At 45.9% G+C, this 288,358-nt stretch overlaps 1 protein-coding gene across 2 annotated transcripts; it reads left to right on the forward strand.

Annotated features, from left to right (window-relative positions):
• Positions 1–60,732: 60,732 nt before the first annotated feature.
• WNT9A (Wnt family member 9A) lies at positions 60,733–222,003 on the forward strand. Of its 2 annotated transcripts, XM_077267816.1 has the most exons (5): positions 60,733–60,884; positions 111,361–111,486; positions 178,701–178,960; positions 188,022–188,284; positions 215,100–222,003. In XM_077267816.1, exons 1-5 carry the CDS (start codon positions 60,805–60,807, stop codon positions 215,571–215,573), a joined length of 1,203 nt encoding a protein of 400 aa, XP_077123931.1. In that variant the 5' UTR covers positions 60,733–60,804; the 3' UTR covers positions 215,574–222,003. The 2 variants fall into 2 exon arrangements, with proteins under 2 accessions (XP_077123931.1, XP_077123932.1); XM_077267817.1 differs by lacking the exon at positions 111,361–111,486.
• The last annotated feature ends 66,355 nt before the right edge of the window (positions 222,004–288,358 follow it).

The raw sequence follows: 288,358 nt of genomic DNA on the forward strand, positions 1-288,358 counted from the left end.
GGGCAACAACAGGAGTGGGGCGACGCTAGAGTCCCGGAAGAGCTCCGAGCCTCCCTGTCATACGGGTGCGTCCTAACCATAAGATCTGGGGGACTTGGCAGAACATCAGAATCGAGTTGTGAGGGAACACAAGAAACAGACACAACAGTTGTGGGGTACTATCCCGTAAGCACAGCAGGGAAGGACCACAACACACAAGCGCTAGACGGTAGGCACAAATTTCCACCTGCAAAGGGAACTCTGGAGGTGCCATCGGACCGGCCAGGCATGCGCAGCCCGGTTAACCATATTCCGGATTGAGGGCCCTGAAGCCTTCAGTAAAGAGGTAAAGAGACTGCAACCTGGTGTCCTCAATATTTACTGCGACCGGCACTTCACCGCACCATAACATCATCACCATACCTCCACCTTCATTGTACGCCCCTCAGCAGGGTCATGGACCGGGTCCAGCCACCGTGACAACCCCAGAACAGAGACTCAGGGGCCCGGTACCGGGTACCCCTCGGCCCTGCGGCAGTGGGGGCGCTACACCCCCATAATGACAGCACCATCCACAGTGTCCCCATAATATGTCTCTGGTGATTACTGTATTGCCCGTACAGTGACACTATATACAGAGCTCTTGTGTATAATATAACTAGTGATCACTGTATTACCTGTACACTATATACAGAGCTCCTGTGTATAATGTCATTGTTGATCACTTATTACCTGTACACTGACAGTACATACAGACCTCCTGTGTATGTCACTGGTGATCACTGTATTACCTTTACACTGACACTATATACAGAGCTCCTGTGTATAATATCACTAGTGATCACAGTATTACGTGTACACTATACTCTATATACAGACCTCCTGTGTATAATGTCACTGGTGATCACTGTATTACCTGTACACTATATACAGAGCTCTTATGTATAATGTCACTGGTGATCAATGTATTACCTGTACACTGACACTATAAACAGAGCTCCTGTGTATAATGTCACTGATGATCCCTGTATTACCTGTAAACTATATACAGAGCTCCTGTGTATAATGTCACTGGTGATCAATGTATTACCTGTACACTGACACTATAAACAGAGCTCCTGTGTATAATGTCACTGATGATCCCTGTATTACCTGTAAACTATATACAGAGCTCCTGTGTATAATGTCACTGGTGATCACTGTATTACCTGTACACTATACACTATATACAGAGCTCCTCTGTATGAAGCTGGTGATCACTGTGTTACCTGTACACTGACACTATATACAGAGCTCCTGTGATTAATGACACTGGTGATCACTGTATTACCTGTGCACTGACACTATATACAGAGCTCCTGTGTTTAATGACACTGGTGATCCCTGTATTATCTGTACACTATACACAATATACAGAGCTTCTGTGTATAATGTCACTGATGATCCCTGTATTACCTGTACACTATACACTATATACAGAGCTCCTGTGTATAATGACGCTGGTGATCACTGTATTACCTGTACACTATACACAATATACAGAGCTCCTGTATATAATGTGACTGATGATCCCTGTATTACCTGTACACTATACACTATATACAGAGCTCCTGTGTATAATGATGCTGGGGATCACTGTATTACCTGTGCACTGACACTATATACAGAGCTCCTGTGTATAATGTCACTGGTGATAACAGTATTACCTGTACACTATACATTATATACAGAGCTCCTGTGTATAATGACACTGATGATCCCTGTATTACCTGTACACTATGTACAGAGCTCCTGTGTATAACGTCACTGGTGATCCCTGTATTACCTGTACACTATACACTATAGAAAGAGCTCCTGTGTATAATGACACTGGTGATCACTGTATTACCTGTACACTATACACTATATACAGAGCTCCTGTGTATAATGTCATTGGTGATCCCTGTATTACCTGTACAATATATACAGCGCTCCTGTGTATAATGACGCTGGTGATCACTGTATTACCTGTACACTATACACAATATACAGAGCTCCTGTATATAATGTGACTGATGATCCCTGTATTACCTGTACACTATACACTATATACAGAGCTCCTGTGTATAATGACGCTGGTGATCACTGTATTACCTGTGCACTGACACTATATACAGAGCTCCTGTGTATAATGTCACTGGTGATAACAGTATTACCTGTACACTATACATTATATACAGAGCTCCTGTGTATAATGACACTGATGATCCCTGTATTACCTGTACACTATATACAGAGCTCCTGTGTATAACGTCACTGGTGATCCCTGTATTACCTGTACACTATACACTATAGAAAGAGCTCCTGTGTATAATGACACTGGTGATCACTGTATTACTTGTACACTGACACAATATACAGATCACCTGTGTATAATGTCACTGATGATCCCTGTATAACCTGTACACTATACACTATATATAGAGCTGTGTATAATGACGCTGGTGATCCCTGTATTACCTGTACACTATACACTATATACAGAGCTCCTGTGTATAATGTCACTGGTGATCACAGTATTACCTGTACACTATATACAGAGCTCCTGTGTATAATGTCACTGATGATCCCTGTATTACCTGTAAACTATATACAGAGCTCCTGTGTATAATGTCGCTGATGATCCCTGTATTACCTGTACACTATACACTATATACAGAGCTCCTGTGTATAATGACGCAGGTGATCACTGTATTACCTGTACAATGACACTATAAACAGAGCTCCTGTGTATAATATCACTGGTGATCACTGTATTACCTGTACACTATACACAATATACAGAGCTCCTGTGTATAATGTCACTTATGATCCCTGTATTACCTGTACACTATACACTACATACAGAGCTCCTGTGTATAATGATGCTAGTGATCACTGTATTACCTGTGCACTGACACTATATACAGAGCTCCTGTGTATAATGTCTCTGGCGATCACAGTATTACCTGTACACTATACACAATATACAGAGCTCCTGTATATAATGTGACTGATGATCCCTGTATTACCTGTACACTATACACAATATACAGAGCTCCTGTGTATAATGACGCTGGTGATCACTGTATTACCTGTGCACTGACACTATATACAGAGCTCCTGTGTATAATGTCACTGGTGATCACAGTATTACCTGTACACTATACACTATATACAGAGCTCCTGTGTATAATGTCACTGGTGATCACAGTATTACCTGTACACTATACACAATATACAGAGCTCCTGTATATAATGTGACTGATGATCCCTGTATTACCTGTACACTATACACTATATACAGAGCTCCTGTGTATAATGACGCTGGTGATCACTGTATTACCTGTGCACTGACACTATATACAGAGCTCCTGTGTATAATGTCACTGGTGATAACAGTATTACCTGTACACTATACATTATATACAGAGCTCCTGTGTATAATGACACTGATGATCCCTGTATTACCTGTACACTATATACAGAGCTCCTGTGTATAACGTCACTGGTGATCCCTGTATTACCTGTACACTATACACTATAGAAAGAGCTCCTGTGTATAATGACACTGGTGATCACTGTATTACTTGTACACTGACACAATATACAGATCACCTGTGTATAATGTCACTGATGATCCCTGTATTACCTGTACACTATACACTATATATAGAGCTGTGTATAATGACGCTGGTGATCCCTGTATTACCTGTACACTATACACTATATACAGAGCTCCTGTGTATAATGTCACTGGTGATCACAGTATTACCTGTACACTATATACAGAGCTCCTGTGTATAATGTCACTGATGATCCCTGTATTACCTGTAAACTATATACAGAGCTCCTGTGTATAATGTCACTGGTGATCACTGTATTACCTGTACACTATATACAGAGCTCCTGTGTATAATGTCGCTGATAATCCCTGTATTACCTGTACACTATACACTATATACAGAGCTCCTGTGTATAATGACGCTGGTGATCACTGTATTACCTGTACACTATACACTATATACAGAGCTCCTGTGTATAATGTCACTGGTGATCCCTGTATTACCTGTACACTATATACAGAGCTCCTGTGTATAATGTCGCTGATGATCCCTGTATTACCTGTACACTATACACTATATACAGAGCTCCTGTGTATAATGACGCAGGTGATCACTGTATTACCTGTACAATGACACTATAAACAGAGCTCCTGTGTATAATATCACTGGTGATCACTGTATTACCTGTACACTATACACAATATACAGAGCTCCTGTGTATAATGTCACTTATGATCCCTGTATTACCTGTACACTATACACTACATACAGAGCTCCTGTGTATAATGATGCTAGTGATCACTGTATTACCTGTGCACTGACACTATATACAGAGCTCCTGTGTATAATGTCTCTGGCGATCACAGTATTACCTGTACACTATACACAATATACAGAGCTCCTGTATATAATGTGACTGATGATCCCTGTATTACCTGTACACTATACACAATATACAGAGCTCCTGTGTATAATGACGCTGGTGATCACTGTATTACCTGTGCACTGACACTATATACAGAGCTCCTGTGTATAATGTCACTGGTGATCACAGTATTACCTGTACACTATACACTATATACAGAGCTCCTGTGTATAATGACACTGATGATCCCTGTATTACCTGTACACTATATACAGAGCTCCTGTGTATAATGTCACTGATGATCCCTGTATTACCTGTACACTATGTACAGAGCTCCTGTGTATAACGTAACTGGTGATCCCTGTATTACCTGTACACTATACACTATAGAAAGAGCTCCTGTGTATAATGACACTGGTGATCACTGTATTACCTGTACACTATACACTATATACAGAGCTCCTGTGTATAATGTCATTGGTGATCCCTGTATTACCTGTACAATATATACAGCGCTCCTGTGTATAATGTCCCTGGTGATCACTGTATTACTTGTACACTGACACAATATACAGATCACCTGTGTATAATGTCACTGATGATCCCTGTATTACCTGTACACTATACACTATATATAGAGCTGTGTATAATGACGCTGGTGATCCCTGTATTACCTGTACACTATACACTATATACAGAGCTCCTGTGTATAATGTCACTGGTGATCACTGTATTACCTGTACACTATATACAGAGCTCCTGTGTATAATGTCGCTGATAATCCCTGTATTACCTGTACACTATACACTATATACAGAGCTCCTGTGTATAATGACGCTGGTGATCACTGTATTACCTGTACACTATACACTATATACAGAGCTCCTGTGTATAATGTCACTGGTGATCCCTGTATTACCTGTACACTATATACAGAGCTCCTGTGTATAATGTCGCTGATGATCCCTGTATTACCTGTACACTATACACTATATACAGAGCTCCTGTGTATAATGACGCTGGTGATCACTGTATTACCTGTACACTATACACTATATACAGAGCTCCTGTGTATAATGTCACTGGTGATCACTGTATTACCTGTACACTATATACAGAGCTCCTGTGTATAATGTCGCTGATAATCCCTGTATTACCTGTACACTATACACTATATACAGAGCTCCTGTGTATAATGATGCTGGTGATCACTGTATTACCTGTACACTATACACTATATACAGAGCTCCTGTGTATAATGTCACTGGTGATCTGTCATGATCTCCATGGCCAGAGAACTAGCATAAGCCTCAATAGGAACAAGCTCTTGGAAGATGTAACTGTACTGACCATGAACTAAACCTACCGCATCATCTAGAAGTAGCCAGGTAGCATGTCCTACTTTTTATCCCTATATGCCCAGCGCCGGCCGGAGAACTAAATAATGCTAGCAGAGGGAAATATAAGACCTGACTCACCTCTAGAGAAATGCCCAAAAAGGAGACAGAAGCCCCCCACATATATTGGCGGTGATATGAGGTGAAACAACAAACGCAGCAGGAAAATAGTTTTAGCAAATTTGAGGTCCGCTTTCTAGATAGCAGAAGACAGAAAGCATACTTTCATGGTCAGTAGAAAACCCTAACAAAACACATCCAGAAATTACTTTAGGACTCTGGCATTAACTCATAATACCAGAGTGGCAATTCCTGATCAACAAGAGCTTTCCAGACACAGTAACGAAACTGCAGCTGTGAACTGGAACCAAAATACAAAAACAAAACATGGACGAATGTCCAACTTATCTAGTAGATGTCTGGGAGCAGGAACAAGCACAGAGAGGCTTCTGATAACATTGTTGACCGGCAAGCATCTAACAGAGAAGCCAGGTTATATAGCGACACCCAGATCTAATCAGAACAGGTGAACAGGGAAGATGATGTCACAAGTTCAATTCCACCAGTAGCCACCGGGGGAGCCCAGAATCCAAATTCACAACAGTACCCCCCCCTCAAGGAGGGGGCACCGAACCCTCACCAGAACCACCAGGGCGATCAGGATGGGCCCTATGAAAGGCACGAACCAGATCAGAGGCATGAACATCAGATGCAGTGACCCAAGAATTATCCTCCTGGCCGTATCCCTTCCACTTGACCAGATACTGGAGTCTCCGTCTGGAAACACGGGAGTCTAGGATTTTTTCCACAACGTACTCCAACTCACCCTCAACCAACACCGGAGCAGGAGGCTCAACGGAAGGCACAACCGGTGCCTCATACCTGCGCAATAACGACCGATGAAAAACGTTATGAATAGAAAAGGATGCAGGGAGGTCCAAACGGAAGGAAACAGGGTTAAGAATCTCCAATATTTTATACGGACCGATGAACCGAGGCTTAAACTTAGGAGATGAGACCCTCATAGGGACAAAACGAGAAGACAACCACACCAAATCTCCAACACAAAGCCGAGGACCAACACGACGGTGACGGTTGGCAAAAAGCTGAGTCTTCTCCTGGGACAACTTTAAATTGTCCATCACCTGCCCCCAGATATGATGCAATCTCTCCACCACCGCATCCACTCCAGGACAATCCGAGGATTCCATCTGACCGGAGGAAAATCGAGGGTGGAACCCCGAATTACAGAAAAACGGGGACACCAAAGTGGCAGAGCTGGCCCGATTATTGAGGGCGAACTCCGCCAATGGCAAAAAAGCAACCCAATCATCCTGGTCAGCAGACACAAAACACCTCAGATATGTCTCCAGGGTCTGATTAGTCCGCTCGGTCTGGCCATTAGTCTGAGGGTGAAAAGCAGACGAAAAAGACAAATCTATGCCCATCCTAGCACAGAATGCCCGCCAAAATCTAGACACAAATTGGGTTCCTCTGTCAGAAACGATATTCTCAGGAATACCATGCAAACGAACAACATTTTGAAAAAACAGGGGCACCAACTCGGAAGAAGAAGGCAATTTGGGCAGGGGAACCAAATGGACCATCTTAGAAAAACGGTCACACACCACCCAGATGACAGACATCTTCTGAGAAACAGGCAGATCTGAAATAAAATCCATCGAGATGTGTGTCCAAGGCCTCTTAGGAATAGGCAAGGGCAACAATAATCCACTAGCCCGAGAACAACAAGGCTTGGCCCGAGCACAAACGTCACAAGACTGCACAAAGCCTCGCACATCTCGTGACAGGGAAGGCCACCAGAAGGATCTTGCCACCAAATCCCTGGTACCAAAAATTCCAGGATGACCTGCCAATGCAGAAGAATGTACCTCAGAGATGACTCTACTGGTCCAATCATCAGGAACAAACAACCTATCAGGCGGACAACGATCCGGTCTATCCGCCTGAAACTCCTGCAAGGCCCGCCGCAGGTCTGGAGAAACGGCTGACAAGATAACTCCCTCCTTAAGAATACCTGTGGGGTCAGAGTTGCCGGGTGAATCAGGCTCAAAACTCCTAGAAAGGGCATCCGCCTTAACATTCTTAGAACCCGGTAGGTACGATACCACAAAATTAAACCGAGAGAAAAATAATGACCAGCGCGCCTGTCTAGGATTCAGGCGCCTGGCGGTCTCAAGATAGATCAAATTTTTGTGGTCAGTCAATACCACCACCTGATGTCTGGCCCCCTCGAGCCAATGGCGCCACTCCTCAAACGCCCACTTCATGGCCAAAAGCTCCCGATTCCCAACATCATAATTCCGCTCAGCGGGCGAAAATTTACGGGAAAAGAAGGCACAAGGCCTCATCACGGCGCAGTCAGAACTTTTCTGCGACAACACTGCCCCAGCCCCGATCTCAGAAGCGTCGACCTCAACCTGAAAAGGAAGAGTCACATCAGGCTGACGCAACACAGGGGCAGAAGAAAAACGGCACTTAAGCTCCTGAAAGGCCTCCACAGCATCAGGGGACCAATTAGCAACATCAGCACCCTGTCTAGTCAAATCGGTCAATGGCTTAACGACATCCGAAAAACCAGAAATAAATCGACGATAAAAGTTGGCAAAGCCCAAAAATTTCTGAAGACTTTTAAGAGAAGAGGGCTGCGTCCAATCACAAATAGCTTGAACCTTGACAGGATCCATCTCAATGGAAGAGGGAGAAAAAATATATCCCAAAAAGGAAATTCTCTGAACCCCAAAAACGCACTTAGAACCCTTGACACACAGAGAATTAGACCGCAAAACCTGAAAAACCCTCTTAACTTGCCGGACATGAGAGTCCCAATCATCCGAAAAAATCAGAATATCATCCAGATACACTATCAAAAATTTATCCAAAAAATCGCGGAAAATATCATGCATAAAGGACTGGAAGACTGAAGGGGCATTAGAAAGACCAAAAGGCATCACCAAATACTCAAAGTGGCCCTCGGGCGTATTAAATGCGGTTTTCCACTCATCCCCCTGCCTGATCCGCACCAGATTATACGCCCCACGGAGATCAATCTTAGAGAACCACTTGGCCCCCTTTATGCGAGCAAACAAATCAGTCAGCAACGGCAATGGGTATTGATATTTAACCGTGATTTTATTCAAAAGCCGATAATCAATACATGGTCTCAAAGAGCCGTCTTTTTTTGACACAAAGAAAAAACCGGCTCCTAAGGGAGATGACGATGGACGAATATGTCCCTTTTCCAAGGACTCCTTTATATATTCTCGCATAGCAGTATGTTCAGGCACAGACAGATTAAATAAACGACCCTTTGGGTATTTACTACCCGGAATTAAATCTATAGCACAATCGCACTCACGGTGCGGAGGTAGCGAACCCAGCTTGGGTTCTTCAAAGACGTCACGATAATCAGACAGGAACTCAGGGATTTCAGAGGGAATAGATGATGAAATGGACACCAAAGGTACGTCCCCATGAGTCCCCTTACATCCCCAGCTCAACACAGACATAGCTCTCCAGTCAAGGACTGGGTTGTGAGACTGCAGCCATGGCAATCCTAGCACCAAATCATCATGTAGATTATACAGCACCAGAAAACGAATAGTCTCCTGGTGATCCGGATTAATACACATAGTCACTTGTGTCCAGTATTGTGGTTTATTATTAGCCAATGGGGTGGAGTCAATCCCCTTCAGAGGAATAAGAGTCTCCAAAGGCTCTAAATCATACCCACAACGATTGGCAAAGGACCAATCCATAAGACTCAAAGCGGCGCCAGAGTCGATATAGGCGTCCGTAGTAATAGATGACAAAGAGCAAATCAGGGTCACAGACAAAATAAATTTAGACTGTAAAGTGCCAATGGGAACGGATTTATCAAGCTTTTTAGTACGCTTAGAGCATGCTGATATAACATGAGTAGAATCCCCACAATAGAAACACAACCCATTTTTCCGTCTAAAATTCTGCCGCTCGCTTCTGGACAGAATTCTATCACACTGCATGTTTTCTGGCGTCTTCTCAGTGGACACCGCCAGATGGTGCACTGGTTTGCGCTCCCGCAGACGCCTATCGATCTGAATGGCCATTGTCATGGACTCATTCAGACTTGCAGGCACAGGGAACCCCACCATAACATCCTTAATGGCATCAGAAAGACCCTCTCTGAAAGTAGCCGCCAAGGCACACTCATTCCACTGAGTAAGCACAGACCATTTACGGAATCTTTGGCAGTAAATTTCAGCTTCATCTTGCCCCTGCGATAGGGACATCAAAGTTTTTTCTGCCTGAAGTTCCAAATGAGGTTCCTCATAAAGCAAGCCCAAGGCCAGAAAAAACGCATCCACATTGCGCAACGCAGGATCCCCTGGTGCCAATGCAAAAGCCCAATCTTGAGGGTCGCCGCGGAGCAAGGAAATCACAATCCCAACCTGCTGTGCAGGGTCTCCAGCAGAACGAGATTTCAGGGACAAAAATAACTTACAATTATTTCTAAAATTCTGAAAGCTAGATCTATTCCCTGAGAAGAATTCCGGCAAAGGAATTCTCGGCTCTGATACCGGAGCATGAACAACAAAATCTTGCAAACTTTGTACTTTCGTGGCGAGATTATTCAAACCTGCAGTTACACTCTGTAGATCCATTATAGACAGGTGAACATAGAGCCATTCAAAGATTAGAAGGAGAGAGAAAAAAAAGAAAGACTGCAGCATAGACAGACTGGCAAGTGATCCAATTAAGAGCACACTAACTACTAGAGAAAAAAAAAAAAAAAAAAAAATTTTCAGCAGACTTCTTATTTCTCTCCTTTCTCAGCCAAGGATTTTAACCCTTTAGTGGGCCGGTCAAACTGTCATGATCTCCATGGCCAGAGAACTAGCATAAGCCTCAATAGGAACAAGCTCTTGGAAGATGTAACTGTACTGACCATGAACTAAACCTACCGCATCATCTAGAAGTAGCCAGGTAGCATGTCCTACTTTTTATCCCTATATGCCCAGCGCCGGCCGGAGAACTAAATAATGCTAGCAGAGGGAAATATAAGACCTGACTCACCTCTAGAGAAATGCCCAAAAAGGAGACAGAAGCCCCCCACATATATTGGCGGTGATATGAGGTGAAACAACAAACGCAGCAGGAAAATAGTTTTAGCAAATTTGAGGTCCGCTTTCTAGATAGCAGAAGACAGAAAGCATACTTTCATGGTCAGTAGAAAACCCTAACAAAACACATCCAGAAATTACTTTAGGACTCTGGCATTAACTCATAATACCAGAGTGGCAATTCCTGATCAACAAGAGCTTTCCAGACACAGTAACGAAACTGCAGCTGTGAACTGGAACCAAAATACAAAAACAAAACATGGACGAATGTCCAACTTATCTAGTAGATGTCTGGGAGCAGGAACAAGCACAGAGAGGCTTCTGATAACATTGTTGACCGGCAAGCATCTAACAGAGAAGCCAGGTTATATAGCGACACCCAGATCTAATCAGAACAGGTGAACAGGGAAGATGATGTCACAAGTTCAATTCCACCAGTAGCCACCGGGGGAGCCCAGAATCCAAATTCACAACAGTGATCCCTGTATTACCTGTACACTATATACAGAGCTCCTGTGTATAATGTCGCTGATGATCCCTGTATTACCTGTACACTATACACTATATACAGAGCTCCTGTGTATAATGACGCAGGTGATCACTGCATTACCTGTACAATGACACTATAAACAGAGCTCCTGTATATAATGTCACTGGTGATCACTGTATTACCTGTACACTATACACAATATACAGAGCTCCTGTGTATAATGTCACTTATGATCCCTGTATTACCTGTACACTATACACTACATACAGAGCTCCTGTGTATAATGATGCTAGTGATCACTGTATTACCTGTACACTATACACTATATACAGAGCTCCTGTGTATAATGTCACTGGTGATCCCTGTATTACCTGTACACTATATACAGAGCTCCTGTGTATAATGTCACTGATGATCCCTGTATTACCTGTACACTATACACTATATACATAGCTCCTGTGTATAATGACGCTGGTGATCACAGTATTACCTGTACACTATACACTATATAAAGAGCTCCTGTGTATAATGACACTGGTGATCAATGTATTACCTGTACAATATACACTATATACAGAGCTCCTGTGCATGATGTCACTTAGTATTGAGGGTTTATTTATTAATGGTGGTCTGGCCATGGTGTGATTGTATTTGTTCCTTGTATGTGGTATTTGTCATGTGATGGTATTCGGTAAGTGAGATGGGCCCCAAACTGTCCCTGGAGCTGGGACCCTTATTATCCCTGTCCTGGGGGTACTATTGAAGGTAGAGAGGCCCGGGTGTCTGACCTTGCTATGCTCCTGCTAAACCCTAATCTGTCCCCTCCGCCACACCATGAAGCATGGGACAGAAAAGTGAGCTAAATAAGACACAAAGACAAAACAGGGTTAACAGAAAACCTCTATCTTACAAAAGCACAAACAAACAATAGGGAGGAGGATACAGAAAGTTGGGAATAAACTAAATGAGAATAGGGGCCAGAAGATAAACACACACAAACTACAACAAACTGAAGAACACTTCTATAACAACTCCACTCCAATCATTTAGCTTTAGCACACAGCACAGGAAGACAAATCTTTCACCGGCAGGGACTAACCGCCTAGAGCCAGTATATATAGAGGGAGTAAATAATAAGCAGCTGCAGCTGAGAACAACCAGGATGTATGGTTTCAGCCAGTATGGAAAGAGTCATTAACCCTCTCAGCACCGAAGGAATGGAAAGCCATTTAAAATAGGACATGAATCACAGCATCTCTAAAGAAGACCTGTGATTCATTACCTAACATCACCATCTAACTCCAGGTCTTCCACGGGGACATGACATCCTCTTGACAGTATTATTCAGTCTCTATGTGGTGGTAATATGTGATCTGGTCATGGTATGTCAGTATTTGTTACTTGCATGTGGTATTATTCGGTCACTATGTGGTGGTAATATGTGATCTGGTCATGGTGTGGTGGTATTTGTGCCTTGTATATGGCATTATTCGGTCAACATGTGGTGGTAATATGTGATCTGGTCATGTTCTGACAGTATTTGTCACTTGTATGTCTTATTATTGGTAATTACAGAAAAATGTATGTGACACACTCCCTTACAGAAGAATAAATAAAAATACACCTAAAAAGAGTATTGGATATTTAATATGTTAGAGTAAAAGAGTTTACCTAGTTTTGGTGGTGGCTTAAAAAATATTTTGCTCAACACAAAAGCTGCTGGCTATGTATGTGATCTGGTGATGAGGAACTGTTAATATCTAATTGATGAGGATGTGGTGCTGAAGTGGAGTTTTTCCAAGAGTTAGCGGTGAGAATGTGGAAGGTTTGAGGGTTGGAGGCGGAGCTGGTGTGGAGTCTGGGTAGAGTCTCAAGGGGCCCCAAAATTTTACCAGTATGGGGCTCTGAAATTCCTGGTGGCAGCACTGGCTCCAATACGGTCATATTTCTGATGTTATTTATTAATATTCAGTTAATTGCATCTCATTTCATGTCTGGCAGCTGTCAATCAATTGTTACCTTCTTCCTTCTCACAAACGCCACTTTTTTGGGGGTATTTAGACCTGCTGTTTATATTGTGCACCTCTCTGTACTGCTCTGATGGAAGGAACTTGTTACCCCAAAAGGCATCACCCTTGTATAGATTATTTCTGTATTTTTATTTTTCAATAAAATTATTGCGCTTCTAGTCACAATTTTTTTTTACTTATTTAAGTTGGCACACAGCATTCCACTGGAAATAGTGCAGTATCTCTATGTACCAGTGTAAGGGGTGTACAAGGACTGGTTTGTGCCCCACTCCCTTCGCCTGTGTTTCTACGTCCCTGAGAAGCTGGTACTTGTAATATGTCCTATAATGCTGCTATATGGTGTATGTCCATTATGTCGTATGTGTATTATTATATTGCTATACTGTGTAATGTGTTGCAAATGTATATATATATATTCTTTGTATTTTATAAATGTAGTGAAAGTGTAGTATTTAGATTAGCCCAGTAGGGGGGCACATTAGGAATAAGGTAGGAACAAATTTACCAATAGGATTTGGTTAGGAGGGGCCAACTGAGAGTAAGTTAGAGTGCTTCCTGAATCTAGTCAGTAGGGGCTGGGAGTCTAGCCAGGGCAGTTGTATCCTGCAATGTTTAAGCAGGGAGCCCCGCCGTCTAGGGCCTAGGAGCTGAAGGTCACTTGGTAATGGCAGAATACAGGGCAGCATCAGGATAGTAGCGGCTAACTTCGGGGAAACAATTCCAAATGTCTGGAGCGAAACGGACAGGTGATTCCTGAAGCAGGTTGGATGGCCAGTCATGAAGCTGCTGTACCGAAGATAATGGTACGACCCTACAATATTTCTGGAGGAGTGAGGGACAGCACGAGGAAAGGAAAAGTTGTACTTTGTGGAGAATCTTGTGCTGCCTTTGTAACGAAACTGGGCGCGTTGTGTAAAAAACTGAGTAAAGTTATTTTGTTGGAACTGAATATGGACTCTATCATTGCATGATATTCAAAGGAAGAAAACCCCAACAGACCGGAGTGGACTCTGATGTGCAAGTAAGTGAATCACCAAGTGTACAACAGAAGTGACAATGTGTTTATGTGACGGATGGCCAGGGTGTGCTTTTACTGCCACCCTCAGCCACGACTACCTCCCTGGCGCATTATACTAGGCGTATTATAGCAGGATCCAGTAACCTTGCAATGTGGAGATGCCTTGAACATGACAGATGGCCTGAATGTGACAGATGCCCTGAATGTGACAAAGATGGTGGAAAATGGCATGGAAATCGAGGACAGCTTCAACCCTGCCCCTCGTGGGCATCCTGACCTGGAAATGGCACAAAATTCCATCTGGCAGAGACAGTGGAACAGGCCTGAGATGCATCCCCTGGTGAGCAGTTCCCGCCCACGGTGGACGCGATGGAAGAGAAAGCCTTGCCCCTTGTAGCAGATCCCTGAAGAAAGGGCAAAGTCTGTGGCCAAACGGGTGGAGCAGCCGAAAGTGGCTCCACCCTGTAACGGGTGGGGCCCAGAAGAAAACATAGTAACATAGTTAGCAAGTTGAAAAAATACATTTCTCCATCTAGCTTAGCCTATATTCCATCAGAGTAAATCCCAAGATCAATATCCTTCTAAAGAACCTACAAACTGTATGATACAATATTGTTATGCTCCAGGTAGACATCCAGACCTCTCTTGAACCCCTCAACTGATTTCTCCATCACCACCTCCTCAGGCAAGGAATTCCAGATTCTATCTGTTGCAATAGTAAAGAATCCTCTTCTATGTTGGTAGAAAAACCTTCTCTCCTCCAGACGCAGAGAATGCCCCCATGTGACCGTCACCTTCCTTGGTATAAACCAATCCTCGGAGAGATATTTATATTGTCCCGATATATACAATCCTCATGTGCAGCTGCGCAGTGCCATTACGAGACACAGCCCCGGCACTCTTGTACACGTTGCTGTGGTGGCATAGGCCGCATTGAGTGGAGGTGGCAACAAACGGAGGAGAAGACCCGGGACGGAAGACTGAGTGGAATGGCCAATGAATATTAACCCACCGCGTTCCCCATACCTGTGGAGGAGCAGAGCTGGCGCCTGCCAGAACCAGAGCATCTTCATCAAGAGCTTGAGGAGGATGGTGAACCAGAAAGAGAGGCTACCCCAGAGGAGCCAGAAGTGGAGGAACAAGAGTCGGAGGGCGCAGCCGCCATGGCAGAAGGATTCGACGGTCACGGAGCAATCGTGGCCGGGATGCTGGAGCAGACGGTGGTGAGTGAGCTTCGGCCCCAGGCCTCAGAACCCAGGTCCATGCTTGGCGGCACCCTGTCCCTTGGCCCATCACGTTATCACCAGGCAGAAGGACCCTTCCCGTCCCCCGGGCAGACCGCATGGATCGCTGGCTGAAGGTTTACCTTCCAAAACGACAATGACCCTAAGCACACGGCTAAAATAACAAAGTAGTGGCTTCAGAACATGGGCATGACCAGCGCAACACCTGAGAAGATGTTCAAGGAGACCCTGGCGATAGAGCGCAGGGAGAGGGATCACCTCCTGACATAAACCTGAGTCTGATCCATACACTCCCTCTCGTCTCTAGTCAGGTCCTTTCCCACTTCCCTCCTTCCCGACACTAGTCCCATTAATACAATAAGGCCGTGATCACACATGCGAGAAATATGGCCGAGTCTCGCATGTTAATACCCAGCATTGCCGCCGTAACTCAGGAATGGAGCGTGTGGCTGCATGTATTGCTATGCGGCCGCACGCTCCGCTCCTGAGTGATGGCAGCAATGCCAGGTATTGACAAGCGAGACTCAGCCGTATTTCACGCATGTGTGATCCCAGCCTAAGACAAAACGAGGAAGGAACGACAAACAGTGGGAAAATGCACAACAAATAACACTACCTAGCTTCTCCAACAGGAAACTTCACTGTTACAACTGTAATAAACACCTCAGCTTATTCAGAGACAGGCTCTTTCAAAGAGATCATTATAAGTGAACTATAACCAGCAAAAAAATAAGCTAGCAGTGAATTTATGGAGTGGTCACAAGGTGCTGCAGCTGAGTACTCAAGCTCCAAGTTCACAGCCAGAAAAGAAAGGGCCCTTACCTCTTTCAGCACTAAATGAAATTAAATCCACTCCAATTCAAGGTAAACAACCAACGGATCCAAAAGTGGGTCTAATGTTGGGATCTTCTCATCCCAGACCCTCCAGGAATCACGTGGCACACCCGTTTTACAAGGATTATAATTTATAATGCAATGATCCCTGACTACATGCCTATAATACGCTATCCCTACTGTGACAGCTCACCTTACACAAATTGCAGATAAGAGCGGTATTATTGCAGAATATAGAAGGGATTTGAATCAACCCTGAAAAGACTTTTTCTTTTACATGGTAGCAACAAACTCTGGAGTAACGCAAGTAACACCGACAGCTTTAATGAATTTCTGAGTACAGATCACCTTAAAAAATATGAATCTGTCAATGAAGCCATGGAAAATAGCAATCAAGTTATGGACTGGGAAAGAGATATATGTGACCAGAATGAACACTCATTTCCAGCAGATGATACCTAGCACTTATTCCTACACTAAACACAGCTAATAGTGGTATTATTAGCAAATAGAATAGATGTTACCTTGATAGTTTTTTAGGCTGCAGGAGCAAGGACTATAAGGTGTTGATGCCTGTAATGCGCTTTCTATGCTGCAACAGCTCACCCTACATGAATTGCAGATAAGAGCGGTATTATTAGAGAATAGAATCTATTTGAATTAGCCATGAAAAAAGCAATTAGTTTAATGAAGCAGTACCAAGGACTGTAAGAAAATAGTGGAGCATTTCGCATCTACTCAGCCTCATATGGAGGAGACCAGGATCTTCTCTACTTACTGTAAAAACTCTCCTGTTCTGGCTGTGAAATCCTGTATGGAGTGTGAGAACTCCCTATGTGATGACCACCTGACAGCCCACAACAAGGCACTGGATTATATACTAATAGAACGCTTTGACTCTTTTGGTTTCCAAAAATGTTCACTCAACTAGAAGGTGGATCCACAGAAAAGCATTTTTTCACATTACTAAAGCAAAGCACTAAGTGCAAGCGATGCCAATAATTAGAAGGAGGCACTCCAATACCCTTTTGAAGAGACGTAGTAGACTGCCTCAGAATACATTTTTTCCCATTACTAAGGAGTAGGTATCCTAGACTGGTAATGCGCATGCACTAAGTGCATGGGCTTAAAAACATTACCCGTAGAAGTGGAATGCGGTGAATATTCATTTATCTTAAGTAGCAGCACACGTGACCACCAGCAGCTGCAGGAAGCCGTCCACTGACACTGTGCGCGCTACTGAAGAGCAATGAATACTCACTGCTCTCCGTGCACGTAGTCCCGACATGCAGAGCAGTGAGTATTCCGGCAGCTGCCCTTCGGCTTGCAAGCAGCGCATGATGTCTCTGCCATGCACTGCTTACAAGCATAAAGCAGCTGCTGGCATCGGAACAAGATGCTGCGAGGGAGCACCAGGAAGGTAAGTGTAATGGTTTGTTTTTTTAATGTTTTCTGATGGGGCCATGCATACCAGGATAAGGATGGGGCCATGCATACTAGGATGGGATGGGGCCAATCATACCAGGATGCTAAAGAGAAATTAAAATTCATTATCCTCCACGCCCATGGTTGTGGAATGCAGTGAATATTCATTTCTCTTTAGCAGCGGGCACAGAAGTTAGCCGCAGCAGCCAGCTTCTGCCTCTGTAACCTGCTGCTCCGCTGATGTCACTCCCTCACTTCCCCACCACAGCCAGAGCAGGTACCAGGGCTGCCACAAGGAGTTTCAGGGCCCCATACTGGCAAAATTTTTGGGCCCCCTTGAGATTCTGCCAAGGCTCCAACCAAGCCCTGCCTCTACCCCTCAAACCTTCTACAGACCCACTGCCCACTCTTGGAAAAATCTAACCATTGAAAACTGCAATGATCTGAAGAATGGGGAACTTTTATCCCCATTTTAAAATGCAGTTGCAGGTGAGATATCTGATCGCATTCATGATCTTTGGGGCTTCCAGAAATAATAATAATAATAATAATAATTGCGCAAATAAGTTTGGAGAACGAACTCGTTGTTTATTAGTCCTGAGACAATTGTATGTACTGCTGATTATTCCCTACCCTTCTCTCCGTTTTTCTTTCCTATCTTTTATTGGGCAACCATGGCTGCGATGGGAGAAGAGTGGTATAAGCAGCTTAAGGCCGGGGTCACACTAGACCGTAATACGGACGAGTGCTATGCGATAAAAAATCGCATAGCACTCGGCCCAATGTTAATCTATGGTTCAGCTCCCATCATCCGATATTTTCTCCACCGTATTTCGGATCCGAGGGAACTCGCAGCAGGCTGCGATTGTCAGCGTATCTCGGCCGAGACTCGCCAATGCAAGTCTATGGGTGCGAGAAAATACATTTCCTTCAGTCGCGGTGATGCGCCCCCTGGTGGATGTCCTCATATGACCTGGAGCGTGGGAAAAAGTTCCCAGGCTGCAGTTCATGAGAACATCCAGCAGGGGCGCATCACCATGACTGAATGTAAGTACAGATCACTGCTTTCCTTTCAGCACCCGGGGATTACAGGCACGAGCGAGTGGTTTATCGCAGCTCTGCCTGTAATATTAGTTAACCCCTTCAGATGGATTACTTCGTGGGACGTGACAGTTCATCAGAGAGGGTATGTATCTTGTGTGTTTATTGTTTTGCCAAGCGAGGGTCTGAAAATGGAATGAGAGAGCAATAAAATATTAAAAACAACCGCTGTGTTTATTTCATTAAAATACTTTTTAATCATGTGTGTGTGTGTTTTTTAACCCTTTCAAACAATTGGATTAATAATGGATAGGTGTCATAATTGACGCCTTTCCATTATTAATCTGGCTTAATGTCACCTTCCAATAGCAAGGTGGCATTAACCCTTCATTACCCCATATCCCACCGCTACAGGGAGTGGGAAGAGAGAGGCCAAGTGCCAGAATAGGCGCATCTTCCAGATGTGCCTTTTCTGGGGTGGCTGGGGGCAGATGTTTTTAGCCACGGGGGGGCCAATAACCATGGACCCTCTCCTGGCTATTAATATCTGCCCTCAGTCACTGGCTTTACCATTCTGGTGGAGAAAATTGCGCGGGAGCCCACGCCAATTTTTTCCGCCATTTAACCCTTTATTTTAGCAGCTACAGCGCCCAAATTTTGCACATACACACTACTAACATTAGTAGTGTGGAATATGCAAAAAAAAGGGGGATATGAGATGGTTTACTGTATGTAAACGATGTCTCATATCATGTCGGGTTTGTGCAGGAGAAATGCAAAGCCGGCAATTGAATTACCGGCTTTTCACAGATATCGCGCTGAATGAAATATAAATACAGAATATATATATGTGTCTCAATGACATATCTATATATATATACTGTATATATGTTTTCCCGAACATTTGAGCACATAAATCCATTAGATGTCGGTTTTGCAAGCTTGCGAGAAAATCTCGGCATACGGATGCCATACGGATGTCACACGGATCATTTGATGCGAGGAAATCGCATCCTCGCACTGCACACGGATCACTGTTTTTGAAACATTTGTGCGATTCTCGGCCGTGAAAAACGGACCGTTTTTTTATACGTTAAGTGTGTCCCCGGCCTAAGAAGGATGCTCTTATTGCTCTCTGCAGAGTGTGGCGGATCGACGTCACAAACAAAAACAAAAACAAAGACCAACTGGTCGCGGCTCTGGTACAACGGGAAAACGGCCAGAGCCTAGAGGCCGCAGAAGCCAGCAAAAGCAGAGGTGGTGCCGCAGCAGAAGTCCAACCTCGGAATGCCGGCCCTACTAGCAACCAGGGCGAATTGGACCCCCACCTGCTGACGGCCTTGGAACAACTCCCTGCTGATGACCGTGAAGGACGCAAAGCTCTGGAGGCGTTTGCTGCTCTCCCTCAAGAGCAAGATGGTGACTATGAGGCCATCAAGCAGGCCCTGATAACCAAGAACCAGCTTACACCTGAGGTTTACCGTAAAAAGTTCCAGAACCTCCAACGTGGCCCAAAACAACAGCTACAGCGATGTGGCGCATGGACTCCGGACCCACTTTGACCAGTGGACTCAAAGACTGTCAGTGACCACCTTTGCACAGCTGCGAGACCTGATAATCAAAGACCAGTTCTTACATCTTTGCCCACCTGAGATGTGACAGTTCGTGATGGACCGAGAACCCAAAGACTTGACGAAAGCAGCGCAGATTGCTGATGCCTACGAGGCCAACCGTAAATCGGAAGTGCGGAAGCCAGTCACTGCCAGCTGGAGAGGGGGTAAACCTGCAACCAACGCCAGTGCCCCTGACAGCCAACACAACAGAGGCCCTATTCCTGTTGCCAACAGCACCAGACCTACCACCGACCACCAGTGTTTTGTTTGCAAACGGACTGGTCATATCAGTCCCTACTGTCCAGACAAGCAGAGGAAATCCCAGCCAAGTCCCCAGGGCTCAATGCAGCAGTTCTTTTGGTGAGTGGGGCGGTTGGGAGGGTGTGTGACAATGTGCAGCACATCACTGTGGGGGGCCATGTTGCTACAGGCCTCAAGGACACTGGGGATGAACGGACCCTCATCCAACCCGAACTGGCGGTCCCTGAAGAGATCATTCCGATGAAAACCCTAACTGTCACCGGGATTGGCGGCATCAGCTGTCCCCTGCCAATGGCCCAGGTTTATATAGATTGGGGTGCCGGGAGCGGGGTGAAGGAAGTGGGGCTGTCCGATAACTTGCCCTCTGATGTTTTATTGGGGACTGATTTGGGGAGGATGGTTGCATACTATGTCCCTGACTCCTCTCCTCGATCGAATGCTGATAATGATGGGAAATTGCATGTGTTACCAGACACCGCTTCCCCTGGTAATTATGTATTGGATAATGATTTTTCAGAAAATACTGAGAGTAATACTGATGATGCTAATGATGAACTTATGCATGTGTCACCTGATAACCATTCGTTTCCTAGGAATGATGTGTCCACAGGTGCAGGAGTGCTCAGCCGTGTCCCTCCGCTGGGTGGGTTGGCTGAAGAACCCCTAACAGGAACAAGCGTCGGTGCTCAAGGAAATGGGGAGGTGCATTGGAACCGTGAGGAAGGTGATGCCATGCAATTGACCAGTGCCACTAAGGAAGGTAACTGGCCCATAAGTAGCACAGCTCCTGGAATGTTGGGGGTGGATGGGGAGGTAGCACCCATAGCAGCGCCGACTGATGGGTCTGTGGAAATCCCCGGGGAGACAGCCTACGTAGCTGCTGTCACCCGCAGTCAGAGTGCCCGGAACGCAGATAACGGTCTGCCTTCCGGACCCTCCTCAGTCATAGTTGTGAATGAACCAGAGATGGACCCAGAGCAGGTCCCAGAGGGTTCCTGTGAGGAAGGGACCCTGACGTCACTTCTGGCTTCACCTAGCCAGGAGTTTCAGGCCGCTCTGCACACAAATGCGAGCCTGGAGAATTTGAGGTACCTCGCCGACACGCCCACCTCTGTGACTGATATGGAGATGGTGTTCTGGGAACGAGGGAGGTTGTACGGGGAGACAGGACCCAGAAACTCGCAAAAGGAGTGGTTGAGAGAAAGACAGCTGGTCATTCCACAGCAATTCCGGAGTGAGTTGTTGCGGATTGCCCATGAGATCCCTCTTGCTGGACACTTGGGGATCAGCAAAACTAAGGCCCTGCTGTCTCAACACTTCTATTGGCCCGAGATGGGGACAGATGTGTCAAACTACTGCGGCTCCTGTGTCACCTGTCAAAGAGTGGGGAAGGCGGGGCCTGCTCTTAAGGTTCCCCTAATTCCTTTGCCAGTGATAGAGGAGGCTTTCCAGAGGATCGCGGTGGACATTGTGGGCCCGCTGGCTGTCCTCAGCAGCTCTGGAAAGCAATACATCCTTACTGTGGTAGACTACGCTACCCGGTACCCAGAGGCAACTCAACTAGGGCAGATAAGGTGGCGGATGCACTGTTGGCTATCTTTTCACGTGTAGGATTTCCCAGGGAGATGCTTACCGATCAATTCATGTCTCACCTAATGGAGGCTCTCTGTAAGAGAATGCAGGTGAAGCGTCTGGTATCGACCCACAGATCAATGGCTTGTGTGAATGACGCTTCAATGGTACCATCAAACAGATGCTCCGCATGCTGGTTGAGACCCAAGGGCGCGACTGGGAGTGGTACCTCCCACATCTGCTGTTTGCTTACCAAGAGGTTCCATAGGCCTCGACGGGGTTCTCCCGCTTCGAGCTCCTGTACATCAGGCGAGTCCGGGGACACCTTGTATTGGTAAGGGAATCCTGGGAAGAGGAGCCGAACTCTTCTGAAGTGTCCATAGTGGAGAATATCATGTGCTTCCATGACAAGATGCAGACCTTGATGCAGTTGGTGCATGGCAACATGACGCAGGCTCAGTCTGATCAGAAGCACTGCTACGACCAGAACACCCGGGGAGGACATGCCACGCGGGTCAAAAGGTGTGGGTGCTGGTCCCCGTACCACAGGATAAGCTTCAGACAGCCTGGGAAGGCCCATACGTCATCCACCAACAGCTCAACCCGGTCACCTATGTGGTCACTCTTGACCACACTCGGGGTAGGCGAAAGGCCTTTCACGTCAACATGATGAAGGCTCATCTCGAATGTGAACCTTTCGTCCTACCGGTCTGCAGCCTGCCCAAAGACAGGGAGGAAGACCCCCTCCTGGACATGCTGGCCAAAGCCAAGGCCAGTGTGTCCATTAAGGACGTGAAGGTAAGCGCATCACTAACCGAACCCCAGCGGTTGCAGTTGCAGAGCAAGCTGGAATCCTTCTGGGCCGTGTTCTCAAACCGACCGGGAAAAACTGAGTTAGCGGAACACGAGGTGGACACCGGGAATCATGCACCACTACGGCAAACACCCTATCGAATCTCCGACCAGGTGCAGCAGGTTATGCGCCAGGAGATCGATGAGATGTTACAGCTGGGGGTGATTCAACGGTCAAAGAGCGCATGGGCCTTACCTGTAGTCCTCATGCCAAAGAAGGATCGGACCACCCGGTTCTGGGTGGACTACAGGGGGCTCAACACTATCACAGCCTCTAATGCGCACCCAATGCCACGCATCGAGGAGCTGCTTGAGAGGCGCAAAATATCTGACCATAATGGATCTGAGTTGAGTGTACTGGCAGATTCCCCTGAACCCCGAGGCACAGGAGAAGTCCGCCTTTATCACACCCTTCGGACTGTACGAGTCCACGGTCATGCTCTTCGGCATGAAGAATGCCCCTGCCACTTTCCAGCGGATGGTCAACCACCTGCTTGAAGGACTGAAGAAGTACGCAGTGGCGTACTTGGATGACATTGCCATCTTCAGTTCCTCCTGGGATGAACACCTGCAGCATCTCGAGGAGGTGCTCAGGCGAATTCACCGAGCCGGACTTAACATCAAGCCAGGAAAGTGTTATGATCCGGTGACCTTGGAGCCGCATGAGAGACTTTCTCAGGAGTAGGTGGTACCTGTACTGACCGCAAACCCTAAACTAACACCGCAACTAGAAGTAGCCGTGGGATGTACCTAACACGTCCTAGACACCTCGACACAGCCGGAGGAATAAATACCCCTATAGATGGAAATGGGAATTCTATCTTGCCTCAGAGCAGAACCCCAAAGGATAGGCAGCCCCCCACAAATATTGACTGTGAGTATAAGAGGAAAAACACACGCAGGCAGAAAAACAGGATTTAGCAAAAGAGGCACTTCTAGCTAAATAGACAAGGATAGGACAGAATTCTAAGCGGTCAGTATTAAAATCCTAAAAATATCCACAGCAGATAATACAAATATTCTACATCTAACTAAAGACATAGAAAGTATATCTGCATCTCCTGAGAATCCAGCATGACTGAAAAATCCAAACAAAGTCTAAGCTGGACAAAAACACAATGAATTGCACTGAATTGCAAAGCACACTGCATGTGCAAAACCAGACACTTATCTTAGCTGAATTGGCAGCAGGGCATGAGGAGCCAGAGACAGATGCAATCCCTCCAAGTACAATGGACAACTGGCATGGACTCATGGATCCTGCTCACCTAAATACCTAATAGAGCTGCAATCAGCAGAAACACCTGCCCGGATTACAACCCCAAGACAACTGCACTACCACCAACAACCACCGGAGGGAGCCCAAGAGCAGAATTCACAACAGGAAAGTGCCAGATGGGCATGAGAGAGGTCCACTACCTGGAGCACCAGGTAGGTGGGGGCACCCTAAAGCCAGAGCCTGAGAAAGTGGGAGCGATCGTGAACTGGCCCACCCCTAGGACCAAGAAACAGGTGACGTCCTTCCTGGGCACTGCAGGGTACAATAGGCACTTCATTCACTATAGTAGCCTGGCAAAACCCTTGACAGACCTCACCAGGAAGAAGCTACCTCACATTGTCAACTGGATCGATGGCTGTGAGGGGGCCTTCCAGACGTTGAAAACAGCACTGTGCAACTCCCCTGTGTTGAAAGCAGTCGACAGCAGTCGACCGTTCTTGGTGCAGACCGACACCAATGAGTTTGGCCTCGTGCTGTGCTCAGCCAGGTTGACTCGGAGGACCAAGAGCACCCCATGTTGTACCTGACCCGGAAACTTCTGCCGAGGGAAGTGGCCTACTCCACCATCGAGACGGAGTGCCTAGCCATAGTTTGGGCCCTGCAGCGCTTGCTGCCCTACTTGTACGGTCGCATCTTCACTGTGATGACTGACCACAACCCTCTGCGCTGGCTAAACACCATGTGTGGAACAAACAGAAGGTTGCTACGCTGGAGCCTTGCCCACAAGGAGTTTGACTTCACCATCAAACACAAAACAAGCATGGAGCATGACAATGCAGATGGGCTGTCCCACTGGGGTGAACCTGCTTAGGTGCACATGGAGGCATACCGAGGGGTTCTGCCTCCATAGCGCAGACCAAACGGGGGAGGGTCACAATTCACACCGTGCTGCCAACAATATGTCACGGATCATGGGTGACCTTTGGCCAGCACACAGCTATCACAGGTGCAGGGGGCACAAGACACTCACTAAGTTCTCCATGTGCAGCTCTGTGCACAGCAGACTGCTCCCCTCCCCCTCCATTTTGCCGACTACTAGATGTGCTGGAAAGGCCGGAGGGGGAGGTGTAATAATTGTTGTGTGGCTGATGAGAAGCAATACGGCTCAATAGAGGGCAAGGGAAATAGTATACCCCATCCTGCTGTAAGAACCAACCTGTGGGCAGCAGAGAGGAGGCTTCTTCATCCTGGAGGCAGCAGTCTGCACTGCCTGAAAATTGCAGCAGCCAGAACAGAGCAGTGAGTGCAGCAGTGCAGCAGTGCAGAACTCCAGGCTTTTGTGCAGCTCCATTCCTGTGTGGGAGCACAGACACTTTGAGGAGAGGTCACCTCAATGTGTTGTGCTCCTGGGTGCAGGAGAGGAGTCAGGAAAGGCAGCGCTGCTGCTGTGTCAGGCTGCTCTGGGAGAACATGCCCTCAGGAGGTTCAGAGCATCAAGATTCTGATCCACGGCTCAGGCCCCAAATGTAACTGCCTAGTTAAGCCCTTGCCCTGAAGCCATGAGCAGAAGCAAAGTGGGAGGCCTAGACTGGGTGAGACACACTGCCGAAACATCTCATCCAGCCCGGGGCCCCTCCTCTTTGCTTCTGCTCATACACCGGTAAGGGTAGTTTTGCCCTGATGGCGGCCCTGGCCGGTACATCCAGACTATAAGATGCACCCCCCATTTTCCACCACATTTTTGGAGTAAAAAAGTATGTCTTAAAGTCCGAAAAATACAGTATGTCATTCTGTCCTTTAGAATATTTTTACATCATTGTGGTTCCTACAATTACTATTGTACTAATACTTTAATCCTGGCACTTTTTTTGTTCTTGGTATGATAGTTATGGTGAGCTGCATATCTGGTGGGGGGCGACATTGCTGGTGGACTATATATCTGGTGAGTTGTATTTCTTGGCTTCTGCTATTCTGGTGGGTTGTCTTTCTGGAGGGATGTGCTGTTGCTGGGAACCTATATTTATGGTTGGTTGTTTCTGTTGAGGTCTATTTCTGGTGAACTGTATTTATCGAGGGTTGTTTTTCTGGTAGATTTTAGTTTTGATTTGCTCTATTTCATGTGTACTACATTTCTTGTCAGCTGCTTTTCTGGTGGGTTGTGTTTCTGCTGAACTGTATTTCTGGTGGGATGCATTCTTCACGATCTGTGTTTCTGGTGAGCTATATTTCTGGTGAGCTGAATAATACCTTTTGTGATGGGTTGTGTTTCTGGTCAGCTGTGTTGCTAATGAAATTTATTTTTGGTGGGTTGTATTTCTGTTGGGCTGTTATCTCTGTGGTCTGGGTTTGTGGTGGACTGTCTCTGGTAAGCAGTAATTCTGAGGCTCTATTTATCAGGTGGACTTTGTTTGTGGTGTGCTGTTTTTGGTGAGCTATATTTCTGGTGAGCTGTGTTTCTGGTGGCTTGTATTTCTGGAGTTCTGCTCTTCTGGAAGACTATGTTTCTGGTGAGCTGTATTTTTGGATGGCTGTGTTTCTAATGATCTGTTTTTCTAGGGGGATGTGTTTCTGGTGGGCTTAATTCCTGGTGAGTTTTATCTCTGTTGTTTTGTGTTCTGGTGGCCTGTATTTCTAGTGTCCTCATTTATATTGAGCTATGTTTTCCATGAGCTGTGTTTATGGTGGGCTATATTTCTTGTGGACTGTGTTTCTACTGTACTGTATTTCTAGTGGGCTGTGTTTCCAGAGGGTTGTATTTCTGGCAAGCTGTTTTTGTGGGTTGTATTTCTGTTGGGCTGTCTTTTTGATGTGCTGTTTCTGATGGCTGTATTTCCGTTGGGCTGTTTTTGTTCTGCCGTATTTGTGGTGGACTGTGTGTCTAGCTGTTTTTCTAGTGGGCTGTGTTTCTGGTGGTTTTGTTTCCCGTGTGCAGTGTTTCTAGTGGACCATTTTTCTAGTTGACTACTGTATGTTTCTGATGGACTGTGTTTCTAGTTGCCTAAATTTCTGGTTTTCTGTGTTACTAGACGGCTATATTTCTCAGTGGGCATATTTCTGGTTGTCTTTGTATGCTGTATCTGGCAATCTGTGCTTCTTGTGGGTTGTCTTTCTGGTGGACTGTGCTTCTGGTGGGTTGTATTTTTTTGTGGGCTGTATTTCTGTAGGCCTGCATTTCTATTAGGCTGTGTTTTTGGAGACCTGTATTTCCTTTGGGCTGTGTTTATAGTGCTCTGTGTTTCAGATGTGTTCTATTTCTCTTCAATAGTATATCTTGTGGACTGAGTTTTGGTGAGCTATATTTCTGGTGGGCTGTGTTTCTGGTACATTTTGCTTCTGGGATTTGTATTATTGGTGGTCTGTTTCTGGTTGTCTGTGTTTATGTTGGATTGTGCTTTTGATGGACTGTGCTTCTGATGAGTTGTGTTCCTGATGGGCTATAGCTCTGGGCTGTATAGCACATAATTGTCAGACAGCTAATGGATTAAGGTATCATCCCCCTTCTCACAGAGATTAAGTATAATCAATCGGTGAAGTACTCCAAAACGTATTGACAGAAACAACAGCACAAAAGGGAGTCACCATCAACAAACAATTAAGTTAAAATTTCATTATTGAAAAATTCACTAAAACATATACCATATAGTATATAGGAGTCCAGATAAAATAGAAAAATCGGGAGTGGAGCACCCCCATGTGTAGGGCAATGGGGTACTTGGTACCGGGTCTATCTCTCTCGGTTCTGGGGATGTCACGGTGGCGCGACCCAGTCCGTGGCCCTACTGAGGGGCGTCCAATTAAAGGTGAAGTTTTGTCTGGTGTTTATGACGCCACCTGTGGTATTCAGTCAGGATGACCGACGCTGCTTAGGGGTCCGCTGGGGTGATGGAATGGCAGCTAGATGGTATACCTTCCCACAGGTGAAGTATGTCCCCAGGGCTTCCCAGATGTGTAGGTGGTGATGGTGGACGTTGTAAGGCGCAATGAATGACGAGGACACAAAGGTTGCAGTCCCTTTACCTTTTACTAAAGACTTCAGGGTCCACAGTCCAAAGTACCGTTCACAGGGCAGGCAGAGTCCGGCCGGTCTGAAGGCAAATCCAGAGTTCTCTTGACCAGGTGGAAATCAGTAGCCTTCCTACTAGCGCCTGTGTGTTGTAGTACCTCCCTGCTGAGCACCACGGGATAGTTCTCACCACTTTCGTGGATGTTTCTGATCTTCTCTCTGTCCCCCAGATGGTATGGATAGGACCACCCGTATGACGGGGTAGGCCTGGAGTTAATTTATAGGGACCCTAGAGACGCCCCTCTCCCACAATTTGTCACCGTGTCTTCTTAGGTATTAAGGTCGGGCAGCCAACTTGGAATTGACTGTCCTGCCGGTCTCTGAAGTAATGCGTAGAGTCAATTACTCCCTCGGTGTTCCGGCCACCGGCTACGCACCTCCGAAGGAGGCTGCCGATCTTGGGGCAGTACTCCTCCCGGTATTATCTCCTTGTGCTGTGACTTCGTTTCTCACTCTCCACAATACACTTCGCTTCGTGTCCTTTCTTAGGATGCTGCCGCACGTAGGGGAAGGCGCAGCTCCGTAGCTCTCTATCTCGTGCTAGACCTCTGTCAGGACACCCACCCCTGACAGGGACCCTCTGTGTGCAGCTCAGATGTTCCTCCTTCTCCCCCTGTCTGCCTGACAGGTCCTCTCTGGGTCAAACCCAGGTAGCTTCTCCCTAACTTCCTATCCAACCCACCAGTTTTACCCGTGGGTGAGGAGTGCCCTAATAGATAGAAGCAAGGCTCCCCCTGGTGGACTGGAGTGTGAGGTGTAGTGTGTGTCTTGTGATACCTGGCAAGGTGAACTCCTTTAGTACCATCAGACGTAATATCACTCCCCCTGGTGGAAGAGCGACATTACCGCAACGACCAGGACTCTGGGGCGCTGCAGGAGCATCAAAACAGTCCAATAATAATGTATAACAGCATGAGTAGATCATAGGAAGCCACATGTTAATCAGAAAAGGGCCAAGTGGCCAAGCAAGAGAGTGAAATAAAGGAAGTTAAATATAGTGCTGCTTACCCATGATGGAAAGGACAGAATGAGCTCATCAGCGCTGACCCGATGAGTGTTTCGCGTGTAGCTTTCCTCTTGTTCTACTGTTTTTGTATTTCTAGTGAGTTGTGCTACTTGTGACTGTATTTCTGGTGGATTGTGTTCCTGGTGGGCTGGGTTCCTCATGGGCTGTATTTCTGGCAGGCTGTATTTCTGGTTGGCTGTAATATTGGTGTCCTTTATTTCTTCTGAATTGTGTTTATGATAGGCTGTTTTTTTGTAGGTTGTCTTTCTGCTGGGCTACGTTTCTGGTGGACTGAGTTACTGGTGGGCTGTGTTTCTATTGGGCTGAATTTCTGATTTGCTGTGTTTCTAGAAATCTGGTAAACTGAATGTCTAACTGTTTTTCTGGTAAAACATATCTCTGGTGCACTGTACCTCAGGTGAGTTGTGTGGCCTGTGTTTCTGGTGAGGTTTGCTTGTGGTGGGCTGCATTTTCATATGGTGTATTTCTGATCTGCTGTATTTCTGGTGGGATGTTTTCCTGATGGGCTGGATTTCTATGGGGCTGTGTGCAGCGCCCCAGAGTCCTGGCCGTTGCAGTACTGATGCTCCGCCGCTAAGGGGGGCTATGGTATGTCTGATGGCACTGAAGGAGTTAACCTGACCAGGTATCACAGACACCAATACACTTCACAGTCTGGCCTCCAGGGGGAGCTAAGGGTGCTATGTATTAGGCCACTCCTCACAATCTGGTAAAACTGGGGGCTAGATAGGAAGTTAGGAAGAAGCTGACTGGTTTGGAACCAGGCAACATCCTGTGGCAGAGGGTGTTGCAGGGGAAGATTCAGGGGGGTCCCTGTCAGGGGTGGGATCCTGACAGAGGCCTAGTGAACAGAAAGAACGTTACGGGACCGCGCCTGCACTTCATTGCGGCGGTACCCCAAGAAAGGACAAGAAGCGAGGTTTATTGTGCTGAGTGAGAAACGAGATCAACGCAACAAGGAGAAACACCAGTAGGAGTCGTGCTGTAAGACGAGGCAACATCCTACTGAGGCGCGCAGCCGGTGGCCGGAAACGCCGAGGAAGTATTGAGCTCCAGGCCTTACTTCAAACCTACAGCAGGACAGTCAGTTCTAGGCGGGCTGTCTCACCCAAAATCACCTAAGCAGACATAGGGGGCAACAGTGGGAGAGGGGCGAGTCTAGGGTCCCGGAAGACCTCCGAGCCTACCCGTCATACGGGTGCGTCCTAGCCATATCATCTGGGGGAAGAAGAAGAACATCATAATCGAGTTGTGAGGGAACTTCAGAAACAGACACAACAGTTGTGAGGACTATCCCGTAAGCACAGCAGGGAAGGACTACAACACACAAGCGCTAGAAGGTAGGCACAGATTTCCACCTGCAAAGGGAACTCTGGAGGTGCCATCGGACCGGCCGTATTCCGGGCTGAGGATCCTGAATCCTTCAGTAAAGAGGTAAAGAGACTGCAACCTGGTGTCCTCGTTATTCACCGCGACCTGCACCACACCACGACATCATCACATTCTCAACTTTCACTGGACGACCCTCAGCAGGGTCACGGACCGGGACAACCCCAGAACTGAGACGCAGAGGCCCGGTACCGGGTGCCCCTCAGCCCTGCGGCAGTGGGGGCGCTCCAACTTGGCGTCACGAACAGGATCTACTTACGCCTGAAGAATCAGGTCATGTGTGCCTTGGAACTGCGATTTATTGTACCTGGACTGTGACTTATTGCAAAGACTGTGCATTGCTACTTGCCGCCAAAAGTTCCCGCCAAAACCGCCGCCATTGCGGCACCATGTGGCGTGCCGGAAGAGCGGGGCGTGTCATCGTGGGAGTAGCTTGGAAGTATGGCGCGAAAGTTGAGCCAGCCCCCCACAAATACTACTATGTTCGGGAGATATGCCCTTCAACGAGGGAGGTCCGCCTCCTAGTCTGGGACGGCGGCGGGAAGGGGAACCGCCCTCCGGATGGGGGAAGGCCGGAAGCCCTGGACAACGCAGGGCAGAGCCAGATTGGCAAGATGACGAGCGAAGGTCGCCCAGAAGAGGGGGAGAAGGCCCGCACCATTCCCAGCCAATGGGAGCTGAGCAAACTCTCACCAGGCTGCGAGGACCAGGAAATTCAGGAGTGGAGGAGCTATGCCGTCAGCTTCAGAGTCTGTGTCGGTGAAAAGCCGCCACCAGTGAGGAGCCGCGCCACCCCCAAGGGCTGGTACCGCAATCTGAGGAGAAGAGGGCTGACGCCGGGGATACCGCGGAGGCGGATGGTGCCATTAACCCGGCCCGGGCGGCCGAAGAGCCCCTGCTTGTGGACATAGACTCCCCTCCACCCAGACCACCCGGATGGGTGTGTAGCCGCCTTGAATGCGAGCGGCCGTGGGAGACGCTAAAGACCGCCGATGCCCCCTTACGGCCCGCTGCACAGCCCGTGAACCTCCAGGGTGAGTGGATGACCTTCAAGTGGACCCGCGCTACCACCAACTTGATCGGGTTCCCTGGAGAGGCTCAGCCCGAGGGGGAGAGCATCGAGGTTATCCACCAACGGGAATATCGCCAGCAGCTACGCCGACAGGAGGAAGAGTGGGCCCGTAAGAAGGAACTCCGCCGACGGGCCGAGCGGGAAAAGGACCTCCAGGCTAAAATCCAGGTTAGGCGGGTGGCTAAGGAGGACTGGGGCCCGCAGCGCCATGGAGTCATCAGCACCTTTCGGCTGCAGGGAGGTTGGGGCTTCATCAAAGAGCCCGGTCTCGCTTTGGAGGTATTCGTGAACCGGCGGGATGTGGAGGCGCACCTCATCGAGGGACACCCGGGCCGGGATCTTTACCCGGGGGACCGCGTTCGGTACACCCGCCACTGGGGAGACAAAGGGTGGTATGCTTTGCATGTGCGCAGGTACAAGCCAGAAGTGACTGTGCCACCTTCCTGTGATTCCCCGGGACCGGCGGTCATTGCTCCAATCTCCTTGTGTGACAAATGCCTGCGGACCATCACCCCGAGGAGAACCGTGAGTACACAGACCCCCATTAAGGGTGTGGATGCACTCTATGTGGTAGCCGGTGGTGGTAAGAGGTAAAGAGACTGCAACCTGGTGTCCTCGTTATTCACCGCGACCTGCACCACACCACGACATCATCACATTCTCAACTTTCACTGGACGCCCCTCAGCAGGGTCACGGACTGGGCCTAGCCACCGTGACAACCCCAGAACTGAGACGCAGAGGCTCGGTACCGGGTGCCCCTCAGCCCTGCGGCAGTGGGGGCGCTCCATGTGTTTCTTGTGAGTTCTATTGCTGATGGGCTTTATTTCTTGTAGGCTGTCTTTCTGGTGGGCTGTAATGTTGGTGGCTTTTATTTCTTGTTGGCTGTGTTTGTGGTTGGCTGTTTTTCTTGTAGGTTATGTTTCTCCAGGGCTGTGTTTATGGTTGGCTGTGCTTATGGTTGGCTGTGTTTCTGTTGAGCCGTATTCCTGGAGGATTGTTTTTCTGGTGAGTTGTATCTCTTGAGGGTTCTGTTTCTGGTGGACTGTATTTTTGGAGGGCTGTGTTTTTGCTGAGCTTTATGTATGGTAGGCTATATCTCCACTGAATAGTATTTCTGGTGGGCTGTATTTCTAGTGTGCTGTGCTTCTGGTTAGCTGTGCTTCTCTTGGGCTGTGTTTCTGGTGGACTGTATTTTTGGAGGGCTGTGTTTTTGCTGAGCTTTATGTATGGTAGGCTATATCTCCACTGAATAGTATTTCTGGTGGGCTGTATTTCTAGTGTGCTGTGCTTCTGGTTAGCTGTGCTTCTCTTGGGCTGTGTTTCTGGTGGGCTGTATTTTTGGTGGGCTGTGGTTCTAATGTGCTGTATTTCTTGTAAACTGTTTATCTGGTGGGCTGTATTTCAGTTTAGCTATATTTTTGGTGGGTTTTAACACTGGTGATCTGTGTTTTTGATGTCCCATGTTTCCATTAGGTTGTAATTTTTGTGGACTGTATTTCTGTTCTCCTGTATTTCTGGGGAGATGTATTTTGAGTGAGCTGTCTTTATGGAGAGCTGTATTTCTGGTGGGCTGTGTTTTTGGTTGGCTCTATTTCATATGGGCTGCACTTTTTGTGAGCTGTGTTTCTGGTGGTTTGTGTTCTTGATGGACTCTATCTTTGGTGGGCTGTGTTTCTGGAGAGCTGTATTTCTGTTAGGCTATGTTTCTGGTAGGTTGCCTTTCTTGGGAGTTGGGCTACATGTGACTGTATTTCTGGTGGGCTGTGTTCCTCATGGGCTGTATTTATGGTAGGCTATATTTCTGGTTGGCTGTAATATTGGTGGCCTTTCTTTCTTGTGGATTGTGCTTGATAGGCTGTTTTTCTTGTAGGCTAAATTTCTGGTGGACTGAGTTACTGGTGGGTTGGTTTCCTACTGGGTTGAATTTATAAGTTGCTGTGTTTCTAGCAGTTTAGCAGACTGTATGTCTAACTGTTTTTCTGGCAAAATGTATCTCTGGTGCACTGTACTTCAGGTGATTTTTGTGACCTGTGTTTCTGGCGAGCTTTGCTTTTGATGGGCTGCATTTTTCATGGAATGTATTTCTTGATGGGCTGTTTTTCTGGAGGACTGTGTGCACCAAGATGGATAAGAGTGTCTGACTAATTGTAAGCAAACACTGCCATCTGCTCGACCAAAGTGAAAGTAAAAAAAAGAAGAAAGAATTGTGTTATTTAGCAGGAACCAAATTGTGCTGGTAGATTTGCAGGGGAGGAACCAAGAAGTATAATTTCTCAGAAAATATTATAAAAAGGGGCTGCCGCGTGAATAACAATTTGCCAATTAACAGATCACGATGTGACTGCTAACAGTGTTGGACTGGGGTGCTAAGGGCCCACCAGTAACATTGACTTTGGGGGACACACTTTTCACCTGCATACAAATATTACATGACCCTTGTTCACAAATTTACCTATATCTCTATATAATAATAAACTAGGTAGTTTGATTAATGAATGATGAGATGCTGCTCTTTATGTACAGAGTGAATCAATTGAATTATGCCTAATAATGCCCATGTAGTGGGTTTGGGGGCTCAGATCTGCACTGGGGCCCACCGGGGGATTCCCTTGTTGCCCTGTGGGCCTGTCCGAGCCTGACTGCTAACCTGCAGTCACTGAATGTTCCAAAGTTCCAGGAGCGGCACTTGCTTGTGCCCGAGGTGATGATTCCAGGAATGCAGTTTGCTGTGCTGAGTCTGAGATTGGGAACAGTCCCTCTTTCTCAAAGTTATGGCACCTGTACTATCGCTACCATTTATACCCACGTTCACCTCCTTACTGATGCGCTAATCCACCCGACTAACTTGCAGATAGCACTGTATTGGGCACACTGCTTCCAGGAAACTCTCACATACTAGGTTCTGCCTTGCCACTACCCTGCATGTATATATTGCACAAATACTGAGATTGGGAAAAAGGATAATCTCCCTAATCTTGAGCGTGCAATGCAGTGCTATCCGCAAGTTAGGTGGATTAGCGCATCACCAAGGAGGTGAACGTGGGTATAAATGGTAGCGATAGTACAGGTGCCATAACCTTGAGAAAGAGGGACGGTTTCCTCAAAACATGTCAGGATTGGCCTTTGTACATGTCCGTCTTCCACGGGCAGGTGACGTCACCGCTATCCATGCCCCAGCTACTACACGGCGGCGCCATCGGTCGAAGCTGAGCGCTGGAGCTTGCAGACGTGAGCACAGGAGATATTTCTGAGAACTGGAGGATGCTCCCCAATCTCGGACTCAGCACAGCAAGCTGCATTCCTGGAAACACGGGAGCATCATCACCTCGGGCACAAACAAGTACAGTAAGTGCCGCTCCTGGAACCTTGGAACATTCAGTGACTGCAGGTTAGCAGTCACATCGTAATCTGTTCATTGGCAAATTGTTATTAGCGCGGCAGCCCCTTTTTATAATATTTTCTGTTTACAACATGTTAGGCAGATTTGCACACTCCATCTGCCATGGTGTCAGCGGCTTTTACACGCATTTAATCAGGACAGCGCCAGTGTGTTTTCAATATAAAAAATATAATTTCTCCTTGCAGAGAGTGACATGTTACGAATGTCGAGATGAGGAGACTTAAAGCCGCAATGCTCCTCTGGGAAATATGCAAATTGTCTCTTCAGAGAGGAAGAGGACTAGAACTCTATTGCCACCTATTGATTGGAAGTAGCAATCCTAACAATGTTGACCCTTTAATGAGTTGTGTCACATGACTCACGATAAAAGCCAAAACAATACTTCTTGGCTCCTGGTCAGAAGCCTCTCACTCAGCCAAACCAGATCTCAAACTTTGCACTGATGAGGGGCAGTACCCCAAAACACAGTGTCTGCAAATTGAGATTCTGGATGGTCCCAACCTGGTTTCCTCAAATGTATCCATGGTGCCAGTTGACCGCATGGTCCCAACCTCATTTCCCAAATGTATCAATGGTACCAGGTGACCAGATGGTCCCAACCTGCCTTCTCCAAACATATCCATGGTGACAGGTGACCAGATGGTCACAACCTGGTTTCCTAAAACATATCCATGGTGCCAGGTGACCAGATGGTCCCAACCTGGTTTCCCAAAACATTTCCATTGACCCAGGAGACCAGATGGTCCCAACATGGCATCTCTGTTGTGAATTCCGTCTGGGCTCCCTCTGGTGGCCTTTAGCGATACTGTGGGTCTGGAGCTGGGCTCAGCTGCCTCATTTCCTGCTATGCTGGTTCCTATTTATCTCCACCTGGACCTTTGCTTGTTGCCTGCTGTCGTTGTATTCAGTACTGGTTCTGACCTCTCCTGGATTTCCTTGGTGACCTGTCTCTTTCTGAGAAGCTAAGTCTTGCTAGTTCTTTTTGCTCATTGTTTCCTTGAAAATGTTTCTCAGTATATGATTTGTTCAGTCCAGCTTGCTTATATGTGATTTTTCGCTTGCCGGTAGCTCTGGGGTGCAGAGTGCGCCCCTCACATCGTGAGTCGGTGTGGGGGTTCTTGTACTTTCTGCGTGTATAGTTTTTGATAGTTTTTGTACCGACCGCACAGATCCCTTGCTATTTTCTGTCTATTTAGTGTTAGCGGGCCTCATTTGCTTAAACCTGTTTTTCATTCCTACGTTTGTATTTTCCCCTTAACTCACCATTATTATTTGTGGGGGGCTGTCTAAACTTTGGGGTTATTTCTCTGAGGCAAGTGAGGCTTTGCTTTCTCTCTAGGGGTAGCCAGTTTCTGAGGCTGTGAAGAGGCATCTAGGTTTTTAGGTAACGCTCCACGGCTGCCTTTAGTGTGTGTGGATAGGATCAGGATTGCGGTCGGTATAGTTCCCACATCCCCGGAGCTTGTCCTACTATTCAGGTTTAACTATCAGGTCAGTTTGGTGATCCTACCACCGGATCATAACAGTACAGCAGGCCAGTAAAGAGATAATGCATCGCAAAAGAGGGATAAGAGAAATCCTGAGTTCATTTTTTTTTTTTTTTCCTCTGCAGTGTGTCTAGCCTCTCTCCTCCCCTTAATCTCTGGGTGGTTCAGAATTCAGCTGCAGCTATGGACTTTCAGAGTCTGTCTTCTAGTGTGGATCATCTCACTGCTAGGGTACAAGGCATTCAGGATTATGTAGTTCACAGTCCTATGTCAGAGCCTAAGATACCTATTCCTGAGCTGTTCTCTGGAGACAGATCTAGGTTTTTGAACTTTAAAAATAATTGCAAACTATTCCTTTCTCTGAGACCTCATTCCTCTGGTGATCCGATTCAGCAAGTTAAAATTATTATTTCTTTGTTGCGTGGTGACCCTCAAGATTGGGCATTCTCTCTGGCGCCAGGAGATCCTGCATTGCAAAATGTGGATGCGTTTTTTCTGGCGCTTGGAGTGCTTTATGAGGAACCTAATCTGGTAGACCAAGCAGAAAAGGTTTTGCTGGCTCTCTCCCAGGGTCGGGATGAAGCAGAGGTTTACTGTCAGAAGTTTAGGAAATGGTCTGTGCTCACTCAATGGAATGAGTGTGCCCTGGCAGCGATTTTCAGAAAGGGTCTTTCTGAAGCCATTAAGGATGTTATGGTGGGGTTCCCCACGCCTGCGGGTCTGAATAAGTCAATGTCTTTGGCCATTCAGATTGATCGGCGTTTGCGGGCCAGTGCACCATCTGGCGGTATTTTCTGAGCAGAAGCCTGAGTCTATGCAATGTGACAGGATTCTGACCAGAATTGAACGGCAAAATCACAGACGTCAGAATGGGTTGTGCTTTTACTGTGGTGATTCTGCTCATGTTATCTCAGATTGTTCTAAGCGCACAAAAAACTTTGCTAAGTCTGTCACCATTGGTACTGTACAGCCTAAATTCATTTTGTCTGTTACTTTGATTTGCTCTCTGTCATCCTACTCAGTTATGGCTTTTGTGGAATCAGGTGCTGCCCTGAATTTGATGGATTTGTCTTTTGCCAGGCGCTGTGGTTTTATCTTGGAGCCTTTGCAATTCCCTATTCCACTAAAGGGAATTGATGCCACGCCATTGGCCAAGAATAAACCTCAGTACTGGGCTCAAATGACCATGTGCATGACTCCTGCACATCAGGAGGTGATTCGCTTTCTTGTGTTACATAATTTGCATGATGTTGTCGTGTTAGGTCTGCCATGGCTGCAGGCTCATAATCCAGTCCTGGATTGGAAAGCAATGTCTGTGTCAAGTTGGGGTTGCCAGGGGATTCATGGCGATGCTCCTTTGGTGTCAATTGCTTCTTCTACTCCTTCTGAAGTCCCTGAATTTTTGTCGGACTACCAGGATGTATTTGATGAGCCCAAGTCCAGTGCCCTACCTCCTCATAGGGATTGTGATTGCGCCATAAATTTGATTCCTGGTAGTAAGTTCCCTAAGGGACGACTTTTTAATTTGTCTGTACCAGAACATGCCGCTATGCAGAGTTATATCAAGGAGTCTTTGGAGAAGGGGCATATTCGCCCGTCCTCGTCCCCTTTGGGTGCGGGGTTCTTTTTTGTGGCCAAGAAGGATGGTTCTCTGAGACCCTGTATAGATTATCGCCTTCTAAATAACATCACGGTCAAATTTCAGTATCCTTTGCCACTGTTGTCCGATCTGTTTGCTCGGATTAGGGGGGCCAGTTGGTTCACCAAGATAGATCTTCGTGGAGCGTATAATCTTGTGCGTATAAAGCAGGGCGATGAATGGAAAACAGCATTTAATACGCCCAAAGGCCATTTTGAGTACTTGGTGATGCCTTTTGGGCTTTCTAATGCCCCTTCTGTGTTCCAGTCCTTCATGCACGACATCTTCCGAGAGTATCTGGATAGGTTTATGATAGTGTACCTGGATGATATTTTGGTCTTTTCTGATGATTGGGAATCTCATGTGAAGCAGGTCAGGATGGTATTTCAGGTCCTGCGAGCCAATGCCTTGTTTGTGGGCTCTAAATGTCTCTTCGGAGTCCAGAAGGTTTCCTTTTTGGGCTTTATTTTTTCTCCTTCTACCATTGAGATGGATCCAGTCAAGGTCCAGGCTATTCATGACTGGACTCAACATACATCGGTAAAGAGTCTTCAGAAGTTCTTGGGTTTAGCTAATTTTTACCGTCGCTTCATTACTAATTTTTCCAGTGTGGTTAAGCCTTTGACGGATTTGACCAAGAAGGGTTCTGATGTGACGAATTGGTCTCCTGCGGCCGTGGAGGCCTTTCAGGAGCTCAAACGTCGGTTCTCTTTGGCTCCTGTCTTGCGTCAGCCGGATGTCTCTCTGCCCTTCCAGGTCGAGGTTGATGCTTCAGAGATTGGAGCAGGGGCTGTCTTGTCACAGAGAAGCTCTGATGGCTCTGTGATGAGGCCATGTGCTTTCTTTTCAAGAAAGTTTTCGCCTGCCGAGCGGAATTATGATGTTGGTAATCGGGAGTTGTTGGCAATGAAGTGGGCATTTGAGGAGTGGCGACATTGGCTTGAGGGAGCCAAACATCGTGTGGTGGTCTTGACGGATCACAAGAATTTGACTTATCTCGAGTCTGCTAAACGGCTAAATCCTAGACAGGCTCGATGGTCGCTGTTTTTCTCTCGTTTCGATTTCGTGGTTTCATACCTTCCGGGTTCGAAGAACGTGAAGGCTGATGCTCTTTCTAGGAGCTTTGTGCCTGACTCTCCGGGAGTTTCTGAACCGGCTGGTGTCCTCAGAGAAGGGGTGATTTTGTCTGCCATCTCCCCTGATTTACGACGGGTACTGCAGGAATTTCAGGCCAATAGACCTGATTGTTGTCCACCGGAGAGACTGTTTGTCCCGGATAGATGGACCAGTAGAGTAATTTCCGAGGTTCATTCTTCGGTGTTGGCGGGTCACCCTGGGATTTTTGGTACCAGGGATTTGGTGGCTAGGTCCTTTTGGTGGCCTTCCTTGTCGCGGGATGTGCGTTCCTTTGTGCAGTCCTGTGGGATTTGTGCTCGGGCCAAGCCTTGCTGTTCTCGTGCCAGTGGTTTGCTTTTGCCTTTGCCTGTCCCGAAGAGGCCCTGGACGCATATTTCCATGGATTTTATTTCGGATCTTCCAGTCTCTCAGAAGATGTCTGTCATCTGGGTGGTTTGTGATCGTTTTTCTAAAATGGTCCATTTGGTACCCTTGCCTAAGCTGCCTTCCTCCTCCGATTTGGTTCCACTGTTTTTTCAGAATGTGGTTCGTTTGCATGGTATTCCTGAGAATATTGTGTCTGACAGAGGATCCCAGTTTGTGTCCAGATTTTGGCGGTCCTTTTGTGCTAAGATGGGCATGGAATTATCTTTTTCATCGGCCTTCCATCCTCAGACGAATGGCCAAACCGAACGAACTAATCAGACCTTGGAGACTTATCTGAGATGTTTTGTTTCTGCTGATCAGGATGATTGGGTGACTTTTTTGCCATTGGCTGAGTTCGCCCTCAATAATCGGGCTAGTTTTGCTACTTTGGTTTCGCCTTTTTTTTGCAATTCTGGTTTTCATCCTCGTTTTTCCTCAGGTCAGGTTGAGCCTTCTGACTGTCCTGGGGTGGATTCTGTGGTGGATAGGTTGCAGCAGATTTGGAACCACGTGGTGGACAATTTGACGTTGTCACAAGAGAAGGCTCAGCGCTTTGCTAACCACCGTCGCTGTGTGGGTCCCCGACTTCGTGTGGGGGATTTGGTATGGTTGTCTTCTCGTTATGTTCCGATGAAGGTTTCCTCTCCCAAGTTCAAGCCTCGTTTCATCGGTCCTTATAAGATTTTGGAAATCCTCAACCCTGTGTCATTTCGTTTGGACCTCCCAGCATCATTTGTCATTCACAATGTGTTCCATAGGTCATTGTTGCGGAGATATGTTGTGCCTGTGGTTCCTTCTGTTGATCCTCCTGCTCCGGTCTTGGTCGAGGGAGAATTGGAGTATGTGGTGGAGAAGATCTTGGATTCTCGTGTTTCGAGACGAAAGCTTCAGTACTTAGTTAAATGGAAGGGCTATGGTCAGGAGGATAATTCCTGGGTTGTCGCCTCTGATGTCCATGCGGCCGATTTGGTTCGTGCCTTTCATTCGGCTCGTCCTGATCGGCCTGGGGGCTTTGGTGAGGGTTCGGTGACCCCTCCTCAAGGGGGGGTACTGTTGTGAATTCCGTCTGGGCTCCCTCTGGTGGCCTTTAGCGATACTGCAGGTCTGGAGCTGGGCTCAGCTGCCTCATTTCCTGCTATGCTGGTTCCTATTTATCTCCACCTGGACCTTTACTTGTTGCCTGCTGTCGTTGTATTCAGTACTGGTTCTGACCTCTCCTGGATTTCCTTGGTGACCTGTCTCTTTCTGAGAAGCTAAGTCTTGCTAGTTCTTTTTGCTCATTGTTTCCTTGAAAATGTTTCTCAGTATATGATTTGTTCAGTCCAGCTTGCTTATATGTGATTTTTCGCTTGCTGGTAGCTCTGGGGTGCAGAGTGTGCCCCTCACATCGTGAGTCGGTGTGGGGGTTCTTGTACTTTCTGCGTGTATAGTTTTTGATAGTTTTTGTACTGACCGCACAGATCCCTTGCTATTTTCTGTCTATTTAGTGTTAGCGGGCCTCATTTGCTTAAACCTGTTTTTCATTCCTACGTTTGTATTTTCCCCTTAACTCACCATTATTATTTGTGGGGGGCTGTCTAAACTTTGGGGTTATTTCTCTGAGGCAAGTGAGGCTTTGTTTTCTCTCTAGGGGTAGCCAGTTTCTCAGGCTGTGAAGAGGCGTCTAGGTTTTTAGTTAACGCTCCACGGCTGCCTTTAGTGTGTGTGGATAGGATCAGGATTGCGGTCGGTATAGTTCCCACATCCCCGGAGCTTGTCCTACTATTCAGGTTTACCTATCAGGTCAGTTTGGTGATCCTACCACCGGATCATAACACATTTCCAAACATCTCCATGGAGCCAGGCAATGGTCAATGGAGCACATCTTTATTCTTCCAGCTAGGGCCATGGTCCCTTAAGCTGGCATCCTGTAGAATGTTAAATCTGGGTCCATTGTGATGGAGCCATGATGTCCTGGCCGCTGTCCTATAAAGTGTTCCTGGGTGTTTTGAAAATAGTCTCTGACTCTCCTTGCAGAACGATAGAAATCCTTTTTTATACCCACAACTGTGTTTCAGGTCATCATCATTATCAACAGGTCAATAGGTAGCATGGGCTCATCTCTAGTTGTTTGAGTATTTAATTTATCTGCATAGTTTTTCCTCCTCTGTAGATCCACAAGCCACAGGGTCCAATACAATGGTCAATAAACATATTATCAAACATTGTTTGTTCAATGACCCTGTGTCCGTGTCTTTCAAAGATAGCAGACAAAACCCTGTATGAGCTGATATACTGTATTTATGGTTGAATTTTTGGTTGTCTGTTTTTCTTGTTTTCTATATTTCTTGTGGGCTGTGTTTTTGGTGAGCTGTATTTCTTTTGGGCTTTGTTTCTGTTGGACTGTATTTATGGTAGGCTGTGTTTCTGGTATGATGTTTTTCTGGAGGGCTATGTTTCTGGTTGTCTAGTTCTCATTGCCTGTGTTTCTGGTGGGTTCTATCTCTTGTGGTAGAGCAGCTCACTCGGCTGACAGAGAGGTAGGCACAGGAACATGGCCTGTTTGCAGTTTTTAACAGGTTTATTATATACAGTACGTACGGCATAATCCACGGTGACGACAAAATAAGCAGCCCTTAGGGCAAAACTGCAAAATAAAACAAAATAGTATAATACAGTCCATAAATGTGCTGGAAATCCGCCCGCTCAGGAGAAATCAGCATCCATAGGTTCAGCTTTCCTTCACAGGACACAACGCACTGGAGCTCCACTCTACATGCCTACCAAACACTGAATGCCATTGGAGTTTGACTACTTAAGCCCCAGACCACACCCTGGGGTGGAGATGAGGTGGACAACCTCCCACCCACTCTATAGTTGTCCACAAAAAACCCAGCCCTTTAAACAAATTGTGTGTTACCCCTCGCAGCACTTAAAGTGCTGGATGAAAACTTCTGGGTTTTGCATCACTGAAGCCATTAACCACACCGAAACATATCTTCCCTCCAGCACCTTATCAGTGACGTTGCTACACTCTGTTGTGGTGTATTTCTGATGAGTTTTATTTCTGGTGGGCTTTGTTTCTGATGGAGTGTACTTCTAGAGAGCTATGTTTCTGGTAGGCTGTAATTCTGGTGGGCTATGTTTCTCATGGACTGTGTTTCTGGCGAGCTGTATTTTTTTTTGGCTGTTTATTCTGTTGGCCTGCATTTCCAGTGGGCTTTGCTTCTGGTGAGCTGTGTTTCTAGACACCTGTATTTCTTGTGGGCTGAGTTTCTGGTGCTCAATTTTTCTGATGAGCTGTTTCTGGAGATCTGTTTCTGGTAGGCCATATTTCTCGTGAGCTTTTTTGGGGGGCTGTATTTCTTGTCAGTTGTATATCTGGTGGGCTGTGTTTTGGTGAGCTATATTTCTGGATGACTGTATCCCTGGTGGTGGCAGATAATGAACAAATTGTGAGACATCACAAGGATATGGGACCGTAGCTCATGCACATATTCATTTGTGGATCTTAAAAAGAATTGGTGCACTGAAGACCCCATGAGAAAAATGTATATTAAAAGATGTATACATTTTATTTGAACAGTAATTAATAATCAGTAATCAAAGTTTAAAAATAGAGCGCCCCGTCAGGGCAAGGGGGTACTCGGTATCGTGTCCGGTCGGCTCAAAGGGGGATGCCACTGCGGCGACTAGGTCCGTGGCCTTGGGACGTCCGTATAAAAGGGAAAGGTATTTAAAGGGATAAGGTTTATGTTTGTGACACCACCTGTGGTATTCGGTCAGGGTGACCGACGCAGCTTAGGGGTCCGCTGGGGTGCTGTTATGGCAGCTAGATGGTATACCTTCCCACAGGTGAAGTGTGTCCCCAGGACTTCCCAGTGTGTAGATGGTAGAATGGTGAGAGGTGCAGTGAAGAAAAAGGACACAAGGTTGCAGTCTCTTTACCTCGTTTACTGAAGTCTTCAACAGCCACATTCCAGGGCACCAGATCACAGGGCAGGTAGGGTCTGGCTGGTTTGGAGGCAAGTCCAGAGTCCCCTTTGTCCAGGTGGAAATCAGTAGCCTTCCCTTGCGCTGTAGTGGTGTAGTCCCTTACTGCTAAGCCTCTTGGAAGGTCCTCACAGATGTGGTGTTTCTCTCTCTGTCCCCCGTAGTCGGATAGGGCAAAACCCGTATGGCTGGTGGCTTGAGGCAGTTTATAGGGACTCTAGCATGCCCCGGCCTCTGAGGGGTGCCACCGTGCAAACTAGGTGTGGGTGCAGACAGGTAACGTGCAGTTTGCTGTCCTGCCAGTCTCTGAAGTAAGGTGTAGAGGTCCTTACTACCTCGGTGTTCCGGCTACCGGCATTCTGCACCTCAAAAGGAGGCAGCCTGCTCAAGGCTGGTCCCCTTCTGGTATCCTCTCCTGTGCTTTGCTTTCCTTCACGCTCACTGCAATGTATTCTGCTTTCTGAAATGTCTCCTTCCAGGAGCTGAAGCACTTCAGGCTACACGGCTCCTCTGCTTCCTTTCCCTCTGTCAGGAACTGAACTCTTTCCCTCTAGATCAGGATGTTCTTATAGGGGAGTTCACCTGAAACAGGCTTAGAGCTCCCCCTTCTGGTCTGAAGTGTGAACATGTTGCATGCATTGTGTTACCTGACAAAGAGTTCTCCTTCCTTGCCTCCAAACGTAACATCATTCTCCCCGTGAAGAAAGCAACATTACTGTGATGACCAGGACCCTGGGGCACCACAAAAACACAGACTGAACCAAAAGATAGGACGCGAGCTAAAACACGGGTATATAATCACACGCACGTGATAGTAATTTTGGCAGACAGATAGGGAGGTACCCTGAAAAAGTACGATGCTACATACCAATCTATTGAAAAGACAGGGTAGAGTGCATGTATCATTCCATCCTAGACAGTGATCATAATATACAGTAAAGTGCAAAATGCAATTAGGAGTTTGTAGGTTGCTGTTAGTCTGAAAACACCAGATGAGTGCTGGCTATGTAGCCATAAGTAAGTCTGCAGTAAAGTGCATGTGCAATAGAAAGAAGTAAGGATGGAGGTAATAGTATTCTTTTACCAGAGTGTGGATGTGTCCTGTGTTCCCCTACATGCGTTTCTGCGTTTGCCTTCTTTCAGGGAATGCAGGATACATCCACACTCTGTTAAATGAATACTGTTATCTCCATCTTTACTCGTCTCTATTGCACATGCACTTTACTGTACATTTTTCTCATGTGGTCCTTTGTGAACCAATCTTTTATATGATCCATGTGTCCCTGGTGGGCTGTATTTCTGGTGGCCTGTTTCTCACTTACTTTGTATTTTTGGTGGACTGTGTTCCTGGTACACTGTGATATTGTGGGCTGTATTTTTTGGTGATATGTATTTCTGGCAGGTTGTATCTGTTGTGAGTTATGCTTTTCTGGTGTTTCTGGTGAGCTGCATTTCTGGAGGGCTTTGTTTTTGGTCAGCTGTTTCTTGTAGGCTGTGTTTTTGGTGATTTGAGGTTCTGATGAACTATATTCCGGTGTTTCAGCGTTTCTGACTTTTCTACATCTTATGGATGAGATTGTGATTGATTTGTCTTGAGATTTATGAAAATCTTTGAGTTTTTCCTCCAGTACATTTATTTTTGCTTTTATTTCTGTCTGTTTTGTATTAGTTGTTTCTCCGGAATGTCTTTGAAGAGGACAGGTAGAGGTCTTTGCATTAGAAAGATAGATAGGACAGATAGATAGATAGATAGATAGATAGATAGATAGATAGATAGATAGATAGATAGATGGATAGAAGCAAAAATGTGGGCACCCCTGGGAAAAAATGCTGTTAAGTAAGGTAAAGATGTAATGATCTCTAAAAGGGCTAAAGCTAAAAGTTACACATTTCCTTTTGTATTTTAGGCAAAAAAATACAAAAATGGGCCAAAGCAAAAGTGTGGGCACCCTGCATGTTTAGTACCAAGTAGCGATCCCTTTTGCAAGTATCACAGCCTGTAAACACTTTTTATAGCCAGACAAGAGTCTTTCAGTTCTTTGAGGGATTTTCCTCCATTCTAGAACTGGAGAATTTCTCCAGTTCTGTGAGATTCCTGGGCCATCTTGCATCCTCTACTATTTTGAGGTCTTGACACAGATTTTCAAAGATGTTCAGATCAGGGGACCGTGAGGGCCATTGTAAAACCTTCATCTTGCACCTTTTGAGGTTGTCTATTGTAGATTGTGACGTGTGTTTAGGATCATTCTCCATTTGTAGAAGCCATCCTCTTCCTCTCTTCACCTTCAGCTTGTTTACAGATGATGTTATGTTTGCATCAACCATTTGTTGAAATTTCATTGAATTAATTCTTCCCTCTACCCGCAAAATGTTCCCTGTACCACTGGCTGCAACACAACTCCAAAGCATGATTGATCCCCCCATGTGTAATGGTTGGCGAGATGTTCTTTTCGTGAAATTCTGTGCCCTTTTTTCTCAACACATACCTTTGATTATTGTGGTCTCAGAGATCTATTTTATTCTCATAGGTCCACAGGACTTGTTTCCAAAATGCATCAGGTTTGTTTAGATGTTCTTTTGCATATGTCTGTCACTGAATTTTATGGTGAGGACACAGGAGAGGTTTCCTTCTGATGACTCTTCCATGAAGGCCATATCTGTGCTGGTGTCTCTGAACAGTAGAACAATGTACCACAACTACAGAGTCTGCAAAATCTTTCTGAAGGTCTTTTGCAGTCAAGTGGGGGTTCTGATTTGCATCCTACCAGCAGCTCTCACTAAAATGGTAACCACCATTTCTTAATTACATTTCAACCTGAGGAAAAGGAAACTTGAAAACGCTTTGCTGTCTTCTTATAGCCTCCTCCTGGTTTGTGGCCTCCAGCATTTTCATTTTCAGAGTGCTCGGCAGCTGCTTACAAGAAGCCATGGCTGCTGTTTTTTGGTACAAGGTTAGAGGAGGCTGGGTCTTTATAAAGCTGGAAGTTTATATCACCTGGTCTTTCCTAACAATGATAGTGAACAAGCCATAACCCTGACAGGTTAATTAAGGTCTGAAACCTTGGTCACAGTTATGTAAGCACACACATTTCTAAGGGTGCCCAAACTTTCACATCAACCCATTTTTCTTTTTGAAAGTTTATAAATGTAAATACTGTGTGCTCAGATCCAGCCAAATGCAGCCAAACTGATTGGTCGTCGTTTCATCCTACAGATGGACAATGACCCAAAACATGAAGCCAAAGCAACCCAGGAGTTTATTAAATCAAAGAAGTGGAATATTCTTGAATCGCCAGGTCAGTCACCTGATCTCAACCCAATTGAGCAGCATTTCACTTGTTAAAGACTAAACTTCAGACAGAAACGCCACAAACAAACAGCAACTGAAAACCACCGCAGTGAAGGCCTGGCAGAGCATCAAAAAGGAGGAAACACAGCGTCTGGTGATGTCCATGAGTTCAAGACTTCAGGCAGTCATTGCCAACAAAGGGTTTTCAACCAAGTACTAAAAATGAACATTTTATTTAAAATTATTGAATCTGTCCAATTACTTTTGGTCCCTTTAAAAACAGGGTGGCACATGTTAAGGAGCTGAAACTCCTAAACCCTTCATCCAATTTTAATGTGGATACCCTCAAATGAAAGCTGAAAGTCTGAACTTCAACTGCATCTGAATTGTTTTGTTTAAAATTCATTGTGGTAATGTCTATAACCAAAATTAGAAAAATGTTCTCTCTGTCCAAATATATATGGACCTAACTGTATTAGATAGATAGACAATAAATAGATAATAGATAGACAGATAGATAATAAATAGATAATAGATAGATGATAGATCGATGATAGATAGATAAAAGATAATAGATAGATGATAGATAGATATAAGATAGATAATAGATAGATAGATAGATAATAGATAATAGATAGATAATATATTTCATATCTTTATTACTCATTCTTATTTAATCTAGTATTCCCCATCTTTTCTTCTCTCTCCTCAGACATTTTCTTCTCTCTCTTTTCTTCTCTCTCCCTTTCCCCTTCCTGTGCCTTGCAGCAGGTTAGCCGGCAGCCCCCATTCACAGGGTCTACCATGCGCACAGTGCACCCTCCCTGACCCCAGCACACCTCATACCCCGGTGATTGACAGTGACTGCTGGACCCCGGACATGAGCTGCTCCTTATGTGGGGGAGAATCAATAATTTCCGTTACATTGAAGTGCTTGTCAAAGTGACTGGAACTGTGTCTGGCACTGCAAGGTTAGATTGGCACGGGATCTGGAATTGTGGGGTTAGGATGGTGCTGGGTCTGGCACTGCAGGGTTAGGTTATTATTATTATTTATTTATATAGCACCATTGAGTCCAGGGTGCTGTACATGAGAAGGGGTTACATACAAATTACAGATATCACTTACAGTAAACTAACAATGACAGACTGATACAGAGGGGCGAGGACCCTGCCCTTGCGGACTTACATTCTACAGGATGGTGGGGGAGCAGACAATAGGTCAGGGGTTGCAGTAGCTCCGATGGTGTTGAGGTGGCTGTGTGGTCATTACAGGCTGTAAACTTCTTTGAAGTGATGGGTTTTCAGGTTTCTTTTGAAGGATCCAAAGGGGAGGATAACCCGACGTGTTGGGGTACAGAATTCCAGATGGTGGGGATATTTAGGAGACGTCTTGGAGGCGATTGGGTGAGGAGCGAATAAGTGTGGAGGAGAGAAGGAGGTCTTGGGAGGACTGGAGATTATGTGAGGGAAGATATTGAGAGATTAGTTTGGAAATATAAGGAGGAGAAAGGATATGGCTTTGTAGGTCACGCTTGGAAATTCGGAGCCAGTGAAGGAATTTGCAAAGAGGGGAAGCAGGAGTGTAGCGAGGAGATTAATTAGTCGGGCAGCAGAGTTAAGGACAGACTGGAGGGGTGCAAGAGTGTTAGCAGGTAGGCCACAGAGGAGGATGTTGCAGTAGTCGAGGCGGGAGATGTTTAGGGCATGCACAAGCATTTTGGTAGAGTGAGGGTTGAGGAAAGGACGGATTCTGGAAATATTTTTGAGCTGGAGGCGACAGGAGGTGGCAAGAGCTTGGATGTGCGGTTTGAAGGACAGGGCAGAGTCAAGGGTTACTCCGAGGCAGCGGATTATCGGGACAGGGGAAAGTGTAATTTCATTTATTTTGATAGATTAGGTAGGGAAGATATGCAAAATGGAGGAAAGATAATTAGTTCAGATTTGTCCACATTGAGCTTGAGGAAACAAGAGGAGAAGGAGGATATGGCTGATAGACACTGGGATTCTGGACAGCAGAGAGGTGACGTCTGGGCCAGAGAGGTAGAACTGAGTGTCATCAGCATATATATGGTACTGGAAGCCATAGGACTTTATGAGTTGTCCCAGGCCAAGGGTATAGATTGAGAAGAGAAGAGGTCCTAGGACAGAGCCTTGAGAGATACCAACAGAGAGGGGGCGAGATGAAGAGGTAGTATGGGAGTAGGAAACGCTAAATGTGCGGTTTGTAAGGTATGAGGAGATCCAAGATAGGGCGAGGTCTTTGACACCAAAGAAAGATCTGTAGTAGGAGGCAGTGGTCAACTGTGTCGAAGGCAGAGGACAGGTCTAGAAGGAGGAGTATAGAGAATTGTCTGTTAGCTTTGGCTGTAAGTAAGTAGTAAGTTTGGTCAGGGCAGTATCAGTGGAATGGTGGGGACGGAAGCCAGATTGTAGGTTGTCGAAGAGAGAGTTAGATGCAAAGTGAGAGGAAAGTTCAGCGTGGTCGTGCTGCTCCAGGAGTTTGGAAGCGAATGGGAGCAGTGATATTGGGACATAGCAGTTGGATCGAGGGTTGGCTTTTTGAGGATAAGTGTGATTGTGGCATGTTTGAAAGCAGAGGGGAAGGTACCAGAAGTTAGTGATAGGTTGAAGAGATGGGTTAAGGATGGGATTAGTGTGGTGGTGAGGTTGGAGAGTAGGTGGGATGGGGTCAAGTGCACAAGTGGTGAGGTGTGATTTGGAGAGAAGATGAGCAAGCTCCCCTTCAGTGATTTTGGAGAGGGAAGTTATGGGGTTTGGGCATTGGTCTGGTATACAAAGGGGTTGTGGTGGTTTGACAACAAAGACTTGCCTTGTTTGGTCTATCTTATTTTTGAAGTGCGTGGCAAATTCATCGGCAACGATTAGGGAACTCGGAGGGGGCATTGAGTGGAGTAGGGAGTTAAAAATATTGAACAACTCTTTGGGGTTGTAGGATAAGGAAGATACAAGGGTTGTGAAGTAGGCCTGTTTAGAAGGTCAGAGCTGATTTGAATGCTAGTGTTGCTTGTTTGAGTGCAGTGAAATCATCTTGCGAATGTGTTTTCTTCCAACGCTGTTCTGCAATTCTGGATACTTGCTGAAGCTTTTTAGTGATGTTATAGTGCCAGGGTTGTCTTTTTATTCGTCGCACTCTGCTATGCATGACAGGGGTGACCGAGTCAATGGCTGATGCAAGAGTGGCATTGTAGAAAGCAGTGGCAGTGTCTGGTCGTGGAGTGAGGATATGGATGCTAGTGGTAGGATAGTCAGAGAGTGTGTGGGTGTCTAGATGTGCGAGGTTTCTGCAAGTATGCATGTTGCTGGACATGAGTGACAGGTGAGGAGGACAGGGATGAGAAGGTGAGCAGATGGTGGTCGTATAGAGGGAGAGGGGAGGTTGTGAAGTTAGATAGGGAGCAGAGACGGATGACTGTGGAGTACCACTGAGTAAGTCCAAAAGATGAAGTAAGAGACAGGAGTTTGGAGGCTGCTGACTGGGGGGTGTCAATGGGGATGTTGAAGTCACCCATGATGATGTTGGGAATGTCAGCAGACAGAAAGTGAAGGAGCCAGGTGGAAAATTGGTCAATAAAGGCAGTGGCCGGGCCCGGAGGTCGGTATATAACGGCCATTTGGAGGTTGTAGGGGGAGTAGATGCGGACAGAGTGGACTTCAAAAGAAGGGAGGATAAGGGAGGATAGAGGTGGAATTGGGTTAAAGGTACAGTTGGAAGAAAGGAGAAAGCCCACTCCTCCACCATGTCTGTTGCCAGGACGAGGAGTGTGGGTGAAGTGGAGTCCACCATAACATAGCGCAGCAGGGGAGGCTGTGTCAGAAGGTGTCAGCCATGTTTCGGTAATGCCTAGAAAGGAAAGATTACTAGAGGTAAAGAGGTCGTGAATCACAAAGAGTTTATTGCAGATGGAGCGGGCATTCCATAGTGACCCAGAGAGAGGGAGCAGGGTGGTGGGCATCATGGGCACGGGTTTGTGGTGGGCAAGATTTCAGGTGTTTATATTGGGTTGGGAGCAATAAGAGGGGGTAGTAATGGGAGGTATGAGATGTGGGGGTCGAGATTGGGACATATGTCGCCAGCAGTGAGGAGAAGTAGAGAGAGAGAGCAGGTGGGAGAAGGAGAGTGGGCGGCTTGTTTTCTGTTTTATTAGGAGAGATCTGAGGTTGAGGAGCAGATCAGCAGAGGAGGACAGGTGGGGAGGCAGGAGGGAAGGGGAGATTATTACTTGGTTAGAGGGTGCTGGGGTTTGGGGATAGTGAAGGAGACTGAGGAGTAATGGAGCCAAAACTGTTAGAGCGTATATCAGCATGATGAGAGTAAGTGTGGTGGAAAGGGAATGAAATTTAGTATATTTATTAACAGTGGTTAGTCGCACCTTCTGTTCACTTCTAGCTCATTTCTGGCATATTTCTGCTGTTATCCTTTTAGAGCCATCCTTATAGAGACAGAATACGGTCCAGACAGACCTGAGACTCTGAATTTATAACAGGCTAAGTGCACATGAAATAGGCCAGGTGTGATCAGGAGGGAGGAGCAGAAGGGAGACTGGTCACAGACACAGGAGGGGATTAATGAAAAGTCAGAAGCAAAAATACAAACAGGAAATAGTCAGATCCAAATGGACAGATAAAGCCAACTGTTGGCATCAAGGAATTAAGGTGAGAATACAAGCAGGGGGAAAAAAAACAGTAATAGCAGCCAGCGGACATACCAGGAATAACAGACGGATACAGGGTGAGAGGGATCAGGAAAGACTGGTGATGGGATTGCAGTCAGTGGACACACCTGAGGATGAAGCAGATCGATTTTCAGATTGATAGCAATAACAAAGCATCTATATATGTAATTGCCTAAGAGGCACTGCCGTCTGTCTCTAACTTCCGTCTGTCTCTCACGGAAATCCCGGGTCGCTGATTGGTTCCGGACGGCTAGCCGCAACCAATCAGCGACAGGCACACTCTGGCCACGAATTGGCCCCTCCCTACTCCCCTCCAGTCAGTGGCCACATTACTCCCCTCCAGTCAGCGGCCACATAGGGTTTTAGCACTCCGTTAACGCTGCTATTAACCCTGTGTGACCAACTTTTTACTATTGATGCAGCCTATGCAGCATCAATAGTAAAAACATATAATGTTAAAAATAATACAAAAAATAAAAAATCATTCTATTCTCACCTTCCGGCGCCCGGTCCCAAGAATGCATTGCGGCAATGACCGGAGATCACGTAGCGGTCTTGCGAGATGATGACGTAGCAGTCTCGCTAGACCGCTACATCATCACATGTTATTGCCGCAATGCATTCTTGGGACCGGAGCGTCGCGAGGAGCATCGGTAAATGCCTGGCCTGGGTCCAGGGGTCGACGGAAGGTGAATATATAACTATTTTTTTATTTTAAGTCTTTTTTTAACAGGGATATGGTGCCCACATTGCTATATACTACGTGGCTGTGTTATATACTGCATGGGCTGTGTTATATATTGCGTGGGCTGTGTTATATACTACATGGGCTGTGTTATATACTGCGTGGGCTGTGTTATATACTACATGGGCTGTTATATACTACATGGGCTGTGTCATGTACTGCGTGGGCTGTGTTATATACTACATGGGCTGTGTTATGTACTGTGTGGGCTGTGTTATATACTACATGGGTTGTGTTATATACTACATGGGCTGTGTTATATACTGCGTGGGCTGTGTTATATACTACATGGGCTGTGTTATATACTACGTGGGCTGTGTTATATACTGTGTGGGCTGTGTTATATACTACATGGGATGTGTTATATACTGCGAGGGCTGTGTTATATACTACATGGGTTGTGTTATATACTACATGGGCTGTGTTATATACTGCGTGGTCTGTGTTATATACTACATGGGCTGTGTTATATACTACGTGGGCTGTGTTATATAATGCGTGGGCTGTGTTATATACTACATGGGATGTGTTATATACTGCGTGGGCTGTGTTATATACTACATGGGCTGTTATATACTACATGGGCTGTGTCATGTACTGCGTGGGCTGTGTTATATACTACATGGGCTGTGTTATGTACTGCGTGGGCTATGTTATATACTACATGGGCTGTGTTATATACTGCGTGGGCTGTTATATACTACATGGGCTGTGTTATATACTGCATGAGCTGTGCTATATACTACATGGGTTGTGTTATATAATATGTGGGCTGTGTTATATACTACGTGGCTGTGCAATATACTGCATTGCTGGGCAATATACTACGTGGCTGTGCTATATACTACGTGAACAACCAAAGGAAAAAGAAGCAGCATAAAGTCCAGATAAATATGTAAACAAACTTTATTAACAATTTATTACAGGTTTAAAATGAGCAGAGGGAAGTGGTCCCCATGCTGTACTCAGCACGCACCTACAGAAACAGGGGGTATGTGCCCGTAGTATATATATGCCCACATTATAGCCAAGGCTAGTATAGCAGAAAATTAAAGTGACTGTGCATAGGATTCAAAGAAGCCTGCATTGGACACACAGGTCCATAAGATTAGCTGACAAGCATATTTCATACTAAGTATATAATACTATACATACCAGGTAATGTGGAAACAAGTCACGGCGTGGATTGGCACTTCACCCCTGTATCCCCCGACGCACGTTTCGGCTATCGCCTTTCTCCCTTGAGAAAGGCGATAGCTGAAACGTGCGTCGGGGGATACAGGGGTGAAGTGCCAATCCACGCCGTGACTTGTTTCCACATTACCTGGTATGTATAGTATTATATACTTAGTATGAAATATGCTTGTCAGCTAATCTTATGGACCTGTGTGTCCAATGCAGGCTTCTTTGAATCCTATGCACAGTCACTTTAATTTTCTGCTATACTAGCCTTGGCTATAATGTGGGCATATATATACTACGGGCACATACCCCCTGTTTCTGTAGGTGCATGCTGAGTACAGCACAGGGACCACTTCCCTCTGCTCATTTTAAACCTGTAATAAATTGTTAATAAAGTTTGTTTACATATTTATCTGGACTTTATGCTGCTTCTTTTTCCTTTGGTTGTTGATTAATTTAGGCAGTGGTCCTATATGTTCCTGCCCTTGGTCCCAGTTTTTCTGTACTGAATATACCCTATCTGGGTTTAAATACTATGTTGGTGACCTTATATTGTTCCACCTTAGTGTTTTACTTATATACTACGTGGCTGTGTTATATACTGCATGGCCTGTGTTATATACTACGTGGGCTGTGTTATATACTGCGTGGGCTGTGTTATATACCACATGGGCTGTGTTATATACTGCGTGGGCTGTGTTATACACCACATGGGCTGTGTTATATACTGCGTGGGCTGTGTTATATACTACATGGGCTGTGTTATATACTACATGGGCTGTGTCATGTACTGCGTGAGCTGTGTTATATACTACATGGGCTGTGTTATATACTACGTGGGCTGTGTTATATACTACATGGGCTGTGTTATATACTACATGGGCTTTGTTATATACTGTGTGGGCTGTGTTATATACTACATGGGCTGTGTTATATACTACATGGGCAGTGTTACATACTGCGTGGGCTGTGTTATATACTACATGGGCTGTGTTATACTGCGTGGGCTGTGTATATACTACATGGGCTGTGTTATATACTGCGTGGGCTGTGTTATATACTACATTAGCTGTGTTATATACTATGTGGGCTGTGTTATATACTACATGGCTGTGCAATATACTGCGTAGCTGGGCAATATACTACGTGGCTGTGTTATATACTGCATGGCCTGTGTTATATACTACGTGGGCTGTGTTATATACTGCATTGGCTGTGTTATATACTACATTTGCTGTGTTATATACTGCGTGGGCTGTGTTATACACCACATGGGCTGTGTTATATACTGCGTGGGCTGTGTTATATACTACATGGGCTGTGTTATATACTACATGGGCTGTGTTATGTACTGCGTGGGCTGTGTTATATACTATGTGGGCTGTTATATACTACATGGCTGTGCAATATACTGCGTAGCTGGGCAATATACTACGTGGCTGTGCAATATACTACGTGGGCTGTGTTATATGCTACGTGGCCTGCATTATATAATACGTGGGCTGTGTTAAATACTACGTGGCTGTGCAATATACTGCGTGGCTGGCAATATACTACGTGGCTGTGCTATATACTAGGTGGCTGTGTTATTTACTACGTGGCCTGTGTTATATACTATGTGGCTGTGCTATATACTACGTGGCTGTGCTATATACTACGTGGCCTGTGTTATGTACTGCATGGTCTGTGCTATATACTACGTGGGCTGTGCTATATACTACGTGGCTGTGCAATATACTACCTGGCTGGGCAATATACTATGTGGCTGTGCTATATACTACGTGGCTGTTATATACTACATGGCCTGTGTTATATACTGCGTGGGCTGTGTTATATACTACATGGGCTGTGTTATATACTACGTGGGCTGTGTTATATACTGTGTGGGCTGTTATATACTACATGGGCTGTGTTATACGCTGCGTGGGATGTTATATACTACATGGGCTGTGTTATATACTACGTGGGCTATGTTATATACTGCGTGGGCTATGTTATATACTACATGGGCTGTGTTATATACTGCGTGGGCTGTTATATACTACATGGGCTGTGTTATATACTGCGTGAGCTGTGCTATATGCTACATGGGTTGTGTTATATACTATGTGGGCTGTGTTATATACTACGTGGCTGTGCAATATACTGCATTGCTGGGCAATATACTACGTGGCTGTGCTATATACTACGTGGCTGTGTTATATACTGCATGGCCTGTGTTATATACGTGGGCTGTGTTATATACTGCGTGGGCTGTGTTATATACTACATGGGCTGTGTTATATACTGCGTGGGCTGTGTTATACACCACATGGGCTGAGTTATATACTGCGTGGGCTGTGTTATATACTACATGGGCTGTGTTATATACTACATGGGCTGTGTCATGTACTGCGTGGGCTGTGTTATATACTAAATGGGCTGTGTTATGTACTGTGTGAGCTGTGTTATATACTACATGGGCTGTGTTATATACTACATGGGCTTTGTTATATACTGTGTGGGCTGTGTTATATACTACATGGGCTGTGTTATATACTACATGGGCAGTGTTATATACTGCGTGGGCTGTGTTATATACTACATGGGCTGTGTTATACTGCGTGGGCTGTGTATATACTACATGGGCTGTGTTATATACTGCGTGGGCTGTGTTATATACTACATTAGCTGTGTTATATACTATGTGGGCTGTGTTATATACTACATGGCTGTTCAATATACTGCGTAGCTGGGCAATATACTACGTGGCTGTGCAATATACTGCATGGCTGGGCAATATACTACGTGGCTGTGCTATATACTACATGGCTGTGTTATATACTGCATGGCCTGTATTATATACTACGTGGGCTGTGTTATATACTGCGTGGGCTGTGTTATATACTACATGGGCTGTGTTATATACTGCGTGGGCTGTGTTATACACCACATGGGCTGTGTTATATACTGGGTGGGCTGTGTTATACACCACATGGGCTGTGTTATATACTGCGTGGGCTGTGTTATATACTACATGGGCTGTGTCATGTACTGCGTGGGCTGTGTTATATACTACATGGGCTGTGTTATATAGTATGTGGGCTGTGTTATATACTACATGGCTGTGCAATATACTGCGTAGCTGGGCAATATACTACGTGGCTGTGCAATATACTACGTGGGCTGTGTTATATGCTACGTGGCCTGCATTATATAATACGTGGGCTGTGTTAAATACTACGTGGCTGTGCAATATACTGCGTGGCTGGCAATATACTATGTGGCTGTGCTATATACTAGGTGGCTGTGTTATTTACTACATGGCCTGTGATATATACTATGTGGGCTGTGTTATATACTATGTGGCTGTGCTATATACTACGTGGTTGTGCTATATACTACGTGGCCCGTGTTATATACTGTGTGGTCTGTGCTATATACTACGTGGGCTGTGCTATATACTACGTGGCTGTGCAATATACTACCTGGCTGGGCAATATACTATGTGGCTGTGCTATATACTACGTGGCTGTTATATACTACATGGCCTGTGTTATATACTACGTGGGCTGTGTTATATACTACTTGGGCTGTGTTATATACTATGTAGGCTATGCTATATACTATGTGGGCTGTGCTATATACTACGTGGGCTGTGATATATACTACGTGGCTGTGCAATATACTATGTGGCTGTGCTGTATACTATGCGGCTGTGTTATTTACTATGTGGCCTGTGTTATATACTATGTGGTCTGTGTTATATACTATGTGGCTGTGCTATATACTACGTGGCTGTGCTATATACTACATGGCCTGTATTGTATTCTGCGTTGTCTGTGCTATATACTACGTGGGCTGTGCTATATACTACGTGGCTGTGCAATATACTACCTGGCTGGGCAATATACTATGTGGCTGTGCTATATACTACGTGGCTGTTATATACTACATGGCCTGTGTTATATACTACGTGGGCTGTGTTATATGCTACATGGCCTGCATTATATAATACGTGGGCTGTGTTAAATACTACGTGGCTGTGCAATATACTGCGTGGCTGGCAATATACTATGTGGCTGTGCTATATACTAGGTGGCTGTGTTATTTACTACATGGCCTGTGTTATATACTATGTGGGCTGTGTTATATACTATGTGGCTGTGCTATATACTACGTGGTTGTGCTATATACTACGTGGGCTGTGCTATATACTACGTGGCTGTGCAATATACTACCTGGCTGGGCAATATACTATGTGGCTGTGCTATATACTACGTGGCTGTTATATACTACATGGCCTGTGTTATATACTACGTGGGCTGTGTTATATACTACTTGGGCTGTGTTATATACTACGTGGGCTATGCTATATACTATGTGGGCTGTGCTATATACTACGTGGGCTGTGATATATACTACGTGGCTGTGCAATATACTATGTGGCTGTGCTGTATACTACGCGGCTGTGTTATTTACTACGTGGCCTGTGTTATATACTATGTGGGCTGTGTTATATACTATGTGGCTGTGCTATATACTACATGGCTGTGCTATATACTACATGGCCTGTATTGTATTCTGCGTTGTCTGTGCTATATACTACGTGGGCTGTGCTATATACTACGTGGCTGTGCAATATACTACCTGGCTGGGCAATATACTACGTGGCTGTGCTATATACTACGTGGCTGTATTATATACTACTTGGCCTGTGTTATATACTACGTGGGCTGTGTTATATACTACGTGGGGTGTGCTATATACTACGTGGGCTGTACTATATACTACGTGGGCTGTACTATATACTACTATATATATTCTAGAATACTTGATGCGTTAGAATCGGGCCACCATCTAGTAGCAATCATAATGAAGCATCTATAGCAGGGGGTTATTTTTCTGGCATATTTCTGCTCTTATCCGGTTAGAGCCAACCTTATAGAGACAGACCACGGTCCGACAGACCTGCGACTCTGGCACTGGGTCTGGCACTACACGGTTAGGCTGCCACTGGGTTTGGCATTGTAATGTTAGGCTAGCAATGCAGTATCAGGCTGATACTATCTCTGGCACTGCAGGGTTAAGTTGGCACTGTGCTTGGCACTGCAGCATTAGGCTGGCATTAGGTCTGACACTGCAGGGTTAGCACTGCATTTGGCACTGCAGAGTTAGGCTGGCACTGGGTTGGCACTGCAGGGTAAGGCTGTCACTGGCTCTGGCACTGCAGGGTTAAGTTGGCACTGTGTTTGGCACTACAGGGCTAGGCTGGCACTGGGTCTGGGACTGTAGAGTTAGGTTGGCACTGGGTCTGACACAGCAGGGTTAGGCTGACACTGGATCTGGCACTGTAGGGTTAGGTTGGCACTGAATCTGGCACTGCAGTGTTAGGTTGTCACTTGGTTTGGCACTGTAGGTTTAGGCTGGCACTGGGTCTGGCACTGCAGGGTTAGGCTGGCACTGGGTCTGGCCCCGCATGGTTAGGCTGGCACTGGGTCAGGCACTGCAGGGATAGGCTGGCACTGGGTCAGGCACTGCAGGGTTAGGCTGGCACTGGGTCAGGCACTGCAGGGTTAGGCTGGCACTGGGTCTGGCCCCGCAGGGTTAGGCTGGCACTGGATCAGGCACTGCAGGGTTAGGCTGGCACTGGGTCAGGCACTGCAGGGTTAGGCTGGCACTGGGTCAGGCACTGCAGGGTTAGGCTGGCACTGGGTCAGGCACTGCAGGGTTAGGCTGGCACTGGGTCTGGCACTGCAGGGTTAGGCTGGCACTGGGTCTGGCACTGCATGGTTAGGCTGGCACTGGGTCAGGCACTGCAGAGATAGGCTGGCACTGGGTCAGGCACTGCAGGGTTAGGCTGGCACTGGGTCTGGCACCGCAGGGTTAGGCTGGCACTGGGTCTGGCCCCGCAGGGTTAGGCTGGCACTGAGTCAGGCACTGCAGGGTTAGGCTGGCACTGGGTCTGGCACTGCAGGGTTAGGCTGGCGCTGGGTCTGGCCCCGCAGGGTTAGGCTGGCACTGGGTCAGGTACTGCAGGGTTAGGCTGGCACTGGGTCTGGCACTGCAGGGTTAGGCTGGCACTGGGTCAGGCACTGCAGGGTTAGGCTGGCACTGGGTCAGGCACTGCAGGGTTAGGCTGGTACTGGGTCTGGCACTGCAGGGTTAGGCTGGCACTGGGTCAGGCACTGCAGGGTTAGGCTGGTACTGGGTCTGGCCCCGCAGGGTTAGGCTGGTACTGGGTCTGGCACTGCAGGGTTAGGCTGGCACTGGGTCAGGCACTGCAGGGTTAGGCTGGCACTGGGTCTGGCACTGCAGGGTTAGGCTGGCACTGGGTCAGGCACTGCAGGGTTAGGCTGGCACTGGGTCAGGCAGTGCAGGGTTAGGCTGGCACTGGGTCTGGCCCCGCAGGGTTAGGCTGGCACTGGGTCAGGCACTGCAGGGTTAGGCTGGCACTGGGTCAGGCAGTGCAGGGTTAGGCTGGCACTGGGTCTGGCCCCGCAGGGTTAGGCTGGCACTGGGTCAGGCCCCTCAGGCTCAGCTTGGCAGTGCAGGGGTTAAGCAGTGTCAGTCCCCGGGTGTGATGTGCAGGCACGTGTATGAGGAGGAGGAAGGGCAGCTGCTGGGAGGAGTAGTGCAGGAGGGAAGGGGTGGTCTCCGGCTCGGGGTGACGGGCAGCTCCGCCTCGGGTCTATAAGAAGCGCAGATCTGCGAGAAGCAAAACTGCAACACAAACTACACGAGCGAAATGGTCAGCGCCAGAGCCGCAGCAAAATGCTGGATGGACAGGGCTTCCTGGGATGGCTGTCACTTGTAGTCCTCCTCTCCGGCGGACCGGCGGCGGCGTACTTCGGGTAGGTGACAGTCTGCAGCTCCAGGAACCTGCGGGGATTGATGGCAGCGGGACCTCCGGGATCAGAGACGCTGCGACACTCAGTGCTCCACTCCGGGACCTGACGTGAGAGGTACAATGTATCTAATGACAGCGGCACCTGTGCGGAGGTACAAAGCATCTGAGCCGCCGGGACCCGGAGCGCTACACTGTGTCTGCTGCGGTACCATGTATCTGAGCCGCAGCCACAGGGAGAGGAGAACACCTGCGGCTCTGGAGATATCTAACCTCGAGGAGCTGAGCTACATGTATCTATCCTGGAGGAGCTGGGGTGCATTGTATCTAATCTGGACGACCTGCGGTACATGTATCTATGTTGAAGGAGTTGGGGTACATTGTATCAAATCTGGAGGAGCTGCGGTACTTTGTATCTGATCTGGAGGAGCTGCGGTACATGTATCTATATTGAAGGATTTGGGGTACATTGTATCTATTCTGGAGGAGCTGGGATACATTGTATCTATTCTGGAGGAGCTGGGATACATTGTATCTATTCTGGAGGAGCTGGGATACATTGTATCTATTCTGGAGGAGCTGGGATACATTGTATCTATTCTGGAGGAGTTGCAGTACATATTTTATATTGGTGGAGTTGGGGTACATTGTAATCTGGAAGAGCTGAGCTACATGTACCTATTCTGTAGAAGGTAGGGTACATGCCTCTATACTCAAGGAGCTGAGGTACATCTATGTATTATGGGGGAGCGGCAGCACTTGGCATGTGTTCTAGATACAGTGTATAAAGCTGTTGTATCCTCGCTGTCACCTTGTACGTTGTATCCTCGCTGTCTCTCTGACATGTTGTGTCCTCGCTGTCCCCCTGGTACATTGTATCCTCGCTGTCCCTCTCTAGTACATTGTATCCTCGCTGTCCTTCTCTAGTACATTGCATCCTCTCTGGCACGTTGTATCCTCGCTGTCCCTCTTGACACCTATCCTCGCTGTCCCTCTCTGGTACGTTGTATCCTCGCTGTCCCTCTCTGGTACGTTGTATCCTCGCTGTCCCTCTCTGGTATGTTGTATCCTCGCTGTCCCCCTGGTACGTTGTATCCTCGCTGTCCCTCTCTAGTACATTGTATCCTCGCTGTCCCCCTGGTACGTTGTATCCTCGCTGTCCCTCTCTAGTACATTGTATCCTCGCTGTCCCCCTGGTACGTTGTATCCTCGCTGTCCCTCTGACACCTATCCTCGCTGTCCCTCTCTGGTACGTTGTATCCTCGCTGTCCCTCTCTGGTATGTTGTATCCTCGCTGTCCCCCTGGTACGTTGTATCCTCGCTGTCCCTCTCTAGTACATTGTATCCTCGCTGTCCCCCTGGTACGTTGTATCCTCGCTGTCCCTCTCTAGTACATTGTATCCTCGCTGTCCCCCTGGTACGTTGTATCCTCGCTGTCCCTCTCTAGTACATTGTATCCTCGCTGTCCCCCTGGTACGTTGTATCCTCGCTGTCCCTCTGACACCTATCCTCGCTGTCCCTCTCTGGTACGTTGTATCCTCGCTGTCCCTCTCTGGTATGTTGTATCCTCGCTGTCCCCCTGGTACGTTGTATCCTCGCTGTCCCTCTCTAGTACATTGTATCCTCGCTGTCCCTCTCTGGTATGTTGTATCCTCTCTGGCACGTTGTATCCTCGCTGTCCCTCTGACATGTTGTGTCCTCGCTGTCCCTCTCTGGTATGTTGTATCCTCTCTGTCAACTTGTACGTTGTATCCTCACTGTCCCTCTGACATGTATCCTCACTGTCCCTCTGGTACGTTGTATCCTCGCTGTCCCTCTCTGGTACGTTGTATCCTCGCTGTCCCTCTCTGGTACGTTGTATCCTCGCTGTCCCTCTCTGGTACGTTGCATCCTCGCTGTCCCTCTGGTACGTTGTATCCTCGCTGTCCCTCTCTGGTACGTTGTATCCTCGCTGTCCCTCTGACATGTATCCTCACTGTCCCTCTGGTACGTTGTATCCTCGCTGTCCCCCTGGTACGTTGTATCCTCGCTGTCTCTCTCTGGTACGTTGTGTCCTCTCTGTCTCTCTGGTATGATGTATCCTCGCTGTCCCCTTGGATGTTGTATCCTCGCTGTCCCTCTGACACATATCCTCGCTGTCCCTCTCTGGTACGTTGTATCCTCGCTGTCCCCCTCTGGTACGTTGTATCCTCGCTGTCCCCCTCTGGTACGTTGTATCCTCGTTGTCCCTCTGGTATGCTGTATCCTCGCTGTCCCCCTCTGGTACGTTGTATCCTCACTGTCCCCCTCTGGTACGTTGTATCCTCGCTGTCCCTCTGTGGTACGTTGTATCCTCGCTGTCCCTCTGTGGTACGTTGTATCCTCGCTGTCCCCCTGGTACGTTGTATCCTCGCTGTCTCTCTCTGGTACGTTGTATCCTCGCTGTCTCTCTCTGGTACGTTGTGTCCTCTCTGTCTCTCTGGTATGATGTATCCTCGCTGTCCCCTTGGATGTTGTATCCTCGCTGTCCCTCTGACACATATCCTCGCTGTCTCTCAGGCACGTTGTATCCTTGCTGTCCCTCTCTGGTACGTTGTATCCTCGCTGTCCCTCTCTGGTACGTTGTATCCTCGTTGTCCCTCTGGTATGCTGTATCCTCGCTGTCCCCCTCTGGTACGTTGTATCCTCACTGTCCCCCTCTGGTACGTTGTATCCTCGCTGTCCCTCTGTGGTACGATGTATCCTCGCTGTCCCTCTCTGGTACGTTGTAACCTTGCTGTCTCTCTGACACTTATCCTTGCTGTCTCTCTCTGGTACGTTGTATCCTCGCTGTCTCTCTGGTACGTTGTATCCTCGCTGTCTCTCTCTGGTACGTTGTATCCTCGCTGTCTCTCTGGTACGTTGTATCCTCGCTGTCTCTCTGGTACGTTGTATCCTCGCTGTCTCTCTGGTATGATGTATCCTCGCTGTCCCTCTCTGGTACGTTGTATCCTCGCTGCTGCGATTGGATCTCTGTTTTGCTCTATCGGCAGCTTGAGACTCTTCACCGCTTGTGCTCCTGGTTGTTGTGGAGCAGTGAGATGCGGACCCTCGTAGTTGCAGTTACAGCTGTGCAGAGAGTTACTGGGCGGATACTCTGCAATGTCTTGTGCCCTTTGTGATTGAGACTCGGTCCCTTCAGCTGCTCCAGGGAATTGATCTCTGTCTACAGGACCAAAGACTGAAGCATAGCCCCCGGTCATGAGCCCCCCACTGTACTGAGAGCAACGCTATGGGGCAAACTGCTCTGCCCTCCGGGGGCTTCTCTGTCCTCATCTACATCCATAGACATTAATATGGAGAAAAGTATGTGCCCCCCACATCCACCTCCGGGGGCTTCTCTGTACTCATCTACATCCATAGACATTAATATGGAGAAAAGTATGTGCCCCCCACATCCTCCTCCGGGGGCTTCTCTGTCCTCATCTACATCTATAGACATTAATATGGAGAAAGTATGTGCCCCTCACATCCTCCTCCGGGGGCTTCTGTGTGCTCATCTACATCCATAGACATTAATATGGAGAAAAGTATGTGCCCCCCACATCCACCTCCGGGGGCTTCTCTGTACTCATCTACATCCATAGACATTAATATGGAGAAAAGTATGTGCCCCCCACATCCACCTCCGGGGGCTTCTCTGTCCTCATCTACATCCATAGACATTAATATGGAGAAAGTATGTGCCCCCCACATCCTCCTCCGGGGGCTTCTCTGTACTCATCTACATCCATAGACATTAATATGGAGAAAAGTATGTGCCCCCCACATCCTCCTCCGGGGGCTTCTGTGTCCTCATCTACATCTATAGACATTAATATGGAGAAAGTATGTGCCCCCCACATCCACCTCCGGGGGCTTCTCTGTCCTCATCTACATCCATAGACATTAATATGGAGAAAGTATGTGCCCCCACATCCACCTCCGGGGGCTTCTCTGTCCTCATCTACATCCATAGACATTAATATGGAGAAAGTATGTGCCCCCCACATCCACCTCCGGGGGCTTCTCTGTCCTCATCTACATCCATAGACATTAATATGGAGAAAGTATGTGCCCCCCACATCCACCTCCAGGGGCTTCCCTGTCCTCATTTACATCCATAGACATTAATATGGAGAAAGTATGTGCCCCCCACATCCTCCTCTGGGGGCTTCACTGTCCTCCTCTACATCCATAGACATTAATATGGAGAAAGTATGTGCCCCCCACATCCACCTCCGGGGGCTTCTGTGTCCTCATCTACATCCATAGACATTAATATGGAGAAAGTATGTGCCCCCCACATCCTCCTCCGGGGGCTTCTCTGTCCTCATCTACATCCATAGACATTAATATGGAGAAAAGTATGTGCCCCCCACATCCACCTCCAGGGGCTTCCCTGTCCTCATTTACATCCATAGACATTAATATGGAGAAAGTATGTGCCCCCCACATCCTCCTCTGGGGGCTTCTCTGTCCTCATCTACATCCATAGACATTAATATGGAGAAAGTATGTGCCCCCCACATCCTCCTCTGGGGGCTTCTCTGTCCTCATCTACATCCATAGACATTAATATGGAGAAAGTATGTGCCCCCCACATCCACCTCCAGGGGCTTCCCTGTCCTCATTTACATCCATAGACATTAATATGGAGAAAGTATGTGCCCCCCACATCCTCCTCTGGGGGCTTCTCTGTCCTCATCTACATCCATAGACATTAATATGGAGAAAGTATGTGCCCCCCACATCCTCCTCCGGGGGCTTCTCTGTCCTCATTTACATCCATAGACATTAATATGGAGGACAGTATGTGCCCCCCACATCCTCCTCCGGGGGCTTCTCTGTCCTCATCTACATCCATAGACATTAATATGGAGAAAGTATGTGCCCCCCACATCCTCCTCCGGGGGCTTCTCTGTCCTCATCTACATCCATAGACATTAATATGGGGAAAGTATGTGCCCCCCACATCCTCCTCCGGGGGCTTCTCTGTCCTCATCTACATCCATAGACATTAATATGGAGAAAGTATGTGCCCCCCACATCCTCCTCCGGGGGCTTCTCTGTCCTCATCTACATCCATAGACATTAATATGGAGAAAGTATGTGCCCCCCACATCCTCCTCCACTTCTCTGTCCCTGTTCCCACAAAGCTGAAGCTACAATGTCTTGTGCTGAAGATGTCTTGTGCTCCATCCCGGGAGCTGAGGGGTCTGAGGTCGCCCCCTGATAACAGCCCATAGCATTATCCCCCTCCGCCAGCTGTAGAGGGGGCACAATTCAGTCAGGAGGTAATGTTCTCCTGGAATCACGAGACTCCTCCATCAGACGCAGATAGAGAAGTGCGATCCGTCACTGCACAGAATACTCCTCCAAAGTCCAGTGGTGGCAGCTTTACACCACTCCATCCAACGCTCGGCATTGTGTTTGGTGATGTACGGCTGCATGCAGCTGCTCGGCCATGAGGCTTCCGGTGGGGGCGCAGTATTTATGTTGGTGTTAAAGACTTGTCAATTGATACCTGCTGCAGCGTTTCAGAGTAAAACTTTCCTTTAATAGTCTGCCCACTGACAGTGAATGAGCAGCCTCTGCATGTACGTGAGGTCAGCAGAGCGGTGGTAACTTTTCTGCCTTCTGCTCTGCAGCATTTTTAATGCCCCACTTTGTAACGTTACGTGGTCTCTAGTTGCATGGCACAGGGTTGAGTGTTATAAACCTGGAGGCGATTTGCACTGATAATCGTGGTGTCACGGTTCCACCCCTCAGTGTGTCTGAGATGCAGTTACTGACAGCCCGGCTGTCCAATCCAGTACAGGGGTGTGCCGAGCTGTCAGTGTTGATTGACAGCTCGACTATCCAATCTGTGACTGGGAGTCATCAGCTGTCTCCAAGTGTTCACTATCCCAGGTGATTGCCATGCTACTTAACTGAGCTGCTTCTCCCTGACCTGCCAGACTTACATTCAGCTTGTGAAGTTTGTGCTCCCTGTGCCTTGGTTTCTGTATGCTCGGTCTTTTGTTGCCTGACTCTAGACTTCTTTCTGACTATCTGACTATTTAACCTTTTCTGCTCCGATCCGTTATCCTCCTGGCATTCTGACCTCCGAACGTTACCTGACCATGCTTTTGTCTCTTCCTTCTGTTTTTGACGTACTCTTCTGGCTTCTGACCTTGGTCTCCTTGACCATTCTGATTTATGGCTTGGCCATAAGCATCACACGTGGATTGTTGAATAAACATGTGGTCTTTTACTTTTCTGAATATAGTGTGTTCTCTGATATGTTCATGCTTGACGCTGTGAGGTTTTGCTCGCTCATTACTGTATTCTGAGATTTTTCTCACTCGACACTGCATTCTGTGAGGTTTCGATTGCTCGACTGTGTTTTGCGAGGTTTTGTTAGCTTGGCACTTTTCTATCTAAGGCTTCACTTGCTCAATGCTGAACTTTTAAGTTTTGTTTGCTTGTTCAGTGCTGTTCTCTACAAGGTTTTGCTTGCCCTACACTGTTTTCTGAGGTTCTGCTTGCTTGATGCTGTTCTCTGTGAGGTTTCACTCTGTTCTGTTCAGTTCAGTGAGGTTTCGATCCCTTGGTGTTGTTCTCTGTGAGGTTTTGCTCGCTCAATGCTGTTCTCTGTCAGGTTTCAATCACTTGGTGCTGTTCTCTATGAGGTTTTGCTTGCCCTACACTGTTCTGTGAGGTTTAGCTTGCTCGACGCTATTCCCTGTGAGGTTTCCCTTGCTCAGTGTTGTTCTGTGACGTTTTGCTTGCTCTACACTGTTCTGTGAGGTTTGATCACTCAATGGTATTCTCTGTAAGGATTCATGCACTCTGCTCTGTTCTCTGTGAGGTTTTGCTCACTTTACGCTGTTTTCTGTGAGGATTCACGCACTCTTCACTTTTCTCTGTGAGGTTTTGACCTCTCAATGCTGTTCTCTGTGAGGTTTTGATCTTTTGGTGCTATTCTTTGTGAGGTTTCGCTCACCTGATGCTGTTCTCTGCGAGGTGTCAATTCCCTCGGTTCTGTTCTGAGGATTTTCTCACTTGACGCTGTTAACTGTGAGGTTTCGATAGCTTGGTGCTGTTCTCTGTGAGGTTTCGACCATTTTTTTTTTTTTGTTGTTGTTGCTGTTTTCTTAGGTTTTGCTCTCTCGGTGCTGTTCTCTGGGATGTTTTGCTCACTCATCACTGTTCTCTCAGGTGTCGATCCCTCTGTGCTCTTCTCTCTGAGGTTTTGCTCGCTCAATGCTGTTCCCTGAGGTTTGTCTTGCTTGACGCTGTTCTCTGTGAGGTTTTGATTTCTTGACACCGTTCTCTGAAGTTTTAGGCTATGTGCACACGTTGCGGATTTTGCTGCGGATCCGCAGCGGTTTTGACGCTGCGGATCCGCAGCAGTTTTCCATGTGGGGTACAGTACAATGTTATCCTATAGAAAACAAAATCCGCAGTGCACATGCTGTGGAAAATTCCGCGCGGAAACGCTGAGGAAAAAAAGATGTAGCATGTCACTTCTTTCTGTGGATTCCACAGCGGTTTTCAACCTGCACCAATAGGAAAGTGCAGTTGAAAATCCACAGTGAAAACCGCAGTGGTTTTGCACTGCGGATTTTCCAAATCTGCTGCGGAAAAATCTGCAGCAAATTACGCAACGTGTGCACATACCCTAACACACTCTACGCTGTTCTCTGAGGTTTCACTTGCTTGATGCTGTTCTCTGTGAGATTTCGATCTTAGTGCTGTTCTCTGTGAACTATTGCTCACGCAAACCTTTTCTCTGTGAAGTTTTGCTCACTCTGTGCTGTTCTCCGTGAGGTTTTGATCTCTCATCGCTGTTTTCTGTGAGATTTTCGATTGCTTGATGTTATCTGTGAGGTTTTGCCCACTCAATGCTGTTCTCTGTGAGGATTAGCATACTTGATGCTGTTCTCTGTGAGGTTTCAATCGCCCGGTGCTCTTCTCTGTGGGGTTTTGTTCACTCAGTGCTGTTCTCTGTGAGGTTTTTGCTTGCATGACGCTGTTCTCTGTGGCGTTTCACATGCTCATTGCTGTTCTGTGAGGTTTTGCTTGCTTGACGCTGTTATCTGTGACGTTTCAATCTCTCAATGTTCATTGTGAAATTTTGATCACTTGGTGCTGTTCTCTGAGGTTTTGCTCGCTCAACGCTGTTCTCTGTTAGGTTTCAATGACGTGGTGCTGTTCCCTGTGAGGTTTAGCTTTGCTTGACGCTGTTCCCTGTGAGGTTTAGCTTTGCTTGACACTGTTCCCTGTGAGGTTTAGCTTTGCTTGACGCTGTTCCCTGTGAGGTTTAGCTTTGCTTGACGCTGTTCCCTGTGAGGTTTAGCTTTGCTTGACGCTGTTCCCTGTGAGGTTTAGCTTTGCTTGACGCTGTTCCCTGTGAGGTTTAGCTTTGCTTGATGCTGTTCCCTGTGAGGTTTAGCTTTGCTTGACGCTGTTCTGTGAGGTTTTGCTTGCTCGGTGCTGTTCTGTGAGGTTTTGATCACTCGATGCTGTTCTCTGAGGTTTTTCTCACATGACGCTGTTCTCTGTGAGGTTTCGATCATTTGATGCTGTTCTCTGAGGTTTCATTTGCTTGACGCTGTTCTGTGAGGTTTTCCTCACCCTACACTATTCTGTGAGGTTTTGCTCACTCGATGCTATTCTGTGAGGTTTCACTCTCTTGGTACTGTTCTCTGTGAGGATTCGCTCACTCTGCGCTGTTCTCTGTGGTTTCGATCCATAGATGCTGTTCTGTGAGGTTTTGCCCACTTAACGCTGTTCTCTGAGGTGTCGATCTCTAGGTGCTGTTCTTTGTGAGGTTTTGCTTGCTCGACGCTGTTCTCTGTGAGATTTTGTTTGCTCAGTGCTGTTCTCTGTGAGGTTTTGATCGCTTGGTGCTGTTCTATGAGGTTTTGCTCTCAGTGCTGTTCTCTGTGAGGTTTTGATCGCTTGGTGCTGTTCTATGAGGTTTTGCTCACTCAATGCTGTTCTCTGTAAGGATTCGCTCACTCTGCGCTGTTCTCTAGGAGGTGTAGATCCCTCTGTGCTATTCTCTTTGAAGTTTTGCTCTCTTGACACTGTTCTCTGTGGTTTTGCTCTGTCGATGCTGTTCTGTGATATTTCGCTAGCTCGGTGCTGTTCTCTGAGGTTTTGCTCGTGCTACACTGTTCTCTGTGGTTTTGCTCTGCCAACGCTGTTCTCTGTGAGGTTTCGATCGCTCGGTTCTGTTCTCTGTGAGGATTCGCTCACTCTGCACTGTTCTCTGTGAGGTGTAGATCACTCAGCGCTGTTCTCTGAGGTTTTGCTCGCTCCATGCTGTTCTCTGTGAGGTTTGGCTCACTCTACGCTGTTCTCTGAGGTTTCGCTTGCTCGGTGCTGTTCTCTGTGAGGTTTTGCTTGCCTGATGCTGTTCGGTGAGGTTTTGCTCTCCCCACACTGTTCTCTGTGGTTTTGCTCGCCCTACACTGTTCTGTGAGGTTTTGCTTTCTTGATGCTGTTCTCTGTGAAGTTTCGATCGCTCAGTGCTGTTCTCTCGCTCGTTGCTGTTCTGTGAGGTTTCACTCAGTCTGCACTGTTCTGTAACGTTTTGCTCGCTCGTCGCTGTTCTGTAAGATTTCGCTTGCACGGCGCTGCTCTGAGGTTTCGCTCGCTCGTCGCTGTTCTGTAAGATTTCGCTTGCACGGCGCTGCTCTGAGGTTTCGCTCGCTCGTCGCTGCACTTTCAGGTTTCCCTTGCTCGGCGCTGCTCTGAGGTTTCCCTTGCTTGGAGCTGTTCTGTGAGCTTTTGCTTGCTCAGAGATGTTCTTTGAGGTTTTGTTCACTCGGCTCTGTTCTCTGTGAGGTTTCGCTTGTTTGTTGGTGTCCTTCACTCCTTTCTCCTCTACCCACCTCAGTGTGTGCCAAGTTTTGGCCCCTTCTATGGATCTTTTGAATCTTGTAGATTTTCTTGTGTCATCCGTTACTATTTCTTGTACAGATCACATTGTGGAACCGCCGACATCCCCTCCACAAATGTGCAGCCCCCGCACACAGGCCAAAGGCTGATGTGGGGAACAGATCAATGAGGATGAAGTTAGCTTCGGGGAATACGGCTTGCCCTATTATTGACTGAGCATGATGGGAGTAGTGATACATTGTGTGATAGGAGATTAGATTGTGAGCTCCGGGGTCAGGGATGATGGGAATAGTGATACATTGTGTGATTTGTTGGGAGGATGATCCTCATTCTCTGCGCTCATCATCAGCTCATTCCTTGGCATTCTCCCCGCAGTTCCGCCTGTGTCCAGCAGAGGGTTCCAGTATGCCAGGAATCGGTGGGTGGATGATGAGCGTTCAGCAGGTGCTTCCTGTTCTCGCTGTTATTCTTCTCCTTTAGGTTCCTGAGAGCAAACACATGAGTGATGAAGCAAAGGGACGCTCTCCGTAGCACGGCAACAATGGTCATGATACAGGGACGCTCCTCGCAGCACAGGGACATTGCTCACGACCAGACTCGGACTGGCCCACAGGGTAACAGGGGAATCCCCCGGTGGGCCCCTGTGTAGATCTGGGCCCCCAACCCCACTGTACGGGCAGCACTTGGCATAATTCACTTGATTCCCTCTGTACAGAAAAAAGCGGCATCTCAACATTCATTAACCAAACTACCCTGGTTATTATTATACTAGATGGTGGCCCGATTGTAATGCATCGGGTATTCTAGAATATGTATGTAGTTTATTTATGAAGATTTTAGAATAATACATTGAATACACAGGATTACACCGGACTGCGCCTGTCGCTGATTGTTCGCAGCCGGCCACGTAGTATATAGCACAGCTACGTAGCATAGGTAAATTTGTGAACAAAGGTAGAATAATATTTGCATGCAGGTTAAAAGGGGGCCCCAAAAGTCAATGTTACTGGTGGGTCCTTGTCACCCCAGTCTGACACTGCTCACGACCCAGGGACACTCCTCACCACAATGCCACAATGCTCACGACACAAGGAGTCTCCTCACCGCACAGTGACATTGCTCACGACACAGGGACGCTCCTCATGACACAGCAACATTCCTCACGACACAGGGACGCTCCTCACCACAATGCTCACGACACAAGGAGGCTCCTCACCGCACAGTGACATTGCTCACGACACAGGGACGCTCCTCATGACACAGCAACATTCCTCACGACACAGGGACACTCGTCACCACAATGCCACAATGCTCACGACACAAGGAGTCTCCTCACCGCACAGTGACATTGCTCACGACACAGGGACAGACGCCCCTCATGACACAGCAACATTCCTCACCACAATGCTCACGACACAAGGAGTCTCCTCACGGCACAGTGATATTGCTCACGACACAGGGACAGACGCCCCTCATGACACAGCAACATTCCTCACGACACAGGGACGCTCCTCACCACAATGCTCACGACACAAGGAGGCTCCTCACCGCACAGTGACATTGCTCACGACACAGGGACGCTCCTCATGACACAGCAACATTCCTCATGACACAGGGACACTCGTCACCACAACGCCACAATGCTCACGACACAAGGAGTCTCCTCACGGCACAGTGACATTACTCCCGGCGCCGGGACGCTCCTCACTGCGCAGCCACATTGCTCATGACACATGGATGCTTCTGGCGACAATACTGACCACACAGGGACGCTACTCACGGCACAGTGACATTGCTCAAGACACGGAGATGCTCCTCACGACACAGGGACGCTCCTTGTGGAACAGTGACATAGGTAGTTCTCACCTCAGAATGGCGCTGTGCGTCCACCGAATCTTTCTGGCGGCTCTATAGGTTGCAGCAGGGGCATCCTCTTCTGTCAGGGGTCGATTGGGGAAACCCCTGTCCACATTCTGTACTTACTGATATGAGATTAACACCACTTCACAGATTTATTGTCCATTGTTTAAATGGTGAAAAAGTTGGGAAAGAGGAAGGAACTGCATTGGTGTAACACAAGTGCAGCACCCTTAGCGGTGAGGGATTGTCATTACATCGGGCCTGGCAGGGGACAGAATAATCCTGTGGGTGGTACAGTCTGCGTATACGGACAATCTCCGGGTACCCTGATGGTCCATTTTGTCACAAACCACTCTCTGCTGCCCCCTATGTTCAGGATAATTATGCAATTGACAGACGATTAAAGGAGGAGGCCGCGGCTGCTCTCACTAATAGGCCGGTTATTGGAGAACAAACTGAGCATATGGTATATGCACAACCAATTCCAACGCATGGAATATACAGTGGGTACAGAAAGTATTCAGAGTTTTATTACAGCCATTTGATAAATTCAAAAAGTTTATTTTTTTTTTCTCATTAACTCTGCACCCCATCTTGACTGAAAAAAAAAAAAAACAAATGTAGAAATTTTTTGCAAATTTATTAAAGAAAAAGTAAAATATCACATGGTCATAAGTATTGAGTAGAAACCCCTTTTTGAGCTAGTACAGTCAGGGCTGCCACTAGGAATTTCGGGTCCCAAACGGGCAAAATTTTCAGGGCCCCCTTGAGACTCCACCCATGCTCCACCCCTCCAACCTTCCACAGTCCCACCGCCCACTCATAGAAAAAGTCCACATCTGCAGCACATCCTCCCCTATCACACATTAACAGTTCACATCACCACATCACACACATAGCCAGCAACTTTTGTTTTGGCCAAAAGATTTTTTAATCTGCCACCACAACAATGTAGACTCTTTTGGCCGGGCCCTACTCTACTCTAACCTATTAAACATTTGTTAAAATATGCAATACAATTTAAGTATATTTTTAGTTATTTTTAAAATGACCAGTAATATCACATACAAGGAACAGATACCATCGCATCATGACCACATCACATATTACCACCACAGTGACTGGATAATATTACATACAAGGGACAAATACCACTGCTCCATTTCCAGACCACATATTACCACCACATAGTGACCAATAATACCACATACAAGGAACAAATACCATCGCACCATGGTCAAATCACATATTACCACCACAGTGACCGGATAAAATCACATACAAGGGACAAATGCTGCCACACCATGTCCAGACCACATATTGCCACCACATAGTGACCAATAATACCACGTACAAGGAACTAATACCACCACACCATGACCAGACCACATGTTACCACCACATAGTGACCAAATAAAGCACATACAAGGAATAAATACCACCACACCTTGGCCAGACAACATATTACCACCACATAGTGACTGAATACTACAATACTGATCAGTAATAAAAAACACAATACCAATATCACCATAAGTGCCATTATACACAGGAAATCTGTACTTAGTCAGTGTCCTTGTACAGGTAAATACAGTGATTACCGGTGACATTATACACAGGAGCTCTGTATATAGTATCTGTGTACAGGTTATACAGTGATCAATGACATTTTACACAGGAGCTCTGTATATAATGTCAGTGTAAAGGTAATAGTGATTACTGGTGACATTGTACACCGGACTGCTGTATATAGTGTCAGTGTATAGGTAACACACTAACTCACAAGTGACATCTCTAGGTGAAGTCCTTCATATTCACTTTTCATCTTTATCCAGCACAGACCGCCATCACTTCCAGCTAGGGCTCATCTCTGCAGGAAATAAGTTATCTAGAGCACCACTTGCAGAACACAGTTAATTTTTTGCCAACTTCTTCACTACACCAGATGAAGAAAAAAGGGCACAGTGTCTTTCTGCACAGTAACAGGACCACCCCCCCCCCCATTTAAAACGGTATCCTCAAAAAATAAAATAAACACATCACTGCAGTAATAATATCCCTTAATTAGACCCTATGGTTATAATATCCCCCATCCTGGCCCCCCATGTGTCTCATTTCTGGCTCCAGACATATGTTGCACCATGATCCTGCCCCATCTGTCTCCATTGTATCCTTCACGCCCCATGATCCTGCACCATGTGTCTCCATCCCGCCCCATGATCCTGCAACATGTGTCTCCATCCTGTCCTCGAGGGTCTCCATTCCTGCCCTGTGTGTCTCCATTCCTGTCCTCTGTGTCTCCATCAAGCCCTGTGTCTCCATCAAGCCCCCCATGTCTCCATTCTGCCCCAGGCAGGACGGAGATATATGTTCCATGTGTCTCCATCCCACCCCATTATCCTGCACCATGTGTCTCCATCCTGCCCCATTTGCCTCCATGTGTCTCCATCCTGCCCCCGAGGGTCTCCATTCCTGTCCTCTGTGTCTCCATTCCTGTCCTCTGTGTCTCCATCAAACCCTCTGTGTCTCCATCAAGGCCCCTATGTCTCCATTCTGCCCCAGGCAGGATGGAGACATATGTTCCATGTGCCTCTCATCCTGCCCCGTGTCTCCATTCAGCCCCGGGCTACATTCAATAAAAAGATCAAAAACAGGCATGCACTCGCCGGCGAATGACAATGACGTTATACACTGATGACGTGCATGCTGATATCAACTACCAGCCTCCGAAGGGCTGGCAGCTTTCAACTATTGCCGTTTGGGCCCGCATGGCAATAGAGTTTAACTGAACCTGTGTCTCGGACACAGGTTCAGTTTCTGCCCCGGCAGAATCCTGCCGCTGGGGCCCGATGCGGACCCCCTCTAGTCATCAGTACTGCCCTGATGGCGGCCCTGAGTACAGCCATGAGTCTTCTTGGGAATGATACAAGTTTTTCACACCTGGATTTGGGGATCCTCTGTCATTCTTCCTTGCACATCCTCTCCAGTTCTGTCAGGTTGGATAGTGAATGTTGGTGGACAGCCATTTTAAGGTCTCCCCTGAGATGCTCAATTGGGTTTGGGTCAGGGCTTTGGCTTGGCCAGTCAAGAATGGTCACAGAGTTGTTCTGAAGCAGCTCCTTTGTTATTTTAGCTGTGTGCTTAGGGTCATTGTCTTTGGAAGGTGAGCCTTCAGCCAAGTCTGAGGTCCAGAGCACTCTGGAAGAGGATTTCATCCAGGATATCTCTGTACTTGGCCGCATTCATGTTTCCTTCAATGGCAACCAGTCATCCTGTTCCTGCAGCTGAAAAACACCCCCATAGCATGATGCTGCTACCACCATGTTTCACTGTTGGGATTGTATTGGGTTGGTGATGAGCAGTGCCTGGTTTTCTCCACACATACTGCTTAGAATTATCACCAAAAAGGTCTATCTTCATCTCATCAGACCAGAGAATCTTATATCTCATAGTCTGGGAGCCGTTCATGTGTTTTTGTTTTTTTTGTTTGTTTTTTTTTCATCAAACTCTATGCAGGCTTTCATATGTCTTGCACTGAGAAGAGGATTCCGTCGGGCCACTCTGCCTTAAGGGCCCGACTGGTGGAGGGCTGCAGTGATAGTTGACTTTGTGGAACTTTCTCCCATCTCCCTACTGCATCTCTGGAGCTTAGCCACAGTGATCTTGGGGTTCTTCTTTACCTCTCTCACCAAGGCTCTTCTCCCACGATTGCTCAGTTTGGCTGGACGGCCAGGTCTAGGAAGATTTCTGGTGGTCCCAAACTTCTTCCATTTAAGCATTATGGAGGCCACTGTGCTCTAAGGAACCTTGAGTACTGCAGAAATTCTGTTGTAACCTTGGCCAGATCTGTGCTTGCCACAATTCTGTCTCTGAGCTCCTTGGCCAGTTCCTTTGACCTCATGATACTCATTTGGTCTGATATGCACTGTGAGCTGTGAGATCTTCTATAGACAGGTGTGCGCCAAATCAAGTCCTATCAGTTTAATTAAATACAGCTGAACTCCAATTAAGGAGTAGAATCATCTCAAGGAGGTTCACAAGGAAAAGGACAGCATGTGACTTAAACATGAGTGTCTGAGCAAAGGGTCTGAATACTTATGACTATGTGATATTTCATTTTTTATTTAATAAATTTGCAAAAATTTCTACATTTCTGTTTTTTTTCCAATCAAGATGGGGTGCAGAGTGAACATTAATGAGAAAAAATGAACTTTTTTGAATTTAACAAATGGCTGTAATGAAACAAAGTGTGAAAAGTTTAGAGGTCTGAATACTTTCCGTACCCACTGTGTATATATACCTCAGTATGGTCACTGCCAGCTCTGGAATAACCAAAGACACTACTCGCTACCACCACAAATCGTTTATACAGCTTGATTGGACACCTGTTACAAGTAGTATATGGCTTCAGCGTGCGGTTTACAGAGCAAGAGGAATAGAAGTAATATGTTTTATATTTAACCCCTTCACCCCCAAGGGTGGTTTGCACGTTATGGACCGGACCAATTTTTACAATTCTGACCACTGTCCCTTTATGAGGTTATAACTCTGGAACGCTTCAACGGATCCTGGTGATTCTGACACTGTTTTCTCGAGACATATTGTACTTCATGATAGTGGTAAAATTTCTTTGATATTACCTGCGTTTATTTGTGAAAAAAATGGAAATTTGGTGAAAATTTTGAAAATTTCGCAATTTTCCAAATTAGAATTTTTATGCAATTAAATCACAGTGATATGTCACACAAAATACTTAATAAGTAACATTTCCCACATGTCTACTTTACATCAGCATCATTTTGGAACCAAATTTTTTTTTTTGTTAGGGAGTTATAAGGGTTAAAAGTTGACCAGCAATTTCTCATTTTTACAACACCATTTTTTTTTTAGGGACCACATCTCATTTGAAGTCATTTTGAGGGGTCTATATGATAGAAAATACCCAAGTGTGACACCATTCTAAAAACTGCACCCCTCAAGGTGCTCAAAACCACATTCAAAAAGTTTATTAACCCTTCAGGTGTTTCACAGGAATTTTTGGAATGTTTAAATAGAAATGAACATTTAACTTTTTTTCACACAAAATTTAATTCAGCTACAATTTGTTTTATTTTACCAAGGGTAACAGGAGAAAATGGACCCCAAAAGTTGTTGTCCAATTTGTCTTGAGTACGCTGATACCCCATATGTGGGGGGGAACCACCGTTTGGGCGCATGGGAGGGCTCGGAAGGGAAGGAGCGCCATTTGGAATGCAGACTTAGATGGAATGGTCTGCATGCGTCACATTGCGTTTGCAGAGCCACTAATGTACCTAAACAGTAGAAACCCCCCACAAGTGACACTATTTTGGAAAGTAGACCCCCTAAGGAACTCATCTAGATGTGTTGTGAGAGCTTTGAACCTCCTAGTGTTTCACTACAGTTTATAACGCAGAGCCATGCAAATAAAAAATTTTTTTTTTTTCCACAAAAATTATTTTTTAGCCCCAGTTTTGTATTTTCCCAAGGGTAACAGGAGAAATTGGACCCCAAAAGTTGTTCTCCAATGTGTTCCGAGTACGCTGATACCCCATATGTTGGGGTAAACCCCTGTTTGGGCGCACGGGAGAGCTTGGAAGGGAAGGAGCACTGTTTTACTTTTTCAACGCAGAATTGGCTGGAATTGAAATGGGACGCCATGTCACGTTTGGAGAGCCCCTGATGTGCCTAAACAGTGGAAACCCCCCAATTATAACTGAAACCCTAATCCACACACATCTCTAACCCTAATCCCAATGGTAACCCTAACCACACCCCTAACCCTGACACACCCCTAACCCTATTCCCAACCGTAAATGTAATCCTAACCCTAACTTTAGCCCCAACCCTAACCCTAACCTTAGCCTCAACCCTAACTGTAGCCCTAACCCTAATGGGAAAATGGAAATAAATACATTTTTTTAAATTTTTTTTTATTTTTCCGTAACTAAGGCTACGTTCACATTAGCGTTCTGCGCCGCAGCGTCGGGCGCCGCAGCGTCGCCGCATGCGTCATGTGCCCCTATATTTAACATGGGGGAGCATGGACATGCGTTGCACTTGTGTTTTGCGACGCATGCGTCACTGCGGCGCACGCGTCATGGCGCAGAGGACGCAGCAAGTTGCATTTTTTGTGCGTACAAAATCAAGCAAAAAAAGGACGCATGCGTCGCAAAACGCAGCGTTGTGCATGCGTTGTGCATGCGGTGTTCCTGCGTTGTGCGTTGCGTCGCCGACGCTGCGGCGCACAACGCAAATGTGAACGTAGCCTAAGCGGGTGATGAAGGGGGGTTTGATTTACTTTTATAGCGGGTTATTTAGCAGATTTTTATGATTGGCAGCCGTCACACACTGAAAGACGCTTTTTATTGCAAAACATATTTTTTGCGTTACCACATTTTGAGAGCTATAATTTTTCCATATTTTGGTCCACAGAGTCATGTGAGGTCTTGTTTTTTGCGGGACGAGTTGACGTTTTTATTGGTAACATGTTCGGGCACGGGATATTTTTTTGATCGCTTTTTATTCCGATTTTTGTGAGGCAGAATGACCAAAAACCAGCTATTCATTAATTTCTTTTGGGGGAGGCGTTTATACCGTTCCGCGTTTGGTAAAATGGATAAAGCAGTTTTATTCGTCGGGTCAGTACGATTACAGCGATATCTCATTTATATCATTTTTTTATGTTTTGGCGCTTTTATACGATAAAAGCTATTTTATAGAAAAAATAATTATTTTAGCATCGCTTTATTCTGAGGACTATAACTTTTTTATTTTTTTGCTGATGATGCTGTATGGTGGCTTTTTTTTTGTGGGACAAGATGACGTTTTCAGCGGTACCATGGTTATTTATATCCGTCTTTTTGATCGCGTGTTATTCCACTTTTTGATTGGCGGTATGAGAATAAAGCGTTGTTTTTTTGCCTCGGTTTTTTTTTTTTTTTTTTACGGTGTTCACTGAAGGGGATAACTACTTATGTAGTTTTATAGGTGGGGTCGTTACGGACGCGGCGATACTAAATATGTGTACTTTTATTGTTTGATTTTTTTTTTTATTTAGATAAAGAAATGTATTTATGGGAATAATTTATTTTTTTTATTTATTTAGGAATTTTTTTTTTTTTTTATTTTTTTTTACACATGTGGAAATTTTTTTTAAACTTTTTTACTTTGTCCCAGGGGGGGACATCACAGATCGATGATCTGATAGTGTGCACAGCACTCTGTCAGATCACCGATCTCACTGACAGGGCTGCAGGCTTACCAGCGTCTGCACTGAGCAGGCACTCGGTAAGCCACCTCCCTCCCTGCAGGACCCGGATGCCGCGGCCATCTTGGATCCGGGACCTGCAGCGAGGAAGGAGGTAGGAGACCCTCGGAGCAACGCGATCACATCGCGTTGCTCCGGGGGTCTCAGGGAAGCACGCAGGGAGCCCCCTCCCTGCGCGATGCTTCCCTATACCACCGGTACACCGCGATCATGTTTGATCGCGGTGTGCCGGGGGTTAATGTGCCGGGGGCGGTCCGTGACCGCTCCTGGCACATAGTGCCGGATGTCAGCTGCGATAGTCAGCTGACACCCGGCCGCGATCGGCCGCGCTCCCCCCGTGAGCGCGGCCGATCGTGCTGGACGTACTATTCCGTCCTTGGGAAGTAGGGCCCACCCCACATGGACGGAATAGTACGTCCAATGGCAGAAAGGGGTTAATCCAGAAATATAGGCAGTGTTTATAAAAAAAAAAATATATATATTATGCTAGATCGTGGCCTGATTCTAACGTATCGGGTATTCTAAAATATGTAGGTAGTATATTGCACAGTGACGTACTATATTGCACAGTGACGTAGTATATAACACAACCAACAAAGTATATAACAGCTACGTAGTATATAACAGTGCTACGTAGTGTATTGCACAGCTACGTAGTGTATTGGGCAGCCACGTAGTATATAGCAGAACCACGTTGTATATTGCATAGTCACGTTGTATATTGCACAGTCACGTTGGCATAGGCAGCATCAATAGTAAAAAGTTGGTCACACAGGGTTAATAGCAGCGTTAACGGAGTGCGTTACACCGCGTTCCGTTAACGCTGCCATTAACCCTGTGTGAGGGCTGACTGGATGGGATTATGGAGTGGGCACTGACTGCGGGGAGGAAGGAGCGGCCATTTTGCCGCCGGACTGTGCCCGTCGCTGATTGGTCGTGGCTGTTTTGCCGCCACCAATCAGTGACTTTGGATTTCCGTTACAGACAGACAAAGACGGAAGTGACATATATATATATATATATATATATATAATGTCACTTCCGTCTTTGTCTGTCTGTACAATATATATACAATATATATTTATATATATATATATATATATATATATATATTTATATATAATATATACATACAATATATAATATTACCAAGGGGACAAAACCATACAGTATACAATTACATTAAAAAATAAGGATTAACAAAAAACTTACTAAGCACTGGTCACTTACTAAGCACTGGCTCACAGCTTAGTGAAGGGAAGCAATATGATTGAGAAATGGCCGATGAAACGTGGATCATGCCTACACTGATATGTATATCCCTGCATTGAACCCAGATCATAATTTGCCTTGTCTTATCAGCACCAAAATTACACCCACACACCTTCCCTTAATAACCTCATGTTGGTCTCAGTGTGGGATGTGGATTCAGTTTCAGAAAATGATATTCCCAACATTCACAATATCTTAACTCATGAAGATCCCAGGTGTTCGATATAGCGCCACCCCTGTTTTTTCTATCGGGATTTTACATTTTCATAGAGGGGGAAAAATGACACGGCTGTTGTCAGTGATATGGCCACTATGATATGGGACTTATCAGGTTTCCCAGTTATCAAAAAATATGCATATTCTTCACCTACTAGTCATTAAGTTGACGATGTATATCCCATAAATATTGTACAGATACAAACCCTAATATTCATAACTTTCCATGGGCACCTAACTGTCTAGTAGATGTCCAGTTTCCGCTGAAGAGAACAAGAGATACCTCTAAAGGTGTTAGATTTCCACTTCCTTTCCTCTTGAATCTACAAATCTGTCTTTCTGACTTCTTCCCACAATAGATATCCTGTTTTAATTACCTGTACACAAAAGGGAGCTTCTGGATTCAAAAGGAACTTGAATGGTTAGCTCTTTGTATCTAAATTAGCTCGTTTTACTACACCATATTTTCATTGTGGTTCTATTTAAAAAAAGTTTTTAGATTGACAGCTTTCTCCTTCTGGAGATTCTGTTTGTGGAGGGGGGTGAGTGCTCCATCCCCGGAGATGCTTTATAACTTTTCTATGACAGAGGAGCACATTAAGTGGGGGCAGGATACTTCTCTGGAGTATGTCAAGCAGCAGTGGACATCTCCTAATAAACTGTTTGGTCTGCAGATGTGATACAGCTCTAGGATTAGCTCTTCACCTCAGACACTGAGCTGCGGGCTGTAGGTACTCGCATTTTGCCCCTGTTCTCTGCTCTCCAACATCAGCCTTTCCCCAGTCTGTAATAGAGGAGCACATACATGTCCTCGTACCAAGTTAGCACCTCTAATGCTCCACCTAGCTCAGCCTGTCAATCTCTTCCTCTGCTACTCTTCCTCTTCTAGGATGTAAAGAAGAGCAAAGACTTCTAGGAGTTGCAGTCAAGGGCAGTGCAGCTTAAAATGGTTTAAAGGGAACGTGCCAGCAGCTTCTCCCCACCCACTACCAGTGACTCGCATGTCTCTCCCTGTACATGCAATAACTCCAGGGGTCCAAGCTGTCTAACTAGTCTTCTGTGCAGCTCAGCTCAGTTGTCAATGGTGGCAGCAGCATTTCAGAGACAAACATACCTGGCTGCAATCAAACATGCTGCCCTGCTCAGGTGCCTTTAATACCTGCATGTCCCAAACTGCAGCAGCTTCTGTGCACCAAGCACCTCTGCTGGATCCTATCTCTTTGGCAATAATGCAGCCGCAATCCCATATCATCAGTGTTTTACCAAGTCCCAGCGCTTAGAGTGACTGCTATCTATACGACAAAGATGGCCACACTTCAGATGTGGGAGATGCACGTGATGACTCTACGATCTGGGAACCTTTATCCAGCCATGAACATTCACAGTGAAAGACAGTCACACTCCAAAATCACAAATCACAAAGAAGCAACGGGCAACCTCCAAGTCCATGCTCTGTACATGCTCTGGGCTCAGCTGTGCTGTCAGTGATCACATAGTGTGGTGTCTGTGCTCTGTACATGCTCTGGGCTCAGCTGTGCTGTCAGTGATCACATAGTGTGGTGTCTGTGCTCTGTACCTGCTCTGGGCTCAGCTGTGCTGTCAGTGATCACATAGTGTGGTGTCTGTGCTCTGTACATGCTCCGGGCTCAGCTGTGCTGTCAGTGATCACATAGTGTGGTGTCTATGCTCTGTACATGCTCTGGGCTCAGCTGTACTGTCAGTGATCACATAGTGTGGTGTCTGTGCTCTGTACATGCTCTGGGCTCAGCTGTGCTGTCAGTGATCACATAGTGTGGTGTCTGTGCTCTGTACCTGCTCCAGGCTCAGCTGTACTGTCAGTGATCACATAGTGTGGTGTCTGTGCTCTGTACATGCTCTGGGCTCAGCTGTGCTGTCAGTGATCACATAGTGTGGTGTCTGTGCTCTGTACATGCTCCGGGCTCAGCTGTACTGTCAGTGATCACATAGTGTGGTGTCTGTGCTCTGTACATGCTCCGAGCTCAGCTGTACTGTCAGTGATCACATAGTGTGGTGTCTGTGCTCTGTACCTGCTCCAGGCTCAGCTGTACTGTCAGTGATCACATAGTGTGGTGTCTGTGCTCTGTACATGCTCCGGGCTCAGCTGTACTGTCAGTGATCACATAATGTGGTGTCTGTGCTCTGTACATGCTCCGGGCTCAGCTGTACTGTCAGTGATCACATAGTGTGTTGTCTGTGCTCTGTACATGCTCTGGGCTCAGCTGTGCTGTCAGTGATCACGTAGTGTGGTGTCTGTGCTCTGTACATGCTCTGGGCTCAGCTGTACTGTCAGTGATCACACAGTGTGGTATCTGTGCTCTGTACATGCTGTGGCCTCAGCTGTGCTGTCAGTGATCACACAGTGTGGTGTCTGTGCTCTGTACATGCTCTGGGCTCAGCTGTGCTGTCAGTGATCACATAGTGTGGTGTCTGTGCTCTGTACATGCTCCGGGCTCAGCTGTGCTGTCAGTGATCACATAGTGTGGTGTCTGTGCTGTGTACATGCTCCGGGCTCAGCTGTACTGTCAGTGATCACATAGTGTGGTGTCTGTGCTCTGTACATGCTCCGAGCTCAGCTGTACTGTCAGTGATCACATAGTGTGGTGTCTGTGCTCTGTACATGCTCCGGGCTCAGCTGTGCTGTCAGTGATCACATAGTGTGGTGTCTGTGCTCTGTACATGCTCTGGGCTCAGCTGTACTGTCAGTGATCACATAGTGTGGTGTCGGTGCTCTGTACATGCTCCGGGCTCAGCTGCGCTGTCAGTGATCACATAGTGTGGTGTCTGTGCTCTGTACATGCTCTGGGCTCAGCTGTGCTGTCAGTGATCACATAGTGTGCTGTCTGTGCTCTGTACATGCTCCGGGCTCAGCTGTGCTGTCAGTGATCACATAGTGTGGTGTCTGGGCTCTGTACATGCTCCGGGCTCAGCTGTGCTGTCAGTCATCACATAGTGTGGTGTCTGTGCTCTGTACATGCTCCGGGCTCAGCTGCGCTGTCAGTGATCACATAGTGTGGTGTCTGTGCTCTGTACATGCTCTGGCCTCAGCTGTGCTGTCAGTGATCACATAGTGTGGTGTCTGTGCTCTGTACATGCTCCGGGCTCAGCTGTGCTGTCAGTGATCACATAGTGTGGTGTCTGTGCTCTGTACATGCTCCGGGCTCAGCTGTGCTGTCAGTGATCACATAGTGTGGTGTCTGTGCTCTGTACATGTTCCAGGCTCAGCTGTGCTGTCAGTGATCACATAGTGTGGTGTCTGTGCTCTATAAATGCCCTGGGCTCAGCTGTGCTGTCAGTGATCACATAGTGTGGTGTCTGTGCTCTGTACATGTTCCAGGCTCAGCTATACTATCAGTGATCACATAGTGTGGTGTCTGTGCTCTGTACATGTTCCAGGCTCAGCTATACTATCAGTGATCACATAGTGAATAGTGATCACTAAGGGAAAGGAGACAGTTGGTGGCTGATAATAAAAAACTGGGAAGGCTCATGGACATTGGCCCCTTTCCAGACTATAAAAACACCAACCCTCAGTCACCCCAGAAATGTCACCAGATCTGGTGCTTAGCCTCAACTCTTCCCAATTGCCCTGGTGCGGTGGCAATAGGGGTAATGGGATTGTGTGGTTGCTGTCGCTGACTTCAAGCCCTAGGGTTAGTAATGGAGAGGCATCTATCAGACACCCTAATTACTAACTTTGGAGTAAAAAGAAATAAACAAACACACACAAAAAGTCCTTTATTTGTAAAAATCTCGGATAATTATCCTCTTTCACCCATTTATTAATCGGTGACCGCTCCTTCTTGTGACTCTCGCGCTGCCCTTGTAAGACCTGGCGCCTGTGAATTGCGGTAAACTTGACGTCACCGCTCATCGCAGCATGGATTGTCGAGTTTCGTAACATAACAACCAGCAGTGGCTGATCCATTCCATAGCGCTTTGTTCTCTGAACGGCTCCATACGCTGGGCGAAGTTTGGGATTGTTGTGGGACCACCATGGGAACTACAGCAGATTTTAATTTTATTTTTTTTAATAAATTGGTGAAAGACGGAAATTGTAAGGGAGTAATTTTTGCAAACAAAGAACTTTTTTGCATATATGTTTATTTCTTTTGATTACTGTGATAGTATTGGGGGTGTCTGACAGACGCCTCACCATTACTATCCCCAAGGTCTAATGTCAGCTGCTGACATGAACCCGACAAGTTCATTACCCCGCTGGCCACCGCACCAGGGCAATGGCTGCATCTAATGGATGTGCCATTTCTGGGGCGGCTGAGGGCTGCTCTTATTAGGCTAGGAAGGGGCCAATATCCATGAACCTTCCTAGGCTATTAATATCAGTCCCCAGATGACTGCTTTTCCATAACTGATTATTAAAATTAGGGGGGAAGAGGACCACAAGTCATTTTTTAGAGTCCCCCCATTTTAAATAATAGCCAGCAAAGGCAAAGCAGACAGCTGGGGGCTGATATTAATAGGAAGTGAAGTTCCATGAATATTGGCCCTTGACCAGCTCACAGCTGTCTGCTTTCCCTTGGCTGGTTATTAGAAATAGGGGGGATCCCACATTATTTCTCTTATTAATTTATTTTTTATTTAAATACATGTGCAGCAAACTACACACACAACAATTGGAGTAGAAAGGTCGAACTTGATGGACCTAGGTCTTTTTTAAACCTATGTACAGGTGCTTCTCACAAAATTAGAATATCATCAAAAAGTTTAATTTATTCCAGTTATTCAATACAAAAAGTGAAACTCATATATTATATTGAGTCATTACACACAGTGATCTATTTCACGTGTTTATTTCTGTTAATGTTGATGATTATGGCTTACAGCCAATGAAAACCCAAACGTCATTATCTCAGTAAATTAGAATACTTTATAACACCAGCTTGAAAAATTATTTCAAAATCTTAAATGTCAGCCTACTGAAATGTATGATCAGTAAATGCAATCAACACTTGTTCGGGGCTTCATTTGCATCAATTACTGCATCAATGCGGCGTGGCATGGAGGCGATCAGCCTGTGGCACTGCTGAGGGGTTATGGAAGCCCAGGTTGCTTTGATAGCAGTCTTCAGCTCGTCTGCATTGTTGGGTCTGGTGTCTCATCTTCCTCTTGACAATACTCCATAGATTTTCTATGGGGTTAAGGTCAGGCGCGTTTGCTGCCAATCAACCCCAGTGATACTGTGTGGAATGACTCTATAGAATATAGGAGATTCACTTTTTGTATTGAGTAACTGGAATAAATTAAACTTTTTGATGATATTCTAATTTTGTGAGAAGCACCTGTGACTGTGTAAAAGCCCTGCTTGTACACATGTCACCACGTACACGGTATGGCGTACATGACGCACACAGACACAGGACTGCACTGTAGTGGGGCCCGAAGCTGCATGTAATCATGATTCTATGTCCGCCGGCCGCACAGATCTGAGCCCCACCTGTCCCCTATAGCCAAGTTTCACCCTTGCTCCCCAAACATCTAAGAAGCAGCCGGAGCCCTCATCATAACCTCCCTGATCGCCTGCAGCTCCTGACGTTTCTGTATGAAGGTCCTTACACATGGTGCTGGCAGCCTCCTCAGTGGTGCAACCATGCAGCACTGTCTTCTTCCTGCTCTCTGATTGGTGGAGCAGCCATCACTTGAGCCATCACACTGCAGCCTCATGTGACAGCAGCGCCACCCATCAGAGAGCAGGAGGTACTGCGGCCTCATGTGATAGCAGCGCCACCAATCAGAGAGCAGGAGGTACTGCGGCCTCATGTGATAGCAGCGCCACCCATCAGAGAGCAGGAGGTACTGCGGCCTCATGTGACAGCAGCGCCACCTATCAGAGAGCAGGAGGTACTGCGGCCTCATGTGATAGCAGCGCCACCCATCAGAGAGCAGGAGGTACTGCGGCCTCATGTGACAGCAGCGCCACCTATCAGAGAGCAGGAGGTACTGCGGCCTCATGTGATAGCAGCGCCACCCATCAGAGAGCAGGAGGTACTGCGGCCTCATGTGACAGCAGCGCCACCCATCAGAGAGCAGGAGGTACTTCGGCCTCATGTGACAGCAGTGCCACCCATCAGAGAGCAGGAGGTACTGCGGCCTCATATGACAGCAGAGCCGCCTATCAAAGAGCAGGAAGTACACTTCAGCCATGTGACAGCAGCACCACCAATCAGAGAGCAGGAGGTACTGCAGCGTCATGTGACAGCAGCGCCACCAATTAGCGTGTTGCTGCTGGGGTGAAAAAGCATGTAAAAGTGTGGCTGTGTGCCCATAAGCTGCAGCCTGGAGACCGGTCCAGGGACATATGCTCCTCTGCCCACCAGTCCAGCCCGCCCCTGGTTGTCAGCATTGGTGGGCACTAACAGACTTGCCCCCTGTGCAGGATTAGTACATGGGCCTAGCACCGTCCAATATCTCTTCATAAATCACAATTCCACTTGCTTTGGGGATGTGGCCTCCGACCTTCGGACCCCTTTACAGATGCAGTAATGGTTGTCAGGACCTCAGCGATACTGAGCAGGAGGCGCAGCCACAACTCAGAACGACTTCTTGCCGAGAAGTAGTCTAGAAAGACGCAGAACTGCCCCTGGTGCTGGTCTCCTGACCCGCTGATAGTTCTGCCTGGCTCCTCAGCCCTGCTATAGGGAAATCCGAGAAATATCTTGGGATGAATCCTACTTTCACTCTATAGATTGTGCTACAAGCGTGGAGCTGTTACAACCTCTATAGGTACATTTACTGGTTGTCAGAGACTAAAAATACCCTTCCATGATGGAAGCTATGAGGGTGGAGCGGTGACAACTTCTCCGGACACGTCTGCCAAGAAAACCTCCATGACAACAGAGCAGCGTGCAGTTAAGAAATAACCCAACATGAAAGATAATGCTCCCATCCATGTATCATAGGCGGGATACTACATCTCTGTACCTGGACTGGAGCCCAGGAGAGGAGAATGGCAGGGATGGGGAGAAACACAGCACAAAGGGAGGGGCATGGGACAGGATAGTAAAAACAGGCCAGGAGAGGCGAAGAGAGGAACCCAAGGGAAGGAGAAAAGCACAGGATAGGAGAGAAGAGCCGGGGAGGAGAGAAGCACAAGACAAAGGAGGAGCACAGGAGAGGAGAACAGGACAGAAGAGTAAACGGAACCAGGGGAGGAGAAGAGAATAGGAGAGGCAGCCAGGAGAGAAGAGCATGTAAGGGGAGAAGCACAGGACAAGGAAGAGCACAGGACAGGAGAGTAAAAAGAGGCCAGGAGAGGCGAAGAAGGGAGCCCAAGGGAAGGTGAAAAGCACAGGATAGGAGAGAAGAGCCAGGGAGGAGAGAAGCACAGGACAAAGGAGGAGCACAAGAGAGGAGAACAGGACAAGGAGAGTAAAAAGAGGTCAGGAGAGGAGAAGAAAGGAGGCCAGGGGAGGAGAAGAGAGGAGCCCAGTCAAGAAGAGGATGGGAGATGTTGTTGAGGGACTTCTCAGCCCTGTTCCAAAGCCAGCTTCTCCACCATGACAGACGATCAGCTCTCCATCCTTCTGTCAAGATCACATTTCACCACTTGCACGCTTGACTCGCTCCCATACCACCTCATCCCTAACCTCGCAAAAGTCTTCATCCCAACCCTAACACAACTCTTCAACCTCTCACTTATAAACGGTGTCGTACCCTTATCCTTCAAACACGTATCAATCACCTATCCTCAAAAAACCCTCCCTCGACCAATCCTCTGTGTCCAGCTATCACCCACCATCCCTTCTCCCTTATGCCTCAAAACTACTGGAACAGCATGTCCATGTTGAACTGTCCTCCCACCTCTCCTGCTCCTTCTTTGAACCAATTGCAATCTGGCTTCCGACCATATCCCTCAACTGAATCTGCCCTAACTAAAGTCAACAATGACCTACTAACCGCCAAGAGCAATCGACACTACTCTGTCCTCCTCCTGGACCTTTCTTCTGCCTTCGACGCTGTGGACCACTCCCTCCTGTTACAGATTCTCTCATCTCGTGGCATCACAGACTTGGCCCTATCCTGGATCTCATCATATCTAACAGACCGGACATTCAGTGTCTCACTCTCCCACACCACCTCCTCATCTCGCCCCCTGTCTGTTGGTGTTTCCTAATGCTCAGTTCTAGGACCCCTACTATTCTCCATCTACACCTTCAGCCTGGGACAGCTCATAGAATCCCACGGTTTACAATATCATCTCTACGCTGATGACACGCAGATCTACCTATCTGGACCCGACCTCACTTCCTTACTGACCAAAATACCACAATGTCTGCTATTTCATCCTTCTTTTCTGCTCGTATTCTAAAACTGAACATGGACAAACCAGAATTCATCATCCTTCCACCTCACTCTACCCCTCCACCCGACCTATCCTGTTATGATCTGATGGCCTAGGAGCAGCATGAGACGTACTCTGGAGAAGGTGGTATCTGTACTGACCGCGGACCCTGAACTTAACACCGCAACTAGAAGTAGCCGTGGGATGTACCTACTGATTCTAGACACCTCGACACAGCCGGAGGACTAATTAACCCTAAAGATAGTTTTCTCTTTTCTATCTCGCCTCAGAGAAAATTCCCAAAGGATAGGCAGCCCCCCACAAATATTGACTGTGAGAGGAGAGGAAAAAACATACACAGGCTGAAAACAGGATTTAGCAAAGGAGGCCAGTCTAGCTAAAATAGAAAAGATAGGACAGTAGAACTATGCGGTCAGTATTAAAATACTAGGAAATATCCACCACAGAAAATACAAAAACTCCACATCTAACTAAAGACATGGAGGGTATATCTGCCTCTCCAGAGATTCCAGCTTAACTGCATAAATCCTTACACAGATTAAGCTGGACAAGAAAAAACATGAAAAGCACTGAACAAGATGTGGGCTGCAAACAAGCAGGACTTATCTTGGTGAAAAGACCAGGAAGCAGGAGAGACCATGAAGAGATGTGAATCCTCCAGAAACAATGGTCAACTGGCACTGACTAAAGGGTGAAGCCAGACTAAATAGCCCAGTCCAGAGTGGAAACACCTGATAACTGCTGTGAAGGACAGACAGCAGCGCTACCACTTATAACCACCGGAGGGAGCCCAAGAACAGAATTCACAACAGTACCCCCCCTTGAGGAGGGGTCACCGGACCCTCACCAGAGCCCCCAGGCCGATCAGGACGAGCCAAATGGAAGGCACGAACCAAATCGTCAGCATGAACATCAGAGGCAACAACCCAAGAATTATCCTCCTGGCCATAACCCTTCCACTTGACAAGATACTGAAGCCTCCGCCTTGAAAAACGAGAATCCAAGATCTTCTCAACAACATTCTCCAACTCTCCATCAATCAACACCGGGGCAGGAGGATCAACGGAGGGAACGACGGGTACCACATATTTCCGCAACAAAGATCTATGAAAAACATTGTGGATGGAAAAAGAGGCTGGAAGGGCCAAACGAAAAGACACTGGATTGATAATCTCAGAAATCCTATAAGGACCAATAAACCGAGGCTTGAACTTAGGGGAAGAAACCTTCATAGGAACATGACGGGAAGACAACCAGACCAAATCCCCAACCCGAAGCCGGGAACCCACACGCCGCCGACGGTTAGCAAAACGCTGAGCCTCCTCCTGAGACAACACCAACTTGTCCACAACATGAGCCCAAATTTGCTGCAACCTGTCAACCACAGAGTCCACCCCAGGACAATCAGAAGGCTCAACCTGCCCTGAAGAAAAACGAGGATGAAACCCAGAATTACAAAAGAAAGGTGAAACCAAGGTTGCAGAACTAGCCCGATTATTAAGGGCGAACTCGGCCAATGGCAAGAAGGCCACCCAATCATCCTGATCGGCAGACACAAAGCATCTCAAATAAGTTTCCAAAGTCTGGTTAGTTCTCTCGGTTTGGCCATTTGTCTGAGGATGAAATGCGGAAGAAAAAGACAAATCAATGCCCAGCCTAGCACAAAAGGCCCGCCAAAACCTGGAAACAAACTGGGAACCTCTATCGGATACAATATTCTCCGGAATGCCATGCAAACGAACCACATGCTGAAAAAACAACGGAACCAAATCAGAAGAGGAAGGCAATTTAGGCAAAGGTACCAAATGAACCATCTTAGAAAACCGGTCACAAACCACCCAGATAACAGACATCCTCTGGGAAACCCGGAAGATCCAAAATAAAATCCATAGAAATATGCGTCCAAGGCCTCTCAGGGACCGGCAAAAGCAACCCACTGGCGCGTGAGCAGCAAGGTTTAGCCCGCGCACAAGTCCCACAGGACTGCACAAAGGAACGCACATCCCGTGACAAAGAAGGCCACCAAAATGACCTACTAACCAAATCTCTGGTACCAAAAATCAAAATGGGAGAAAAACAGGGACCATCGGGCCTGTCTAGGATTCAGCCGTTTGGCAGACTCGAGGTAAATCAGATTCTTATGATCGGTCAAGACCACAATACGGTGCTTAGCCCCCTCAAGCCAATGTCGCCACTCCTCAAATGCCCACTTCATAGCCAACAACTCACGATTACCGACATCATAATTGCGTTCAGCAGGCGAAAACTTACGGGAAAAGAAGGCACACGGTTTCATCAAGGAACCAACAGAATTCCTCTTAGACAAAACGGCCCCTGCCCCAATCTCAGAAGCGTCAACCTCAACCTGAAAAGGAAGAGAAACATCCGGCTGACGCAACACAGGGGCAGAAGTAAATTGGCGTTTAAGCTCCTGAAAGGCAGAAACAGCCGCACAGGACCAATTCGTCACATCAGCGCCTTTCTTCGTCAAATCGGTCAGAGGTTTAACCACACTGGAGAAGTTGGCAATGAAACGGCGATAAAAATTAGCAAAGCCCAAAAATTTCTGAAGGCTCTTCACGGATATGAGCTGGATCCAATCATGAATGGCCTGAACCTTAACCGGATCCATTTCTATAGATGAGGGAGAAAAAATGAAGCCCAAAAAAGAAACCTTCTGCACTCCAAAGAGGCACTTAGACCCCTTCACAAACAAGGCATTATCACGAAGGATCTGAAATACCATCCTGACTTGTTTCACATGAGACTCCCAATCATCCGAAAAAATCAAAATATCATCCAAATATACAATCATGAATTTATCAAGATAATTCCGAAATATATCATGCATGAAGGACTGAAACACAGATGGGGCATTAGAGAGTCCGAATGGCATCACAAGATATTCAAAATGGCCTTCGGGCGTATTAAACACAGTTTTCCATTCGTCACCCTGCTTAATACGAACAAGATTATATGCCCCTCGAAGGTCAATCTTAGTAAACCAATTAGCCCCCTTAATCCTGGCAAACAAATCAGAAAGCAAAGGGTATTGGAATTTGACCGTGATCTTATTCAAGAGGCGATAATCAATACAGGGTCTCAAGGAGCCATCCTTTTTGGCAACAAAAAAGAAACCTGCTCCCAATGGAGAAGATGGCCGAATATGCCCCTTCTCCAAAGACTCCTTAACATAAGTCCGCATGGTGGCATGTTCTGGCACAGACAGGTTGAAAAGTCGGCCCTTAGGGAACTTACAGCCTGGAACCAAGTCAATAGCACAATCACAGTCCGTGTGCGGTGGAAGGGAACTGGACTTGGGCTCATCAAAAACATCCTGGAAATCCGACAAAAACTCAGGAATTTCAGAAGAGGGGGAGGAGGAAATTGACATCAAACAAACGTCATCATGAACCCCCTGACAACCCCAACTAGTCACAGACATAGATTTCCAATCCAACACCGGATTATGCACCTGTAACCATGGAAACCCCAGCACAATAGCATCATGCAAATTATGCAACACCAGAAAACGACAATCTTCCTGGTGAGCTGGTGCCATGCACATGGTTAGCTGTGTCCAAAAGTGAGGTTTATTTTTAGCCAATGGTGTAGCATTAATGCCCCTCAAAGGGATAGGACTCTGCAAAGGCTGTAAGGGAAACCCACAGCGCCTGGCGAATTCTAAGTCCATTAAATTCAAAGCGGCGCCTGAATCCACAAATGCCATGACAGAAAATGACGATAATGAGCAGATCAGGGTCACAGATAACAGAAATTTAGGTTGTACAGTACTGATGGTAACGGAACTAGCGATTTTCTTGGCACGCTTAGGGCAATCAGAAATAACATGAGCAGAATCGCCGCAGTAAAAACACAACCTATTCTGACATCTAAATCCTTGACGTTCAGCTCTAGACACAATCCTATCACATTGCATAGGCTCAGGACTCTGCTCGGAAGACAATGCCATAGTGTGCACAGCTCTGCGCTCACGCAAGCGCCGATCAATTTGAATGGCCAGAGACATAGAATCACTCAGACTAGCAGGCGTGGGGAACCCCACCATAACATCTTTAACGGATTCAGAAAGACCCTTTCTGAAGATTGCCGCCAAGCATCCTCATTCCATTTAGTCAACACAGACCATTTTCTAAATTTCTGGCAATATGATTCTGCCGCTTCTTGACCCTGACACAGGGCCAACAAGGTTTTCTCAGCATGATCTACAGAGTTAGTTTCATCATACAATAACCCAAGCGCCTTAAAAAAGGTGTCTACATTAAGCAAGGCCGGATTCCCAGATTCCAGGGAAAATGCCCAATCCTGGGGGTCACCACGCAGCAGAGATATGACAATTTTAACCTGCTGGATGGGATCACCAGAGGAACGGGGCTTCAGAGCAAAAAACAGTTTACAGTTATTTTTAAAGCTCAAAAATTTTGACCTGTCCCCAAAAAACAGATCAGGAGTTGGAATTCTAGGCTCTAAAACAGGAGTCTGCACGATATAATCAGAAATACCCTGTACTCTAGCAGCAAGTTGATCCACACGAGAAGCAAGTCCCTGAACATCCATGTCAGCGCAAAACTCCTGAGCCACCCAGAGGTAAAGAGGGAAAAAAAACACAACAGAGTTCAGAAAAAAAAATGGCTCAGCACTTTCTTTCCCTTCTTCTGAGATGCGGTTAACTCATTGTTGGCCAGTTGTACTGTTATGATCTGGTGACCTAGGAGCAGCATGAGACATACTCTGGAGAAGGTGGTATCTGTACTGACCGCGGACCCTGAACTTAACACCGCAACTAGAAGTAGCCGTGGGATGTACCTACTGATTCTAGACACCTCAACACAGCCGGAGGACTAATTAACCCTAAAGATAGTTTTCTCTTTTCTATCTCGCCTCAGAGAAAATTCCCAAAGGATAGGCAGCCCCCCACAAATATTGACTGTGAGAGGAGAGGAAAAAACATACACAGGCTGAAAACAGGATTTAGCAAAGGACGCCAGTCTAGCTAAAATAGGAAAGATAGGACAGTAGAACTATGCGGTCAGTATTAAAATACTAGGAAATATCCACCACAGAAAATACAAAAACTCCACATCTAACTAAAGACATGGAGGGTATATCTGCCTCTCCAGAGATTCCAGCTTAACTGCATAAATCCTTACACAGATTAAGCTGGACAAGAAAAAACATGAAAAGCACTGAACAAGATGTGGGCTGCAAACAAGCAGGACTTATCTTGGTGAAAAGACCAGGAAGCAGGAGAGACCATGAAGAGATGTGAATCCTCCAGAAACATTGGTCAACTGGCACTGACTAAAGGGTGAAGCCAGACTAAATAGCCCAGTCCAGAGTGGAAACACCTGATAACTGCTGTGAAGGACAGACAGCAGCGCTACCACTTATAACCACCGGAGGGAGCCCAAGAACAGAATTCACAACACTATCCATCAATGTCGATGGCTGCTCACGTTCCCCGGTCCCGCACGCTTGGTGCCTCGGGGTGATCCTTGACTCTACCCGCTCTTTCAAGCCACATATCCAAGCCCTTGCCTCCTCTTGCCGATTCAACTCAAAAACATTTCCCGGATCCGTGCATTCCTTGACCATGAAACCACAAAACACTAGTACATGCCCTTATCATCTCCCGCCTCGACTACTGCAACCTCCTACTCTATGGCCTCCCCTCTAGCACTCTGCCACCACTCCAATCCATCCTAAACTAATCCACCTGTCTCCCCGTTACTCCCCAGCCTCTCCTCTCTGCCAGGCCCTTCACTGGCGTCCTATTGTCCAGAGACTCCAGTTCAAAACCCTTACTAAGACATACAAAGCCATTCACAACCTGACTCCTCCATACATCTGTGATATGGTCTCCCGTTACGTACCTACACGCAACCTTCGATCATCTCATGATCTCCTTCTCTACTCCCCTCTTATCTCCTCTTCCCACAACCACATACAATACTTCTCCCGTGCTTCCCCTATACTCTGGAACTCTCTACCCCAACACATCAGACTCTCCCCTACCACGGAAACCTTCAAAAAGAACCTGAAGACTCACCTCTTCCGACAAGCCTACAAACTACAGTGATCCCCAATCTACAGAACCGCCGCATGACCAGCTCTACCCTCTCATAGTGTATCCTCACTGATCCCCTGTAGACTGTGAGCCCTCGCGGGCAGGGTCCTCCCTCCTTCTGTACTTGTGTCTGGCTTCTTTTACTCATGTTTATTGTACTTGTCTATATTTGCCCCGTTTATATGTAAAGCGCCATGGAATAAATGGCGCTATAAAAATGTATAATAATAATGAGAGGAGAAGAGCAGAGGAGGGGAGAAGCACAGGACAAGTGGGGGGGGGGGAGGGGAGCACAGGACAGAAGAGTAAAAAGAGGCCAGGGGAGGAAAAGAGAACATGATAGGAGAGGCAGCCAGGAGACGAGAAGACCAGGGGAGGGGTGAAGCGCAGGGCGAGAGAAGAGCACATGAGACCTATGGAGCCCAGGAGAGAAGCAGAAGCCAGGGGACCAGGGGAGGTGCAGAGAAGAGCCCAGGAGAGGCGGGCAGGAGCACAGGAGAGGAGAAGATCACAGGAGAAGGGAAGATCACGGGGAGGAGAAGATCACCCTGCTAATATGCAGTGAAGCCAAGTGTACGCACCCTGATACAATAGATAACACCCTGTGTCTGCCTGCCTGCACCCAGCAGGTTCTGCATTATTCTTCCGGGGTGGGGGGGCAGTTCTGACAACCCCTCACACATGTACACAGCAGTGATTGATGAGGAGCAGTGATGAGCGAGTGTGCTCGTTACTCGAGTTTTCCCCGCACACTCGGGTGTTCTCCAGGTATTTTGGGCGTGCAACGAGGACACAAAGATTATGTTTGTGTCCCCGTTGCTGGGTATTTTGCAACTGCTAGACAGCCTGAATACATGTGGGGATTCCCTAACAAACAGGCATTCCTCACATGTGTTCAGGCTGTCTAACAGCCACAAATCATGCAGCTGCTGGGACATAAACATAATCTACGAGTACGCCCAAAATACTCTGAGACGTCCTTAGCGTGCGGGGAAAACTCGAGTAACGAGCACACTTCTCATCACTAATGAGGAGCGGTGCTGGAGTATAGAGGTGCGGTCCCACATCTGGCCCCCGGGGCTTTCTGCAGGATGCATAATATGGGTCTGACGGCCGGAGCTCATGTTCGGGGGATTTGGTCGCCCCTCTCCCTCCTGCTGTACAATATTTCATTGGGGCTCATATTCTCCTATCACAGACCTTGGAAACCCCCGGCCCCCCACCTCCAGTCTGTGCCCCGCTGGGAGCTTTATTCCAGGCGGTAACATAATCCGGCGCTGGCCCCGGACACTAAACTTTGTCGCCGCTTGCATGTCCTGCCGGAGCCGCTCTTCCTGCAGATCACTTTCTATAAGATTCATCTGTGACAGATGATCCCCAGATCATCCCAGGAGGTCCCTGCGCTCAGCGGCTGATACATTGTTACATGTCAGCAGATACAATGTTCCCTGAACATTCTGCCCAGAGTCTTCCCCTGGTGGAGAGTCCTCTGACATTGTATCCATCAATTTCTGATTCCAACATGTGCTGCTGACAACTATGAAATGTCCCTCAATAGTGTCCATTGGGTTGTCGGTTCTCACCCAGCTGGCCATATAAACCTCCATTGTTACACAGTGTCTGACGCTTCCTCGTCTTCCTGTGTCAGTTGTCTCTGCTCTTCTGATATTCATGAATAAGGAGGCTCAGGATGAGCAGTTGTATAGAGCAGTGCTGCTGTGGAAGGCGGAGCTTTATCGGCTTCAGATTGATGGACTTTGTCTTATGTGCAAACCGATCTGGTGTGATCTGTGCTCTGATCTCATTCTCATCTGCTCCATTTGCTGTAGTTTCATCTTTTGTAGCACCTCGAATTCGCCAATGGCAGCAGTAACGCTGGTTCTGGTTTCCTGTATAAGATTAATAGTTCTTCAGCCTAGGGTAAAGAGGAAAAGCATTGGCCCTTGACGCCCCCTGTGCGGTGGAAACAGACGTCCATTACATGTGTTTAATACAGGAAAGATATACACTGCTCAAAAAAATAAAGGGAGCACTAAAATCCCACATCCCAGATATCACTGAATTAAATATTCCGGTTGCAAATCTTTATTCATTACATAGTGGAATGTGTTAAGAACAATAAAACCTAGAAATGATTAATGTAAATGACAACTAATATCCCACGGAGGTCTGGAGTTGGAATGATGCCCAAAATCAAAGTGGAAAATCAAATTGCAGGCTGATCCAACTTCAGTGGAAATGCCTCAAGACAAGGAAATGATGCTCAGTAGTATGTGTGGCCTCCACGTGCCTGTATGACCTCCCTACAATGCCTGGGCATGCTCCTGATGAGGCGGTGGATGTTATCCTGAGGGATCTCCTCCCAGACCTGGATTAAGGCATCAGTCAACTCCTGGACAGTCTGTGGTGCAATGCGGCGTTGATGGATGGTGCGAGACATGATGTCCCAGATGTAGTCGAATGGATTCAGGTCTGGGGAACAGGTGGGCCAGTCCATAGCTTTAATGACTTCATCTTGCAGGAACTGCTGACACACTCCAGCCACATGAGGTCTGGCATTGTCCTGCATTAGGAGTAACCCAGGGCCAACCGCACCAGCATATGGTCTCACAAGGGGTCTGAGGATCTCATCTCGGTACATAATGGCAGTCAGGCTACCTCTGGCGAGCACATGGAGGGCTGTGCGGCCCTCCAAAGAAATGCCTCTCCACACCATTACTGACCCACTGCCAAACCGGTCATTCTGAAGGACGTTGCAGGCAGCAGATCGCTCTCCAGGGCGTCTCCAGACTCTGTCACATCTGTCTCATGTGCTCAGTGTGAACCTGCTCTCATCTGTGAAGACCACAGGGCGTCAGTGGCGAATCTGCCAATCTTGATGTAATCTGGCAAATGGCAATCTCCCTGCACGGTGTTGGGCTGTAAGCACAACACCACTTGTGGATGTCAGGCCCTCATAACACCCTGATGGAGTATGTCTCTGACAGTTTGAGCAGACACATGAGTGTTAGTGGCCCACTGGAGGTCATTTTGCAGGGCTCTGGCAGTGCTCCTCCTGTTCCTCCTTGCACAATGGAGGAGGTAGCAGTCCTGCTGTTGGGTTGTTGCCCTCCTATGCCACCCTCCATGTGTCCTGGTGTACTGGCCTGTCTCCTGGTGTCTGCTCCATGCTCTGGACACTGTGGTGATAGACACAGCTACCCTTCTTGCCACAGCTTGCATTGATGTGCCATCCTGGATGAGCTGCACAACCTGAGCAACTTTTGTGGGTTGTAGGCAATGCCTCATGTTACTGTACAGGACCTCTAGGGGTGAGAGCAATGACAAAATGCAAAAGTGACAAAAACAGCCAAAAAAGGAGGAGAACAGAGAAATGGTCTGTGGTCACCACCCTTAAAACTACTCTTTTATAGGGGTTGTCTTGCTAATTGCCTCTCATTTCTAACTGTTATCTGTTACACTTGCACAACAGCAGGGGAAATTGATTCACAATCAGTGTTGTTAATTGACTTGTAGTTACATTGTAATGTTTAAGTGTTCTCTTTATTTTTTTGAGCAGTGTATATCTTTGTACTGTGTTAGCCAGTAGATAGAAAAATATTTAGCATTGAGAGTTCTCAGTGGTTGATACCATCTTTTCAGTTAGCCATTAAAAGGTAACAAATTGCAGCTTTCGAGACTACTCAGGTCTCTTCATCAGGCATAGAATAATGCAAAATCTGAAGAATCACATATTTATACACAGCACACAGAAATAATGTCATAGATAAGACAGGTGACGTGAAGCAGTACTATCACTATGGGAGAGGAAGAAACAGTTGTGGCCATAAATATTGAAACAGTTCATAGATAAGGAGTGTGAATGTTTTATTGTCCTCTGATTGGGGTCTGGTTCTGTGTTGTGATGCCCCCACAAGGTCTGAGGAGCAAATTCCTTAATTGATGTAAAAATACATAAATCCGTGTGACACATTCATTCCTGCACTGAGTGTCAAAGGTCATCATCAGCTTATACTCCCAGACTCTTCTGTCTCTCTGAGATTTGAAGTTACCTTTTAATACAAGTAATTTCAGGTCCATGGTGCTGTGATCTGGGATACAAAAATGTTTGGCCACAGGTAGATCCATTCTTTTCTCTTATTGTGTGGTGGTGAGAGTTCATCCTTGTTCTAAGCTTTTGCCCTGTCTCCCCCACATACAGACCCCCAGTTGGACATTTAGTACATATAATTAAGTACACCACACTATATTATATGCACCACTTAATTATATGTACTAAATGTCCAACTTAAAACTTAACATGGACAAAACAGAATTCATCATCTTTCCCCCATCTCACGCGACCCCCACCTACGGACCTATCCATTACAGTAAACGGCTGCCCACTCTCCCCAGTCCCACAAGCTCGCTGCCTCGGGGTAATCCTTGACACTGATCTCTCCTTCAAACCACATATCCAAGGCCTTTCCACTTCCTGCCGAGTTCAACTCAAAAATATTTCACGGATCCATACATTCCTAAACCAAGAATCTGCAAAAACCCCTAGTCCATGCCCTCATCATCTCCCGCCTTGACTACTGTAACCTCCTGCTCTGTGGCCTCCCCTCTAACACTCTCGCGCCCCTCCAATCTATTCTAAACTCAGCTGCCCGACTAATCCACCTGTCCCCCCGCTATTCCTTGGCCTCTCCCTCCTCAGTCCTTTCACTGGCTCCCCACTGCCCAGAGACTCCAGTACAAAACCCTAACAATGACAAACAACACGTCTCCTCCATACATCTGTGATATGGTCTCCCGGTACTTACCTGCACGCAACCTCCGATCCCCACAAGATCTCCTTCTCTACTCCCCTCTTATCTCCTCTTCCCACAATCGCATACAAGATTTCTCTCGCGCATCACCCCTACTCTGGAACTCTCTACCCCAACACATCAGACTCTCACCTACCATTGAAACCTTCAAAAAGAACCTGAAGACTCACCTCTTCCGACAAGCCTACAACCTGCAGTAACCACCGATAGACCAAACCGCTGCACGACCAGCTCCTCTTCCCACAATCACATACAAGATTTCTCTCGCGTATCACCCCTACTCTGGAACTCTCTAGCACAACACATCAGACTCTCGCCTACCATCGAAACCTTCAAAAAGAACCTGAAGACCCACCTCTTCCGACAAGCCTACAACCTGCAGTAACCACCGATAGACCAAACCACTGCACGACCAGCTCTATCCTCACCTACTGTATCCTCACCCATCCCTTGTAGATTGTGAGCCCTCGCGGGCAGGGTCCTCTCTCCTCCTGTACCAGTTATGACTTGTATTGTTTAAGATTATTGTACCTGTTTTTATTATGTATACCCCTCCTCACATGTAAAGCGCCATGGAATAAATGGCACTATAATAATAATAAATAATAACAAGGATGAATTCTTACCGCCACACAATAAGAGAAAAAAGAATGGATCTACTTGTGGCAAAACATTTTTGTCTCCCTGATCACAGGGACATATTACTTGTATTAAAAGGTAACTTCAAATCTCAGAGAGACAGAAGAGTCTGGGAGTGCAGGAATGGATGTGTCATTCGGATTTGTCTTTAAATTAATTAAATTAAATCAATTAAAGAATTTGCTCCTCAGACCTTATGGGCAGGGCCGCCATCAGGGCATTACTGCCCTGACTGGCGTATGGGGACTGGTGGGCGGAGGGGGTCCGCATTGGGCCCCGTCTCATCTGCTCACCGGGCTCCTACCGGCAGGCTAAACCGGGCCCTTAGCGGCGCTGCGGCAACACTATTGATGTGCGGGCCCGCGCCCGCACGTCAATAGTTAACAGCCGCCAGCCAATCGGAGGCTGGCAGCTGACATCAGTGCACACGATGCCGGTGTATGACATCAGTGTCAGTTGCCGGCAAGTGCGTGCTTCAACTCCACTTCAGGTGGAGGGAGCTTCGCCGCTGGAGCGCGGCCAGGTAAGAACTTTTTTTTTCTATTATTGAGAGCGGCGATCCGGGGGGCCCGGGGCAGAATGCTGGACACACTGGGGGTAGAATGCTGGAGCACTGGGGGCAGAATGCTGGACACACTGGGGCAGAATGCTGGAGACATAGGGGGCAGAATGCTGGAGACATAGGGGGCAGAATGCTGGACACACTGGGGGCAGAGATGCTGGACACACTGGGGGCAGAATGCTGGACACACTGGGGGAAGAATGCTGGAGCACTGGGGGCAGAATGCTGGAGCACTGGGGGCAGGACTGGACATACTGGGGGCAGAATGCTGGACACACTGGGGGCAAAATGCTGGACACACTGAGGCAGAATGCTGGACACACTGGGGGCAGAATGCTGGACACACTGGGGCAGAATGCTGGACACACTGGGGGCAGAATGCTGGACACACTGGGGGAAGAATGCTGGAGCACTGGGGGCAGAATGCTGGAGCACTGGGGGCAGAGTGCTGGAGCACTGGGCGCAGAATGCTGGAGCACTGGGTCAGAATGCTCGACACACTGGGGGCAGAATGTTGGACACACTGGGGGAAGAATGCTGGAGCACTGGGGGCAGAATGCTGGAGCACTGGGGGCAGAGTGCTGGAGCACTGGGCGCAGAATGCTGGAGCACTGGGTCAGAATGCTCGACACACTGGGGGCAGAATGTTGGACACACTGGGGGCAGGACTGGAGACACTGGGGGCAGAATGCTGGACACACTGATGGCAGGACTGGAGATGGGTGGGGCAAGAATGAAGATACGGGGCATGATTGGAGACATGGGGCAGAATGAAAGACATGAGGGCAGGAATGGGTCATGGGGCAGGATGGATACGATGGGGCAGGATGGGGAGATCATATGGCTGGAGCCAGAAATGAGACACACAGGGGCCAGGATGTGGAATATTATTATTACCATAGGGGCTAATTAAGGGATATTACTGCAGTCATGTATTCATTTTATTTTTTGAGGATACTGTTTTAAATGGGGGGCGGTCCTGTTACTGTGTAGAGTGATACTATATCGCCTTTTTTTCTTCATGTGGTGTAATGTAGAAGTTGGGAAAAATTAAGTAATGTGTTCTGCATGCGGTGCTCTAGATAACTGTGTAATTTCCTGTAGAGAGGAGCCCTGGCTGGAAGAAGTGATGGCGGTCTGTGCTGGATGAAAGATGAAAAACATAGATGAAGTACTTCACCTAGAGACGTCACTGGTGAGTCAGTGTGTTACCTATACACTGACACTAATAATAATAATAATAATCTTTATTTATATAGCGCCAACATATTTCGCAGCGCTTTACAGTTTAACAGTTTCAAACACAACAGTCATAGGTAACAACGTTAACAATACAGTAATAAAGCAAAAAAAAGACAAAATAAGACGACCCTGCTCATGAGAGCTTACAATCTACAATGAGGTGGGGAGATACAAAGCACAGGTGTGTATTTACAATGGTGTATTTACAGTGTATACACTGTATACTATATACAGAGCTCCTGTGTATAATGTCACCAGTGATCACTGTATCACCTCTACACAGACACTGCATACTAAGTACAGATCTCCTGTGTATAATGGCACTTATGGTGATAGTATTGTGTTCTTTTTATTACTGATCAGTATTGTAGTATTCAGTCACTATGTGGTGGTAATATGTGGTCTGGACATGGTGTTGCGATATTTGTCCCTTGTATGTGCTATTTGGTCACTTTGTTGTGGTAATATGTGGTCTGGTCATGGTGTGGTGGTATTTGTTCCCTGTATTCGATATTATTCAATCACTGTGGTAATAATATGGTGTCTGTTCATGGTGCGGTGGTATTTGTTCGTTGTATGTGATATTATTGGTCATTTTAAACATTGAAAAATAAATAAAAATATACCTAAATTGGATTGCATATTTTAACAAATATTTAGTAGGTTACAGCAGAGTGGGTCCCGGCCAAAAGTGTCTACCGTGTTATGGTGGCGGCTTAAAAAATCTTTTGGCCAAATCAAAAGCTGCCGGCTATATGTGTGATCTGGTGATGGGAAATGTGTGATAGATGAGAAGTGGAGTTTTTCCAAGAGAGAGCGGTGGGACTGTGGAGAGTTCGAAAGGTGGAGGCGGGGCTGGGGTAGAGCCTGGGCGGAGTCTCAAGGGGGGCCCCCTAAATTTTGCCAGTATGGGGCCCCGAAAATTCTAGTGGCAGCCCTGCTTCTAGGGCATCACAACACAGAACCAGACCCCAATCAGAGGACAATAAAACATTCACACTCCTTATCTATGAACTGTTCCAATATTTATGGACATAACTGTTTCTCCCTCTCCCATAGTGATCGTTCTGCTTCACGTTACTTGCCTTATCTGTTTCATTATTCTTGTGTCCTGTTGTGTATAAATATGTGATTCTTCAGATTCTGTATTAGTCTTTGCCTGATGAAGAGACCTGTGTAGTCTGGAAAGCTGCAATTTGTTACCATCTTTTCAGTTAGCCCTTAAAAGGTATCAACCACTGAGGACTCTCAGTTCTAAATGTGTTTAATAGCAATTTACATATAGTAATGAGCGGTCAGGGATGGTCAGTTATGTCATGATAAACTATGAATAATTTATATAGTGAGCAAATATTTTAGATTTTGGGCTTCTACATCCATTATATCAATTATAATGGGGATGATGCCCCACTGCATCCACTGTAGGTAGTAGTTCTCCCCACTTCATCCCCTGTAGGCAGTAGCTCTCCCCTCTACATCCAGTGTAGGCAGTAGTCCCCCCCACTACATCCAGTGTAGGCAGTAGTCCCCCCCTCTACATCCAGTGTAGGTAGTTCTCCCCACTTCATCCCGTGTAGGCAGTAGCTCTCCCCTCTACATCCAGTGTAGGCAGTAGTTCCCCCCACTACATCCAGTGTAGGCAGTAGTTCCCCCCCACTACATCCAGTGTAGGCAGTAGCTCTCCTCTCTACATCCAGTGTAGGCAGTAGTTCCCCCCACTACATCCCGTGTAGGCAGTAGCTCTCCCCTCTACATCCAGTGTAGACAGCAGTTCCCCCCACTTCATCCCGTGTAGGCAGTAGCTCTCCCCTCTACATCCAGTGTAGGCAGTAGCTCTCCTCTCTACATCCAGTGTAGGCAGTAGTTCCCCCCACTACATCCAGTGTAGGCAGTAGCTCTCCCCTCTACATCCAGTGTAGACAGCAGTTCCCCCCACTTCATCCCGTGTAGGCAGTAGCTCTCCCCTCTACATCCAGTGTAGGCAGTAGTTCCCCCCACTACATCCAGTGTAGGTAGTAGTTCTCCCCACTTCATCCCGTGTAGGCAGTAGCTCTCCCCTCTACATCCAGTGTAGTCAGTAGTTCCCCCCACTACATCCAGTGTAGGCAGTAGTTCCCCCCCACTACATCCAGTGTATGCTGTAGTTCTCCCCACTTCATCCCGTGTAGGCAGTAGCTCTCCTCTCTACATCCAGTGTAGGCAGTAGTTCCCCCCACTACATCCAGTGTAGGCAATAGTTCCCCCACTACATCCCGTGTAGGCAGTAGCTCTCCCCTCTACATCCAGTGTAGGCAGTAGTTCCCCCCACTACATCCAGTGTAGGCAATAGTTCCCCCCCACTACATCCCGTGTAGGCAGTAGTTCTCCCCAGTTCATCCAGTGTAGGCAGTAGTTCTCCCCTCTACATCCAGTGTAGGCAGTAGTTCCCCCCCCCCCACTACATCCAGTGTAGGCAATAGTTCCCCCCCACTACATCCCGTGTAGGCGGTAGTTCTCCCCACTACATCCCGTGTAGGCAGTAGTTCTCCCCAGTTCATCCAGTGTAGGCAGTAGTTCTCCCCTCTACATCCAGTGTAGGCAGTAGTTCCCCCCCCCCACTACATCCAGTGTAGGCAATAGTTCCCCCCCACTACATCCAGTGTAGGCAGTAGTTCTCCCCACTACATCCCGTGTAGGCAGTAGTTCTCCCCAGTTCATCCAGTGTAGGCAGTAGTTCTCCCCACAACATCCAGTGTAGGGTTATGTTCTCCCCATTACACCCGGTACAGGGGTATGTTCTCCCCAATACACCCGGTACAGGGGTATGTTCTCCTCATTACACCCGGTATAGGGTGTAGCTCTCATTACACCCGGTATAGGGTGTAGCTCTCATTACATCCGGTATAGGGTGTAGCTCTCATTACACCCGGTATAGGGTATAGTTCTCTCATTACACCCGGTATAGGGTATAGTTCTCTCATTACACCCGGTATAGGGTGTAGCTCTCATTACACCCGGTATAGGGTGTAGCTCTCATTACATCCGGTATAGGGTGTAGCTCTCATTACATCCGGTATAGGGTATAGTTCTCTCATTACACCCGGTATAGGGTATAGTTCTCTCATTACACCCGGTATAGGGTGTAGCTCTCATTACACCCGGTATAGGGTGTAGCTCTCATTACACCCGGTATAGGGTATAGTTCTCTCATTACATCCGGTATAGGGTGTAGCTCTCGTTACATCCGGTATAGGGTGTAGCTCTCTCGTTACATCCGGTATAGGGTGTAGCTCTCATTACACCCGGTATAGGGTATAGTTCTCTCATTACACCCGGTATAGGGTGTAGCTCTCATTACACCCGGTATAGGGTATAGTTCTCTCATTACACCCGGTATAGGGTATAGCTCTCTCATTACACCCGGTATAGGGTATAGCTCTCTCATTACACCCGGTATAGGGTGTAGCTCTCATTACACCCGGTATAGGGTGTAGCTCTCATTACACCCGGTATAGGGTGTAGCTCTCATTACACCCGGTATAGGGTATAGCTCTCATTACACCCGGTATAGGGTGTAGCTCTCATTACACCCGGTATAGGGTATAGTTCTCTCATTACACCCGGTATAGGGTGTAGCTCTCATTACATCCGGTATATGGTATAGCTCTCATTACATCTGGTATAGGGTGTAGCTCTCATTACACCCGGTATAGGGTATAGTTCTCTCATTACACCCGGTATACGGTGTAGCTCTCATTACATCCGGTATATGGTATAGTTCTCTCATTACACCCGGTATAGGGTATAGTTCTCTCATTACATCCGGTATAGGGTATAGTTCTCTCATTACATCCGGTATAGGGTATAGTTCTCTCATTACACCCGGTATAGGGTGTAGCTCTCATTACATCCGGTATATGGTATAGTTCTCTCATTACACCCGGTATAGGGTATAGTTCTCTCATTACATCCGGTATAGGGTGTAGCTCTCTCATTACATCCGGTATAGGGTGTAGCTCTCTCATTACATCCGGTATAGGGTGTAGTTCTCTCATTACATCCGGTATAGGGTGTAGCTCTCATTACATCCGGTATAGGGTGTAGCTCTCATTACACCCGGTATAGGGTGTAGCTCTCATTACATCCGGTATAGGGTGTAGCTCTCATTACACCCGGTATAGGGTATAGTTCTCTCATTACATCCGGTATAGGGTGTAGCTCTCGTTACATCCGGTATAGGGTATAGTTCTCTCATTACACCCGGTATAGGGTGTAGCTCTCATTACATCCGGTATAGGGTGTAGTTCTCTCATTACATCCGGTATAGGGTGTAGCTCTCATTACATCCGGTATAGGGTGTAGCTCTCATTACACCCGGTATAGGGTGTAGCTCTCATTACATCCGGTATAGGGTGTAGTTCTCTCATTACATCCGGTATAGGGTGTAGCTCTCATTACACCCGGTATAGGGTGTAGCGCTCATTACACCCGGTATACGGTGTAGCTCTCATTACACCCGGTATATGGTATAGTTCTCTCATTACACCCGGTATAGGGTGTAGCTCTCTCATTACATCCGGTATAGGGTGTAGCTCTCTCATTACATCCGGTATAGGGTGTAGCTCTCTCATTACATCCGGTATAGGGTGTAGCTCTCGTTACATCCGGTATAGGGTATAGTTCTCTCATTACACCCGGTATAGGGTATAGCTCTCTCATTACACCCGGTATAGGGTATAGCTCTCTCATTACATCCGGTATAGGGTGTAGCTCTCATTACATCCGGTATAGGGTATAGGTCTCTCATTACACCCGGTATAGGGTGTAGCTCTCTCATTACATCCGGTATAGGGTATAGTTCTCTCATTACATCCGGTATAGGGTGTAGCTCTCTCATTACATCCGGTATAGGGTGTAGCTCTCGTTACATCCGGTATAGGGTATAGTTCTCTCATTACACCCGGTATAGGGTGTAGCTCTCATTACATCCGGTATAGGGTGTAGTTCTCTCATTACATCCGGTATAGGGTGTAGCTCTCATTACATCCGGTATAGGGTGTAGCTCTCATTACACCCGGTATAGGGTGTAGCTCTCATTACATCCGGTATAGGGTGTAGTTCTCTCATTACATCCGGTATAGGGTGTAGCTCTCATTACACCCGGTATAGGGTGTAGCGCTCATTACACCCGGTATACGGTGTAGCTCTCATTACATCCGGTATAGGGTGTAGCTCTCATTACACCCGGTATAGGGTGTAGCTCTCATTACATCCGGTATAGGGTGTAGTTCTCTCATTACATCCGGTATAGGGTGTAGCTCCCATTACATCCGGTATAGGGTGTAGTTCTCTCATTACATCCGGTATAGGGTGTAGCTCTCATTACATCCGGTATAGGGTGTAGTTCTCTCATTACATCCGGTATAGGGTGTAGCTCTCATTACACCCGGTATAGGGTATAGTTCTCTCATTACACCCGGTATAGGGTGTAGCTCTCATTACACCCGGTATAGGGTGTAGCTCTCATTACATCCGGTATAGGGTGTAGCTCTCATTACACCCGGTATAGGGTATAGTTCTCTCATTACACCCGGTATAGGGTGTAGCTCTCATTACACCCGGTATAGGGTATAGTTCTCTCATTACACCCGGTATACGGTGTAGCTCTCATTACATCCGGTATATGGTATAGTTCTCTCATTACACCCGGTATAGGGTATAGTTCTCTCATTACATCCGGTATAGGGTATAGTTCTCTCATTACATCCGGTATAGGGTGTAGCTCTCTCATTACATCCGGTATAGGGTGTAGCTCTCGTTACATCCGGTATAGGGTATAGTTCTCTCATTACACCCGGTATAGGGTATAGTTCTCTCATTACATCCGGTATAGGGTGTAGTTCTCTCATTACATCCGGTATAGGGTATAGTTCTCTCATTACACCCGGTATAGGGTATAGTTCTCTCATTACACCCGGTATAGGGTATAGTTCTCTCATTACACCCGGTATAGGGTATAGTTCTCTCATTACACCCGGTGTATGGTATAGTTCTCTCATTACACCCGGTGTAGGGTATAGTTCTCTCATTACACCCGGTATAGGGTGTAGTTCTCTCATTACACCCCGTATAGGGTATAGTTCTCTCATTACACCCGGTGTATGGTATAGTTCTCTCATTACACCCGGTGTAGGGTGTAGCTCTCATTACACCCGGTATAGGGTATAGTTCTCTCATTACACCCGGTATATGGTATAGTTCTCTCATTACACCCGGTATAGGGTATAGTTCTCTCATTACACCCGGTATAGGGTATAGTTCTCTCATTACACCCCGTGTAGCTATCTGATTACATTCATTATAGGGTATAGTTCTCTCATTACACCCGGTGTAGGGTGTAGCTCTCATTACACCCGGTATAGGGTATAGTTCTCTCATTACACCCGGTATAGGGTATAGTTATCTCATTACACCCGGTATAGGGTATAGTTCTCTCATTACATCCGGTATAGGGTATAGTTCTCTCATTACACCCGGTATATGGTATAGTTCTCTCATTACACCCGGTGTAGGGTATAGTTCTCTCATTACACCCGGTATAGGGTGTAGCTCTCATTACACCCGGTATAGGGTGTAGCTCTCATTACACCCGGTATAGGGTATAGTTCTCTCATTACACCCGGTATAGGGTATAGTTATCTCATTACACCCGGTATAGGGTATAGTTCTCTCATTACACCCGGTATAGGGTATAGTTCTCTCATTACACCCGGTATAGGGTATAGTTCTCTCATTACACCCGGTATAGGGTATAGTTCTCTCATTACACCCGGTATAGGGTATAGTTATCTCATTACACCCGGTATAGGGTGTAGCTCTCATTACACCCGGTATATGGTATAGTTCTCTCATTACACCCCGTATAGGGTATAGTTCTCTCATTACACCCGGTATAGGGTATAGTTATCTCATTACACCCGGTATAGGGTATAGTTCTCTCATTACACCCGGTATAGGGTATAGTTCTCTCATTACACCCGGTATAGGGTATAGTTCTCTCATTACACCCGGTATAGGGTATAGTTCTCTCATTACACCCGGTATAGGGTATAGTTCTCTCATTACACCCGGTATATGGTATAGTTCTCTCATTACACCCGGTATAGGGTATAGTTCTCTCATTACACCCGGTATAGGGTATAGTTCTCTCATTACACCCGGTATAGGGTATAGTTCTCTCATTACACCCGGTATAGGGTATAGTTCTCTCATTACACCCGGTATAGGGTATAGTTCTCTCATTACACCCCGTATAGGGTATAGCTCTCATTACACCCCGTATAGGGTATAGTTCTCTCATTACACCCGGTATAGGGTGTAGTTCTCTCATTACATCCGGTATAGGGTATAGTTATCTCATTACACCCGGTATAGGGTATAGTTCTCTCATTACACCCGGTATAGGGTATAGTTCTCTCATTACACCCGGTATAGGGTATAGTTCTCTCATTACACCCCGTATAGGGTATAGTTCTCTCATTACACCCCGTATAGGGTATAGTTCTCTCATTACACCCGGTATAGGGTATAGTTATCTCATTACACCCGGTATAGGGTGTAGTTCTCTCATTACACCCCGTGTAGCTATCTCATTACATTCATTATAGGGTGTAGTTCTCCAGTTACCCCAGTAAAAGGTGTAGTTTACACCCTATACTGCATGTAATCAGAAGTTCTCTCCATTAAAGGGATTCTGTCAGCACATGATGACTGTGGAAACCAAGTGCCGCTGCTCAGATCTTCATTGCGCGGCCAAACATTTCAGAGCAACTTTCCACCTGCTTGTTTTTTCTCTTTGACAACTATGGCTTCATAGGACCAGAAAAGAGGAGATAGGTGGAAAACAAGCAGGTGAGAAGGTGTATTTAGATGTTTGGCTGCCATGATGCACCATGCCCTTGGACAGTCAATCTGTACTGTTCGAGTCCTTTAATTCCAATCTAGAGATGTAGTTTTCCCATCACATCCCGTTCAGGGTGTAGTTCTTCCTGCTACATCTAGTCTAGAGTGTAGTTTTCCCCATTAGTCAGTGTGAGGTGTAGTTCTCCCCATTGCATCCAGTCTAGGGTGTAGTTCTCCCCATTATATTCTGTCTAGGGAGTAGTTCTCCCAATTGCTTCTCCCTTTTTACATCCAATGTATTCTGCTCTAAATTTTTATTAGCAATTTCTGTACCCACAAGATATATGGTCACAGTTAAAGGGCACCCCCCTGACCATATTTTACATGCCCCCTAGAAATCCAGCCCCTAAGCCCCTACGTGTCTACCCAAGATTGTCTTCAGAGGGGCAGAAAATTGGGCAGAGTCTGCACCCACATCGGTCCGTGGAAGAAACGCCTCGATATGGACGATACAGCCGACCGTGAGTAACCTGATTATATTCTGGATCTTTTCTAGAACTAGCTGAGAAAAATTAAGAACTTATTAATGAGTTAAAAAAAGGGAAAAGTGAAAGAACAGAAAAATTACAGTACAGCATCTAACTTAATTAATCAAAAATGATCAGTCTGGGGCTTAGATGGCGTCTGTATATGAAATGCTGGTTACTACATAGGCTGTATGCATGGCGCCTGTATGTCATATGTTGGTTATTACATAGGATGTATACCGTAGATGGCATCTGAATATGATATGTTGGTTATTACATAGAATGTATATATGTCGCCTGCAGTGGCATAACTACAAAGTTATGGGCCCCGGTGCAAACTTCCAAATGGGGCCCCCCCCGCAGCCCTGCCATACAACTCATGGTAACCCCCATAGAATACAACGCAGCCCCCCTCATAGTGCTCCATACCGTTGATTATTGCCCCATAGATGCTCCATATAAAGCTGTGCCATATATAATGCTCTGCACTGTTCATTATTGCCCCATAGATGCCCCATAGAAAGCTGTGCCATGTATTATGCTCTGCACCGGTCATTATGGCCCCATAAGATGCTCCGCACAGCCACTTGCCCCTTATAGTGCTGCACAAGCTTTATGGCCCCATAAGATGCTCCGCACAGCCACTGCCCCTTATAGTGCTGCACAAGCATTATGGCCCCATAAGATGCTCCGCACAGCCACTGCCCCTTATAGTGCTGCACAAGCATTATGGCCCCATAAAATGCCCCGTACAGTCACTTGCCCCTTATGCTTTTGCTGCCATAAAAAAAATAAATCACATACTCACCTCACCTCTCTCTCTTCGCTCAGGACCCCCGGCACTTTCAATATTTACCTGGCTGCTCCTCGTGCGGCTCCGTCTTCGGCACTGACGTTCAGCAGAGGGCGCGCAGTTGACTACGTCACCGCGCCCTCTGACCTGAGCGTCACTGCCAGAGGACGCTGATGACAGAGCCGCACCGGAACGAGGAGCCGTAAATATCGCGCAGCGCTGTATACTCACCTACTCCCGGCACGGTCCCTGGACGTCCCTGCTTCTTCCAGCGCTGCAGATTCTTCCTGTATTGAGCGGTCACAGTTACCGTTCAATACAGAAATGAATATGCGGCTCCACCCCTATGGGAGGTGGATCCGCATATTCATTTCTGTAATGAGCGGGACCATGTGACCGCTCAGTGCAGGAAGAATCTGCAGCGCTGGAAGAAGCAGGGACGTCCAGGGACCGTGCCGGGAGTAGGTAAGTATAATTAGAGAGCGGTGACGGCTCCCTGCTGCGGGTCACTCACAAATGGTGGATCATCATCAATCATGGATCATTTCATTCTCCTTCACTCCTGTCCATGGGGCCCCTAAGTAGTCTGGGCCCTGTCGCAGCTGTGACCGCTGCGACCGCGGTAGTTACGCCCCTGGTCGCCTGTATGTGATATGGTGGTAATTACATAGGCTATATAAATGGTGTTTGTACATGATACGTTGCTGATTATTAGATAGGATGTATACAAGGCGCCTGTATGTGATATGTTGTTTATTACATAGGATGTATAGATGGCGCCTGTATGTGATATGTTGGTGATTATTACATAGAATGTTTAGATGACGCCTGCACGTGATATGTTGGTTATTACATAGGATGTATACTGTAGATAGCATCTGTATATGATATGTTGGTTATTACATAGTATGTATGGATGGCACCTATATAGGATATATAGATGGCGACTGTATGTGATATGTTGCTGATTATTGATGAATATTACATAGAATGTGTATATGGCGCCTGTATGTGATATGTTGGTAATTACATAGGATACATGGATGGCATCTATATCTGATATGTTGGTGAATATTACACAGTATGTGTAGATGGTGCCGGTACGTGATTAGTTGGTGAGTATTACATAGAATGTGTGTGTGTGTGTGTGTATATATATATATATATATATATATATATATATATATATATATATATATATATATATATATATATATATACACAGTACAGACCAAAAGTTTGGACACACCTTCTCATTTAAAGATTTTTCTGTATTTTCATGACTATGAAAATTGTACATTCACACTGAAGGCATCAAAACTATGAATTAACACATGTGGAATTATATACTTACCGTATATACTCGAGTATAAGCCGACCCGAGTATAAGCCGAGACCCCTAATTTTGCCACAAAAAACTGGGAAAACTTAATGACTCGAGTATAAGCCTAGGGTGGAAAATGCAGCAGCTACCGGTAAATGTCAAGAGTAAAAATAGATACCAATAAAAGTAAAATTAATTGAGACATCAGTAGGTTAAATGTTTTTGAATATCCATATTGAATCAGGAGCCCCATATAATGCTCCATACAGTTCATGATGGCCCCATATAATGCTCCATATTAAAATATGCCCCATATAATGCTGCACAAATGTTGATTATGACCCCATAAGATGCTCCATACAGACATTTGCCCCATATCATGCTGCACATGGCCCCATACAGATGCCCCATACAGATATTTGCCCCCATATCATGCTGCACATGGCCACATAAGATGCCCCATACAGATATTTGCCCCCATTTGCTGTTGCTGTGATAAAAAAATTACATACTCACCTCTCCGGCCCCCGACACTTGCTATAGTAACCTGCTCCCCGTTCCACCGCTGACCGCCGCTGTCTTCCCATCCTCTGCACCGACGTTCAGGAAGAGGGCGGCGTGCACTAATCGCGTCACCGCGCCCTCTGACCTGAGCGTCACTGCGGAAGACACAGCGGTGCCGATGGTGGAACGAGGAGCGGGTGAATATCGCGCACTGCCCCCGTCATACTTACCTGCTCCTGGCGCCGTCGCTGCATGTCTGTTCCCCGGCATCGCATTTTCTTCCTGTACTGAGTGGTCACCGTTACCGCTCATTACAGTAATGAATATGCGGCACCACCCCTATGGGAGGTGGAGCCGCATATTCATTACTGTAATGAGTGGTACCATGTGACCGCTCAGTACAGGAAGAAACTGCAGCCCCAGGAAGCAGGGACCTGCAGGGACCGCACCAGGAGTAGGTGAGTATAAATAGACAGCTGCCACTCCCCCTCCACTGCCGACCCCTGGGAATGACTCGAGTATAAGCCAAGAGGAGGACTTTCAGCCCAAAAAAGTGGGCTGAAAATCTCGGCTTATACTCAAGTATATACGGTAACAACAAAAGTGTGAAACAACTGAAATTATGTCTTATATTCTAGGTTCTTCAAAGTAGCCACCCTTTGCTTTGATGACTGCTTTGCACACTCTTGGTATTCTCTTGATGAGTTTCAAGAGGTAGTCACCGGGAAAGGTTTTCCAACAATCTTGAAGGAGTTCCCAGAGATGCTTAGCACTTGTTGGCCCTTTTGCCTTCACTCTGCGGTCCAGCTCACCCCAAACCATCTCGATTGGGTTCAGGTCTGGTGACTGTGGAGGTCAGGTCATCTGGCGTAGCACCCCATCACTCTCCTTCTTGGTCAAATAGCCCTTACACAGCCTGGAGCTGTGTTTGGGGTCATTGTCCTGTTGAAAAATAAATGATGGTCCAACTAAACGCAAACCGGATGGAATAGCATGCCGCTGCAAGATGCTGTGGTAGCCATGCTGGTTCAGTATGCCTTCAATTTTGAATAAATCCCCAACAGTGTCACCAGCAAAGCCCCCCCACACCATCACACCTCCTCCTCCATGCTTCACAGTGGGAACCAGGCATGTAGAGTCCATCCGTTCACCTTTTCTGCATCGCACAAAGACACGGTGGTTGGAACCAAAGATCTCAAATTTGGACTCCTCAGACCAAAGCACAGATTTCCACTGGTCTAATGTCCATTCCTTGTGTTCTTTAGCCCAAACAAGTCTCTTCTACTTGTTGCCTGTCCTTAGCAGTGGTTTCCTAGCAGCTATTTTACCATGAAGGCCTGCTGCACAAAGTCTCCTCTTAACATTTGTTGTAGAGATGTGTCTCCTGCTAGAACTCTGTGTGGCATTGACCTGGTCTCTAATCTGAGCTGCTGTAAACCTACTATTTCTCAAGCTGGTGACTCAGATAAACTTATCCTCAGAAGCAGAGGTGACTCTTGGTCTTCCTTTCCTGGGGCGGTCCTCATGTGAGCCAGTTTCTTTGTAGCGCTTGATGGTTTTTGCCACTACACTTGGGGACACTTTCAAAGTTTTCCCAATTTTTTGGACTGACCTTCATTTCTTAAAGTAATGATGGCCACTCGTGTTTCTTTACTTAGCTGCTTTTTTCTTGCCATAATACAAATTCTAACAGTCTATTCAGTAGGACTATCAGCTGTGTATCCACCAGACTTCTGCACAACACAACTGATGGTCCCAACCCCATTTATAAGGCAAGAAATCCCACTTATTATACCTGACAGGGCACACCTGTGAAGTGAAAACCATTCCCGGTGACTACCTCTTGAAGCTCATCAAGAGAATGCCAAGAGTGTGCAAAACAGTCATCAAAGCAAAAGGTGGCTACTTTGAAGAACCTAGAATAAAAGACATTTCAGTTATTTCACACTTTTTTGTTAAGTATATAATTCCACATGTGTTAATTCATAGTTTTGCTGGTGCCGGTATGTGATATGCTGATAACATAGGATATATACAGTAGATGGCACTTGTAGGTGATATGATAGTTATTATTACATAGGATGGATAGATGATGCCTTTATGCAATATTTTGCTTATTATTCCATAGAATGTATAGATTATTATTATTATTATTATTTATTGTTATAGCGCCATTATTCCATGGCGCTTTACATGTGAGGAGGGGTATACATAATAAAAACAAGTACAATAATCTTAAACAATACAAGTCATAACTGGTACAGGAGGAGAGAGGACCCTGCCCGCGAAGGCTCACAATCTACAAGGGATGGGTGAGGATACAGTAGGTGAGGATAGAGCTGGTCGTGCAGCGGTTTGGTTGATCGGTGGTTACTGCAGGTTGTAGGCTTGTCGGAAGAGGTGGGTCTTCAGGCTCTTTTTGAAGGTTTCGATGGTAGGCGAGAGTCTCATATGTTGGGGTAGAGGGTTCCAGAGTAGGGGTGATACGCGAGAGAAATCTTGTATACGATTGTGGGAAGAGGAGATAACAGGTGAGTAGAGAAGGAGATCTTGTGAGGATCGGAGGTTGCATGTAGGTAAGTACCGGGAGATGAGGTCACAGATGTAAGGAGGAGACAGGTTGTGGATGGCTTTGTACGTCATCGTTAGGGTTTTGTACTGGAGTCTCTGGGTAATGGGGAGCCAGTGAAGGGATTGACAGAGGGGAGAGGCCGGGGAATAGCGGGGGGACAGGTGGATTAGTCGGGCAGCAGAGTTTAGAATAGATTGGAGGGGTGCGAGAGTGTTAGAGGGGAGGCCACAGAGCAGGAGGTTGCAGTAGTCGAGGCAGGAGATGATGAGGGCATGGACTAGGGTTTTTGCAGATTCTTGGTTTAGGAATGTATGGATCCGTGAAATATTTATGAGTTGAAGGCAGCAGGAAGTGGAAAGGGCTTGGATATGCGGATAGATGGCGCCTGTATGTGATATGTTGTTGATTATTACATAGGATGTATAGATGGCACCTGATTATGATATGTTGCTGATTATTAGAAAGGATTTATAGATGGCGTCTGTATGTGATATGCTGGTTATTAATTAGGCAGTATACATGGCACCTGTTTGTGATATGTTGCTGATTATTGATGAATATTACATATGATGTGTTGATGCTGCCTGTATGTGATATGTTGGTTATTATTACATAGGATATATAGATGGCATCTATACCTGATACGTTGGTGAATATTACATACTTTGTGTAGATGGCGCCTCTATGTAATATGTTGATTACATAGGATATATAGATGGTACCTGTATGTGATATGTTGGTTATTACATAGAATGTATAGATGACCCCTGTATGCAATATTTTGGTTATTATTACATATGATGTGTAGATGGCGCCTGTATCTGATACGTTGGTTATTATTACATAGGATGTGCAGATGGCGCCTATACTTGATATGTTGGTTATTATTACATAGGATGTATATATTGCGCTTGTATGTGATACGTTGTTGAATATTACATAGAATATATAGGTGGTACCTGAATATGATTTGTTGGTTATTACATGGGCTGTATAGATGGCACCTGTATGTGATATATTTGCTGATTATTAGATAGGATTTATAGATGGTGCCTGTATATGATATGTTGATTATTATTACATGGGATGTATAGATGGCGCCTGTATGTGATATGTTGGTTATTACATATGATGTGTAGATGGCGCCTGTGTATGATATGTTGGTGTTTATTACATTGGAGGTATAGATGGCACCTATATATGTTATCTTAGTTATTAAGTAGGATGTATGGATGGTGCCTGTATGTGATAAGTTGTTGATTAAAAATAGAATGTATCGATGATACCTGTATGTGATATGTTGGATATTATTAGGATGTATATATGGCAACTGCATATCATGTGTTGTTGATTATTACATAGGATGTACAGGTCCTTCTCAAAAAATTAGCATATAGTGTTAAATTTCATTATTTACCATAATGTAATGATTACAATTAAACTTTCATATACTATAGATTCATTATCCACCAACTGAAATTTGTCAGGTCTTTTATTGTTTTAATACTGATGATTTTGGCCTACAACTCCTGATAACCCAAAAAACCTGTCTCAATAAATTAGCATATCAAGAAAAGGTTCTCTAAATGACCTATTACCCTAATCTTCTGAATCAACTAATTAACTCTAAACACATGCAAAAGATACCTGAGGCTTTTAAAAACTCCCTGCCTGGTTCATTACTCAAAACCCCCATCATGGGTAAGACTAGCGACCTGACAGATGTCAAGAAGGCCATCATTGACACCCTCAAGCAAGAGGGTAAGACCCAGAAAGAAATTTCTCAACAAATAGGCTGTTCCCAGAGTGCTGTATCAAGGCACCTCAATGGTAAGTCTGTTGGAAGGAAACAATGTGGCAGAAAACGCTGTACAACGAGAAGAGGTGACCGGACCCTGAGGAAGATTGTGGAGAAGGACCGATTCCAGACCTTGGGGAACCTGAGGAAGCAGTGGACTGAGTCTGGTGTGGAAACATCCAGAGCCACCGTGCACAGGCGTGTGCAGGAAATGGGCTGCAGGTGCCGCATTCCCCAGGTAAACAGCGGCAGAAGCGCCTGACCTGGGCTACAGAGAAGCAGCACTGGACTGTTGCTAAGTGGTCCCAAGTACTTTTTTCTGATGAAAGCAAATTTTGCATGTCATTCGGAAATCAAGGTGCCAGAGTCTGGAGGAAGACTGGGGAGAAGGAAATGCCAAAATGCCTGAAGTCCAGTGTCAAGTACCCACAGTCAGTGATGGTGTGGGGTGCCATGTCAGCTGCTGGTGTTGGTCCACTGTGTTTCATCAAGGGCAGGGTCAATGCAGCTAGCTATCAGGAGATTTTGGAGCACTTCATGCTTCCATCGGCTGAAATGCTTTATGGAGATGAAGATTTCATTTTTCAGCACGACCTGGCACCTGCTCACAGTGCCAAAACCACTGGTAAATGGTTTACTGACCATGGTATTACTGTGCTCAATTGGCCTGCCAACTCTCCTGACCTGAACCCCATAGAGAATCTGTGGGATATTGTGAAGAGAAAGTTGAGAGACGCAAGACCCAACACTCTGGATGAGCTTAAGGCCGCTATTGAAGCATCCTGGGCCTCCATAACATCTCAGCAGTGTCACAGGCTGATTGCCTCCATGCCACGCCGCATTGAAGCAGTCATTTCTGCCAAAGGATTCCCGACCAAGTATTGAGTGCATAACTGAACATTATTATTTGATGGTTTTTTTGTTTGGTATTAAAAAACACTTTTATTTGATTGATCGGGTGAAATATGCTAATTTATTGAGACAGGTTTTTTGGGTTATCAGGAGTTGTATGCCAAAATCATCAGTATTAAAACAATAAAAGACCTGACAAATTTCAGTTGGTGGATAATGAATCTATAGTATATGAAAGTTTAATTGTAATCATTACATTATGGTAAATAATGAAATTTAACACTATATGCTAATTTTTTGAGAAGGACCTGTATAGATGGCGCCTTTATTTGATATGTTCGTTATTACAAAGGATGTATGGATGGTGCCTGAATGTGATATGTTGCTGATTATTAGTATTTATAGATTGCATCTTTATGTGATGTGTTGGTTATTTTTACATGGGATGTATAGATGGCGCTTGTATGCGATATGTTGGTTATTACTTAGGCTTACTTATACACTGTGTTCCAAATTATTATGCACATAGAGATAGGAGTGATAAGGTTAGAATTATTTTGTTTGTCATGTAAACTCATTGATGGTGATGTGTGTCAGGGCTCTTTATATCACTGATGCAATTGCAGAGACCTGTGCACATTAGTTTGGCCGGTGTGTCCAAATAAAGGCAAGACTACTTAAGAAGGCTGTTCCACATTATTAAGCAGCCTACATTTTTTGCCAAAATGGGAAAGAAAAATGATGTGTCGGCTGCTGAGAAGCAACAAATTGTGGAGTATTTAGGTCAAGGCATGACTACAATCAAGATTGCCAAGACACTTCATCGTGATCATCGCACAATCAAGAAGTATGTAGCTGATTCCCAGCACACACGTGTGCGTGCTGATAAGGAAAAATTGAGGACTCTTTCCAACAGGCAATTGCGTAAGGTTAAAAGAGCAGCTGCAAAAATGCCTTGTCAGAGCAGCAGACAAGTTTTTGAAGCTGTTGGTGCCTCCAACGTCCCCAGAACAACAAGATGCAGGGTCCTTCAGAGGTTTGCAGCTGTGCGTAAGCCATCCTGTCGACCACCTCTATCCACTGCAACAAGCAGAAGCGGCTCCAGTGGGCCAAACGATACATGAAGACTGACTTCCAAACTGTTTTGTTCACCGATGAGTGCTGTGCAACGCTCGATGGTCCAGATGGATGGAGTGGAGGATGGCTGGTTGATGGACACCCCATGAAAACATGGCTAAGGCACCAACAAGGAGGAGGTGGAGTAATGTTTTGGGCTGGAATCATGGGGAGAGAGATTGTCGGCCCCTTTATGATCCCTGAAGGGGTAAAGATGAACTCCATAATCTATGTGGAGTTTCTAAAACAACACTTCCTGCCATGGTTCAAGAGGAAGAACCGTGCTTTCCGCAGCAAGATCATTTTCATGCATGATAATGCACCGTCTCATGCTGCAAAAAACACATCTGCATCTCTGGCTGCTATGGGCATAAAAGAGGACAAACTTATGGTGTGGCCACCATCTTCCCCTGACCTCAACCCCATGGAGAACCTCTGGAGCATCATCAAAAGGAGTGTCTATGATGGCGGGAGGCAGTACACATCTAAGCAACAGCTCTGGGAGGGTATTCTGTCCACATGCAAAACAACTGGAGCAGAAACCATCCAAAAACTGACAAATTCAATGGACGAGAGAGTTCAGAAGCTTCCTTCCAACAAGGGGTCCTATGTGCAAATGTAACATCACCTAGAATAAAGTTTTCACCTGAAACTGTTTGATTTCATTTTGTAATAAGCTGATAATGCTTATAACTTCACAATTCACCATTTGTTTGTTCAAAATAAAATAAAAAAGGTTGAAAACTCTGCTGTGCATAATAATTTGGAACATGCATTCTGAGTGTTTTTTTTTTTTTTAAAGATACTGTTTTCATAGGCAGTTTGTTCCAAAACATTGCAATTATACTAGAATAGTAGATGACTGGAAAATAACAATGACTGCAATTCAGATAGGAAATTTAGAGAAAATATGAGGAAATATTATTTGCATAATAATTTGGAACACAGTGTAGATGGCACCTGTATGTGATATAATGGTTATCATTACATAGGATGTACAGATGGCACCTGTATGGGATATTTAGGTTATTACATATGATGTGTAGATGGCACATGTATGTGATTTGTTGGTTATTATTACATAGGATGGATGGTGCCTATATCTGATATGCTGGTGAATATTACATAGGATGTATAGATTGTGCCTGTATGTAATATGTTGGTGAATGGTAATTATTACATACGATGTATAGTTGGTGCTTGTATGTATTATGTTGATTGCATACGATATATAGATTGTGCCTGTATGTGATATGTTGCTGTCTCACATTGGATGTATAGATAGCGACTATATCTGATCCATTGGTTATTATTGCTTAGGACGTGTAGATGGCGTTTATATCTGATTTGTTGGTTATTATTACATAGGGTGTATACATGGCGCCTGTATGTAATTTGTTGGTTAATATTACATAGGATATATATGGTGCCTGTATGTGATACTTTGTAATAATTACCAACATATGTGTAGATAGTGCCTGCATGTGATGTGGTGGTTATTATATAGGATGTATAGATGGCGCCTGTACAGGATATGTTGGTTCTTATTACATAGCATGTATAGATGACACCTGTATGTGGTATGCAGGTTATTACATAGGATGTATAGTTTGAGCCTGAATGTGATTTTTTTTTTTTTTTTTATTATTACATAAGATGTATTGATAACGTCTATATCTTATATGTTGGTGAATATTGCATAGGATGTATAGATGGCGCCTGTATGTGATATGTTGGTGAATATTACATAGGTTGTATACATGGCGCCTGTATGTGATATGTTTCTGATTATTAGATAGGATGTATATATGGCGCCTGTTGATGATATTATGGTTATTATTATCTAGGATATATATATGGCACCTGTATGTGATATATTGGTTATTATTATTATATAGGATGTATAGATGGCGCCTGTATGTGATATATTGATTATTATATAGGATGTATAGATGGCGCCTGTATGTGATATATTGGTTATTATTATTTAGGATGAATAGATGGCGCCTGTATGTGATATACTGGTTTTTATATAGGATGTATAGATGGCGCCTCTATGTGATATATTGGTTTTTATGTAGGATGTATAGATGGCGCATGTATGTGATATATTGGTTATTATTATTATATAGGATGTATAGATGGTGCCTGTATGTGATATATTGGTTATTATAATTTAGGATGTATAGATGGTGCCTGTATGTGATATATTGGTTTTTATATAGGATGTATAGATGGCGCCTGTATGTGATATATTGGTTTTTATATAGGATGTATAGATGGTGCCTGTATGTGATATATTGGTTATTGTTATATAGGATGTATAGATGGCGCCTGTATGTGATATATTGGTTATTATTATATAGGATGTATAGATGGCTCCTGTATGTGATATATTGGTTATTATTATTATATAGGATGTATAGATGGTGCCTGTATGTGATATATTAGTTTTTATATAGGATGTATAGATGGTGCCTGTATGTGATATATTGATTATTATATAGGATGTATAGATGGCGCCTGTATGTGATATATTGGTTTTTATATAGGATGTATAAATTGCGCCTGTATGTGATATATTGGTTATTATTATTTAGGATGTATAGATGGTGCCTGTATGTGATATATTGGTTATTATTATTACATAGGATGTATGGATGGCGCCTGTATGTGATATATTGGTTATTATTATATAGGATGTATAGATGGTGCCTGTATGTGATATATTGGTTTTTATATAGGATGTATAGATGATGCCTGTATGTGATATATTGGTTTTTATATAGGATGTATAGATGGTGCCTGTATGTGATATATTGGTTTTTATATAGGATGTATAGATGGTGCCTGTATGTGATATATTGGTTACTATTATTATATAGGATGTTTAGATGGTGCCTGTATGTGATATATTGGTTATTATTATATAGGATGTATAGATGGTGCCTGTATGTGATATATTGGTTATTATTTAGGATGTATAGATCGCTCCTGTATGTGATATATTGGTTATTATTATATAGGATGTATAGATGGTGCCTGTATGTGATATATTGGTTTTTATATAGGATGTATAGATGGTGCCTGTATGTGATATATTGGTTATTATTATGTAGGATGTAGAGCTGGCGCCTGTATGTGATATATTGGTTTTTATTATTTAGGATGTATAGATGGTGCCTGTATGTGATATATTGGTTATTATTATGTAGGATGTATAGCTGGCGCCTGTATGTGATATATTGGTTTTTATTATGTAGGATGTATAGATGGTGCCTGTGTGTGATATATTGGTTATTATTATGTAGGATGTATAGATGGCGCCTGTATGTGATATATTGGTTTTTATATAGGATGTATAGATGACGCCTGTATGTGATATATTGGTTTTTATATAGGATGTATAGATGGCGCCTGTATGTGATATATTGGTTATTATTATTTAGGATGTATAGATGACGCCTGTATGTGATATATTGGTTTTTATATAGGATGTATAGATGGTGCCTGTATGTGATATATTGGTTATTATTATTTAGGATGTATAGATGGCGCCTGTATGTGATATATTGGTTATTATTATGTAGGATGTATAGATGGCGCCTGTATGTGATACATTGGTTTTTATATAGGATGTATAGATGGTGCCTGTATGTGATATATTGGTTTTTATATAGGATGTATAAATGGCGCCTGTATGTGATATATTGGTTATTATTATGTAGGATGTACAGATGGTGCCTGTATGTGATATATTGGTTATTATTATGTATGATGTATAGATGGCGCCTGTATGTGATATATTGGTTTTTATATAGGATGTATAAATGGTGCCTGTATGTGATATATTGGTTATTATTATGTAGGATGTATAGATGGCGCCTGTATGTGATATATTGGTTTTTATTTAGAATGTACAGATGGTGCCTGTATGTGATATATTGGTTATTATTAAGTAGGATGTATAGATGGCGCCTGTATGTGATATATTGGTTTTTATTTAGAATGTATAGATGGTGCCTGTATCTAATATATTAGTTGTTATTATGTAGGATGTATAGATGGCGCCTGTATGTGATGTATTGCTTTTTATGTAGGATGTATAGATGGTGCCTGTATGTGATATATTGGTTATTATTATGTAGGATGTACAGATGGTGCCTGTATGTGATATATTGGTTATTATTATGTAGGATGTATAGATGGCGCCTGTATGTGATATATTGGTTTTTATATAGGATGTATAGATGGTGCCTGTATGTGATATATTGGTTATTATTATGTAGGATGTATAGATGGCGCCTGTATGTGATATATTGGTTATTATTATGTAGGATGTATAGATGGCGCCTGTATGTGATATATTGGTTTTTATATAGGATGTATAGATGGCGCCTGTATGTGATATATTGGTTTTTATATAGGATGTATAGATGGTGCCTGTATGTGATATATTGGTTATTATTATGTAGGATGTATAGATGGCGCCTGTATGTGATATATTGGTTATTATTATGTAGGATGTATAGATGGCGCCTGTATGTGATATATTGGTTATTTAGGATGTATAGATCGTGCCTGTATGTGATATATTGGTCATTATTATTTAGGATGTATAGATGGCGCCTGTATGTGATATATTGATTATTATATAGGATGTATAGATGGCGCCTGTATGTGATATATTGGTTTTTATATAGGATTTATAGATGGTGCCTGTATGTGATATATTGGTTTTTATATAGGATGCATAGATGGCGCCTGTATGTGATATATTGGTTTTTATATAGGATTTATAGATGGTGCCTGTATGTGATATATTGGTTTTTATATAGGATGCATAGATGGCGCCTGTATGTGATATATTGGTTTTTATATAGGATGTATAGATGGTGCCTGTATGTGATATGTTTGTTATTATTATTTAGGATGTATAGATGGTGCCTGTATGTGATATATTGGTTATTATTATTATTATATAGGATGCATAGATGGTGCCTGTATGTGATATATTGGTTTTTATATAGGATGCATAGATGGCGCCTGTATGTGATATATTGGTTTTTATATAGTATGTATAGCTGGTGCTGTATGTGATATATTGTTTTTTTATATAGGATGTATAGATGGCGCCTGTATGTGATATGTTGGCTGTTATTATTACTATATAGGATGTATAGATGGCGCCTGTATGTGATATATTGATTATTATATAGGATGTATAGATGGTGCCTGTATGTGATATATTGGTTATTATTATATAGGATGTATAGATGGTGCCTGTATGTGATATATTGGTTTTTATATAGGATGTATAGATGGCGCCTGTATGTGATATATTGGTTTTTATATAGGATGTATAGATGGCGCCTGTATGTGCTATATTGGTTTTTATATAGGATGTATAGATTGTGCCTGTATGTGATATATTGGTTTTTATTTAGAATGTATAGATGGTGCCTGTATGTGATATATTGGTTATTATTATTACATAGGATGTATATATGGCGCCTGTATGTGATATATTGGTTATTATTATTACATAGGATGTATAGATGGCACCTGTATGTGATATATTGATTTATTATATAGGATGTATAGATGGCACCTGTATGTGATATATTGGCTGTTATTATTACTATATAGGATGTATAGATGGCACCTGTATGTGATATATTGATTATTATATAGGATGTATAGATGGTGCCTGTATGTGATATATTGGTTTTTATATAGGATGTATAGATGGTGCCTGTATGTGATATATTGGTTCTTATATAGGATGTATAGATGGCGCCTGTATGTGATATATTGATTATTATATAGGATGTATAGATGGAGCCTGTATGTGATATATTGGTTATTATGATTTAGGATGTATAGATGGCGCCTGTATGTGATATATTGGTTATTATTACTTAGGATGTATAGATGGCACCTGTATGAGATATATTGGTTTTTATATAGGATGTACAGATGGCGCCTGTATGTGATATATATTCGTTATTATGATTTAGGATGTATAGATGGCGCCTGTATGTGATATATTGATTATTATTACTTAGGATGTATAGATGGCACCTGTATGAGATATATTGGTTTTTATATAGGATGTACAGATGGCGCCTGTATGTGATATATTGGTTTTTATATAAGATGTATAGATGGTGCCTTTATGTGATATCTTGGTTTTTATATAGGATGTATAGATGGCGCCTGTATGTGATATATTGGTTATTATTATGTAGGATGTATAGATGGTGCCTGTATGTGATATATTGGTTTTTATATAGGATGTATAAATGGCACCTGTATGTGATATATTGGTTATTATTATGTAGGATGTATAGATGGCGCCTGTATGTGATATATTGGTTTTTATTTAGAATGTACAGATGGTGCCTGTATGTGATATATTGGTTATTATTAAGTAGGATGTATAGATGGCGCCTGTATGTGATATATTGGTTATTATGTAGGATGTATAGATGGCGCCTGTATGTGATTTATTTATTATTATTTAGGATGTATAGATGGTGCCTGTATGTGATATATTGGTTTTTATTTAGAATGTATAGATGGTGCCTGTATGTGATATATTGGTTATTATTATGTAGGATGTATAGATGGCGCCTGTATGTGATATATTGGTTATTATGTAGGATGTATAGATGGCGCCTGTATGTGATATATTGGTTATTATTATTTAGGATGTATAGATGGCGCCTGTATGTGATATGTTGGTTTTTATATAGGATGTATAGATGGTGACTGTATGTGATATATTGGTTATTATTATTTAGGATGTATAGATGGCGCCTGTATGTGATATATTGGTTATTATTATGTAGGATGTATAGATGGCGCCTGTATGTGATATATTGGTTATTATTATTTAGGATGTATAGATGGCGCCTGTATGTGATATGTTGGTTTTTATATAGGATGTATAGATGGTGCCTGTATGTGATATATTGGTTTTTATTTAGAATGTATAGATGGTGCCTGTATGTGATATATTGGTTATTATTATGTAGGATGTATAGATGGCGCCTGTATGTGATATATTGGTTATTATGTAGGATGTATAGATGGCGCCTGTATGTGATATATTGGTTATTATTATTTAGGATGTATAGATGGCGCCTGTATGTGATATATTGGTTTTTATTTAGAATGTATAGATGGTGCCTGTATGTGATATATTGGTTATTATTATGTAGGATGTATAGATGGCGCCTGTATGTGATATATTGGTTATTATGTAGGATGTATAGATGGCGCCTGTATGTGATATATTGGTTATTATTATGTATGATGTATAGATGGCGCCTGTATGTGATATGTTGGTTTTTATATAGGATGTATAGATGGTGACTGTATGTGATATATTGGTTATTATTATTTAGGATGTATAGATGGCGCCTGTATGTGATATATTGGTTATTATTATGTAGGATGTATAGATGGCGCCTGTATGTGATATATTGGTTATTATTATTTAGGATGTATAGATGGCGCCTGTATGTGATATGTTGGTTTTTATATAGGATGTATAGATGGTGACTGTATGTGATATATTGGTTATTATTATTATATAGGATGTATAGGTGGTGCCTGTATGTGATATATTGATTATTATATAGGATGTATAGATGGCGCCTGTATGCGATATATTGGTTTTTATATAGGATGTATAGATGGCGCCTGTATGTGATATATTGGTTATTATTATTTAGGGTGTATAGATGGTGCCTGTATGTGATATATTGGTTATTATTATTATATAGGATGTATAGATGGTGCCTGTATGTAACATAGTAACATAGTAACATAGTTAGTAAGGCCGAAAAAAGACATTTGTCCATCCAGTTCAGCCTATATTCCTATATTCCATCATAATAAATCCCCAGATCTACATCCTTCTACAGAACCTAATAATTGTATGATACAATATTGTTCTGCTCCAGGAAGACATCCAGGCCTCTCTTGAACCCCTCGACTGAGTTCGCCATCACCACCTCCTCAGGCAAGCAATTCCAGATTCTCACTGCCCTAACAGTAAAGAATCCTCTTCTATGTTGGTGGAAAAACCTTCTCTCCTCCAGACGCAAAGAATGCCCCCTTGTGCCCGTCACCTTCCTTGGTATAAACAGATCCTTAGCGAGATATTTGTATTGTCCCCTTATACAGTGGGGCAAAAAAGTATTTAGTCAGTCAGCAATAGTGCAAGTTCCACCACTTAAAAAGATGAGAGGCGTCTGTAATTTACATCATAGGTAGACCTCAACTATGGGAGACAAACTGTGAAAAAAAAATCCAGAAAATCACATTGTCTGTTTTTTTATCATTTTATTTGCATATTATGGTGGAAAATAAGTATTTGGTCAGAAACAAACAATCCAGATTTCTGGCTCTCACAGACCTGTAACTTCTTCTTTAAGAGGCTCCTCTGTCCTCCACTCATTACCTGTAATAATGGCACCTGTTTAAACTTGTTATCAGTATAAAAAGACACCTGTGCACACCCTCAAACAGTCTGACTCCAAACTCCACTATGGTGAAGACCAAAGAGCTGTCAAAGGACACCAGAAACAAAATTGTAGCCCTGCACCAGGCTGGGAAGACTGAATCTGCAATAGCCAACCAGCTTGGAGTGAAGAAATCAACAGTGGGAGCAATAATTAGAAAATGGAAGACATTCAAGACCACTGATAATCTCCCTCGATCTGGGGCTCCACGCAAAATCCCACCCCGTGGGGTCAGAATGATCACAAGAACGGTGAGCAAAAATCCCAGAACCACGCGGGGGACCTAGTGAATGAACTGCAGAGAGCTGGGACCAATGTAACAAGGCCTACCATAAGTAACACACTACGCCACCATGGACTCAGATCCTGCAGTGCCAGACGTGTCCCACTGCTTAAGCCAGAACATGTCCGGGCCCGTCTGAAGTTTGCTAGAGAGCATTTGGATGATCCAGAGGAGTTTTGGGAGAATGTCCTATGGTCTGATGAAACCAAACTGGAACTGTTTGGTAGAAACACAACTTGTCGTGTTTGGAGGAAAAAGAATACTGAGTTGCATCCATCAAACACCATACCTACTGTAAAGCATGGTGGTGGAAACATCATGCTTTGGGGCTGTTTCTCTGCAAAGGGGCCAGGACGACTGATCCGGGTACATGAAAGAATGAATGGGGCCATGTATCGTGAGATTTTGAGTACAAACCTCCTTCCATCAGCAAGGGCATTGAAGATGAAACGTGGCTGGGTCTTTCAACATGACAATGATCCAAAGCACACCGCCAGGGCAACGAAGGAGTGGCTTCGTAAGAAGCATTTCAAGGTCCTGGAGTGGCCTAGCCAGTCTCCAGATCTCAACCCTATAGAAAACCTTTGGAGGGAGTTGAAAGTCCGTGTTGCCAAGCGAAAAGCCAAAAACATCACTGCTCTAGAGGAGATCTGCATGGAGGAATGGGCCAACATACCAACAACAGTGTGTGGCAACCTTGTGAAGACTTACAGAAAACGTTTGACCTCTGTCATTGCCAACAAAGGAAATATTACAAAGTATTGAGATGAAATTTTGTTTCTGACCAAATACTTATTTTCCACCATAATATGCAAATAAAATGATAAAAAAACAGACAATGTGATTTTCTGGATTTTTTTTTCACAGTTTGTCTCCCATAGTTGAGGTCTACCTATGATGTAAATTACAGACGCCTCTCATCTTTTTAAGTGGTGGAACTTGCACTATTGCTGAATGACTAAATACTTTTTTGCCCCACTGTATACTTATACATGGTTATTAGATCGCCCCTCAGTCGTCTTTTTTCTAGACTAAATAATCCTAATTTCGCTAATCTATCTGGGTATTGTAGTTCTCCCATCCCCTTTATTAACTTTGTTGCCCTCCTTTGTACTCTCTCTAGTTCCATTATATCCTTCCTGAGCACCGGTGCCCAAAACTGGACACAGTACTCCATGTGCGGCCTAACTAGGGATTTGTACAGAGGCAGTATAATGCTCTCATCATGTGTATCCAGACCTCTTTTAATGCACCCCATGATCCTGTTTGCCTTGGCAGCTGCTGCCTGGCACTGGCTGCTCCAGGTAAGTTTATCATTAACTAGGATCCCCAAGTCCTTCTCCATGTCAGATTTACCCAGTGGTTTCCCATTCAGTGTGTAATGGTGATATTGATTCCTTCTTCCCATGTGTATAACCTTACATTTATCATTGTTAAACCTCATCTGCCACCTTTCAGCCCAAGTTTCCAACTTATCCAGATCCATCTGTAGCAGAATACTATCTTCTCTTGTATTAACTGCTTTACATAGTTTTGTATCATCTGCAAATATCGATATTTTACTGTGTAAACCTTCTACCAGATCGTTAATGAATATGTTGAAGAGAACAGGTCCCAATACCGACCCCTGCGGTACCCCACTGGTCACAGCGACCCAGTTAGAGACTATACCATTTATAACCACCCTCTGCTTTCTATCACTAAGCCAGTTACTAACCCATTTACACACATTTTCCCCCAGACCCAGCATTCTCATTTTGTGTACCAACCTCTTGTGCGGCACGGTATCAAACGCTTTGGAAAAATCGAGATATACCACGTCCAATGACTCACCGTGGTCCAGCCTATAGCTTACCTCTTCATAAAAACTGATTAGATTGGTTTGACAGGAGCGATTTCTCATAAACCCATGCTGATATGGAGTTACACAGTTATTCTCATTGAGATAATCCAGAATAACATCCTTCAGAAACCCTTCAAATATTTTACCAACAGTAGAGGTTAGACTTACTGGCCTATAATTTCCAGGGTCACTTTTAGAGCCCTTTTTGAATATTGGCACCACATTTGCTATGCGCCAGTCCTGCGGAACAGACCCCGTCGCTATAGAGTCCCTAAAAATAAGAAATAATGGTTTATCTATTACATTACTTAGTTCTCTTAGTACTCGTGGGTGTATGCCATCCGGACCCGGAGATTTATCTATTTTAATCTTATTTAGCCGGTTTCGCACCTCTTCTTGGGTTAGATTGGTGACCCTTAATATAGGGTTTTCATTGTTTCTTGGGATTTCACCTAGCATTTCATTTTCCACCGTGAATACCGTGGAGAAGAAGGTGTTTAATATGTTAGCCTTTTCCTCGTCATCTACAACCATTCTTTCCTCACTGTTTTTTAAGGGGCCTACATTTTCAGTTTTTATTCTTTTACTATTGATATAGTTGAAGAACAGTTTGGGATTAGTTTTACTCTCCTTAGCAATGTGCTTCTCTGTTTCCTTTTTGGCAGCTTTAATTAGTTTTTTAGATAAAGTATTTTTCTCCCTATAGTTTTTTAGAGCTTCAATGGTGCCATCCTGCTTTAGTAGTGCAAATGCTTTCTTTTTACTGTTAATTGCCTGTCTTACTTCTCTGTTTAGCCACATTGGGTTTTTCCTATTTCTAGTCCTTTTATTCCCACAAGGTATAAACCGCTTACAGTGCCTATTTAGGATGTTCTTAAACATTTTCCATTTATTATCTGTATTCTTATTTCTGAGGACATTGTCCCAGTCAACCAGATTAAGGGCATCTCTAAGCTGGTCAAACTTTGCCTTCCTAAAGTTCAGTGTGTTTGTGACTCCCTGACAAGTCCCCCTAGTGAAAGACAGTTGAAACTGTACAATATTGTGGTCGCTATTTCCTAGATGCCCGACCACCTGCAGATTTGTTATTCTGTCAGGTCTATTAGATAGTATTAGGTCTAAAAGTGCTGCTCCTCTGGTTGGATTCTGCACCAATTGTGAAAGATAATTTTTCTTGGTTATTAGCAGAAACCTGTTGCCTTTATGGGTTTCACAGGTTTCTGTTTCCCAGTTAATATCCGGGTAGTTAAAGTCCCCCATAACCAGGACCTCATTATGGGTTGCAGCTTCATCTATCTGCTTTAGAAGTAGACTTTCCATGATTTCTGTTATATTTGGGGGTTTGTAACAGACCCCAATGAGAATTTTGTTACCATTTTTCCCTCCATGAATTTCGACCCATATGGACTCGACATCCTCATTACCTTCACTAATATCCTCCCTTAAAGTGGACTTTAGACAAGACTTTACATAGAGACATGTGTGATATATTAGTTTTTATATAGGATGTATAAATTGCGCCTGTATGTGATATATTGGTTATTATTATTTAGGATGTATAGATGGTGCCTGTATGTGATATATTGGTTATTATTATTACATAGGATGTATGGATGGCGCTTGTATGTGATATATTGGTTATTATTATATAGGATGTATAGATGGCGCTTGTATGTGATATATTGGTTATTATTATGTAGGATGTATAGATGGCGCCTGTATGTGATATATTGGTTATTATTATTTAGGATGTATAGATGGCGCCTGTATGTGATATATTGGTTATTATTATTTAGGATGTATAGATGGTGCCTGTATGTGATATATTGGTTATTATTATGTAGGATGTATAGATGGCGCCTGTATGTGATATATTGGTTTTTATTATGTAGGATGTATAGATGGTGCCTGTATGTGATATATTGGTTTTTATTATGTAGGATGTACAGATGGTGCCTGTATGTGATATATTGGTTTTTATTATGTAGGATGTATAGATGGTGCCTGTATGTGATATATTGGTTATTATTATTTAGGATGTATAGATGGCGCCTGTATGTGATATATTGGTTATTATTATGTAGGATGTATAGATGGTGCCTGTATGTGATATATTGGTTATTATTATATAGGATGTATAGATGGCGCCTGTATGTGATATATTGGTTATTATTATTTAGGATGTATAGATGGTGCCTGTATGTGATATATTGGTTATTATGTAGGATGTATAGATCGTGCCTGTATGTGATATATTGGTTACTATTATTATGTAGGATGTATAGATCGCGCCTGTATGTGATATATTGGTTATTATTATATAGGATGTATAGATCGCGCCTGTATGTGATATATTGGTTATTATTATTTAGGATGTATAGATGGCGCCTGTATGTGATATATTAGTTTTTATATAGGATGTATAAATGGCGTCCGTATATTCTACCACTCTTACACTTTCTGCTATGTGATTGCGTCTGTATATAATAAGTAAATGCTTTCCTTTCACATATGGCACTTTTGTACTCTGTGTAGATTGCCCCCTCCATGTGTAACTGACCAGATGTTTTCGGGATACTTGCTGGGGACTCTGCGGTCAGTAATGGGTGCTCTGTGCTTCCCGTTATCTCGCTGCGGTATGACATGGGACTGTAACAATGATGACTTCGTTGGCCTCTTGACTCGCGCACACATGACTGGGGTATTTTTGTTCTGCGGCCAGCAGTTTTGCTTACGTAATTGGTGGAGAATAATGAGATCTGACATGAGAACTCAGACTGGCAATTAATGAGCGGCTATTTTCAGCCTTTAATCCAGGAATCCCTTTCTGCGTTGGTTTTCGCAGGCCACACTGGGGGACGCAGAGCCTACATCTGAGAGACTGCACATTTCTACAGGACTTCAAAGGTCCCTGAGAAAAAGTTTTGTGACTTGTGATCTCAGACACAGCTGAGCTGGGAGTCCTATTAATGTAATTAAGATATTTGGCTATGAGGGTCCCATCATAGGGGACAAGGCTGCGTGCACCCACAAGAACGGAAGGGCTGAGGGCCTAGGAATAGCAGCGTGTATCAGATGTAGAGGCCAGAGGCTGAGCTGCGGTCTCACTTGGGGCCTGGGATATACTGTAGGCGCTAAATGAGTGGTCCATATCATGGTTTGGGGGCTCTGTAGTTAGATACAGCTCCTTGATCTTCCATCATCATTAGGTTGTGGGAAGATCCTACAAAACTTGGCAACAAATATCTATGTTTTTGACCTCCAGCTGGTAGAGGAGTTGATCGGTGTGCTCCTTGGGTGACTCTTCAGCTCTTCTCTACCTCCTGATTTATTTATTGTGACTGTTGTGTGATTGTTTTGCCATAAGCATCACTGTTTTTGGACCTTGTGTTGTGGTTGTGGCCGACCGTAGGCCCAACAGTTAGTAGAGGCATTAGTTGAGATGACTTTTGGAGATAATTTAGATAGACACCAGTGATAAATTTCGCTCCACTATCTCACAGCATTGATGACTCCATATGTTGGCATCAACAGCAGCTTTTGAGCATGAATAGATTTCAGTTTTATTCAACTTTTTCTGGTGTGCGGAACCATTGGTTGAGATGACTCGATCTCCTGTAGAAATTAGTTGTAAATCATTTTCCACCATAAAATATTTGTGTCTCCTGGAACAGATTGGTGGCAGATGTCAAATTGACTTTTATTTAGTGTATTTGGCTATTATGGATATTTCTCTTATGTATATGCCAATTTTGTACTTTTATCTCTAGTATATAAACACCATGGACTTTTTTCTCATGTATATGACCACAACAGGACTTTTATCTTTTGTCTATAGCCACCATGGAATTTTATCTCGTATATATGGCCACCATGGATTTTTTCTTTGTGCTCAACATAAAGTTTCATCTCATACATATGGACGCCATGGACTTTCATCACATATATACAGTATGACCACGAAGGATTTTTATCTTTATGGCTAACATGGAGTTTCATCTCATATATATGACCAAAATAGACTTTCATCTTGATTTTTAGCTCCTGTATATGGCCATCCTGGACTTTCATCTCGTATATGGCCACCATGGACTTTCATCTTATAAATTGCCCCTATTGGCTTTCATCTCATTTATATGGCCACCATGGACTCTCATCTTGCATATGTGACCACCATGGACTTTCATTAGATAGATAGATAGATAGATAGATAGATAGATAGATAGATAGATAGATAGATAGATAGATAGATAGAAATAGTACAGACCAAAAGTTTGGACACACTTTCTCATTTAAAGATTTTTCTGTATTTTCATGACTATGAAAATTGTACATTCACACTGAAGGCATCAAAACTATGAATTAACACATGTGGAATTATATACTTAACAAAAAAGTGTGAAACAACTGAAATTATGTCTTGTATTCTAGGTTCTTCAAAGTAGCCACCTTTTGCTTTGATGACTGCTTTGTACACTCTTGGCATTCTCTTGAGCTTCAAGAGGTAGTCACCGGGAATGGTCTTCCAACAATCTTGAAGGAGTTCCCAGAGATGCTTAGCACTTGTTGACCCTTTTGCCTTCACTTTGCGGTCCAGCTCACCCCAAACCATCTCGATTGGGTTCAGGTCTGGTGACTGTGGAGGTCAGGTCATCTGGTGTAGCACCCCATCACTCTCCTTCTTGGTCAATTAGCCCTTACACAGCCTGGAGGTGTGTTTGGGGTCATTGTCCTGTTGAAAAATAAATGATGGTCCAACTAAACGCAAACCGGATGGAATAGCATGCCGCTGCAAGATGCTGTGGTAGCCATGCTGGTTCAGTATGCCTTCAATTTTGAATAAATCCCCAACAGTGTCACCAGCAAAGCACCCCCACACCATCACACCTCCTCCTCCATGCTTCACGGTGGGAACCAGGCATGTAGAGTCCATCCGTTCATCTTTTCTGCGTCACACAAAGACACGGTGGTTGGAACCAAAAATCTCAAATTTGGACTCCTCAGACCAAAGCACAGATTTCCACTGGTCTAATGTCCATTCCTTGTGTTCTTTAGCCCAAACAAGTCTCTTCTGCTTGTTGCTTGTCCTCAGCAGTGGTTTCCTAGCAGCTATTTTACTATGAAGGCCTGCTGCACAAAGTCTCCTCTCAACAGTTGTTGTAGAGATGTGTCTGCTGCTAGACCTCTGTGTGGCATTGACCTGGTCTTTAATCTGAGCTGCTGTTAACCTGCGATTTCTGAGGCTGGTGACTCGGATACACTTATCCTCAGAAGCAGAGGTGACTCTTGGTCTTCCTTTGCTGGGGCGGTCCTCATGTGAGCCAGTTTCTTTGTAGCGCTTGATGGTTTTTGCCACTGCACTTGGGGACACTATCAAAGTTTGCCCAATTTTTTGGACTGACTGACCTTCATTTCTTAAAGTAATGATGGCCACTCATTTTTCTTTACTTAGCTGCTTTTTTCTTGCCATAATACAAATTCTAACAGCTGTGTGACTGATGGTGCCAACCCCATTTATAAGGCAAGAAATCCCACTTATTAAACCTGACAGGGCACACCTGTGAAGTGAAAACCATTCCTAGTGACTACCTCTCGAAGCTCATCAAGAGAATGCCAAGAGTGTGCAAAGCAGTCATCAAAGCAAAAGGTGGCTACTTTGAAGAACCTAGAATATAAGACATAATTTCAGTTGTTTCACACTTTTTTGTTAAGTATATAATTCCACATGTGTTAATTCATAGTTTTGATGCCTTCAGTGTGAATGTACAATTTTCATAAACATAAGGGTGAATGACCTTGGGGAGATCAAAACATGGCATGACATGGCATTTTGGCATAGGTGGTCTTCCTTTATTGGATATTCTCCTTTATTGGATGCTGCCCTTCCCGTGGTTGTTCCTTCCCGGTGAAAGACCTGGCTATTCATTGCTTGCGTTGAGAAACACGTGATGGTGTCTCCGCAGCTTTTCTACATGCATTGAAAATTTTCATAGTCATGAAAATACAGAAAAATCTTTAAATGAGAAGGTGTGCCCAAACTTTTGGTCTGTACTGTATATATAATATAGCCACCATGGACTTTCATCTCGTATACATATGACCTCCATGGACTTTCATATATAGTTGTCCTCAAAAAAGTTTACATACCCCGGCAGAATTTTTGCTTTCTTGGCCTTTTTTCAGAGAATATGAATGATAATACCAAAACGTTTTCTTCACTCATGGTTAGTGGTTGGGTAAAGCCATTTATTGTCAGACTTCTGTGTTTTCTCTTTTTAAATCATAATGACAACCCAAAACATCCAAATGACCCTGATCAAAAGTTCACATACCCCATTTATTAAGACCATGTATTGCCCCCTCTAACATCAATGACAGCTTGAAGTCTTTTGTGGTAGTTGTGGATGAGGGTCTTTATTTTCTCAGATGGTAAAGCTGCCTGCCCACTCTTCTTGGCAAAAACCCTCCAGTTCCTGTAAATTCCTGGGCTGTCTAGCATGAACTGTGCGCTTGAGATCTCCTCCGAGTGGCTCAATGATATTGAGGTCAGGAGACTGAGATGGTCACTTCAGAACCTTAATTTTGTTCTGCTGTAGCCAATGACAGGTCGACTTGGCCTTGTGTTTTGGATCTTTGTCATATTGGAATGTCCAAGTACGTCTCATGCGCAGCTTCCAAGCTGATGATCGCAAATTTGCCTCCAGTATTTGCTGATAACGTGCTGCATTTATCTTTCCTTCAACTTTGACCAAGTTTCCTGTGCCTTTGTAGCTCACACATCCCCAAAACATCAGCGATCCACCTTTCTTCTGGCGACTTGACCATGCAGCCCATTTTTCTTCAAGTGCCTCCTTATTGTGCATCTTGACACAGCCACACCTCTAGTTCTCAGAGAGTCCTGTATTTCAGCTGATGTTATTTGTGGGTTTTTCTTTGGATCCCGAACAATTTCCTGGAAGTTTTTTGTTGTTCTTCCTGACCGTGGTTTTGTTTTTACAGAGCCCCTGATTTTCCATTTGTTAATCACAGCTTGAACACTGCTGACTGGCATTATCAATTCCTTGGATATATTTTTGCATCCCTTTCCTGTTTTATACAGCTCAACTACCTTTTCCTATAGATCCATTGACAATTCTTTTGCTTTCCCCATGACTCCCAATCCAGAAACGTCAGTGGCTGGATGAAAGATGCAAGAGTCTGTCTGGATCCCAGAAACTCCCTCAGCTTTTATGCACACACTGATTACAAGCAAACAGGTCACAGGTGAGGATGTTACCTTTAGTAGCCATTCACACCCATTTGTGTAAGTTTCTGTGCAAGTTATCAGGCCAAAATCACCAGGGGATGTAAATTTTTGATTCGAGTTTTGGGTTGCCATGGACTCCTCTCATATATGCATATAAATGGCCACCATGGACTTTACGCATGAATTAACACATGTGGAATTATATACTTAACAAAAAAGTGTGAAACAACTGAAATTATGTCTTATATTCTAGGTTGTTCAAAGTAGCCACCTTTTGCTTTGATGACAGCTTTGCACACTCTTGTCATTCTCTTGATGAGCTTCAAGAGGTAGTCACCGGGAATGGTTTTCACTTCACAGGTGTGCCCTGTCAGGTTTAATGTGGGATTTCTTGCCTTATAAATGGGGTTAGGACCATCAGTTGTGTTGTGCAGAAGTCTGGTGGATACACAGCTGATAGTCCTACTGAATAGACTGTTAGCTGTTTTTTCTTGCCATAATACAAATTCTAAGTACAGAAAAACAAGTGGCCATCATTACTTTAAGAAATTAAGGCCAGTCAGTCCGAAAAATTGGGCAAACTTTGAAAGTGTCCCCAAGTGCAGTGGCAAAAACCATCAAGCGCTACAAAGAAACTGGCTCACATGAGGACCACCCCAGGAAAGGAAGACCAAGAGTCACCTCTGCTTCTGAGGATAAGTTTATCCGAGTCACCAGCCTCAGAAATCGCAGGTTAACAGCAGCTCAGATTAGAGACCAGGTCCATGCCACACAGAGTTCTAGCAGCAGACACATCTCTACAACAACTGTTAAGAGGAGACTTTGTGCAGCAGGCCTTCATGGTAAAATAGCTGCTAGGAAACCACTGCTAAGGACAGGCAACAAGCAGAAGAGACTTGTTTGGGCTAAAGAACACAAGGAATGGACATTAGACCAGTGGAAATCTGAGCTTTGGTCTGAGGAGTCCAAATTTGAGATCTTTGGTTCCAACCACCGTGTCTTTGTGTGACGCAGAAAAGGTGAACGGATGGACTCTACATGCCTGGTTCCCACCGTGAAGCATGGAGGAGGAGGTGTGATGGTGTGGGGGTGCTTTGCTGGTGACACTGTTGGGGATTTATTCAAAATTGAAGGCATACTGAACCAGCATGGCTATCACAGCATCTTGCAGCGGCATGCTATTCCATCCGGTTTGCGTTTAGTTGGACCATCATTTATTTTTCAACAGGACAATGACCCCAAGCACACCTCCAGGCTGTGTAAGGGCTATTTGACCAAGAAGGAGAGTGATGGGGTGCTACGCGAGATGACCTGGCCTCCACAGTCACCAGACCTGAACCCAATCGAGATGGTTTGGGGTGAGCTGGACCGCAGAGTGAAGGCAAAAGGGCCAACAAGTGCTAAGCATCTCTGGGAACTCCTTCAGGATTGTTGGAAGACCATTCCCGGTGACTACAACTTGAGGCTCATCAAGAGAATGCCAAGAGTGTGCAAAGCAGTCATCAAAGCAAAAGGTGGATTTACCAGTGTGTGTCTCAGAAATCTCCATGTCTTAAGGTCACCAGATGCAGGATAATATGAAGTGCCACCTAACTTGAGTTATTTATGGAAACCAAAGATGCTGAAAAAGTGGGTTCTGAATTTTTCTGCCAGAGATGCTTGGAGAGGTTAATGATTGTCTGCTATCTGGTGATAAATGGAGTCCATGTGCAAGTGACCTGTCTAAAGAGGGACAGCAAAGATCCCTAAAATACAAAAACGCTTCCCAGTGAATATTAGATGCGGATTTTTTTTCTTCTCTAGCTGTTGCCGCAGTTTCATGAGTCAGGTGACAACCAATGCAGCGGTCAGTACAACTTTCAGAGCGGTTGTCACTTAACTTTCTCACTATTTTTAAGATCTCTGCTTGCTGTCTCTGATTTTGGGTTACCTCCAGAGACATTTAATCTGTGGACTCTCTGAAGCTCAAACCTCTCCTGGCCTGGTCTTCTGGCTGACAACCCTACCTGAACTAATACGCTGTAACAGATCCTCATCAGCTGTGTGAGCAACACATGATCAAGAACATCCAACTTTAAATGTCTCCATTTACTGGTAGAAACCAGAGATCTTCTTATGGTAAAGGATTAAAATTTGAAAGTTTCGTATAAAGTTGCAGAACTTGGTGATTGAGCTTCAGTGTGCCTTCCCTTTAAATATGTGACTGGTGTCGCTACATTTAAAGTATACGCGCATATCCACCCACAGAGGCCATCTTACGGGACATTTAATCCAACTGCTTAACAGTTCATTAATAAGGAAAGTGAGAGTGACAGCAGATGAGAGGAATTACTACGTGAGCCTGAGCTGTGACATAAGTGCCTCAAACATGAGCCCGAGGGTCCGAGGACCCTAATCCAGGCAGCTACATTTCTGGTTTCCTCCAGCTGTTATGAGACCACACACTCCAGCTAGCCCCGTGGTGATGGGGCTGGGGGCGATCTGTCATGGATGCACCCATTGGTCTTCCACATGATGGCGAAGAGGTGACTTTAGTCGTCCTACGGATATTTACGGTAACTGCTGAAATGTATTCTGGTGGGGAGCGTGCCCCAATATTTGAGGTGGTTCGGGGTGGAAGTATGGTTGATTCTATGGCACATTATCTGTATTTAGCTGCTTCTTAGACACAAAGGAAATATCTCGAAGTACTCGAGCCCGTCATATGTAATGGGGCTAATGAGGAGATGGAAATTCCTACCACTGGTGATCACCCATCCTGGATCCACCTCACATATTAGGAGACATTTAGATACCCTCCATGGTCCTGTTGCTGCCCAGTTTATCAGAGGCTAGTGTCGTACCACAGTTTCAGGAGGATCCACCAATAAACAATATTTTCAGTGACCGCCTGACATCTCACCAGGATGAGGTGCACTTTACTTGCTATTAGAAATCATCATTAAATGATCAGCTGCTCATGATGCCAAAAGCAGCCATTACTAGGGATAGTTATGACCCTTGAACCCACCCTGTGTCACTTTGATGTCCAATGGGTAATGCGTGGTGGCAGAGCCAATGATTGGTCGCTGCTTGGATCCTGGGTTTCACCAGGTTGACATCAGCATGGAGTTTCTTCTGCTTTCCCAGGTCTATACAGGTGGTCATACTGACTTCCTCAGATTGGTCTATTCTAGGTCATGCCTAGGTCCTGTGTTTTCCTGTGACCGCTCCACACTAGCTGATACTTAGGTCTTGTGTCTTCTTGTGATCGGTCTGCCCTAGGTTCTACTTAGGTCCCATGTCTTCCTATGAATGGTCAACCCTAGGTCATATGTAGGTCCTGTGTCTTCTTACGATCGATCCGCCGTATGTCTTACTTGGGGACTGTGTCTTATTGTGATCCGTCCACCTTTGGTTATACTTAGGCCCCACGTCTTCTTGTAATCTGTCCCCGCTAAGTCATAGTTAGGTCCTGTGTTTTATTTTAATCCTCGCTCCCTAGGTCATAATTAAATCCTGTGTCTTTTCATGATTGGATCACCTTAAGTCATACTTAGGTCCTGTGTCTTCTTGTGATCAGCCAACCTTAGGTCATACATAGGATGGAGTGATCACAAGAATACTCGGTACCAATGTCATACTTTGGTCCCGTGTCTTCTTGTGATCCATCCACTTTAGTTCATACTTACGTCCTGTGTCTTCCTGTGATCGGACCATTCTAGGTCCTAAGAGTTCTTGTGATCGGCACACTATGTCAGTCTTAGGATCCTATACCTTCCAATGTTTTGTCCACCCTAGGTCATACTTAGATCCTGTGTGTTCCTGTGATCAGTCCACCTTGATCACAGGATCATATTTAGAGCCCATATCTTATTGTAATCAGTGCACCTTCGGTCATATTAATGTCCTGTGTCATCCTGTTATTGCTCCACCCTAAGTCATACTTAGGTCCTGTGTCTTCTTGTAATCTGTCCACCCTAGGTCATACTGAGGTGCCATGTCCAGTGTCTTCTTGTAATCTGTCCACTCTAGGTCATACTGAGGTGCCATTTCTTCTTGTAATCTGTCCATCCTAGGTCATATTTTGGTACTGTGTCTTCTTGTAATCTGTCCATCCTAGGTCATACTGAGGTGCCATTTATACTTAGGTCCAGTGTCTTCCTGCAATCTATCCACCCTAGGTCATATCGCGGTCCTGTGCTTACTTGTGATCCGTCGTCCACCCTAGGTCATACTGAGGTGCTGTGTCTACTTAGGTCCTGTGTCTTGTAATTTGTCCACCCTAGGTCATACTGAGGTTCCTTGTCTTCTTGTAGTCTGTGAACATTAGGTCATACTGAGGTGCCGTGTCTTGTAGTCTGTCCACACTAAGTCGTACTGAGATGCCGTCTCCTCTTGTAGTCTGTCCACAATAGGTCATAATGAGATGCCGTGTCCTTTTGTAGTGTGTCCACACTAGGTCATACTGAAATGCCGTGTCCTCTTGTAGTGTGTCCACACTAGGTCATACTGAGATGCCGTGTCCTCTTGTAGTCTGTCCACACTAGGTCATATTGAGGTGCCGTGTCCTCTTGTAGTCTGTCCACACTAGGTCATACTGAGATGCCGTGTCCTCTTGTAGTCTGTCCACACTAGGTCATACTGAGGCGCTGTGTCCTCTTGTAGTGTGTCCAAACTAGGTCATACTGAGGTGCTGTCTTCTTGTAGTCTGTCCACACTAGGTCATACTGAGGTGCCGTGTCTTCTTGTAGTCTGTCCACACTAGGTCATACTGAGGTTGCTGTGTCCAGTGTCTTCTTGTAGTGTGTCCACACTAGGTCATACTGAGGTGCCGTATCTTCTTGTAGTGTCTCCACACTAGGTAGTACTGAGGTGCCGTATCTTCTTGTAGTCTGTCCACACTAGGTCATACTGAGGTGCCGTATCTTCTTGTAGTCTGTCCACACCAGGTCATAATGAGATGCCGTGTCCTCTTGTAGTCTGTCCACACTAGGTCATACTGAGGTGCCATTTCTTCTTGTAATCTCTTGTAATCTGTCCATCCTAGGTCATACTGAGGTGCCATGTCCAGTGTCTTCTTGTAATCTGTCCACTCTAGGTCATACTGAGGTGCCATTTCTTCTTGTAATCTGTCCATCCTAGGTCATATTGTGGTACTGTGTCTTCTTGTAATCTGTCCATCCTAGGTCATACTGAGGTGCCATTTATACTTAGGTCCAGTGTCATCCTGCAATCTATCCACCCTAGGTCATATCGCGGTCCTGTGCTTTCTTGTGATCCGTCGTCCACCCTAGGTCATACTGAGGTGCTGTCTTCTTGTAGTCTGTCCACACTAGGTCATACTGAGGTGCCGTGTCTTCTTGTAGTCTGTCCACACTAGGTCATACTGAGGTTGCTGTGTCCAGTGTCTTCTTGTAGTGTGTCCACACTAGGTCATACTGAGGTGCCGTATCTTCTTGTAGTCTCTCCACACTAGGTAGTACTGAGGTGCCGTATCTTCTTGTAGTCTGTCCACACTAGGTCGTACTGAGGTGCTGTGCCCTCTTGTAGTCTGTCCACACTAGGTCATACTGAGGTGCCGTATCTTCTTGTAGTCTGTCCACACCAGGTCATAATGAGATGCCGTGTCCTCTTGTAGTCTGTCCACACTAGGTCATACTGAGGTGCCATTTCTTCTTGTAATCTCTTGTAATCTGTCCATCCTAGGTCATACTGAGGTGCCATGTCCAGTGTCTTCTTGTAATCTGTCCACTCTAGGTCATACTGAGGTGCCATTTCTTCTTGTAATCTGTCCATCCTAGGTCATATTGTGGTACTGTGTCTTCTTGTAATCTGTCCATCCTAGGTCATACTGAGGTGCCATTTATACTTAGGTCCAGTGTCTTCCTGCAATCTATCCACCCTAGGTCATATCGCGGTCCTGTGCTTACTTGTGATCCGTCGTCCACCCTAGGTCATACTGAGGTGCTGTGTCTACTTAGGTCCTGTGTCTTGTAATTTGTCCACCCTAGGTCATACTGAGGTGCCGTGTCTTCATGTAGTCTGTCCACACTAGGTCATACTGAGGTTCCTTGTCTTCTTGTAGTCTGTGAACATTAGGTCATACTGAGGTGCCGTGTCCTCTTGTAGTCTGTGCACACTAGGTCATACTGAAGTGCCGTATCTTCTTGTTGTCTCTCCACGCTAGGTCGTACTGAGGTGCCGTGTCTTCTTGTAGTCTGTCCACACTAGGTCATACTGAGGTGCCGTGTCTTCTTGTAGTCTGTCCACACTAGGTCAAACTGAGGTGCTGTGTCCTCTTGTAGTCTGTCCACACTAGGTCATACTGAGGTGCCGTGTCTTCTTGTAGTCTGTCCACACTAAGTCGTACTGAGATGCCGTCTCCTCTTGTAGTCTGTCCACACTAGGTCATAATGAGATGCCGTGTCCTCTTGTAGTGTGTCCACACTAGGTCATACTGAGATGCCGTGTCCTCTTGTAGTGTGTCCACACTAGGTCATACTGAGATGCCGTGTCCTCTTGTAGTCTGTCCACACTAGGTCATATTGAGGTGCCGTGTCCTCTTGTAGTCTGTCCACACTAGGTCATACTGAGGTGCCGTGTCCTCTTGTAGTGTGTCCAAACTAGGTCATACTGAGGTGCTGTCTTCTTATAGTCTGTCCACACTAGGTCATACTGAGGTGCCGTGTCTTCTTGTAGTCTGTCCACACTAGGTCATACTGAGGTTGCTGTGTCCAGTGTCTTCTTGTAGTGTGTCCACACTAGGTAGTACTGAGGTGCCGTATCTTCTTGTAGTCTCTCCACACTAGGTAGTACTGAGGTGCCGTATCTTCTTGTAGTCTGTCCACACTAGGTCGTACTGAGGTGCTGTGCCCTCTTGTAGTCTGTCCACACTAGGTCATACTGAGGTGCCGTATCTTCTTGTAGTCTCTCCACACTAGGTAGTACTGAGGTGCCGTGTCTTCTTGTAGTCTGTCCACACTAGGTCATACTGAGGTTGCTGTGTCCAGTGTCTTCTTGTAGTGTGTCCACACTAGGTCATACGGAGGTGCCGTATCTTCTTGTAGTCTTTCCACACTAGGTAGTACTGAGGTGCCGTATCTTCTTGTAGTCTGTCCACACTAGGTCGTACCGAGGTGCTGTGCCCTCTTGTAGTCTGTCCACACTAGGTCATACTGAGGTGCCGTATCTTCTTGTAGTCTGTCCACACTAGGTCAAACTGAGGTGCTGTGTCCTCTTGTTGTCATGTCGGACGCTGTTCAGAACAGGTCGTCCGACAGACAGCGGTAATTCCGCTTCTTGACCACTATTTGCTCATTGGCGTCTGCTAGATTTTATCTAGCTGTTCCGGGGTTAATTGACCTAATCCTTGGATTGGAAGCTGGGCCATGCCCACTGCCTTTAAATAGTTCTCCTGTTCATTGGGCGTCGCCGATTATAGCTTCTGTCTTGTGCGTTGTTATCTCGGTCTGGAGTGGAGAGCTGGTTGTTGGAGATTCGTTGCTGGTGGTGTATTTTCCTGTCTTTACTCCTTCCTATATTTGTATTTATTTTGCCCTGCACATTTATAGTGTATTCCTGAGTGACTGCGGCATGGTGTATATTTTCCTTTATCCTTGTCTGTGCTAACTGTGGGTATTGGAATATAACCTCTTCACTGGGTGGAGGGCGGAGGTATCAGCCTAGGGTCAAAACAGGAGTTAGGGCGAGGGTCAAGGCCTGGACATGCACACCATCAGTGTAAACTCCAGGTAGAGGGTCAGTCAGGATTCCCTAGTCTGAGGGAAACTGCAGGGGCCCGGGTTTTTAGCTCGCTCACCTATTCTCCCCGTGACATTATAATCGGCCCAACAACAACAAAAAAAAGGGGTTTCTTTTTTTTTGTGTGTTTTGTCATGGATCCCATGACTTCCATAACCCGCCAGTTGGAGGCGCTGTCCCTACAGGTCACTGAGTTGAGGGGGGCAGTGCAGCAACAGGGACTAGCAGTATCTAATGTGCAGGCTGGAGCGACAGGAAGAGTTGCTGAGCCTAAATTTCCTTTGCCTGAAAGATTTACTGGGGAACGCAGTAAATTTGTTTCTTTTCCTGAAGCTTGCAAACTATTTTTCTGCATGCGCCCGATCTCCTCGGGTAATGAGGCTCAGCGTGTGGGCCTGGTGTTGTCATTGTTAAGCGGGGATCCCCAAGCATGGGCGTTTTCTTTGCCATCTGATTCTGTTGAATTTGTGGAGAGTTTTTTTTCTTCTCTTGGGAAAATCTACGATGAACCTGACAGAATGGCTCTAGCAGAATCTAAGATACGCACTATTCGCCAGGGGGAGCGAGTTGCAGAGGATTACTGTTCTGAATTTCGTCGCTGGGCGATCGATACACAATGGAACGATCCAGCATTGCGGAGTCAGTTTATACATGGGATTTCTGGAAGGGTTAAAAAAGCTCTTCTGATGTACGAGACTCCTGCGTCTCTAGATTCCGCCATGAGTCTGGTTGTCCGCATTGATCGTCGTTTGCGTCAGGGGGAGCATAAGATGCCGCCTGTGGGAGAAGGTTTAGGTTCACATGAGGTTGCTGCAGGTGAGCCCACGGAACCTATGCAAATCGCAGGGGTGTCACATGTGAAGCGTCGAGCCCTTGAGCTCAGGAAGCAGGGAGCCTGTTTTTACTGTGGTAAGACTGGTCATTTTATTAACATCTGTGCTGTCTAAGAAAAACGCAACGGCGGAAAACTTCTAAGTTCAGATGGTGTGGAGGAGACCAATCTGAGCTTATGCACATCCTCCATGGTGGTTTCTCAATGCATGCTCCCTGCTAAGGTTTTTATTGCTGGCATTACTGTTTTTGTGGATAGTGGTTCAGCCACAAATCTCATTGATGAGGAGTTTGCGCGCACAGCAGGTTTTAGGATTGAAAAACTGTCTCATCCTATCCGCGTGGTCACCATCAATGCTGCTCCTCCCTCTCGAGGAGATTACTAAATTTGTGGCTGAGGTGAAACTCCACGTTGGAGTTCTACATTCCGAGCGGGTTACATGTAAGGTGCTCAGGAATCTTCCTGCTCAGGTGGTTTTGGGTTTTCCTTGGTTGTCCATGCACAACCCGGTTATTGACTGGAAAACTCAGGACATAATTCGGTGGAGCGAGTTCTGCCAGGAGAATTGCCTGGCCCCATGTGTGGCTGCGGTGACTTCAAGCGTTTCGGAGTCACTTCTGGATTTTGTGGATGTGTTCTCTGAGAAGGGTTGTTCAGAGTTGCCACCACATCGCCCCTATGACTGTACTATCAGGTTTAAACCAGGGGCCAAATTGCCTAAAGCTAGGATGTTTAACATCTCCGGTCCGGAGAGACAAGCGTTAAAAGATTACATTGCTGAAAGCTTGAGCAAAGGGCACATCAGGCCGTCATCCTCGCCGGTGGCAGCAGGGTTCTTCTTTGTGAAGAAGAAAGATGGCGGATTACGCCTGTGTTTGGATTTCAGGGAGTTGAACCTGATTACGGTTCGTGATCCATACCCTATGCCTCTGATACCAGATTTGTTCAACCAGGTGGCAGGTGCTAAGTGGTTTACCAAGCTTGACCTCAGGGGGGCGTACAACCTCATAAGAGTCCGTCAAGGTGATGAGTGGAAGATGGCTTTTAATACCCCTGAGAGTCATTTTGAAAATTTGGTGATGCCGTTTGGGTTGACTAACGCACCCGCAGTGTTCCAACATTTCATCAATGATGTGTTCTCGCATGTTTTGGGGAAATTCGTTATCGTGTACCTAGATGACATCCGCATATATTCTTGCGACCGTAATGCTCATTTAGATCATGTCAGGCAGGTGTTACAGCTTCTCAGAGAGAATAAGCTGCATGCTAAACTTGAGAAATGTGTATTTTTGGTTCAGGAGTTGCCTTTCTTGGGTTATATTGTGTCTGCTTCTGGGTTTAAAATTGACGCCGCTAAGGTGCAGGCGGTGCTGCATTGGGAACGTCCTGATAACCTGAAAGCACTTCAGCGGTTCCTTGGGTTTTCTAACTACTATAGGAAATTTATCAAGGATTTTTCCATCATTGCTAAACCGCTAACTGACATGACTAAAAAGGGTACCAATTTCTCCGTTTGGCCTGAGGCTGCTGTGCGCGCATTTGAATTTCTTAAGAACAGTTTTGTTTCAGCCCCCATTATTGTGCAGCCAGACATGTCGAAGCCTTTTGTTGTGGAGGTCGATGCGTCTGAGGTTGGTGTGGGGGCAGTACTATCTCAAGGCTCATCTTTGAGTAGTTTGCATCCATGCGCCTATTTCTCCAAGAAACTGTCGTCCGCCGAACGTAACTACAATATCGGCAACAGGGAGTTGTTGGCTGTTAAGTTGGCCTTTGAGGAATGGCGAAATTTCTTGGAGGGGTCGGTACATCAGGTTACTGTTATTACCGATCATAAGAATCTGCTGTATTTGGAGTCAGCCAAGCGTCTGTTCCCCAGGCAGGCTCGCTGGGCATTGTTTTTCACGCGGTTCAATTTTGTGGTCACTTACAGACCAGGGTCTAAAAACACTAAGGCGGATGCTCTGTCCAGGTGTTTTCCGGGGGGGAGAACCTCGGGAGGATCCAGTACCCATCCTCCAAAAGGGTGTTGTGGTTTCGGCTCTCACTACCGAGGTTGAGGCTGAGATTGCCGAGGCTCAGGAGGAGGTACCATCTGAGCTTCCCATCAACAAATCTTTTGTACCACTTCATCTCCGCCTAAAGGTTTTGGCGGAGCATCATGATGCTGTCCTGGCTGGCCACCCAGGGGTTAGAGGTACCTTGGAGTTGGTGTCACATCGGTTTTGGTGGCCCAAGATCCGACAGGACGTGGTCTCATACGTGTCAGCTTGTATCAAGTGCGCTAGGGCTAAGACGCCTCGCTCCCGTCCTGTTGGCACACTACTTCCTCTTGAGGTACCTAGTAAGCCTTGGACGGAAATCTCCATGGATTTCATCACTGATTTGCCCTCATCAGCTGGGAACACGGTCATCTTGGTGATTGTTGATCTGTTTTCTAAAATGTTGCACTTTGTGTCTTTGCCTTCGTTGCCTAACGCTAAGATTCTGGCTCAGGTATTTGTGCAGGAGGTGGTCAGACTTCATGGGGTTCCATCTGACATTGTGTCTGATAGGGGGTCTCAGTTTGTGGCAAAATTTTGGAGAGCATTTTGCTCATGGCTGGGGATCAAGTTATCTCATTCTTCGGCGTTTCATCCTCAGTCAAATGGTCAGACTGAGCGTATGAACCAAAATTTGGAACAGTACTTACGCTGCTTTGTCTCTGATAACAAGGAGGAGTGGTCTACCTTTCTTCCTTTGGCTGAGTTTGCCATTAATAATCACCGCCAGGAGTCGTCTGGGGAGTCTCCGTTTTTTTGTGTTTACGGGCTACATCCTCAATTTTGTACCTTGAGTCAGAGGGGCTCTTCCGGCGTTCCGGAGGAGGACCAGTTGGGGACACAATGGTCATCAGTCTGGAGGAGAGTTAAGCAGCGCCTGTTGAGTGTGGGTGCTAGGTACAAGCGTGTGGCTGATAGTAGGCGTGTGCCAGGTCCGGACCTGAGTGTGGATGACTGGGTGTGGTTATCCACAAAAAACATAAGACTCAAAATACCGTCCCTTAAATTGGGTCCACGGTTTATTGGTCCATTTAGGGTCACCGTCGTCATTAACCCAGTAGCGTACCGATTGGAGCTCCCTACGGTGTATAAGATACACAACGTGTTCCACAGGTCTCTTCTAAAGAAGGTGGTGGGTTCTGTGGACGCAGCGCCTATGCCACCTCCAGTCTTGGTGGATGGTAATTTGGAGTTTGAAGTCTCCAAGGTGGTTGACTCTCGTGTAGTGCGTCGCACTTTACAGTACTTGGTACACTGGCGTGGTTATGGGCCTGAGGAGAGGTCCTGGGTACCAGCCTCGGACATTCATGCGGATCAGCTGGTCAGGTTTTTTCATCGTCGCCATCCAGACAAGCCGGGTCCTATAAGCCGTGAGGGCCCTGGGGTCCCTCGTAGAAGGCGGGGTACTGTCATGTCGGACGCTGTTCAGACCAGGTCGTCCGACAGACAGCGGTATTTCCGCTTTTGACCACTATTTGCTCATTGGCGTCTGCTAGATTTTATCTAGCTGTTCCGGGGTTAATTGACCTAATCCTCGGATTGGAAGCTGGGCCATTCCCATGGCCTTTAAATAGTTCTCCTGTTCATTGGGCGTCGCCGATTATAGCTTCTGTCTTGTGCGTTGTTATCTCGGTCTGGAGTGGAGAGCTGGTTGTTGGAGATTCGTTGCTGGTGGTGTATTTTCCTCTGTCTTATTTACTCCTTCCTATATTTGTATTTATTCTGCCCTGCACATTTATAGTGTATTCCTGAGTGACTGCGGCGTGGTGTATATTTTCCTTTATCCTTGTCTGTGCTAACTGTGGGTATAGGAATATAACCTCTTCACTGGGTGGAGGGCGGAGGTATCAGCCTAGGGTCAAAACAGGAGTTAGGGCGAGTGTCGAGGCCTGGACATGCACACCATCAGTGTAAACTCCAGGTAGAGGGTCAGTCAGGATTTCCCTAGTCTGAGGGAAACTGCAGGGGCCCGGGTTTTTAGCTCGCTCACCTAGTCTCCCCGTGACACTTGTAGTCTGTCCACACTAGGTCATACTGCGGTGCTGTATCCTCTTGTAGTCTGTCCACACTAGGTCATACTGAGATGCCGTGTCCTCTTGTAGTGTGTCCACACTAGGTCATACTGCGGTGCCGTGTCCTCTTGTAGTCTGTCCACACTAGGTCATACTGAGGTGCCGTGTCTTCTTGCAGTCTGTCCACACTAGGTTATACTGAGGTGCCGTGTCCTCTTGTAGTCCACACTAGTTTATACTGAGGTGCGTGTCTTCATGTAGTTTGTCCACACTAGGTCATACTGAGGTGCAGTGTCCTCATGTAGTTTGTCCACACTAGGTCATACTGAGGTGCCGTGTCCTCTTGTAGTCTGTCCACACTAGGTCATATTGAGGTGCCGAGTACTCTTGTAGTTGTCCATACTAGGTCATACTGAGGTGCTGTGTCCAGTGTCTTCTTGTAGTCTGTCCACACTAGGTCATACTGAGGTGCTGTCTTCTTGTAGTCTGTCCACACTAGGCCATACTGAGGTGCCGTGTCTTCTTGTAGTCTGTCCACACTAGGCCATACTGAGGTGCCGTGTCTTCTTGTAGTCTGTCCACACTAGGCCATACTGAGGTGCCATGTCCAGTGTCTTCTTGTAATCTGTCCATCCTAGGTCATATTGTGGTACTGTGTCTTGTAATCTGTCCATCCTAGGTCATACTGAGATGCCATTTATACTTGGGTCCAGTGTCTTCTTGCAATCTATCCACCCTAGGTCATATCGCGGTCCTGTGTTTACTTGTGATCCGTCGTCCACCCTAGGTCATACTGAGGTGCTGTGTCTACTTAGGTCCTGTGTCTTGTAATCTATCCACCCTAGGTCATACTAAGGTGCCGTGTCTACTTGGGCTCAGGGTCTTCTTGTAATCTGTCCACCCAAGGTCATATTATGGTCCTGTGTCTTCTTGTAATCTGTTCACATTTTGTCATATAGCGGTCCAGTGTCTTCTTGTATTCTGTCCTCCTTAAGTCATACTGAGGTGCCGTGTTCTCTTGTAGTCTGTCCACATTAGGTCATACTGAGGCGTCGTGTCCTCTTGTAGTCTGTCCACACTAAGTCATACTGAGGTGCTGTGTCTTCTTGCAGTCTGTCCACACTAGGTCATACTGAGGTGCGTGTCTTCATGTAGTCTGTCCACACTAGGTCATACTGAGGTGTCGTGTCTTCTTGTAGTCTGTGAACATTAGGTCATACTGAGGTGCCGTGTCCTCTTGTAGTCTGTGCACACTAGGTCATACTGAGGTGCTGTGTCCTCTTGTAGTCTGTCCACACTAGGTCATACTGAAGTGCTGTATCTTCTTGTTGTCACTCCACACTAGGTCGTACTGAGGTGCCGTTTCTTCTTGTAGTATGTCCACACTAGGTCATACTGAGATGCCGTGTCCTCTTGTAGTGTGTCCACACTTGGTCATACTGAGATGCCGTGTCCTCTTGTAGTGTGTCCACACTTGGTCATACTGAGATGCCGTGTCCTCTAGTAGTCTGTCCACACTAGGTCATACTGAGGTGCCGTGTCTTCTTGTAGTCTGTGAACACTTGGTCATACTGAGGTGCCGTGTCTTCTTGTAGTCTGTGAACACTTGGTCATACTGAGGTGCCGTGTCTTCTTGTAGTCTGTCCACACTAGGTCATACTGAGGTGCCGTGTCTTCTTGTAGTCTGTGAACACTTGGTCATACTGAGGTGCCGTGTCTTCTTGTAGTCTGTCCACACTAGGTCATACTGAGGTGCCGTGTCTTCTTGTAGTCTGTGAACACTTGGTCATACTGAGGTGCCGTGTCTTCTTGTAGTCTGTCCACACTAGGTCATACTGAGGTGCCGTGTCTTCTTGTAGTCTGTGAACACTTGGTCATACTGAGGTGCCGTGTCTTCTTGTAGTCTGTCCACACTAGGTCATACTGAGGTGCCGTGTCTTCTTGTAGTCTCTCCACACTAGGTCGTACTTAGGTGCTGTGTCTTCTTGTAGTCTATCCACACCAGGTCGTACTGAGGTGCCGTTTCTTCTTGTAGTCTCTCCACACTAGGTCGTACTTAGGTGCTGTGTCTTCTTGTAGTCTATCCACACTAGGTCGTACTGAGGTGCCGTTTCTTCTTGTAGTCTCTCCACACTAGGTCGTACTGAGGTGCTGTATCTTCTTGTAGTCTCTCCACACTAGGTCATACTGAGGTGCCGTGTCTTCTTGTAGTCTGTCCACACTAGGTCATACTGAGGTGCCGTGTCTTCTTGTAGTCTGTGAACACTTGGTCATACTGAGGTGCCGTGTCTTCTTGTAGTCTCTCCACGCTAGGTCATACTGAGGTGCCGTGTCTTCTTGTAGTCTGTGAACACTTGGTCATACTGAGGTGCTGTGTCTTCTTGTAGTCTATCCACACTAGGTCGTACTGAGGTGCCGTTTCTTCTTGTAGTCTCTCCACACTAGGTCGTACTGAGGTGCTGTATCTTCTTGTAGTCTCTCCACAATAGGTCGTACTGAGGTGCCGTATGTTCTTGTAGTCTGTCCACAGTAGGTCGTACTTAGGTGCTGCCTTCTTGTAGTCTGTCCAGTGTCTTCTTGTAGTTTGTCCACACTAGGTCATACTGAGGTGCTGTCTTCTTGTAGTCTGTCCACGCTAGGTCATATTGCGGTCCTATGTCTTGTAATCCGTCCACCCCAGTTTATATCTGAACATTCAGATCTATATGACTCGTGTATGCAAATGCTAACTATAGAGAAGCTGTATTTCTTCAGGATGAGAAGGTGCTCGGTCATTTTTGGAATTCTGTGCTTTTTAATAAACATTATACAGAGGACTCGAGCAGCTGGAGATATAGTAAATATAGGAAAACTGACTGAACAGCAATCTAGTCTGAACTGGTGCATAACCAAAAAAAAAAAGACATATATCAAATAGATCAATGGCTGCACTCAGCTGTACTAAAGCAAGGAAATGTGCGATACAGGAAATGTGAATGGCATAATGGCTTGTGAAATCTATGAAAAAACACATGAGATGCTTAGCACAAGATTTGGCCAAAATCTGGAGATATAGATCCTGAAGCCAATAATTGGTGCAGTCTTGTGTGCGCCTAAATGTGTGACTTTTGAAAAGGGGGTTTGGCCGATTTTATTATAATTCATCCTATTTTACACCAGTAATCGGATATTGACTGCTCATAGCGCGCAGTCATCATCAGGGATAAATGTTCTAGGTTTGTTCCACCTCATGCGTGCCCCTGGTGTATTTTGTGGTAACCAATTTTGGTGTAAGGCTGAGAAGACTTGGGGGGGGGATATGTGATATCAGCCATCAGTAGATCTGGGAGCACAAGGGGCTTCACAACTGCCATATGGGCTAGTCTGTTCCACCATATACAGCCATGGTGACAGGCTGTAACCTGCGGAGTCTGATCGTCCCGCTCCCGCTCTGTGTCCCATGTATAGGGACGTATCTCGTGCGGCAACTCACTTTGCTGTTTGACTTTTCATTTGCAGCATCTTCCCTTTTCCTGAACTTCTTCTTATTTTTTCTCCCTTGGCCGTGGTGTTTTTGTAAACTTCTTCATCCATTTCATCTGCCAAAGTATAGATTTGTTGTGTTGTGTTCGCCGGTATCCTTGGCCACCCCAAATATCTCACCGCTATACTGCACCTGTCAGCAGATCTGAGAATGAGGTGTGGATATTGGGTGGTCTCCTCGGAGCTGGCAGGGCCGGAGCAGGAGTCAATGTAGGGCTTGTACGGTTCTCCCTCACTCTGGAGGTGACCGTGAGTAGATCCCGGGGCTCTGGCTGTCGTTCCGCGCAGCGACATGTGCTGTTCTCATTTGTGGCTTCGATGAATTCTTTCTGGGGTTTCTCCAGCTGAACCTTCCTCTCGGCAGCCAGCGCTTCCTCCATACGCTCCTCATTCTTTCGCTTTCACCATTTGACCCTCATTCTTTTCACGTTCTGGAGGATTTTTTTTCGGAGGTAACGCAGTGGTCTCCATCTGGAGCCAGCCCTGGATCTGTGTATCCTTCTTGTTCTGGTAGACTCCCTTCACCACATCCGCCAGCTTTACTGGCCCGTCCATGAGCTATTCTCGTTCCTCTGTGTATTATACAGGTCTCTGCCAAGTTGTCAGAGCAGAGAAGAGGAAGGCAATAGTGAGAACGCGTCCCACAATCTGAGGGCTGCAAAACACTGGGAGGGAAGGGTGAGCGACTCTGCTGCACCCCAATACACACAGGACCCCTGCCTGTTACAATAGTGGTCCCCTCATATGAGCCCCGCCAGGACTAATAGAGACTGTAATCTCTGCACCCACAGCAGTGGAGAAAGCGTGAACTGAACTATAACTCCCAGCATTGTCGAGAGCAGACTCTCTACATGGATGTCTCTGCTGACTTATTCTTCACATTTTCAGTTTGTTATCTTGTGACATCACATATTGGTTATCGCCTGTTTCGGGTCTTATGGGACCCCTGCCTCCCTAGTGCTAATGGACCAGTGACTACCTCCATCACATCTCACCCTTCGCCTAACCATAGAACAAATTGCTTTTCAATCCTTCACATTGATTTTGCCTCATTCACACCCACCACCACATTCACTCCTGCTAGACCAGCAAGAATATGGATGATAATTTGCCCTCAGTATCATCGGGCACAAGGGGCTCGGCCACCTCCATAGAACTGGCGGCCACCATCGTCCTTGGTTTTCCGCATCATCAGTTGTTAACTTGTGTTGCTTCATGTTCGATACCAGGCACTTCTGATCCTTAGTATCAGGATCTTGCTGACCAGCGGCGCCAACACAGAATAGGATTTTGGTGGGAGGACCGGAACTCCCAGCTCCGGCAACCCCCTCACACTGCCGCCGCTTCTCAACTAAGTGATCAGTGGCAACAGCAGTCAGGGGCACCGAGGCTACTGGAGCTGCCCCCGACACCGGGCTGCTGCCCCCGACACCAGGCCGCTCCCCCCTCTCACTGAGGAGCGCACCACAGTATCGTGGCCTGACCGTTCGCCCGCCGCCAGGCCGCCCTCACAGTCCAGCCTCTCGGCTGATGCACCTGCTGCTACGTCCCCGCTACTACAAGCAGAGATGGAGCTCTGCGCCTCCCCTCGTCTTTGCATCTGATCCACAGCAGAACCCGGGCTGGGCTGGGCAAACGGGGCTTATACAGCAAGCTGACCCTGCAGCCGACTCGGGGGGGTATCAGTCATCTCTCTGAATCTATTCATTAAAGGGGTTGTCCAGTCCAAGCCGATAAGCCTGCAGTCCCTCTCTCTATCGCTTTGTGACTGAAATTCACCGCACACTCTGTCGTGTAATGTGATGCAAGAAAATAAAGTTTATTACAACTGGGGAGAACAAAAAATTGATAAAGCGCAAGAAAAATTATTTAGCGCGACTATATTCAAGTGACGTTTCGACCTGTCCAGGTCTTATTCCATACGTTGTTGGTAATTCTTTAGTCATGGCGCTAGATGTAGTTTGCGTGGGGCTACTTCCTTGGTTATAGTCAAAAGCAAAGTGCGCTGTGTAGTCCTCGAGATGCATACACATGGCAATAGGCTTTAAATTGCTTTAATGGCAGCTCCCGCGTTTTGCCTGGCCTCCTGCTGCTGACGTGGGAGCGCTGCCATCAAAACTGCAGAGTGTGCGGTGAATTTCTATTACATGGACTAAGGGTCATCTGGCCCCTTCCACCAGCACCTCGCCTTATGACAGACTGCAGGCCAATATACAGTGTGTCCGTAAAGTCATGGTGCACTTTTATAGTTTACATTTTGGCGCCCTTTCTCTGGCCCAATCATATCAGACCTGTTCATGAGGAGAGATAACAAGAACTAATCAAACAACACAAACTCATTTAAGCTGTTGCTGAGCCCCCAGTCAGTTTAACCCCTGATAAACTGAATTCTGATTAATACACTGCCAGGTCTGTGACATCATGCAACCACAAGCTTATGCTAGCGTTTGGATGTGTGTAGGGCAACAAATGGAGCCCACATCGAACTGCACTGAATCGATATGAAACTGGGAGAGTTTTTCTTTTATTTGGAGCAGATTTCACACTATCGTTTTTTTTTTTTTGCATTCCAGTGACTCGTCAAAAGTGCACCATGACTTTACGGACACACTGTATATTTTATCAATGTGTGGCTGCAGACTTGTAATTCCCCCAGCGTGAGCGCTCTATGCTGAGGAGATTTGCTGCTTTCAGACTGGGGAACGGAGGGGATGCATGAAATATACATAATCCCAGCCAGTGGGCGTGGCCTTGCTGCATATATTTTTATGAAGAGGCCACGCCCGTGAGCCAACCGCTCCCTCGTCTGCCACACCCTCTAGTTGGCCACGCACTACATGGGGCGCGACCTCGGCTCAACACAGGTGTATGGAGCGCGGCCACATCCACTGGCCGAGAGTATGTATAAGTCATACTGGCCAGGATCGTGTATAACGTATACTGGGAACCACAGAGAGGGGGACACACACACACACTGAGAGAGAGGGAGACACACACACAGAGAGAGAGAGGGGGACACAGAGAGAGAGAGAGAGGGACACACACACAGAGAGAGGGGGACACACACAGAGAGGGGGACACAGAGAGAGAGGGGGACACATACAGAGAGAGGGGGACACACAGAGAGAGAGGGGGACACACACAGAGAGAGAGGGGGACACACAGAGAGAGAGGGGGACACACAGAGAGAGAGGGGGACACACACAGAGAGAGGGGGACACACACAGAGAGAGGGGGACACACAGAGAGAGGGGGACACACAGAGAGAGGGGGACACACAGAGAGAGGGGGACACACAGAGAGAGGGGGACACACAGAGAGAGGGGGACACACAGAGAGAGGGGGACACACAGAGAGAGGGGGACACAGAGAGAGAGAGGGGGACACACAGAGAGAGAGAGGGGGACACACACAGAGAGAGAGAGGGGGACACACACAGAGAGAGAGGGACACACACACACAGAGAGAGGGGGACACAGAGAGGGGGACACACAGAGAGAGAGGGGGACACACAGAGAGAGAGAGGGGGACACACACAGAGAGAGGGACACACACACAGAGAGAGGGGGACACACACACAGAGAGAGGGGGACACACAGAGAGAGAGAGGGGGACACACAGAGAGAGAGGGGGACACACAGAGAGAGAGGGGGACACACAGAGGGGGACACACACAGAGAGAGGGGGACACACACAGAGAGAGGGGGACAGAGAGAGGGGGACACACACAGAGAGAGAGAGGGGGACACACAGAGAGGGGGACACACACAGAGAGAGGGGGACACACACAGAGAGAGGGGGACACACACAGAGAGAGAGGGGGACACACACAGAGAGAGAGGGAGAGAGACACACATGCAGCGCCCCAGAGTCCTGGTCGTTGCAGTACTGACGCTCCGTCACTAAGGGGAGTGATGGTACGTTTGATGGCACTAAAGGAGTTCACCTGACCAGGTATCACAGACACACATTACACTTCACACTTCGGCCACCAGGGGGAGCAAAGGGTTCTATGTATTAGGCCGCTCCTCACACTCGGGTAAAACTGGGGGCTGGATAGGAAGTTAGGGAGAAGCTGCTGGGTTTTGCCCAGGTAACATCTAGTGAGAGGAGAGTGTTACTTGGGAAGACTCAGGGAGGTCCCTGTCAGGGGTGGGATCCTGACAGAGGCCTAGCACAGGACAGATCGTTACGGAGCCGCGCCTGCACCTCATTGCGGCGGCATCTTAAGAAAGGACAAGAAGAGAAGTATATTGTGGAGAAGTGAGAAACGAGATCACAGGACAAGGAGATAATACCAGGAGGAGTCCTGCCCCGAGATCGGCAACATCCTTCTGAGGCGCGTAGCCGGTGGCCGGAGCACCGAGGGGGTAATAGACTCTACGCATTACTTTGAACTACGGCAGGGCAGTTAACTCTAGGTTGGCTGTCTCACCATTACACCTAATGAAGATAACGGAGGCAATTGTGGGAGAGGGGCGTCTCTAGGGTCCCGGAAGAACTCCAAGCCTACCCGTCATACGGGTGCGTCCTATCCATATCATCTGGGGGACAGAGAGAAAGAACAGAAACATACACGACAGTTGTGAGGACTATCCCGTGGTGCTCAGCAGGGAAGTACTACAACACCCAGGCGCTAGAAGGTAGGCACTGATTTCCACCTGTAAAGGGAACTCTGGATGTGCCTTCGGACCGGCCGGACTCAGCCAGCCCTGTTAGCAGTGCTCTGGATTGCAGATGCCGAAGCCTTCAGTAAAGAGGTAAAGAGACTGCAACCCTGTGTCCTCGTTATTTACTGCGACCTACACCATCACCATCTACTCATCAAGGGAAGCCCTGGGGACACACTTCACCTGTGGGAAGGTATACCATCTAGCTGCCATTCCATCACCCCAGCGGACCCCTAACAGCATCGGTCACCCTGACCGAACACCACAGGTGGTGTCACGAACACTTGACAAACTTTCACCTACACCTTTATTTGGGCGCCCCTTATCAGGGCCACGGACCGGGTCGCGCCACCGTGACAGCGCTAGAACCGAGACAGACGGACCCGGTACCGAGTATCCCGCTGCCCTGCGTTTGGGGGCCGCTCCACACACACACACTGGGGGAAGATGAAAGCGCAGCAGCCATAGCAGCGGAATATGTCAGTGCCTGCCACAGACTAAAAGGAGCCCGATATGCCATGGACTCCTATACCCCACCATAGACATGTCCCCTATCCTCTAAAAGGAGCCTGATATATCCTGGACCTCTATATGCCTCCCTACCCCACCCCCTATCCCCCTATTTTTACCATATGCTTTGGCAATGCTAACATGTACTTAGCCCTGCCAATAAAGCTCATTTGAATTGAATTGAATTGAGAAAGGGGGACACAGAGAGAGAGGGGGACAGAGAGTGAGAGAGAGGGACTGTAGACTTATCGGCTCGGACCGGACATCCCCTTTAACCCCTCCTTGACAGGACCACTCTGCCCTCATTTAAAAGCCTTTCTGGCTTCCAGCTCATTTTTCAGCCTGTTTCCCTCCGCGTGGAGCGATGTCTTCCTTTGTTTGGAGGCTCCTGCAGCTTTGCCGCTTGTGGCGGCCTGGACCGAGGATCAGAAGCCTGAGACTTGGATCCTTTGCTTATCCCAAGAAATCTACTCCCTCCCTGGGTAGGAGAGAGAGCAGGACCCCAGGTGGAGAGCTGTTGTCTCTCAGGAGTTCTGGAGCAACAGCAGGATCAGTGGCAACCACACTCACAATCATACCACAGTGAGCAACAGCTGAGCAGAGCTGCACTCACTATTCTGCTGGTGCAGTCACTGTGTACATACATCATACCTCCCAACTTTAGGGGAAGGGAAAGAGGGACAAAGTCAGTGGCGCGCGTAGCGCGCCGCGGCAAATTTTAGGCCACACCCATTTCACAACTAGCCACGCCCCAACCACACCCATTTAGCACTTCTGATCACAATGTTTCGTTAACAATAATTATGAACAAAAAAATATGGCCACACACGACGCTCCATACTGTACAATGGCCATTGGCCACATTATGCTCCATACTGTATAATGGCCCCACATGATGCTGCGTACAGTATACTTGCCCCACGTGATGGTCCATACAGTATAATGGCGCCACATGATGCTTTGTACAGTATAATGGCCCCACACGATGCTGGGTATAGTATAATGGCCACACAATGCTGGGTACAGTATAATGGCCCCACACAATGCTGGGTGCAGTATAATGGCCACACATGGTTACCCCACCCCCATCATTGCCTTCTCCATCAGTACACACAAACACCTTTCACCGCGCTCCCTCGCAGCAGCCGGCAGCTTCCACTCCCACGGCGCTGAATGGTGTCATCCAGCTGCGCCGCTGACTGCTGTATCCAGCATTACAGCTCAGTCCCCATAGAATGTAATACAGCACAGCCCCATAGAATATAATGCTGCACAGCCCCATAGAATATAATGCAGCACAGCCCCATAGAATATAATGCAGCACAGCCCCATAGAATATAATGCAGCACAGCCCCATAGAATATAATGCAGCACAGCCCCATAGAATATAATGCAGCACAGCCCCATAGAATATAATGCTGCACAGCCCCCATAGAATGTAACGCAGGCAGGTGGCAGCCCCCATAGAATGTAACGCAGGCAGGTGGCAGCCCCCATAGAATGTAACGCAGGCAGGTGGCAGCCCCCATAGAATGTAACGCAGGCAGGTGGCAGCCCCCATAGAATGTAAGGGGTGCTGCACCAGGTTGGTGGAGAATCCGATGGATGGGTACCAGGGGGAGAGTGGGAGCGGGGTGCGCGCACCATGGGGAGACAAAGTTTAGTTTGTCAGTCCTCCTATGCTGTCAGAGTCTCTGCTGTAACCGCAGCAGGGCAGCGCTGCATGGAGAGGGGGAGAGACACATACATTCACTTAGTCTGGAGATCCGCTCGCTGCTCCCGCGGTCACACAGACACGGAGTGTCTCACAACTCTGCCCCCGTGCCAGAAACCAGTCCGGGTGCTGCCGCTCTGTCCTCAGAGTCCGCCCACGTCTATAGTTGAGGAGGAAGCCGGAGGCGGGCGGTGAGGCAACTCAAGGGGGCGTGGCTACAACGCAGTCCCAGGGAACGGAACGAACAGCGGGTACTAATCGGGCTCTCTCTACGTCCCGGAAGTGGGCGGGGCTTCACCGGCGGCCGCAAATTCGGGATTTTAAATGCCCGAAGCGGGACAGCGGGACCCCGGTGCCAAAGCGGGACTGTCACGCTGAAATCGGGACGGTTGGGAGGTATGATACATTACATTATTGATCCTGAGTTACATCCTGTATTATACCCCAGAGCTGAACTCACTATTCTGCTGGTGCAGTCACTGTGTACATACATTACATTACTGATCCTGAGTTACATCCTGTATTATACTCCAGAGCTGCACTCACTATTCTGCTGGTGCAGTCACTGTGTACATACATTACTGATCCTGAGTTACATCCTGTATTATACCCCAGAGCTGCACTCACTATTCTGCTGGTGCAGTCACTGTGTACATACATTACATTATTGATCCTGAGTTACATCCTGTATTATACCCCAGAGCTGAACTCACTATTCTGCTGGTGCAGTCACTGTGTACATGCATTACATTACTGATCCTGAGTTACCTCCTGTATTATACTCCAGAGCTGCACTCACTATTCTGCTGGTGCAGTCACTGTGTACATACATTACATTACTGATCCTGAGTTACATCCTGTATTATACTCCAGAGCTGCACTCACTATTCTGCTGGTGCAGTCACTGTGTACATACATTACTGATCCTGAGTTACCTCCCGTATTATACTCCAGAGCTGCACTCACTATTCTGCTGGTGCAGTCACTGTGTACATACATTACATTACTGATCCTGAGTTACATCCTGTATTATACTCCAGAGCTGCACCCACTATTCTGCTGGTGCAGTCACTGTGTACATACATTACATTACTGATCCTGAGTTACATCCTGTATTATACCCCAGAGCTGAACTCAATACTCTGCTGGTGCAGTCACTGTGTACATACATTACATTACTGATCCTGAGTTACATCCTGTATTATACTCCAGAGCTGCACTCACTATTCTGCTGGTGCAGTCACTGTGTACATACATTACATTACTGATCCTGAGTTACATCCTGTATTATACTCCAGAGCTGCACTCACTATTCTGCTGGTGCAGTCACTGTGTACATACATTACTGATCCTGAGTTACCTCCTGTATTATACCCCAGAGCTGCACTCACTATTCTGCTGGTGCAGTCACTGTGTACATACATTACATTACTGATCCTGAGTTACATCCTGTATTATACCCCAGAGCTGCACTCACTATTCTGCTGGTGAGGGTCTCCTCCTTGCATCCTCTTAGGCCATATGGGGTAATTAGCACACCATCCCTTGCAATGATAATGTGGACCATTAAATATAGATAGGAGGTAGAAGCTATTAGGTATAATTACTATAATGCGCCACCTCACCATGATAACGGTCTGATAAAAATGAAAACGTATCTGCGAGCATCATCTCCTGCCCCTCAGAGGAGGCGGCTTACTACAGCGCACACCCTCTCTGGGCAATGTGGCCAGCCAATCAGTGCCTGTTTCTGTAGGCTCCACCCCTGAGGAGCTAGTCAGAAATCTCCCTATGACATTGTTGGCTTTGTGGGCCATTCTGTGGATCGCTGTATTGTAGAACATCGCCCAGATTGGACTTGGTGTTTCTGGTACCCTCCGTGCTATAATGATATTCATAGCCACATGTGAGATATTCGGAGCCACGTTTCCTGGCAGCCACTCGTCTCTGAAGGTATCATAGCGAGATAATGCATTTCTGGAAACCTATGAAAGCATTTACGCCGCTCCGTCTACTACATCAGCTCTTTGTTCCTCCGTCATCCCGGCTCTCGGTGCAGATGGAGATGAATATTCTGGAGGAACCCAATACCCTGCTAACAGCTGATGAGATGGAACGTCAGATGAAGGAGGCAGCCATTTCTGGGCCCGGTGATGGTGGGCGCCTGGCCAGGCCATGATCTGAGGCGATCCGCAGAATGTTACATTGTATCACTGGCTGCAGACTAAGACTTCTCTCCATAGCGACGTCTGTCGATCGCTCATTATATGATTGTGCTGTGTGTGATTTGTCGCCGGCTCAGCACCGCGTCCAACATGGTTGACTACGCGCCAACTCCCAAAAATGTCCTATTGTTAGTGAGCCAGGCGGCCATGAGAATAGGAAGGAAGATTACACCAGAGACTAATAAGGGGTCAACGAGGCGACCGCAGAGCGCGCAGCCGTGACCGTCCTCAGCCGCGCAACCTGCCAAGCACTGATTGGAGAATTTATAGAATAAGGAACAACATGTCTGGAATTACTGGCGAAACAGTGACAAACCTGCCCGAATAATCCCGAAATAAGATAGATATAGGGGCAGTATTATAGTAGTTATATTCTTGTACATAGGGGCAGTATTATAGTAGTTATATTCATGTACATAGGGGCAGTATTATAGTAGTTATATTCTTATACATAGGAGCAGTATTATAGTAGTTATATTCTTGTACATAGGGGCAGTATTATAGTAGTTATATTCTTGTACATAGGGGCAGTATTATAGTAGTTATATTCTTATACATAGGGGCAGTATTATAGTAGTTATATTCTTGTACATAGGGGCAGTATTATAGTAGTTATATTCTTATACATAGGAGCAGTATTATAATAGTTATATTCTTGTACATAGTGGCAGCATTATAGTAGTTATATTCTTGTACATAGGAGCAGTATTATAGTAGTTATATTCCTGTACATAGGAGCAGTATTATAGTAGTTATATTCTTGTACATAGGAGCAGTATTATAGTAGTTATATTCTTGTACATAGGAACATTATTATAGTAGTTATATTCTTGTACATAGGGGCAGTATTATAGTAGTTATATTCTTGTACATAGAAGCGGTATTATAGTAGTTATATTCTTGTACATAGGGACAGTATTATAGTAGTTATATTCTTGTACATAGGAGCAGTATTATAGTAGTTATATTCTTGTACATAGGGGGCAGTATTATAGTAGTTATATTCCTGTACATAGGGGGCAGTATTATAGTAGTTATATTCTTGTACATAGGAGCAGTATTATAGTAGTTACATTCTTGTACATAGGAGCAGTATTATAGTAGTTATATTCTTGTACATAGGGAGCAGTATTATAGTAGTTATATTCTTGTACATAGGAGCAGTATTATAGTAGTTATATTCTTGTACATAGGAGCAGTATTATAGTAGTTATATTCTTGTACATAGGGGGCAGTATTATAGTAGTTATATTCTTGTACATAGGGGCAGTATTATAGTAGTTATATTCTTGTACATAGGGGGCAGTATTATAGTAGTTATATTCTTGTACATAGGGGCAGTATTATAATAGTTATATTCTTGTACATAGTGGCAGTATTATAGTAGTTATATTCTTGTACATAGGGGGCAGTATTATAGTAGTTATATTCTTGTACATAGGAGCAGTATTATAATAGTTATATTCTTGTACATAGTGGCAGTATTATAGTAGTTATATTCTTGTACATAGGAGCAGTATTATAGTAGTTATATTCCTGTACATAGGAGCAGTATTATAGTAGTTATATTCTTGTACATAGGAGCAGTATTATAGTAGTTATATTCTTGTACATAGGAACATTATTATAGTAGTTATATTCTTGTACATAGGGGCAGTATTATAGTAGTTATATTCTTGTACATAGGAGCAGTATTATAGTAGTTATATTCTTGTACATAGGGACAGTATTATAGTAGTTATATTCTTGTACATAGGAGCAGTATTATAGTAGTTATATTCTTGTACATAGGGGGCAGTATTATAGTAGTTATATTCTTGTACTAAGGGGCAGTATTATAGTAGTTATATTCTTGTACATAGGAGCAGTATTATAGTAGTTACATATTCTTGTACATAGGGGGCAGTATTATAGTAGTTATATTCTTGTACATAGGGGGCAGTATTATAGTAGTTATATTCTTGTACATAGGAGCAGTATTATAGTAGTTACATTCTTGTACATAGGGGCAGTATTATAGGAGTTATATTCTTGTACATAGGAGCAGTATTATAGTAGTTATATTCTTGTACATAGGAGCAGTATTATAGTAGTTATATTCTTGTACATAGGAGCAGTATTATAGTAGTTATATTCTTGTACACAGGGGCAGTATTATAGTAGTTATATTCTTGTACATAGGGGCAGTATTATAGTAGTTACATTCTTGTACATAGGAGCAGTATTATAATAGTTATATTCTTGTACATAGGAGCAGTATTATAGTAGTTATATTCTTGTACATAGGAGCAGTATTATAGTAGTTATATTCTTGTACATAGGGGCAGTATTATAGTAGTTATATTCTTGTACATAGGAGCAGTATTATAGTAGTTATATTCTTGTACATAGGAGCAGTATTATAGTAGTTATATTCTTGTACATAGTGGCAGTATTATAGTAGTTATATTCTTGTACATAGGGGCAGTATTATAGTAGTTATATTCTTGTACATAGGGGGCAGTATTATAGTAGTTATATTCTTGTACATAGGAGCAGTATTATAATAGTTATATTCTTGTACATAGGAGCAGTATTATAGTAGTTATATTCCTGTACATAGGGGCAGTATTATAGTAGTTATATTCTTGTACATAGGAGCAGTATTATAGTAGTTATATTCTTGTACATAGGGGCAGTATTATAGTAGTTATATTATTGTACATAGGGGCAGTATTATAGTAGTTATATTCTTGTACATAGGGGCAGTATTATAGTAGTTATATTCTTGTACATAGGAGCAGTATTATAGTAGTTATATTCTTGTACATAGGGGCAGTATTATAGTAGTTATATTATTGTACATAGGGGCAGTATTATAGTAGTTATATTCTTGTACATAGGGGCAGTATTATAGTAGTTATATTCTTGTACATAGGAGCAGTATTATAGTAGTTATATTCTTGTACATAGGAGCAGTATTATAATAGTTATATTCTTGTACATAGGAGCAGTATTATAGTAGTTATATTCTTGTACATAGGAGCAGTATTATAGTAGTTATATTCTTGTACATAGGGGCAGTATTATAGTAGTTATATTCTTGTACATAGGAGCAGTATTATAGTAGTTATATTCTTGTACATAGGGGCAGTATTATAGTAGTTATATTCTTGTACATAGGAGCAGTATTATAGTAGTTATATTCTTGTACATAGGGGCAATTTTTATTATAAAACCAAACATAAATACAATTATAATAAAAACAAAAATCACCCAATCTTACAAAACACAAATCACTTAGGTTATATACACACCAAGTACTAAACAGTCAGGTCATATTCATAAATAAATTAAAGTGTCCACACCTGGAGGGAGAAGAAAATTAAACAAAACAAAACAATAAATATATATATCATCATATTTCCTAACTGAAATTTATGTTCCTCCATAACTTATTGTTTCTCGGACTCCTTCCAACTTCTAGCGATTTTATCCACCGGAGTTCTGATATAACCTGACCAGCCGCAGCGGTGTGATCAAACAGCTCATTGTGCAGTGACACCCGGGTTCTCATGTGCCAATGATAGTATTTAATGACACTTATTATAATCTACATCGTCTCTCTGTCGATGTTACTAACAGTGGAGGGGACACCATAGATTATGTCAGGATATTTTAGGGTCCGCAGTCTGGGGATTTTTAGACTATCTGACACTTCCTCCCAGATCTTCCTCCCTCCCCAGCAATCACATATAAAGTGCTCCATAGTCTCCTCCTGCTGACAACCAAGGGGACAATTCCAATCAGAGACACTCAGATGTTTCAGGTTCCCCCTGACAAAGAGCCGACTATGCAGTGAAAGCCAAGTGACATCAAACAGTTTAGGAGGAAGTCGTTTCCCGTTTAGGAACCTAAGGCTTTCCTGCAGGGTGGTGGTGACACAATCTCTCAGGGCCATTGGAGAGTAGAAGAAAGTCCTACATACATGAGCATATATGTCTCTTCTCGTACTCCTCTCAGTGTAAGACTTCTCCAGTCCCCACCTCCTAACACACTTCAGACCGTAATCCAGATACTGGGGGAGGTGGTCACCTGTCCATCTCCTCCTCTTGAGACTGCCGCCTCGCACCCAAGATTCTGCAAAAGGCATTATCCAGTACCTGATACTATTTACCCACAGGGAGCTACTGTTTGAGTCCATGTTCCCAAAATTTACCTTTAGAAACAAGGAGTCAAAGAAAACCCTTGGATTCAACATATCCAGTCCACCCTCTCTCCGCCGTAGGTACGTTATTCCCCTCTTTATTAGGTTCAACCTATTCCCCCACAAGAGCTGGAAGAACAGGCTGAAGAACCTCGCTGAGAAAGATTCTGGCAAAGGGAAAATGACAGAGACATACAAGAAAACAGGGACCAGGTAAGTCTTCAACATTGCGACCCTTTCTCTGTAGGTCAGCCTCCAGTTCTTCCATCGCTGAACCTTTGCATTTCCGGTTTCCAATTTCTCCTCCCAATTTAGCATGGCATTATCATCCCTCCCAAATTTAACCCCTAGGATCTTAATATGGGTGGAGGCTTTGGCAAACTGCTGCAGATCAAAGCTGGGATCAGTATCTAATGTCCACAGAGCTTGACTCTTCTCAAGCTTGACCAGAGACCCGGAGGCCTCTGAGTAACTTCTGATAGACGCAGATAACATCTGCACCTCTCGAGGATTAGAGATCACCAACGTCACATCATCCGCATAGGCAACAACATTCAGAGGCAGGCAATGGGGGACCGGCACCCCCTGAAAATCGCACTCCTGCAGTGACCTCAGAAACGGGTCTAGGGCAAAAACATACAGGAGAGGACTCAGTGGGCAACCCTGTCTCACCCCTGCCTCAACTCCAAAAGTGTCACCCTGCCAACCATTAATCAGGGGAAAGCTCACCGCCTCTCTGTACAATGTCTTCAGCCAATCCACAAATTGTCCCGGAATACCGTACTTTGACAAAGTGGCCCACAGATAGTCATGATCAACCCTGTCAAAGGCTTTAGCCTGGTCCAGACTAACAATATATTTCCCACACCGCAGAGCTTTACATCTCTCAAACATCTCCCGTATCGAGATGACTGCTCCAGAGATGTTCCGCCCTTTTACTGTGCCAAACTGAGAGCCTGCCAACAGTGCTGGGGACAAACAGACTAATCTAGAAAACAGGATCTTTGCTAGAATCTTCCTGTCCACATTCAAGAGGGCAATCGGCCTCCAGTTCTTGATGTCGCTCGGCTCTTTACCTTTAGACAGCAGAATCAACGAGGACACTCTCATGGATGGAGGCATCAGGTGATTTCCTAGACAACTTTTATACACATCCACCAGGATTGGAGCCAGGAGGTCTCTGAATTTCTTATAAAATTCTGCTGTTATGCCATCTGGACCTGGTGCCTTCTTCAGATGTAATTTATCAATAGCCTCCTTAACTTCCTCCACCGTTAACTCTGCTGTCAAAGGAGAAAAGTCCAGATCATTAGTATCAGGCACAGGAGTTGCCTCCAAGAATTGAGCCATCTTATCTTTATCCAAAACTTTCCTCTGAAACAAGTCAGCATAGTAAGATCCCACCACCTCCAGGATACCCTCCCGTGAATCCTGCAATACACCCTGGAAGTTAGTGAGACCCGTGACCATTTTTTTGACTACCCTCTCCCTGCAATTCTCAAAGGGATCAGGGGCCCCTAAGGACCCATAATCCCGTTCAAGAATCAGGGAGGTATACCTACTATACTGATACTGCCTTATCTCAGATTTCAGTCGGTCGATCTTCACTTTGTCATCCCCGCCCGCCGAATATAGTGACTCCAATTCTTTACGCAGCTTTAGGTACTGGCTATACTTATTCCTCCATTTATTAACTGACAGTCTCTTTAAGAGGGATCTGATATCCTCCTTGACGTCCTCCCACCAGTCGGTCATGTTGTCATAGAAGTCAACCCTATCCAGATGAAGCTGGATAAGGGAGTAGACACGACTTTGAACATAAGCATCATCCAGGAGACTGGAATTGAGCCTCCACAACCCTCTACCGATGTCTGGACGATTAGAGGTCCCCAGACTGAAGCACAAGGCAAGGTGATCTGAGTAAGGGACGACCTTCTCACTCAGGGTGCCGACAGCCTCAGTAGGACTTACAAAAGCAAAATCTATCCTACTGCTCCTGTTGGAACATGAATACGTGAAATTTGGCTGTCGACCTCCCTGTGCGAAAACGTCAGTCAGTCCAGCCTGCATTATAATGTTATGTAGGACCTTACCGTCCCTGGTCACTGTCCTGCCCGAGGAACTGTCACCTGATGTCAGTATGGCATTAAAATCCCCTGCCATCACCACCGGAAGAGAAGTGAAGAGGTAAGGCTTAACGTTATTAAAAAACTGAATCCTGTCAGTCACTGTCTGTGGCCCATAGATGTTAATAAGCCGGAGTCGCCTACCATGAATAGTGACTTCCAGGACCAAACATCTTCCCATGACCACCTCCGTCATCCTATGCACAGTCACATCATTGGTTTTAAACAGGACAGCGACTCCGGCGTAAGGCTCCACAGCCAGTGACCAGAAAGAAGGACCGGACCGCCATTCCCTCTCAGCCTCTCTCATAAGCCCCACAGATGTCAGTCGTGTCTCCTGCAGGAATATGACATCGGTGTCCAGATGTGTGAGATGTTCATACACCACATGTCTCGTCCTCCTTGCCTTAATACTATTCACATTACTTGAAGTTAGTGTTAATGAGAACCCCGCCATCACTACACAATAGAGAAGGAGCAAAGTAACTGCCATCATCATGAGTCAGGGATGTTCTGTCCACCACTGGTGTCCATGACAGACTCTACCTGAGGGTCCACAGATAAAGGCTTCCGCTTTGACGGAGGGTGGTCCTCTATGTCCCTGTCACACTCTGCATCAACTTTCCTCAACTCTGTCTCATAATCATCATCATTAGACTCCGATAAAACTCCATACTTGTTGGACACAACCATCACTCCTGCAGAATTCTGAAGTTTCCTAGTAGCTCTCTGACTGGTGTCATATTCTACCTCAGGTTTACGGGAGGATGTGCTCTTTTTCTTCCTTTTATTAAGATTGATGCTCCAGTCATCAGATACAGACAGTGATGCTGAGGGGGGGGACACCTGAGGCTGCTGGACCTCCATGTTCCCCTCTGCACCCTCTATACCCTGCTTCTGTGGTGTTACATGAGTGGACTCCTGTTGGGCATCTGGGCTGGTCACCATCTCTCCTGACATTAAATCCTCCCCCTCATGTGCCCCTGCCACCACATCCTCATCCTCCTGAGCCTCTGCCCCTGCCAGTACAGCCTCATCAGGGAAGACTCTGCAGATATTATGCCAGGCGTCTGGACAGTCCCTGTGAGGGTGGCCCATCTTACCGCAGAGGTTACATCTAACATCCCGGCAATCCACAGCGACGTGGCCGATTTCCCCACACAGGCTGCACTTCACCACAGTACAGGCGTTAGCCAGATGACCCCTGCCACCACATTTGAAGCACTTTCTGGGCTGCCCGGGGTAATAACATCTTCCCTTCTCCCTCCCAATGAAGAAGGAGTTGGGTAAGTGGGCAGTAATGTTATTAAATTGCCGCAGTTTCACCACAGCTTTCCACCCCATTGTCCAGATACCATCCTCATCTCTGACCTTGGAGAGTCCAGAGGCGAGGTCACAGTGTCTCCGGAGCCACACCTCGATGTCCTGTGGTGGAACGGCCTCATTCCAGAAGGTGATATTTACCGTGACAGTGTCCGGCCTGGAGATAGGAACCAAAATAAATTTATTCCAGCCTTCAGAGTCTCTGAACCTGGGGTAATTGGCCCAGAACCTGTCCAGGTCACACTGCAGCTTGAAACTGACCTCGTAGCCCTGCCTGTCCTGAAGGTTAGACACCGCCAGTATCTCGTTTGCCACAAACCCCATCTGGCCGCATAGTAGCTCTCTCACCACATACCTGCGCTGTGGCAGATCCTCCTTGGCACCTATGTATTTAAACCGCACCACATTAATGCGCTTAAATGTCTGGCCGGTATACCTGGCGCTGGAAGTGAAGGATGGGGCGCCGCGGCTCCAGGCATTCCTGGGGGGCACCTGCCGGGTCACACTGGGCTGACTGACAGGGAGAGGGTCTGCAGCAGGGGGGGCTGCCACACTTTGTGGACTAGATGGTAAAGGGGGATAGTCACACATATCATGCACATTATCATTAGCAGCATCATTATCATCAGACAGTGCAACGTCCATGACAGGATGTGAAACCCCTCCAACCCCCGACCCCCTGGGCACAACATCACCAGCCCCAGTCTGTGCCTCAGCCTCATCAGCACAGTCTCACATATACAGTCTTGCTCCTGCGTGGGGCATTCTGGGACCTGTGGTGCCTCTGCTGGAGTCTGAAGTGCATGCTCCTGTTCACACTCAGCTGCCTCAGCAGCACAAACAGTCTCACATATACAGTCTTGCTCCTGCATGGGGCATTCTGGGACCTGTGGTGCCTCTGCTGGAGTCTGCAGTGCATGCTCCTGTTCACACTCAGCTGCCTCAGCAGCACAGTCTCATATATACAGTCCTGCTCCTGCATGGGGCATTCTGGGACCTGTGGTGCCTCTGCTGGAGTCTGAAGTGCATGCTCCTGTTCACACTCAGCTGCCTCAGCAGCACAAACAGTCTCATATATACAGTCCTGCTCCTGCGTGGGGCATTCTGGGACCTGTGGTGCCTCTGCTGGGGTCTGAAGTGCATGCTCCTGTTCACACTCAGCTGCTTGCTGCGGCAGTTTTTTCCCCTCCTGGAAGCAGAAGCGGGCAGCCTGTAACACTGGCCGTGTCCGCTGCTGGGGGGTCCCGGTCTCTACAGCACAGTCCTGCTTATAGGAGGCGCACCGCTCGCGGTTCCTGTAGGTCTCTGCCAGGGGCCCCATGCCCTCCAGCACAGATTCAATGTCCTGCACAACACTTGCCAGCTGTACCCCCAGTGTGTTCAGTCTCAGGTCATAGGCATCATTACCGGCAGGATTAATGACCTTTAGGCTATAGATAAAGTCTACCTCCATTTGCAGCGCTTTTTTTGCTGCTGTAACTCACCCAGTTTTCTGACCAGTCCCGGTATCTCGTCCGCTAGCTGCAGCTCGGGTGCACGTGCCGGCTGCACAGCTTTACTCTTCACCACGGGTGCAGGGGTTTTGAACACTGTCTTGTTCGGTTCCACCACAGATGGCTTTGTGGCTCCTCGGCTGGGTGCAGGCTCCGCAGCAGGTTTATCGCTGCCACCTGATTGTGACCGGGTGCGTCCTGACAGCGCCACACTGCCATGTTGCTGCAAGTTCTCCTGGATAGTCTGTCTTTCCAAAGACGTCCGTCTCTGCCTGGAAGCAGGAGAGGTGATCTGCACACCTGAGGCCGATCTCACCTGTGCTCCAGGCAGGGGCTGCTTACTGACCGGGGAGTTACAGGACTTCATACTGTGCTGGGTAACATCACTCACCAACACTTTACCTTCTGGCTTCTTTGCTGGACTTGGAGGAGATTTTCCTCCCAAAACTTTACTGGCAGATTTTTCCTCTTTCACAGAATTGCTGCAGCTTTGGCTCGCTGCATTCACCGGTCTCACAGTGACTTTGGGATTAGCATTCCCATTCAGAGAAGCCTGGGAGCCTTGTCCCAGTGTAGGCCGAGAAGCCTGGGCCTTGCCTGGGGAGCTTCCCCGCCCAGGGTGGCCCCTCCCTGGGCTTGCTCCAGACATCAGGAGAGCTACCAACACACAACCTCACAGCTAGGAGGCAGTATTATAGTAGTTATATTCTTGTACATAGGGGCAGTATTATAGTAGTTATATTCTTGTACATAGGAGCAGTATTATAGTAGTTATATTCCTGTACATAGGGAGCAGTATTATAGTAGTTATATTCTTGTATATAGGAGCAGTATTATAGTAGTTATATTCTTGTACATAGGAGCAGTATTATAGTAGTTATATTCTTGTACATAGGGGCAGTATTATAGTAGTTATATTCTTGTACATAGGGAGCAGTATTATAGTAGTTATATTCTTGTACATAGGAGCAGTATTATAGTAGTTATATTCCTGTACATAGGGAGCAGTATTATAGTAGTTATATTCTTGTACATAGGGGCAGTATTATAGTAGTTATATTCTTGTACATAGGGGCAGTATTATAGTAGTGATATTCTTGTACATAGGGAGCAGTATTATAGTAGTTATATTCTTGTACATAGGGGCAGTATTATAGTAGTTATATTCTTGTACATAGGGGCAGTATTATAGTAGTGATATTCTTGTACATAGGGAGCAGTATTATAGTAGTTATATTCTTGTACATAGGGGCAGTATTATAGTAGTTATATTCTTGTACATAGGGGCAGTATTATAGTAGTTATATTCTTGTACATAGGGGCAGTATTATAGTAGTTATATTCTTGTACATAGGAGCAGTATTATAGTAGTTATATTCTTGTACATAGGGGCAGTATTATAGTAGTTATATTCTTGTACATAGGAGCAGTATTATAGTAGTTATATTCTTGTACATAGGGGGCAGTATTATAGTAGTTATATTCTTGTACATAGGGGCAGTATTATAGTAGTTATATTCTTATACATAGGGGCAGTATTATAGTAGTTATATTCTTGTACATAGGAGCAGTATTATAGTAGTTATATTCTTGTACATAGGGGCAGTATTATAGTAGTTATATTCTTGTACATAGGGAGCAGTATTATAGTAGTTATATTCTTGTACATAGGGGGCAGTATTATAGTAGTTATATTCTTGTACATAGGAGCAGTATTATAGTAGTTATATTCTTGTATATAGGAGCAGTATTATAGCAGTTATATTCTTGTACATAGGGGCAGTATTATAGTAGTTATATTCCTGTACATAGGGGCAGTATTATAGTAGTTATATTCTTGTACATAGGAGCAGTATTATAGTAGTTATATTCTTGTACATAGGGGGCAGTATTATAGTAGTTATATTCTTGTATATAGGAGCAGTATTATAGCAGTTATATTCTTGTACATAGGGGCAGTATTATAGTAGTTATATTCCTGTACATAGGAGCAGTATTATAGTAGTTATATTCTTGTACATAGGAGCAGTATTATAGTAGTTATATTCTTGTACATAGGAGCAGTATTATAGTAGTTATATTCTTGTACATAGGAGCAGTATTATAGTAGTTATATTCTTGTACATAGGGGGCAGTATTATAGTAGTTATATTCTTGTATATAGGAGCAGTATTATAGCAGTTATATTCTTGTACATAGGGGCAGTATTATAGTAGTTATATTCCTGTACATAGGGGCAGTATTATAGTAGTTATATTCTTGTACATAGGAGCAGTATTATAGTAGTTATATTCTTGTACATAGGGGGCAGTATTATAGTAGTTATATTCTTGTACATAGGGGGCAGTATTATAGTAGTTATATTCTTGTATATAGGAGCAGTATTATAGCAGTTATATTCTTGTACATAGGGGCAGTATTATAGTAGTTATATTCCTGTACATAGGAGCAGTATTATAGTAGTTATATTCTTGTACATAGGAGCAGTATTATAGTAGTTATATTCTTGTACATAGGAGCAGTATTATAGTAGTTATATTCTTGTACATAGGAGCAGTATTATAGTAGTTATATTCTTGTACATAGGGGGCAGTATTATAGTAGTTATATTCTTGTATATAGGAGCAGTATTATAGCAGTTATATTCTTGTACATAGGGGCAGTATTATAGTAGTTATATTCCTGTACATAGGGGCAGTATTATAGTAGTTATATTCTTGTACATAGGAGCAGTATTATAGTAGTTATATTCTTGTACATAGGGGGCAGTATTATAGTAGTTATATTCTTGTACATAGGGGGCAGTATTATAGTAGTTATATTCTTGTATATAGGAGCAGTATTATAGCAGTTATATTCTTGTACATAGGGGCAGTATTATAGTAGTTATATTCCTGTACATAGGAGCAGTATTATAGTAGTTATATTCTTGTACATAGGAGCAGTATTATAGTAGTTATATTCTTGTACATAGGAGCAGTATTATAGTAGTTATATTCTTGTACATAGGAGCAGTATTATAGTAGTTATATTCTTGTACATAGGGGCGGTTTTATAGCGGTTATATTGTTCTAGTCTTTGAAAGTCTTTGAGACTTTGCGCTGCTTGTCGCGGGGTCCTACCCAGTATTACATAGTCAACAGACGGATTGATGAGGAAAGAGTCCCAAAAAACCTTTATTGCGTGCAAACCGAAATGTCCATAAAAACATTCACCACATAGAGGATAAAATAGTCCAGGAACACAGACAGTCTTGTAATGGGATATATGCTCCAACAGATGAGTCACAATCTTCCGCTTAGAGCTTGATGCGGCAGTGCGGCTCCAGATACTTCTCCGTATAGGGCTCCTCCCCCAGTATTTCCAGGGTTTCTCCAAGTCTCTCTGGGATCCTGCCCTTAGCATCAGCATCCCACAAAGGATCAATCTAAGGCTGCTTTCACACTAGCGTCGGTTGGGGCCGACGTACCGACGCATGCAATGAAAGAAAAGCACAACGGGGGCAGCGGAAGCAGTCTTACGACACTTCCGCTGCCCCATTGTAAGGTCCGGGGAGGATGGGGCGGAGTTTTGGCCGCGCATGCGCGGTTGAAAATGGCAGACATGACGCGCAGAAAAAGTTACATGTAACGTTTTTTGTGCTGACGGTCCGCCAAAACACGACGTGTGGCAATGTGTCGCAATGCGTCGGTAATGTAAGTCTGTGGGGAAAAAACGCATCCTGCAGACAACTTTGCAGGATGCGTTTTTTTCTCCTGAACGACGCATTGCGACGTATTGCAAACGACGCTAGTATGAAATTAGCCTTACTCGTCTCTCCTCTCAGAAGGATAGAAAATCCCTCTTTATGCCCACATCTGTGGTTCAGGTCATCATCCACAGGTCAGGGGAAGATGGAATGAGTTTAACTCTCATTGTTTGAGTATTTAATCAATTTTCATAGTTCGTCTTTTTTCCTCTGTTTTGCAGGTCAACAAACTATCTAGCCTTGTAAAATGTGTGATTAACATATTAACAAACATCTATTGCTCAATTACCCTGCATCTCTGTCATCCAAGATAACAGACAATAAGTTACAACAAACATCAACAGTCAATGTTAAAGGGTCATATAAGCAACAGTCTGCATTTCTTGACCTATTGAAAATAGACATCTGGATAATTAATATTAAAAGGATTGTCCACTACTAGGGAAACCCCTTCTTAAACTACACGATCGGCCCTTATAAACAAAAATAAAGCTTGCACTCACCTCCCATGCAGGTGCCGTTCCTGAGGTGTCGGCACTCACTCTCCCTGGGAATGTGATGCGGTGGACTGACATGTGACGCCGGCACCCAATCAGCACTGGCGTCATTGACTCCGCCTTCACATAAACTGCACAAGAACAGGAAGCCGGGGACCAGCCGCTTCATGTTCAGTTTGTCTAGAGGCGGGGACAGTGACGCCAGTGCTGATTGGGTGCTGGGCTCACGTGTCACAATACCGCATAAAAGCCCTGGGACTGCGAGTGCCGAAGCCACGGAAACGGCTCCTACACGGGAGGTGAGTACAGGCTTTATTATTTTACCGGGGCTGAACATGTAGCTTAAGGGAATGACCTAGTAGTGGGTATCTCCTTTTAAATGCTGTGTCGTCACATTAGATGGGATACACAGACTGATACAGAGCAACAAGACAACACTCCTAAAATCAGTAAAAATATGAACAGTGACAGAATGATACCCCACACACCGTAGCACACCGTCACACTGTTGTAGGGATTATATCTATTAAAGGGAGCTGAATGTAGCAGGCAGAAACTTTATTCTCTCCGAGAGCATTCGGTGTCAGTCACAGGGGCGGGGCTGGTTCAGTCACTGCTCTGAGTATACAGAGACTGCTGTAACCGCCCCCGGCCCTGACTGACAGCCGGCCACACTGTAGAGCCAGTGTCAGTCACAGGGGCGGGGCTGGTTCAGTCACTGCTCCGAGTATACAGAGACTGCTGTAACCACCCCCGGCCCTGACTGACAGCCGGCCACACTGTAGAGCCAGTGTCAGTCACAGGGGCGGGGCTGGTTCAGTCACTGCTCTGAGTATACAGAGACTGCTGTAACCGCCCCCGGCCCTGACTGACAGCCGGCCACACTGTAGAGCCAGTGTCAGTCACAGGGGCGGGGCTGGTTCAGTCACTGCTCCGAGTATACAGAGACTGCTGTAACCACCCCCGGCCCTGACTGACAGCCGGCCACAGCCGGCTTTGAGTACACAGCCGGCTTTGAGTACACAGAGGCCACTATAACCACCCCCGGTCTTGGCTGACAGCCGGCCACAATGTAGAGCCAGTGTCAGTCATAGGGGCGGGGCTGGTTCATTCACTGCTCTGAGTATACAGAGGCCACTATAACCACCCCCGGCCCTGACTGACAGCCGGCCACAATGTAGAGCCAGTGTCAGTCATAAGGGCGGGGCTGGTTCAGTCACTGCTCTGAGTACACAGAGGCCACTATAACCGCCCCGGCCCTGACTGTCAGCCGGCCACAAGGAAGAGCCAGTATCAGTCATAGGGGCGGGGCTGGTTCAGTCACTGCTCTGAGTATACAGAGAAGCTGCTGTAACCGCCCCTGGCCCTGACTGTCAGCCGGCCCCAATGTAGAGCCAGTGTCAGTCATAGGGGCGGGGCTGGTTCAGTCACTGCTCTGAGTATACGAGGTCGCTGTAACCGCCCCCGACCCTGACTGACAGCCGGCCCCAATGTAGAGCCAGTGTTAGTCATAGGGGCGGGGCTGGTTCAGTCACTGCTCTGAGTATACAGAGACTGCTGTAACCGCCCCCGGCCCTGACTGACAGCCGGCCACAATGTACAGCCAGTGTCAGTCTATTTTATCTTCTATTTTATCTTCTGTTTTATCTTCAGTTTTTTCTTCAGTTTTTCCATTTTACAGATGTACTTTTTGTTATTTTCAGGCTGACGGGGAGCGAGCCATTGACAATTCTTCCTCTGACCTCAGAAGTGGAGGGAGCTGCAGAGAAAGCCCATTACAAAATCTGTGACCGACTAAAGCTGGAGAAGAAGCAGCGAAGAATGTGTCGACGAGACCCTGGCGTGGCCGAGACCCTCATGGAGGCCATTAGTATGAGCGCCCAGGAGTGCGAGTATCAATTCCACTTTGAACGCTGGAACTGTACTTTAGAAGGACGTTATCGGGCCAGTCTGCTGAAGCAAGGTGCGCTGCTCCCCTGGGGATGATCATGGGGCTGACATTGTTAGTGTGTCATTGTCGGCAGCCGCCCCTCCCCCCAGATGATTGGTGAGCGCCGGGTGACATCGTACTCCTGACCCATCCTACAATGATGATAGATACATGATGGGTTTAAGATGAGACCTTCACGTAATGTAAGGAGAAAAAACGAGAAGTCAGAGGTCGCACAATCCATTATCACTTGTATTTTATTTACTAGTGCAAGTTCCCAGGCAACATGGACCCGGCCTGTGCAGATTCTGGGGACTGTGCGCTAACCCTCCAGACACCGGGGACTGTGCGCTAACCCTCCAGACACCGGGGACTGTGCGCTAACCCTCCAGACACCGGGGACTGTGCGCTAACCCTCCAGACACCGGGGACTGTGCGCTAACCCTCCAGACACCGGGGACTGTGCGCTAACCCTCCAGACACCGGGGACTGTGCGCTAACCCTCCAGACACCGGGGACTGTGCGCTAACCCTCCAGACACCGGGGACTGTGCGCTAACCCTCCAGACACCGGGGACTGTGCGCTAACCCTCCAGACACCGGGGACTGTGCGCTAACCCTCCAGACACCGGGGACTGTGCGCTAACCCTCCAGACACCGGGGACTGTGCGCTAACCCTCCAGACACCGGGGACTGTGCGCTAACCCTCCAGACACCGGGGACTGTGCGCTAACCCTCCAGACACCGGGGACTGTGCGCTAACCCTCCAGACACCGGGGACTGTGCGCTAACCCTCCAGACACACCGGGGACTATGCGCTAACCCTCCAGACACACCGGGGACTGTGCGCTAACCCTCCAGACACCGGGGACTGTGCGCTAACCCTCCAGACACCGGGGACTGTGTGCTAACCCTCCAGACACCGGGGACTGTGCGCTAACCCTCCAGACACCGGGGACTGTGCGCTAACCCTCCAGACACCGGGGACTGTGCGCTAACCCTCCAGACACCGGGGACTGTGCGCTAACCCTCCAGACACCGGGGACTGTGCGCTAACCCTCCAGACACCAGGGACTGTGCGCTAACCCTCCAGACACCGGGGACTGTGCGCTAACCCTCCAGACACCGGGGACTGTGCGCTAACCCTCCAGACACCGGGGACTGTGCGCTAACCCTCCAGACACCGGGGACTGTGCGCTAACCCTCCAGACACCGGGGACTGTGCGCTAACCCTCCAGACACCGGGGACTGTGCGCTAACCCTCCAGACACCGGGGACTGTGCGCTAACCCTCCAGACACCGGGGACTGTGCGCTAACCCTCCAGACACCGGGGACTGTGCGCTAACCCTCCAGACACCGGGGACTGTGCGCTAACCCTCCAGACACCGGGGACTGTGCGCTAACCCTCCAGACACACCGGGGACTATGCGCTAACCCTCCAGACACACCGGGGACTGTGCGCTAACCCTCCAGACACACCGGGGACTATGCGCTAACCGTCCAGACACACCGGGGACTGTGCGCTAACCGTCCAGACACACCGGGGACTGTGCGCTAACCCTCCAGACACCGGGGACTGTGCGCTAACCCTCCAGACACCGGGGACTGTGCGCTAACCCTCCAGACACCGGGGACTGTGCGCTAACCCTCCAGACACACCGGGGACTATGCGCTAACCCTCCAGACACACCGGGGACTGTGCGCTAACCCTCCAGACACACCGGGGACTATGCGCTAACCGTCCAGACACACCGGGGACTGTGCGCTAACCGTCCAGACACACCGGGGACTGTGCGCTAACCCTCCAGACACTGGGGACTGTGCGCTAACCCTCCAGACACCGGGGACTGTGCGCTAACCGTCCAGACACACCGGGGACTGTGCGCTAACCGTCCGGACACACCGGGGACTGTGCGCTAACCCTCCAGACTCCGGGGACTGTGCGCTAACCCTCCAGACACCGGGGACTGTGCGCTAACCGTCCAGACACACCGGGGACTGTGCGCTAACCGTCCGGACACACCGGGGACTGTGCGCTAACCGTCCGGACACACCGGGGACTGTGTCCTAACCCTCCAGACTCCGGGGACTGTGCCCTAACCCTCCAGACTCCGGGAACTGTGCGCTAACCGTCCAGACACCGGGGACTGGAGCACGACATCTGCAGATAATAGCCTTTTGTGTTGACCTCGTGCATGCAGTGGCATCCGCTGCACCTCTCTGACAATGCGCTGCACTAGATTTGGTTTTGATCTGTATGAAAGTTTCCAGCAGAGATTACTCTGAAGAGATGAGTTGAAGCTTTGGATGTGACTGGAGGACAGATGACAGTGGACGGATCTCCTATGTAACCTATGAGCGGTGCGACGTCCTGCAGATTCTTTGTGACTTCCTTTCAGTGCAGAGTGTGGAGTGACAGCTGTGAATATTAATCTGGTCCAGGCTGAAGGAACACCTGGAAGAAGCTCCGCGCTGCAGGGGGCACAATTGTCTCACCACTGATGTCGGTGCAAGAGCATGTGATGCACAGCCGCCTCCAGCTGCAGGGTGTAAAGTCACCTCCAGAGCTGCGCTCATTATTCTGATATTTCATCAGAGCCCTGTGGTCAGTGTCGTCCGGGGCCGTGTATGGTCAGTGTAATCCCGGGCCGTGTATGGTCAGTATAGTCCGGGGCCCCGTGTGGTTAGTATAGTCCGGGGCCCCGTGTGGTCAGTATAGTCCGGGGCCCCGTGTGGTCAGTATAGTCTGGGTATGTGTGGTCAATGTAGTCCGGGCCCCGTGTGGTCAATGTAGTCCGGGCCCCGTGAGGTCGGTGTACTCCGGAGCCCCGTGCGGTCAGTGTAGTCCGGGGTCCCGTGCGGTCAGTGTAGTCCGGGGTCCCGTGTGGTCAGTATAGGCCGGGATCCCGTGTGGTCAGTATAGTCCGGGCCCCGTGTTTTCAATGTAGTCCGGGCCCCGTGAGGTCGGTGTACTCCGGAGCCCCGTGCGGTCAGTGTAGTCCGGGGTCCCGTGTGGTCAGTATAGGCCGGGATCCCGTGTGGTCAGTATAGTCCGGGCCCCGTGTTTTCAATGTAGTCCGGGCCCCGTGAGGTCGGTGTACTCTGGGGCCCCGTGTGTTCAGTATAGTCTGGGGCCCCGTGTGGTCAGTATAGTCCTGGTACGTGTGGTCAATGTAGTCCGGGCCCCATGAGGTCGGTGTACTCCGGGGCCCTGTGTGTTCAGTATAGTCCGGGGCCCCGTGTGGTCAGTATAGTCCGGGCCCCGTGTTTTCAATGTAGTCCGGGCCCCGTGAGGTCGGTGTACTCTGGGGCCCCGTGTGTTCAGTATAGTCTGGGGCCCCGTGTGGTCAGTATAGTCCTGGTACGTGTGGTCAATGTAGTCCGGGCCCCATGAGGTCGGTGTACTCCGGGGCCCCGTGTGTTCAGTATAGTCCGGGGCCCCGTGTGGTCAGTATAGTCTGGGTATGTGTGGTCAATGTGGTCCGGGCCCCATGAGGTCGGTGTACTCCGGGGCCCCGTGTGTTCAGTATAGTCCGGGGCCCCGTGTGGTCAGTATAGTCTGGGTATGTGTGGTCAATGTGGTCCGGGCCCTGTGAGGTCGGTGTACTCCGGGGCCCCGTGTGTTCAGTATAGTCCGGGGCCCCGTGTGGTCAGTATAGTCCTGGTACGTGTGGTCAATGTAGTCCGGGCCCCATGAGGTCGGTGTACTCCGGGGCCCCGTGTGTTCAGTATAGTCCGGGGCCCCGTGTGGTCAGTATAGTCTGGGTATGTGTGGTCAATGTGGTCCGGGCCCCATGAGGTCGGTGTACTCCGGGGCCCCGTGTGTTCAGTATAGTCCGGGGCCCCGTGTGGTCAGTATAGTCTGGGTATGTGTGGTCAATGTGGTCCGGGCCCTGTGAGGTCGGTGTACTCCGGGGCCCTGTGAGGTCAGTGTAGTCCGGGGTCCCGTGTGGTCAGTGTAGTACGGGGCCCCGTGTGGTCAGTATAGTCTGGGTATGTGTGGTCAATGTGGTCCGGGCCCTGTGAGGTCGGTGTACTCCGGGGCCCCGTGCGGTCAATGTAGTCCAGGGCCCCTTGGGCATTTGCTGTAAATGAAGCTGGTGGGTCAGGTGACCCGCTGCTCTGCTGCTTCTGACCCTTCGCTCGTTTTATGTCAGGGGTACCTATGTGCGGTGAGTCGGGGGTGGGCTGGTTCAGGGTCACTGGGTTCAGGCCTTACACCGAAGGTGCCGTTACTTTAGGGTTAAACTCCCCCCTGTGGTCCTGATGATGGAGGCGGTATTGAGACCTGGGGCCACTTATCCCTTGTTCTCCAGTTGATACAATGTATTTTTTCACTGCTTGTGTATCCGCCCCCTGGGGTCATGTGATCACCTCCCACCAATCACCTGCTTCATTAATGTACAGTCCTGCATCAGACAGCTCAGCGCAGATCATCCTCTGTGAGCTGACTACATGGGCAGCGCTAATCTCTGCTGTGCTGATGGCTTGTTACAATGTATCAGGCAGATCATCCTCTGAGCAGACTACACGGGCATCGCTAATCTCTGCTGTGCTGATGGTTTGTTACAATGTATCAGGGCAGATCATCCTCTGTGAGCAGACTACACGGGCAGCACTAATCTCTGCTGTGCTGATGGTTTGTTACAATGTATCAGGGCAGATCATCCTCTGTGAACAGACTACATGGGCAGCGCTAATCTCTGCTGTGCTGATGGTTTGTTACAATGTATCAGGGCAGGCCATCCTCTGTGAGCAGACTACACGGGCAGCGCTAATCTCTGCTGTGCTGATGGCTTGGTACAATGTATCAGGGCAGATCATCCTCTGTGAACAGACTACATGGGCAGCGCTAATCTCTGCTGTGCTGATGGCTTGGTACAATGTATCAGGGCAGATCATCCTCTGTGAACAGACTACATGGGCAGCGCTAATCTCTGCTGTGCTGATGGTTTGTTACAATGCATCAGGGCAGGCCATCCTCTGTGAGCAGACTACACGGGCAGCACTAATCTCTGCTGTGCTGATGGTTTGTTACAATGTATCAGGGCAGATCATCCTCTGTGAGCAGACTACACGGGCAGAGCTAATCTCTGCTGTGCTGATGGTTTGTTACAATGTATCAGCACAGTGTTTCCTCTGTGAGCAGACTACACGGGCAGAGCTAATCTCTGCTGTGCTGATCGTTTGTTACAATGTATCAGGGCAGATCATCCTCTGTGAGAAGACTACACGGGCAGAGCTAATCTCAGCTGTGCTGATGGCTTGTTACAATGTATGAGGGCAGATCATCCTCTGTGAGCAGACTACACGGGCAGCACTAATCTCTCTGTGCTGATGGCTTGTTACAATGTATCAGCGCAGACCACCCTCTGTGAGCAGACTACACGGGCAGCGCTAATCTCTGCTGTGCTGATGGTTTGTTACAATGTATCAGCGCAGACCACCCTCTGTGAGCAGACTACACGGGCAGCGCTAATCTCTGCTGTGCTGATGGCTTGTTACAATGTATCAGCGCAGTGTTTCCTCTGTGAGCACACTACATGGGCAGCGCTAATCTCTGCTGTGCTGATGGTTTGTTACAATGTATCAGCGCAGACCATCCTCTGTGAACAGACTACACGGGCAGCGCTAATCTCTGCTGTGCTGATGATTAGTTACAATGTATCAGCGCAGTGTTTCCTCTGTGAGCACACTACATGGGCAGTGCTAATCTCTGCTGTGCTGATGGTTTGTTACAATGTATCAGGGCAGGCCATCCTCTGTGAGCAGACTACACGGGCAGCGCTAATCTCTGCTGTGCTGATGGCTTGGTACAATGTATCAGGGCAGATCATCCTCTGTGAACAGACTACATGGGCAGCGCTAATCTCTGCTGTGCTGATGGCTTGGTACAATGTATCAGGGCAGATCATCCTCTGTGAACAGACTACATGGGCAGCGCTAATCTCTGCTGTGCTGATGGTTTGTTACAATGCATCAGGGCAGGCCATCCTCTGTGAGCAGACTACACGGGCAGCACTAATTTCTGCTGTGCTGATGGTTTGTTACAATGTATCAGGGCAGATCATCCTCTGTGAGCAGACTACACGGGCAGAGCTAATCTCTGCTGTGCTGATGGTTTGTTACAATGTATCAGCACAGTGTTTCCTCTGTGAGCAGACTACACGGGCAGAGCTAATCTCTGCTGTGCTGATCGTTTGTTACAATGTATCAGGGCAGATCATCCTCTGTGAGAAGACTACACGGGCAGAGCTAATCTCAGCTGTGCTGATGGCTTGTTACAATGTATGAGGGCAGATCATCCTCTGTGAGCAGACTACACGGGCAGCACTAATCTCTCTGTGCTGATGGCTTGTTACAATGTATCAGCGCAGACCACCCTCTGTGAGCAGACTACACGGGCAGCGCTAATCTCTGCTGTGCTGATGGTTTGTTACAATGTATCAGCGCAGACCACCCTCTGTGAGCAGACTACACGGGCAGCGCTAATCTCTGCTGTGCTGATGGCTTGTTACAATGTATCAGCGTAGTGTTTCCTCTGTGAGCACACTACATGGGCAGCGCTAATCTCTGCTGTGCTGATGGTTTGTTACAATGTATCAGCGCAGACCATCCTCTGTGAACAGACTACACGGGCAGCGCTAATCTCTGCTGTGCTGATGATTAGTTACAATGTATCAGCGCAGTGTTTCCTCTGTGAGCACACTACATGGGCAGTGCTAATCTCTGCTGTGCTGATGGTTTGTTACAATGTATCAGCGCAGACCATCCTCTGTGAACAGACTACACGGGCAGCACTAATCTCTGCTGTGCTGATGGTTTGTTACAATGTATCAGGGCAGGCCATCCTCTGTGAGCAGACTACACGGGCAGCACTAATCTCTACTGTGCTGATGGTTTGTTACAATGTATCAGGGCAGATCATCCTCTGTGAGCAGACTACACGGGCAGAGCTAATCTCTGCTGTGCTGATGGTTTGTTACAATGTATCAGCGCAGTGTTTCCTCTGTGAGCAGACTACACGGGCAGAGCTAATCTCTGCTGTGCTGATGGTTTGTTACAATGTATCAGGGCAGATCATCCTCTGTGAGAAGACTACACGGGCAGAGCTAATCTCTGCTGTGCTGATGGCTTGTTACAATGTATCAGGGCAGATCATCCTCTGTGAGCAGACTACACGGGCAGCACTAATCTCTGCTGTGCTGATGGCTTGTTACAATGTATCAGCGCAGACCACCCTCTGTGAGCAGACTACACGGGCAGCGCTAATCTCTGCTGTGCTGATGGCTTGTTACAATGTATCAGCGCAGTGTTTCCTCTGTGAGCACACTACATGGGCAGCGCTAATCTCTGCTGTGCTGATGGTTTGTTACAATGTATCAGCGCAGACCATCCTCTGTGAACAGACTACACGGGCAGCGCTAATCTCTGCTGTGCTGATGATTAGTTACAATGTATCAGCGCAGTGATTCTTCTGTGAGCTGACTACATGGGCAGCGCTAATCTCTGCTGTGCTGATGGTTTGTTACAATGTATCAGCGCAGTCTTTTCTCTGAGCAGACTACATGGACAGCGCTAATCTCTACTGTGTTGATGGCTTGTTACAATGTTTCGGCGCAGTGTTTCCTCTGTGAGCCGACTACATGGGCAGCGCTAATCTCTGCTGTGCTGTTGGTTTGTTACAATGTATCAGCGCAGTGTTTCCTCTGTGAGCTGACTACACGGACAGCGCTAATCTCTGCTTTGCTGATGGTTTGTTACAATGTATCAGTCTCGATGTTGACCTCGCAGAGGATTGTCCCGACTGGATTCAATTGTAACAAACCCTCAGATGTGTTATGTGGCAGGTCTGTATTGGTTTTCAGCTGTTCGATGACAGCAGTGGGGGTATATGGGGGACAATTCCATAGAGCAGCAGAGCATCTCTTATCAGGTGGGCAGATCAGACATGTCATCCCTGGAGCTTTCGGCTGCTTTCACACATCAGTTTTTTGCCATCAGTCGCAATCCGTTGTATTTTGAAAAAAAACCGGATCCGTCGCAGATTGTGAAAAACTGATGCGACGGATCTGTGTTTGACAGATCTGTCTAGGGGGGCTGGCTAAAGGTTCCTAAAAATAATTGGAGCATGTTCAGTTAAAAAAAAACAGAATCCGTCGCCGGATTCCATCATTTGACGGATCCGTCGCCATAGGCTTCTGTTCTAACAAACGACAGATGGCGACGGATCTGACGCTGTTCATTTTTCGATGGAGACAAAAAGCGTTACTTTGTCCGTTGTCTCCCACCGCCGGAAAAGCAATTTTCGAGGGATCCGTTTTTTTCTAAATTCGACGGATTGCGACTGACGGCAAAAAACTGATGTGTAAAAGGGCCTTATAGAAACCTGCGCATGTGACACTCTGTCGGGAGAGGTTTGTGCTGGAGGTGTCAGTGTGCGGCCGCCGGGTGGTTGTGATGTGAATTGCATCCTGTTGGCTTTCCCCCGCACTGTTCCCCTGTTGCTGCCCTCTCTACACCAGTCAGTACGGACCCCGTCATTTCTTCCCCGAGGGCACCAGTAAGTGCCGGGTTTCCCAGTACGGTGGCGTCGTCTTCTCGCTTCTTGTGGGCGCTGACTACAACCCGCACTTCTACATCTTATCTGGGACACGAAGAGTTATTGTCGCGGCCAGTGATGTGAGAAGCGCTGAAACCAGAGAGCTGTGGGTGGAGGACCCAGGAGACACCGGCGGTTAGAATGGCCGTATTCACATCGGCTTTATGAGCTGGTGAATTAATATCTTGTGCAGCCATGTGGCTCGCTGCAGAGACGGCTCGTGTCAGATGAGCCTGGCGGGGCTCCCGGGGCGGGGGACGGAGGGGCGAAATCCGATAAAGGGGGGCTCTGCCTGTAGGAACCGACGCAGCATGTCGGAGCATTGTGTGTGAACCCTGCGCTGATACATTGTAGCAAACTGTCAGGATGGTAGAAAGATATCTCAGACTGGATACAACTGTAACAGACCCTCAGCTGTGGCCAGTATTTCCACCCACTGCACACAGGACCCGACCCGAGCCCGGTGACCATCTCCCTCTTTTCCTCTTCTAGGGTTCAAGGAGACGGCCTTCCTCTTCGCCATTTCCTCTGCTGGACTCACCCACGCCATGGCGAAGGCGTGCAGTGCGGGGCGGATGGAGCGCTGCACATGTGACGAGGCCCCGGACCTGGAGAACAGGGAGGCCTGGCAGTGGGGCGGCTGCGGAGACAACCTCAAATACAGCAACAAGTTTGTCAAGGAATTTCTGGGCAAAAAATCCGACCGAGATCTGCGGGCGCGAATGGACTTACATAACACCAACGTGGGGATGAAGGTGAGGAGGCCAGGGCGGGAGGACATGGTGGCACCAGAGGGGTCTGTCCTCAGAGAGACCCCAACATTTGTGGAGGGGGTGTTACCTGTACATCATTAAGGATGATGAGATAAGGCGACTCATGAGGGCGCCAAGCTGCGCAACCAACCTGCAGGGAGATGATGGACCCGAAGAGGGACTGCCTCATAGTTCTGGATAGGGGACCAGATGGCTATCATAGAATCCTAGAATGTTAGAGCTGGACGGGACCTTCAGGGTCATCAGAACCTCCAGGGTCATCGTGTCCAATGATGCTCAATGCAGGAGTCACTAAACATCTCAAATAGATGTCTATCCAGCCTCTGTGTAAAGACTTCCAATGAAGGAGAACTCGCCACCTCTCTTGGCAGCCTATTCCACTCATTGATCACTGTCACCCTCCTAATATCTAATCTTTATCTTCTCCCTTTCAGTTTCATTCCATTGCTTCTCGTGTTTCCATGTGCAAATGAGAACAATGATGATCCCTCTACACTGTGACAGCCCTTCAGATATTTGTAGACAGCTATTAAGTCTCCTCTTCTTTTTTGCAGCTAAACATTCCTACATCCTTTAAACGTTCCTCTTATGACATATTTTGCAGTCCGCTCACCATCCTGGTCACTCTTCTCTGAACTTGCTCCAGTTTTTCAATGTCTTTTTTACACTGTGGTGCCCAGAACAGGACACCGTATTCCAGATGTGGCCTGACCAAGGAGGAGTAGAGGGAGATAACGACTTCACGTGATCTAGACTCTATGCTTCTCTTATACATCCTAGAACTGTGTTTGCCTTTTTTGCTGCTGCATCACACTGTTGACTCATGTGCAGTCTGTGATTTATTACTATACCCAAGCCTTTTTCACACATGCTGTTGATTAGTTCTATTTCCACCATTCTGTAGATGTAATTTTTGCTTTTCTTGTCCAGATGTAGAATCCTGCATTTCTCCCTGTTAGATACCATTCTATTAGTCACTGCTCATTGTTCAAGCTTCTCTAGAGCCTTCTGAATTCTTCCTCTGTCTTCTATAGTGTTAGCTATCCCTCCTAGCTTTGCATCATCTGCAAATTTGATCAGTTTAGCTTCAGTTCCCTTATCTAGATCATTTATAAAAATGTTGAACAACACTGGGGCCAGGACAGAGCCTTGTGGTCCCCACTTCTATCACTGGGGCTAGGACAGAGCCTTGTGGTACCCCACTTGTAACACTGGGGCCAGGACAGAGCCTTGTGGTACTCCACTTGTAACACTGGGGCCAGGACAGAGCCTTGTGGTACCCCACTTGTAACACTGAGGCCAAGACAGAGCCTTGTGGTACCCTGCTTGTAACACTGGGGCCAGGACAGAGCCTTGCGATCCCCACTTGTAACACTGGGGCCAGGACAGAGCCTTGAGGTCCCCACTTGTAACACTGGGGCCAGGACGAGCCTTGTGGTACCCCACTTGTAACACTGGGGCCAGGACAGAGCCTTGTGGTACTCCACTTGTAACACTGGGGCCAGGACAGAGCCTTGTGGTACCCCACTTGTAACACTGGGACCAGGACAGAGCCTTGCGGTCCCCACTTGTAACACTGGGGCCAGGACGAGCCTTGCGGTACCCCACTTGTAACACTGGGGCCAAGACAGAGCCTTGTGGTACCCCACTTGTAACACGGGGCCAGAACAGAGCCTTGTGGTACCCCACTTGTAACACTGGGGCCAGGACGAGCCTTGCGGTACCCCACTTGTAACACTGGGGCCAAGACAGAGCCTTGTGGTACCCCACTTGTAACACGGGGCCAGAACAGAGCCTTGTGGTACCCCACATGTAACACTGGGGCCAGGACAGAGGCTTGTGGTACCCCACTTGTAACACTGGGGCCAGAACAGAGGCTTGTGGGTACCTCACTTGTAACACTGGGGCCAGGACAGAGCCTTGTGGTACCCCACTTGTAACACTGGGGCCAGGACAGAGCCTTGTGATACCCCACTTGTAACACTAGGGCCAGGAGAGAGCCTTCTGGCACCCCACTTGTAACACTGGGGCCAGGACAGAGCCTTGAGGTACCCCACTTGAAACACTCTTCCAATTGGATGTGTAACCATTTATTACCACTCTTTGAGTACGATCACTGAGCCAGTTATGAATCCACCTAATCGTAGCCTTGTCAATCCCATACTTGGTCATTTTTTTCAATAAAGATAGTATTAGATACTTTATCAAATGCTTTGCTGAAGTCAAGATATACTATATCTACCGCATTTCCCTGATCCACCCAGTCAGTTATTCCATCATAGAAGATAATTAGATTAATCTGGCATGACTTGTTTACTACAAACCCATGCTGGCTCTGGTTAATTACTATATTCTTATCCAAGTACTTACATACATGCTATTTAATAATTTGTTCACAGATCTTTCCTGGTATAGACGTAAAACTCACTGGCCTGTAATTTCCTGGCTCCAGCTTTCCTTTTCTGAAAATATGGACACCATTTGCCCTTCCCCAATCTTCTGAGACTTTTCCTGTTCTCCATAATTTCTCAAAGAGTCTGGCTAGTGGTTCTACAATTTCCTCCGCTAGTGCCTCACCTGTCCATGTAATACCTCAGAGTGCTCTCATAGCTCGTTATTATACCAGTCCTCATTGTAGTTCTCATAGCTGTCCTCATAGGTTGTCTTCATAGTTATCCATACTAGTCCTCTTAGTTCGCCACCAGATGTTTCACAGTTCAATGAGGGAGATCAGCAGTCAAGTAAAACCATTTTACCTTATGATAATTTGGGGAGAATTATGTACAGGAGATAGAGGGATTATGTACAGGAGATAGCGGTATTATATATAGGAGATAGATGGATTATGTACAGGAGATAGAGGGATTATGTATACGAGATAGCGGGATTATGTATAGGGGAGAGATTATGTACAGGAGGTAGGGGGATTATGTACAGGAGATATAGCGGGATTATGTATATGAGATAGGAGGATTATGTATAGTGGAGAGAATATGTACAGGAAATAGCGGGATTATGTACAGGAGGTAGGGGGATTATGTACAGGAGATAGCGGGATTATGTATATGAGATAGGAGGATTATGTATAGGGGAGAGAATATGTACAGGAAATAGCGGGATTATGTATAGGAGAAAGGGGGATTATGTTTAGGCTGTAGATTATGCACAGGAGGTAGGGGGATTATGCACAGGAGATAGAGGGATTATGTATATGAGATAGCGGGATTATGTCTAGGGGAGAGATTATGTACAGGAAATAGCGGTATTATGTACAGGAGATAGCGGGATTATGTACAGGAGATAGCGGGATTATGTACAGGAGATAGCGGGATTATGTAAAGGAGATAGCGGGATTATGCACAGGAGATAGGGGGAATATGTACAGGACACAGCAGGATTATGTACAGGAGATAGGGGGATTATGTACAGGACACAGTGGGATTATGTACAGGAGATAGCGGGATTGTGTACAGGACACAGCGGGATTATGTACAGGACACAGCGGGATTATGTACAGGACACAGCGGGATTATGTACAGGACACAGCGGGATTATGTATAGGAGATAGGGGGATTATGTACAGGACACAGTGGGATTATTTACAGGAGATAGCGGGATAATGTACAGGACACAGCGGGATTATGTACAGGAGATAGGGGGATTATGTACAGGACACAGCGGGATTATGTACAGGAGATAGGGGGATTATGTACAGGAGATAGCGGGATTATTTACAGGAAATAGCGGGATTATGTACAGGAGATAGCGGGATTATGCACAGGACATAGCGGGATTATGTACAGGACACAGCGGGATTATGTACAGGACAAAGCGGGATTATGTGCAGGACACAGCGGGATTATGTACAGGAGATAGCGGGATTATGTACAGGAGATAGTGGGATTATGCACAGGACATAGCGGGATTGTGTACAGGACACAGCGGGATTATGTACAGGACACAGTGGGATTATGTACAGGAGATAGCGGGATTATGCACAGGAGATAGGGGGATTATGTACAGGAGATAGGGGGATTATGTACAGGAGATAGCGGGATTATTTACAGGAGATAGCGGGATTATGTATAGGAGATAGCGGGATTATGTACAGGAGATAGCGGGATTATGCACAGGACATAGCGGGATTATGTACAGGACACAGCAGGATTATGTACAGGACAAAGCGGGATTATGTGCAGGACACAGCGGGATTATGTACAGGAGATAGCGGGATTATGTACAGGAGATAGTGGGATTATGCACAGGACATAGCGGGATTGTGTACAGGACACAGCAGGATTATGTACAGGACACAGCGGGATTATGTACAGGACACAGCGGGATTATGTACAGGACACAGTGGGATTATGTACAGGAGATAGCGGGATTATGCACAGGAGATAGCGGGATTATGTACAGGACATAGCGGGATTATGTACAGGACACAGTGGGATTATGTACAGGAGATAGCGGGATTGTGTACAGGACACAGTGGGATTATGTACAGGAGATAGCGGGATTATGCACAGGACATAGCGGGATTATGTACAGGAGATAGCGGGATTATGTACAGGACATAGCGGGATTGTGTACAGGACACAGTGGGATTATGTACAGGACACAGCAGGATTATGTACAGGACACAGTGGGATTATGTACAGGAGATAGGGGGAATATGTACAGGACACAGTGGGATTATGTACAGGAGATAGCGGGATTATGTACAGGACACAGTGGGATTATGTACAGGAGATAGCGGGATTATGTACAGGAGATAGCGGGATTATGTACAGGACATAGCGGGATTGTGTACAGGACACAGTGGGATTATGTACAGGACACAGCAGGATTATGTACAGGACACAGTGGGATTATGTACAGGAGATAGCGGGATTGTGTACAGGACACAGTGGGATTATGTACAGGAGATAGCGGGATTATGTACAGGACACAGTGGGATTATGCACAGGACATAGCGGGATTGTGTACAGGACACAGTGGGATTATGTACAGGAGATAGCGGGATTATGTACAGGACACAGTGGGATTATGTACAGGAGATAGCGGGATTATGCACAGGACATAGCGAGATTATGTACAGGAGACAGGGGGGTACATATCTTGATGAATGTTTCCAGTCACACTACGGAGCATTTTCCACGTACAGTGTCCCTCCTCTTCTCTCTCCGGTCTCATCCCTCACACGTCACCACAGCCCAGCTCACTACTACCATCCATGAGGCAGGAGTCCTATTCTCCTCCCGCGGCTCTGCGCCTTCTCGCTCCTCCAGTATGGCCGGTACGTCTCTTCTCTGTCCCTGACACTCTGGAGCTCAGGGCACTCTCTCTCTCTTCGTCTCACGTACTAGGTCCCATCAAGGCCCGTCACCTTTCTGAGTTCTAAGCTCTGGGCCGTACTTCTAGGCCTCCTGTCCCAGGACCCGTCTCTGATGGGTAGCACTTCTTTCTCTCCACTAGGATATCGCTATCCTCAGGCTCTGTCTCCTGTCTCGTTGGGGACACTCGTATCATGCGGCACTGCTCACTGTCCAGACCTTGGGTCTTTTCTCTACGCTCACTGGGCCCTTTCTGACACTGACAGGAAACTAACACTGTCCCTTTATGGCTCAGCCCACTCTGGGCTAGTCCCAACCATTAACTCTAACTGTCCTAGTCAGCTACCTGTTGCTGGGCAGAATACACGGCCGACACCATAACGCATTACACAGTGTACATTACACATCAACAATACACAGATTATTCCTCCTTACACCATGAAACCATCGGGTCTGTTACTTTGATCAGTTCCTGTTTTTGGTCGGCCTGTGGGGGTCTTCTCACCCAGGATACGACCACTGACTAACGTGTCATGTGCCCAGTTATGAAGTCATCGCCCACGCCTTCAGCCCCATTGTGTCTGGATAAGTGCTCTCAGTGTGACCCCAATCACTAAAGAAAAGGGGGGCGACATCGGCAAAAACTTGTGCAATTAAAGTGAGAGCCTCTTCAGTCTCTTCTGTGTGGAGATGTTCGCCATGTGAATGGACCTCTTATTAAAGACACAATTTCCTCTCTATTACCAAATAGAGCTCAAGATCCTCAGCTGCAGATCCAGAGAAAGAAGAAAGTCCGGCTCTGGCAGCGAGACGAAAACGACTCCCCTCCCCCAACCCTCTCCACAAGACCTCACCCCCATCTCCAAAACTTACAAGCTTTGTGTTATTCTAATACAATCAAATAATTCTAAGAAACTCCCGGATCTGATCCTGGAGAGGAAACAGGAGGGAAACCCAATATATACTAGACGTACATGACATGAAGACCACCAGGAGGAGAGCAACATCCCCTGTAATATGTCCCCATCTGTCCAATAATGTAACTGCTATAATACTGCCCCCTATGTACAAGAATATAACTACTATAATACTGCCTCCTATGTACAAGAATATAACTGCTATAATACTGCTCCTATGTACAAGAATATAACTACTATAATACTGCCCCTATGTACAAGAATATAACTGCTATAATACTGCCCCCTATGTACAAGAATATAACTACTATAATACTGCCCCCTATGTACAAGAATATAACTACTATAATACTGCCTCCTATGTACAAGAATATAACTGCTATAATACTGCCTCTATGTACAAGAATATAACTACTATAATACTGCCCCTATGTACAGGAATATAACTACTATAATAATGCTCCTATGTACAAGAATATAACTACTATAATACTGCTCCCTATGTACAAGAATATAACTACTATAATACTGCCCCTATGTACAAGAATATAACTACTATAATACTGCTCCTATGTACAAGAATATAACTACTATAATAGTGCTCCTATGTACAAGAATATAACTACTATAATACTGCTCCTATATATAAGAATATAACTACTATAATACTGCCCCTATGTACAAGAATATAACTACTATAATACTGCCCCCTATGTACAAGAATATAACTACTATAATACTGCTCCTATGTACAATATAACTACTATAATACTGCCCCTATGTACAAGAATATAACTACTATAATACTGCCCCTATGTACAAGAATATAACTACTATAATACTGCTCCTATGTACAATATAACTACTATAATACTGCTCCTATGTACAAGAATATAACTACTATAATACTGCTCCTATGTACAAGAATATAACTACTATAATACTGCTCCTATGTACAAGAATATAACTACTATAATACAGCTCCCTATGTACAAGAATATAACTACTATAATACTGCTCCTATATACAAGAATATAACTACTATAATACTGCTCCTATGTACAAGAATATAACTACTATAATACTGCTCCTATGTACAAGAATATAACTACTATAATACTGCTCCTATGTACAAGAATATAACTACTATAATACTGCTCCTATGTACAGGAATATAACTACTATAATACTGCCCCTATGTACAAGAATATAACTACTATAATACTGCTCCTATGTACAAGAATATAACTACTATAATACTGCTCCTATGTACAAGAATATAACTACTATAATACTGCTCCCTATGTACAAGAATATAACTACTATAATACTGCCCCTATGTACAAGAATATAACTACTATAATACTGCTCCTATGTACAAGAATATAACTGCTATAATACTGCTCCTATGTACAAGAATATAACTACTATAATACTGCTCCTATGTACAAGAATATAACTACTATAATACTGCCCCTATGTACAAGAATATAACTACTATAATACTGCTCCTATGTACAAGAATATAACTGCTATAATACTGCTCCTATGTACAAGAATATAACTACTATAATACTGCCCCTATGTACAAGAATATAACTACTATAATACTGCTCCTATGTACAAGAATATAACTGCTATAATACTGCTCCTATGTACAAGAATATAACTACTATAATACTGCTCCTATGTACAAGAATATAACTACTATAATACTGCCCCTATGTACAAGAATATAACTACTATAATACTGCTCCTATGTACAAGAATATAACTGCTATAATACTGCTCCTATGTACAAGAATATAACTACTATAATACTGCTCCCTATGTACAAGAATATAACTACTATAATACTGCTCCTATGTACAAGAATATAACTACTATAATACTGCTCCCTATGTACAAGAATATAACTACTATAATACTGCTCCTATATACAAGAATATAACTACTATAATACTGCTCCTATGTACAGGAATATAACTACTATAATACTGCTCCCTATGTACAAGAATATAACTACTATAATACTGCTCCTATGTACAAGAATATAACTACTATAATACTGCTCCTATGTACAGGAATATAACTACTATAATACTGCTCCTATGTACAGGAATATAACTACTATAATACTGCCCCTATGTACAAGAATATAACTACTATAATACTGCTCCTATGTACAAGAATATAACTACTATAATACTGCTCCTATGTACAAGAATATAACTACTATAATACTGCTCCTATGTACAAGAATATAACTACTATAATACTGCTCCCTATGTACAAGAATATAACTACTATAATACTGCTCCTATATACAAGAATATAACTACTATAATACTGCTCCTATGTACAGGGATATAACTACTATAATACTGCTCCCTATGTACAAGAATATAACTACTATAATACTGCTCATATGTACAAGAATATAACTACTATAATACTGCTCCTAGGTACAAGAATATAACTACTATTATACTGCTCCCTATGTACAAGAATATAACTACTATAATACTGCTCCTATGTACAATATAACTACTATAATACTGCTCCTATGTACAAGAATATAACTACTATAATACTGCTCCTATGTACAAGAATATAACTACTATAATACTGCTCCTATGTACAAGAATATAACTACTATAATACTGCTCCTATATACAAGAATATAACTACTATAATACTGCTCCTATGTACAGGAATATAACTACTATAATACTGCTCCTATGTACAGGAATATAACTACTATAATACTGCCCCTATGTACAAGAATATAACTACTATAATACTGCTCCTATGTACAAGAATATAACTACTATAATACTGCTCCTATGTACAAGAATATAACTACTATAATACTGCTCCTATGTACAGGAATATAACTACTATAATACTGCCCCTATGTACAAGAATATAACTACTATAATACTGCTCCTATGTACAAGAATATAACTACTATAATACTGCTCCCTATGTACAAGAATATAACTACTATAATACTGCTCCTATATACAAGAATATAACTACTATAATACTGCTCCTATGTACAGGAATATAACTACTATAATAATGCTCCTATGTACAAGAATATAACTACTATAATACTGCCCCTATGTACAAGAATATAACTACTATAATACTGCTCATATGTACAAGAATATAACTACTATAATACTGCTCCTAGGTACAAGAATATAACTACTATAATACTGCTCCTATGTACAAGAATATAACTACTATAATACTGCTCCTATGTACAGGAATATAACTACTATAATACTGCTCCTATGTACAAGAATATAACTACTATAATACTGCTCCTATGTACAGGAATATAACTACTATAATACTGCCCCTATGTACAAGAATATAACTACTATAATACTGCTCCTATGTACAAGAATATAACTACTATAATACTGCTCCCTATGTACAAGAATATAACTACTATAATACTGCTCCTATATACAAGAATATAACTACTATAATACTGCTCCTATGTACAGGAATATAACTACTATAATACTGCTCCTATGTACAAGAATATAACTACTATAATACTGCCCCTATGTACAAGAATATAACTACTATAATACTGCTCATATGTACAAGAATATAACTACTATAATACTGCTCCTAGGTACAAGAATATAACTACTATAATACTGCTCCTATGTACAAGAATATAACTACTATAATACTGCTCCTATGTACAGGAATATAACTACTATAATACTGCTCCTATGTACAGATATATAACTACTATAATACTGCCCCTATGTACAAGAATATAACTACTATAATACTGCTCCTATGTACAAGAATATAACTACTATAATACTGCTCCTATGTACAAGAATATAACTACTATAATACTGCTCCCTATGTACAAGAATATAACTACTATAATACTGCTCCTATATACAAGAAAATAACTACTATAATACTGCTCCTATGTACAGGAATATAACTACTATAATACTGCTCCTATGTACAAGAATATAACTACTATAATACTGCTCCTAGGTACAAGAATATAACTACTATAATACTGCCCCTATGTACAAGAATATAACTACTATAATACTGCTCCTATGTACAAGAATATAACTACTATAATACTGCTCCTATGTACAAGAATATAACTACTAAAATACTGCTCCTATGTACAAGAATATAACTACTATAATACTGCCCCTATGTACAAGAATATAACTACTATAATACTGCTCATATGTACAAGAATATAACTACTATAATACTGCTCCTAGGTACAAGAATATAACTACTATAATACTGCTCCTATGTACAGGAATATAACTACTATAATACTGCTCCTATGTACAAGAATATAACTACTATAATACTGCTCCTAGGTACAAGAATATAACTACTATAATACTGCCCCTATGCACAAGAATATAACTACTATAATACTGCCCCTATGTACAAGAATATAACTACTATAATACTGCTCCTATGTACAAGAATATAACTACTATAATACTGCTTCTATGTACAAGAATATAACTACTATAATACTGCTCCTATGTACAAGAATATAACTACTATAATACTGCTCCTATGTACAAGAATATAACTACTATAACACTGCCCCTATGTACAAGAATATAACTACTATAATACTGCTCATATGTACAAGAATATAACTACTATAATACTGCTCCTAGGTACAAGAATATAACTACTATAATACTGCCCCTATGCACAAGAATATAACTACTATAATACTGCTCCTATGTACAAGAATATAACTACTATAATACTGCCCCCTATATACAAGAATATAACTACTATAATACTGCCCCTATATACAAGAATATAACTACTATAATACTGCCCCTATGTACAAGAATATAACTACTATAATACTGCTCTTATGTACAAGAATATAACTACTATAATACTGCTCCTATGTATAAGAATATAACTACTATAATACTGCCCCTATGTACAAGAATATAACTACTATAATACTGCTCCTATGTACAAGAATATAACTACTATAATACTGCCTCTATGTACAAAAGTATAACTACTATAATACTGCCCCTATGTACAAGAATATAACTACTATAATACTGCCCCTATGTACAAGAATATAACTACTATAATACTGCTCCTATGTACAAGAATATAACTACTATAATACTGCCCCTATGTACAAGAATATAACTACTATAATACTGCTCCTATATAGAAGAATATAACTACTATAATACTGCTCCTATGTACAAGAATATAACTACTATAATACTGCTCCTATGTACAAGAATATAACTACTATAATACTGCTCCTATGTACAGGAATATAACTACTATAATACTGCCCCTATGTACAAGAATATAACTACTATAATACTGCTCCTATGTACAAGAATATAACTACTATAATACTGCTCCCTATGTACAAGAATATAACTACTATAATACTGCTCCTATATACAATAATATAACTACTATAATACTGCTCCTATGTACAGGAATATAACTACTATAATACTGCTCCTATGTACAAGAATATAACTACTATAATACTGCTCCTAGGTACAAGAATATAACTACTATAATACTGCCCCTATGTACAAGAATATAACTACTATAATACTGCTCCTATGTACAAGAATATAACTACTATAATACTGCCCCTATGTACAAGAATATAACTACTATAATACTGCTCATATGTACAAGAATATAACTACTATAATACTGCTCCTAGGTACAAGAATATAACTACTATAATACTGCTCCTATGTACAAGAATATAACTACTATAATACTGCTCCTATGTACAGGAATATAACTACTATAATACTGCTCCTATGTACAGGAATATAACTACTATAATACTGCTCCTATGTACAAGAATATAACTACTATAATACTGCTCCTAGGTACAAGAATATAACTACTATAATACTGCCCCTATGTACAAGAATATAACTACTATAATACTGCTCCTATGTACAAGAATATAACTACTATAATACTGCTCCTATGTACAAGAATATAACTACTATAATACTGCTCCTATGTACAAGAATATAACTACTATAATACTGCCCCTATGTACAAGAATATAACTACTATAATACTGCTCATATGTACAAGAATATAACTACTATAATACTGCTCCTAGGTACAAGAATATAACTACTATAATACTGCTCCTATGTACAGGAATATAACTACTATAATACTGCTCCTATGTACAAGAATATAACTACTATAATACTGCTCCTAGGTACAAGAATATAACTACTATAATACTGCCCCTATGCACAAGAATATAAGTACTATAATACTGCCCCTATGTACAAGAATATAACTACTATAATACTGCTCCTATGTACAAGAATATAACTACTATAATACTGCTCCTATGTACAAGAATATAACTACTATAACACTGCCCCTATGTACAAGAATATAACTACTATAATACTGCTCATATGTACAAGAATATAACTACTATAATACTGCTCCTAGGTACAAGAATATAACTACTATAATACTGCCCCTATGCACAAGAATATAACTACTATAATACTGCTCCTATGTACAAGAATATAACTACTATAATACTGCCCCCTATATACAAGAATATAACTACTATAATACTGCCCCTATATACAAGAATATAACTACTATAATACTGCCCCTATGTACATGAATATAACTACTATAATACTGCCCCCTATATACAAGAATATAACTACTATAATACTGCCCCTATATACAAGAATATAACTACTATAATACTGCCCCTATGTACAAGAATATAACTGCTATAATACTGCTCTTATGTACAAGAATATTACTACTATAATACTGCTCCTATGTATAAGAATATAACTACTATAATACTGCCCCTATGTACAAGAATATAACTACTATAATACTGCTCCTATGTACAAGAATATAACTACTATAATACTGCCTCTATGTACAAAAGTATAACTACTATAATACTGCCCCTATGTACAAGAATATAACTACTATAATACTGCCCCTATGTACAAGAATATAACTACTATAATACTGCTCCTATGTACAAGAATATAACTACTATAATACTGCCCCTATGTACAAGAATATAACTACTATAATACTGCTCCTATATAGAAGAATATAACTACTATAATACTGCCCCTATGTACAAGAATATAACTACTATAATACTGCCCCTATGTACAAGAATATAACTACTATAATACTGCTCCTATGTACAAGAATATAACTACTATAATACTGCTCCTTATGTACAAGAATATAACTACTATAATACTGCTCCTTATGTACAAGAATATAACTACTATAATACTGCCCCTATGTACAAGAATATAACTACTATAATACTGCCCCTATGTACAAGAATATAACTACTATAATACTGCTCCTATGTACAAGAATATAACTACTATAATACTGCTCCTATGTACAAGAATATAACTACTATAATACTGCTCCTATGTACAAGAATATAATTACTATAATACTGCCCCCTATGTACAAGAATATAACTACTATAATACTGCCCCCTATGTACAAGAATATAACTACTATAATACTGCTCCTATGTACAAGAATATAACTACTATAATACTGCCCCTATGTACAAGAATATAACTACTATAATACTGCTCCTATGTACAAGAATATAACTACTATAATACTGCCCCCTATGTACAAGAATATAACTACTATAATACTGCCCCCTATGTACAAGAATATAACTACTATAATACTGCTCCTATGTACAAGAATATAACTACTATAATACTGCCCCTATGTACAAAAATATAACTACTATAATACTGCTCCTATGTACAAGAATATAACTACTATAATACTGCCCCTATGTACAAGAATATAACTACTATAATACAGCTCCCTATGTACAAGAATATAACTACTATAATACTGCTCCTATATACAAGAATATAACTACTATAATACTGCTCCTATGTACAGGAATATAACTACTATAATACTGCCCCTATGTACAAGAATATAACTACTATAATACTGCTCCTATGTACAAGAATATAACTACTATAATACTGCTCCTATGTACAAGAATATAACTACTATAATACTGCTCCCTATGTACAAGAATATAACTACTATAATACTGCTCCTATATACAAGAATATAACTACTATAATACTGCTCCTATGTACAGGAATATAACTACTGTAATACTGCTCCTATGTACAGGAATATAACTACTATAATACTGCCCCTATGTACAAGAATATAACTACTATAATACTGCTCCTATGTACAAGAATATAACTACTATAATACTGCTCCTATGTACAAGAATATAACTACTATAATACTGCTCCCTATGTACAAGAATATAACTACTATAATACTGCTCCTATATACTAGAATATAACTACTATAATACTGCTCCCTATGTACAAGAATATAACTACTATAATACTGCTCCTATGTACAAGAATATATCTGCTATAATACTACTCCTATGTACAAGAATATAACTACTATAATACTGCTCCCTATGTACAAGAATATAACTACTATAATACTGCTCCTATGTACAATATAACTACTATAATACTGCTCCTATGTACAAGAATATAACTACTATAATACTGTTCATATGTACAAGAATATAACTACTATAATACTGCTCCTATGTACAAGAATATAACTACTATAATACTGCTCCTATGTACAGGAATATAACTACTATAATACTGCTCCTATGTACAGGAATATAACTACTATAATACTGCCCCTATGTACAAGAATATAACTACTATAATACTGCTCCTATGTACAAGAATATAACTACTATAATACTGCTCCTATGTACAAGAATATAACTACTATAATACTGCTCCCTATGTACAAGAATATAACTACTATAATACTGCTCCTATATACAAGAATATAACTACTATAATACTGCTCCTATGTACAGGAATATAACTACTATAATACTGCTCCTATGTACAGGAATATATCTGCTATAATACTACCCCTATGTACAAGAATATAACTACTATAATACTGCTCCCTATGTACAAGAATATAACTACTATAATACTGCTCCTATGTACAATATAACTACTATAATACTGCTCCTATGTACAGGAATATATCTGCTATAATACTACTCCTATGTACAAGAATATAACTACTATAATACTGCCCCTATGTACAAGAATATAACTACTATAATACTGCTCCTATGTACAAGAATATAACTACTATAATACTGCCCCTATGTACAAGAATATAACTACTATAATACTGCTCATATGTACAAGAATATAACTACTATAATACTGCTCCTAGGTACAAGAATATAACTACTATAATACTGCTCCTATGTACAAGAATATAAGTACTATAATACTGCTCCCTATGTACAAGAATATAACTACTATAATACTGCTCCTATATACAAGAATATAACTACTATAATACTGCTCCTATGTACAGGAATATAACTACTATAATACTGCTCCTATGTACAAGAATATAACTACTATAATACTGCTCCTAGGTACAAGAATATAACTACTATAATACTGCCCCTATGTACAAGAATATAACTACTATAATACTGCTCCTATGTACAAGAATATAACTACTATAATACTGCCCCTATGTACAAGAATATAACTACTATAATACTGCTCATATGTACAAGAATATAACTACTATAATACTGCTCCTAGGTACAAGAATATAACTACTATAATACTGCTCCTATGTACAGGAATATAACTACTATAATACTGCCCCTATGTACAAGAATATAACTACTATAATACTGCTCCTATGTACAAGAATATAACTACTATAATACTGCTCCTATGTACAAGAATATAACTACTGTAATACTGCTCCCTATGTACAAGAATATAACTACTATAATACTGCTGCTATATACAAGAATATAACTACTATAATACTGCTCCTATGTACAGGAATATAACTACTATAATACTGCTCCTATGTACAAGAATATAACTACTATAATACTGCTCCTAGGTACAAGAATATAACTACTATAATACTGCCCCATGTACAAGAATATAACTACTATAATACTGCTCCTATGTACAAGAATATAACTACTATAATACTGCTCCTATGTACAAGAATATAACTACTATAATACTGCTCCTATGTACAAGAATATAACTACTATAATACTGCCCCTATGTACAAGAATATAACTACTATAATACTGCTCATATGTACAAGAATATAACTACTATAATACTGCTCCTAGGTACAAGAATATAACTACTATAATACTGCTCCTATGTACAGGAATATAACTACTATAATACTGCTCCTATGTACAAGAATATAACTACTATAATACTGCTCCTAGGTACAAGAATATAACTACTATAATACTGCCCCTATGCACAAGAATATAACTACTATAATACTGCCCCTATGTACAAGAATATAACTACTATAATACTGCTCCTATGTACAAGAATATAACTACTATAATACTGCTCCTATGTACAGGAATATAAGTACTATAATACTGCTCCTATGTACAAGAATATAACTACTATAATCCTGCTCCTATGTACAAGAATATAACTACTATAACACTGCCCCTATGTACAAGAATATAACTACTATAATACTGCTCATATGTACAAGAATATAACTACTATAATACTGCTCCTAGGTACAAGAATATAACTACTATAATACTGCCCCTATGCACAAGAATATAACTACTATAATACTGCTCCTATGTACAAGAATATAACTACTATAATACTGCCCCCTATATACAAGAATATAACTACTATAATACTGCCCCTATATACAAGAATATAACTACTATAATACTGCCCCTATGTACAAGAATATAACTACTATAATACTGCCCCTATGTGCAAGAATATAACTACTATAATACTGCCCCTATGTACAAGAATATAACTACTATAATACTGCTCCTATGTACAAGAATATAACTACTATAATACTGCCCCTATGTACAAGAATATAACTACTATAATACTGCTCCTATGTACAAGAATATAACTACTATAATACTGCCCCTATGTACTAGAATATAACTACTATAATACTGCTCCTATGTACAAGAATATAACTACTATAATACTGTCCCTATGTACAAGAATATAACTACTATAATACTGCCCCTATGTACAAGAATATAACTACTATAATACTGCCCCCTATGTACAAGAATATAACTACTATAATACTGCTCCTATGTACAAGAATATAACTACTATAATACTGCTCCTATGTACAAGAATATAACTACTATAATACTGCTCCTATGTACAAGAATATAACTACTATAATACTGCTCCTATGTACAAGAATATAACTACTATAATACTGCCCCTATGTACAAGAATATAACTACTATAATACTGCTCCTATGTACAAGAATATAACTACTATAATACTGCTCCTATGTACAAGAATATGACTACTATAATACTGCCCCTATGTACAAGAATATAATTACTATAATACTGCTCCCTGTGTACAGAAATATTACTGCTCTTTTACAGTCCTTATCCTTTTTGCATTATTTTAGCTCTAGATGACTGTTTTTGTTTTTCTTTTTCACTTGTTTCAGTTTTTTTGAACAGAACTGCTGATTTTATGTGGACACCATATGATAATAATTTTCTTCAATGTCAATTGAGAAATGATTTGTGGATGAAATGTCTGTTTTGTTTGTTGTATGGATTCATTTTTCGGGAGATTATCCTGGATTCTGATATAGTAGCCCATTCGCGATGTTGTGTACAGTCATCTCAGTGCTTTGTTCTGAGTGTTGATATAATCACAGTGCTGCGGTGACTTATGGTGCCGAGCTGTGGCGGTATTATTGATGGCTGGCTGATTAGTTGTGATGTCATGTTTGTCGTCTTCACCTGCTGATGATGATTTCTTACACCTTGATTGTTGCTCATTCTTTTGTCATGACAATATTCGTGAGATATACATCCGCTATACTGCTGACTGCATCTTGGTTGCTTTTTTATGACCTGCATAAGAGTGAGTGATGATATCACCGTTATCTGCTGAGCTCTGATGTCGTCATTATGTGTATTGGTTGTTGGCGACTTGTGATGTCATCGCTTTAGGCAGCTGTTGGTGAGTTATGATGTAATTGTCTGCATTGGCCGCCAGTAACTTGTGAGATCATAACCTGTTTAAGGTGAATTGTGATGTCATCACCTAACCAATCATTTGGCTAGTGATGATGTCATCACCTGTTTTGGCTTTCAGTGACTTGGGTCTCCTGTGCCCCTTAGCCCCCATGCAATGAGTGATATACAGGGGCTTCTCACAAAATTAGAATATCATCAAAAAGTGAATTTATTTCAGTTCTTCAATACATAAAGTGAATCTCCTATATTCTATAGAGTCATTACACACAGAGTGATCTATTTCACGTGTTTATTTCTGTTAATGTTGATGATTATGGCTTACAGCCAATGAAAACCCGAAAGTCATTATCTCAGTAAATTTGAATAATTAACAAAAAAATCACCTGCAAAGACTTCTTAAGAGTTTATAAAGGTCCCTTAGTCTGTTTCATTACTGTCAAGATCCAGACCGGGTTTTGAGTCCTGTTTTCCCTTGTTCCCGGTCTGGTCATGTCAAGAGTTAACCTTTCTCAGCCTCTGTCTGGGTTCAGGTTGTCTATTTATCACTGCTGCTTCCTGCAGGCGATGTCCATTATAGTTTCTGCCTAGTGCTGCTGTAGCTGACTCTGATTTCTCTGATTTGTCCTCCTGCGTGTGCTGTCTGAACCCGTGTCTCTGTTTTCCCCTGTTCCCGTCTTGACAGTGTTTCCCTTTAGTGTGCAGACTCCCTGGTTTTGAATTGGCTTCTATCCTGACCTGTTTCTGTCTTTTGGCTTATCTGCTCCTGACCGTTACTGACCCCCTGGCTTGTCTCTGACCGCGAGTTTGCTTACACCTGTAGTACTGCGCTACAGTCTAGGATTTTACCTGACTTGTTTGACTATTCTGCTGTCACCTGTGGTAGCCTCACTGCTGCACTGCAGGTCAGCTCTGTTTATGTGCAGGCCTGCTTCCTCTCTACTGCCATCTAGTGAAGCCTGCACCTACCTGCACTGCAGCAGCATGACAAGTAGCTCCACAATCATGGGGAAGACCGCTGACCTGACAGATGTCCAGAAGGCATCACTGACACACTCCACAAGGAGGGGAAGCCACAAAAGGTCATTGGTAAAGAAGCCGGCTGTTCACACAGTGCTGTATCCAAGAATATTAATGGAAAGTGGAGTGGAAGGAAAAAGTGTGGTAGAAAAAGGTGCACAAACAACCGGGATAACTGCAGCCTGGAAAGGATTGTTAAGAAAAGGCCATTCAGTAATGTGGGGGAGATTCACAAGGAGCGGACTGCTGCTGGAGTCATTGCTTCACCACACACAGACGTCTCCAGGACATGGGCTACAAGTGTCACATTCCTTGTGTCAGCCACTCATGACCAATAGACAACGCCAGAAGCGTCTTACCTGGGCCAAGGAGGAAAAGAACTGGACTGTTATCAGGGGTCCAAGGTCCCAGAGTCTGGAGGAAGAGTGGAGAGGCCACAATCCAAGCTGCTGGAGGTCTGGTGTGAAGTCTCCACAATCAGTGATGCTTTGGGGAGCCATGTCATCTGCTGGGGTAGGTCCACTGTGTTTTATCAAGACCAAAGTCAGCGCAGCCGTCTACCAGGACATTTTAGAGCACTTCATGCTTCCCTCTGCCGACAAGCTTTTTGGAGATGGAAATGTCATTCTCCAGCAGGACTTGGCCCCTGTCCACACTGACAAAAGTACCAATACCTGGTGTAAAAACAACAGGATCACTGGGCTTGATGGGCAGCAAACTTGCCTGACCTTAACCCCATAGAGAATCTATGGAGTATTGTCAAGAGGGAGAGACACCAGACCCAACAATGCAGACGAGCTGAAGGCTTCTATCAAAGCAACCTGGGCTTCCATAACACCTCAGCAGCCACAGGCTGATCGCCTCCATGCCACACCGCATTGATGCAGTAATTGATGCAAAACGAGCTGCGACCAAGTATTGAGGGCATTTACTGAACATACATTTCAGTAGGGAACATTTCAGATTTTAAAATCTTTTTTTTTCAAGCTGGTGTTATAAAGTATTCTAATTTCCTGAGATAATGACTTTTGGTTTTTCATTGGCTGTAAGCCATAATCATCAACATTAACAGAAATAAACACGTGAAATAGATCACTCTGTGTGTAATGACTCTATAGAATAAGTTTCACTTTTTGATAGTCTAAGTTTCTGAGAAGCCCCTGTACTATGAGTACTGTATGGTGGTTCTATTATATGAGTACTGTATGCTGACACTACTATATGAGCACTGTATGGTGGTACTACTATATGAGTACTGTATGGTGGTACTATTATATGAGCACTGTATGGTGGTACTACTATATGAGCACTGTATGGTGGTACTATTATATGAGTACTGTATGCAGACACTACTATATGAGCACTGTTTAGAGCTTAACCTCTACTGTGGGTAAAATCCTGGAGGGCATTCTAAGGGATGCTATACTGGAGTATCTGAAGAGGAATAACCTCATGACCCAGTATCAGCACGGGTTTACTAGGGACCGTTCATGTCAGACTAATTTGATCAGCTTCTATGAAGAGGTAAGTTCCGGACTGGACCAAGGGAACCCAGTAGATGTAGTGTATATGGACTTTTCAAAAGCTTTTGATACGGTGCCACACAAAAGGTTGTTACATAAAATGAGAATGATGGGAATAGGGGAAAATATGTGTAAGTGGGTTGAGAGCTGGCTCAGGGATAGGAAACAAAGGGTGGTTATTAATGGAGCACACTCGGACTGGGTCGCGGTTAGCAGTGGGGTACCACAGGGGTCAGTATTGGGCCCTCTTCTTTTTAACATATTTATTAATGACCTTGTAGGGGGCATTCAGAGTAGAATTTCAATATTTGCAGATGACACTAAACTCTGCAGGGTAATCAATACAGGGGAGGACAATTTTATATTACAGGATGATTTATGTAAACTAGAAGCTTGGGTTGATAAATGGCAAATGAGCTTTAATGGGGATAAATGTAAGGTCATGCACTTGGGTAGAAGTAATAAGATGTATAACTATGTGCTTAATTCTAAAACTCTGGGCAAAACCGTCAATGAAAAAGACCTGGGTATATGGGTGGATGACAAACTAATATTCAGTGGCCAGTGTCAGGCAGCTGCTACAAAGGCAAATAAAATAATAAGATGTATTAAAAGAGGCATAGATGCTCATGAGGAGAACATAATTTTACCTCTATACAAGTCACTAGTTCGACCACACTTAGAATACTGTGCACAGTTCTGGTCTCCGGTGTATAAGAAAGACGTAGCTGAACTGGAGCGGGTGCAGAGAAGAGCGACCAAGGTTATTAGAGGACTGGGGGGTCTGCAATACCAAGATAGGTTATTACACTTGGAAAAACGAAGACTAAGGGGTGATCTTATGTTAATGTATAAATATATGAGGGGACAGTACAAAGACCTTTCTGATGATCTCTTTAATCATAGACCTGAGACAGGGACAAGGGGGCATCCTCTGCGTCTGGAGGAAAGAAGGTTTAAGCATAATAACAGACGCGGATTCTTTACTGTAAGAGCAGTGAGACTATGGAACTCTCTGCCGTATGATGTTGTAATGAGTGATTCATTAATTAAATTTAAGAGGGGACTGGATACCTTTCTGGAAAAGTATAATGTTACAGGGTATATACACTAGATTCCTTGATAAGGCGTTGATCCAGGGAACTAGTCTGATTGCCGTATGTGGAGTCGGGAAGGAATTTTTTTCCCCATGGTGGAGTTACTCTTTGCCACATGGGTTTTTTTTGCCTTCCTCTGGATCAACATGTTAGGGCATGTTAGGTTAGGCTATGGGGTGAACTAGATGGACTTACAGTCTTCCTTCAACCTTAATAACTATGTAAGTACTATGTGAGCGCTGTATGGTGGTACTACTATATGAGTACTGTATGGTGGTACTACTATATGAGCACTGTATGGTGGTACTACTATGTGAGCGCTGTATGGTGGTACTACTATGTGAGCGCTGTATGGTGGTACTACTATGTGAGTACTGTATGGTGGTACTATATGAGTACTGAATGGTGGTACTACTATATGAGTACTGTATGGTGGTACTATTATGTGAGCACTGTATGGTGGTACTACTATGTGAGCACTGTGTGGTGGTACTACTATGTGAGTACTGTATGGTGGTACTATATGAGTACTGTATGGTGGTACTACTATATGAGTACTGTATGGTGGTACTATTATGTGAGCACTGTATGGTGGTACTACTATGTGAGCACTGTGTGGTGGTAATTCTTGGGCTCTGTATGATGACATTTATTTTTTGTGGCTTAGCTACTTTGGGACGGTTCTATGTAAACTTTTTGCAGTCTTGGTAGAATTGTCCCAGAAAGAGCAGCATTACTGTGGAATTTCTGGTGTAAGGAGTGTGACCCCCTTGTGTAACCACCACACGTACGCTGTGCCGACACTGAAGCAGCAGGGATGTCAGACCTTGGAGGCTGAGAGCTCACAGGAAACTTCAATGTGAACACAACTCTAAATGAAATCATTCATGTATCTGCTGCTGGAAAATGTGTAAAGTGCTATAACATGTATAATGCGGCGTGAGACATCTGCGAGTAACAGTCACCACCTGTATGATGCCGTCAGGAGCGGCCTCACTGCCCTACCTGCTGACTGTCTCCTATAAATCATCTTTGTGTAAGCAGCCATTACGTTGTGTCGCTACCGTGTATGATTGGAGTGTGTTTGTCAAGGTCTCCACTGTCACTGACAGGAGGTGTGATTGTTGGCCCGATCGCTGACTCATGCAGTGTTTTTTAGGAAATGATCTGTGTAACGGCAATGTTGGCGAAGTCCCAGCTGGAGCCGAACTCAGGAGTGCAAATCTGAGCGATTCACAACGAAGTTATAAATCACTGACAATAAATATGTATACATCTTCTCTCGTTCTGTCAAGTGAGACTAATGACATACATGTTGAGAGCGTGCGTGTACATGAGAGCGTGCGTGCACATGAGAGCGTGCGTGCACATGAGAGCGTGCGTGCACATGAGAGCGTGCTTGCACATGAGAGCGTGCATGCACATGAGAGCGTGCGTGCACATGAGAGCGTGCGTGTACATGAGAGCGTGCGTGTACATGAGCATGCATGTAGATGAGAGCGTGCGTGTACATGAGAGCGTGCGTGTAGATGAGAGCGTGCGTGTAGATGAGCGTGCGTGTACATGAGCGCGTGCATGTACATGAGAGCGTTCGTGTACATGAGAGCGTGCGTGTACATGAGCGTGCGTGTGCATGAGCGTGCGTGTACATGAGAGCATGCGGGTACCTGAGAGCGTGCATGTGTAAGGACTGGCGGAACGCACCGAGTTAATATAGATGTTATAATTGGTGCGTTCACAGCCCGGGGTCCACCGTGCAGGAGAGAACCTGCTGCTAGAAGATGACGGCACTATATGGCGGTATAAGTGAACTCTGTGACTTCACTGAGTAACACTGAAAAGAACAAGTTGTGCCCTGTTAGCGTCACAGAGGAACACAGCTAACTGCTGAGCTGATGGCAGTCGGTGGTCACGCACACAGAAGCATACATTCAAACACTCCTCTCCGGTGGAACCGGAATTCTAGTGGCTATTAGCCAGCCCTGAATACATACATACAAAACTCCTCACCGGAGGTGCCGGTATTCTAGGGGCTATTTCAGCCAAACCCTGAAACCACATACAGGCGCGACCACAAATAGCAAACTCATAACATGAAGCGATACTAGCGCATGGCCGTGCGGCCATGCAAACCTGTTATACCAGCAGCAGCTTCAGGACCTTCCTAGAGGACCAATGGAAGCTGCTACAATACCAGAGCAACTTCAGGACCTTCCTAGAGGACCAATGGAAGCTGCAGCAGTACCTGAGCATGTGACCCCTGACCTCCAATGAGAGGTCTTAACTTGGGCATGCTCAGAAGTGAAAAAGCAGGACTTAGTCCCAGAGACGTCTGCTTGCCGCTGACCAGTACTGGCTACAATGGCTGAGTCTGGGAAAGCAGCAGTAACCATCTGCACCGTATCAGGCTGAGCCAGATGCTGGGACTGACGTCTCCGCTGAGCAAGCTCCACTGCGGCTGGAGAAGAATGGGAGACTGCAGTGGAGGTGGTTCGAGATTCCCCCTGTGCAGAGGCGGGAACTCGACTCCTAACAGCACGTACCTGAGAGCGTGCGTGTACCTGAGAGCGTGACTGTATCTGTGAGCATGTCTGTACTAGGAATAGTGCTAGGAGGAGGGTTAGGAGTAGTGTTACGAGTAGGGGTAGTAATAGTGTTAGAGGTAGGGTTAGGAATAGTGTTAGAATTAGTATTAGGAGTAGGGTTCTGGGTAGGAATAGTGATAGGGGTAGTGTTAGGAGTAGAGTTACGATTAGTGATAGGAACATTGTTAGGAATAGTGTTAGAAGAAGGAAGGTTAGAAATCATGTTAGGAGTGAGGAATAATGTTAGGGGTAGGGTTAGGTTTAGGAGTAGGGTTGTGGGTAGGAGTAATGTTAGGAGTAGGGTTAGCAATAGTGTTAGCAATAGTGTTAGAGGTAGAGTTAGGAATAGTGATCGGAGTAGGGTTAGGAGTAGGGTTAGGTGTAGAGTTAAGAATAATGTTAGCAGTAGAGTTAGGAGTAGCGTTAGAGGTAGGGTTAGGGTTAGGAGTATGGCTCTGGGTAGGAGTAATGTTAGGAGTAGGGTTAGCAATAGTGTTAGAGGTAGAGTTAGGAATAGTGATCGGGGTAGGGTTAGGAGTAGGGTTAGGAGTATGGTTAGGAATAGTGTTAGGTGTAGAGTTAAGAATAATGTTAGGAGAAGCGTTAGAGGTAGGGTTAGGTTTAGGAGTAGGGTTAAGAGTATGGTTCTGGGTAGGAGTAATGTTAGGAGTAGGGTTAGCAATAGTGTTAGAGGTAGAGTTAGGTATAGTGATCGGGGTAGGGTTAGGAATAGTGTTAGGAGTATGGTTAGGAATAGGGTTAGGTTTAGGAGTAGGGTTAGGAGTATGGTTCTGGGTAGGAGTAATGTTAGGAGTAGGGTTAGCAATAGTGTTAGAGGTAGAGTTAGGAATAGTGATCGGGGTAGGGTTAGGAGTAGGGTTAGGAGTATGGTTAGGAATAGTGTTAGGTGTAGAGTTAAGAATAATGTTAGCAGTAGAGTTAGAGGTAGGGTTAGGTTTAGGAGTAGGGTTAAGAGTATGGTTCTAGGTAGGAGTAATGTTAGGAGTAGGGTTAGCAATAGTGTTAGAGGTAGAGTTAGGTATAGTGATCGGGGTAGGGTTAGGAATAGTGTTAGGAGTATGGTTAGGTTTAGGAGTAGGGTTAGGAGTATGGTTCTGGGTAGGAGTAATGTTAGGAGTACCATTAGGAGTAGGGTTAGGAATAATGTTAGCAGTAGAGTTAGGAATAGTGTTAGAGGTAGGGTTAGAAATAGCATTAGGAGGTGATTTAGGAATAGTATCAGGAGGAGCATTAGGAATAGTTTTAGGAGGATCGTTTTAGGAATAGTGTTAGGAGGAGGGGTAAGAATAGTGGTAGGAGCAGGGTTAGGAATAGTGTTCGTGATAACGTTATTAGGAATAGTGTTAATTGTAGGGTTAGGGAAAGGACTGGGGACATGGTAATAAAATAATTACATAATAACATTTTTTAAATAAAGTTATTAATTATTTTTATCTCATTTTTGTTATGTTTAGCTGTCCGTGGGCTTTCTTTGCCTCGGGCTCTGGCAACCCTCTGCATAACATGGACCTTTCTAAAATATTGATTCTTAGGGGACTCTAAATGTCTAGATTCAGTGAAAATATAATGATCTTTATAATCGTCCCCTAAGGAGATCTCCACCTTCAGGAATGGAGAAAACTAGGGTTTGTGTAGAAATCAGCTCAACTGATGATGGCAAAAGGTTAATTAAGGTGGAATTCCTTTAAAAAGAGTGATTACATTGCAAAGGGTTTTTTCTTTTCTCTCTTTTTTTTTTCCAGTGTTTTATGTTAGCAAACATTGATAAATGGATTCATCTGGGAGCGGGAGGCAGGTGAATCAAAACCAGAGATCTGGGACGTCGACAAGTTTCCATGAAGTAAAAAATTCCAGGAAACTGTTATTGGTTAACTCAGCCCCGCGACCTGCCAGTTCTCATTCACCTCACACGTTCCAAAGAGAAAGGAAAGAAATGTGACAACCCAGTGGTAGAATCTGTGGTTGGAGGTGTTGTCACCCAGCTGAACACCCTTTCTTCACTATTTGTAACTGGGGATTTTATTTTTTGTGTGAAAAATTATTTTTCTTTCTGAATTTAATGGGTTTTTTCCCATCATTTTAGGTAATAAAATCTGGAGTGAAGACCACTTGCAAATGTCACGGAGTGTCTGGATCCTGCACAGTCCGCACCTGCTGGAGACAACTTTCTCCTTTTCATGAAATTGGAAAGCAGTTAAAGCAAAAATATGAGAGTTCACTAAAAGTAGGAAGCACCAGCAATGAAGCTACGGGAGAAGGGGACATTTCTCCAGCCAAGAAGCCCATTCCTGGTCACACTGATCACATCCCAAGGACTACAGACCTCATTTACATTGACGATTCTCCCAACTTTTGCTTGATGAGCAAGTATTCTCCTGGAACATTTGGGAGGAGATGTTACAAAGACAAAAATTGCGAAAGCATTTGCTGTGGTCGTGGACATAATACCCAAAGCAAGGTGGTGACGAGGCCTTGCCAGTGTCAAGTTCGCTGGTGCTGCTATGTGGAGTGCAAGCAGTGTACTCAAAGGGAGGAGGTGTACACCTGCAAGGACTAGCCATCACTACAAGGCTGTGGATACAATCAGTCGACACCATCGTAACTTACGGAAACAAACAGGGTTTGACTGACGTTCCTATTGGATGGAGAGCTCTATGTGATATAAGCACTTTGGAGGGTTCCCGATGACCCAACTGTGTTTTCGCTGTTGTCAATGTTCTGGGTTTGTGAAGCGTGAGGAGTGGTGAATAATGACGGTGCACCTCGGGTAGCTAGAGGACATTCCAATGCCATTTGTTCACATGGTTGTCATCTCATGATCTTCTCCATTCTCTCCAAGCTCTGTGAACATGTAGGCATTACCATGCATGGTTGGTGACCCGATCTGATAAAATTACGCCTGGATCCTAGAAAACTCCAGGAATTCAGATTAACGACAAGGGAACAATTCTATTATCCACTTTAGCTTGTTTTTGTTGTTCATGTTTGTTTTTTTGCCCCTAGAGAGGAAACTCTCCTGTATACTGCACTCCAGCACAAACGGGGTTCGCGCTAGGACACAAGTTGTGTGTTAGGAAATGCAAAACCCAAAATACCTACTCAGGTCAGCAAGCCAGAAGTGACCTTAGAACGCGATCCGTTCCATCGTTGATGAGCAAAGATCTAAGTAGCTTGAGTAGTAGGCTGTCTTTAGACTACGGCATTGACAAACGCCACATGCCTTATTTTATAGCACTATCACTGTCTTAAAAACCACTAGAAGAAGTTTATGTTTCCTTGTATAAATATAGAAATATATAGACGTATATTTTGCTTTTTTTCCTTGACTATCACTAACCCTATGGAGGTTACCTGAACAGTTGTGGTGACCGGAGTCAGGATGATGCCTGCTCCTCCCCGGTCTCCATACCCACATATGTGGTGATCCAGGGACTGACTAGTCTCCCTCTTCTTATGATTTCATTCCACTTACTGTAATACTCAGAGTATTAAAGCCTTAGATACTGTATAACACTCGAAAACCACTATATTAAGGACGATGGCGCATTCATCAGATGTGCCAGCTACACAAATCTTGGTGTATCATTTGCCAAACCACACAAGACAGGAACGCTTCCTGTGCCTTTGCTAAGCTGTGAAGTAGACAGATCTTTTATATTAACGAGACCGGTTTAATGAATGTTGCTTGGAAATTTATTGTAAGAATGACAAAGCTTCTCGGGTAGATCCTAAATATAGGCCAAGCTCTGTACAATCCTGGACAGCGTCACTTAGGGGTTCAGCTTCTCCACCAAGTGATCATTAGTCTTCGTCCTGCCAGTAGTCCTGGTAGTAAATCACAGAACACCATGGAGCACCATAAAGTAACATTCAGGACCATTTACATAAATGGAGGCCGACATTATTCACACGAGGGACAGACTTTATCTTATTTTAGAACTTTACATATTGATATTCATTCTACACGAGTACACGGCCACATAATATATTGGCTTAATGACTTGCCGGTGGCCTGGTGAGTTAGTCAGTGCTGCTCAGGGAACTAAAAGGGGTATCCAACCTCTAGAAAAAAATGTAACATCGGAAATAGATGAGACCGAATAACAGAGTGACTATAGTCACCTCTTCTTTCCCAGCGATCCAACTCAGAAGCTCCACGGTTCTACCGGTTGTGGTATATAAGCAGCTGGCACAAGATCACTGCTGCCAATCAGTGATAACAGTGATCGCATGCCCATATACTGGAGGTTCTGGTGTCGCTAAGTCAACTGTCGGAACCGTAATGCCAGTGGTCTGGGCCATCGATTGCCTGCAGCTCTGTAAATACAGATCCAAGGGACTGGTGGCACTTCTGTGTTGGATCACTAGCGGACAGGTGAGAATAGTATATTTTGCTATTTTATCACATGTGCTGAATGCATTAGTGGAAAGTTTGGATTTTGTCATGATTATCCAGCTACCTAATATGTATGGGGCTGTCTCTGAGAACATGTTGAGCAAAAGAAGGCCTGGGCCTGTTGCATTTCAGCATGATGCTTTGTTTTTATAGGAAGTAACCTGCCACTACGAAACATAGAAAGGTCTGGAGGGAGACAGAAGGGGTCCTGACACGACATAGGAAACTACTGGGAAGGCCGAGATGTCTGGTGGAAAGACAGAGGTGTCTAGAAGAGATAGAGGACTCCGCTGAGAAGTCAGAGATGTCTGAATGAAGGACAGAATAATCTGGAAGAAGACTGGGGGGTCTAGAGAGGACAACGGACATTATTGGGAAATCAGAAGTGTCTAGAGGGAGGACAGAGGTGTCTAGAGAAGATAAAGGAGCCTGGAGGAGACAGAGGACAAAAGACACTATTTGGGAAGGCAAAAGTGTCCGGAGAAGGACAGAGGGGTTTCCTGGGGGGACAAAAGGGTCTGGAGAAGAAAAAAAGACTCTACTGGGAAGACTAACATATCTACATGGGACATAAATATCTACCGCAGAGACAGAAAAGACTAGAGGATAAGGGAGTCCACTGGGAGAGCAGAGATGTCTGGAGGTCAAGCCGGAGTCTGTTAGTGACTTTTATGTGCACGCTTTGTTGGCAGGAATAGGTGCCAAGGGAATGATGGGCGACACCTGCTGGAGATGTCTGGCCAGCTTTACCCAAAGGCAAGTTGGTCAATTTGGGGTAGAGGAATAATAGAGCAGACAAAGCTTATGTGCTCAGACGTATCCGGAATAGTCCTCTATGGCCTTACGTAATCCACTGGACGGGATGAGAGGATTTGTATCTGACTCCACCAGACATCCGGTCAGAGAGCTGTCACATCATCATCATAGCCACCATCATCCATCACGTTCCTGGAAGCCATTATTCCCAGAGAACTTTTTATCTATAGTCAGGAATGAAATTTGTCAAATTCTCACCTCTGATTTTACAAATGAGTAATGACCACCACAGAAGCCCCCCAGTCTCATGACACCCTGCTCATAGCTCGCTCCTCACTGACAAACACTTGGACTTCTCCTCAGCACTGACCAAAGTCATAGCTATAAAAAGAAACAAAAAAACCAAATATAAGTGATATAAACATATAGCAATTATCTGCTCACTGCGGAGCTGAGCTGTACTCAGTGTGAATACACCTATATATCATATATGAGAACATTTATTTATTCTAATGCATTTTGAAGGACCTTACTATGGTTTTAATGTGGTATTACGTCCAGTTATTACGCCACAGACATGCTTTTATAATACTTTTCTTTTTTTACTTAGGTAATTTTGAGTAGACACAGATTTTGTGCCTTCAGTACGGAAGAAACGCGTCGAGGTGGCTGAATCAGATACACTAAGCTTGCACATAGTTTTTTTTTTATTATTATTATTTTATTAACATATTTTCCATATTTCCAGGAAATGCAGAAAATCACAAAAAAACAAACAAAACGGTGCGGCGTGTTAGTGCAGGAGAGGACGACTGAACTACTGAGCGGACAAAGCTCCTCGGAGTGTAGTATCACACGCACTGAAGCCTTTCTGTATTTAACGTGTATTTATGACAATGTGGATATATGGCTTCCCTGTTATATATTGTACATAGTTGGGTTTATATTCCTGTGGTATATTACAATATTTAAAAAAAAAAAAATGCAAAATAAAAAAAAAAATAATAAAATGAAAAAACGGAGAAGAATTTTCCACGTTACGTGTATGACCATTGGTACTCAGTCTTTGGTGGTTGGAATTATTTTTTGAAAATTCAAAGGTGTCGTCTGCTCCTCTTATTTCTTCCTTAAACCAAGTTCAAGGTGGTTTAAAAAAGCATCCAGTGATTTCCCTCTGCACTTTTGTGGCGCCCCCGATCCATCCTCCGATCTAATTTTTTCTCTTTCAGTGGGGATGGGCATGAGATTGGTGCTATGGGACCCAAGAAGCAACTGGCGGTTGGTAGATGAGCTGGCCTGTTTTTTTTTTTTTGGGGGGGGGGGTAGACAAGTCCTTTAAGTGGATCATCAGTGCATAAAATGGCCGAGTTGTGTTACTGATGCCTTCTTCATTGACTTCAGTATCACGAGCCCCCAGGGAGCGCGTCCAGTTACTAAACCGTTTAGCAGATCAATCAGCGGGAGCAATCACTTCTGGGGAAACTGGCCTACAGAAGGACTAAGGACTCGTGAGACCACTGACCCCAAGGGTAAAGCTCCATCCTGGCCTCCGTGATGATGATGAAACTCCTAAGATGTCTTACAAAATGTGCAATAATGGCAGCAACATAGGCAGGAAGGAATTTGATATTGGCCATGAAAGACGACTGTAGAGAAATATAACATTTTTCTTAGGGACACAATTTTGAAAATGTTAGTTTTGGTGGAAATTGTTTTTAATCATTCTAGGAAAAAGAAAACTGATGTGTTTTGGAAAATGTGTATGAGGTTGGGGTATTGTCCCGACTCTCCCCGGTTCTTGCGGAGTCTCCATGCTTTTCCGATTGCCCATGATTGAGTACCATGGTACCGTAGACCTCTCGGATCAGGAAAACCGATCACCTTGGGCATTGGCCCAGTAATCAGGACCCCTCGGAGGGGGAAGGGCTGACTTTTTTAACCCATTGTTGCATATGGAAACATGTCTGATGCTTCTGAATGTCTCTGTACAAACGTGTATAGATATTTTTAACTTAATTTAATAAATCACGACTGAACAATCAATCATGTTTTTGCCATATTAATTTGGCTGATTTGGACATTTCTTTGGTATAGTTTATCCAGATTTACAATTTCTGTATACTTAAAACTACAAATTCAGCCAAACAAGGGGTTTTATCACCTTTTTATGTTTAATGTTTTGGATCCTAAATGTAATTTTGTAACGTTGCACTCCGCTGCCTTCCTTGTTTTATAAATGTAGTTTCAGAAAAGAAAGTAGAAGGAAATCGTCTCCTCCACAATTTCATATGTTCCCCAGTTGAATGCAATGGAAACCTTCCTAATTATGCTAATCCCCCCTCTTTACGAGAGCTTAGACCGTATTGTTTTTCTAGGTTTCGCTGTCCTCTCCGCCATTTGAAAGACCCCGTTAGACTCCGAGAAACTTAAGGTCAAAAATCCAGTGTTACATAAATCAGAGCTTTTCCCAAATCCCCATTTCCTGCTTAAGTAAAATTACACATTTATGCAAAATGTTATTGTGTCAGAAAAAAAAATTCCCTGGAGTTCTTGTAAATTCAGAAATATTTTGATAGAAGCGAGCGATGGCTGCATCTGCACATCTGCGGGGGGCGTTGGGTGTAAGAAATGTTGACTCTGCATCGCATATTGTAACTTACACATTTTCTCTTTCCTTTCGATTCCCATGGACAGTGAGCAAAACAGGGAAATATTAAAATGCTGAGATTTATGCTGACAGTTTGCACAATTTATTTTGAGAACTTGTTAATGGGCTCCAAATTACAAAAGAGGCAAAATGCTCAACTTCTCATATTTATATTTTCGATTTTTGCCTAAAAGCAGTGACTTGTGATTTCTTTCCTGTTTCAACAGAGAGAAAACCGATTTGAGAAAGACAGTTATTATTTTTTCCACATTGTTTTTCCTGAAATATAAAAAAGTTAAAACAAGTCCTAATTATCAAGGACTGTGCAAACATTTATTGCGAGGGCCATGATGATATATTTAGTTGAAAAATCTTTCTCAGCTGCACTTTAACTCTTTGTACCAGGACAAATTATTTGAGAACAGACTAAAAATAAGCAGATAAAAAAATTAAATACTTTGTAAAGACTTTGTCACTGTCGAAATTCTAGTTGGGGAAACATGAAAAGAAAAAATGAGTAACGAATGAGAAATAAATGTGGAGTTGTAAGTAAAAAATATCTGTTTCCATTCCCATCCAGGATTACTTGCAGCCTGATCAGTAAATGAATATAATCTAAATAGTGCAGGACGTCCTTAGAGACATTGCTCAACATTTCACTTTGTTTTACAAACATATAAATTGTATTACTTCATATGCCAAAAAATGGAATAATAGACATTATTAGCCATGTATTTCTGGGCTCGTTATCACATACTTGTTATATACAAGGCATGGTTTTGTGGGTAGAATAGATCTATATCCCCAGCATTGCAACATGGTCATAGTATTTGCTTGTCTGTTATATATTAGGAACCGCAATGGGTCCAGCATTCACGCCAACATTACTGATTCTATCATACCAGTTTGGACTCTAAATATGTTGTATTCAGTTAAGAGAATATGCACATTATTTAATGAACACTCAGAAAAAAATGATAAAGAGAGTCAAATGAAGAAATTAGAATTTCTTTTTGTACATTTTTTCTAATGACTTTTGGGAGGCTAAATTATTTATCTCTACCTCATGTGTACAGCTTTTAGGCTTCAATCTGATTCTGAGTGGCTGTTGAGAATGTATTTAATTATTTAACATCTTTGTATAACAAGAAATAAAAAATGAATGTATTTTAAATTGTAAATGAGCTCTGTGTTCTCTTATTTTCCTTCTCTCTATGAAAAAAATGTGGGGTCAAAAGAGAGGTGGTCTTAAAAAGATAACCCCCAAAGGCAGGAGGGAGAAACCATTATCAAATGGAAGGTTCAGATTAAGGAGGCTGTGGCGGGACAAAAATTTCACTAAGAAAAGCCCTCTATAATGCCAATAAGTCCTGTCCGATGTTATATGCGAGGTTGTCTTAATGATATAAACCCTTTAAAAATGTGACACTTTTTGTGACAATTCTGTCAGAACTTCAGTGCCATAGCCTGCTGGGATTGTAAAAAAATAGATTTATTGTTCTCATTTATTTACCTATATACTCCTCATCAGTCCAATGCATTTGGAACAATTCAACATTTTTCAGTCAATACTTATTATTATTATTATTATTATAGCGCCATTTATTCCATGGCGCTTTACATGTGAGGAGGGGTATACATAATAACAACAAGTACAATAATCTTAAACAATACAAGTCACAACTGGTACAGGAGGAGAGAGGACCCTGCCAACGAGGGCTCACAATCTACAAGGGATGGGTGAGGATACAGTAGGTGAGGATAGAGCTGGTCATGCAGCGGTTTGGTTGATCGGTGGTTACTGCAGGTTGTAGGCTTGTCGGAAGAGGTGGGTCTTCAGGCTCTTTTTGAAGGTTTCAATGGTAGGTGAGAGTCTGATATGTTATGGTAGAGCGTTCCAGAGTAGGGGTGATGTGTCATGTCATGATTATGGGAGCTTAGTCTCCAGAAACGCGTTGAGATTCTTACCCATATGGTTCGTGCTGAAGTTTGTTTCCTCCATGTTTAAAGTTTGTGAATAAAGAAAACTCTTTTTTACGGACTCGGTGAAGCTGGACATTATTTTCTTTTTTGGACTTTATACGCCTGGACACAGTGGGTCCATGCTCCCGAGGTTTGGTTCTTGCATCACGGGTGAGCTGGTTTATATTCCTTCTGCCCAAGGACTGAGCCTTGTGAGACTCCGACAGATAGGGGGGAGGTGAGGAGGTGGTGAGTGGGAGACGCTGAATGTCCGGGCTGTTAGTTATGACGATATCCAGGATAGGGCCAAGTCTGTGATGCCAAGGGATGAGAGGGTTTGTAGTAATAGGGAATGGTCCACTGCGTCAAAGGCAGAGGAGAGGTCCAGGAGGAGGAGGACAGAGTAGTGTTACTTGCTCTTGGCGGTTAATAGGTCATTGGTGACCTTAGTTAGGGCAGTTTCAGTGGAGTGATGTGACTGGAAGCCCAATTGTAAGCGGTCGAAGAGGGAGCAGGAAGAGAGATGGGAAGACAGTTCAAGATGGATGTGTTGTTCCAGTAGTTTTGAAGCATATTGAAGAAGCGATATAGTGCGATAGCTAGATACAGAGGATGGGTCAAGAGAGGGCTTTTTGAGGATAGGTGTGATGGAGGCATGTTTAAAGCTTGAGGGGAAAACACCAGTTGTTAGTGATAGGTTGAAGAGATGGGTTAGGGTTGGGATGAAGACTGTGGTGAGGTTTGGGATGAAGTGGGATGGGATGGGGTCAAGTGCACAGGTGGTGAGATGCGATCTTGAGAGTAGAGTGGCGAGTCGATCTTCTGTAATGATTGAGAAGATAGTTTTGGAGATGGAGGGCTGGGAAGTTGGGAGGAAGGGCTCTGCGGGTTGTTGACCAAAACTGGTTCTGATGTTATCAATATTCTGCTTGAAAAATGAGGCAAAGTCTTCAGCTGAGATGAGTGGGGAGGACGGAGGTGCTGGGGACGGAGGAGAGAATTGAAGTTGTTGAATAACTGTTTAGGGTTGTGAGACAGGGAGGATATGAGAGATGAGAAGTAGGTTTGTTTAGCTGTGGCGAGTGTGGTCTTGAAAGTAGTGAGGGACTGTTTGAATGCGATGAAGTGCTTGTTGGAGTGGGATCTTTTCCATCTCTGCTCAGCAGCCCTGGAAGCTCGCCTCAGTTCTTACTTAGATTATTTCTGTATATTATTTCATCTTGTTAATGTAGGGGGAGGCTGGAATGAAGAAGACCTTGTGGCAACAAAGGGGTTGTTAGGATTTTGTGTGGAGTTTTATTAATGTTATTTGTATGATAAAAGTAATGTTATACCTGTATTTTATCCCTATGGCCTGTGTTGCATGTTTGGTTCTCCTAGGCTATATCTTAAGGTACCTTCACACTAAACGATATCGCTAGCGATCCGTGACGTTGCAGCGTCCTGGCTAGCGATATCGTTTAGTTTGACACGCAGCAGCGATCAGGATCCTGCTGTGATATCGCTGGTCGTTGATTAAAGTTCAGAACTTTATTTGGTCGTCAGACCGGCGTGTATCGTCGTGTTTGACACCAAAAGCAACGATACCAGCGATGTTTTACACTGGTAACCAGGGTAAACATCGGGTTACTAAGCGCAGGGCCGCGCTTAGTAACCCGATGTTTACCCTGGTTACCAGTGTAAAATGTAAAAAAACAAACAGTACATACTCACCTTCGCGTCCCCCGGCGTCCGCTTCCCACGCTGACTGAGCGCCGTAAAGTGAAAGTGAAAGTACAGCACAGCGGTGACGTCACCGCTCTGCTGTTAGGGCCGGCGCTCAGTCAGTGCAGGAAGCGGACGCCGGCGGACGCGAATGTGAGTATGTACTGTTTGTTTTTTTACATTTTACGCTGGTAACCAGGGTAAACATCGGGTTACTAAGCGCGGCCCTGCGCTTAGCAACCCGATGTTTACCCTGGTTACCCGGGGGCCTCGGCATCGTTGGTCGCTGGAGAGCGGTCTGTGTGACAGCTCTCCAGTGACCAAACAGCGGCGCTGCAGCGATCGGCATCGTTGTCGCTATCGCTGCAGCGTCGCTTAATGTGAAGGTACCTTTAGGCCGTCCTTGGGAATGTGGGAGGTCTGTCCACTAGGGGAACCATACAGTAGATAGAGATACAGTTTGCACTACAATAGGGATTAGATAGTTAATAGAGTTGGGATTAGCTCATAGTTTAAGAAGGGTAAGACCAGGGTAATAGAAAATGTTTTCAGGTTTACAGTCAGAGACTGTCAGTCAGACAGTCTACAATAGTCAGAGTCCAGGACTCGGTCAAGTACAAGTTCTGGGTGGAGTGGAGAGTAAGGCTAAAAAATAGCAGAGTGAGCAGGTTCTAGTGCAGTGAAGGTGCAGTAGAGAAGAACGGGTCCAGTCAGTATTGGTTTCCTAGAGGAATGAGGACACCGCTTCGGTCACGTCTGGACACCAGGACTAGGGTCCAGAAGAGGTATAGAGAATCATGCCTCTGTCTCCCTAATGAAGATGATGTCATCCGGGTAGCAAATTGAGAAGATGATGGGTCTCAGGACAGGACAGGGACAAGGACTGATGAATCACACAACAAAGGCAACATCACTAAAAAGAGACTTTGACTTAATCTGTATGCTGCAGCCAGGTGTAAATGAATTGCATAGTAAAGTCGGACCTGTTAACCCAACCCAAGGTCTTCTGTCTTGTTTGCAGCCGGCACCGGTCTCATGGACAAGGAGGTAACGAGGACTCCTGAAGCACATGTGAGTAAGAAACGTACTCCACTACACCACACACTCCACCCAGACGTCCGGTCAAAAGAGGGATTTCAGTGCAGAAGAACCTCTACGATGATCATACTTCATAATGCAGCTGATGTGATTTATCTGGACTTTACAAAGGCATGTGACCCTAACATATAATAACATCCAGAACAGCCTTATACTGCAGCTACATAAGCCGGGACTGGGGGACAACTATATGCAGATGGGTAAGGAACTGGCAAAAAGGCAGGAAACAAAGAGTCCTCATAAATGATATATTTTCTATATGGGATATAGTCATCAGTGGGGACCAGCGGGATCTGTACTTGGAGCAGTGGGGACCTCAGGGATCTGTACTGGGAGCAGTGGGGACCGCAGGTATCTGTACTGGGAGCAGTGGGGATCGCAGGGATCTGTACTGGGAGCAGTGGGGATCGCAGGGATCTGTACTGGGAGCAGTGGGGATCGCAGGGATCTGTACTAAGCAGTGGGGAATGCAGGGATCTGTACTGAGCAGTGGGGACCATCTCTTCTATGGTACACTGGATGGAGGCCTCTCATGTGATGAGTGTCAAGGGTTTACCACAACAGACAAGAGCCAGAAGACCGCAGTGCCTGATTTCTACTCCTGCCCTGATTGGAAGCACTTCACTTTCATATTAAACAGTGTAAATTTCTTTTAGCAGTGCACGGGTTAATGTGCTCAGTTGAGAGCTCCTGGAAGCTTTCCTGCATTAAGGCTCATAGCTGTGCACTGTTAGCCAATCCCACCTCCTATATAATCTGGGCCTGGCTAGCACTCATTGTCAGAGCTAGGTTATGCTGCATGGCTGGAGGTTGTTTTGGTTATTATTAGAGTAGACGTTTGGTGGATTTATCTGTGACTGTTGCCAGGTGTGTGAGTGTGATAATTCCCTTTATTCTTGTTCTTTGGTTTAACCCCATCCTCAACTCCCCAGTGCATACCTCTGTTATTTGTGTAAGTATATTTGTATGTTTGGTATTTTTCGTTACCCCATACGTATTAACTTGTTAGTCTGGTTGGTGTATTACGGTACATTACTACTCCCATCTTCCCTGGTTGGGGGAAGGGTACAGACTGAGGGCGGATTCAGGAGCTAAGGCAAGGTACTTGGCCCCAGTGTCTTCACCATCGGAAATAATCCAAGGAACAGGGTGAGCTAGGGCGCACCTAGTGTTAGGGACACCCGACAACAGAGTCACGACAAACAGGTTGGAAAAGTTGGGCTTGTTTAGCTTAGAAAAAAGACATCTCAGAGGGGATATAATTTACATGTCTAAAAATATGTGTGGTCAGTACAGAAGGGCACAAGACTTATTCCATCTATAGACCATACTAAGGACCAGGGGGCACTGATTACAGGTGAAAGAAAGGCGATTCCGACAGCTAAATAGGAAAGGATTCTTATCAGTTAGAGCAGTCAGACCATTCAATGCCAAGCGCAAGAGGCAGTAATGGCCGACACTATGACAGCTGGGTTTTAGACAATTTAGTGACAAAAAAAATGTATAATTGGTGGAGAAAGGTTGAACTTGATGGAGCTAACCTATGTAATTAATTATAAAACTGCCACATATGTCAAAGAAATGAATTACTATAATGCTGTTCCTTATTAATAGTAATAATAATACATTTTATCCACTATACAAAAATTTTACTACTATAATACTGCTCCTATGTACAAGAATATAACTACTACAATACTGCCTCCTATGTACAAGAATATAACTACTATAATACTGCCCCTATGTACAAGAATATAACTACTATAATACTGCCCCTATGTACAAGAATATAACTACTATAATACTGCCTCTATGTACAAGAATATAACTACTATAATACTGCCCCTATGTACAAGAATATAACTACTATAATACTGCTCCTATGTACAAGAATATAACTACTATAATACTGCCTCCTATGTACAAGAATATAACTACTGTAATACTGCCTCCTATGTACAAGAATATAACTACTACAATACTGCCTCCTATGTACAAGAATATAACTACTATAATACTGCCCCTATGTACAAGAATATAACTACTATAATACTGCTCCTATGTACAAGAATATAACTACTATAATACTGCTCCTATGTACAAGAATATAACTACTATAATACTGCTCCTATGTACAAGAATATAACTACTATAATACTGCCTCCTATGTACAAGAATATAACTACTACAATACTGCCTCCTATGTACAAGAATATAACTACTACAATACTGCTCCTATGTACAAGAATATAACTACTATAATACTACTCCTATGTACAAGAATATAACTACTATAATACTGCTCCTATGTACAAGAATATAACTACTATAATACTGCTCCTATGTACATGAATATAACTACTATAATACTGCTCCTATGTACAAGAATATAACTACTATAATACCACCCCCCTATGTACAAGAATATAACTACTGTAATACTGCCCTATGTACAAGAATATAACTACTATAATACTGCCCCATGTTCAAGAATATAACTACTATAATACTGCTCCTATGTACAGTACAAGAATATAACTACTATAATACTGCCCCCTATGTACAAGAATATAACTACTATAATACTGCCCCTGTGTACAAGACTATAACTACTATAATACTCCCCCTATGTACTAGAATATAACTAATATAATACTGCTCCTATGTACAAGAATATAACTACTATAATACTCCCCCTATGTACTAGAATATAACTACTATAATACTGCTATATACAAGAATATAAATACTATAATACTGCTCCTATGTACAAGAATATAACTACTATAATACTGCTCCTATGTACAAGAATATAACCACTATAATACTGCTCCCTATGTACAAGAATATAACTACTATAATACTGCTCCTATGTGCAAGAATATAACTACTACAGTACTGCTCCTATGTACAAGAATATAACTACTATAATACTGCCCCTATGTACAAGAATATAACTACTATAATACTGCTCCTATGTACAAGAATATAACTACTATAATACTGCTCCTATGTACAAGAATATAACTACTATAATACTGCTCCCTATGTACAAGAATATAACTACTATAATACTGCCCCTATGTACAAGAATATAACTACTATAATACTGCTCCTATGTACAAGAATATAACTACTATAATACTGCTCCTATGTACAAGAATATAACTACTATAATACTGCCCCTATGTACAAGAATATAACTACTATAATACTGCTCCTATGTACAAGAATATAACTACTATAATACTGCTCCTATGTACAAGAATATAACTACTATAATACTGCTCCCTATGTACAAGAATATAACTACTATAATACTGCTCCTATGTACAAGAATATAACTACTATAATACGGCTCCTATGTACAAGAATATAACTACTATAATACTGCTCCCTATGTACAAGAATATAACTACTATAATACTGCTCCCTATGTACAAGAATATAACTACTATAATACTGCTCCTATGTACAAGAATATAACTACTATAATACTGCTCCCTATGTACAAGAATATAACTACTATAATACTGCTCCTATGTACAAGAATATAACTACTATAATACTGCCCCTATGTACAAGAATATAACTACTATAATGATCTTTTTATTTTAAAACTGACAAACATATATTACAAATATCTTATATTAAAATCACAAGACAATAAATGACAGAGGAAATAAATAGCGTTGTTACATCACCTTACACGATAGCATTGACAAACCCCGCTACATGTATGTTCCTCCAGGTCACATTACCCGGGTTCCTCTTCATGTCCTTCTTATATACAGCCTTGAGACTTTCTAGGATCTTATACCTGGCAGTATCACAGGACAGGACCTCCTTATTGATGAGCAGGCAGCACCGCGCACACCACAGGTGGTAGATGGTCACCACATTTATTATATACAGGGAGCTCCTGTTATACGCCCTGAGCTCAGGCTGGAAGTCTCCGTACAGCAGCTGACCATGTGACTGTCTCACCAGGTGCGGTAACTTTAGGGACAAGGACACAGACTCCCATACCTGCATACTAAAGGGACACTCTAACAGCAGATGCTCCATCGTCTCCAGTATATGGGGGCACTCTTCTCTGGGACAGGATCTGTCTGATACGTTCTTGCACTTTATATTATCCCTAACGTACATTTTACCATGGAGCGCCAGCCACGCTACATCTCTCATATGAGGAGGAACTCTGGGATCTAGCACGTTCCTTTCAGCCTGTTTTACATCTACACTTGGGGCGCCCCTCAGTTGTACCTGGACACTGAAGTGAGAAGACAGGACATTCTTATACAACTCCTTTCTACTGAGCTGCTTGACGTCATCATACAGGATCCTCCATCTGATGACCTTACTTATTATGTGGACACCATACCAAGAAACATTATTCTTTATTCTTCCTGAGATTCTCTTGATGGAGTCCCCTACTGACCACACAGACACAAACTGCTGGATCTGGCTCTTAAACAAACAAGACCACGGCACCTTCTCCAAATTCTTACAAAAGGAAAAATTCTTCATAAGAAACAAAAGATTGAAGAAGAGCTCTGGACAAGGCATGGAGAGACCACCATCCTTATGAGGGAGATAGACAATGTTTCTCCTGACCACATTCACTCTGTTACCCCACAAAAAGTGAAAGAAGACATTGGTAAGTCTGGGGAGCAGCGTATCTGGCACCGGGAACACCACACTGATATAGAGGAAGAGCGGGAGCAGGAAGGTCTTCAGCAGGCGGATCTTCTCCAGATATGTCAGCTTCCAGTGTTTCCAGCTCTGCACCTTCCGCTCACACACCACCAGCTTCTCCTCCCAATTCACCTTCCCATCATCTACAGCAGTGATTTTCAACCTTTTTTGAGCCGCGGCACATTTTTTATACTTAAAAAATCCCGAGGCACACCACCAACCAAAATGGCACAAAATGGTGCGTCCAGGTTTGAGATGAAAGTCTGCAGTCATTCTATGTGACTGCAGGCTTTTGAATTCTCACAGCGCAAGCACTGCACACTTTCAGGATTCTCCCTTGCCGGTGGCCAGAGTGGACGGTCATGACAGCACAAGTATGTGATTTGGATACTTCTGGTCACATTCTAACTAGACGTGTCCGGCCTCAGTCAATTCATTTTCATTGAATGAGGCCACACATGTCTAGTCAGCACTAGTGTTGAGCGATACCGTCCGATACTTGAAAGTATCGGTATCGGAAAGTATCGGCCGATACCGGCAAAGTATCGGATCCAATCCGATACCGATACCCGATACCAATACAAGTCAATGGGACTCAAGTATCGGACGGTATCCTGATGGTTCCCAGGGTCTGAAGGAGAGGAAACTCTCCTTCAGGCCCTGGGATCCATATAAATGTGTAAAAGAAAGAATTAAAATAAAAAATATCGCTATACTCACCTGTCCGACGCAGCCTGGACCTCAGCGAGGGAACCGGCAGCGTTGTTTGTTTAAAATTCGCGCTTTTACTTGGTTACGTGAAGTCCCGGCTTGTGATTGGTCAGGGCGGCCATGTTGCCGGGACGCGGACCAATCACAGCAAGCCGTGACGAAATTACGTCACGGCTTGCTGTGATTGGTCCGCGTCCCGGCAACATGGCCGCCATTAACCAATCACAAGCCGTGACGTCACGGGAGGCTGGACACGCGCCCATTTTAAAAAGCGCGCGTGTCCAGCCTCCAGTGACGTCCCGGCTTATGATTGGTCACGGCGCCATGTTGCCGGGACGCGGACCAATCACAGCAAGCCGTGACAAAATTACGTCACGGCTTGCTGTGATTGGTCCGCGTCCCGGCAACATGGCCGCCATTAACCAATCACAAGCCGTGACGTCACGGGAGGCTGGACACGCGCGCTTTTTAAAATGGGCGCGTGTCCAGCCTCCCGTGACGTCCCGGCTTGTGATTGGTTGCGCCGCGGTCAACCAATCACAAGCCGGGAGGCTGGACACGCGCGCATTTTAAAATTTTAAAATGGGCGCGTGTCCAGCCTCCCGGCTTGTGATTGGTTGATCGCGGCGCAACCAATCACAAGCCGGGACGTCACGGGAGGCTGGACACGCGCCCATTTTAAAATGCGCGCGTGTCCAGCCTCCCGTGACGTCACGGCTTGTGATTGGTTGCGTCTCCCATGTGACTGCGACGCAACCAATCACAAAGCCGGGACGTAATTTTAAAATCCTTAAGGACCTGAAATTACGTCACGGCTTGCTGTGATTGGTTGCGTCCCGGTCACATGGGCGGCACGCAACCAATCACAAGCCGGGACTCACGTAAAGGAAAGAAAAGCGCGAATTTTAAACAAAGAACGCTGCCGCTTCCCTCGGTAAGGTGCAGGCTGCGTCGGAGAGGTGAGTATAGCAATATTTTTTATTTTAATTCTCTCTTTTACACATTTTTACATTAATGTTGTTTCGATACCGATACCCGATATCACAAAAATATTGGATCTCGGTATCGGAATTCCGATACAGCAAGTATCGGCCGATACCCGATACTTGCAGTATCGGAATGCTCAACACTAGTCAGCACGTGACCGCATGTATGTAAATCACCAACATCAGAGAATTATGATAGCAGTGTGCACTGTGAGAATTCAGAAGTCTGCAGTCACATAGTATGACTGCAGGCTCATCACAACCTTGGACATCCCCTTTAATGTTCCTAACATAAATAAAAATATGAGAGTTAGTATCACAAAAAAAACACATTTACATCCAGGTACCTGATAGATGACGTTGTTTGTGGAGTCGCCTCTTTCTTTTCATCTTCACCTTGTCCAGATGCCATGATGACTCTTCTCATCCACCGGCAGAGCTCGTTTCTGCAGACTTCCATCTTCTCCTGTCTTCTGCAGCACATCCCGACACAACACCCTTAAAGATAGCAGTGTTATTATAATGCTCCGGAATAACAATATCTGCCCTAGGCTGAGCCTCTGAGTAAATAATTGCCCCTCACTTTATTCCCAGCACATAATATGACCCTCACTGTCCCTCTTATGGTACATGCCATCCACACTACCCTCTCTCTCTTTTCCATACTTCACACTGCTTTCTCATACGGTGTCCCTCATAGAGAGCCCAGTCTCTCTACTGTGCCCCTTCATTACACTCCTCCTACTTGGCATACTGTCTCCTCCTGGCTGTTACCCTCACACTACTCAGTATCTATTATGTGTCCACTCACACTTTCATCCCCCCATACTGTCTGCACACATTTCTAATAGCCTCCTCCTGTACATCCCCCCCTGCTAACATACCCCTTTGCTCTCTCCATATTTCCTCCTCACACATTCCCCCCTCACACATTCCCCCGACTCCCCATACTGTCCTCACACATCCCATCACCGTTGCTCCCAGTACTGTCAGCACACATTTTTCCCCTCGCTACTGTGTCCACCCCCATCTCCCCACTCACCCCCACAGAATATATCCACTGCCCTTCCGATAGAATAAATCCATCCCCTTCCACAGAATAAATGCACCCTGCCCCAAACATGCTAAATAAATTCCAGCCCCCCCCCACGTACACACTGAATAAATCCCCCACACACACTGAATAAATCCCCCCACACACTGAATAAATCCCCCCACACACTGAATAAATCCCCCCACACACTGAATAAATCCCCCCACATACTCCCCATAAACCCACCCCACGCTGAATCTTCGGTGTCTTCAGCTCCACAGCACAGGAGCACTTACCACCAAGTCTCTTCTTTCTCCTGCGCGCCGGATAGTGACGTCAGCAGCGTGATCACATGACTTGATCACGCTGCTGGCATCGCTCTGACCCGGCAGTCAGAGCCTCAATTGTACTCGCAGCTGGTAGATGTCTGCGAGTACAATTGATCTCCGGGAGCCGGCGCGCTGCAGCTTCTCTGTGCCGGCTGTCAGCTTGACAGTCGGCACAGAGAACAGCTGACTCCCGTTCCCCGCGGCACACCCGACCATGTGTCGCGGCACACTAGTGTGCCGCGGCACACTGGTTGAAAAACACTGATATACAGCACCAAACACAACTCCCAGAATCTTTATCTGACCCTGAACTGTTCTGAAGGGCACAGAGAAGACATCATGGTCACCTCCTAACCACAGCGCCTCGCTCTTCTCCATGTTCACAGCGGAGTTAGATACATTGGAGAAGGCTGTGATCTCCAGCTGTAGAGCCACACAGTCATCTTTAGAAGATACCACAACCGACACATCATCCGCATAGGCACAGAACTTTACATCCTCCACCACACTCTGTAGGTGGCATCTCAGCCCTGTGAAATCCCTGTGATCCTGGACCCTTCTGAGAAAAGGATCCAGACTGAAGACATACAACAATGGGCTAAGAGGACATCCCTGCCTCACCCCTGACATGTTCGCGAAGGGCTCGGCCAAGTGACCATTAATCAGCGGCAGGCTTATAGCTCCCTTATACAGAAACCGCAGCCATTGCACAAACCGCACTGGGAGGCCATACTGCAACAACACTTGATACAGGTAGTCATGGTGGACTCTATCAAAGGCTTTACTCTGGTCTAAGCCCACAATATAAGCCCCCACATGGTGCTGCTTAATATACGTCACAGCTTCTCTCACCAACAGCAATGAGTCCTCTATCGTCCGACCCTTCACACCACAAGTCTGGTTGGCGATGATGAGCTCACCCGCCACCTCACTCAGCCGATAATACAAGATCTTGGCCAGAATTTTATAATCCGTGTTCAGCAAAGACAATGGACGCCAGTTCTTTATATCTTTTAGATTTCCTTTCTTTGCCAGAAGAACCAGAACAGACTTATACTGAGACTGTAAGAGCTTCCCTGCAGAGAGGCAATCATTATAGACCTGCACCAGGTCCGGAGCCAGTAAGTCCCTGAACTCTCTGTAAAACTCGCTGGTCAGGCCGTCCAGCCCCGGGCTCTTGTTGGCCTTCAAGGAGTCGATGCTCTTCTTCACCTCCTCCTCAGTTATGGGAGTAGCCATACCAGCTGCCTGCGCTGGGTCTAACATTGGTAGGGACACCCCCTTCAGATAGGCTTTAATGTCCTCCTTATTAATATGAGACCCTTTATATAGATCTCTATAATAATCACCAATGATCTTGTGGACTTTCTCCTGCTGTGACTGCTCCACCCCATTCTCATCCAACAAGCCAGTGATAAGCTTCTTACTGACCCTGTTTTTACAGGCAATAAAGGCATCTGGGTTATGAACGCCCCAATTATCAAACTGTCCCTCTGCCTTGAGAGACTTGAGGCGATCGTACTGCAGCTCCCTCATTCGCTGCTTTATATGGCTAACGCTCCGTCCGTCCACCTCCTCACCGCCATTCATCCTGCTATATAGCCTGCTCAGTTGCAGTCTCAGGGCAGAATATCTCATATACTCTATATTACTATGTTTCCTGGCTGCTCGTATAATAAACTGCTTAATATCACTTTTCATCATAGCTCCCAACCGTCCCTCATTGTGCGGGATTGTCCCGGTTTTCAGCCTCTGCCCCGCACTCCCGCACGGGGCGCTCCAATCCCGCGGCACAGACAGCAGGACCGTCACGCCCCCTTGTATAGTACGCCATGCCCCGGGCCCTTACCCTTCTGTATGGCTGCCTGCTTTCTGCGCACAGGACCTGTGATGAGGTCACAGGAGGGGAGAAGTCAGCGGTCACATGATCGGCACCTCCGTGGATTGCAGGACTTGCTGGTTGCTGCCACCTTGCCACATGGTCCTGCAGGAGGTAAGTAATGCCTTGTATGGGGTCAGGAGGTGTACAGTGTGGATGTAGCAGAGCCGTGTGTGTACGAGGTGTGCGGAGCGGAGCCGTGTGTGTACGAGGTGTGCGGAGCGGAGCCGTGTGTGTACGAGGTGTGCGGAGCGGAGCCGTGTGTGTGCGAGGTGTGCGGAGCGGAGCCGTGTGTGTACGAGGTGTGTGGAGCAGAGCCATGTGTGTGCGAGGTGTGCGGAGCGGAGCCGTGTGTGTGCGAGGTGTGCGGAGCGGAGCCGTGTGTGTGCGAGGTGTGCGGAGCGGAGCCGTGTGTGCGAGGTGTGCAGTGCGGAGCCGTGTGTGCGCGAGGTGTGCGGAGCGGAGCCGTGTGTGTGCGAGGTGTGCGGAGCGGAGCCGTGTGTGTGCGAGGTGTGCGGAGCGGAGCCGTGTGTGCGAGGTGTGCAGTGCAGAGCCGTGTGTGCGCGAGGTGTGCGGAGCGGAGCCGTGTGTGCGCGAGGTCTGCGGAGCGGAGCCGTGTGTGCGCAGCTGTGTGTGCGCGAGGTGTGCGGAGCGGAGCCATGTGTGCGCAAGGTGTACGGAGTGGAGCGCGTGTGTACGGAGCGCAGCCACGTGTGTAGGAGTAGCTATGTGTGGCCATTATATGGTACAAAGTATCATGTGCGGCCATTATACGGTATGGAGCATCATGTGTGGCCATTATACAGTATGGAGCATCATGTGTGGCCATTATACAGTATGGAGCGTCATGTGTGGCCATTATACGGTATGGAGCATCATGTGTGGCCATTATACAGTATGGAGCGTCATGTGTGGCCATTATACGGTATGGAGCATCATGTGCGGTCATTATACGGTATGGAGCATCATGTGCGGTCATTATACAGTATGGAGCATCATGTGTGGTCATTATAAAGTATGCAGCATCATGTGGGGCCATTATACAGTATGGAGCGTCATGTGCGGCCATTATACAGTATGGAGCATCATGTGCGGTCATTATAAAGTATGGAGCATCATGTGCGGTCATTATACGGTATGGAGCATCATGTGGGGCCATTATACAGTATGGAGCATCATGTGCGGTCATTATACGGTATGGAGCATCATGTGCGGTCATTATAAAGTATGGAGCATCATGTGCGGTCATTATACGGTATGGAGCATCATGTGCGGTCATTATACGGTATGGAGCATCATGTGCGGTCATTATACAGTATGGGGCATCATGTGCGGTCATTATACGGTATGGAGCATCATGTGCGGTCATTATACAGTATGGGGCATCATGTGTGGTCATTATACGGTATGGAGCATCATGTGCGGTCATTATACGGTACGGAGCATCATGTACGGTCATTATACAGTATGGAGCATCATGTGCGGTCATTATACAGTATGGGGCATCATGTGTGGTCATTATACGGTATGGAGCATCATGTGCGGTCATTATACAGTATGGGGCATCATGTGCGGTCATTATACGGTATGGAGCATCATGTGCGGTCATTATACAGTATGGGGCATCATGTGTGGTCATTATACGGTATGGAGCATCATGTGCGGTCATTATACAGTATGGGGCATCATGTGTGGTCATTATACGGTATGGAGCATCATGTGCGGCCAATACACAGTATGGAGCACTGTGTGGCCATATTTTTTTGTTTATAATTATTGTATATGAAACAGTGTGATCAGCAGTGCTAAATGGGTGTGCTTGGGACGTGGATATGGGTGTGGCTAATTATGAATGGGTGTGGTCAGAGGCGTGGCCTAAAATTTGCCGCGACGCGCGTTGCGCGCCGCAAACTTTGTCCCTCTTTCCCATCTTCAAAAGTTGGGAGGTATGCTTTTCATGGTCTCCCACCACTCGGCTATGTCATCACACATACATTGGGTGGTCCTACGATCATTATAGAAGGTGGTGAAGGCCTCTCTGAACCCTGGACCTTGGATCCCAGAGCTATTCACCTTCCAGTACCCCTTTCCACAGACCATAGCTTGGGCCAGATCAAGCGTCACACTCACCATACAATGGTCAGAGAACTCCAGAGGGCTGATCCTGTACTGAGAGCATCTCGCCTCCCTCTTTATATACACCCGGTCTATTCTGCTGGCATTACCCCCCTTATGATATGTGTAGGTCTTCCTGGTATAATAGGAACCATAAGGGTCTACTAAATGGGCCTGCTGGATTAGATTATTAAGAAACGTCTCATCATATCGCAGCTTCTTGTGACTGCTGGATCTGTCCACATTACAAGAGACATTATTAAAATCCCCACACAATATAAACACTTTAGAGGTAAAGCAATATGGCTTCATGTGATCAAACAATTCCCTCCGCTCTTTCCTGGTCTGCGGAGCATAAATGTTTATTGCTCTATAATACATAGAATCCAATGTAAAGCCCAGCAACAGACAGCGGCCCGGACAAATCTCCAGGACTCTGTCCACCTGGACATCCATGGTATTAAAGAGGATCCCCACACCGTCATTTCTCTCCAGCCCGAAGGACCAGAATGACGGACCCAGTCTCCAGTCTCTCTTGGCTGCATACACCTGGGCATTGCACTTCAGATACGTCTCCTGCAAGAAGAAGACATCTGATCTCTCATCAGACAAACGCTGGTAAATCGCCTGCCGCCGGCTACCAGTCCTCACACTGTTCACATTAATGGAGCTTATTCTCAGCCGCATCCTGATCAGTCAGACTTTGTGATCTTCTTCCTCCTTCCACTGCTGTCACCTGCAGTGCCCCACCTCTTAGTGGACACGGGAGGATCAGGATCCATCTCATCTATGGTGTATGAAGGACCCTGCTCCATTTGTGCCTCTTCTTCTTTGTCTTCTCCCAGTACATTGTAACGTCCAGGACTTATCGCCAACAATGGAGGCTCAGAGGTTTTCTGGACTGTTGTGAATTTTCTGGAAGAATCCACAAAGGCATTTTTTCTTTTTATAGTCACAAAACCTTCCTCATCTACAGTGGACACTGCGGACAGTTTATCTGCTTCTACAGATGTGCTGGGCTGAAGCTTGAACAGTTTGGCAACAGGTTTCCTGGACACCTTAAGTCTCTCTTTAGTAACTGGCATTTTATGCCTTACTTTAGTGGCTGACCAGTGCTTAGATCTTACTTTAATGGCTGATGGTGGTTTCGCTCTGGCTGGTGGTACTTTAGTTATTTCTTCAGTGGCTGGTGGTACTTTAGGTATTTCTTCAGTGGCTGGTGGTACTTTAGGTATTTCTTCAGTGGCTGGTGGTACTTTAGGTATTTCTTCAGTGGCTGGTGGTACTTTAGGTATTTCTTCAGTGGCTGGTGGTACTTTAGGTATTTCTTCAGTGGCTGGTGGTACTTTAGGTATTTCTTCAGTGGCTGGTGGTCTTAGTAGTGCAGCATTCGTTAGTAATATCTCAGTCTTTGGAGCATGTTGGCTGCTACTATGGCTTGTCACCTCATCAGTGCCAACTTCTTTGCCAACATCTGCAACTCTGGTGACATCTTTTTCTGTCATTTCCAAGGAGGTCTGGCCATAATATTTGTTATGTTCTGCATACGGGCAATCACGGAACATATGTCCGGGTCCTGAGCACAAGTTACAGATAACGGGTCCTGTGCATGTGTCCCTTGTATGCCCGGACTGTCCACACAATGAGCACGTGATCCGAGAGCAGTTCATGGCGAGGTGCCTGCCCCCACATCTATGGCACAGACGTGGCTGACCGGGGTAGTAGCATATCCCCCGCTCTGAGCCCAGGTAGAAGGAGTGCGGCAGATGTCTGGTTACACCATTCTCTTGTAGAAGCTGGATTTTCACAGAATATCCTCCATTCCATATTTGCTCCTCATCATAGATCTTCTCGGGATGACTTCTCACCATGCACTGCCGGCTCAGCCAATGCTGCAGATCTGCCAGCGCCACCACCTCAGACTGGAACAGAACAGTGGCCGTTATTTCCTGTGGCTTAGACAGCTGGATACACTGGAGATTACCCCAGATCTCATCTCCTCTGGTGTCATTATAGATGTTCCAGAACAGATCTAGATCACACTGGAGCTTAAAGCTGATGTCATAGATCCTGCTGGATGGGACATGGATCAGAGCGTAGACTTTAGATGCCTTAAACTTCATAAACTCTTTCAGAAGAACTTTTCCAATATAGATTCTGGATGGGATCTTCTCCTCTAGTCCTGTGTACTTGATCCTGACTGCGTTCATCCTCTGAGGTGGAGGGTTCACTAGTCTTGTGACATTGGAGAACAGTCTCCTGAACTGATGTTGGTCAGCAGAAGGGTCAGTGCTGGAGCTTTCCCCAGCCGCAGGTGGATCAGTGCCGGAGCTTTCCCCAGCCTCAGGTGGATCAGTGCTGGAGCCTTCCCCACCAACAGGTGGATCAGTGCCGGAGCTTTCCCCAGCCGCAGGTGGATCAGTGCTGGAGCACTCCCCAGGTACAGGTGGATCAGTGCTGGAGCTTTCCCCAGCCACAGGTGGATCAGTGCTGGAGCTTTCCCCAGGTACAGGTGGATCAGTGCCGGAGCTTTCCCCAGGTACAGGTGGATCAGTGCCGGAGCTTTCCCCAGACACAGGTGGATCAGTGCCGGAGCTTTCCCCAGGTACAGGTGGATCAGTGCCGGAGCTTTCCCCAGACACAGGTGGATCAGTGCTGGAGCTTTCCCCAGCCACAGGTGGATCAGTGCTGGAGCTTTCCCCAGGTACAGGTGGATCAGTGCTGGAGCTTTCCCCAGCCACAGGTGGGTCAGTGCTGGAGCTTTCCCCAGGTACAGGTGGATCAGTGCTGGAGCTTTCCCCAGGTGCAGGAGGACCAGTGCTGGAGCCTTCCCCAGCTGCAGGTGGATCAGTGCTGGAGCTTTCCCCAGCCACAGGTGGATCAGTGCTGGAGCTTTCCCCAGGTACAGGTGGATCAGTGCCGGAGCTTTCCCCAGGTACAGGTTGATCAGTGCCGGAGCTTTCCCCAGGTACAGGTGGATCATTGCCGGAGCTTTCCCCAGGTACAGGTGGATCAGTGCTGGAGCTTTCCCCTGGTACAGGTGGATCAGTGCTGGAGCTTTCCCCAGCCACAGGAGGATCAGTGCTGGAGCTTTCCCCAGCCACAGGTGGATCAGTGCTGGAGCTTTCCCCAGGTACAGGTGGATCAGTGCTGGAGCTTTCCCCAGCCACAGGAGGATCAGTGCTGGAGCTTTCCCCAGCCACAGGTGGGTCAGTGCTGGAGCTTTCCCCAGGTACAGGTGGATCAGTGCTGGAGCTTTCCCCAGGTGCAGGAGGACCAGTGCTGGAGCCTTCCCCAGCTGCAGGTGGATCAGTGCCGGAGCTTTCCCCAGGTACAGGTGGATCAGTGCCGGAGCTTTCCACAGGTACAGGTGGATCAGCACTAGAGCTTTCCCCAGGTACAGGTGGATCATTGCCAGAGCTTTCCCCAGGTACAGTTGGATCAGTGCCGGAGCTTTCCCCAGCCACAGGTGAATCAGTGCCGAAGCTTTCCCCAGGTACAGGTGGATCAGTGCCGGAGCTTTCCCCAGACACAGGTGGGTCAGTGCTGGAGCTCTCCCCAGCCGCAGGTGAATCAGTGCTGGAGCCTTCCCCAGGTACAGGTGGATCAGTGCCGGAGCTTTCCCCAGACACAGGTGGATCAGTGCCGGAGCTTTCCCCAGGTACAGGTGGATCAGTACTAGAGCTTTCCCCAGCCGCAGGTGGATCAGTGCTGGAGCTTTCCCCAGGTACAGGTGGATCAGTGCTGGAGCTTTCCCCAGGTACAGGAGGATCAGTGCTGGAGTTTTCCCCAGGTACAGGTGGGTCAGTGCCGGAGCTTTCCCCAGCCACAGGTGGAGCAGTGCTGGAGCTCTCACCAGGTACAGTTGGATCAGTGCTGGAGCTTTCCCCAGGTACAGGTGGGTCAGTGCTGGAGCTCTCCCCAGGTACAGGTGAATCAGTGCTGGAGCTTTCCCCAGGTACAGGTGGATCAGTGCCGGAGCTTTCCCCAGCCACAGGTGGATCAGTGCTGGAGCTTTCCCCAGGTACAGTTGGATCAGTGCTGGAGCCTTCCCCAGGTACAGGTGGATCAGTGCCGGAGCTTTCCCCAGGTACAGGTGGGTCACTGCTGGAGCTTTCCCCAGGTACAGGTGGATCAGTGCCGGAGATTTCCCCAGGTACAGGTGGATCAGTGCTGGAGCTTTCCCCAGGTACAGGTTGATCAGTGCTGGAGCTTTCCCCAGACACAGGTGGATCAGTGCCTGAGCTTTCCCCAGGTACAGGTGGATCAGTACTAGAGCTTTCCCCAGCCGCAGGTGGATCAGTGCTGGAGCTTTCCCCAGGTACAGGTGGATCAGTGCTGGAGCTTTCCCCAGGTACAGTTGGATCAGTGCTAGAGCTTTCCCCAGGTACAGGTGGATCAGTGCCGGAGCTTTCCCCAGGTACAGGTGGATCAGTGCTAGAGCTTTCCCCAGGTACAGGTGGATCAGTGCTGGAGCTTTCCCCAGGTACAGTTGGATCAGTGCCGGAGCTTTCCCCAGGTACAGGTTGATCAGTGCCGGAGCTTTCCCCAGGTACAGGTTGATCAGTGCCGGAGCTTTCCCCAGGTACAGGTGGATCATTGCCGGAGCTTTCCCCAGGTACAGGTGGATCAGTGCTGGAGCTTTCCCCAGGTACAGGTGGATCAGTGCTGGAGCTTTCCCCAGCCACAGGAGGATCAGTGCTGGAGCTTTCCCCAGCCACAGGTGGATCAGTGCTGGAGCTTTCCCCAGGTACAGGTGGATCAGTGCTGGAGCTTTCCCCAGCCACAGGTGGATCAGTGCCGGAGCTTTCCCCAGGTACAGGTGGATCATTGCCGGAGCTTTCCCCAGGTACAGGTGGATCAGTGCTGGAGCTTTCCCCAGGTACAGGTGGATCAGTGCTGGAGCTTTCCCCAGCCACAGGAGGATCAGTGCTGGAGCTTTCCCCAGCCACAGGTGGGTCAGTGCTGGAGCTTTCCCCAGGTACAGGTGGATCAGTGCTGGAGCTTTCCCCAGGTGCAGGAGGACCAGTGCTGGAGCCTTCCCCAGCTGCAGGTGGATCAGTGCCGGAGCTTTCCCCAGGTACAGGTGGATCAGTGCCGGAGCTTTCCCCAGGTACAGGTGGATCAGTACTAGAGCTTTCCCCAGGTACAGGTGGATCAGTGCCGGAGCTTTCCCCAGGTACAGTTGGATCAGTGCCGGAGCTTTCCCCAGGTACAGGAGGATCAGTGCTAGAGCTTTCCCCAGCCACAGGTTAATCAGTGCCGGAGCTTTCCCCAGGTACAGGTTGATCAGTGCCGGAGCTTTCCCCAGGTACAGGTTGATCAGTGCCGGAGCTTTCCCCAGGTACAGGTGGATCATTGCCGGAGCTTTCCCCAGGTACAGGTGGATCAGTGCTGGAGCTTTCCCCAGGTACAGGTGGATCAGTGCTGGAGCTTTCCCCAGCCACAGGAGGATCAGTGCTGGAGCTTTCCCCAGCCACAGGTGGATCAGTGCTGGAGCTTTCCCCAGGTACAGGTGGATCAGTGCTGGAGCTTTCCCCAGCCACCGGAGGATCAGTGCTGGAGCTTTCCCCAGGTACAGGTGGATCAGTGCTGGAGCTTTCCCCAGGTGCAGGAGGACCAGTGCTGGAGCCTTCCCCAGCTGCAGGTGGATCAGTGCCGGAGCTTTCCCCAGGTACAGGTGGATCAGTGCCGGAGCTTTCCCCAGGTACAGGTGGATCAGTACTAGAGCTTTCCCCAGGTACAGGTGGATCAGTGCCGGAGCTTTCCCCAGGTACAGTTGGATCAGTGCCGGAGCTTTCCCCAGGTACAGGAGGATCAGTGCTGGAGCTTTCCCCAACCACAGGTTAATCAGTGCCGAAGCTTTCCCCAGGTACAGGTGGATCAGTGCCGGAGCTTTCCCCAGACACAGGTGGGTCAGTGCTGGAGCTCTCCCCAGCCGCAGGTGAATCAGTGCTGGAGCCTTCCCCAGGTACAGGTGGATCAGTGCCGGAGCTTTCCCCAGACACAGGTGGATCAGTGCCGGAGCTTTCCCCAGGTTCAGGTGGATCAGTACTAGAGCTTTCCCCAGCCGCAGGTGGATCAGAGCTGGAGCTTTCCCCAGGTACAGGTGGGTCAGTGCTGGAGCTCTCCCCAGGTACAGGTGAATCAGTGCTGGAGCTTTCCCCAGGTACAGGTGGATCAGTGCTAGAGCTTTCCCCAGCCACAGGTGGATCAGTGCCGGAGCTTTCCCCAGGTACAGGTGGATCAGTGCCGGAGCTTTCCCCAGGTACAGGTGGATCAGTGCCGGAGCTTTCCCCAGACAGGTGGATCAGTGCCGGAGCTTTCCCCAGGTACAGGTGGATCAGTACTAGAGCTTTCCCCAGCCGCAGGTGGATCAGTGCTGGAGCTTTCCCCAGGTACAGGTGGATCAGTGCTGGAGCTTTCCCCAGGTACAGGAGGATCAGTGCTGGAGTTTTCCCCAGGTACAGGTGGGTCAGTGCCGGAGCTTTCCCCAGTCACAGGTGGAGCAGTGCTGGAGCTCTCACCAGGTACAGTTGGATCAGTGCTGGAGCTTTCCCCAGGTACAGGTGGGTCAGTGCTGGAGCTCTCCCCAGGTACAGGTGAATCAGTGCTGGAGCTTTCCCCAGGTACAGGTGGATCAGTGCCGGAGCTTTCCCCAGCCACAGGAGGATCAGTGCTGGAGCTTTCCCCAGCCACAGGTGGATCAGTGCTGGAGCTTTCCCCAGGTACAGGTGGATCAGTGCTGGAGCTTTCCCCAGCCACAGGAGGATCAGTGCTGGAGCTTTCCCCAGCCACAGGTGGGTCAGTGCTGGAGCTTTCCCCAGGTACAGGTGGATCAGTGCTGGAGCTTTCCCCAGGTGCAGGAGGACCAGTGCTGGAGCCTTCCCCAGCTGCAGGTGGATCAGTGCCGGAGCTTTCCCCAGGTACAGGTGGATCAGTGCCGGAGCTTTCCCCAGGTACAGGTGGATCAGTACTAGAGCTTTCCCCAGGTACAGGTGGATCAGTGCCAGAGCTTTCCCCAGGTACAGTTGGATCAGTGCCGGAGCTTTCCCCAGGTACAGGAGGATCAGTGCTAGAGCTTTCCCCAGCCACAGGTGAATCAGTGCCGAAGCTTTCCCCAGGTACAGGTGGATCAGTGCCGGAGCTTTCCCCAGACACAGGTGGGTCAGTGCTGGAGCTCTCCCCAGCCGCAGGTGAATCAGTGCTGGAGCCTTCCCCAGGTACAGGTGGATCAGTGCCGGAGCTTTCCCCAGACACAGGTGGATCAGTGCCGGAGCTTTCCCCAGGTACAGGTGGATCAGTACTAGAGCTTTCCCCAGTCGCAGGTGGATCAGTGCTGGAGCTTTCCCCAGGTACAGGTGGGTCAGTGCTGGAGCTCTCCCGAGGTACAGGTGAATCAGTGCTGGAGCTTTCCCCAGGTACAGGTGGATCAGTGCTAGAGCTTTCCCCAGCCACAGGTGGATCAGTGCCGGAGCTCTCCCCAGGTACAGGTGGATCAGTGCCGGAGCTTTCCCCAGACAGGTGGATCAGTGCCGGAGCTTTCCCCAGGTACAGGTGGATCAGTACTAGAGCTTTGCCCAGCCGCAGGTGGATCAGTGCTGGAGCTTTCCCCAGGTACAGGTGGATCAGTGCTGGAGCTTTCCCCAGGTACAGGAGGATCAGTGCTGGAGTTTTCCCCAAGTACAGGTGGGTCAGTGCCGGAGCTTTCCCCAGCCACAGGTGGAGCAGTGCTGGAGCTCTCACCAGTTACAGTTGGATCAGTGCTGGAGCTTTCCCCAGGTACAGGTGGGTCAGTGCTGGAGCTCTCCCCAGGTACAGGTGAATCACTGCTGGAGCTTTCCCCAGGTACAGGTGGATCAGTGCCGGAGCTTTCCCCAGGTACAGGTGGATCAGTGCCGGAGCTTTCCCCAGCCACAGGTGGGTCACTGCTGGAGCCTTCCCCAGGTACAGGTGGATCAGTGCCGGAGCTTTCCCCAGGTACAGGTGGATCAGTGCTGGAGCTTTCCCCAGGTACAGGTTGATCAGTGCTGGAGCTTTCCCCAGACACAGGTGGATCAGTGCTGCAGCTTTTTCCCAGACACAGGTGGATCAGTGCCTGAGCTTTCCCCAGGTACAGGTGGATCAGTACTAGAGCTTTCCACAGCCGCAGGTGGATCAGTGCTGGAGCTTTCACCAGGTACAGGTGGATCAGTGCTGGAGCTCTCCCCACCAACAGGTGGATCAGTGCCGGAGCTTTCCCCAGGTGCAGGAGGATCAGTGCTGGAGCTTTCCCAAGGTACAGGTGGATCAGTGCCGGAGCTTTCCCCAGCCACAGTTGGATCAGTGCTGGAGCTTTCCCCACCAACAGGTGGATCAGTGCCGGAGCTTTCCCCAGGTACAGGTGGATCAGTGCTGGAGCTTTCCCCAGGTACAGTTGGATCAGTGCTGGAGCTTTCCCCAGGTACAGTTGGATCAGTGCTGGAGCTTTCCCCAGGTACAGTTGGATCAGTGCTAGAGCTTTCCCCAGGTACAGGTGGATCAGTGCCGGAGCTTTCCCCAGGTACAGGTGGATCAGTGCTGGAGCTTTCCCCAGGTACAGGTGGATCAGTGTCGGAGCTTTCCCCAGCCACAGGTGGATCAGTGCTGGAGCTTTCCCCAGGTACAGTTGGATAAGTGCTGGAGCTTTCCCCAGGTACAGGTTGATCAGTGTCGGAGCTTTCCCCAGGTACAGGTTGATCAGTGTCGGAGCTTTCCCCAGCCACAGGAGGATCAGTGCTGGAGCTTTCCCCAGCCACAGGTGGGTCAGTGCTGGAGCTTTCCCCAGCCACTGGTGGGTCAGTGCTGGAGCTTTCCCCAGGTACAGGTGGATCAGTGCTGGAGCTTTCCCCAGGTGCAGGAGGACCAGTGCTGGAGCCTTCCCCAGCTGCAGGTCGATCAGTGCCGGAGCTTTCCCCAGGTACAGGTGGATCAGTGCCGGAGCTTTCCCCAGGTACAGGTGGATCAGTACTAGAGCTTTCCCCAGGTACAGGTGGATCAGTGCCGGAGCTTTCCTCAGGTACAGTTGGATCAGTGCCGGAGCTTTCCCCAGGTACAGGTGGATCAGTGCTAGAGCTTTCCCCAGCCACAGGTGGATCAGTGCCGGAGCTCTCCCCAGGTACAGGTGGATCAGTGCCGGAGCTTTCCCCAGACAGGTGGATCAGTGCCTGAGCTTTCCCCAGGTACAGGAGGATCAGTGCTGGAGTTTTCCCCAGGTACAGGTGGGTCAGTGCCGGAGCTCTCCCCACCAACAGGTGGATCAGTGCCGGAGCTTTCCCCAGGTACAGGTGGATCAGTGCCGGAGCTTTCCCCAGCCACAGGTGGATCAGTGCTGGAGCTTTCCCCACCAACAGGTGGATCAGTGCCGGAGCTTTCCCCAGGTACAGGTGGATCAGTGCCGGAGCTTTCCCCAGCCACAGGTGGATCAGTGCTGGAGCTTTCCCCAGGTACAGGTGGATCAGTGCTGGAGCTTTCCCCTGGTACAGGAGGATCAGTGCTGGAGCTTTCCCCAGGTACAGGTGGGTCAGTGCTGGAGCTTTCTCCAGCCACAGGTGGATCAGTGCTGGAGGTCTCACCAGGTACAGTTGGATCAGTGCTGGAGCTTTCCCCAGGTACAGGTGGGTCAGTGCTGGAGCTCTCCCCAGGTACAGGTGGATCATTGCCGGAGCTTTCCCCAGGTACAGGTGGATCAGTGCTGGAGCTTTCCCCAGGTACAGGTGGATCAGTGCTGGAGCTTTCCCCAGGTACAGGAGGATCAGTGCCGGAGCTTTCCCCAGGTGCAGGAGGATCAGTGCTGGAGCTTTCCCCAGGTACAGGTGGATCAGTGCTAGAGCTTTCCCCAGCCACAGGTGGATCAGTGCTGGAGCTTTCCCCACCAACAGGTGGATCAGTGCCGGAGCTTTCCCCAGGTGCAGGAGGATCAGTGCTGGAGCTTTCCCCAGGTACAGGTGGATCAGTGCCGGAGCTTTCCCCAGCCACAGTTGGATCAGTGCTGGAGCTTTCCCCACCAACAGGTGGATCAGTGCCGGAGCTTTCCCCAGGTACAGGTGGATCAGTGCCGGAGCTTTCCCCAGCCACAGGTGGATCAGTGCTGGAGCTTTCCCCAGGTACAGTTGGATCAGTGCTGGAGCTTTCCCCAGGTACAGTTGGATCAGTGCTGGAGCTTTCCCCAGGTACAGTTGGATCAGTGCTAGAGCTTTCCCCAGGTACAGGTGGATCAGTGCCGGAGCTTTCCCCAGGTACAGTTGGATCAGTGCTGGAGCTTTCCCCAGGTACAGGTTGATCAGTGCCGGAGCTTTCCCCAGGTACAGGTTGATCAGTGCCGGAGCTTTCCCCAGGTACAGGTGGATCATTGCCGGAGCTTTCCCCAGGTACAGGTGGATCAGTGCTGGAGCTTTCCCCAGGTACAGGTGGATCAGTGCTGGAGCTTTCCCCAGCCACAGGAGGATCAGTGCTGGAGCTTTCCCCAGCCACAGGTGGGTCAGTGCTGGAGCTTTCCCCAGGTACAGGTGGATCAATGCTTTAGCTTTCCCCAGGTGCAGGAGGACCAGTGCTGGAGCCTTCCCCAGCTGCAGGTGGATCAGTGCCGGAGCTTTCCCCAGGTACAGGTGGATCAGTGCCGGAGCTTTCCCCAGGTACAGGTGGATCAGTACTAGAGCTTTCCCCAGGTACAGGTGGATCAGTGCCAGAGCTTTCCCCAGGTACAGTTGGATCAGTGCCGGAGCTTTCCCCAGGTACAGGAGGATCAGTGCTAGAGCTTTCCCCAGCCACAGGTGAATCATTGCCGAAGCTTTCCCCAGGTACAGGTGGATCAGTGCCGGAGCTTTCCCCAGACACAGGTGGGTCAGTGCTGGAGCTCTCCCCAGCCGCAGGTGAATCAGTGCTGGAGCCTTCCCCAGGTACAGGTGGATCAGTGCCGGAGCTTTCCCCAGACACAGGTGGATCAGTGCCGGAGCTTTCCCCAGGTACAGGTGGATCAGTACTAGAGCTTTCCCCAGCCGCAGGTGGATCAGTGCTGGAGCTTTCCCCAGGTACAGGTGGGTCAGTGCTGGAGCTCTCCCCAGGTACAGGTGAATCAGTGCTGGAGCTTTCCCCAGGTACAGGTGGATCAGTGCTAGAGCTTTCCCCAGCCACAGGTGGATCAGTGCCGGAGCTCTCCCCAGGTACAGGTGGATCAGTGCCGGAGCTTTCCCCAGACAGGTGGATCAGTGCCGGAGCTTTCCCCAGGTACAGGTGGATCAGTACTAGAGCTTTCCCCAGCCGCAGGTGGATCAGTGCTGGAGCTTTCCCCAGGTACAGGTGGATCAGTGCTGGAGCTTTCCCCAGGTACAGGAGGATCAGTGCTGGAGCTCTCCCCAGGTACAGGTGGATCAGTGCCGGAGCTTTCCCCAGACAGGTGGATCAGTGCCGGAGCTTTCCCCAGGTACAGGTGGATCAGTACTAGAGCTTTCCCCAGCCGCAGGTGGATCAGTGCTGGAGCTTTCCCCAGGTACAGGTGGATCAGTGCTGGAGCTCTCCCCACCAACAGGTGGATCAGTGCCGGAGCTTTCCCCAGGTACAGGTGGATCAGTGCCGGAGCTTTCCCCAGCCACAGGTGGATCAGTGCTGGAGCTTTCCCCACCAACAGGTGGATCAGTGCCGGAGCTTTCCCCAGGTACAGGTGGATCAGTGCCGGAGCTTTCCCCAGGTACAGTTGGATCAGTGCTGGAGCTTTCCCCAGGTACAGTTGGATCAGTGCTGGAGCTTTCCCCAGGTACAGTTGGATCAGTGCTAGAGCTTTCCCCAGGTACAGGTGGATCAGTGCCGGAGCTTTCTCCAGGTACAGGTGGATCAGTGCTAGAGCTTTCTCCAGGTACAGGTGGATCAGTGCCGGAGCTTTCCCCAGCCACAGGTGGATCAGTGCTGGAGCTTTCCCCAGGTACAGTTGGATCAGTGCTGGAGCTTTCCCCAGGTACAGGTTGATCAGTGCCGGAGCTTTCCCCAGGTACAGGTTGATCAGTGCCGGAGCTTTCCCCAGGTACAGGTGGATCATTGCCGGAGCTTTCCCCAGGTACAGGTGGATCAGTGCTGGAGCTTTCCCCAGGTACAGGTGGATCAGTGCTGGAGCTTTCCCCAGCCACAGGAGGATCAGTGCTGGAGCTTTCCCCAGCCACAGGTGGATCAGTGCTGGAGCTTTCCCCAGGTACAGGTGGACCAGTGCTGGAGCTTTCCCCAGCCACAGGAGGATCAGTGCTGGAGCTTTCCCCAGCCACAGGTGGGTCAGTGCTGGAGCTTTCCCCAGGTACAGGTGGATCAGTGCTGGAGCTTTCCCCAGGTGCAGGAGGACCAGTGCTGGAGCCTTCCCCAGCTGCAGGTGGATCAGTGCCGGAGCTTTCCCCAGGTACAGGTGGATCAGTGCCGGAGCTTTCCCCAGGTACAGGTGGATCAGTACTAGAGCTTTCCCCAGGTACAGGTGGATCAGTGCCGGAGCTTTCCCCAGGTACAGTTGGATCAGTGCCGGAGCTTTCCCCAGGTACAGGAGGATCAGTGCTAGAGCTTTCCCCAGCCACAGGTGAATCAGTGCCGAAGCTTTCCCCAGGTACAGGTGGATCAGTACCGGAGCTTTCCCCAGACACAGGTGGGTCAGTGCTGGAGCTCTCCCCAGCCGCAGGTGAATCAGTGCTGGAGCCTTCCCCAGGTACAGGTGGATCAGTGCCGGAGCTTTCCCCAGACACAGGTGGATCAGTGCCGGCGCTTTCCCCAGGTACAGGTGGATCAGTACTAGAGCTTTCCCCAGCCGCAGGTGGATCAGTGCTGGAGCTTTCCCCAGGTACAGGTGGGTCAGTGCTGGAGCTCTCCCCAGGTACAGGTGAATCAGTGCTGGAGCTTTCCCCAGGTACAGGTGGATCAGTGCTAGAGCTTTCCCCAGCCACAGGTGGATCAGTGCCGGAGCTCTCCCCAGGTACAGGTGGATCAGTGCCGGAGCTTTCCCCAGACAGGTGGATCAGTGCCGGAGCTTTCCCCAGGTACAGGTGGATCAGTACTAGAGCTTTCCCCAGCCGCAGGTGGATCAGTACTAGAGCTTTCCCCAGGTACAGGTGGATCAGTGCCAGAGCTTTCCCCAGGTACAGTTGGATCAGTGCCGGAGCTTTCCCCAGGTACAGGAGGATCAGTGCTAGAGCTTTCCCCAGCCACAGGTGAATCAGTGCCGAAGCTTTCCCCAGGTACAGGTGGATCAGTGCCGGAGCTTTCCCCAGACACAGGTGGGTCAGTGCTGGAGCTCTCCCCAGCCGCAGGTGAATCAGTGCTGGAGCCTTCCCCAGGTACAGGTGGATCAGTGCCGGAGCTTTCCCCAGACACAGGTGTATCAGTGCCGGAGCTTTCCCCAGGTACAGGTGGATCAGTACTAGAGCTTTCCCCAGCCGCAGGTGGATCAGTGCTGGAGCTTTCCCCAGGTACAGGTGGGTCAGTGCTGGAGCTCTCCCCAGGTACAGGTGAATCAGTGCTGGAGCTCTCCCCACCAACAGGTGGATCAGTGCCGGAGCTTTCCCCAGGTACAGGTGGATCAGTGCCGGAGCTTTCCCCAGCCACAGGTGGATCAGTGCTGGAGCTTTCCCCACCAACAGGTGGATCAGTGCCGGAGCTTTCCCCAGGTACAGGTGGATCAGTGCCGGAGCTTTCCCCAGCCACAGGTGGATCAGTGCTGGAGCTTTCCCCAGGTACAGTTGGATCAGTGCTGGAGCTTTCCCCAGGTACAGTTGGATCAGTCCTGGAGATTTCCCCAGGTACAGTTGGATCAGTGCTAGAGCTTTCCCCAGGTACAGGTGGATCAGTGCCGGAGCTTTCCCCAGGTACAGGTGGATCAGTGCTAGAGCTTTCCCCAGGTACAGGTGGATCAGTGCCGGAGCTTTCCCCAGCCACAGGTGGATCAGTGCTGGAGCTTTCCCCAGGTACAGTTGGATCAGTGCTGGAGCTTTCCCCAGGTACAGGTTGATCAGTGCCGGAGCTTTCCCCAGGTACAGGTTGATCAGTGCCGAAGCTTTCCCCAGGTACAGGTGGATCAGTACCGGAGCTTTCCCCAGACACAGGTGGGTCAGTGCTGGAGCTCTCCCCAGCCGCAGGTGAATCAGTGCTGGAGCCTTCCCCAGGTACAGGTGGATCAGTGCCGGAGCTTTCCCCAGACACAGGTGGATCAGTGCCGGAGCTTTCCCCAGGTACAGGTGGATCAGTACTAGAGCTTTCCCCAGCCGCAGGTGGATCAGTGCTGGAGCTTTCCCCAGGTACAGGTGGGTCAGTGCTGGAGCTCTCCCCAGGTACAGGTGAATCAGTGCTAGAGCTTTCCCCAGCCACAGGTGGATCAGTGCCGGAGCTCTCCCCAGGTACAGGTGGATCAGTGCCGGAGCTTTCCCCAGACAGGTGGATCAGTGCCGGAGCTTTCCCCAGGTACAGGTGGATCAGTACTAGAGCTTTCCCCAGCCGCAGGTGGATCAGTACTAGAGCTTTCCCCAGGTACAGGTGGATCAGTGCCAGAGCTTTCCCCAGGTACAGTTGGATCAGTGCCGGAGCTTTCCCCAGGTACAGGAGGATCAGTGCTAGAGCTTTCCCCAGCCACAGGTGAATCAGTGCCGAAGCTTTCCCCAGGTACAGGTGGATCAGTGCCGGAGCTTTCCCCAGACACAGGTGGGTCAGTGCTGGAGCTCTCCCCAGCCGCAGGTGAATCAGTGCTGGAGCCTTCCCCAGGTACAGGTGGATCAGTGCCGGAGCTTTCCCCAGACACAGGTGGATCAGTGCCGGAGCTTTCCCCAGGTACAGGTGGATCAGTACTAGAGCTTTCCCCAGCCGCAGGTGGATCAGTGCTGGAGCTTTCCCCAGGTACAGGTGGGTCAGTGCTGGAGCTCTCCCCAGGTACAGGTGAATCAGTGCTGGAGCTCTCCCCACCAACAGGTGGATCAGTGCCGGAGCTTTCCCCAGGTACAGGTGGATCAGTGCCGGAGCTTTCCCCAGCCACAGGTGGATCAGTGCTGGAGCTTTCCCCACCAACAGGTGGATCAGTGCCGGAGCTTTCCCCAGGTACAGGTGGATCAGTGCCGGAGCTTTCCCCAGCCACAGGTGGATCAGTGCTGGAGCTTTCCCCAGGTACAGTTGGATCAGTGCTGGAGCTTTCCCCAGGTACAGTTGGATCAGTCCTGGAGATTTCCCCAGGTACAGTTGGATCAGTGCTAGAGCTTTCCCCAGGTACAGGTGGATCAGTGCCGGAGCTTTCCCCAGGTACAGGTGGATCAGTGCTAGAGCTTTCCCCAGGTACAGGTGGATCAGTGCCGGAGCTTTCCCCAGCCACAGGTGGATCAGTGCTGGAGCTTTCCCCAGGTACAGTTGGATCAGTGCTGGAGCTTTCCCCAGGTACAGGTTGATCAGTGCCGGAGCTTTCCCCAGGTACAGGTTGATCAGTGCCGGAGCTTTCCCCAGGTACAAGTGGATCATTGCCGGAGCTTTCCCCAGGTACAGGTGGATCAGTGCTGGAGCTTTCCCCAGGTACAGGTGGATCAGTGCTGGAGCTTTCCCCAGCCACAGGAGGATCAGTGCTGGAGCTTTCCCCAGCCACAGGTGGATCAGTGCTGGAGCTTTCCCCAGGTACAGGTGGATCAGTGCTGGAGCTTTCCCCAGCCACAGGAGGATCAGTGCTGGAGCTTTCCCCAGCCACAGGTGGGTCAGTGCTGGAGCTTTCCCCAGATGCAGGAGGACCAGTGCTGGAGCCTTCCCCAGCTGCAGGTGGATCAGTGCCGGAGCTTTCCCCAGGTACAGGTGGATCAGTACTAGAGCTTTCCCCAGGTACAGGTGGATCAGTGCCGGAGCTTTCCCCAGGTACAGTTGGATCAGTGCCGGAGCTTTCCCCAGGTACAGGTGGATCAGTGCCGGAGCTTTCCCCAGACAGGTGGATCAGTGCCGGAGCTTTCCCCAGGTACAGGTGGATCAGTACTAGAGCTTTCCCCAGCCGCAGGTGGATCAGTGCTGGAGCTTTCCCCAGGTACAGGTGGATCAGTGCCGGAGCTTTCCCCAGACAGGTGGATCAGTGCCGGAGCTTTCCCCAGGTACAGGTGGATCAGTACTAGAGCTTTCCCCAGCCGCAGGTGGATCAGTGCTGGAGCTTTCCCCAGGTATAGGAGGATCAGTGCTGGAGCTTTCCCCAGGTACAGGAGGATCAGTGCTGGAGTATTCCCCAGGTACAGGTGGGTCAGTGCTGGAGCTTTCCCCAGGTACAGGTGGATCAGTGCTGGAGCTTTCCCCAGGTACAGGTGGATCAGTGCTGGAGCTTTCCCCAGGTACAGGAGGATCAGTGCCGGAGCTTTCCCCAGGTGCAGGAGGATCAGTGCTGGAGCTTTCCCCAGGTACAGGTGGATCAGTGCCGGAGCTTTCCCCAGCCACAGTTGGATCAGTGCTGGAGCTTTCCCCACCAACAGGTGGATCAGTGCCGGAGCTTTCCCCAGACACAGGTGGATCAGTGCTGGAGCTTTCCCCAGGTACAGTTGGATCAGTGCCGGAGCTTTCCCCAGACACAGGTGGATCAGTGCTGGAGCTTTCCCCAGGTACAGGTGGATCAGTGCCGGAGCTTTCCCCAGGTACAGGTGGATCAGTGCTAGAGCTTTCCCCAGGTACAGGTGGATCAGTGCCGGAGCTTTCCCCAGCCACAGGTGGATCAGTGCTGGAGCTTTCCCCAGGTACAGTTGGATCAGTGCTGGAGCTTTCCCCAGGTACAGGTTGATCAGTGCCGGAGCTTTCCCCAGGTACAGGTGGATCATTGCCGGAGCTTTCCCCAGGTACAGGTGGATCAGTGCTGGAGCTTTCCCCAGGTACAGGTGGATCAGTGCTGGAGCTTTCCCCAGGTACAGGTGGATCAGTGCCGGAGCTTTCCCCAGGTACAGGTGGATCAGTGCCGGAGCTTTCCCCAGACAGGTGGATCAGTGCCGGAGCTTTCCCCAGGTACAGGTGGATCAGTACTAGAGCTTTCCCCAGCCGCAGGTGGATCAGTGCTGGAGCTTTCCCCAGGTACAGGAGGATCAGTGCCGGAGCTTTCCCCAGGTACAGGAGGATCAGTGCTGGAGCTTTCCCCAGCCACAGGTGGATCAGTGCTGGAGCTTTCCCCAGGTACAGTTGGATCAGTGCCGGAGCTTTCCCCAGGTACAGTTGGATCAGTACCGGAGCTTTCCCCAGACACAGGAGGATCAGTGCCGGAGCTTTCCCCAGCCACAGGAGGATCAGTGCTGGAGCTTTCCCCAGCCACAGGTGGATCAGTGCTGGAGCTTTCCCCAGCCACAGGAGGATCAGTGCTGGAGCTTTCCCCAGCCGCAGGAGGATCAGTGCCGGAGCTTTCCCCAGGTACAGTTGGATCAGTGCCGGAGCTTTCCCCAGGTACAGGAGGATCAGTGCTGGAGCTCTCCCCAGGTACAGGTGAATCAGTGCTGGAGCCTTCCCCAGGTACAGGTGGATCAGTGCCGGAGCTTTCCCCAGCCCCATGATTACTGACACCTGTTTGTGCTGCAAAACCATCCAGATCCACTACTGATTGTTGTACAATGCAGTCTCCATTCACTGACATGGAGGGTTTAGAGTCCATTATAATGTTTGTATCTGTTGCAGGCAGGCAAGCACCAGTGAGCGTGGTCTCACACACAGCACTGAGCGGGGTCTCACACACAGCACTGAGCGGGGTCTCACACACAGCACTGAGCGGGGTCTCACACACAGCACTGAGCGGGGTCTCACACACAGCACTGAGCGGGGTCTCACACACAGCACTGAGCGGGGTCTCACACACAGCACTTAGCGGGGTCTCACACACAGCACTGAGCGGGGTCTCACACACAGCACTGAGCGGGGTCTCACACACAGCACTGAGCGGGGTCTCACACACAGCACTGAGCGGGGTCTCACACACAGCACTGAGCGGGGTCTCACACACAGCACTGAGCGGGGTCTCACACACAGCACTGAGCGGGGTCTCACACACAGCACTGAGCGGGGTCTCACACACAGCACTGAGCGTGGTCTCACACACAGCACTGAGCGGGGTCTCACACACAGCACTGAGCGGGGTCTCACACACAGCACTGAGCGGGGTCTCACACACAGCACTGAGCGGGGTCTCACACACAGCACTGAGCGGGGTCTCACACACAGCACTGAGCGGGGTCTCACACACAGCACTGAGCGGGGTCTCACACACAGCACTTAGCGGGGTCTCACACACAGCACTGAGCGGGGTCTCACACACAGCACTGAGCGGGGTCTCACACACAGCACTGAGCGGGGTCTCACACACAGCACTGAGCGGGGTCTCACACACAGCACTTAGCGGGGTCTCACACACAGCACTTAGCGGGGTCTCACACACAGCATTTAGTGGGGTCTCACACAGCACTGAGCGGGGTCTCACACACAGCACTGAGCGGGGTCTCACACACAGCACTGAGCGGGGTCTCACACACAGCACTGAGCGGGGTCTCACACACAGCACTGAGCGGGGTCTCACACACAGCACTTAGCGGGGTCTCACACACAGCACTGAGCGGGGTCTCACACACAGCACTGAGCGGGGTCTCACACACAGCACTTAGTGGGGTCTCACACACAGCACTTAGCGGGGTCTCACACACAGCATTTAGTGGGGTCTCACACAGCACTGAGCGGGGTCTCACACACAGCACTGAGCGGGGTCTCACACACAGCACTGAGCGGGGTCTCACACACAGCACTGAGCGGGGTCTCACACAGCACTGAGCGGGGTCTCACACACAGCACTGAGCGGGGTCTCACACACAGCACTGAGCGGGGTCTCACACACAGCACTGAGCGGGGTCTCACACACAGCACTGAGCGGGGTCTCACACACAGCACTGAGCGGGGTCTCACACACAGCACTGAGCGGGGTCTCACACACAGCACTGAGCGGGGTCTCACACACAGCACTGAGCGGGGTCTCACACACAGCACTGAGCGGGGTCTCACACACAGCACTTAGCGGGGTCTCACACACAGTCAGTACAGGGGGCACTTTCTTCATCATACACAGGAGCTGTGCTCACTTCATTGCTGCATATAGAGGGCACTGCAGTTAACCCCTCGTTTGCTGACACACTTTCCTCCGCAGCGATCCCTGCAGTATCTGCTGCCTCAGACCCCTCACATTGTGCGGCTGATATGGGGGCTGCATTTCTTTCTGGACTTCCTTGCTCCACACTGTGCACAGTTTTATTTTTAATGTCCTTTTTACCAATTAAACTTTTACTTTTTCTACTCTCCTTCTGGGCTCTGGATCCCCTTTTTTTCTCCTTAGCCCAAGTTACCTTTCTGGGCACAGAGTTTACATCTTTGTCCAGGTTTTCTTTCCGAATGGCCAGCTCTCGTCTGCAGTCATCCAGGCTCTCACTTTTCATCAGTTTTATCTTTGGATCAGTCTCATTATGAATTTCATCTTTTAATTTGCAGATTTGCAATTCCAGCTTAATAATGCTTTGTCTTGTAACTTTAGCACTCATTCGGGCAACATAACAAGCAGGTTTAGAAGACTCACCAGCCACCATTTCCAGGTTTCCATTACCATCAGGTCCATGCTGCAGGCCACACTCCAGGCTGGGAGCTTCCCCTGGATCATCAGCCCAGCTTCCCTCCCCTCCACCTGGGTCAGAAGCCGAGACCTCCGCCCTGCTGGGAGCTCACAAACACATGTCTATCCTCTCCTATGGACAAAAATATAACTACTATAATACTGCCCCTATATACAAGAATATAACTACTATAATACTGCTCCTATGTACAAGAATATAACTACTACAATACTGCCCCTATGTACAAGAATATAACTACTATAATACTGCCCCTATGTACAAGAATATAACTACTATAATACTGCCCCTATGTACAAGAATATAACTACTATAATACTGCTCCTATGTACAAGAATATAACTACTATAATACTGCCCCTATGTACAAGAATATAACTACTATAATACTGCCCCTATGTACAAGAATATAACTACTATAATACTGCCCCTATGTACAAGAATATAACTACTATAATACTGCCCCTATATACAAGAATATAACTACTATAATACTGCCCCTATGTACAAGAATATAACTACTATAATACTGCTCCTATGTACAAGAATATAACTACTATAATACTGCTCCTATGTACAAGAATATAACTACTATAATACTGCCCCCTATGTACAAGAATATAACTACTATAATACTGCTCCTATGTACAAGAATATAACTACTATAATACTGCCCCTATGTACAAGAATATAACTACTATAATACTGCCCCTATGTACAAGAATATAACTACTATAATACTGCCCCTATGTACAAGAATATAACTACTATAATACTGCCCCTATATACAAGAATATAACTACTATAATACTGCCCCTATGTACAAGAATATAACTACTATAATACTGCTCCTATGTACAAGAATATAACTACTATAATACTGCCCCTATGTACAAGAATATAACTACTATAATACTGCCCCTATGTACAAGAATATAACTACTATAATACTGCCCCCTATGTACAAGAATATAACTACTATAATAGTGCCCCCTATGTACAAGAATATAACTACTATAATTCTGCCCCCTATATACAAGAATATAACTACTATAATACTGCTCCTATGTACAATAATATAACTACTATAATACTGCTCCTATGTACAAGAATATAACTACTATAATACTGCTCCTATGTACAAGAATATAACTACTATAATACTGCCCCTATGTACAAGAATATAACTACTATAATACTGCTCCTATGTACAAGAATATAACTACTATAATACTGCCCCTATGTACAAGAATATAACTACTATAATACTGCCCCCTATGTACAAGAATATAACTACTATAATACTACCCCTATGTACAAGAATATAACTACTATAATACTGCCCCTATGTACAAGAATATAACTACTATAATACTGCCCCTATGTACAAGAATATAACTACTATAATACTGCCCCTATATACAAGACTATAACTACTATAATACTGCCCCTATATACAAGAATATAACTACTATAATACTGCTCCTATGTACAAGAATATAACTACTATAATACTGCTCCTATGTACAAGAATATATCTACTATAATACTGCCTCCTATGGACAAGAATATATCTACTATAATACTGCCTCCTATGTACAAAAATATAACTACTATAATACTGTTCCTATGTACAAGAATATAACTACTATAATACTGCCCCTATGTACAAGAATATAACTACTATAATACTGCTCCTATGTACAAGAATATAACTACTATAATACTGTTCCTATGTACAAGAATATAACTACTATAATACTGCCCCTATGTACAAGAATATAACTACTATAATACTGCCCCCTATGTACAAGAATATAACTACTATAATACTGCCCCTATGTACAAGAATATAACTACTATAATACTGCCCCTATGTACAAGAATATAACTACTATAATACTGCCCCTATGTATATGAATATAACTACTATAATACTGCTCCTATGTACAAGAATATAACTACTATAATACTGCCCCCTATGTACAGGAATATAACTACTATAATACTGCCCTCTATATACAAGAATATAACTACTATAATACTGCTCCTATGTACAAGAATATAACTACTATAATACTGCCCCCTATGTACAAGAATATAACTACTATAATACTGCTCCTATGTACAAGAATATAACTACTATAATACTGCCCCCTATGTACAGGAATATAACTACTATAATACTGCCCTCTATATACAAGAATATAACTACTATAATACTGCTCCTATGTACAAGAATATAACTACTATAATACTGCCCCCTATGTACAAGAATATAACTACTATAATACTGCCCCTATGTACAAGAATATAACTACTATAATACTGCCCCTATGTATATGAATATAACTACTATAATACTGCCCCTATGTACAAGAATATAACTACTATAATACTGCTCCTATGTACAAGAATATAACTACTATAATACTGCTCCTATGTACAAGAATATAACTACTATAATACTGCCCCTATGTACAGGAATATAACTACTATAATACTGCTCCTATGTACAAGAATATAACTACTATAATACTGCCCCTATGTACAAGAATATAACTACTATAATACTGCCCCTATGTATATGAATATAACTACTATAATACTGCCCCTATGTACAAGAATATAACTACTATAATACTGCCCCTATGTTTATGAATATAACTACTATAATACTGCCCCTATGTACAAGAATATAACTACTATAATACTGCTCCTATGTACAAGAATATAACTACTATAATACTGCCCTCTATATACAAGAATATAACTACTATAATACTGCCCCTATGTACAAGAATATAACTACTATAATACTGCCCCTATGTATATGAATATAACTACTATAATACTGCCCCTATGTACAAGAATATAACTACTATAATACTGCTCCTATGTACAAGAATATAACTACTATAATACTGCCCCCTATGTACAAGAATATAACTACTATAATACTGCTCCCTATGTACAAGAATATAACTACTATAATACTGCTCCTATGTACAAGAATATAACTACTATAATACTGCCACTATGTACAAGAATATAACTACTATAATACTGCTCCTATGTACAAGAATATAACTACTATAATACTGCCACTATGTACAAGAATATAACTACTATAATACTGCCCCCTATGTACAAGAATATAACTACTATAATACTGCTCCTATGTACAAGAATATAACTACTATAATACTGCCACTATGTACAAGAATATAACTACTATAATACTGCTCCTATGTACAAGAATATAACTACTATAATACTGCCACTATGTACAAGAATATAACTACTATAATACTGCCCCTGTGTACAAGAATATAACTACTATAATACTGCTCCCTATATACAAGAATATAACTACTATAATACTGCTCCTATATACAAGAATATAACTACTATAATACTGCCCCTATGTACAAGAATATAACTACTATAATACTGCTCCTATGTACAAGAATATAACTACTATAATACTGCTCCTATGTACAAGAATATAACTACTATAATACTGCTCCTATGTACAAGAATATAACTACTATAATACTGCTCCTATATACAAGAATATAACTACTATAATACTGCCACTATGTACAAGAATATAACTACTATAATACTGCCCCCTATGCACAAGAATATAACTACTAAAATACTGCCTCCTATGTACAAGACTATAACTACTATAATACTGCCCCTATGTACAAGAATATAACTACTATAATACTGCTCCCTATGTACAAGAATATAGCTACTATAATACTGCCCCCTATGTACAAGAATATAACTACTATAATACTGCCCCCTATGTACAAGAATATAACTACTATAATACTGCCCCTATGTACAGGAATATAACTACTATAATACTGCCCCTATGTACAAGAATATAACTACTATAATACTGCTCCTATGTACAAGAATATAACTACTATAATACTGTCCCCTATGTACAAGAATATAACTACTATAATACTGCCCCTATGTACAAGACTATAACTACTATAATACTGCCCCTATGTACAAGACTATAACTACTATAATACTGCCCCTATGTAGTAGAATATAACCGCTGTGCTGGGCTGTGCGGTGTTGCCCCTGTAGCCGGGATGTTGGGATGATCTTCACGTTCTCTCTCCCTTTCTGTAGTTCTGTGACTTCTTCCGCCTCCATTTCTTCTTGTTTTTCGCCTCGGTAGTAATCATTTTCCGGACGCTTCCTCTCTTTTTGCTGAGTCTACACTTAATTCCTTCCTATCTGCTTCTTGTTGTGGTCAGAGCCACAAACGCTCATAAAAATTCAATAATTACCGTTCTTTTCTCGTTTTTTTTTTATAGAGCTGTGACCCTGGGAACGGTCGGAGCTGATGTCCTCTGCTGTGATCGGGGGCTTCTCTGACGTTGGGGGGATCGTGGAGTTCAAAATTCTATCTGGCTGCATCAGTCGCTGGATCCGTTTTTTTTTCAAAATTCGACGGATTGTGAGTGATGTGTAAAAGGGGCCTAAGACCGACTGTCCTGCGGTGTTAACGCTTCATGGACATTAGGAAAACCAGCAAAAAAACAACATACCGTGTTGTGAATTTGGATTCTGGGCTCCCCCGGTGGCTACTGGTGGAATTGAACTGGTGTCTTCATCTTCTCTGTTCACCTGTTCCCATCAAGATGTGGGAGTCGCTATATAACCTTGCTTCTCTGTTAGTTGCTTGCCGGTCAACAATGTTATCAGAAGCCTCTCTGTGCTTGTTCCTGCTCCTAGACAACTACTAGATAAGTTGGACTCTTGTCCATGTTTGTTTTTGCATTTTTGTTCCAGTTCACAGCTGTAGTTTCGTTACTGTGTCTGGAAAGCTCTTGTGAACAGGAATTGCCACTCTGGTGTTATGAGTTAATGCCAGAGTTTTAAAGTAATTTCTGGATGGTGTTTTGAGAGGGTTTTCAGCTGACCATGAAAGTGTCCTTTCTGTCTTCTGCTATGTAGTAAGTGGACCTCAAATTTGCTAAACCTATTTTCATACTACGTTTGTTATTTCATCTTAACTCACCGCCAATACATGTGGGGGGCCTCTGTCTCCTTTCGGGGTATTTCTCTAGAGGTGAGCTAGGACTAATATTTTCCTCTGCTAGCTTTATTTAGTCCTCCGGCTGGTGCTGGGCATCTAGAATCAACGTAGGCATGCTACCCGCCACTGCTAGTTGTGCGTTAGGTTTAGTTCATGGTCAGCTCAGTTCCCATCTTCCAAGAGCTAGTTCCTATATATGCTTATGCTATGTTCTCTTGCCATTGAGATCATGACAGTTTGACCGGCCCACAAAGTGTTAATTGTTTGGGCTGAAGCAGGAGATAGAGAAGTGTTTAAGGGAAATTTTTTTTTTTTTTTTTTTTTCCCTTCAGAGTTTTGCTGCCTAGCCCTTAATTGCTGTCTAGCTGCTTCTTTCCTCCTCTTAACCCTTGAATGGCTCTGTGTCCACCTGTTTGTAATGGATCTTCAGAGTGTAACTGCAGGTTTGAATAATCTCGCCACGAAGGTACAAAAATTGCAAGATTTTGTTTGTCATGCACCTGTATCTGAGCCGAGAATTCCTTTGCCGGAATTTTTCTCGGGGAATAGATCCGGGTTTCAGAATTTTCGAAATAATTGCAAATTATTTTTGTCCCTGAAATCTCGCTCTGCCGGAGACCCTGCACAGCAGGTCAGGATTGTGATTTCCTTGCTCCGGGGCGACCCTCAAGACTGGGCTTTTTCATTGACACCAGGGGATCCTGCGTTGCTCAATGTGGATGCGTTTTTTCTGGCCTTGGGGTTGCTTTATGACGAACCTCATTTGGAGCTTCAGGCAGAAAAAACTTTGATGTCCCTATCTCAGGGGCAAGATGAAGCGGAAATTTACTGCCAAAGATTCCGTAAATGGTCTGTGCTTACTCAGTGGAATGAGTGCGCCCTGGCGGCGACTTTCAGAGAGGGTCTCTCTGATGCCATTAAGGATGTTATGGTGGGGTTCCCTGTGCCTGCGGGTCTGAATGAGTCCATGACAATGGCTATTCAGATCGATAGGCGTTTGCGGGAGCGCAAACCAGTGCACCATCTGGCGGTGTCCACTGAGAAATCGCCAGAGAGTATGCAGTGTGATAGAATTCTGTCCCGAAGCGAGCGGCAGAATTTTAGACGGAAAAATGGGTTGTGTTTCTATTGTGGTGATTCTACTCATGTTATATCAGCATGCTCTAAGCGCACTAAAAAGCTTGGTAAATCTGTTTCCATTTGCACCTTACCGTCTAAGTTTATTCTATCTGTGACCCTGATTTGCTCTTTGTCATCTATTACCACGGACGCCTATGTCGACTCTGGCGCCGCTTTGAGTCTTATGGATTGGTCCTTTGCCAAACGCTGTGGGTATGATTTAGAGCCTTTGGAGACTCCTATTCCTCTGAAGGGGATTGACTCCACCCCATTGGCTAATAATAAACCACAATACTGGACACAAGTAACTATGCGTATTAATCCGGATCACCAGGAGATTATTCGCTTTCTGGTGCTGTATAATCTACATGATGATTTGGTGTTAGGATTGCCTTGGCTGCAATCTCACAACCCAGTCCTCGACTGGAGAGCTATGTCTGTGTTGAGCTGGGGATGTAAGGGGGCTCATGGGGATGTACCTGTGGTTTCCATTTCATCATCTATTCCCTCTGAAATTCCTGAGTTCCTGTCTGACTATCGTGACGTCTTTGAAGAATCCAAGCTTGGTTCGTTACCTCCGCACCGAGAGTGCGATTGTGCCATAGATTTAATCCCGGGTAGTAAATACCCAAAGGGTCGTTTATTTAATCTGTCTGTGCCTGAACATGCTGCTATGCGAGAATATATAAAGGAGTCCTTGGAAAAGGGACATATTCGTCCATCGTCATCTCCCTTAGGAGCCGGTTTTTTCTTTGTGTCAAAAAAAGACGGCTCTTTGAGACCATGTATTGATTATCGGCTTTTGAATAAAATCACTGTTAAATATCAATACCCATTGCCGTTGCTGACTGATTTGTTTGCTCGCATAAAGGGGGCCAAGTGGTTCTCTAAGATTGACCTTCGGGGGGCGTATAATTTGGTGCGAATCAGGCAGGGGGATGAGTGGAAAACCGCATTTAATACGCCCGAGGGCCACTTTGAGTATTTAGTGATGCCTTTTGGTCTTTCAAATGCTCCGTCAGTTTTCCAGTCCTTTATGCATGATATTTTTCGCGATTATTTGGATAAATTTATGATTGTGTATCTGGATGATATTCTGATTTTTTCGGATGACTGGGACTCTCATGTCCAGCAAGTCAGGAGGGTTTTTCAGGTTTTGCGGTCTAATTCTTTGTGTGTGAAGGGTTCTAAGTGTGTTTTTGGGGTACAGAGGATTTCCTTTTTGGGATATATTTTTTCCCCCTCTTCCATTGAAATGGATCCTGTCAAGGTTCAAGCCATTTGTGATTGGACGCAGCCCTCTTCTCTTAAGAGTCTTCAGAAATTTTTGGGCTTTGCTAACTTTTATCGTCGATTTATTGCTGGTTTTTCGGATATTGCTAAGCCATTGACCGATTTGACTAAGAAGGGTGCTGATGTTGCTGATTGGTCCCCTGATGCTGTGGAGGCCTTTCGGGAGCTTAAGCGCCGTTTTTCCTCTGCCCCTGTGTTGCGTCAGCCTGATGTTGCTCTACCTTTTCAGGTTGAGGTCGACGCTTCTGAGATCGGAGCTGGGGCAGTGTTGTCGCAGAAAAGTTCTGACTGCTCCGTGATGAGGCCTTGTGCCTTCTTTTCCCGTAAATTTTCGCCCGCTGAGCGGAATTATGATGTTGGGAATCGGGAGCTTTTGGCCATGAAGTGGGCTTTTGAGGAGTGGCGCCATTGGCTTGAGGGGGCCAGACATCAGGTGGTGGTATTGACTGACCACAAAAATTTGATTTATCTTGAGACCGCCAGGCGCCTGAATCCTAGACAGGCGCGCTGGTCATTATTTTTCTCTCGGTTTAATTTTGTGGTGTCATACTTACCGGGTTCTAAGAATGTTAAGGCGGATGCCCTTTCTAGGAGTTTTGAGCCTGACTCGCCTGGTAACTCTGAGCCCACAGGTATCCTTAAGGATGGAGTGGTATTGTCAGCCGTTTCTCCAGACCTGCGGCGGGCCTTGCAGGAGTTTCAGGCGGATAGACCTGATCGTTGCCCACCTGATAAACTGTTTGTTCCTGATGATTGGACCAGTAGAGTCATCTCTGAGGTTCATTCTTCTGCGTTGGCAGGTCATCCTGGCATTTTTGGTACCAGGGATTTGGTGGCAAGGTCCTTCTGGTGGCCTTCCCTGTCACGAGATGTGCGAGGCTTTGTGCAGTCTTGTGACGTTTGTGCTCGGGCCAAGCCTTGTTGTTCTCGGGCTAGTGGATTATTGTTGCCCTTGCCTATTCCTAAGAGGCCTTGGACGCACATCTCGATGGATTTTATTTCAGATCTGCCGGTTTCTCAGAAGATGTCTGTCATCTGGGTGGTGTGTGACCGTTTTTCTAAGATGGTCCATTTGGTTCCTCTGCCCAAGTTGCCTTCTTCTTCCGAGTTGGTTCCTCTGTTTTTTCAAAATGTTGTTCGTTTGCATGGTATTCCTGAGAATATCATTTCTGACAGAGGGACCCAATTCGTGTCTAGATTTTGGCGGGCATTCTGTGCTAGGATGGGCATAGATTTATCTTTTTCGTCCGCTTTCCATCCTCAGACGAATGGCCAGACCGAGCGGACTAATCAGACCCTGGAGACATATCTGAGGTGTTTTGTGTCTGCTGACCAGGATGATTGGGTTGCTTTTTTGCCATTGGCGGAGTTCGCTCTCAATAATCGGGCCAGCTCTGCCACTTTGGTGTCCCCGTTTTTCTGTAATTCGGGGTTTCATCCTCGATTTTCCTCTGGTCAGGTGGAATCTTCGGATTGTCCTGGAGTGGATGCTGTGGTGGAGAGATTGCATCAGATCTGGGGGCAGGTGGTGGACAATTTGAGGTTGTCCCAGGAGAAGACTCAGCTTTTTGCCAACCGCCACCGTCGTGTTGGTCCTCGGCTTTGTGTTGGGGATTTGGTGTGGTTGTCTTCTCGTTTTGTCCCTATGAGGGTCTCTTCTCCTAAGTTTAAGCCTCGGTTCATCGGCCCGTATAAGATATTGGAGATCCTTAACCCTGTTTCCTTCCGTTTGGACCTCCCTGCATCCTTTTCTATTCATAACGTTTTTCATCGGTCATTATTGCGCAGGTATGAGGTACCGGTTGTGCCTTCCGTTGAGCCTCCTGCTCCGGTGTTGGTTGAGGGTGAGTTGGAGTACGTTGTGGAGAAAATCTTAGACTCCCGTGTTTCCAGACGGAGACTCCAGTATCTGGTCAAGTGGAAGGGATACGGCCAGGAGGATAATTCTTGGGTGAATGCATCTGATGTTCATGCCTCTGATCTGGTTCGTGCCTTTCATAGGGCCCATCCTGATCGCCCTGGTGGTTCTGGTGAGGGTTCGGTGCCCCCTCCTTGAGGGGGGGGTACTGTTGTGAATTTGGATTCTGGGCTCCCCCGGTGGCTACTGGTGGAATTGAACTGGTGTCTTCATCTTCTCTGTTCACCTGTTCCCATCAAGATGTGGGAGTCGCTATATAACCTTGCTTCTCTGTTAGTTGCTTGCCGGTCAACAATGTTATCAGAAGCCTCTCTGTGCTTGTTCCTGCTCCTAGACAACTACTAGATAAGTTGGACTCTTGTCCATGTTTGTTTTTGCATTTTTGTTCCAGTTCACAGCTGTAGTTTCGTTACTGTGTCTGGAAAGCTCTTGTGAACAGGAATTGCCACTCTGGTGTTATGAGTTAATGCCAGAGTTTTAAAGTAATTTCTGGATGGTGTTTTGAGAGGGTTTTCAGCTGACCATGAAAGTGTCCTTTCTGTCTTCTGCTATGTAGTAAGTGGACCTCAAATTTGCTAAACCTATTTTCATACTACGTTTGTTATTTCATCTTAACTCACCGCCAATACATGTGGGGGGCCTCTGTCTCCTTTCGGGGTATTTCTCTAGAGGTGAGCTAGGACTAATATTTTCCTCTGCTAGCTTTATTTAGTCCTCCGGCTGGTGCTGGGCATCTAGAATCAACGTAGGCATGCTACCCGGCCACTGCTAGTTGTGCGTTAGGTTTAGTTCATGGTCAGCTCAGTTTCCATCTTCCAAGAGCTAGTTCCTATATATGCTTATGCTATGTTCTCTTGCCATTGAGATCATGACAATACCGGTAGCAAAAAAGTTCAATAAACCTGGAGCGTCAGCGATGGAGCAAAAAGAGGCGGAAAATGTCACGATATTGTCAGAAAAGTCTCAATGTGTCACTAAGAGTTACGAGATAAATGGCGGAAAACATTGCAATGCGACAGGCGGTGTAAGTGCACAGACTTGTCAATCACACCGCGCCATTACTGTGACCCATCAGAGAACATTTTCCTATTAGGCCATGTGCACACGTTCAGTATTTTTTGCGTTTTTTTCGCGTTTTTTCGCTATAAAAACGTGATAAAAACGCGAAAAAAACGCTAACATATGCCTCCTATTATTTACAGTGTATTCCGCATTTTTTGTGCAAATGTTGCATTTTTTTCCGCGAAAAAATCACATCGCGGAAAAAAAAGCAACATGTTCATTAAAAATGCGGAATTGCGGGGATTCCGCACACCTAGGAGTGCATTGATCTGCTTACTTCCCGCACGGGGCTGTGCACACCATGCGGGAAGTAAGCAGATTATGTGCGGTTGGTACCCAGGGTGGAGAGGAGACTCTCCTCCACGGACTGGGCACCATATAATTGGTAAAAAATAAAGAATTAAAATAAAAAATAGTCCTATACTCACCTTCGATGGCCCCCGCAGTCTTCCCGCCTCTCACCGCTGCATGCTGCCGCTTCCGTTCCTATAGATGGTGTGTGTGAAGGACCTGCGATGACGTCACTGTCTTGTGATTGGTCGAGAGACCGGTCATGTGACCGCTCACGTGACCGCGACGTCATCGAAGGTCCTGAACCACACCATCTAGGAACGGACGCCGCTGAGGATCTCGGCTGTCTGCAGAAGGTGAGTATAACCATTTTTTTTATTTTTTTTATTATTTTTAAATATTCTATCTTTTACTATTGATGCTGCATAAGCAGCATCTATAGTAAAAAGTTGGTCACACTTGTCAAACACTATGTTTGACAAGTGTGACCGACCTGTCAGTCAGTTTTCCAAGCGATGCTACAGATCACTTGGAAAACTTTAGCATTCTGCAAGCTAATTACGCTTGCAAAATGCTAAAAAAAACGCGAAAAAAACGGGGAAAAAACGCCAAAAAAAAATGCGGATTTCTTGCAGAAAATTTCCGGTTTTCTTCAGGAAATTTCTGCAAGAAATCCTGACGTGTGCACATACCCTTACAGCTTTCCCCCTGATCATTAGGCATTCACTTCTTATGACGTGGGGGATGGGTGGAGACAGAGCCAGCAGGTTTCTTATCACTCCAGGGAATTTACAACTTCATTATACCATGTTCCAAATTATTATGCAAATGACATTTTTCTCTGATTTTCCTAAAAGTGACAGTCAGTGTAATAAAAGTCATCACCCGTTAGATTATACATCGAATTTTATTGAAGAAACCTCCCAATGATAACAGTATAATCTCCAAAGTGAATAAAACCCCACAATGCACTGCTCCATGTTATTAGGCCCAGTAGAATTTCTAGACATTTGATATAAAGAACTGAAAAGTCTCATTTGTGAAATTTGCAGCATTAGGAGGTCACATTCACTGAACAAAAAAGCTATTTAACTCCAAAACATCCTAACAGGCCAAGTTACATGTAACATAGGACCCTTCTTTGTTGTCACCTTCACAATTCTGCATCCATTGAACTTGTGAGTTTCTGGAGAGTTTCTGCTTGTATTTCTTCCCTCCCAGAGCTGCTGTTTTGATGTGAACGGCCTCCAACCCTCATAGATCTTTTGCTTTATGATCCTCCAAAGGTTCTCTATAGGGTTGAGGTCAGGGGAAGATGGTGGCCACACCATGAGTTTATCTCCTTTTATGCCCATAGCAGCCAATGACTCAGAGGTTTTCTTTGCAGCATGAGATGGTGCATTGTCAGCATGAAGATGATTTTGCTCCTGAAGGCACGTTTCTGCTTTTTATACCATGGAAGAAAGTTGTCAGTCAGAAACTCTATATACTTTGCAGAGGTCATTTTCACAACCTCAGGAACCTTAAAGGACCCTACCAGCTGTTTCTCATGATTCTGGCCCAAAACATGACCCCTCCACCTCCTTGCAGACGTTGCAGCCTTGTTGGGACATGGTGGCCATCCACCAACCACCCACTACTCCATCCATCTGGACCATCCAGGGTTGCTCGACACTCATCAGTAAACAAGACTGCTTGGAAATTAGTCTTCATGTATGTCTGGGCCCAATGCAACCATTTCTGCTTGTGAACACTGTTTAGGAGTGTCCGAATAGTAGGTTTATGCACCACAGCAAGCCTTTGAAGGATCCTACACCTTGAGGTTCAAGGGACTCCAGAGGCACCAGCAACTTCAAATAACTGTTTGCTGCTTTGTAATGGTATTTTGACAGCTGCTCTCTTAATCCGATGAACTTGCCTGGCAGAAACCTTCCTCATTATGCCTTTATCAGCACGAACTCTGTATGTGCTCAGAATCAGCCACAAATCTCTTAACAGTACGATGATCACTCTTAAGTTTTCGGGAAATATCTAATGTTTTCATACCTTGACCAAGGCATTGCACTATTTGATGCTTTTCGGCAGCAGAGAGATCCTTTTTCTTTCCCATGTTACTTGAAACCTGTGGCTGCTTAATAATGTGGAACATCATTTTTAAGTAGTTTTCCTTTAATTACAATCACCTGGAAAACAAATTATCACAAGTGTTTAAGATTGATTTCAGTGATTCATTGAGCCCTGAGACACAATACCATCCACGAGTTTATTTGAAAAACAAAACAATTAAATCTTTATGACACTTAAATCCAATTTGCATAATAATTTGGAACACAGTGTATATAACTGGAGGTGGACAATAGTTTAGAATGGGGGTCCGAGACATTAAAACGATTGAGAACAGCACCTCTTATAGAAATGTACATGTCCATGATGATGATGACTGCTCAGTTATCTCCTAAACATTATACATGTCGCCAAGAAAGCTCTCAACGCTCTATCTGGGAAGTCTATAGATAATGATGATGACTGCTGGGTCATCTCCTAAACATTGCACATGTCACTAAGCATGCTCACAACGCTCTACCAGAGCAGTCTATAGATAATGATAATGACTACTCAGTAATTTCCTAAACATTGTACGTGATGCTCAGTCATCTCCTAAACATTATACTTGTCGCTGAGTATGCTCACAACACTCTACCTGGGAAGTCTATAGATAATGATAATGACTGCTGGGTCATCTCCTAAACATTGTACATGTCACTAAGCATGCTCACAATGCTCTACCAGAGAAGTCTATAGATAATGATGATGACTGCTCGGTCATCTCGTAAACATTGTACATATCACTGAGCATTGCACATGTAATAGAGTGCAGGGTTGCGTATGTCAACACGGAACAGACAGACCAACTGTTGAGGGGAATTTATTAACAGGGGTAAAATTCTCCTCGCAGGGAGTAAACAGGGGGTTAATGGAGTCAAACAGTAAACAGTAAACAATTAAGCGGAATCAAAAAGGTTAACGAGTGTTCTGGTAACTTATCAGCCCAGTGAGATCCTGACTGGATGGTCCTTTTTTCCAACGTGGATACAGTCACCAGCAGGGCTTGAGATCCTGAAGTCTCTTCTGTGTCTCCTGGAAAGTCCGGGGTTAAGTCTCTGCAGCCGGTTCTTTTCAAAGTGAAACTGGAACCAGGAAATAGCACAGCCTCCGTCGCTGCTGCAGGAGCCTCTGTGTACCAGGCTGACAGTCTCTCTGTAATAACGCTGTCACACACACACTGGGCAGTTACTTATCACACCAGGGATCTTTGCTTGTCACTGCGGTCATCAGGGCTGCACAGTCACTGTCTCTGATTCAGGAGGCTTCCAAATCTACACCCCCACATCCAGCCTTCACTCTGGTGGGTATCTCAGCCTCAGTGCCCTCACGGGGAGCACTACTTTTAGGGGAGCACGGCGCTGCAGCCTGCACTCTCTTTGGCGCGCAGCCTTCTCTCTGCTCTCCCGCTCTTTTCTGACCACTCCCCTCTCTCTTCCCAGCAGTCCCCTGGTCCCCTCTGTCCAGGGCAGAACGTCTTTCCCCCAACAACCCAGCTGTCTGACTAAGTGGTTCCAGGCAAGGAGCAGGGAAAGCAACCTCCTTACATTCCCCCTCTCTTAAAGCTCGCCATTCCACGGGCGAGGACTCTTCGTGCTTCTCTTTGTTCTTTGGAGGGGAGTCAGATACCTGCGACTCTCGCATCTCCTTCTGCCTTTCTTCTTGTACATACTCCCAGACTAAATGGTTTAGGAGCTGCTCATCAGTCAGGTTGAGATATGCTTTCTCTGCTTCATCAACAACTGCTGTCTTCTTCTTTTTCTTCTTCTTCTTAGCCTTGCCGGTAGCAGGTGTTTGCGTAGGGGCTTCTTGCTCGGGTTCCTCAGTCTGGGGGCTTAGTTCAAGCAATTCTTCTCCATAGCTCCCCCTCTCTTTGACAGGAGCATTCTCGTCAAAGCTTGAGTCAGATGAATTAAAGGGAACCTGTCACCCCGTTTTTTGAAGATGAGCTCAAAATACCGTTAAATAGGGGCAGAGCTGGGCGTTACATTAGTGTCTTTGTGTGCCTTTATAACCTACCTAAGCTGCCGAAATACCTTTGTAAAGTCGCCGTTTTCTGCTGTCACTCACGCTAGTCTGGTCATATGGGTGTGGTGACGGCGCTGTTTCTCCCCAGAAACCTGCTCATCATTACGTTGGTGGCGTAGTGGTGTGCGCATGTCCAAAGCGAAGATCCACTGCCCAGGAGATTCAAAAAAGCGCGGTCTTCGCTATTCGCCGTTTACCGGTGGGCATGGCCATCTTTCCTGTGGCCGCGCGTGCGCAGATGGAGCGCTCTGCTGCCCGGGGCTTCAGGAAAATGGCCGCCGCGATCTCCATCTGCGCACGAGCGGAATCCCGCGGCCATTTTCAACTGCTTGGTCTGCCCCTTCCGCGCTACCGTGTGACATCCTGCCGACTACGCCAAGTGTAATAGAGTGCAGGGTTGCGTATGTCACCACGGAACAGACAGACCAACTGTTGAGGGGAATTTATTAACAGGGGTAAAATTCTCCTCGCAGGGAGTAAACAGGGGGTTAATGGAGTCAAACAGTAAACAATTAAGCGGAATCAAAAAGGTTAACGAGTGTTCTGGTAACTTATCAGCCCAGGGAGGTCCTGACTGGAGGGTCCTTTTTCCAACGTGGATACAGTCACCAGCAGGGCTTGAGATTCTGGTCTTTTCTGTGTCTCCTGGAAAGTCCGGGGTTAAGTCTCTGCAGCCTGTTCTTCTCAAAGTGAAACTGGAACCAGGAAATAGCACAGCCTCCGTCGCTGCTGCAGGAGCCTCTGTGTACCAGGCTGACAGTCTCTCTGTAATAACGCTGTCACACACACACTGGGCAGTTACTTATCACACCAGGGATCTTTGCTTCTCACTGCGGTCATCAGGGCTGCACAGTCACTGTCTCTGATTCAGGAGGCTTCCAAAACTACACCCCCACATCCAGCCTTCACTCTGGTGGGTATCTCAGCCTCAGTGCCCTCATGGGGAGCACTACTTTTAGGGGAGCACGGCGCTGCAGCCTGCCCTCTCTTTGGCGCGCTGCCTTCTCTCTGCTCTCCCGCTCTTTTCTGACCACTCCCCTCTCTTTTCCCAGCAGTCCCCTGGTCCCCTCTGTCCAGGGCAGAACGTCTTCCCCCCAACAACCCAGCTGTCTGACTAAGTGGTTCCAGGCAAGGAGCAGGGAAAGCAACCTCCTTACACACACATAACAGAACCTCCTGCCAGAGGTAAGAATACATGAAAGGAAGAGCTGGACTAATTTCTCCCCTCTATGTACAGAGACCTCTGCAAAAGTGACAGAGCATGCCCTCAATGTTGTACCACAACAGTCAGAAAACTTGTGTCCAGCGGAAATTCATTTTTCTCTCATTTTATGGCTGTAAAGAACCTTTTATGATGCTGCACACAATAGAGATGTAACATTGCACAGGGTGTTAGCAGTGGGTTAGGTACTTGTCTTCCACATCCTGGCACGTTACATGAAAATGGGGTCCTGGCAGGTTGCATGGGCTTTGTTTATGGGTCACTACACCTTTGCAGGCCATATTATGCCGGAGACTGTGGCTGGCCAGGACCAGATGTTGTAATGTTCTGTGAGGGAGACCACCAATCAAAAATATCCTTTTTCTAAACATCAATGTAGGGAAGGGTATGGACAGTGGAGAGCAGATACATAACTTCATGTTTCTCTTAACACATGGAATATGTTCATCTATGTTCTCTCTTTCCTTTTCTAAACTCACTGGATTCTGCCTCAATTATTTCCTGCGCATTCACCACCACCCAGCGCAGTTCTCCAGGAGCTTTGGTTTTCCCCATTAACGGCACTACAGTCCAGTCCTGTACGCCAACCTGCGGTTCCACATCCTTTTCTCCTTAGGGGAGCCATTTATCCCACTGTGCCCTTTAATTAGCTTCGGTGTTTGTCAATGCCTTGGAACTACCGTCCGGGGTGCTCTCTTCGTCTACAGCTCCCTGCTCCGATATGACCCCTTTCCTCTACGGCTTACAAACTCGGGACCGTCGCTCTAGGCATCCTGCACAATTCCCGTCTTCTGTAAATCACTCACTCCTTCTATCACTTTGCCTCAGTCTTTATTCTGGATCATGCTATCCATAGCCTCGGTCTCCTCTCACTTCAGGAACACCCAGTTCATACGGATCTGTTCACTGATCAGACCATAGGTCTGCTTCTATTGTGCGCTGGGCCCTATCTGTCTTCCTAACAGGAAACTACCTCTATCCCTTCACCTTAGACTCTCTCACTCTGGGCTAGTCCCAACTGTTAACCCTAACTGTCCCTAATAACTCCCTACTCTTTCACTAATAACATATGTCACTGAACACATTACACATCAAATGCATTATATAAATACACGTGTCTTCAATGGGGAACGTGGGCAACACCTCCATCCTCTTACACAGACACTGAACAAGCAAAGTGCCAGGTGAGATTTCCGCTCTGACATTGCAGATTTGTGACTGATGTGAACAGATATGTGTTTATATCTAGGGGCTCCATATCGCTGTACAGACATCATCACTGTCCCCATTGGGACCCACAATCTACATCCCCTATCACTTTGTCTTGGGCTTATAATAATCCTGCACGTTTGTGTTGAGTGGAGTGCACGGAGGACCCTGATGTCTTAGATGACATCTTGTATCTCTGTATACACTTACTGTAAGGATTCCGCCTTTCTATATACTTCTGTGACTCATGCTTGGGGGGGGGGGGATCACCTCCGTTACCACTGAGGTTGAACACTGGATATGAGGAAGGAGAACATTTTACTCTGGAACATCTGGAAAACATGAAATCTGGAAGCAAAAATTTATATTCATTTTCTGAGTGTAGCGCCACACAAGGCACCAAGAATGAGGGGCCCGATGTGTGGGACCAGGTGGGACATAAAGGCCTACAATATGGTAGAACCGCCTGTGACCAGCTCAGGACCCGGTCAATATACTGTGACAAAGTCATTGGTAAAGTACTAGAGGCGAGATATGTGTCACTACGCATAATGACGTTAGTGATATAAAACCCAGAGTTCTTTCCTCCAGCACACTAAGTGCCCTGATGGGTTAAAATAATTTATATAATGGGCTGGCTTTTATGTGGACATCCATAGAGCAGGTGGCAGGATGTCCACCTAATCTCCACCCCAGGGTGTGGTGATCTGGAGCTTAAATAGCTGGACTCCAGAGGCAGTCTTGGTTCAGCAGGGCTGGAGAGAGGATCCCCAGTGGTTTGTGTCCTGAGGAGGAAAGACTCAACCTGTTTTGCTCCAGAGCGGGCAGCTTCCCGCAAATGTATGGACTATGTTATTATTGTTATTATTATTATTTATTTATATAGCACCATTAATTCCATGGTGCTGTACATGAGAAAGGGGTTACGTACATAGTTATAGATATCGTTTACAGTAAACAAATTTACAACGACAGACTGGAACAGAGGGGAGAGGACCCTGTCCTTGCGGACTTACATTCTATGGAATAATGGGGAAGAGACAGAAGTTAGGGAGTGCGGCAGCTCTGGTGGTGGTGAGGAGGCAGCTCTGATGGTCATGAGGTGGCAGCTCTGGTGGTGGTGAAGGGCAGCTCGGGTAGTGGTGAGGCAGCAGTTCGGGTGGTGGTGAGGCAGCAGAATGGTTATTGCAGGCTGTAGGCTTTCCTGAAGAGATGGATTTTCAGGTTCCGTCTGAAGGATCCAAGGGTGGTGGATAATCAGACATGTTGAGGTGTGGAATTCCAGAGGATGGAGGATATTCCGGAGAAATCTTGGAGGCGAATGTGTGAGGAACGAATAAGTGTGGAGGAGAGTAGGAGGTCTTGGGAGGATCAAAGATTACATGAGGGAAGATATTGGGAGATTAGTTCAGAGATGTAGGGAGGGGACAGGTTGTAGATGGCTTTGTAGATCAATGTTAGTAGTTTGAACTGGATTTGTTGGGGAATTGGGAGCCAGTGGAGGGATTTGCAGAGGGGAGAAGGAGGGGAGTAGCGAGGAGAGAGGTGGATTAGCCGGGCAGCAGAGTTGAGGACAGACAGGAGTGGTGCAAGGGAGTTAGCAATGTACAGCATTTTCGTTTTCTTTGTTGTTTTCCTGTTTTTGCTTCAATGGCTGTGTTTTACTTTCATTCTCTTGTTGGGTTTTGCAGCCATATAATAAACCAACCAAAGATATAAAGAGACAATGTTCCTGTTTTCTACCTCTGTATGCCGCTGAGTGAGTTGAACTAGCACACGTGGTGTTTTCGAATGCGGACAACAATCCAGGAACATGCATAGCGGCTGTGGACACCCTACAATCCCTCGGTAAGCCAGACATCACCACTTCCTTGTACTGGGATAACCAAAGGGAGGCGGGCTCACCACAGAGGGTGTCTAGTCCCACAAATGAGGGGTGTCCCAATCCCGCTGAGGTATCCTCTAAGGCTGTTATTAACCCTGCTGTTTTGTTCGCATTTACTATACACTTGTAGTGTTCCGGGTCACTATGACCCGGCTTATCTTAAACCTTGATTTTAGACACTCTAACTCCATTTTTTTAATACTTTTTGCTTACTAGACTGTTTGTGAACATGTTTGGTAGTAAAAAAAAAAAGAAAAATGAACTAGAAATCTTTTTTTTTTGTTTTTATTCTGAAAAAACAGATCAATGGGCAAAACGAAAATAGAAAAATACACATATTTTTGTAAAAAAAAAAAATCAAAACAATCAAATCAAACATTTTGAAAACTTCTGAAAACAAGCAGATAAGCCAGGAAGACAGACTTACTTAGCCAAAAAAAATTATTTGCAAGACTTTACAGCTCAGATTTACAAAAAAAAAACCATCTTAGACAGCGCGTTCTGAGCAGTCCGTTCTGCGCATAATATACACGTGTAGTGCACACCTAGTGATCTCTCCGGATGCACTCTACATTTTAGAATAGACTGCGCACCAAAAATAATCAATATAAAGCCATTTTTATGGTGCGCAGATCTCAATGCATACCCCCGGTAGAGCGCGTGTACGACCCCATTGAAATAATTTAGGAAAAAAACAATTGATATACAATAGTAGATGCAATAAATAGACCCAACTGAGGTTATAACTCCTTTATTTCACTGAAAATATGGCCTCACAGCTGGAAAAAACGATGTCGGGTCACTATGACCCGAACACAACAAGTGTAACTTTTTGCGTGTAGCAAAAAGTAAACGAAAAAAAATAAAATAAAAAATACTCATAGGTAGGTCCCCCCAAATGAGGAAAAGTCAAGGAGTCTCAAGTTTTATAGACTTACAGAAAAAAATCTACAGGGCCGCAAAAAGTCTGTTCGGGTCACTATGACCCGAACAGAACAGCAGGGTTAAGGATGTTGTCTGTTGAAGATGTCACAATCCGGGACATATAGCTATCCGGTATCATATGTCCCCTGAACCAATGGATTGCAGTCTATGCAGGCCTTGCTCCTATACCTCCTATGCGGCCTGCAGTGAGGATGGTCAACCCCCGTGAAATCCGCAGGCATGTACCGTGTCCATCAATGGGGTAATGGTTCTTGGACTTTTGGACTCTGGCAGCCTAGTGACCCTAGTCAGTTCTACACTGCCCCACCAATACATGGAGATGCCAAGGACTACCCTGTGGCCAGAGTGACCACGGGAACAGACTGTGGTTCTAAGTTCCATGAGGTTGGGGTAGTAAAAGATTTGATATATTCAGTCAAACTGAGGCGAGATTTTTCATTATTTTGGAACTTGTGGCAAAAGGGGGCAAAAGCCATGTCTCTCTGGAAGAGACTCCATCAAAAACAAAGATGCAGGAGTTTCCCCTATATTTCCTCGCTGGAGAGAGAGATGAGATGGTGACAGAGGAGCCTAACTTCCCTAAGTTAGAAGTGTCCAAAGAGAACTTTGGGACTGCTCAACTTAGGGATCTTATTTTTAAGGGAGCATTTGATAATGTTACCCTATGTAATGGGGTTGCTGAAGAGCTGGGGGCTGACACCAGGTTCCTACATTATGCAGTCAATGGCAACTTAATGTATCGGGTGACCAAACTGAGGGGAGGTGAGTGGAGCATCTTTTGGTTCCAGCCAGGACCCTACAGGAGGAGGGTTTTAGACATGGCCCATTCAAATGTTTTTGGAGGGACATCTAGGGGTGGAGAAAACTCAGGGGTGGAGGCAATTCAGAAGTGGCCACAACTGCATTCCAATAAGCAAGTCTTGGCATTTCTTGGAATTGTGAGTTATTACCTGAGGTTTATCCCAAGTTTCGCCATAATTGCAGCATTGTTGATGGACCTCCTTGAAGGCACAAGATCGTCGTTGATTAAATGGTCTGCTGAGATTAAGGCTTCAAGGAGCTGAAGCAGGCTTTGTGTAAACATCCGGTTCTGGTCGCACCAGAATTCAGCAAAGAGTTTGTGGTCCAGACATTTGCATCAGAAGTCGGCTTGAGAGCCATTCTGTCTCAGGAAGTAAATGGGGAGGAGCATCCCATCCTGTATCTGAGCAGGAAATTCTCTTCATGTGAGAGAAACTATGCCATAGTTAAGAAGCAATGCTTGGCCATAAAGTGGGCCATAGATACCCTGAGATATTACCTGCTAGGCCGTAGCTTTAAGCTGGTATCTGACCATGCCCCTATGAGGTGCTTGAGGGAAACGAAGGGTAAAAATGCTCAGGTAACTTGGTGGTTCTTAGGCTTTCAAGATTTCAATGTTCATGTCAAACATAGTCCTGGGAAGTTGTACAGGAACGGAGATGCCCTTTCTAGGCTCCCTTGCTTAGCGAGTGAAGGTGCCAAAACCCCCGCTTTGGGCAGAGGGGAGGAATATGTGACAAAGTCACTGGTAAACTGCTGGAGGGGAGATATGTGTCACTACGCTCAATGGTGTCAGTGATATAAAACCTAGAGTTCTTTTCTCCAGCACACTAAGTGCTGTGAGGGATTAAAATAAATTATATAATGGGCTGGCTTTTATGTGGTCATCCATTGATCTGGTTGGGAGGATCTCCACCCCAGGGTGCGGTCTGCAGCCTAAATAGCTGGACTCCAGAAGCAGTCTTGGTTCAGCGGGGCTGGTGAGAGGTTCCCCAGTGGTTTGTGTCCTGAGGAGGAAAGGCTGAACCTGTTTTGCTCTAGAGCTGCCAGCTTCCCACAAATGTATGGACTGTGTACAGCATTTTCGTTATCTTTGGTGTTTTCCTGTTTTTACCTGAAGGGCTGTGATTTACTTTCCCCTTCTTGTTAGTTTATGCCGCCATATAATAAACCAACCAAAGATTTAAAGAGACAGTGTTCCTGTTTTCTACTTCTGTGTACAACTGAGTGAGTTAAACTACCACAACACCATATTAACATGTTGTCATTTTTGGGAAATTGTTGTCTTGCTAACGGTAGGAACATAAACAATGGTAGAAACAAGGTGATGAGAGACAGAGGAGTGAAGGAGAAGGACATGGATTGGAGTAGGGAGTGTGGGTGGCCTATGGGGCATATAGGGGTACCAATAGTAAAAACAGGGCAAGGGCAAATCTAGGGGGAACTGATTGGATATCTGCCCAGGTGCTTGATGCCAGAGGGAAGGTGGCTTTGGATTAAATGTTGTCCTGTGAATGAGTGCAGGAATCATATCTTTGTCTCCACTCCCTGAGCTTGGAAACCCATAAGTCTTGTGTCTTCATCCAAAAGTCAAGACTTCTAAAGAGTAGTCATCCTTGATGGTGGTAGAAGTCTAGACATGGACATTTACCCGATGGTGTTTCCTAGGTACGAACAGGTGGTCTGGGTAAGAGATGTCAAGAGGACAAAAAGGGGAACCTGAAAGTCAAAGGGCATCTGGTATTAGATTGGGTTATCCTTACCAAGGGATGGACTACAAACTGGTCGCGATACGTCACAGATAGGGTTGAGCGACTTTCATTTTTTTAAGATCGAGTAGGGTTTTGGGAAACCCGATTTTGTCCAGAGTCGAGTCGAGTGCAGTCGGCCGATTATCGCTAAAAGTCGGGGATCGACCGAAACACGAAACCCAATGCAAGTCAATGGGGAAGCATAGTCGGCAGTGAGTGGAGGCCAGGAAAACACCTACAGTGCCCATTTTAATGCCAAAAACATCCATTCTTGTTTCTGAAGCTTGCCAATCTTAATTAACTGTATAATAATAGTTGGGCATAGGGAATTGGGGGAAAGTTGTGGGGGGAGTAGGGCTGGCTCAAGTTTTTCGTGGGCCCAGGAAATGCGGACTACGTCACGGCGGTGTTGCAGGGAAAGGTAAGTATTTAAAAGTTGCAAGTGCTGTGATCCTGAGCAAGCAGGGGGGGGGCCCACTCGTTCGCATTGCCACTGGCACAGGGCCCCTCAAAGTACGGCGGTGTGTTTGCATGGCGGGGGCGCCTCCCACCAGCAGCGACACTTTTGCGTACTCTGAGGGGCCCTGTGCCAGTGACGTCGCCAACGAGTATGCCCCCCCACCTGATGAAGGAACCTGCACTTTCATCTGCACCTTCCTCTTTGTCCCTGTGTAAGGTGGTATAACATGCGGGAAGGGGAACCTTACTTTCAGCAGGGACAGATTCTGGCTGTGTAGAGTACAAGGGGAATGTAGTGGTCTAGGTCAATGTACCAGCAGACTCATTTAGCAGTGGCTGGGCAATGGGCAGGATGAGGAGGAAACAGATATAGGGCCAAAGAATAAAGTAGGCTACATGCAGTTCAAAATTGGTAACAGGACTAAACAGGCGGCATTGCTTTGTTCAGTGGAGTAGCAAACCCAAGAGCAGCAGACACTGTTTCAAGGGCCTAACCACACTAGTAGGCCAAATGCAGTTTAATATCTGATAGTATAGGGCGAAAGCCAGAATGTGGAAGCTCAGCTTTGTTCAGTTGAGGACAACACCAGGGAGGGGCAGACACCTTTAGTAGGCCGGAAAAGCCTATTGCATTTTTTAAAATGGTAATTTGGAGCAGAAGGTTGAAGCTCAGCTTTATTTAGTTGAGGGCAACACCAGGCAGGGGCACACAGACAGACACCTTTAGTAGGCCGGAAAAGCCTATTGCATTTTTCAAAATGGTAATTTGGAGCAGAAGGTTGAAGCTCAGCTTTATTTAGTTGAGGGCAACACCAGGGAGGGGCAGAAGCCGTTAGTAGGCCCTAACCACCATTTTTTTTTTAAAACCACTTAATGAGAGCCGGAAGGTTGAAGCTCAGCTTTATTTAGTTGAGGACAACACCAGGGAGGGGCAGAAGCCGTTAGTAGGCCCTAACCACCATTTTTTTTTTTAAAACCACATAATGAGAGCCGGAAGGTTGAAGCTCAGCTTTATTTAGTTGAGGACAACACCAGGGAGGGGCAGAAGCCGTTAGTAGGCCCTAACCACCATTTTTTTTTTTAAAACCACATAATGAGAGCCAGAAGGTTGAAGCTCAGCTTTATTTAGTTGAGGACAACACCAGGGAGGGGCACACAGACAGACACCTTTTGTAGGCCTGAAAAGCCTATTGCATTTTTCAAAATGGTAATTTGGAGCAGAAGGTTGAAGCTCAGCTTTATTTAGTTGAGGGCAACACCAGGGAGGGGCAGAAGCCGTTAGTAGGCCCTAACCACCATTTTTTTTTTTAAAACCACATAATGAGAGCCGGAAGGTTGAAGCTCAGCTTTATTTAGTTGAGGACAACACCAGGGAGGGGCAGAAGCCGTTAGTAGGCCCTAACCACCATTTTTTTTTTTAAAACCACATAATGAGAGCCGGAAGGTTGAAGCTCAGCTTTATTTAGTTGAGGACAACACCAGGGAGGGGCAGAAGCCGTTAGTAGGCCCTAACCACCATTTTTTTTTTTAAAACCACATAATGAGAGCCGGAAGGTTGAAGCTCAGCTTTATTTAGTTGAGGACAACACCAGGGAGGGGCACACAGACAGACACCTTTAGTAGGCCTGAAAAGCCTATTGCATTTTTCAAAATGGTAATTTGGAGCAGAAGGTTGAAGCTCAGCTTTATTTAGTTGAGGGCAACACCAGGGAGGGGCAGAAGCCGTTAGTAGGCCCTAACCACCATTTTTTTTTTTTAAAACCACTTAATGAGAGCCGGAAGGTTGAAGCTCAGCTTTATTTAGTTGAGGACAACACCAGGCAGGGGCACACAGACAGACACCTTTAGTAGGCCTGAAAAGCCTATTGCATTTTTCAAAATGGTAATTTGGAGCAGAAGGTTGAAGCTCAGCTTTATTTAGTTGAGGGCAACACCAGGGAGGGGCAGAAGCCGTTAGTAGGCCCTAACCACCATTTTTTTTTTTTAAACCACATAATGAGAGCCGGAAGGTTGAAGCTCAGCTTTATTTAGTTGAGGACAACACCAGGGAGGGGCAGAAGCCGTTAGTAGGCCCTAACCACCATTTTTTTTTTTTTAAAACCACATAATGAGAGCCGGAAGGTTGAAGCTCAGCTTTATTTAGTTGAGGACAACACCAGGGAGGGGCACACAGACAGACACCTTTAGTAGGCCGGAAAAGCCTATTGCATTTTTCAAAATGGTAATTTGGAGCAGAAGGTTGAAGCTCAGCTTTATTTAGTTGAGGGCAACACCAGGGAAGGGCAGAAGCCGTTAGTAGGCCCTAACCACCATTTTTTTTTTTAAAACCACATAATGAGAGCCGGAAGGTTGAAGCTCAGCTTTATTTAGTTGAGGACAACACCAGGCAGGGGCACACAGACAGACACCTTTAGTAGGCCTGAAAAGCCTATTGCATTTTTCAAAATGGTAATTTGGAGCAGAAGGTTGAAGCTCAGCTTTATTTAGTTGAGGGCAACACCAGGGAGGGGCAGAAGCCGTTAGTAGGCCCTAACCAAAGTTGAAGGCCAAATGCAGTTTAATTTCTGATACTATAGGCCGAAAGCCAGAAGGTGGAAGTTCCGATTTAGACAGTGGAGGACAATTTGAATTAGGGACTGCAGACAGACTTAGTAGGCTGTCCCCTGTGGACCATGCATCCACCACATTAACCCATTGCGCCGTAATGGACACGTAATCTTCCGTGGCCATGCCTACAGGTCCATGCGTCTGTTGTCAGGTGCACCTTTGTACTCACAGATTGCCAGAGTGCATGGACAATGCGGTCTTCTACATGCTGGTGGAGGGTTGGGATGGCTTTTCTCGCAAAAGAAGTGTCGACTGGTTAGCTTGTAGCGTGGTACAGCGTAGTCCATCATGGCCTTATTAATAGTAAATAAAATATATAACTAGGCTCTATGAACTTTTAAATAGGTTCCAGGGGTACACGGGCAGCATTGGTGTGGTCAGTGGAGGAGTATTGCAAGTAGGGGCTGCAGACAGGCTATCAAAGGCCTAAAATAACAAACAGTAGGCAGTCATGGCAGTTTTACATCGGTTACATGGATACACAGGCAGGCACTCCAGGCAGCATTGTGGTCAGTGGAGGAGTATTGCAAGTAGGGGCCGCAGACAGGCTATCAAAGGCCTAAAATAACAAACAATAGGCTCATGGCAGTTTTACAGCGGTTACATGGATACACGGGCAGGCAGCTTGGTGGTCAGTGGAGGAGTATTTAAAGTAGGGACCGCAGACAGGCTATCAAAGGCCTAAAATAACAAACAATAGGCTCATGGCAGTTTCACAGCGGTTACATGGATACACGGGCAGGCAGCTTGGTGGTGGTGAGTGGAGGAGTATTTAAAGTAGGGACCGCAGACAGGCTTCAAAGGCCTAACATAAGAAAATGGGCTGGCTGTAGGCACTTTATAATTGGTTCCAGGGGTACACGGGCAGCAGTGGTCTGGTCAGTGGAGGAGTATTTAAAGTAGGGACCGCAGACAGGCTATCAAAGGCCTAACATAACAAACAATAGGCTCATGGCAGTTTCACAGCGGTTACATGGATACACGGGCAGGCAGCTTGGTGGTGGTGAGTGGAGGAGTATTTAAAGTAGGGACCGCAGACAGGCTTCAAAGGCCTAACATAAGAAAATGGGCTGGCTGTAGGCACTTTATAATTGGTTCCAGGGGTACACGGGCAGCAGTGGTCTGGTCAGTGGAGGAGTATTTAAAGTAGGGACCGCAGACAGGCTTCAAAGGCCTAACATAAGAAAATGGGCTGGCTGTAGGCACTTTATAATTGGTTCCAGGGGTACACGGGCAGCATTGGTGTGGTCAGTGGAGGAGTATTGCAAGTAGGGGCTGCAGACAGGCTATCAAAGGCCTAAAATAACAAACAGTAGGCAGTCATGGCAGTTTTACATCGGTTACATGGATACACAGGCAGGCACTCCAGGCAGCATTGTGGTCAGTGGAGGAGTATTGCAAGTAGGGGCCGCAGACAGGCTATCAAAGGCCTAAAATAACAAACAATAGGCTCATGGCAGTTTTACAGCGGTTACATGGATACACGGGCAGGCAGCTTGGTGGTCAGTGGAGGAGTATTTAAAGTAGGGACCGCAGACAGGCTATCAAAGGCCTAAAATAACAAACAATAGGCTCATGGCAGTTTCACAGCGGTTACATGGATACACGGGCAGGCAGCTTGGTGGTGGTGAGTGGAGGAGTATTTAAAGTAGGGACCGCAGACAGGCTTCAAAGGCCTAACATAAGAAAATGGGCTGGCTGTAGGCACTTTATAATTGGTTCCAGGGGTACACGGGCAGCAGTGGTCTGGTCAGTGGAGGAGTATTTAAAGTAGGGACCGCAGACAGGCTATCAAAGGCCTAACATAACAAACAATAGGCTCATGGCAGTTTCACAGCGGTTACATGGATACACGGGCAGGCAGCTTGGTGGTGGTGAGTGGAGGAGTATTTAAAGTAGGGACCGCAGACAGGCTTCAAAGGCCTAACATAAGAAAATGGGCTGGCTGTAGGCACTTTATAATTGGTTCCAGGGGTACACGGGCAGCAGTGGTCTGGTCAGTGGAGGAGTATTTAAAGTAGGGACCGCAGACAGGCTTCAAAGGCCTAACATAAGAAAATGGGCTGGCTGTAGGCACTTTATAATTGGTTCCAGGGGTACACGGGCAGCAGTGGTCTGGTCAGTGGAGGAGTATTTAAAGTAGGGACCGCAGACAGGCTATCAAAGGCCTAACATAACAAACAATAGGCTCATGGCAGTTTCACAGCGGTTACATGGATACACGGGCAGGCAGCTTGGTGGTGGTGAGTGGAGGAGTATTTAAAGTAGGGACCGCACACAGGCTTCAAAGGCCTAACATAAGAAAATGGGCTGGCTGTAGGCACTTTATAATTGGTTCCAGGTGTACACGGGCAGCAGTGGTCTGGTCAGTGGAGGAGTATTTAAAGTAGGGACCGCAGACAGGCTTCAAAGGCCTAACATAAGAAAATGGGCTGGCTGTAGGCACTTTATAATTGGTTCCAGGGGTACACGGGCAGCAGTGGTCTGGTCAGTGGAGGAGTATTTAAAGTAGGGACCGCAGACAGGCTATCAAAGGCCTAACATAACAAACAATAGGCTCATGGCAGTTTCACAGCGGTTACATGGATACACGGGCAGGCAGCTTGGTGGTCAGTGGAGGAGTATTTAAAGTAGGGACCGCAGACAGGCTATCAAAGGCCTAAAATAACAAACAATAGGCTCATGGCAGTTTTACAGCGGTTACATGGATACACGGGCAGGCAGCTTGGTGGTCAGTGGAGGAGTATTGCAAGTAGGGGCCGCAGACAGGCTATCAAAGGCCTAAAATAACAAACAATAGGCTCATGGCAGTTTTACAGCGGTTACATGGATACACGGGCAGGCAGCTTGGTGGTCAGTGGAGGAGTATTTAAAGTAGGGACCGCAGACAGGCTATCAAAGGCCTAAAATAACAAACAATAGGCTCATGGCAGTTTTACAGCGGTTACATGGATACACGGGCAGGCAGCTTGGTGGTCAGTGGAGGAGTATTTAAAGTAGGGACCGCAGACAGGCTTCAAAGGCCTAACATAAGAAAATGGGCTGGCTGTAGGCACTTTATAATTGGTTCCAGGGGTACACGGGCAGCAGTGGTCTGGTCAGTGGAGGAGTATTTAAAGTAGGGACCGCAGACAGGCTTCAAAGGCCTAACATAAGAAAATGGGCTGGCTGTAGGCACTTTATAATTGGTTCCAGGGGTACACGGGCAGCAGTGGTCTGGTCAGTGGAGGAGTATTTAAAGTAGGGACCGCAGACAGGCTATCAAAGGCCTAACATAACAAACAATAGGCTCATGGCAGTTTCACAGCGGTTACATGGATACACGGGCAGGCAGCTTGGTGGTCAGTGGAGGAGTATTTAAAGTAGGGACCGCAGACAGGCTATCAAAGGCCTAAAATAACAAACAATAGGCTCATGGCAGTTTTACAGCGGTTACATGGATACACGGGCAGGCAGCTTGGTGGTCAGTGGAGGAGTATTGCAAGTAGGGGCCGCAGACAGGCTATCAAAGGCCTAAAATAACAAACAATAGGCTCATGGCAGTTTTACAGCGGTTACATGGATACACGGGCAGGCAGCTTGGTGGTCAGTGGAGGAGTATTTAAAGTAGGGACCACAGACAGGCTATCAAAGGCCTAAAATAACAAACAATAGGCTCATGGCAGTTTTACAGCGGTTACATGGATACACGGGCAGGCAGCTTGGTGGTCAGTGGAGGAGTATTTAAAGTAGGGACCGCAGACAGGCTTCAAAGGCCTAACATAAGAAAATGGGCTGGCTGTAGGCACTTTATAATTGGTTCCAGGGGTACACGGGCAGCAGTGGTCTGGTCAGTGGAGGAGTATTTAAAGTAGGGACCGCAGACAGGCTATCAAAGGCCTAACATAACAAACAATAGGCTCATGGCAGTTTCACAGCGGTTACATGGATACACGGGCAGGCAGCTTGGTGGTGGTGAGTGGAGGAGTATTTAAAGTAGGGACCGCAGACAGGCTTCAAAGGCCTAACATAAGAAAATGGGCTGGCTGTAGGCACTTTATAATTGGTTCCAGGGGTACACGGGCAGCAGTGGTCTGGTCAGTGGAGGAGTATTTAAAGTAGGGACCGCAGACAGGCTTCAAAGGCCTAACATAAGAAAATGGGCTGGCTGTAGGCACTTTATAATTGGTTCCAGGGGTACACGGGCAGCAGTGGTCTGGTCAGTGGAGGAGTATTTAAAGTAGGGACCGCAGACAGGCTATCAAAGGCCTAACATAACAAACAATAGGCTCATGGCAGTTTCACAGCGGTTACATGGATACACGGGCAGGCAGCTTGGTGGTGGTGAGTGGAGGAGTATTTAAAGTAGGGACCGCAGACAGGCTTCAAAGGCCTAACATAAGAAAATGGGCTGGCTGTAGGCACTTTATAATTGGTTCCAGGGGTACACGGGCAGCAGTGGTCTGGTCAGTGGAGGAGTATTTAAAGTAGGGACCGCAGACAGGCTTCAAAGGCCTAACATAAGAAAATGGGCTGGCTGTAGGCACTTTATAATTGGTTCCAGGGGTACACGGGCAGCAGTGGTCTGGTCAGTGGAGGAGTATTTAAAGTAGGGACCGCAGACAGGCTATCAAAGGCCTAAAATAACAAACAATAGGCTCATGGCAGTTTTACAGCGGTTACATGGATACACGGGCAGGCAGCTTGGTGGTCAGTGGAGGAGTATTGCAAGTAGGGGCCGCAGACAGGCTATCAAAGGCCTAAAATAACAAACAATAGGCTCATGGCAGTTTTACAGCGGTTACATGGATACACAGGCAGCTTGGTGGTGAGTGGAGGAGTAGTGCAAGGAGTGTCTGTCCCAGTACTCCCAAAATATAAATAGATGTTAATGTCTCGCAAAACAACCAAAACAAAAAAAAAAGGTGGCATACTTAGGTACAGGGGTGGGCTCATCTACTGAGTTTCTGACATAGTAATTTGGCAGTAACTATTTAATGGTGCCAATATAGGACACAGACACAGACTACTTTAAGTTGCATCATAGATGTCTACAAATTTGTATTGTCAGTGCCAGACATTGAATGATGTCAGCGAATAGACTAAAGATTGGTGGAGCTGTGCGACATAATTTTGCACGTGGTAGAGCACATTTTGAGCTGGGGTAGGGGGGAACTCTCTTGAGGCCGGCGGGACCGCCCCAGGGCCCCTCATGTTACAACGGTGTGTCTGACGTTGGGTGCGCACCACCACCGCCAGAGACACTACATTGTACTATGAGGGACCCAGTAGCAATGCCGTCAACCAAAAGCGAGCACACCCACCTCTTCAGACAAACAGCAGTCTCACGGGTGCTTGCGCCAAGTCGCGATACCACGGCCCCGTGTGGGGAGTTTTGCCATTTAGGGAGGTGTAAACATGTCGTATGCTGTACAATCAGCTGCAGCAAATTAGACATTAGAAAAGTAATTCACAGGCAAGAGCTTTTCATAGGAAAGCTAGGTGTCGGCCGGGCAAGGTGGGGCAAAAGATTTCGAAATCCAGTTGTGGTTCATTTTAATGAATGTTAGATCGTCAACATTTTGGGTAGCCAGACGAGTCCTTTTTTCGGTTAATATTGAACCTGCAGCACTGAATACTCTTTCTGATAGGACACTTGCTGCCGGGCAA

The sequence above is a fragment of the Ranitomeya variabilis genome, chromosome 6 (assembly GCF_051348905.1).
Source record: "Ranitomeya variabilis isolate aRanVar5 chromosome 6, aRanVar5.hap1, whole genome shotgun sequence".
Classification (NCBI taxonomy): Eukaryota; Metazoa; Chordata; class Amphibia; order Anura; family Dendrobatidae; genus Ranitomeya; species Ranitomeya variabilis.

Coding starts and splice junctions, on each gene's coding strand:
- WNT9A (XM_077267816.1), top strand. CDS start 60,805: ATGCTGGATGGACAGGGCTTCCTGGGATGGCTGTCACTTGTAGTCCTC. Junction 60,885..111,360: donor CCGGCGGCGGCGTACTTCGG/GTAGGTGACAGT, acceptor CATGCCCCCTAG/AAATCCAGCCCCTAAGCCCC. Junction 188,285..215,099: donor ACACCAACGTGGGGATGAAG/GTGAGGAGGCCA, acceptor CCATCATTTTAG/GTAATAAAATCTGGAGTGAA.